General features: G+C 42.7%; 4 protein-coding genes across 14 annotated transcripts; 1 reads left to right on the top strand and 3 right to left on the bottom strand.

Moving 5' to 3' along the window:
• Positions 1-54,402: 54,402 nt before the first annotated feature.
• PPP4R4 (protein phosphatase 4 regulatory subunit 4) lies at positions 54,403-155,633 on the top strand. 8 transcript variants are annotated; one of them, XM_025271818.3, is made up of 25 exons: positions 54,404-54,714; positions 56,216-56,289; positions 94,847-94,949; positions 108,416-108,563; positions 109,055-109,128; positions 110,818-110,924; positions 112,005-112,112; positions 113,002-113,123; positions 115,758-115,880; positions 117,009-117,178; positions 118,013-118,132; positions 120,878-120,955; positions 121,803-121,886; positions 122,478-122,660; positions 127,476-127,581; positions 129,050-129,197; positions 133,450-133,594; positions 137,675-137,716; positions 137,817-137,891; positions 144,029-144,098; positions 144,651-144,743; positions 145,041-145,137; positions 146,248-146,318; positions 151,409-151,556; positions 154,542-155,633. In XM_025271818.3, exons 1-25 carry the CDS (start codon positions 54,595-54,597, stop codon positions 154,564-154,566), a joined length of 2,634 nt encoding a protein of 877 aa, XP_025127603.1. In that variant the 5' UTR covers positions 54,404-54,594; the 3' UTR covers positions 154,567-155,633. The 8 variants fall into 8 exon arrangements, with proteins under 8 accessions (XP_025127604.1, XP_025127603.1, XP_025127605.1 ...); XM_006041188.4 differs by having other exon boundaries at positions 54,405-54,714; positions 144,663-144,743; XM_025271819.3 differs by lacking the exon at positions 137,817-137,891 and having other exon boundaries at positions 54,403-54,714.
• A 494-nt stretch (positions 155,634-156,127) lies between these two features.
• Positions 156,128-169,661, bottom strand: SERPINA10 (serpin family A member 10). Of its 2 annotated transcripts, none has more exons than XM_006041187.3 (5): positions 169,521-169,661; positions 165,760-166,538; positions 163,658-163,931; positions 161,282-161,432; positions 156,128-159,443 (listed from the first exon to the last, which is right to left on the bottom strand). In XM_006041187.3, the coding sequence occupies exons 2-5, from the start codon at positions 166,499-166,501 to the stop codon at positions 159,252-159,254; spliced, it is 1,359 nt and encodes a 452-aa protein (XP_006041249.1). In that variant the 5' UTR covers positions 166,502-166,538; positions 169,521-169,661; the 3' UTR covers positions 156,128-159,251. The 2 variants fall into 2 exon arrangements, with proteins under 2 accessions (XP_006041249.1, XP_025127609.1); XM_025271824.2 differs by having other exon boundaries at positions 165,760-166,534; positions 169,521-169,646.
• A 12,026-nt stretch (positions 169,662-181,687) lies between these two features.
• On the bottom strand, positions 181,688-205,890 carry SERPINA6 (serpin family A member 6). 2 transcript variants are annotated; one of them, XM_006049531.3, is made up of 5 exons: positions 205,783-205,890; positions 193,789-194,417; positions 188,473-188,743; positions 183,672-183,819; positions 181,688-182,077 (listed from the first exon to the last, which is right to left on the bottom strand). In XM_006049531.3, exons 2-5 carry the CDS (start codon positions 194,396-194,398, stop codon positions 181,892-181,894), a joined length of 1,215 nt encoding a protein of 404 aa, XP_006049593.1. In that variant the 5' UTR covers positions 194,399-194,417; positions 205,783-205,890; the 3' UTR covers positions 181,688-181,891. The 2 variants fall into 2 exon arrangements, with proteins under 2 accessions (XP_006049593.1, XP_025127041.1); XM_025271256.2 differs by lacking the exon at positions 205,783-205,890 and adding an exon at positions 204,258-204,401.
• Positions 205,891-242,779: 36,889 nt separating this feature from the next.
• On the bottom strand, positions 242,780-254,522 carry SERPINA1 (serpin family A member 1). 2 transcript variants are annotated; one of them, XM_044932854.2, is made up of 5 exons: positions 254,402-254,522; positions 246,138-246,781; positions 245,010-245,280; positions 243,884-244,031; positions 242,780-243,056 (listed from the first exon to the last, which is right to left on the bottom strand). In XM_044932854.2, the coding sequence occupies exons 2-5, from the start codon at positions 246,775-246,777 to the stop codon at positions 242,865-242,867; spliced, it is 1,251 nt and encodes a 416-aa protein (XP_044788789.1). In that variant the 5' UTR covers positions 246,778-246,781; positions 254,402-254,522; the 3' UTR covers positions 242,780-242,864. The 2 variants fall into 2 exon arrangements, with proteins under 2 accessions (XP_044788789.1, XP_006049591.1); XM_006049529.4 differs by lacking the exon at positions 254,402-254,522 and adding an exon at positions 252,136-252,281.
• Between the last annotated feature and the right edge of the window lie 32,579 nt (positions 254,523-287,101).

Genomic DNA, 287,101 nt, shown 5'->3' with positions numbered 1-287,101 from the left:
CAAAAGGAAAAGAACCTTAAAACACCCAAAAGACGCTGCAAGTGGACCGGGGTTCCAAGTGCAACATTGTGCCCCCTGATGACAGAAGAGTTGTTCGCGGCAAACAAACAAACAAACAACCAAACAAAACCCATACACACACACACACACACACACACACACACACACACACAAAATACAGAACGCAGGGAGAAAATTTAATTCACTTCCAGAGGGAGATACTGGGTGATCTTAGTGCATTTCCTTCCAGTCTGTCTCGCCGAGACCACCCCATCTCCATCACTCTCAGAACGTGTAACTCACTTCCAAGTTCCAATCACACTTGCGTGCTACTTTGCAAATTACTTATTTAATCTACCGTTTATATTTCCCCAAGCTGTTTAATAGGCTTCCTTGGTAGCTCAGCTAGTAAAGAATCCGCCTGCAATGCAGGAGACCCCGATTCGATTCCTGGATGGGGAAGATCCCCTGGAGAAGGGATAGGCTACCCACTCCAGTGTTCATGGGCTTCCCTGGTAGTTTAGAGGGTAAAGAATCCGCCTGCAATGCGGGAGACCCAAGTTCCATCCCTGGGTGCGAAGATCCCCTGGAGGAGGGCATAGCAACCCACTCCAGTGTCCTTGCCTGGAAAATCCCCATGGACAGAGGAGCCTGGGGGGCTACTGCCCGTGGGGTCACAAAAAGACACGACTGAGGGACTAAGCACAAGTTGTTTGATATTCTTCAACCGGATTTTTTTAAAAGTTGTTTTTATTGAGGTATAATTTACACGGAATAAAACTCAATGAGGGGCGGGGGGCAGTGTGTTACATGGGACATGCCAGGATTAAGATCCCTGACCAAGGATGGAGCCTGAGACTCCTGCAGTGGAAGGGTGGAGTCTTAACCACGAGACTGCCGGAGAAACCCCCAGACTCAACTTTTGAGTGTGTATTTTTATGAGTTTGGACAAACCTTTACAGTTGTGCAACCGCCAGCTCAGATATAGAACGTTTTCATCACCAATCCCCCTAGTCCCCAGTTCTCTCATGGTTATTTGTAATCAACTTCTCCCTGACCCCAGCCCCTGGCCATTTCTGATGTGTTTTCTGTCCCTACGCATTTGGCTTTTTTTCAGAATTCAATGTGATTTTTCACTTGTCATCAGACATTCTGTCCTGGGGGTAAGCTATAGTTCAAAGCATCGGCCCTGCCCCACACCACCTTTAAGGATTTAAATTTTTGCTCTATAGCTTATCCTGGCTTGAAGTGCTTATGTCATGGTGCTCAAGTATTGTCTGATAATATAGTCCTGGAGGAGGAATTGCTGGGTCAGAAACTATACATTTCTTGTGGCACTTGATAGTTTCTTGTTAGGTTATATTCCAAAAGTATTGCTTCAGTTTATACTCCCTCTAAAAGTATAGGAGGGGATCTATTTTTCTCTACTCCTAACCAACAATTAGCTTTGTCATTAAAACAAAAAAAAACCTTTTCTGATGAAAGATGAAAAAAATGACATTTTAATTTAAATTTCTTTTTTACTGCTAATCAGGCTAAATTATTTTTTTTAATTAATTAATTAGTTTGTTTTTGGTTGCTCTGGTCTTCCTTGCTGCCTGAGGGCTTTCTCTAGTTGCAGGGGATAGACTTCTCATTGCAAGGGCCTCTCCCATTGCAGAGCACAGGCTCTAGGGCATTTGGGCTCAGTCACTGTGGCCCATGGGCTTAGTTGCCCTATGGCATATGGGATCTTCCAGGATCAGGGATCAAACCTGTGTCCCCTGCATTGGCAGGAGGATTCTTAACCATTAAACCATCAGGGAAACCCCAGGCTAAACTACTTCTATGTTACTTAGGCTTATGCAATCTTATTTGTGAATAAGGTCTGGTATTCTTGGGTGTTTCTTCCATGGACGTGTTACATTTTTTCCTTACAGATATAGGAATTTATTTATATTTAGCTATCTTAATTCTTTCTTATAGATGTTGCAAAGTTTTGTTTCCATTTCATCATTGTCTTTTTTTTTCAAGGGGGTAGAGGGACTTTTTTAACACAGAAAAGTTTTTAATATTTATGCTAATATGCCAATACTTTAATTTATTATTTTTGTACATCTAAAAAAATAGCTGTTCCTGCTAGCTGTCAGATACATCATCACCTGTATTTTGAAGGAGTGGGGGTGGCGGTTGTTTTGTGGCTTCACTTTTTAATCCATCTGGAATTTAGTTTGTATATATAGGGTGTTTTACATATCTATGTATGTCTTAGCCAATGAGTTCAGATATAAACACCATTTATTAAACTCCAGCATCATTTATTAAATCATCTTCCATTTCCTCTTTGATTTGAAATTCTAACCTTATACTCAAAATACATATACTTGTGTATAAACCAGTGTATCTGTTTTGGAATATTCTATTCTGTCCTAATGAGGATCTCTTCTGGCAACAATGTAACACCATTTTAATGTTTATACACTTAATATTTGATTTCATGTCTGTGACCATTTTCATTTAGGTTTAAAACACTTCTGATTCTTCCTACTGATTAGTTCTTCAGATGAAATTTACAAATATCTTTTTCAATTTCAGAAAATTTTTTTTTGCTATTTTGATGGAAATTGAGCTAATTTTTAAAATAAATATTCAGGGAGAAATATTTTTACAAAAGCAATTTTTTTATCCAGTAAAATGATAAGTCTTTCTACTTATTCTTTTTCCATATTCCTGGGTAAAATTTTGTCGTTGTTTTTGTATGCGTGTGTGCGTGCTAAGTCGATTCAATTGTGTCCGAATCTTTGCGACCCTAAGGACTGTGACCTGTAAGGTTCCTCTGTCCATGGGATTCTCCAGGCAAGAATACTGGAGTGGGTTGCTGTGCCCTCCTCCAGGGAATCTTCCCCACCAAGGGATCACACTCGCGTCTCTTACTTCTCCACTCTGGCAGGCAGGTTCTTTACCACTATAAGGACTACATATTTTAAAATAAACTTTATTTTCAAATAAAAAATTGCAAAGATAGTACAGAGAGTTCATATATATCCTGCACCCAGTTTTCCCTATTATTAATGTCTTATATTAGTAGGATACACTTGTTACAATGAATGAACCAATGTTGGCATGTTATTATCAAAATCATACTTTATTCAGATTTTCTTATTTTTAACCTAACATCCTTCTGTTCCAGGATCCAGTCCAGGATATCACATGACATTTAGTCTTCATGTCTACTTAGGTATTTCTTTGCTGTGAAAGTTTCTCGTGCTTTCCTTGCTTTTGTTGACCTTAACGTTGAGCAGTACTGGTCAGGTATTTTGGAGAATGTTCCCTCACTGGGATTTGTCTGAAACTCCCCCCCGTAATTAGATAAAAGTCTCATGGAGGAAGATCACAAAGGTAAATTGCCATTCTCATCACAGTGTGTCAAAAGTACATGCTATCAACTTACAACTGTTGGTGTTGATGGTAGACATTTTCACATATTGTGGTATGGGGAAGTCATTTGGCTTATATGGGATTTGGCTTGAACATTATGATAGCTAGAATGACTTGTCTTATGACCTGTCAAATATCTGTGGTGCATCTGCTTCAAGTACCACAAAAGAACGCAATTCCCAGGTTGTTTAGAATGTCCATTTTGGAGATAAGGATAGATGCTTTCCCCCTTCCCGTGACATCAACACAAGACAAGATTCCTTCACTAGATAGCAAGGTCATGTGTATGTGATTGTGGATGCGGTTTCAGTCACATTCCTGCATCACTGAGAACTTAAATTGTCTGAAGTATACAAACTGAAGGATCCTACCAGCCATTCTCAAAATAGTATCTGCTAGCGCCAGCTGCCACCTTAGAGTCTCAAGGTCTTTCCTGGTAACCATGAAACCATTTTGGACCCCAGGCAATTCTTGCTTAAGAAGGACCCTTCTTACCAACTGTGCTGAGGGCACCCAGAGAACTCACAAAGGGAGGCAAAGTTGGAGCCAGGCATTCAACTTCTGGATTTGCTGTCAGGGGGATGAACCATGCTTTTCTCTCTGATCAAAGCTTGCTGGCCTTTAGCAAAGGACCAACATACTCAGAGATGCAGATCTTGGGCAAGAAAAGAAGCACAAAAAGGGTCCAACTGATGAGTGATGACTTCAGCCCCAGTGAATGTTGTGGTTGGAGGGGTGAAGGTAAGAGAGTCTGGGAGCCCAGCCCATCCACTGGTCAGCTGGGAAGACAGAAGCCCATAGATGGGGACGCCTGCCTGAGGTCACTCTGCTTGTTGTGGACAGTGCCAGGGGGGCCAGGGTAATGGCATCTCAATTTTAGTCTCAAAAATTTCCCTCTGCTTCACCTCTTTGCCTTTTCATAGGCCAGATCTTGTGTGACTTTTTTTTTTGTCTGCATCACAAGGCTTACAGAATCTGAATTCCCAGACCAGGGATTGAACTCATGCCCTTTGCAGTAGAAGCGCAGAGTCCAAACCACTGGACCACCAGGGAATCCTTTCGTGTGACTTTTCTTAAGCAGGACAAGGGGCTCTGGATTAAAACAGGTGAGAGGACTTCCCTGGTGGCACAGTGGATAAGAATCCACCCACCAAGGCAGGAGACACAAGTTCAATCCTTGGTCTGGGGAGATGCCACATGCCACGGAACAACTAAGCCTGCACACCACAGTTACCGAGCCCACACTCTAGAACCCTTGAGCCACAGCTACTGAGCCCATGAGCTGCAAGTACTGAAGCCCATGCACCTAAAGCCTGTGCTCTGCAACTAGAGAAGCCCCCAGAAGAAGCCTCCACACTGTAATGAAGGGCAGCCCACACTTGCTGCACTAGAGAAAGTCCAGGGGGCAGTGAGGATGCAGTGCAACCAAAACAAAAAATAAATGAATGATTTTCAAAAAGAAGCATTAATCCAGCGCTATGTATCTTTGGTAAACATTTAAAAATAGTTTGTAATGATCTCTACTGTCTTGAAATGGAATTCATAGGTAACGCCATCTTGTTGCTAAGTCATTTCAGTCGTGTCCGACTCTGTGTGACCCTATAGACGGCAACCCACCAGGCTCCGCCGTCCCTGGGATTCTCCGGGCAAGAATACTGGAGTGGGTTGCCATTTCCTTCTCCAATGCATGAAAGTGAAAAGTGAAAGGGAAGTCGCTCAGTACAGGCAAGAGTACTGGAGTGGGGTGCCATCGCCTTCTCCAGTAACACCATCTGCTGCTGCTGCTGCTAAGTCGCTTCAGTCGTGTCCGACTCTGTGCGACCCCATAGACGGCAGCCCACCAGGCTTCCCCGTCCCTGGGATTCTCCAGGCATCTGCTGCTGCTGCTGCTAAGTCGCTTCAGTCGTGTCCGACTCTGTGCGACCCCATAGACAGCAGCCCACCGGGCTTCCCCATCCCTGGGATTCTCCAGGCAAGAACACTGGAGTGGGTTGCCATTTCCTTCTCCAGTGCATGAAAGTGAAAAGTGAAAGTGAAGTCGCTCAGTCGTGTCCGACTCTAGCGACCCCATGGATTGCAGTCTACCAGGCTTCTCCGTCCATGGGATTTTCCAGGCAAAAGTACTGGAGTGGGGTGCCATTGCCTTCTCCGCCCCAGGCATCTAGCTACACACAAAAAACATGCCAACAATTTCCCAAGATGTCCCCTAGGTGGCAGTACCATCCCAGTTAAAAACTAACATTTAAGACAGTTAAAAAACCTGGAATGCTTTTAACTATTTAAAAATGAAATAAAATTAATAAAACCAATGATATTAATATTTTAGGCATTCTTTTAAGAATAATTTGTGCATATTGAACATTTAACTTATGCGTAAGAATGTGGTATATGTGCCATTTGAGTTATGATCCCAATTTTGATGGTATACTTTGGCAAGAGGTTTCATCTTGTGATTATAAAGACGAAAAATATTATATTTAAAACCAATTTTATAAGGAAAACTTAAAGTTCAAAATTGTATAAGATAAACCATATGCTGGGCCATAAAGCAAATCAATAAATTTCCAAAGACTGTGCACAGAGCACATTATCTGACCACAAAAGTGTTAAATTAGGACAGAGGAGCCTGGTAGGCTGCAGTCCATGGGGTCACTAAGAGTCGGGCACGACTGAGCGACTTCCCTTTCACTTTTCACTTTCATGCATTGGAGAAGGAAATGGCAACCCACTACAGTATTCTTGCCCGGAGAATCCCAGGGACAGAGGAGCCTAGTGGGCTGCTGTCTATGGGGTCACACAGAGTCGGACATGACTGAAGCGACTTAGCAGCAGCAGCAACAATAAGATATTTAGAAATTTCTCAAATATATGGAAAAGAACAGCATAATTGTAAGTAATCCAATTGTAAGTAATCCAAAAATAGGACAGATTAGAAAGTCACAAGTGAAATTAGAAAATATTTTTAGTTGATTAGATAAAACACTAAAATTTGTGGGACACAATTAATTAGTACATAGAAATTTTTTTTACAGTTTTAAATATTCATATTAGAAAAAAGATTTAAAATAAATTAGCTAAGTTTCCAAATTAAGAGGCTCAAATTAAACCCAAAGTAAGTAGAAGGAAAGACATATAACAGAAACTAATGAAATAGAAAGCAAACAATAGGGAAAAAATGCACAAACTCAACCTTTTTATAGTAAAACATTAGAAAAAAATATATCCAGAGTTTTCCTTGATCAAGAAAAAAATGAGAGAAAACAAAAACTACCATCATAAAGAATGAAAGGATAGTTCTCACAGTGAAAGGATAAGAAGGAACTATAACCAGCTTTATGTCTGTACACGTGATAATATAAATAAATGGATGCATTCCTTGAGAAATAACAAACTGACCCAAGAAGAGATAGAAAACCTGACAGACTCTGTGTGTGTGTGTGTGTGTGTGTGTGTGCACGTGCACGCGTTAGTCGCTCAGTTGTGTCCGACTCTTTGCAACCCCAAAGACGGTAGCCTGACAGGCTCCTCTGTCCATGGGATTCTCCAGGCAAGAATACTGGAGTGGCTTGCCATTTGCTTCTCCAGAGGATTTTCCTGACCCAAGGATCAAACCCTGGTCTCTTGCATTGCAGGCAGATGCTTTACCATTTGAGCTTCAGGGATAGGGGGAAAGATTCTCTATACTGAATTAATTTAATATGTCATTTAAATTATTCCCAGAAAAAATTCCAAGCCCAGATAGCTTCACTGATGAAGTCTTCAGATATTTAAAGGGAGAAAAGCTACCAAGTTTATACAAACTTTTTCAGAAAATGGAAAAGAGAAATTTTCCATAACTCACTTTGTGACGTCAATATAGCCTTATTATCAAAATTTAACAAAAGCATTGCAGAAAAAGAAAACTATAGAGCAATATCCCTTAAAAACTTGGATGCAAGTAACTTGAACAAAATATTAGCAAATTAAATCTACCAATATATAAAAAAGACAATGTCATGAAGTAGTGAAGTTTATCCTGGCAAATAAGGCTAGCCCAATATTTGAAAATGAGTTAAGTAACTTCCCACATGTACAGAAATAGAGAAAAAAATAATATTCTTATTTAGTAGATGCTTTGATTAAAAATTCTAAACAATTTAGAAATAAAAAGAAACTTCTGCAATCTTACAAATGTTTTCTATGGGAAAAAAAATTCAACAAGAAACATCATTCTTAATCCTGCTATATTGAGTGCATTCCCATTTCTGTTGGGAGGAGGCAGGGTGCCCACTCTCACCACCTCTGTTTGGTATTTCCCTGGACATCCTAACCTGTGGAGTGAAGAAAGTGGGGAGGGGGAGGAGGAAGTAAGGCATGAAGATTGGAAAGGAAAAAGTAAAAACCTTTTTCATGTACAACATGATTGTTTATGTAGTGAGTCCAAAGGAATCCACAAAAAACTGCTAGAAGCAACTTAAAATATTGCAAAAATCAGTTGTATTTATAAATACTACCAACTAAAGTAAAAGTGACACGGCATCAAAGCATCTTCCAAATGACACCTGCAATATCATCAAAACCGTACAGTACTTAGGAATATATTATCAAAACATATGCATGATGTGTACAGTGAGACTAGAAAACATTGCTGAGAGGAATGAAAGGGAACCTGAAAAATGGAAAGGCAAACCATAGCATGGGTTGGAAGGCTGGATTTTAAGCTATCGATGCTTAAAATTGACCACAAATTGACCTACAGATTCAATGTGATCCACTAATGTCTCTCCCAGGTTTTTGCTCAAGAGAAATGAAGATATATGTCACACTTCTGGACTTGTATACAGAGGCCAAAACAACTTTATTCAGAATAGCCCCGTGTGAAAAGAATCCAAGATGTACAGTAACAAGTGGATTATACAAGCAGTCCATGTTCATTGAACTTTTAAACATTATTACATATGCAAAGTGGAAAAAATTAAAGCCCTCTGTTTCCTATCACTAACCTCTGTTGACGCTTTCAGGTTCAGAGCTCTGTCACTTTGCCTGTCTGGTATGTAGTCCTTGGCTTCCCTGGTGGCTCAGCAGTACCAAAAAAAAAAAAAAAAAAAATCTGCCTGACAGTGCTGGAGATGAGAGTTCAATCCCTGGTTCGGGAAGTTCCTTTGGTGAAGGCAATGGCCACCCACTCCAGTATTCTTGCCAGGAGAATTAGTTAGACAGCGGAGCCTGGTGGGCTACAGTCCACGGGGTCACAAAGAATCTTGACATGACTGAGCAACTAAATGACAATATATAGTCCTTAGGGCTGCCTCTAGCTGAGGTCTCCTGCCACAGCTCTTCTGAAAATTCTACTGAGGTTGAGCCAATCCTCCAAGTCATAATAAAGTGACTAAATTTGCCTGAGATGTGTCATGCTTCAGGAGACGTGGCAGCGCTGGGCACCAGGCCAAGAATTCCGAGTCTCTGCCAGCTTTGCAGACTATCTACAGCTAACCCGCTTGGGTCCGCTGCCGTGGAGTTCCAAGGACCAGCCTTGGGGAGAATTAGATTCCCTGCTTTGTGCGCCCTCTTGTGGCAGCACCTTAAACCGAAGCGCGGTTGCAAGTGAGCTGGATACCATACATACAGCATCCAACTTGAGATGGAGATTCATTTCGTGGGCTGGATCAAACTTGTCATGGATCATAAACTGGAAAAGCTGCAAGGCTAGTTCCCTCTCTTGGAGCAAACTTTTGTATTCGGCAAGGAGAGATCTCTCTATGGAAGAGGTTTTCCAGCGCCTTCTTTTTTTGGATGTCTCCCTGATTGTCACTTACAGCGTTAAATGTTGTTTCTTTCCCATTCACAGGGTGGGCTCCTGGGATGCATGTTCGTGAACATAACCTCACTTCCCAGACCACATTGATCGGATCAGGGCTGGGCACTTGGCAAATCTGGACCAACCAGGGATCTTACCCTGGAAATTTGCAAAGAAAGTGACACAGAGACACTAACTGAGTAACTAGGTGTATAATAAAGGACATGAGAGTTTTAGGGTAGCTGCTTCCTTGGTTCTTCTTTGCCATCTCCATGAGGACTGAGCAGGACAGAAAGCTAATCCATTGATAAGGAGTAACAGGGCAAATGTACAGAAAGAAGCCAGAGTGAGGATGGAGAGAGGCCCCTCTGTGTTCGCAACTTTAGGCCCCACTGATGTCTGGCTGGGAGAAGGCAATGGCACCCCACTCCAGTACTCTTGCCTGGAAAATCCCATGGACGGAGGAGCCTGGTAGGCTGCAGTCCATGGGGTCGCTAAGAGTCGGACATGACTGAGCGATTTCATTTTCACTTTTCACTTTCATACGTTGGAGAAGGAAATGGCAACCCACTCCAGTGATCTTGCCTGGAGAATCCCAGGGATGGCAGAGCCTGGTGGGCTGCCATCTCTGGGGTTGCATAGAGTTGGACACGACTGAAGTGACTTAGCAGCAGCGGCAGATGTCTGGCTGTATCCAGCTTTCAGGCTCTAAGATGCTCCTAGACCTTTTTATTTATGCTTCCCTAGATCTTAAGCTGTCTGAAGTCCTACCACATCCCTCTAGGTGCTGGCCTCTACTGCTATTCAATCATTCTCTCATTTGTTCAGTCATTTAGCAAATAACAATTGACCATTTGTATGTATCAAGTATTGCTATAGAACTTGGGGGAAAAACATGAACAAAAAGAAAAATGTGCTCTCATCTCTCTCACAGAGAGAATAGCAAGTGCAAAGGTCCTGAGGTAGGAGGTGTTTGAAGAGCAGCAGGGAAGCAAGTATGACGAGAGGAGTGAGTGAGGATGGAGATGAGGTCAGAGCTGTGGAGGGAGCGTGGGTTGGGGGAGGCTGTGTGTCTATGTGTGTGGAGGTACCCCAGTGCCTTGTGGGCATTTGAAAGGACTTTGATTCTGCTCTGAGTTAGACAGGAAACAATCAGAGGGGCTAAAGTATGGAAAACTAGGTAGGGTTTAATCCCTGGATTGGGAAGATCCCCTGGAGGAGAAAGTGGCAACCCACTCCAGTATTCTTGGCTGGGAAATCCCATGGACAGAGGAGCCTGGCAGGCTACACTCCATGGGGTCGTAAAGAATCGGACATGACTTAGCAACTGAGCACGTGATTCTAGTACACTTTTTAAAGGTTATGTGTAATCAAACATTGGTGTTCATTTCAGAGTCTGGGAAGATCCATTCACGATGATGAAACTGCAAAAGCATCCCTGGGCAGGTGGCGAACACTCCCTGGAGGGTGCAGGTCTGGGTCCTTGGCAGCAATTGGGATGCATTTGTAGGAAGAATGGGGGCTTAGAGAGGCTGGGCTTGACTTCTGGCTTCTTGACATCCTCAGGTCTTTGTCTATTTGATTTATTCTCTCTTTATTTCCATCTCTCTTCTCCCCAAAGACTGGGAACTGAAAGGTGGGCTGGGCCTGGTCTCCTCCTGCTTGGGAGAAGGGACCCATCACCCTGCCCAGATCTCTCTCATTAGACAAAACTGTGGGGCAAGGGGGAGGGGAGGCCTGCAGTGAGTGAGACAGATCAGGGACCCCCCGGTCTTTGCGTTTTAAATAATTGGGAATCTTACTCGAATTCACAGTATAAATCCTTTCTCCTATTTCATGGACACACAGGGTCTTCCCAGTGGTTCTTTCTTTGTCCCACTTTTGATAGGCATCTGTACTGAGAAGCAATGTCTTTTTTAATATAATTTTATTTATTATTTATTTTTGGCTGTGCCGGTTCTTTGTTGCCGTGAGGGCTTTTCTATGGTTGCAGAGAGAGGGGGACTACTCTTCATTTCGGTGCATGAGTGTCTCAGTGAGGTGGCTTCTCCCACTGGGGACATGGGCTCTGGGATGCACAAGTTGAAGTTCCCAGCCTCTAGAGCTCGGGCTCAGTAGTTGGGCCACACGGGCTTAGTTGCTCCGAGGCATGTGGAATCTTTCCAGACCAGGGATCGAACCCATGTCTCCTGCATTGGCAGGTGGATTCTCTACTGCTGAGCCACGAAGGAAGCCTGAAACAGTGTTTAAATGTAAGAAAAACTGCAGTCCAAGTGCCATGATAAATGACAACAGAGGCTGGAGTGGACGGGGCTGCCCAGAAAGCTGTCGTCCTATCCAAGGGAGGGTCAGATTTGAGCTGCTGCCCTGTGGGATGGGGGTCCAAGAAGGCCAGATCATCTGAATTTTGAAGACAAGTGAAGTCTCCGGAGAGTCTTCCATTGAGCCAGCATCAGCCTCCAAAACAACAGCCACATCCTGGTCATCCCAGCCTTGGGCAGATCTGGCCTGCAGGTCACCAGACCTGGGCCCCAGGCCTCTGGAGAAGGGCTTTCCTCCCCCAGTGTTAGTTTTGCCCCTTGATGCTCAGTTGGGGCCAGGTCTGTGTCCCCCCTGGAATGACCTACCTCCATCTCTTTTGCATGGGAGGGGACTAGCTTATTTTAGAGTTGTCTTGGTCTGTTTCTTGCCATCCTAGAGAATGAGTCAGAGTGCTCATTGGTCTATGGGACAACCTCTCATTGCCTCAAAGTGAAGTTAATGGAGTCTGTATCGAGGTTCAGTTCAGTTCAGTTCAGTCGCTCAGTTGTGTCTGACTCTTTGCAACTCCATGAACTGCAGCATGCCAGGCCTCCCTGTTCATCAGCAACCCTGGAGTTTACCCAAACTCATGTCCATTGAGTCAGTGATGCCATCCAACCATCTCATCCTCTGTCGTCCCCTTCTCCTCCTGCCCTCAATCTTTCCCAGCATCAGGGTCTTTTCAAATCAGTCAGCTCTTCACATCAGGTGTCCAAAATATTGGAGTTTCAGCTTTAGCATCATTCCTTCCAAAGAAATCCCAGGGCCGATCTCCTTTAGAATGGACTGGTTGGATCTCCTTGCAGTCCAAGGGACTCTCAAGAGTCTTCTCCAACACCACAGTTCAAAAGCATCAATTCTTCTGTGCTCAGATTTCTTTATAGTCCAACTCTCACATCCATACATGACCACTGGAAAAACCATAGCCTTGACTAGATGGACCTTTGTTGGCAAAGAAATGTCTCTGCTTTTGAATATGCTATCTAGGTTGGTCATAACTTTCCTTCCAAGGAGTAAGCGTCTTTTAATTTCATGGCTGCAGTCACCATCTGCAGTGATTTTGGAGCCCCCCAAAATAAAGTCTGACACTGTTTCCACTGTTTCCCCATCTATTTGCCATGAAGTGATGGGACCAGATGACATGATCTTCTTTTTCTGAATGTTGAGCTTTAAGCCAACTTTTTCACTCTCCTCTTTCACTTTCATCAGGAGGCTCTTTTGTTCTTCTTCACTTGCTGCCGTAAGGGTGGTGTCATCTGCATATCTGAGGTTATTGATATTTCTCCAAGAAATCTTGATTCCAGCTTGTACTTCCTCAAGCCCAGCATTTCTCATGATGTACTCTGCATATAAGTTAAATAAGCAGGGTGACAATATACAGCTTGACATACTCCTTTTCCTATTTGGAACCAGTCTGTTGTTCTATGTCCAGTTCTAACTGTTGCTTCCTGACCTGCATACAGGTTTCTCAAGAGGCAGGTCAGGTGGTCTGGTATTCCCATCTCTTTCAGAATTTTCCACAGTTTATTGTGATCCACACAGTCAAAGGCTTTGGCATAGTCAATAAAGCAGAAACAGATGTTTTTCTGGAACTCTCTTGCTTTTTCCATGATCCAGTGGATGTTGGCAATTTGATCTCTGGTTCCTCTGTCATTTCTAAAACCAGCTTGAACATCTGGAAGTTCACGGTTCATGTATTGGCAAAGCCTGGCTTGGAGAATTTTGAGCATTACTTTACTAGCGTGTGAGATGAGTGCAATTGTGCGGTAGTTTAAGCATTCTTTGACATTGCCTTTCTTTGGGATTGGAATGAAAATTAATTTTTTCCAGTCCTGTGGCCACTGCTGAGTTTTCCAAATTTGCTGACTTATTGAGTGCAGCACTTTCACACCATCATCTTTTAGGATTTGAAATAGCTCAACTGGAATTCCATCACCTCCACTAGCTTTGTTTATAGTGATGCTTTTTAAGGCCCACTTGACTTCACATTCCAGGATGTCTGGCTCTAGCTGAGTGATCACACCATCATCAGTATCTGGGTTGTAAAGATCTTTTTTGTATAGTTCTTCTGTGTATTCTTGCCACCTCTTCTTAATATCTTCTGCTTCTGTCAGGTCCATACCATTTCTGTCCTTTATTAAGTCCATCTTTTCATGAAAAGTTCCCTTAATTTTCTTGAAGAGATCTCTAGTCTTTCCCATTTTATTGCTTTCCTCTATTTCTTTTCATTGATTGCTGTATTAAGGCGGGGTTTATTTATTCACTCAGCAAATATTTATTTACATTTCCTACATGTCAAACATTGTTTATCCTCAAAGAGACGTTAACAGAGCCTCTGTCAGGAGCCTGTCCCTGAGGAGCGGGTGCAAAACCAGGCAGGTGATCCTGACTATTCAGTGATGCCCTCTTTTCCCACTTTTTCAATCTATTAAAGATGCTGTTGCTGAAAAGTTAATCCCAAGACACAAGTCTTTGTTTGCATAGCATTGGAACCGTTCTTCTATTGTTTGTAATCTCACTACTTAACAACTTCAGTTCAATGGCTCAGTTGTTTAGGAAGGAGTTTCATAATTTTTTTTAAAGTCAGATCAATTCTTCCTACTCTTTGTGACCCTATGGACTATACAGTCCATGGAATTCTCCAGGCCAGAATACTGGAGTGGGTAGCCTTTCCCTTCTCCAGGGGATCTTCCCAACCCAGGGAATCAAACCCAGGTTTCCCATATTGCAGGCGGATTCTTTTCCAGCTGAACCACAAGGGGAGCCCAAGAATACTGGCATCGGTAGCCTATCCATTCTCCAGGGGATCTTTCTGACCCAAGAATCGAACCGGGGTCTCCTGCATTGCAGGCGGATTCTTTACCAACTGAGCTATCACGGGAGTCCACATAACAACTTACCATGATGCTTTAAAAGTCTTGTTACTTGATGTCCAGCACTTGCACAGTGAGACTGCACTCTCTGGAAAAAATTATGAAATTCCTTTCTACCAGTTCTGCCAGGTGATCTTTATACATATCCGGAACCAGCTTTAACTGAAGGAGTCCCACAGTGCTCTGTTGTACAAATAAAACAGAGGCCACTCCTTAGGGTGAGACACTTTTTCATTTTATTTTACAAAGTGACACTGGTTTTTAACATTATATATGTTTCATGTGAACAATATTGTGTTTCTACTTCTGTATGTCTTACAGTGTGCTCACCACCAAAAGTCAGTTTCCATCCATCACTATACAGTCGATCACCCTCCTCTCCCTCCCTTCTGAGAACCACTATCTGGTCTCTGGACATATGTAACTGTTTTTGTTTGATTTGATTTGTTCACTTGGTTGGTTGGCTTTTTATCATTCACATGAGTCAAATCGTATGGTATTTACTCTTTCTCAGTTTGACTTATTTCACTTAGCATAATACCTTCAAGATCCATCCATATTGTTGCAAATGGCAAGATTTCATCTTTTTATACCTGATGGTATTCTAGTCTATATATACACACCATGTCTTCTTTGGCTTCCCAGGTGGATCTAGTGATAAAGAACCTGGCTGCCAATGTAGGAGATGCAGGAGACACAGTTTTGATCTGGAAGATCCCCTGGAGGAGAAAAGGGCAACCCACTCCAGTATTCTTGTCTGGGAAATCCTATGGACAGAGAAGCCTGGTGGGGTACAGTCCAGGGGGGTCACAAAGAGTCGGACATGACTGAGTGACTGAACACACACATGAACACACATGTCTTCTTCAACTGTTCATCCCTTAATGGACACTTAGGTTACTTCCATATCTTTGCTATTGTAAATAATGCTGCAGTGAACATAGGCGTGCATGTATTACTTCAAATTTTTGTATTTGGATAAATACCCAGAAGTGAGATAGCTGGATCATATGGTTCTACTCTGGATTTTTGAGGAATTTTCACACTTTTCCAGAATGACTACCCCAATTTATATTCTCATCAACAGTGCATATGCGATCCCTTTTCTCTACATCATTGCCCAAACTTGTTATTTCTTGTCATTTTGTTTGTTTGTTTGTTTTTTGGCCATGCCACATGCATGCAGGATACCAGTTATCCAACCAGGGATTGAACCCGTGCCCCTGCACTGGGAGCACAGAGTCCTAACCACTGGACCACCAGGGAAGTCCCTCTTGTCTTTTTAGTAACAGCCATTCTGACAGGCATGAGATGATATCAGGATGAGACACTTTACACATGCTCATGTATGAAAGGACTCTTCTGTGGGATATATTTTAGGGGAACTCTCCCCTCAGCTCAGTATGTGAACCGAGAACTTCCAGATGTTCAAGCTGGATTTAGAAAAGAAAGGAACCACAGGTCAAATTGCCAACATCCACTGGATCATAGAAAAAGCAAGAGAATTCCAGAAAAACATCTACTTCTGCTTCATTGACTATACCAAAGCCTTTGACGGTGTGGATCACAACAAACTGGAAAATTCTGAAAGAGATGGGAATACCAGACCACCTTACCTGCCTCTTGAGAAATCTGTATGCAGGTCAAGAAGCAACAGTTAGAACCAGACATGGAACAACAGACTGGTTCCAAATCAGGAAAGGAGTGCATCAAGGTTGTATATTGTCACCCTGCTTGTCTAACTTCTATGAAGAGTACATCAAGTGAAATGCTGGACTGGATGAAGCACAAGTAGAAATCAAGATTGCTGGGAGAAAATCAACAACCTCAGATATGCAGATGACACCACCTCCTTGGAAGAAAAGCTATGACAAACTTAGACAGTGTATTAAAAAGCAGAGACATTACTTTGCCAACAAAGGTCCATCTAGTCAAAGCTATGGTTTTTCCAGTAGTCATGCATGGATGTGAGAGTTGGACCACAAAGAAGGCTGAGCACCGAAGAATTGTTGCTTTTGAACCGTGGTGTTGGAGAAGACTCTTGAGAATCCATTGGATGGCAAAGAGATCAAACCAGTCCATTCTTCCTGAATCTTCATTGGAAGGACTGTAGCTGAAACTGAAGTTCCAGTACTTTGGCCACCTGATGCGAAGAACTGACTCATTTGAAAAGACCTTGATGCTGGGAAAGATTGAAGGCAGGAGGAGAAGGGGATGACAGAGGACAAAATGGCTGGATGACATCACCAACTCAATGGACATGAGTTTGAGCAAGCTCCAGGAGATGATGATGAGCAGGGAGGCTTGGTGTACTACAGTCCATGGAGTCGCAAAGAGTCAGACATGACTGAGCAACTGAACAAGAGAAGACTATGGCTGAAAGCAAAGAGGAACTAAAGAGCCTCTTGAAGAAAGTGAAAGAGGAGAGTGAAAAGGCTGGCTTAAGACTCAACATTCAAAAAACTAACATCATGACAGATTAACAGCTAGAAACTGTGTAGTATAAGTATACCCCATAGGATAATTGGGACTACTATATTTATACTGGGCTTCCCAGGTGGCTCAGTGGTGAAGAATATGTCTGCCAATGCAGGAGGAGATGCAGGTTCAATCCCTGTGTTGAAGATCCTCTGGAGAAGCAAATGGCAACCCACTCCAGTATTCTTGCCTGGGAAGTCCCATGGACAGAGAAGTCTGGTGTGCTGCAGTCCATGGGGTCACAGAGTTAGATACAACTTAGTGACTAAACCACCACCATCATATCTGTGTCTATATTTGCCTATCTATCCAGCTGGTTCCGGTACTCTGGAGAACCCTGATTAATACACCCTGTCTACCCGTTAGACTCCTTCCAACCCTCAGGTTCCTGCCTCCTAAAACCAGGCACCTGCCTTGTCCTTGCCCACCCCATCCCCACCACAGGAAACAAGCTCACTGTAGGTCTCCCTCGCCTCCCTCAACCCAAGACTAACCCTCTGACCAGCCCCGTCCTGCCTTCCAAAGTTGGGCTTGAGTCTCAACAAGATGTAACTTCTGATTCCCCATCTTCCTCTCATCTTGAGTGCAGATACGGGCCTTGTTGGTCCTAAGTCTTGGGTGTTCCTAGCTCTACAGTTGCTTCCCTGCCCTCCTGTGAACTCCACTTCTTCCGGGCTTGGTCTTAGTTTCCCAGGACTATGAACATCTAGTACAACTGGGTGCTGTGGCCCCAGAGTGCATTATCACTGCATGCGCTTGGAGCTGAGGACACCCAGGAGGCCAGGTCCATCCTCAGAATGAGCTAAAACAGTGTAAGGAACTCAGCTTCCCCCTCTTTCCTGCTCTCCTTTTATCCTTCTGTATTTCTTTTCCTCCCTCTTTATTTTCCCAGCTTCATCACACGGTGTATAGGTTTGCTATGGTCACAAGAATGCCACATAATAAACCATCCCCAAACACAGTGGCTTAAAACAACAATCATTTCCCAACCCCCCTTTGGCTCTGCACAAAGGCTGGAGCAGTTCTGTTTTTCTAGGCTGGGGTTGACGAGATAACTGCTTCAAGCTGTGGCAATTGCAGCAGCTTGACTTTCCCTTATGGTCTGTGGGCAGTTGGGGTAGCTCTGATCCAAGCGGGTTCATTCTGGAGTCCAGCTTGATGGGGAAGCAGCTGCCTAGAGGAAGGTCTTTTTATGGTGACGGCAGAAGCCTATGAAGCTTCTTAAGGCCTCGGCTTGGAATCAGCACGCTGTCCCTTCTCTTCCGTTCCATTGCCCAAAGCAAGTCACACAATCAAGCCACAAATCCGGGAGTATAGAATTACCCTGCCCAAAATGAGGCCATGGCAGGGGTGTGGATACAGGGAGGGGTGAAGAACTGGGGCCACTAAATCTATCTGTCACACCTGGTCAGTGCTCAGTCTGTACTATTTATCCCACACGTTGGCTTGTTAAATTCTCTGGGTTTTAAATGTGCACCCAGGAGCATTTAAAACTATTGTCTGCAAGGATTTCTTTAACTTGATTTCCTCAGGAGATCATTTTTAGCTGCAGAAAGTACAGAGGGCCAGGCTGCCTGTGGTACTTGAAAAAAAAAAAATAGAAGAGCTTTTTCAGAAAAAAAACATAATCCATCAGCCATGAGTCGGGGCTTTTAGGATCAGGGCTAGGGGCTCCATCACCGTGAACTAGAAACGTCGATTAGCAGATTCATTAGAATGCAGCTGCCAGGGCTGAGGCCAAGGACGAGACCTCTGGGTCAGACCAAAGCTTTCAATTCATCTGCAAGATTGAAGGGAAAAGATTAATCAAAAGCTGTACGCCAAGAGCAGTCGACACGTTATCTCATTTAATGCTCACAACAGCCCCGTAAAGCCGGTCTTTTTGAACCCACGGAATAGAGCACTTCCATCTGTGCAATTATAATACCTCTCCCTGGGTAATTACTTGAATGGAATTTTGTAGAGTGTGATGCAGTCCATTTCCCAGCATCACTGGAAAATTATGAAACACAGGTCAAGTCCCCTCACCTTCAGGTTATATCAAGAAGCTTGCTTAACAGAAAATCCAGTGTAATGTCACTCATTACATGTGCAGGCAAGGTCTCCAAGACAACCTGCAACCCAGAGGATGAGGCTGCTCTGTGGTTCCTCCCATTCCCTTGTTGACCTTGGTTTTGGCTCCCCAGGTACCATCCCTGGGATGCTCTGTGGTCTGGGAAGAGGCTGACAACCCGCCAGCTCTCCTGGAAGAACCAGGGACCCTCCGAGCCCCCAGTTCCACTCCTTCTCTTTCCATCTGCATTGGTTGTCACTTGGGGCTCTCTGCCAACAGAGCAGGAGCCACTCACTCTTCAGCCGCCTTTGGTCAACAGGTTTTGGAGACTGGGGAAGAGAGGGGTGGAGGGGACACAGGGCAGGCAGGAGGAAGCACTGGCCTGTTTCCTGCTCTTCTCCATCATTTTATCTTCTCTATTTCTCCATTTCTCATCTGCCTATATCTGGCTATATCTGGCCACCCCTTCCTTTCTTTTCACCTCACCAGGAAAGAGAAAGTAATAAGATACTATTTTCTAGTTGAAGAAACAAGCCTCTAAAAGCTTTCCCAAGGCCACTAAGGCAGGCAGTGGGAGAACTGAACTTGAACTTAAAGAGGTAGGAGCCTCCACCCTGCACGTCCCTGCCCTCACGCCACACTTAGGTTTGCTTATCACAGAGCTTCTCACAAAGATCACCTAGTTGGGGGGAGTGGGTAAAAGATTCCAATTCAGCAGGCCTGGAGAGGGACCTGTGAAAGTGAAAGTCGCTCAGTTGTGTCTGACTCTTTGCAACCCCATGGACTATACAGTTCATGGAATTCTCCAGGCCAGAATACTGGAGTGGGTAGCCATTCCCTTCTCCAGAGGATCTTCCCAACCCAGGGATCAAACCCAGGTCTCTTGCATTGCAGGCAGATTCTTTACCAGCTGAGCCACAAGGGAAGCCTGGAGAGGGAGCTGGGAACCTGCATTTCTAACAAGCTCCCATGTGGTGCTGATGCTGCCGGACCATGGACCGCACTTTGAGTAGCCAGAGAGCTCAGTTGCTCAGTAATGTCTGACTCTTTGTGACCCCATGGACCGCAGTCTGCCAAGCTCCTCTGTCCATGGGATTTTCCAGGCAAGAATATTGGAGGGGGTTGCTGTGCCCTCCTCCAGGGGATCTTCCTGACCCATGGATCAAACCCAGGTCTCCTGCACTGCAGGCAAATTCTTTACAGTCTGAACCACCAGGGAAGTCCAGAGTACAGTGCTTTACTTTAAAGAACGTCTATGTGTATTATTCCTCTCTCTTTTTTTTTTTTTAAAGCACAGAAGATCTTTTTATTTAAGCAAGTTGATACGTATGCGTTGGCAGAGACAACTGAGCAATTTACATAACATCTCCCTTGTTTTAAACGGCAACATATGTGGTTACTATATCAAAAATTTAGCAGTTTTGCTACAGAAGTTTTAATAACCTTACCTATTTGTCTAGGTTTGCATGTTTTTCACTATCTCCAACAAAGCAAACCAGGTATTATTCCTCTTGATTCTTGCTGCAACCTGGCAGGGCTGGGAGGGCAGGAGCTAGTGTATTTATATTTTAAAGATGAGGAGGCTCAAATCCAGAGACTTGGCATGACGTTTCTGAGGCCTCCTGGGTAGCCGGCAGCATCAAAATTGGAACCCAGGCTTCTGATTAAAAAAACATATGCCAGGTTGGCCACGCTGCTTGGCTACTAAGACCTGTGTGAAGCTGTGAATCCCAGCCTACTGGGTACAGCCCTGCGGCTGCTACAAACGCATCATATGTGTTTGATGTCACCCATGCCCCCGCCTCTAAGCTCAGCCTTGAAATTGTGGTTATTGTTCTATTACTCCCAGGCCTCACTGTTCCTGGCCTAGTGAGGTGCCCCAGTAAAGTGAAAGACTTCAGAAAAGTTGTGTGTGGTCGTGGGTGGAGAACACACATATCTCAGAGGGCAGAGATCCCAGTTTCCTGTGTGGGATCAAGTATGCTTTGTGGGCTGTCCTTGGCAGTGGAAATGGGACATATAAATTATACATTGAAATAATAGAGGCTGCTGAAATCCGCCAGAAGGTCCGTGATGGCAGAGACGGTGGACTTCTTTGCTGGGGTGCTGTGAACTGTGCCAAGGGCACTCAGAGAATTCAAGAAGGGTCAGGAGGCTGGGGCCAGGCATTCAACTTCTGGACTTGTTGTCAGGAGGGAACCATGCTTTTCTCCATGGTAAAGCTTGCTGGCCTTTCGCAAAGGACCAACATACCCAGAGATGCAGATCTTTGACGGAAAAGAAGGACAAAAAGAGTCCATTCAATGAGTGATGACTTCAGGCCCAGTGACTCTGTGAATGTTGTGGTTGGCAGGGTGAAGGTAAGAGACTCTGAGAGCCCAGCCAATCCACTGGTCAGCTGGGGAGACAGAAGCCCATAGATGGGGATGCCTGCTTGAGGTCACTCTGCTTGTTGTGGACAGTGCCAGGGGGGCCAGGGTAATGTCTTCTCAATTTAAGTCTCAAGTTTTTTCCTGTTTCACCTCTTTGCCTTTTCATGGACCAGATCTTCTGTGACATTTTTTTTTTTTTTTTGGCTGCACCACAAGGCTTACAGAATCTGAATTCCCCAACCAGGGATAAACCTAGGCCCCCTGCAGTGGAAGTGCAGAATCCTAACCATTGGACCATCAGGGAATCCTCTTGTGCGACTTTTCTTAAGCAGGACAAGGGGCTCTGGATTAAAACAGGTGACAGGACTTCCCTGGCGGTACATGCTAAGTGGCTTTAGTCATTTCTGGTACTTTGCAACCCCATGGACCTTAGCCCACGAGGCTGCTCTGTCCATGGGATTCTCCAGGCAAGAATACTGGAATGGGCTGCCACGCCCCTCTCTAGGGGATCTTCCCAACCCAGGGATCGAATCCATGTCTCTTATGTCTCCTGCATTGGCAGGCAGGTTCTTTACCACTAGCACCACCTGGGAAGCCCTGGTTGGACTGTGGATAAGAATCAACCTGCTAATGCAGGGGAGGACTCAGTTCATCAATCGAGTGAGCGGGTTCAGTCCCTGGTCCAGGAATATTCCACATTTCATGGAGTAACTAAGATGGTATACCACAGCTACTGAAGCCCACATGCCTAGAGCCCATGCCCTACAACAAGAGAAGCCACCGGAATGAGAAGCCCGTGCACCACAACGAAGACCCAGTGCAACCAAATATAAAATAAATAAATTATTTTTAAAATAAATTATTTAAAAAAACAGCAGGGCAGCAGACTTTAGAGACTGGGAGAGAAGGACTCGTTCTGGGGGTGTACATGAAAAAGAGGCAAAATCTTGGGCATCAGGGAGAGACACATTCCAACAGGTCGTCACCTCTTTTAATCCTTGTGCAGGACTCTTTTCTTGGGCCACAATTCAGGAGGCATTTCAATATGCCTTGCATTAGCTCTTTATTTGTTGGCCCCTCAGTTTGTCAATCGAATGAGTGGATGAACTGTTAGCACGAGTCCTCATCTCCTCCAACAAACCTGATCTGACATTACTGTCTGCCAGCCAGGTCCCGTGCCTGGTGCTAATCACCAGAGATCAGTGTCGTGGTCTCTGCCTTCAGTGATCATTGTTATAACATTCTTATGTAAATAACATGAATATTATTATAGCTACAATTTCCACAGCAGTGCTGTTCAAAACAGAGGAGGCAATGGCAACCGACTCCAGTACTCTTGCCTGGAAAATCCCATGGATGGAGGAGCCTGGTAGGCTGCAGTCCATGGGGTCGCTAAGAGTCAGATGCGACTAAGCGACTTCACTTTCACTTTTCACTTTCATGCATTGGAGAAGGAAATGGCAACCCACTCCAGCATTCTTGCCTGGAGAATCCCAGGGATGGGGGAGCCTGGTGGGCTGGCGTCTCTGGGGTCACACAGAGTCGGACACGACTGGAGCGACTTAGCAGCTGTTTAAAGGGCCCACCAGCTTCTACAAAAGGAGTTTGCACCATAACTTAAATTAACACGCTATTAACTCTTCCAGGAAAGTCTTCTTGTGAAAAAGAAAACTCAGCAATAGCCTAAAACATGTACTTAGCAAAGTAGCTGAATTATCCTGTAGCATGAGGTCCTATCTCACCATGGATCCTAATAGTAATTGTGGGTGACTGGTCTACGGATCACAGATTGAGTGGACCTGTTCTTGAACACTTTTTCAGGCACACAACGAAACACTAGATGTGTGTATATACACACATGTATAGGGGCTTCCCTGGTGGCTCAGTCAGTAAAGAATCCATCTGCAATGCAGGAGACCAGGGTTTGATCCCTGAATCAGGAAGATCCCCTAGAGAAGGAAATAGCAACCCACTTTAATATTCCTACCTGGGAAATCCCATGAGCAGAGGAGCCTGGCGGGCTAGTCCATGGTATCCCAAAGAGTTGGACATGACTTAACAACTAAACCACCATACACATATACATATGTACATGTGTGCATTAATTTTATTCTTTAGGTTATGCAGTAAAATTGACTTTCCCCCGATTTTAGTGTATAGTTCTATGAATTTTGACACATGTATAGGTTCATGTAACCCCCACCATAATGAACTACAGATCCATCACCCCAATGAATTCTCATCTGCTATCTTTTTCCAGAGACCTTCATATCCCATCCCGAGCCCCTGGCAACCACTGGAAGGCAGACATAAGTGGGGAGCCGACTCAGATCCTGCAGATGAAGGCAATATCTTAGGCCAAAGTCCCTGAGGCTGCACAGAGTAGAGCTGAGTGAGAACAACCTCCTATCATTATGCCACTTTCCTTAAGGGCAGAACGTGGAAATTCTGCTCACACCCATCTGCAAAGGATTCTAGGAATTAAGGTCTTTCTTCTGGGTGGCCCTGGTCACAAGCCTCTCCTACAAGATAGGAGGGGTAACAATTAGTCTTTCTTATAACAGGGCTTCGCAGGTGGCTCAGTGGTAAAGAATCTGCCTGCCAATGCAGGAGATGAGGATTCAGTCCCTGAGCTGGAAAGATCTCCTGGAGGAGGAAATGGCAACCCACTCCAGTATTCTTGCCTGGAAAATCTCATGGACAGAGGAGCCTGACAGGCTGCAGTCCGTGGGGTCGCAACAGAGTCGAATACGACTTAGTGACTAAACAACAACATAACAATGAAGTTCAAGAAATGTTTTGTTTCTTTCAAAGTGAAAGTCGCTCAGTCGTGTCCGACTCTTTGCGACCCCATGGACTGTATAGTCCATGGAATTCTCCATGCCAGAATGTTGGAGTGAGCAGCCTTTCCCTTCTCCAGGGGATCTTCCTAACCGAGGGATAGAACCCAGGTCTCCTGCATTGCACATGGATTCTTTACCAGCTGAGCCACCAGGGAAGCCCAAGAGTACTGGAGTGGGTAGCCTATCCCTTCTCCAGCAGATCTTCCCGACCCAGGAATCGAACCAGGGTCTCCTTCACTTCAGGCGGATTCTTTACCAGCTGAGCTATCAAGGAAGCCTTTTTTTTTATTTATTAAAAAATAAATCAAGTCTGGCCTGGCATTGCCTTTGTCGAGGTCTAGGGCAGGCTGAGTGCCTCCTGTGGGGCTCCCTCCGACACCCCGGCTCCGCTGTCCAGAGTGACCCTGGTGTTGGTCACGGCTTCCTCTGCCAGTGCAGCTGGTCAGGGTGCCGCCTCTGTTCTCCGAGGGTCACTGTGGCTCTGAGGAGGGGACAGAAGATACCCATTCCCAAGGACTCTGCCAAGGGGACCCGTGCCCCAGCCATGGTCTTCACTGAGCGTCTTCTCGGCATCTCCTCAACCACCCTCAAAAGCACGATGTTCTCTGCTGCTGCTGCTAAATTGTTTCAGTCGTGTCCGACTCTGTGCAACCCCATAGACAGCAGCCCACCAGGCTCTCCCGTGTCTGGGATTCTCCAGGCAAGAACAATGGAGTGGGTTGCCAGTTCCTTCTCCAATGCATGAAAGTGGAAAGTGAAAGTGAAGTCGCTCAGTCGTGTCCGACTCTTAGCGACCCATGGACTGCAGCCCACCAGGTTCCTCCACCCATGGGATTTTCCAGGCAAGAGTACTGGAGTGGGGTGCCATTGCCTTCTCCGACGATGTTCTCTAGGAAACTCCAAATCCCATGGGTTCCTGACATACTTTCAGGGAGTCTCAAGGTTAAGTCTTTAAAATGAGTGTCAATTCTTAAGCTTATCCTCATAATGATCTTTGTGTATATATACATATATATATTTTTTTCTTCAATCATCTTTTAAAACAAAATTCAGAAGAGCCTCAGGGAGCCTGACCAACCTGTGTTATTCTACTAAACCAAACAGTGTAAGATGTACAAGATTTAGAAAGTGTGCTTAGTCGCTCAGTTGTGTCTGACTCTTTGCAACTCCAAGGACTGTAGCCCACCAGGCTCCTCTGTCCATGGAATTCTCCAAACAAGAATACTGGAGTGCGTTGCCATGCCCTCCTCCGGGGGATCTTCCCCACCCAGGGATCGAACCCAGGTCTCCCACATTGCAGGCAGATTCTTTACCGTCTGAGCCACCAGGGTCTCAAACAGGGGACTGTCAAGAAACAAAGGACCTAGTTAATTTGGGTAATTTCAGAAGAATTTAATAAAGGAAACATGCAGTACTTTGGGATTAGTAACATCAGAGGACTTGGTTGGGGGAAGCTGGAGAGGAGCTGTGACCAGGTGGGGCCAAAACAATTCCCTGACAACACTCCCCTCCCTTCCCTCTCCTCCTCCTCAGGGTTCCTCATTAGCTGAACCCTAGGGAAGCTAGAGTCAAGGGTCCAAGTCCTGCATCCTTGGGCATCAGCCTCCATGGACAGAGCCTGAGTCTGGAGAGGCTCATGGACAGAAGAATTGACTGTATCCAGCAGAGTCGGTGATGAGGACCGGCGTAATAGTAAGAATTGCCAAGACTTCCTTAGAGCTCCCTTTGCACCAGGAACTATTTCAAGGGCTTCTCATAGATTAACTCATTTGATCCTGCAGGGCAATGAGCCAAAGGCACATAAAGCAAGATGAGGATCCAGGGGCATTCCTGGCAACTTTTGATCGAAGAGATGAGGGAGGAGGTGGATTAGATCTTGTCTCACAGGGCAGAGTGGCTTGAAGAGGACATATTTATGTTGAAATGTCCAGATCAAGGCACAAAAGAGGAGCAAACACTCCTGGATCAAAACGCACAGTTTATCTCACGGGCCAACAATGGGGAGTGGCATTTTGTGTGTGGTGGGAGGGAGGGGAGGAGTAGGTAGGATAGTTTGCATGTTCAGGCAGGACTGGCATCAGGAAGAAGTCACTGCCTTCCTGCCCCACCACAGTCATCGAGCTCTCTTTAATCACACCCTCCGAGAAGGCCAGGCCAGAAGAAGGAGGCCTTGAAGATCACTGATGCCAACAGTAGCCATCATTATGAAGCTTCCTGTGTGCCAGATGCGTTTATGCCCCTTTCCTCTAAAAATCACCACAATCTTGCAAAGTAGTTACTATTGTCCTTTTTTAACAGATGGGGAAACTAGGCCCAGAGAGGGTTAGTAAGTTGCCCAAGGCCACACAGCTAATAGGTGACACAGCTGAGGTTCAATTTCAAATCCAATGAGCTTCTAATTAGACTATGTTGCCATCTATCTCTGAAACAGAAACACGAAACACACAGAAGTGTAGAAAACTGACAGAACCATGTGCATAAATGAGGGGAGTATCCAGATTGGGGAGGGGAGGAGAGAGCTGAGAATATCTGGGTTTGGGACTTCCCTCATGGTCCAGTGGTTAAGAATCTGCCTTGCAATGGAGGGGACATGGATTTGATCCCTAGTCAGGGAACTAAGGAGAAGAGGGCATCAGAGGATGAGGTGGCTGGACAGCATCCCTGATGCAATGGACATGAACTTGGGCAGACTCCAGGAGATGGTGAGGGACAGGGAGGCCTGGTGTGCTGCTGTCTATGGGGTCCCAAAGAGCCAGACCCAACTGGAAGACTCAATAGCAACAACAGGGAACTAAGATTCCGCAAGCCACACCTAGAGAGTCTGTGTGTGGTAACAAAAGATCCCCTGTGCCGCAACGAAGACTCCAGACAGTCAAATAAAGAAATGTTTTGTTTTGTTGTTTTTTTAATTATCTGGGATCATTCTAGAAAGAAAGCAGGCATAAACTGACCTTTGAAGGGCAAGGTGGATTACCATTACTGGAGAAAAGGCAGAGCGTCTTCATGGTGGGGGAACAGTATAAATAAGTGTAGGAAGGCAGGAGGGAGGGTGGTTTCCAGCACAGGCAGAGGCAGTCGGCCTGGTGAGAGCAGGGGCTGAAGTGTGGAAGGACTTCACAATAGAGAGTATGGGGGCTGAGACTTTGGACTGGCTTCAGTGGGACTTGGGCATTAGTTCAAGTTCTTGAAGAGAAAAGTGACACCATGAAAGCAGTGATTAGGGAAGATTAAAATCCAAGGTACACAGTTTCCCCCCACGGACAGGACTTGGAATAATGCATGTAATACAGCAACAGAAGTTAGTAAGAATAATAGTAATGACACTTGGCTTTTAAACACAGTTCTTGTCTAAGTTTTCCCTCTAGAATTGGGTATGTTTTTTAAAAGGCTGTCATTCAAAATGTAGCTAACATATGAGCTAGATGTGTTTTGTTTTGTTTTTTTCCACTTTCTTTTTTTGTTTTTTTTTTAAACTTTACATAACTGTATTAGTTTTGCCAAATATCAAAATGAATCCGCCACAGGTATACATGTGTTCCCCATCCTGAATCCTCCTCCCTCCTCCCTCCCCATTCCATCCCTCTGGGTCGTCCCAGTGCACCAGCCCCAAGCATCCAGTATCGTGCATCGAGCCTGGACTGGCGACTCGTTTCATACATGATATTTTACATGTTTCAATGCCATTCTCCCAAATCTCCCCACCCTCTCCCTCTCTCACAGAGTCCATAAGACTGTTCTATACATCAGTGTCTCTTTTGCTGTCTCGTACACAGGGTTATTGTTACCATCTTTCTAAATTCCATATATATGCGTTAGTATACTGTATTGGTGTTTTTCTTTCTGGCTTACTTCACTCTGTATAATAGGCTCCAGTTTCATCCACCTCATTAGAACTGATTCAAATGTATTCTTTTTAATGGCTGAGTGATACTCCATTGTGTATATGTACCACAGCTTTCTTATCCATTCATCTGCTGATGGACATCTAGGTTGCTTCCATGTCCTGGCTATTATAAACAGTGCTGCGATGAACACTGGGGTACACGTGTCTCTTTCCCTTCTGGTTTCCTCAGTGTGTATGCCCAGCAGTGGGATTGCTGGATCATAAGGCAGGTCTATTTCCAGTTTTTTAAGGAATCTCCACACTGTTCTCCATAGTGGCTGTACTAGTTTGCATTCCCACCAACAGTGTAAGAGGGTTCCCTTTTCTCCACACCCTCTCCAGCATTTATTACTTGTAGACTTTTGGATCACAGCCATTCTGACTGGTGTGAAATGGTACCTCATAATGGTTTTGATTTGCATTTCTCTGATAATGAGTGATGTTGAGCAGCTTTTCATGTGTTTGTTAGCCATCTGTATGTCTTCTTTGGAGAAATGTCTATTTAGTTCTTTGGCCCATTTTTGATTGGGTCATTTATTTTTCTGGAGTTGAGCTGTAGGAGTTGCTTGTATTATTTTTGAGATTAGTTGTTTGTCAGTTGCTTCATTTGCTATTATCTTCTCCCATTCTGAAGGCTGTCTTTTCACCTTGCTAATAGTTTCCTTTGATGTGCAGAAGCTTTTAAGGTTAATTAGGTCCCATTTGTTTATTTTTGCTTTTATTTCCAATATTCTGGGAGGTGGGTCATAGAGGATCCTGCTGTGATGTATGTCAGAGAGTGTTTTGCCTATGTTCTCCTCTAGGAGTTTTATAGTTTCTGGTCTTACGTTTAGATCTTTAATCCATTCCACTTTCTTAAAATGAGTTTAACCGATACTTTTCTATTACTTTTCTGAAAAACTACTGTCCCCAACCAAAACCCATGAGCATATGTATGCCCACACAGGTGGTGCTAGTGGTAAAGAACCCACCTGCCAATGCAAGAGCCATAAAAGATGCTGGTTTGATCCCTGCATCAGGAAATTCCCTGGAGGAGGGCATGGAAACCTACTCCAGTATTCTTACCTGGAGAATCCCATGCACAGAGGAGCCTGGCGGGCTACAGTCCATAGCGTCGCAAAGAGTCAGACACGACAGAGTAACTTAGCACATGCACGTGCCCACACAGCAGTGTGAAGAGCCCTGTTGTTGGACAATGGAGACGGTGGTGCCAGCCCTGCCATCTGCCCCTGACTTGCCTGGACCCTCAGCAGGTGCTGAATAGGAGGGTCTGCTCTGAGGAGCCTCAGGCTTTGATGGCTAGCATGGGCCTGATCTGCCAGACTCTGCTTAGAGCCCTAGAGGAAGAGATCCTCTTCTAAGACATGGTAAGAGCCTGGAAGCTGGCTTTGAGTTCATTTTTTATAAAACTTCCAATCAAAGTTATACAAACATAAGTGAAACTACCCTAGGGCTCAAGGAATGAGCAAGCTAGAGGAAGATGTGACTAATGGCTGAGATGGTCAGTGGTCATCTGAGATGTCTAAGTAACTTACAGTACAAGTCCACGGTTATGGCATATCCACCAAATGTGAGGCTCAGTGCTAGGCACAAGATAGATGCAAAAATGCCTGAGGTCAAGAGTCTGCCCTCAAGTAGAGAAGCCACAGTTGTGGGTTCTTAGGTGTCACCTGTTCAGGGGCCCCTTCTCTGATACACACACCTGTCCCATTGAGGAACAGGTCCCTTATTTGGGGTCTGCAGCCCCGTGTGTTTACCTTGGTCACATTCCTCACCACACTGAAAAGTTGTTTGCTAAATTATCTGTCTCCCATGCGTCATCGCTTGGATCTTAAAAAATTGACTGTGCAGTAAAATGGGGTAAGGAAATTGAAAGCCAGCCAAGGGACTGGAGGAATAATTTTGAATTATCTTGAGACTGCTTTCCTGAGAAAAGTGATTTATGGACCATCCTCCCGAAGCTCAGAAAGAAACCATGTCATGTGCTTCTGGGCTCTGGTGTGACGGTGGAATTCTGGGAAACTGCAGCCACCTACAGGCTGAAGGATGCTCAGCCATTTGGGACAGGCTGGTGGGGGCAGGGCTACATTGACTCTCTCACTCCCAGGGGAGAAGATGTTCTCCTACATGGGGAGTGGCTTAGTCAGGATGATGATCATCACTGCGGGCTTCCCTGATAGCTCACCTTGATCATCACTGTGGGAATATTGCTTCTCACTCTTCTGGTTCACTTGCACCATGGCATCCAGGCCTGGGTATCCATGCTTGCCCACTCTGACAGCACAGTACTCGAAACAGGAAAAAAGATAGATAATGAAAGGGTACCACTCAGCTGGTAGGCCTTTGTGGATTGTCAGGTGAAGAAGCATATTTCCTTCCTCCTTCCCTTCACACGATCTCAAGTCTTCCTTGACTTCTCTGTTCTTTCACTCGGTTCTGGAAAATATTCTTTAGGCCTCTGGACAATAATAGACTAACTGTATAGGTGACGAAAAACACAACCCCACGTTCCATTCTCCAATGCTGAGTTCACTCTAATTATGTGGGCATAATGAGTTGACACAAGACCAGAGTGGTCACATGCATATCAGGCGGTGTGGTTTCTTAGCAACAAACCAGAAACTGTGTTAAGTAGGTCTTGTTTGTGCCTGGGTGCATGTGCAGTCAGAACCGTAGTGACTGTTGCAGGTAAAAGGACATTTCGTTCGTGGATCGATTTTTTCTTGAGACTCTACTGCAGTGCAGTCGCCTGACCAAGAGCCTGAAAGGCTATAGTATTCTTGAAATTGAGCTAATTGTAAGAGGAATGAATCTATCTGTCTATGCTTGCTATTTAATGAGTGCTGTGCTTTGAGTTATATCAATTTGCCTGAAATGGCATAGAATATCCATTCTAAAGATTCACCTTACTTATTTTTCTTTCTTTTTTTTTTGAAAAAAATATCTATTTATTTGGCTGCATTGGATCTTAGTTGTGGCACGTGGAATCTTTTTTTTTTTTTTTCAGTTGAGGCAGGTGGGATCTAGTTCCCTGACCAGGGATGAAACCCTGCATTGGGAGCACACGAGCCTTAGTCACTGGACCACCAGGAAAGTCCTCACCTTAACTTCTAAATCCATCAATCCCTCCCATGTCCTGTTGCTGGAGTGATCTTAAGGACATGCCTTATTTCCACTTCACCTCCTGTAATAGAGATTCAGGAAGGAGAAGACACATGTCCCATGTCACTTAGCTAGTGAGGGGAAGGACTAGGCTTCAGACCCAGATCAGCCCACTGTGTCATGTGTGTGGGGTCTGGGGTTTGAGACGTGAATTACTGTACTGTGACCCCTCAAAGATGGTGGCCTTTGAGATGGACCCCTAAGGACAGTGGTGTCTGTGAGGCATTTTATTACTCCCCTGAAGCCCAGCATCAAAGGGTCATTGTTTTGCAAGGCTTCCTCCTGGATCACGATTCCCTGGGAGGAAATAAAGCCAGACTCTCGACTCCATGGTGCACACTGCCTGCTCCGTCACTGGCATTCTGGTTATTAATAGTATGGGCTGAAGAGTAAACGAGTGAGTGGTTCTAATTCCATACACAGCCAAGGTTGACGCTTGCCATGCAAACTGAAGCAGAACGTAATAGTTTCCATTACCCAACAGTCAGGGGATTATCTGGCTGTAAACCACGGTATTTTGCATGTTACCAGAGAATTATAAATTCTACTTGTTCAAATGATTGTTGTCAGTGACTATTGTGGTGATGCAGGAAGAGAGACAGTACTGCCCCGTCTTATGAAACGCTGAGCTGGCACGAGTCAGGAATGAGCCTTAGCAGGTGTTGGGGCGAAACAGGTGCCAGCCGACTGCCTGGGGCCCTGTTTGCCAAGGCAAACACTGACAGCACACAGTGTTATAGAGCCTCACGCTGTCTTGCTGAGCAATTCTGTGCATTTGATCCCAGCTCATTCTGTTTCACCCTGAATGTGGGCCCTTCAGATACAGGCTTACTTTTAAGGTGCTTTGAGTCTTTTGGGCCACGGCACCTATTTATAGCTGGGTCTCCAAATTTACGTGAACAAAGGCTCTGCTTCACCTCCCCCACCCACCACGCACCCTCTGGAAGCACCTTATAGCACATTCTGTATCTCCAACTTGTACTCGGATGTGACATCTGGAGAAGCTAGTAGATCATCAGTCATGCTCTCATTTGTGTTTATTCATTAAACTTTTTTTTTCTCTCTCTCTTTTTTTTTTATTTTTAAACTTTACAATATTGTATTAGCTCCGCCAAACATCGAAATGAATCCGCCACAGGTACACCCGTGCCCCCCATCCTGAACCCCCCTCCCTCCCCGCTCCCCACACCCTCCCTCTGGGTCATCCCAGTGCACCAGCCCCTAGCATCCAGTATCGTGCATCGAACCTGGACTGGCGACTCGTTTCATACATGATATTATACATGGTTCAATGCCATTCTCCCAAATCTCCCCACCCTCTCCCTCTTCCTCAGAGTCCATAAGACTGATCTATACATCAGTGTCTCTTTTGCTGTCTCGTACACAGGGTTATTGTTACCATCTTTCTAAATTCCATATATATGTGTTAGTATACTGTATTGGTGTTTTTCTTACTGGCTTACTTCACTCTGTATAATAGGCTCCAGTTTCATCCACCTCATTAGAACTGATTCAAGTGTATTCTTTTTAATGGCTGAGTGATACTCCATTGTGTATATGTACCACAGCTTTCTTATCCATTCATCTGCTGATGGACATCTAGGTTGCTTCCATGTCCTGGCTATTATAAACAGTGCTGCGATGAACATTGGGGTACACGTGTCTCTTTCCCTTCTGGTTTCCTCAGTGTGTATGCCCAGCAGTGGGATTGCTGGATCATAAGGCAGTTCTATTTCCAATTTTTAAAGGAATCTCCACACTGTTCTCCATAGTGGCTGTACTAGTTTGCATTCCCACCAACAGTGTAAGAGGGTTCCCTTTTCTCCACACCCTCTCCAGCATTTATTGCTTGTAGACTTTTGGATTGCAGCCATTCTGACTGGCGTGAAATGGTACCTCATAGTGGTTTTGATTTGCATTTCTCTGATAATGAGTGATGTTGAGCATCTTTTCATATGTTTGTTAGCCATCTGTATGTTTTCTTTGGAGAAATGTCTATTTAGTTCTTTGGCCCATTTTTTGATTGGGTCATTTATTTTTCTGGAGTTGAGCTGTAGGAGTTGTTTGTATTATTTTTGAGATTAGTTGTTTGTCAGTTGCTTCATTTGCTATTATTTTCTCCCATTCTGAAGGCTGTCTTTTCACCTTGCTTATAGTTTCCTTTGTTGTGCAGAAGCTTTTAAGTCTAATTAGGTCCCATTTGTTTATTTTTGCTTTTATTTCCAATATTCTGGGAGTTGGGTCATAGAGGATCCTGCTGTGATGTATGTCGGAGAGTGTTTTGCCTATGTTCTCCTCTAGGAGTTTTATAGTTTCTGGTCTTACGTTGAAATCTTTAATCCATTTTGAGTTTATTTTTGTGTATGGTGTTAGAAAGTGTTCTAGTTTCATTCTTTTACAAGTGGTTGACCAGATTTCCCAGCACCACTTGTTAAAGAGATTGTCTTTAATCCATTGTATATTCTTACCTCCTTTGTCAAAGATAAGGTGTCCATATGTGCGTGGATTTATCTCTGGGCTTTCTATTTTCTTCCATTGATCAATATTTCTGTCTTTGTGCCAGTACCATACTGTCTTGATAACTGTGGCTTTGTAATAGAGCCTGAAGTCAGGTAGGTTGATTCCTGCAGTTCCATTCTTCTTTCTCAAGATAGCTTTGGCTATTCGAGGTTTTTTGTATTTCCATACAGATTGGGAAATTATTTGTTCTAGCTCTGTGAAGAATACCGTTGGTAGCTTGATAGGGATTGCATTGAATCTATAAATTGCTTTGGGTAGTATACTCATTTTCACTATATTGATTCTTCCAATCCATGAACATGGTATATTTCTCCATCTATTAGTGTCCTCTTTGATTTCTTTCACCAGTGTTTTATAGTTTTCTATATATAGGTCTTTAGTTTCTTTAGGTAGATATATTCCTAAGTATTTTATTCTTTCTGTTGCAATGGTGAATGGAATTGTTTCCTTAATTTCTCTTTCTGTTTTCTCATTATTAGTGTATAGGAATGCAAGGGATTTCTGTGTGTTGATTTTATATCCTGCTACTTTACTATAACCATTGATTAGTTCTAGTAATTTTCTGGTGGAGTCTTTAGGGTTTTCTATGTAGAGGATCATGTCATCTGCAAATAGTGAGAGTTTTACTTCTTTTCCAATTTGGATTCCTTTCATTTCTTTTTCTGCTCTGATTGCTGTGGCCAAAACTTCCAAAACTATGTTGAATAGTAATGGTGAAAGTGGGCACCCTTGTCTTGTTCCTGACTTTAGAGGAAATGCTTTCAATTTTTCACCATTGAGGATAATGTTTGGTGTGGGTTTGTCATATATAGCTTTTATTATGTTGAGGTATGTTCCTTCTATTCCTGCTTTCTGGAGAGTTTTTATCATAAATGGATGTTGAACTTTGTCAAAGGCTTTCTCTGCATCTATTGAGATAATCATGTGGTTTTTATTTTTCAACTTGTTAATGTGGTGTATTACATTGATTGATTTGCGGATATTGAAGAATCCTTGCATCCCTGGGATAAAGCCCACTTGGTCATGGTGTATGATCTTTTTAATGTGTTGTTGGATTCTGATTGCTAGAATTTTGTTAAGGATTTTTGCATCTATGTTCATCAGTGATATTGGCCTGTAGTTTTCTTTTTTTGTGGGATCTTTGTCAGGTTTTGGTATTCGGGTGATGGTGGCCTCATAGAATGAGTTTGGAAGTTTACCATCCTCTGCAATTTTCTGGAAGAGTTTGAGCAGGATAAGTGTTAGCTCTTCTCTAAATTTTTGGTAGAATTCAGCTGTGAAGCCGTCTGGACCTGGGCTTTTGTTTGCTGGAAGATTTTTGATTACAATTTCAATTTCCGTGCTTGTGATGGGTCTGTTAAGATTTTCTATTTCTTCCTGGTCGAGTTTTGGAAAGTTGTACTTTTCTAAGAATTTGTCCATTTCTTCCACGTTGTCCATTTTATTGGCATATAATTGTTGATAGTAGTCTCTTATGATCCTTTGTATTTCTGTGTTGTCTGTTGTGATCTCTCCATTTTCATTTCTGATTTTATTGATTTGATTTTTCTCCCTTTGTTTCTTGATGAGTCTGGCTAATGGTTTGTCAATTTTATTTATCCTTTCAAAGAACCAGCTTTTGGCTTTGTTGATTTTTGCTATGGTCTCTTTTGTTTCTTTTGCATTTATTTCTGCCCTAATTTTTAAGATTTCTTTCCTTCTACTAACCCTGGGGTTCTTCATTTCTTCCTTTTCTAGTTGCTTTAGGTGTAAGGTTAGGTTATTTATTTGACTTTTTTCTTGTTTCTTGAGGTATGCCTAAATTGCTATGAACTTTCCCCTTAGGACTGCTTTTAAAGTGTCCCATAGGTTTTGTGTTGTTGTGTTTTCATTTTCATTTCTTTCTATGCAAGTTTTGATTTCTTTTTTGATTTCTTCTGTGATTTGTTGGTTATTCAGCAGCGTGTTGTTCAACCTCCATATGTTGGAATTTTTAATAGTTTTTCTCCTGTAATTGAGATCTAATCTTACTGCATTGTGGTCAGAAAAGATGCTTGGAATGATTTCTATTTTTTTGAATTTACCAAGGCTAGATTTATGGCCCAGGATGTGATCTATCCTGGAGAAAGTTCCATGTGCGCTTGAGAAAAAGGTGAAATTCATTGTTTTGGGATGAAATGTCCTATAGATATCAATTAGGTCTAACTGGTCTATTGTATCGTTTAAAGTTTGTGTTTCCTTGTTAATTTTCTGTTTAGTTGATCTATCCATAGGTGTGAGTGGGGTATTAAAGTCTCCCACTATTATTGTGTTATTGTTAATTTCTCCTTTCATACTTGTTAGCGTTTATACTTAACAGTAATTACCTTAAACGTAAATGGGTTGGGTGCCCCAACCAAAAGACAAAGACTGGCTGAATTGATACAAAAACAAGACCCCTACATATGTTGTCTACAAGAGACCCACCTCAAAACAGGGGACACACACAGACTGAAAGTGAAGGGCTGGAAAAAGATTTTCCATGCAAATAGGGACCAAAAGAAAGCAGGAGTAGCAATACTTATATCAGATAAAATAGACTTTAAAACAAAGGCTGTGAAAAGAGACAAAGAAGGTCACTACATAATGATCAAAGGATCAATCCAAGAAGAAGATATAACAATTTTTTTCTCTTATAATACATACTCATAAATTTCTTGCCAAGTGCCAGGCACACTGGGAGATATAAAAATGAATGAAGAAGACTCACTCATGGGACCCAGTACCCTTATCTGTGGGGCAGATTTTATCAAAGATTTTCAGGCAAAGAAAGGACCTTTACAAGTCACCAATGCCAACTACTTAATACTGAATATTAGACATTACTGTCTTTCAAAATCTTTCCACTACTATGCCTGAGGTTTTTGTATCTCCTCAATAAATGGACAGAGGAGCCTGGCAGGCTTACAGTCCATGGGGTTGCAAAGAGTTGGACACAACTGAGGGATGGATTTTTGGTATCTCCTCTCTCCTCTGTCCCTCAGTGGGTTTGTCTTTCATTCCTGCCCCCAGATGATTCAGGGAAGACCTCTGATGGCTAAAGATTTACTGAGGCAATCTCCTAAACAGGAAGCACCCACCTTAGGCATTATTTCTTCTTCTATTTGTCCTTTTAAGGGGAAAGTGTGAGTAGTATATGGGCTTTTCAGGTGGCTCAGGGGTAAAGGATCTGTCTGCCAATGCAGGAGATGCGTGTTCGATCCTTGGGTTGGGAAGATCCCTGGATGAGGAAATGGCACCCCACTCCAGTATTCTTGCCTGGAGAATTCCATGGACAGAGGAGCCTGGTGGGCTGTGGGTTAATGGGGTCACGAAGAGACACGACTGGACAACTGAGCATGCATATGTAAGTTAGATCACACATTTTCTCCTCACCGCCATTCCCACACTCCTGCTTTGCCTAAGAAATAACTCTTGAGTAGCTAAAATCACTTATTGTATTAAAATGCATATATGGCCATTACATGAAGCTGCCCTTGTTAACAGTTTGCATATCCTATTTCTCCTCTTAGGTCATAAGCTCAAATAGGTGGGAGCCACATCTCATTTTCAACCCTTTTGCTCCTGCTTCACTCCAAGCATGGTGTTAGGTGAGTCGAGTGAGGCTTTATAAATATTTCTATTAGATCAAATATGCTTTTTGCATGGGGTTTGAATAAAGGAGTCCTTTCCTTTTCCAACAGAGTTGGGCATGCAGAACAGGAACCCAAATCAGCTTTCAACTCTGCTTGTTGAAGGAACTGCTGAATAAATTCAAGGTTAAAAACACAGACAAGCGGGAATTCCCTGGCTGTCCAGTGGGTAGGACTGCGCTTCCCCTACAGGGGGCCCAGGTTGATCTTTGATCAGGGAACTAAGAGCCTGCAGGCCGTGCCACATGGCCAACGTAAAAGTTAAAAAGATTTAAAAAATAATAAAATAAAATAAAAACACAGACAAATAACAAATATGTGATGTGGCCAGATCTACACTAACAGGGGTTGTTGCTCAGTCGTGTCTGACTCTTTGTGACCCCATGGACTGCAGCACACCAGGTTTCCCTGTCATTTTACCACCTCCCGGAGCTTGCTCAAACTCATGTTCATTGAGCTGGTGATGCCATCCAACCCTCTCATCGTCTGTCGTCCCCTTCTCTTCCTGTCTGCAATCTTTCCCAGCATCAGGGTCTTTTCTAATGAGTCAGTTCTTTGCATCAGGTGAAGTATTGGAGCTTCAGCTTCAGCATCAGTCCTTCCAATGAATATTCAGGACCGATTTCCTTTAGGAGGGACTGGTTGGATCTCCTTGCAGTCCAAGGGACTCTCAAGAGTCTTCTCCAACACCACAGTTCAAAAGCATCAATTTTCAGTGCTCAGCCTTCTTTATGGTCCAACTCTCACATCCATATATGACCACTGGAAAAACCACAGTTTTGACTAGACGGACCTTTGTTGGCAAAGTAATGTCTCTGCTTTCTAATATGCTTTCTAGGTTGGTCCTAGCTTTTCTTTCAAGGAGAAAGCATCTTTTAACACTAAAAGGGGACAATGGGACTATAAGCAGCTGGGTGGCACTTCTTCCATTCACAGCTTTGAAACCCAAATTACAAAACAAAATATTGTGCTGGCAAACAAATGCAGAACCCAACCTCAGAAACCAATGGATAAGAGAAGCTTGCCTCTGTCCACACACTGTGCTTAGTTCCTCTGCTACTAAGCACCCACCAGTGTCCCATCGGACCTCACTTACAAACACAAGTTCAAAGAAAAAGTTAAGAATTTCAAGATGGTGACATGAGACCATGAAACCTCAAGCCGGAGGCTCTTCTGAGCACCAGGCCCTCTCTGTGCGACTGTCCAGGCTGCAGGCCCATGAAGATGGCCCTGTCTAGAAGATATATTGGAGAAGGCAATGGCACCCTACTCTAGTACTCTTGCCTGGAAAATCCCATGGATGGAGGAGCCTGGTGGGCTGCCGTCTATGGGGTCACACAGAGTTGGACACGACTGAAGTGACTTAGCAGCAGTAGCAGCAGCACAAGATATATGCATGCATGCCAAGTTGCTTCAGTTGTGTCTGACTCTTTGCAACCCTATGGACTGTAGCCTGCCAGTCTCCTCTGTCTGTGGGATTCGCCAGGTAAGGATACTGGAGTGGGTTTCCATGCCCTCCTCCAGGTGAATCTTCCTGACCACAGGATTGAACCTGCGTCTCCTGTGGTGTCTGCATTGCAGGCAGATTCTTAACTGCTGAGCCACCGGGGAAGCCATGCTAAGTACTCAAATTTTTGGTTTAATGAATGTACAAATGTTACTTCTTAAGCACAGGCTTCATTAACCAAAGCTCAATTGTTGTCATTATTCTACGATCCAATGACAATGTGTGTGGGGGAATTCTCTCACACCCACCAAATGATTCTCCTTGATTCTAGCTGTGTGTCCTACAATTTAACTCAGTTCTGATGCGATCTACCTCAAGGTAGCATCAGATCTACAGATTAAGGACTCAGCCCCAAAAGACTGCCTCCCATTACTTCAGACACTAATCACAAGTCCAGGTTGTCATGAACTTCCCCAGTGTCTGGTGGTTAAGACTGTCTTCCAATGCAGGGGGCGTGGGTTCAATCCCTGGTCAGGGAACTAAGGTCTCATATGCTGCAGAGTGGGACCAGATCTTTTAAAAAAAATATGGGGGAAAAAACAAGTCTAGGTTGTCACCAGTACTTCTGACCCATCAGTTATAAATCAGAGGTTCTCATGACCCCCTCTTCAGACTCGATTAATTTGCTATAGTGGCTCACAGAACTCAGACAGTTTACTTCATTTACTGGTTTATTATGAAAGAATATGATAAAGGATACAGATGAACTGCCAGATGGAAGAGATGAGGGCGAGGGGCTTCTATGCTCTCTCCTGGACCACTCTCCCATCACCTCCTCCTCATCACCCATCTGGAAGTTCTCCAAGCCCTCTAGCATTAGGACTTTAAGGAAGCTTCCTCATAGAGGCATGATCAATGACTAACTCACCGTCCTCCTGCTCTGGAGGACAAGGGGTGAGACTGAAAATTCCAAGCTTCTAACCAAGGCTTGCTCATGCTGGTGCCCAGCCTTCATCCAGCAGCCTATCTGCAGTGTCCTCAACAGAGCAAGAGATGCTCCTAGTGTTTTTATCACTTAGGAAATTAGCAAGGGTTTTAGGAGCTCTGTGCCAGGGACCAGGAGTGGAAACAAATGTATGTATTTTCTATTATCTCACAATTGTCTATTAATGGCGGACATAATAGAAAATTAATCTTTGTGATATTGAAAAAACTTTCTGAGCCAAGAGTCTTAATCTCTTTTTATTATGAAATTTGTTAATCAGCTGCAACACTGAGTGCATTTGTTTTACCAATTCTGTCTTTTGCTTGAGAGAGGCTGTCCTCAAGAGAGAGGAAGATGGGAACTGATTTTGTTTTGCTTTCAGTTAATTTTTGTTTTTAATTAATTTTTAAAAGAAAAGTAAGCGCACTTACTATTTCTCCCTATGCACATGTGTCTTAAAAAAAAGGTTCAGATACACCTGACACCACTGTGTCTAAAAGTCAAAGACTCATTCACCTATGGGTCTGTCTCCAGACAGGAGGATATATTATCTGAAATGTACAGGCTGCTAGGATGAAAGTTGATGGACTGACAATATTAGATTTATTTTTAACTGGGCAAGGGGAGGGAAGGGGGTTATGAAAAATTCATGGTTGGGAGAAGCAAGTCCCTGCAAAGGAAAGATGAATGTTCTTGGTGTACAGACTTTGATATATTAATAACCACTGTGGTTCAGAAAAGCTTAGATGAACAATTTGTTGAGGCAACATTACTACAATACTTCAGGGACCCTGGAGGCCTCAGGCTTTTCTATGTATTCATGTGTAGATGCAGCCAAGGTGAATAAATGCTATTCAAAGAGGTTGGACTGCATTTTTCCCAATGGGTAGGTGGGGAGGAAATCAAATGACAGACACCTGGACTCCTAACTTCATTTTTAACTCTCCTAAATGAAGATCACTGTTGATGAAGAAACTCAAGAGAATCAGGTTTACATGACATTTATGTATTCATTCAGCCAGCATTTCTTGAGCTCTATGCCGGGATGAGATGGTTGGATAGCATCACTGACTTGATTGACATGAGTTTGAGCAAACCCTGGGAGACAGTGAAGGACAGGGAAGCCTGGCATGCTGCAGTCCATGGGGTTGCAAAAAGTTGGACACGACTTAGCAGCTCAGTTCAGTTCAATCGCACAGTTGTGTCCAACTCTTTGTGGCCCCATGGACTGCAGCATGCCAGGTTTCCCTGTCCTTCACTGTCTCCCGGAGCTTGCTCAAACTCATGTCCATTGAGTCATTGATGCCATCCAACCGTCTCATCTTCTGTTGGCCCCTTCTCCTCCTGCCTCAATCTTTCCCAGCATCCGGGTCTTTTCCAAAGAGTCAGTTCTTTGCATCAAGTGACCAAAGTATTGGAGCTTCAGCTTCAGCATCTGTGCTTCCAATGAAGATTCAGGACTGATTCCCTTTAGGATTGACTGGTTTGATCTCCTTGCTGATTTAGTAACTGAATAAAGCAAATGCCAGGTAACTGTGTTAGGTACTGGAGCCTTGAAGCAAAATTCAGCTAAGTCCTTGTCCTGGAGAAGCCCTCAGTTTATCCTGAAATGAAAATGTGGTAGATAGGATGGGGGTGGCCATAGAGGTCTCCCAGCTGCTGGTGCCTGGGGAAAATGACCGTTCACCCAGAGCGTCTGAGGAAGTTGTTCTACCCCACAGAGGCTGGTGAGCTATGAGTTGTCATGGCAACAGATTAAACAGATGGAACAGGGTGTGAGGGCCCCAGCTGTGAGTGTACTGTCTCCTCCTCCTCTAGCCTGACTCTTCCTTGCTTACTGCCGAGACCATTTTCCTGGATGTGGGATTTGGCTGGAGAAGAAGAGCAGATGGAAGGGGGCTGCTGGGAAGGGGAGAGGATAGTAGAGACACTACAGATTCACACAGAATAGCAAGTAAAATTTAGCGTAACACTTATGGGACCCTCATCATGTACCAGGCACGCCTGCAGCCTCATCTTAGCTGATTCTCATCACAACACTCTGGCAGTTCTCTTTCCCCCATTATAGAGGTGAGAAAACTGAGGCTCAGATGGGCTGTAGATAAACGGTAGGCAGCAGAGGTGAGATTCAGATCTGGGACTGTCTGATTCCCATGCCTGAGCTCTTAGCACCCAGCTTCAGTAGTTCTGAACTGCAGGTACAACAATGAACCTGGGGGAGTTGGAGGGGGAAGGGCTAAAATGCAGAGTCCTGGGCCCAGTTCCAGACCTGCTGAATCAGAATATCTGGGGGGTTGGGCCAAGGAATTAGAATATGAAGGGATCTTGGGGGTCTTGGAGATCTGAGTGGTACCTAGAGAGAGGAAGTGACTTTACCCAGGTCCCAGGGTGAGTTGGGACTAGGATCAAGATCTTCTATACTAGCTTACATGTTTGTTCTCAGTCGCTTCAGTCATGTCTGACTCTTTATGACCCTATGGACTATAGCCGGCCAGACTCCTCTATCCATGGAATTCTTCAGGCAAGAATACTGGAGTGGATTGCTATGCCCTCCCCTCCAGGGGATCTTCTTGACCCAGGGATCGAACACATGTCTCCTGTGTCTCCTGCATTGCAGGCCGATTCTTTACTGCTGAGCCATCAGGACTTAAAGGTGTGAAGTGGGGTGTTCACAGGAAACCAACAGAGAATATGGTGGGCTGACCACTGAAAGTTGTCCTTCATTTAGGATAATAAGGCTCCATCTAACTGGTGCTCCTATCAAGAAAAAGAAGAGAGAAGCCCTAACCAGTACTTACTATATTTTCTTTCCAGCATTACTGCCTGCAAGGCCAACCCACTTCCTAGCCCAGTCACCAGGGTAACCATCACCCCCACCTTGACAGTTAAGTGCGTCCGCAGGCTCTTGCACCCACATCCAGGGCCGAGAGACCCAGCCCTATAATCAGCCTCCCGCTGCCTCTTCAGACAGTCAGCAGCGTCAGCTCCCTGCTCTCAGGGCCCATCACCCCATCCCGGGATCTGCAGACACCCCTGCCCATGCTCACATGCTGCGTTCTGCTTCCCTCGCCCACCGCCTCCCAGGAGACAAATGTGTGGCTGCACTTCTGGCGGGGATGACCACCTCTGGAGGGAGGAGCCTGCCCTTGAGTTGGAGCACAGCCCAACACACCCGGCCCACACATAAGAAAAGAACACCCCCTCCCGGAGGAGGAGCGCTGTGGCAGTGAGCACCCTCTCACCCTCCAGAGACAGCTGAGGGGGCGGCTGGAGTTTGGAAGAGTTGGCAAAGTGACGATCAGGCCGGGCGAGGGGCGGAGGCAGTTAATAGTGAGGAAGACCGGGGTTGGGGGAAGGTAAACTGAGCACCCAAATCCTGTTGCTAATGAAACAGTTCCCTGCCTGCCCAACCCCAGGGCTCCCTGTCGAGGAAATGGGAGCCCCCCCTCACCACTTCCCCATCACAGTCACCTGGAGCCTGCCCCTGCAAGTGATGATGCTAATTGCCTGTTCAAGGACAGGCCAGAATACTTCCATGAGGCTGGGCTGCTCATGGGGCCACGGAGTCCCCTTCAGGACTTCAAAAGGATCAATTCCATCTAGCCCACCCAATGCCCTGCCTGCTAGGCTGCACGTCTCTGTCTGACCTCCTTCCTCAATGGCTGCAGCCCATCAATGCTTCCTACCAGCTCTATCCTGACCTGGGTGGCAGACACCCCAGCTGTCGCCCTCCTCACTGTTCCTTCCCTTATCTTCCTGCTTGGACACATCTTAGGCCATCTGAGATTCTCTGCATCTCGGCTGTCTCCTAGGCCCTGAGCCACTTCAACCCTAAGGACCAGAGATGGCTGTTCCGATTACCCTGCTTTCCTGGTTCCCTGCAGCCTCAGAGGTTGAGGCCTTCATAGGATTGAGACCTTCCTCCAGAGGGCCTGGGGCCTGGTGCCCCCAGAAGCTGCTGAAGCAACCAGGTGAAACCATTAGAGTGCCAGGGACTTGACTCCCCAAGGAGCCACCTGTGACCCATAGAAGGTAGATGGCAGGGGAAAATGATTCTCACAGCGGTTCCCAGACCAGGTGTCTGCACAGCCTGTCTGGAGAAGGTCCTCTGTGACTGAACACCTACCTGGCTGTGTCTGTTTGTGAACTGGTGGCCGGCTGGGCAGCACAGTGCCTGTATCTGTTTCCCTTTGTGCCCCATCTTGCTTCACTCCCCTCACTGGGGCTTCCCTAGGGCTGCACCGCCTAGGGAAGAGAGTGTGCTAAGATTCAAATAGGGCAGAATTCTCATTCTATGTTATCTAGCCTAACTTCCTCACTTGACAGAGGGAGCTGAGAGCTAGAGAAGTTCAGTGATTTCCCCAAGTTCACAACTAGTTAATGGAGAAGCCCTGCCTATTTATCACTTGAACAACTAATTAATAAGCACCTACCACGTTCCAGGGACAATTCTAGGCACTGGGGATGCAGTGGTGAACCACATGGACAAAGCCCTCCCTTTATGGAAGACAGTGTGTGAGTGGAGGGTTAGAGGGGAAAGGACTGTAAAAGAGATGAATAAGCAAAATACTCAGAATGTTAGACTGATGAGTGCTGGTAGGGGTGATGGTTGGGTATTATGGGCTGGACTGTGTCCTCCAAAATTCACGTGTTAAGTCCTGACCCCTAATACCTCAGAATGTGACTGCATTTGGAGACAGGGCTATTAAAGAGGTAATGGAGTTAAAATGAGGCCATTGGAGTGGGTTCTAGCCCAATATGTGTGTTCAGTCGCTCAGCTGTGTCTGACTCTTTGCAACCCAATGGACTGTAGCCCGCCAGGCTCCTCTGTCCATGGGATTATCCCGGCAAGAATACTGGAGTGGGTGGCCATTTCCTCCTCCAGACCCAACATGCCTGGTGTCCTTATAAGAAGAGAAAATGCGGAGACATAAAGAGACACCAAGGATGCCTACACACAGAGAAAAGACCCTGTGAAGACTCAGCCACCTGTAAGCTTCAGGAGAAACCAACCCTGCTGACACCTTGATCTTGGACTTCCAGCCTCTAGATGGATAGACAGTACACTTCTGTTGTTTAAGTCACCCAGTCTGCGATATTTTGTTGTGGTGGCCCTAACAAACCAAAACACTTTCATAAAAGGTGTTCTGAGCTGGTTTCCTTGAGAAGGGGACATTTGAGAAAAACCCTGAAGGATGCAATGGTGTGGGGGAAAATCTTTTGAAACTCCGATGGAAGAGCATCCCAGGCTTCAGGGCTCTGACGGGCCTCACTCTTCGAGTGCCCACAGGACAACATGGACACCAGTGCATGCAAAAAAGCAGAGTGGGTGATGGAGAAAACGGGCGGATGGGAGATCAGAGATGGGACGGGATGTGGGAGGGCGTTCTCTGCAGGAGGTGGGGAGTTGCTGCGGAGTTTAGAGCGGTGGTTCTCAGTTGGGAAAAAGAGGGTTTTGTGTCCAAATCTGACAAGTGTCTGAAGATATTTCCAGGGTCATAACTGAGAAGGTGTGAGGAGAGGGTTAGGATCAGACGCTGGCATCTAGTGGGTAGAGGCCAGGGAGGCTGCTAACGCAGACGATAGCATTTTGCTCCAAATAGAGGGCTTCCCTGTGGCTCAGATGGTAAAGAATTTGCCTGCAATGCGGGAGACCCAGGTTCAATCCCTGGGTCAGGAAGATCCCCTGGAGAAGGGGATGGCAATCCACTTCGGTATTCTTGCTTGGAGAATTCCACGGACAGAGAGGCCTGGTGGGTTACAGTCCATGGGATTGTAAAGAGTTGGACACAACTGAGCGAACTGTCACTTAAAGAATTACCAAGAATCCCATAGTAACAAGGTTGAAAAGCCCTGGTTTAGAGCATAGTATCATTCTGACTGTGTTGGGAGTGACTTCAAAAGAAGAGCAGGGATTCTCTGGAGGGCCAGTGCTTAGGACTTGGAGGTTTCACTGCTGTGACCTGGGTTCAATCCTAGGTTGGGGAATTGTTAATAAAATCCTGCAAGCTGCATGGCATGGCAGAAAAGAAAAAGAAGCAGCAAAGGCTCCATTAATCCAGGTGACTTGGCCCAGGGTGGCAGACCTTCTGCTAAGCCTGGAATGAGTTGGATACAACTTAGAGACTAAACAACAATGTCAATTTAGTGCTCCCTGCCCTATTCTCCTTGCCTCTTCCATCTTTCTCTTACCACTTTGTCAACAAACATTAACAGAAGCCTTGCTATCTGTTAACTGTTGTGCCAGGTACTGGGCAGATTCTAACACGTATAGCCTAGTAGGAACCTGACCTAGTTCACCCAGACCCAAGCTGGTGAGAAGGGAGCTGTTCCATGGGGCAGGTGCTGACTTGGGAAAAGTCCTCTTGGGGCTATAGGTTGACCTCTGCGACCGTTGTCAGCAGTTGCCATCTACTCACACATTAAAGAAATCATGGAATGAGCACAGGGTGGGTGATAGCTCCATGCAGCCAGCTGCACAAGCCCAGAACTTGGAAATCATCCTTAATGCCTCTGTCTCCCTCACCCCTACCCCTCCACCTCTAATCCATCCCCAGCTACCTCCAAAACCTCTCTTGAATCTGTTCACATTGCTTCATCTCTATCATCATGACTTTAGTCCAAGCTCCTATCATCTCCTATATGGTCTCTCTATTGTCACTCTGGTGCCCCTAGAATCTTTTATTCATTAGGACAGATGGGCTATGCTGCAGTAACAGAAAACATGAATTCTCAGTGGCTTAACACAATAGAAGTTTATTTCTGACTTATGCAAAAATAGTTGAGGTGATCCTCCTCCATCAGTCTGCTCCCTGTATTTTTTCCATAGCAATTATTATAGTTTGTAGTTATCTATTTAATTGTATCAATTATTGGATCAATTTCTATTGCTATCCCTAGGGTATGTACTCCTTAATGGTAGGACCTGTACCTAGCTTGCTATGAATCCCTAGACCTAGAACAGTGCCTATAATACAGCTATGATTAATGCTTAATATAACATAGAAAGGAGAATCTTGAAATATTTTTTGAATGAATGGTTGGATGAATGCAGTGGCTACACTATGACTGGAAACCACATCACCTCCCAGATCTAAAAAATTCTAAAATACTTCATGCATAAAACATGATATGGAATACATATGTATATTTCAAGCCTAACAATAAAACACTCACATATCACTACCCAGTTTAAAAAATAACACATCACTTGGGACTTCCCTGGGGGTTTAGTGGTTAAGACTACACTTCCACTGCAGGGTGAGCTCCATCTCTGGTCTGGGAACTAAGATCCCACATGCTGCTTTTGGCGCGGCTGAAAAATTGAAACAGAAAACAAACACTTCACTAGCATCTATGTGCTCCTCCCTGATCACATCTCAGTCCCAGAGATTAACAAAAGGCTCCATTTTTTATCCATCATCTTCTTTTCCTTATCAACATTTTAACCACATGGGGCTTCCCATGGTGCTAATGGTAAAGAACTCACTTGCCAATGCAGGAAAAATGAGACGCGAGTTCGACTCCAGAGTCAGGAAGATCCCCTAGATGGCGGCATGGCAACCCACTCCAGTATTCCTGCCTGGAGAAAACTGTGGATAGAAGAGCCTGGATGGCTATAGTTCGTCAGATCACAGAGAGTCAGACACGACTGAAGCAACTTATCATGCATGCAGTTATTACATATAGTATTGCTTTTGAATGTTATATAAATAGTATAACACTATATGTAGTCTTTGGCAATTTACATTTGTTGTTCAACACCTTTGTGAGGTTTATTTTTGTAGAATTACATAGTTGGGGTTCATTTTTATCATCACAGTTTTCCACTGATTGAGTGTAATACAATTAATTTATCCTCCTGTTAATGGGTATGTGAACTGTTACCAGGTTTTTGCAATTGCAATTTGTACTGCTGTGAACTTTCTTGTACATGTCTCTGTGCAAGTGTGCAAAGAATTCCTCTAGGGTACACAGTACATACCTTGAAGAGGTAAATTCCATTTTACAAGTCAATGCTGTGGCTTCCAAAGTGCTTACCACAAGTTTCATTTCCACCAACAGTGTGCAAGAGTGCCCTCCGTTCTACATCCTTCAGACACCTGATGCCATCAGACTTTAAAATTTGTGCCTGTTCTGTGGGTGTCTACATTTACCTTCCCCTGATTACTAATGAGGCTGGGCTTCTTTCCATAGGTTTATTAGTGAGTTTTCTTTTGCAAAACGGTTGCTCGTATATTTTGCCGGTGTTTCCACTTAGCTGTCTTCTTACTGAGTTTTTTGGAGTTCTTAATTCTAGACAGCAATTTTTCCATGGCTATTTTATTGTAAATATGCTTTCCTGGTCTGCAGGTTTTCTTGTGCATTATGATGAAACGAGTTCTAAATTTCAAAGTAGCTACCTTTATCAATCTTTTATATTGTGCGCTTTTTTTTTGTATAAGAAAACTCTCCCTGATGTCATAAAACTATTCTTCTATATTTTCTTCCAAAAGTTTGAAAGATTTGTTCTTGGTTTTTTACTCACCTGAAAATGATTTTGCCTATGGTCTCAATTAGAAATCTAATTTAAATAGTTTTCTCATTATCATATTATAATTACATTAGTTTCCTACTGCTGCTGTAACAAATTACCACCAATCTAGTAGCTTGAAAAACACAAATTTATCTCACAGTTCCGGAGGTTAGAACTAGGTTTCACTTGGTTAAATTCAAGGTGTCTGGGGGCGCTGCATGGCATTTCCACCTGGAGAATCTAGAAGCTTGTTTTTGTTTTTTCCCAGCTATCCACTTGTGCTCTCTTCCACCTTCAAAGCAATGGCCAGTCAAGTTTCTCTTGCCTCCCATCACTCTGACACTGACCCTCCTGCCTCTCTCTTTCACTTGTAAGCACTCTTTATGATTACACTAGGCCTACCTGGATCACCCAAGAAAATCCTCCCACCTCAAAATCTTTAAACTAGTGACATCTTTTGGGTTTTCCAGGTGGCTCAGTGGTAAAAAAAAAAAAAAAAAGAAAAAAGAAAACAGAATTTGCCTGCCAAGCAGGAGACATGGCTTCGATCCCTGGGTCAGGAAGATACCTTGGAGAAGGAAATGGCAACCCACTCCAGTATTCTTGCCTGGGAAATCCCATGGAGGAGCCTGGCTGGCTACAGTCCATGGGGTCGCAGAGTTGTGCACGATTTAGCAACTAAACAACAACAACGGTCACTTATTTAAAGTCCCTTTTGTTGTGTAAGGTAACACAGTCACACATTAGAGGATTAGGATATGGACATCTTTGGGACAGCTTCATTCTGCCTCCCACAATCATTGATTCAGCACAATGTATTTAATCTTTTCTGAACCTGGGAACAGAAGAACACTGATCTGGTGGTAAAAACAATAATAGCAGACACTGAATGCTTGCTGTGGGCCAGGAATTTCTCTAAGGACTGTACGCATATTACCTCATTTAATTCTCACATGACTTTGTGCTAAGGGCTGGTACTATTATTTCTGTCTTTGGCTTCCCTGGTGGCTCAGCTGGTAAAGAATCCACCTGCAATGTAGGAGAGCTAGGTTCGACCCCTGGGTTGGGAAGATCCCCTGGAGAAGGGAAAGGCTACCCACTCCAGTATTCTAGCTTGGAGAATTCCATGGACTGTAGAGTCCATGGGGTCTCAAAGAGTTGGATACGACTGAGCAACTTTCAGTTTCATTATTTCTGTCTTACAGATGAGTAAAGTGAGGGACAAAGTGATTAAGTACCTTGCCCACAGCTGGAAGTGGCAGAGCCAGGACTCGAACTCAGGCAGCTGGGATCCAAAGTCCATGCACCCAACCACCATGGTGTTGTTCAAGGGACAGAACTAGTAAGTAAACCTAGCTCCCCTTAGCTGCTCAAGCCTAAGTCACAGAACTTCTCTGAGCCTCAGTTTCTTTATAAAACTGGAAAAGTAGCGCATCTCTTCTGTACCTCACATGGCTACTCTGAGGAAACACTGAGACAAGCTGTAACAAAGCAGGTCAGATAAGGAAAAGAGGGTTCCAAGAGTCATTCCACTGCATGTCACTGACAGATTCGGGACTGGGACTCAGGTTTCCTGGCAAGGTGGGCTATTTCCACCACACGGTGGTAACTACAGCAGGCACAACTCTTCAGCCTGAATATTTTCACTTCACCAACCTCCTGTCCATGAAAGCTGTGTAGGTGTATTCAATTGTTCATTAAGAATGGCAACGAGTCGCCAGTCCAGGTTCAATGCACGACACTGGATGCTTGGGGCTGGTGCACTGGGACGACCCAGAGGGATGGTACGGGGAGGGAGGAGAGAGGAGAGTTCAGGATGGGGAACACGTGTATACCTGTGGTGGATTCATGTTGATGTATGGCAAAACCAATACAATATTGTAAAGTTAAAAAATAAAATAAAATAAATTAAAAAAAATAAAATTGTAAAATATCAATACAGATTAAAAAAAAAAAAGAATGGCCTCAAGTCTCAGAGGAGAAGGCAGTGGCAACCTGCTCCGGTACTCTGGCCTGGAAAATCCTATGGATGGAGGTGGCTGGTAGGCTGCAGTCCATGGGGTTGCTAAGAGTCAGACACGACTGAGCGACTTCACTTTCACTTTTCACTTTCATGCACTGGAGAAGGCAATGGCAACCCACTCCAGTGTTCTTGCCTGGAGAACTTCAGGGACGGGGGAGCCTGGTGGGCTGCCGTCTATGGGGTCGCACACAGTCAGACATGACTGAAGTGACTTAGCAGCAGCAGCAGCAAGTCTCAGAGGATGCTGTTACAAAATTCAAATAGGAGATAACATAAAACTTCTTAACTGAAACAGGGTAAAGCTTACAAGCATTGTTTAATAGCAGCTACAAATCAAGAGGAAAAGGAGAATTTCAGAAAACTCATAGAAGACGGAGGCTTCAAGATATTAGCTAAGGAAAACCACCTTCATCATGTCTTTGCTTTTTCTCCATCCTGATTCCATCAAGATCCACCCCTTTTCATTTTCCCTTGAATTCTCCCTAGTGGAATAGGGATCAGGATACCTGACTTGCAGCTTTGGGGTAACTCCTGACCGGTTTTTGCTTTGACCTTCAAGGCAATATCTAAAAAAAAGGGGGGGCAAAGAGTGGGAGGATTCACTCTATTGGATATTAGGACATATATTAATAACAAAGTCACAGCAATAAAATCAGTGCAGCATTGGTATAAGAGCTGAGCTACGTCAATAGAAGAGCAAAGAGAGACTAGAGACAGAGACAGATGTCTAAGGGGACTTGGCTTACATCATAGATGCCATCACGTCTTGGTAGGGAAAAGATAGCTTGTTTGGTGGGTACTGCTGGGAAAACTGGCTTAGCATGTGCAGAAAGTAATACTGAATTCCTATTTGCAGTACACAGGAGGTGAACTCCAGATGAATTAAGACATGCGTTATGTACAAATGTGAAGCAAAAGAGGGGAAAATGTAGGAGAATATTTTGCAACCACGAGTAGGAGAAGATCCTCAAACAAGATCCCAAAAAGGTTTTCACAAAGCTGAAATGGCATGCATCTGAGTACATCAAAATAGGGACTTCGCCTACACTGTAAGGGAGCAAATACCAAGCTAAAAGGATGCAAGAAAGACTGGGAGATACTGGTAATGTCCAAGGCTGACAAGGGGTTAATATTCATAATACATAAGAAACTTACCTGCCTCCTGAGAAATCTGTATGCAGGTCAGGAAGCAACAGTTAGAACCAGGGATGGAACAATGGACTGGTTCCAAATTGGGAAAGGAGTACGTCAAGGCTGTATATTGTCACCCTGTTTATTTAACTTATATGCACAGTACATCATGTGAAATGCCCGGGTAGATGAAGCACAAGCTGGAATCAAGATTGCCGGGAGAAATATCAATAACCTCAGATAGGCAGATGATACCACCCTTATGGCAGGAAATGAAGAGCCTCTTGATTAAAGTGAAAGAAGAGCGTGAAAAAGCTGGCTTAAAACTCAACATTCAGAAAACTAAGATCATGCCATCTGGTCCCATCATTTCATGGCAAATAGATGGGGAAACAATGGAAGCAGTGATAGATTTTATTTTCTTGGGTTCCCAAATCACTGCAGATGGTGACTGCAGCCATGAAATTAAGACACTTGCTCCTTGGAAGAAAGGCTATGACCAACCTAGACAGCATATTAAAAAGCAGAGACATTACTTTGACAACAAAGGTCTGTCTAGTCAAAGCTATGGTTTTTCTAGTAGTCATGTATGGATGTGAGAGTTGGACTATAAAGAAAGCTGAGCACCAAAGAATTGATGCTTTTGAACTGTGGTGTTGAAGACTCTTATGAGTCCCTTGGACTTCAAGCAGATCAAACTTGTCAATCCTTAAGGAAATCAGTCCTGAATATTCATTGGAAGGACTGATGCTAAAGCTGAAGCACCAATACTTGGGCCACCTGAAGCGAAGAACTGACTCCTTGGAAAAGACCCTGATGTTGGGAAAAATTTAAGGCAGGAGGAGAAGGGGATGACAGTGGATGAGATGGTTGGATGGCATCACCAACTCGATGGACATGAGTTTTAGCAAGCTCCGGGAGTTGGTGATGGACAGGGAAGCCTAGTGTGCTGCCAAGGGGTTGCAAAGAGTTGGATACGACTGAGCAACTGAACTGAACTGAAGAAACTTCAAAAATTCATTCAGAAAAATAATAGGAAATCTAGCAGAAAAATAGGCAAAAAATGTAAGAAGGTAGTTCACGGAAGGAAAAATATCTCTATAACTCTTAAATATATGCAAAAATAGTTATCACTAATTGTGAAAACTGGGCTTCCCTCGTGGCTCAGTGGTAAAGAATCCGCCTGCCAAGTAGGAGATGTGGGTTTGATCCCCAGGTCCCGAAGATCCCTTGGAGAAGGAAATGGCAACCCATTACAGTATTCTTACCTGGGAAATCCCATGGACAGAGGAGCTTGACGGGCTATAGTCCATGGTGTCTCAAAAGAGTCCAACACCACTTGGCGACTAAACAACAAATCAAGAAAATTAAAATATGGTACTACTCCTGTAGGACTCTTTGCAACCCCATGGACTACAGAGGCTACAGCCTCTGTCCAGAGAATTCTCCAGGCAAAAATACTGGAATGGGTTGCCATTTTCTTCTCCAGGGGATCTTTCCGACCCAAGGATGGAGCGCCTGGGTTTCCTGCATTGCAGGCAGATTCTTTGCCATCTGAGCCACCAGGGAAACCCTTACCAATGCCAGATTAATATAAATTGGGACGTAATACCAAAAGTTAATGTACAAAGTGGAGAGACAGGAACCTTCCTATCTTCATTGGTGGAGTGCAAAGCCATCCTAAAGAGTACCAGGGCAGACTGAAACCAAGCAGTGTAGATCCTATGAGCAAGCACCTCCATTTTTTCCCTCTCAAGGTCCATAAGAGACACATGTAACACCCATTCCAGCATTTCTGTGATAACAAGGTACTTCTGGCAACCTAACTGCTTATTATTTAAAGAACTGATAAGTAAAATGTGCTAGACCCCCAATTCAAATATTTTTAAAGGACAGTTAAGGAACTCCTGATATGATAAGCCCCACCGATAGCTTAGACATTATGTTGAGGGAAAAACGTACAGAATGAGTTCCTATCACAACAGCATTCATGTATATTAGAAATAGATACTTAAACCAAAAGCACTGTCTTTCAAGGATACATGCATGTACTGAGACACATCAAACGAGAGAGAATGCATACAGGAGGCGGGTAGCGAAACAGGACCGTGGAGAGAGAATGAGTGGGAAATAATAAGAGATAGGTCCTGCTGACTCTCGGGCACTGAAGAGGATGATAAACAAAACTCTTGTCTCTGAGGTCCCAAAAAGTTGCCCCAACTTCTTCCATCGCTTCCTACTCGTAACAGAATCCAAATGCAAGCAACTCAACGTTGCTGCCCAGACCTGGGCTCTTCTCCATTAAGGACCTACCTCTCTACCTTGTCAAGCACCCGTTTCCCTGCACTCCAAACGCTACTCTGCACTTCCTACAACCATATAGATGCCCAGGCTTCAACCCGAAACCCGCTTACTCTTATTTCTCTTGGAAAAATCCTGTTTTAAAATTCAGTTTTAAGTGTCTTCGGGAGTCCTTTTTCTGACGGCTGCCCTCCCTACGTCAACCCCTCCCGGACTGTATTTCCAGATCACCCGTCCCCCACAACCTAGCACACCCCAAGTTCTATTTGCTTATTTTGGGTACACACCTCTCCCCCAAGGACAGAGCAGAGTTACCCAGCTCGTGCGCTGGGGTGGGCTGTCCCACGAATAACCGCACCACAATTCCGGCAAGTTAACCAAGATCCCAACCCACCTTCCCCTTTGTTTCCCTCGCTTATTGGGTCATCTTCGCCCGGGGTCTACCGACCCCAAACCGCCTCCACCGGCTGCAGTAGGTAGGAGGCTCTGCGCATGCGCCACTGCTAGGGGCGCACTCTGACGGGGGCGGGGCGAAGGGGCGAGGAGGGCGGCGAGGGGACGCGGCGCGGCAGTTGCGTTCGGCCCGCCGGCAGCGGGCGCCCGGGAGGGGGTGGGGCCGAGGCGGGCACCTACCCCGGCACGGCCCCGCCCCCACAGCACGCCCGCGCGCTTCGCCCCGCCCCCTCGCCTTGGCTGCCCCGCCCCCTCGGCGGCCGCGCTCCTTCTCCCGCCGCCCGCTAGCCTCCCGCCCGGCTCCGGCGGCGGAGAGCGGGAGAAAGTGTTGCTGGTGGGCGGCTGCGGGGCTGTGAGCGTCCGGCATCCCGGGACCGCTCCGGCCCGGGCGGCGAGGGGGCCCGGCGGTCCATGCATCCGCCGTCGCCCGCCGCCGCCGCGATGGATTTCAGTCAGAACAGCCTGTTCGGCTACATGGAGGACCTGCAGGAGCTCACCATCATCGAGAGGCCGGTCCGCCGGAGCCTCAAGGTGCGCCCCGGGGAGGAGGAACTGCCCGCAGGGCGCCCGGCGGCTGGCCCCTGCCTCGACCCCCGCCCGTTCGCTTCACGAGGCGGCCCGGGACCCTCTCAGAGTCCTGCTGCCCGCCCCCGCCCCCCTCAGTCCCCGAGGGCCGTGTTACCCTAACCCGACCCCTCTCGGGCCCCCTTCTTCGACGTGGCTCGGCTTCTCCCAGCCTGGACCCCCAGCCCTGAGGTACGGGCGCCCGGGGCCAGCCCGCGACCCCTCAGACGCTCTGGCTTTTCCAGTTGCCCGTTCCGGCCCGGCCCGCCCCGGGCCCTTTCCCCAACCCGGCCACCTCAGGAACGGCCCGCCGAGCCCCTTCGATTCGGGCCAGCCCGGCGTCCTCTCCCGCGCCGTCCCTCTCTCACGGCCCGGGGCCCCTCCGTTGCGGCCCCCTCCCCCTGGGCCCTGCGGGAGCTGCCCCTCGCAGCCGCAGCCCTCTGCCTCCCGCGTCCTCTCCTTGGGGCTCCCCCTCCCCCCGCTTCGGCTCCCTGGGGCTGCTGCTGCTGCCCGGGGTTGTGGACCTAGTCCCAGTCTTCAGTTAACACGGCCCCGACTCTCCCCGCTACCTTTTCCAGAGATACCTCAGATCCCATTCCGTCCCCCCCCCCCAACCTCCGTCCTCATCCGAGCAAGCCCAGGGCCCCCACTTCACCTCCGAACCCACCAACACCCATCCTGGAGTCGTCCTGCTCTCGGTCTTCAAAGCCCTCTCGACCCTTTGTCCCGATCTTGAGTCACCACGTGTCCCTTCCTTCCAGCCCCTCCAAGACTCTTAGCAGGGACCCTGCTCCCCAATCCCCTTAGGAGAGTCAGCCTTCACTAGGCACCCCCCCAACCTGCCACTAGCTCCCCCACCCCGCAGAGTCATCTTGCTTCCCGAGGCTCCAACCCTTACTGCTGCCAAACCTGGTTGACCGACCACCGCCCCCCGCAATTGCTCCTTTAGCTCTTTTCACTCCCACCTGCCACAATATCTTTGATTTCCTTCCAGCCCCAGAGTTTATTCCCTTCCCTCCCCCAATCCAGATTTCGTCTTTCTCATTCTCCCTCCGCTGGCTGCAGTCTTCATCCCCCCCCCCCCCACCCCTTTTAAGCATTTCCTGGGATGGAAATGCTGGCAAAACACTCTTAAGTATTAGAGATGAAACTACGTACATATTTTACATATGCACATACAATTGATTTCAGCAAGGTTCTGAAGCCACAGAGTGTTTCTCAGCCTTCAGTCTAGAAGCTAGAAGAGTAAACAAAAGAAAAAAAAAAAGCCCCAGAGCCCCCCAGACTCCACCACCTAAACCCGACCATTAGAGATATCTGTGATTTGAGGGTGGCAGACCCCTTAATTAGTTTTTGAGGATAATGCTTAATTGCGAAACTTTTTCATTAGTCTGTACTCATATAGGGTCCCTGGAGGCAAGACTTGAGCTGATGTTTGTGTGCATAATTTGTATTTTACACTTGACAGACACCAGAAGAAATAGAAAGATTGACAGTTGATGAAGACCTCAGTGATATTGAAAGGGCTGTTTATCTGCTCAGGTATTTCGTAAAGTCTTTTTGTGATAATTCCTTCTCTTTTCCTGTGGCAGCATCCACAAATGATTTCTGAAATGTCATGTTACTGTTATGTTCAGATTTACTTAACCACTTGAACAGAGTGCTTTGCATGCACAGCACTTAATTATGTCATAGATTTAGATGTGGACCTATGAATTTCAGAACTGAAATCAACTAAGGTACCTAGCTTATAGAATATTGCTTGAAGGAGGAACAGAACAACTCATGGTTTGAGTTAAATCTTTAAAAAAAAAAAAATCTTGCAGCTTTGGTTGTGTTCACATAAGAGCCGGTAAATTTAGATGACAGTTAAGAATATCCAGTGATTAATTTTAAGTTAATTGTAGAGTTTGAACTTTATATGGTATTTACAGAAAAAAAATCCACCAATATGGTAGTTCAGTTTTTTCCCTCAGGATAACCTGTTTATATTGCTTTTGCTATGTGCGCTTTATAATTTTGCCTAAGAGATTTTAAAATTTGAGTCTACTCTCATTTAAGGTTCATCTCATAAGCTCTACAGAATTGCTTATGCCAAATGGTTATGACAAATATTTATAAGATTTCTTTCAGCTATTTTAAAAATTGTGCTGTGGATTTAAGTTTAAAAGCTAATGTGAGCATTTAATGAATATATAAAAATACTTCAGAAATAGGAATTTTCCTAAGGTATTTTGTGTACATTGTTTTAACATTTTTCTTGCACATTTCTTTTTCCCCTTTTGGCAACTTAGTTTTCGCTTTTGTTTTCTGGAATCAGATTTTGAAAACTGGTACTATTGACCTCCTTGGAATATTTGCTATCCTTGTTTCCTTAGCTCAGGTCTGCTTTGCCAGTTTCAGGTGCTGGCAAGTTTCTTGTTCTTTTCTTGTTTTATAGATCATGTTTCTAGTCCCATGGTATTCTTTGAATGACTGTTTTTTTTTTTTTTTTTTTTCTTCCCCCTTTAAAAAAAAAAGCAACCCTCTCCTTGACTTCCATTTTCTTATTCTGACATCTTGGCTTCTGTTCTTATTTAAGTCAGAATTTTAGCATGCTTATAATTTAGACCATTCTCTTCAATAATTCTGTTACTTTAAAATGTTACTGGATCTTAGACTTTATGTTGATGTTGCTTCCGTTACTCTTTTGGTGATTTATAGTAGCCTGCTCTAATCATTTCTATTTATTTTATTATTTAAAAACATTTTTGTATTGGAGTATGCTGCTGCTGCTATTTTGCTTCAGTCGTGTCCAACTCTTTGTGACCCTGTAGCCCGCCAGGCTCCTCTGTCTGATTCTTCACCCCAGAATACTATGCCGTGCCCGCCTCCAGAGGATCTTCCTGACCCAGGGATCAAACCAACATCTCCTGCATTGGTAGGCAGGTTCTTTACCACTAGCGCCATCTGGGAAGCCACTTATTGGAGTGTAGTTGATTTACAGTGTTGCATTAGTTTCTGGTGTTATCTACCTATTTATTGTAAAATAAAATGGTTTTATTTATGTATGAATTAGCAGTATGTGTTTTTGATGTTTCATAGAGACATTGATAATTGTGTAATATTTGAAGTACTTTATTCCTTAATGATGAACATATCCAATATTGTGAACAGAAGTTGTAAGCATCTGCCTTTTCCCACAATTCTCTTGTTTGGAGTAGGCAGACAATTGGTGAAAATTGGGTAAGCTTCTTTTAGCATACAGCAGTTGATGATGTGAAGTCACTGCCTACTTACTCCTACTGAATCCTCTCCAGATAAACGCTGGCTTACAATTAGGAAATAGAGAGTCTTGCTCTACTTACTTGCGACAGCGGATACCTCATTCTAGGTATCTGTGACAAGGCTTCTTTTTGAGGATAGCTTATTTCTGTTTTGCTTTTATTGTTAGAGAACCAGGTCGTCTAAGTTGTCGGTGGTTCTCGGACACAGGACATGAGTTTCACCCAATTCTAGAACTTACAAAGCCCTTACAGAGACGGATGGGGCCTCTCCTTCTTAGGCAAGAGAGTTTGGAAAGAAATCTGATACCTCCTTTAGTTTCTTGTGGCTCATCTACCTTGAAGGAGGTTTGCAAGGTGACTCCAAAGGCAAACACTAGTTTGGTTGTGCATGGGTCCTCCAGCAAGTTCTTTTTTTGTATACCTGCCATCTCACCCCCTCCTAGGGGAAAGTGGGGTTTCACCTTTAGGACAGCTTCTGAAGAGAGAACACGAGGCCTGCCTGAAAGGTTCTTTCTTCCCTGGGATTCAGAGGAAGGGTGTGGGATTGTCTTATGGATGTGTTCCAAACTTTGCCTCTGTTAAAGCTGTTAAAGCCTCTTGTCTCACGTATTGAGCCTTCTATTTTAAATGTAATGTATTCCTTTTTTCCCTATTTGTATTTCCCAATGCTATAAAATCTAATACTGAGTTCTTTTTTTTCCTATGATTTTCAGGTTTATTTTTGAGTACATTACCTTTTCCTCTGTTTTAGATATTCTCTACCCAGAATTTTCCTCCTTGCTTTTGAATGTCAGATTTGTTTTTTAAGCTGTCTTATTTTTGTATATTACATCTATTTTGGAGATTATGCTACCTTAGAATTCAGATTCAAATGTGTAAATATCAGTAGGAAATGCTTTATATTAGTGGGGGTTCTGAAAGCATTTAAACTGAATGTAGTGTCTAAAAAGGCATTATATTGGACTACTGTCCAATGAAAACCAAATTACACTGTTCATTATCTTACCCTAAAATATGACAGATCAATTATTAATGTTGTTTTCATAATTAAGTTTAGAACATTACACTATTTGAAGATTTGACACAGATGATTTTGTGGTTTTGCATAAATGGGATGCTGCTGTACCCATCTGTGGCGTTTAGCTGTGAAGCAAAACAGCTTTCCTAATAGTCACAGCTTGTGGCTTAGTCAAAATCATATCACAACATCTTCTAGTTCTCTCCCTTTGTGAGTTTGGCATGTTTTAGGAGTGTACTTAAAGCAGGTGAATGGATTTGTTAGAGAAGGGTCCTAAGTTTGTATACTCTGTTTTCATTAGGTAAACCTTTACTCACATATCTAATTTCCTGCCAGATAAATTTCAGATCCTTAATTTGGCATAAGTGACTCCATCTTAGCTGTGCAATGGGATGTCCCATTAGGCCTTCAGCTTTTCTTTTTAAAAGAAAAGATTGGTTGAGCTGTAGTTCATATGCCATTTTTAGTTGAATGGTTTTGTGTTTTCACACAGTTGTGGGTTCTTTACCACAATTTTAGAACATTTTCCTCATATGCAAGATAAACCCTCTACCTATTAACAGTCACTTCCCTGTTGTGTTGGTACTTTTGTCCAGTCTTCCCAGCCTTTGGGAACCAGAAGTCTACTTTCTCTATGGATTTGTCTTTTCTGGGCATTTTATGTAAATGAAATTATACAGTATGTGGCCTTTTCTGACTTTCTTCCCAAGGTTTTTCCTTGTTGTAGCATGTGTCAGTGCTTTTTTTCTTTTTATTGCTGGGCAGTATTCCACCATAGGGGTACATCACGTTTTGTTTGTTCATTCAGCAGCTGATGGACACGTGAGTTGTTTCCACTCAGTCTTTTCTTCTTGAAGCACTCCTGTTGCTCTGTTCACTATTACTCAGATACATCACGTTCATCCTTCACTGCTCTTCCCCTTCCCTGGATTACCTTTCATTATATTGACACCTCTCCAGCATCTTCCATTGCCAGGATCCAGCTGTGGTCTTGAATCTTCCATAAGACCTTTCCTGTCTGCTGAAACCACATGGATCTCAGGCTTCTCTGAGCTCCCGTATCAGTTAGTGGCTGCATACTCTGGTATTCCTTAACGTAAAAGTGTGCATACATATTCTTCAATAGACTAAGCTCTTGGAGGGCAAGCTGTGTTTTATTGTTGTTGCTGTTTTGGTTCCTTCTTATTCTTTGCTGTGATATAAATATATACCTCTTAATGGAATAAGGTGTATTTATTTACTTATGCATCCGGTCCCATCACTTCATGGGAAATAGATGGGAAAACAGTGGAAACAGCGTCAGACTTTATTTTTCTGGGCTCCAAAATCACTACAGAATGGTGACTGCAGCCATGAAATTAAAAGACATTTACTCCTTGGAAGGAAAGTTATGACCAACCTAGATAGCATATTCAAAAGCAGAGACATTCCTTTGCCAACAAAGGTCCGTCTAGTCAAGGCTATGGTTTTTCCTATGCTCATGTATGGATGTGAGAGTTGGACTGTGAGGAAAGCTGAGCGCCGAAGAATTGATGCTTTTGAAGTGTGGTGTTGGAGAAGACTCTTGAGAGTCCCTTGGACTGCAAGGAGATCCAACCAGTCCATTCTGAAGGAGATCAGCCCTGGGATTTCTTTGGAAGGACTGATGCTGAAGCTGAAACTCCAGTACTTGGGCCACCTCATGCGAAGAGTTGACTCATTGGAAAAGACTCTGATGCTGAGAGGGATTGGGGACAGGAGGAGAAGGGGACGACAGAGGATGAGATGGCTGGATGGCATCACTGACTCGATGGACGTGAGTCTGAGTGAACTCCGGGAGTTGGTGATGGACAGGGAGGCCTGGCATGCTGCGATTCATGGGGTTGCAAAGAGTTGGACACAACTGAGCGACTGATCTGATCTGATCTGATTTACTTATGTTAAGATGACCAAAAAATGCCTGGTGAATTCAGAAACTTTTGATTTTTTTGTTTTGCGGGCCATAGATTCAGATTTAGGGTGTATACTATTCTACCATTTACTGCCCGTGTGACCATGGGCAAGTGATTTATGGTTGTTAAGTCCTAGTTTTTTTCATCTGTTAAGTGGAAAATAGTAATTGGAGCCCCAGACACCAAACGGGAACCCAATTAATATGAATTTCCTTCTGTTTCCTGTGCCATGTTCCTAATTCCTTACTACTTACCTGCTCAAAGTACATTTCAGACTTTTAAAAGAGGATAGCAGTATTAATTTTACCTTCCAATAATCAGATAAAGTAACAGGCAAGTAAAGTATATCAACAGGTTTGTGATAAATAATCTATTAGCTTCCTTTGCTAATAGTATTTTAGATACATGGTATTTTTAATAATTATTTGTTTATTTTTGGTTGCATTGGGTCTTTGTTGCTGCCCATGAGCTGTCTCTAGTTGCGTCAGGTGGGACCCACTGCTTGTTGTGGTGCAGGGGCTTCTCACTGCAGTGGCTCCTCTTGTTGCAGAGCACGGGCTCTAGGCTCACAGGCTTCGGTAGTTACAGCACGCAGGCTCAGTGGCTCTGGCTCACAGGCTCTAGAGTGTGGGCTCAGTAGTGGCACACAGGCTTATTTGCTCCACAGGATGTGGGATCTTCTTAGACCAGGGATTGAACCCATGTCCTCTGCATTGGCAGGTTTGCCTCTTTACCACTGAGCCACCAAGGAAGTCCCCTTTGCTAATAGTATTTACTAGAATTTTTACATATTATAATTGTTTTAAACTGATGACAAGATCAGCCTGTTTAAGCAATATTTGCTATTTGTATTATGCATTAAATGTGCTTTGTTAATGTATCTAAACTAACTTTTATGTTGCTTTCTTTTACAGTCACTTTAAAACCATCTGTCACTTTGCACTGTGAATTTTAAAAAATTTTGCACTTTGCCTTTTAGAGATAGTCAAATAAAGTACATCTTTAATTAGGAACTTTTTCCCTTCTGCGCTCCCCCTTTTCCCCCCCACTGCCCGCCTTTTAATTAAGAAAATAGTAAGTGCTCCTCCTAGTGAAAGCACAGACTGAGAATTCTGCCAAATCTGAAAATAAAATCCTGTAAACTGTGGCTGTTGCTAATCACATCCTGGGAACTCTTGCACTCAAGACTAGCACCAGGCAGCAATGAGGTCATGAGGAAGAAAGGACTCCAGTAATTAGCTGTGCTACTGGCTTGCTTTTCGTTGTTTTATCTTTAAAAAGTACTTATCCCATTTGCTAGGCAAATGGGAAGTGTGTGAAAACTGCCTTTGTATGCTCGTATTTCCAAGAGCTTCTATACCATCACACTTCTTTTGCCTTTACTATTGTCTTGATTTCTTTTCGTTTTTGATGCCTTCTGCCATTTAGTACTGTTTTGGTGAGGTGGGGTGCTTATGGGGTGTGTGAGAGAGACAGAGAGAAAGTGTGTTTGTGTGTGTGTGTTTGTGATGAGGGTGGAGGAGGTGGGTCTTGAGTAGCCAGGATTGCTTACCCAGTTTTCTCCACTGTTGTACATAAGAGACACATCACAACTTTTAATACCCCACAATTGAGATGAATAGTTGGTAATTCCTGGAGTTGGTTAATGTGGGGAATCATAAAATTGATACATACTTTCAGTATTTCATTTTAGTGTAAAAAATACATTTGTTTGCCAGAGTTTTGTTGTAGATCCATTGCCTTTTGAGTCAGGGTGTGCTTAACACAGTTCATAATCCTTTTTCTTGCATAAATACTTCCATAATACATTTACAGTGTCAAGGTCAGGTCTCTTTAAAGTTGAGAATTTAAAGATGCTTTTGAAGCAGTCTGAAAGCCTGTTTTAGATTTTTATGATCTTATTTGCTCATCTTTTGCAAGTTGTCTTGTTCTTCCTAATTCAATAACAGTTTTCTTTGGCAACTTATCTTTGAGTTTTTCTAAAACTTTCAATTTAGTTGTCATAGAAACGACTCTTTGCATTCATATGTTTATGTAATATTTAATTAAATTATGTAATTGCAGTATCAAATAAATTGGGATAAACTGGTCTGAGAACAAACACAGCTGACTCTTGGTTACAGCTCACCTGGCTAGAACAGAAGCGTGTGGGTATTTCAGAGAGCTGTCTATTAGCTCTAAGCTCTCAGCTTGCCTTTGCCAGGGAAGTGGAGAGTGTTGCTTAGCTGAGAGTCTTCTAACACCTTGTTGAGAGATATACGATCCCTTTTCAGAGCATGCGCTGTGATGGCCTTGCTTTATCTTTGGATACTCATATAATATTCCTCTCTTGTCTCTGTATTGAGTTTGGTCTATGGTCTGGTCTATTCTTCTTTAACCGTTCTGTTCTAAAAAACAGAAAATAATGGATTAAGAATCTCAGTTAAAGAGGTACTGTCATAAACATATAGTTTGTTTTCTAAAACAAACTTTTGGAGCATATGCAGAAATGAGCTCACATCATAAAATACACAGCTTGTTATGCTTTCACAAGTTAAAAAACACCCCTATAGCCGGCATCCAGATTAAGAAACAGGATGTAACCTGTTGTCTAGTTGTGTTAGCCTAGCAGCCTGTCTTGTACCCTTCCCAGTTTCCCCCATTCCCTGCAAAGGGTGTCGACTATCCTAACATCTAACAGCATAGATTAGTTTGCCTGAGTTTGGGCTCAATATAGTAAGGACCATGGAATATACAGTTTTTTGTTTAGCTACTCTTACTCAACTTTTTAGAAAAGAGATTTGTTCATATTGTTGCATGGAGGAATAGATTGTTCATCCTCATGCCTGTGTGATATTCTATTATATGAACATACCATATATACTCTTGGTGGACATTTGTTTTCAGATTTTGGCTGTTATGAATAATGCTGCTACAGACATTCTTGTACAAGTCTTTTGGTGAATATACACATGCATTTCTTTTAGTTATGTTCATAGACATAGAACTCCTGGTCACAGCATATGCATATGTCCCGCTTAGAAGATACTGCTAAACCATCTTCCCAAGTGCTTGCACAGTTTACACTGCCCCCAGCAGTGCATGAGTGGTCTCACCCTATGTTTTTCAGGAAACAAAAGTGACAAACTTTCTAGTACAGAAATTTCTAGTATATCAATAATGAACTACCTATGTAATAGCCCATATAATTATCTGTTGTTCTGTATCTGATTTACTTATGTCATACAACTTTTTCTTTCCATGTAAGAGAGTTTCCATGAATTTTTACACTTAGTTTTTAATTGTGCTAGATGACTTGGCTAGGAGACTCTTGGTTATTAGAAGGTCTTCTTTCAAGGGTGCCACCTCTCGTTGCTGTGCTTTTTAATGATTCCAAGGGTCCTATTTTTAAAAAATCATCCAAGTTATCCAGTGTGAAAGTGATGCACAGATTTCTTGCCTTTGTGCATAGAAATTGGAGGCATCTTCATTTTCGCATCCTAGGATAAGCAGGATCACTGTTTCACATATTCAGAGGTGTACATAATGGATTCCAGCTGTATGTCTTGCATCATCGCTGAGGCCTCATTACTTAAGTGCTTGGCAAACCCTGAACTCCCTGTTTTGGAAAAGTACTAGGTCTCTGAATCTAAGGGGTTTGGAGATTATTTCCCATCTCCTTTTGCTTATCTTTTGCTATGAGAACAACGATGGGAGGCATCTGTTTCTTTTTTTCCTATTTACTGAAGCTTCTGAAGGCTCTCTGTGACATCAGTGGAAAGCAGAATGCTTTCATGGGATCTGCAAGAAAAGCTTAAAAATAAAGAGTAAACTATTTTCATCAATGTAAAGGTGACCCGTATAATGTCATTGGGAAGACCTAGAGCTTAATAACAGGATGCAATTGTGAGAGATTTGAGCAGTTTTCATCTTGTTAATATAGCTGTTTTTTGATACCCTATTTAAATACCTACATGTGGGACTTCCCTGGTGGCCCAGTAGCTGAGCCTCTGTGCTCCCAATGCAGGGGGCCTGGGTTCAATCCCTGGTCAGGGAGCTAAATCCCACATGCCTCAACTAAAGAGTTCAGATGCCACAATGAAGACCGAAGATCCCATGTGCTGTAAGACCCAGCACAGCCAAATAAATAAATATGAAAAAATAAATATAAATAAATAAATAAAATACCTACAGGTTTCTATGAGAAAATATACTATAAAGTAATGCTAAAACAAATGCTTGTATGAAGATTCAAATAAAATGCAGGTTAAGTTCTGTAACCGCAGTGTACCTGTATTATGGCATATAGATGTGTGTATGTTATAAATGTATATATATGTTTGTGTGTGTATATGTTTATTTTCATGAATGATTAGTTCATACTGACACTTTAGACGTAGCTAAGTGAGGCACAAGGAGACTGAATTTTGTCCCCAAACTTATCTAATTAGTTCCCAGTAAAAATTTGGGGTTTTATTGCCTTACTCCCAATCTTGTTGTATAGTGGTTTCTTAGTAGTCACATTATTATTTAAAGTATTGACTCAACTAAGTGGTAAAAATCATAACTCTTAGAATTAGGGTCACATGAAGGGAATTAAGGGCTTCCCCAGTGGCTCAATGGTAATGAGGAGTGCAATGCAGGAGGCCCAGGTTCGATCCCTGGGTTGGTAAGATCCCCTGGGGGAGGGCATGGCAACCCACTCCAGTATTCTTGCCTGGAGAATCCCGTGGATGGAGAAGCCTGGCAGGCTACAGTCCATAGGATCACAAAGAGTCGGACACGACTGAAGCAGCTGAGCATGCACGCGTGAGTGTTTCAGTGATCTTTAAATTTATACCTCTTTCAACATAGATATTTTGCTTTTTTGCAATATTTTTTGCTGGCCATTGTTGGCCACCAGGTGTGAGAGGCAGGGAGAAAGTGTTCATTCTTAGTTCTTCACAGTCACCACCTTTTTGACTTTATAATATTGGTATGTAGTAATGATGTCAGAAATAATAGTGAAATCTATTATATTCTTGTGTGCAGATGTGTCTTACAGTGTAATTCCCCCTCCAAATCAGAGATGCTAATAATGGAGAAGATTTAAAATGCAACTAGCAATTACTTTAGAATAAATTTTATGAATTTAGGTTGCTGTTGTTCAGTTCTAAGTTGTTTCCAACTCTTTGTGACCCCGTGGACAACTGCAGCACGCCAAGCTCCCCTGTCTACCACTATCTCCCTGAGTTTGCTCAAATTCATGTCCATTGAGTTGATGATCCTTTCTAGCCATCTCATCCTCTGCCTCTCCCTTTTCCTTTTGCCTTCAGTCTTTCCCAATATCAAGGTCTTTTCCAATGAGTTGGCTTTTCACATCAGGCCAAATTATTGGTTTCAGCTTCAACATCAGTCCTTCCAATGATATTCAGGGTTGATTTCTTTTAGGACTGACTGGTTTGATCTCCTGGCTGTCCTAGGGACTCTCAAGAATGTTCTCTGGCACCACAGTTTGACAGCATCAATTCTTCAATGCTCAGCCTTCTTTATGGTCCACCTCTCACATCTGTACATGACTTTGGAAAAACCATAGCTTTGACCATACGAAACTTTGTTGGCAAAGTGATGTCTCTGCTTTTTAATGTGCTGTTTAGGTTTGTCATAGCTTTTCTTCCAGGGAACAAGTGTCTTTTTTTTCCCCATGACACTCTCAAAAGATTTGTATTTCATTCAAAGAGACAGCACAACAGCAAACTGGGAATTCAAATTAAAATACAAGATATATCATCAGAGTATGGATAGAAATTTTAATTTCATGGTTGCCCTCACCATCCGCAGTGATTTTGGAGCCTAAGAAAATAAAATCTCTCACTGCTTCCAGTTTTCCCCTATTTGCCGTGAAGTGATAGGACCAGATGCCCTAATCTTAGCTTTTTTTTTTTTTTTAATTAATTTAGCTTAAGACACACAAAATATTTATTGAGTACGTGCTTTGTATTAGGCATCTCCTGGGGAATGAGTGGCATTGTACCAGCAAATACTTGTGTTCAAGGAAGTAATGATACTTGTTTAAGGAAGCAAACACACTTTTCTTAAATTTTAGTAGAATAGAAGTCATCTCTAGTTAATAAGTATGTTGGGCATTGAGAAGGCAGTATGTAGTGTCAGAAATACTTTATATTAAGACATACCAGATTTATTCTCCGAGGCCGAGACTTGCTCATTTATCTATTGAGAAACCTAGGCTAAGTTTCTTATTTGGGCCCAAGCCTCCTAATCTAAACTGGGAATAATAAAACCTACATTGTAGGATTGTTAAGAAGATTTGGGAATGTATGTGGAGGGCACAATGCTTGGTGTAGAGTCATGTTCGGTAAAGAATAATTGTTCTTGGTCTTTTAAATAAACTGCTGGCAATTCAGAACATCCTTTACTTTGGATGTATAGGAAAATTCCTATCCAGAGAATTCATGTAGTTATAAAATCTTGTCTCCCAGATGGTGCCCCTTTGCAGTTAATCCTCCACCCTGAGCCTGGGCAACAGATGATCTGCTTTTTGTCAGTATACTTCAGTCGCAAATTCTCCTGTTCTAGAACATAGGCATATGTTTTCCTATCTCTTGGCTAATGCCTGAGAGTGGAATGCTGGTTATTGGATGAGTATATAGTTTTTCATTCAGTTCTGTTGAGGTATAATTGATGTCAAATAACTGGCACATACTTCAACCATACAGTTTGATGCATTTATATACACACACACGTATATATATATATGGGCTTCCCTTGTGGCTCAGCTGGTAAAGAATCTGCCTGCAATGTGGGAGACCTGGGTTCAGTCCCTGGGTTGGGAAGATCCCCTGGAGAAGAAAAGGCTACCCACTGCAGTATTCTGGCCTGGAGAATTCTATGGACTGTATAGTCCATGGAGTCGCAAAGAGTTGGACATGACTGAGTGACTTTCACTTCATATATATCTACCCCCATAAAAGCATCATCACCATTAAGATAATGAACACAGCCATCACTCCTCAGTGTAGTTTTGTGCTCCTTTGTAATGTTCTTTCCCTTCCTTCTCATTCTTTCCCCCGCTCCAGGCAACCACTGATCTGCCTTCTGACACTACAGATACGTTTTCAGTTTATAGAATTTTATAGAAATCAATCATATAGTAGCTACTTACTTTTTCATCTGGCTTCTTTTTACTCAACATAATTTTCAAGTTCATTCATGATGTTGCATGTATCAATGGTTCATTCCTTTTTATTATTGATAATTCCATTTTAAAGATATAGTCCATTTTGTTTATGCATTCACCAGTCGATGGAGATTTGGATCATTTCTAGTTTGGGGGTATTACAAACTAAGTGGCTGTAAACATTCATTTACGGATCTTTGGGTGGCCATGTGCTTTCTTTCCTCTGGTGAACAGCTGGAGAGTGGAATGGCTGGGTGTATAGTAGGTACAGTGTATGCTTAAACTGCTGAACTGTTTCCAAGTGATTGTACAGTTTTACATTTCCACCAGCATTGTATGAGAGTTTGGGCTGCTCAATATGTATACTTACTGACACTTGGTATGAGCAGTCTCTTTTTGGTTTTAGGCATTCTGGTGGTATTACCAGTGCTCTAGAGTAGTGGTAGTCATTGTATTTATAATTTGGATTTCCCAAATGATTAGTGGACATTGAGCATCTTTTCATGTATTTGTGAGTCAGACACATATATCTTGTTTGGTAAAGGTATATTTAAATCTTTTGCCTATTTGTTGGATATGAGTGCATGCCAATTTGCTTCAGTCATGTCCAAATCTTTGCGACCCTATGAACCATAGCCCACCAGGCTCCTCTGTCCATGAGAGTCTCCAGGCCAGAACACTGGAGTGGGTTGTCATGCCCTTCTCCAGAGGATCTTCCCGACCCAGGGATCGAACTTGTGTCTCTTAGTTTCCTGCATTGGCAGGTGGGTTCTTTACCACCAGTGCCACCTGGGAACTCCCTTTAGTTGGGTATGTGCTTTGCAAATATTTTCTGCCAGTCTGTGGCTTCCTTTTTAATTTTTCTAAGTGTACCTATCTTTTAGAGAGCAAAGTTTCTTTGCTTTGCTATGGTCTAATTTTGATAGGTCTTATTTAGTGATTTTTTCATTATAGTTAGCGTTTTTTGTGTTATATTTAGGAAATCTTTGCCAAATCTGGGTCATTAAATTTTTTCCTATGCTTTCTTTCAGAAATTTTGTGGTTTTAGCTCTTGATTTTAGGTCTATGATTCATTTCCACTTCAATTTTGTTTGTGGTATAAGGTAAGAGTTGAGGTTAATTTTTTTCCTCCCACGTAGCTATAGCATGTAGTAGAAAAAGGGCCAGAATCAGGGGACCTGGTGTCTCTGCAGTCACATTCAAGTCACTTAAGTTCTTTAAACACTGTTTCCTCTTTACTCCAGGTGATATGATGAGTTGTTGTTGTTCAATTGCTAGGTTGTGTCCAGCTCTTTGCCACCCCATGAACTGCATCATGCTAGGCTTCCCTGTCCTTCACTGTCTCTCTGAGTTTCCGAAAAAGGGTCCATCTTGCTTCAGCAGGTGTCTTCAGTTCTAAGAAGATAAGGAAAAGATGTTGAACCTCGGTTATTTGCTCCACTAGGCGGTGCTAATGGACATCTATCTAAGGCATCTTCACCTTGGATAGGTGAACAGTTTCAGAGCTCTTTTTAAAAGGTCATTTTTGAAGAAGATATTCATAATTCAGGAAAGGGCCTATGTTTCGTTAAGGAGTAGACGTAGTAGTGTTATAATGAATCTGAAAATACTGTTGGTTTGTTTTTTTTTACCAAAAGCTGTCGGAGTACAACAATATTTTCTTTAAAGAGTTCTGTAGATTTGGTTTGAATATGTTTGGGGCAGATTGAAAGTTATATGGCTAGGATAAAAATATTTACATATCCAGGTGAAAAATCAGACTGAGGAGTCTGATGAGTTTAGAATAGTCATGAAAATTCTCTTGGAAACAAGCTTCCAAGCTGCATTTGCTTGGAAATAACTTTTTGTAATAAACGTATGAACTATATTTCCTTGCGTAATGGACATTCTTGAAGGGGGAAAGGACTCACAAAAGTCCAGCCTGGGAATGTGGAGGAGAAGGCATCTCCCCATGTAGCTCTGATGATAGTGGGGATGGAGAGAGATGATTTACACCTGTGGTTGGTATGTATGCATATCTCGCATAATTTTCCAGTTGTTTGTGGGATTTTTCCAGATATCTTCCTGTTTCTAGTCTAATTCTGTGATGGTCACAGACAGCACTTTGCTTGATGTCATTTCTTTTAAATATACTGAGGTTTGTTTTTTGACCAGAGCATGGGTCAGTCTTGGTAATTATTCCATGTGTATGAATATGTATTCTCCTGTTGTTGGGTGTAATAGTCTATCAATGTCAGTTGGTCAAGTTGGTTGATATTTTTCAAGTCTTCTATATCTCTAAGAATATTTTCTATTTGTTCTGCTATCTAAAAGAGTAGAATATTGAAGTCTCTAACAGATCTGTCTACTCCTTCTTTCACATATATTACTTTTACCAGTAGTTCGTGTATTTTGATTTTTGTAATTAGTATATATACTGTTAAGGTTGTTATGTTTTTCATTGAAGTAGTCTCTCATAGCTATGTAATGTTTGTCTTTATCCCTAGAAATATTCCTTGTGTGAAGTCTACTTTATCTGATATTAATATACTCTTTCCAGCTTTCTTTTGGTTAGTGTTTACACAGTATATCTTTTTCTACCCTTTTACTTTTTTAAAAAAGGTTTTTAAATTTTGGAATTATTTTAGATTTCCAGAGAAGTTACAAAAATAATTACTGTATGCCTATTACCAGTTTTCCCTAAAACTAACATCTTTACATATATTTGTCAAAACTGAGAAATTAATGTTGGTACAACACTGTTTACTAAGTGCTAGACATTGTTTGGATTTCACCCGTTTTTCCACTAATGTCCTTTTTTCTGTTTCAGGATCCAGCCCAGGATATTGCATTCAGTCATAGCTCCTTAGTCTTCTCTTGGCTGTTACATATTCTTAGTCTTTTCCTTGCTTTTCGCGATCTATAGTTTTAAAGAGTACTAATCAGGTATTTTGTAGAATGCCCTTCAACTTGTGTTTGATGTTTTTCTCATTGTTAGATTGGAGTTATAGACTTTTAGAAAGAGTATCATAGAGGCATAGACATGCCTGTCTCATCCTGTCATTTCAGGGGTACTTGACATCAGTATGACTTATCACTGGTGATGTTAATCCTGTCACTTGGGTTAAAGTTGTATCTGCCAGATTCCTCCACTGTTTCAGTGGTGAGAGAGGACCTTGCTCCTGATCTTAGGGTGAAAACATTCAGTCTCTCACCGTTAGGTAAGATGTTGGCTGTAAGTCTCTAATACCTGTGTGCCTTGTCGTGTCTGACTCTTTGTGATACTATAGACTGCAGCCTACCAGGCTCCTCTTTCCATGGGATTTTTTAGGCAGAAATACTGGAGTGGGTTGCCATTTGCTCTTCCAAGGGATCTTCCTGACCCAGGGATTGAATCCACGTCTCCTGCATCTCCTGCTTGGCAGAAAGATTCTTTACCACTGAGCAACCTGGAAAGCCTCTAATAGATTATCATTAAGTTAAGGAAGTTTTTTCTATTCCTTCCTAATTTGCTGAGAGTTTTTATCATGAATGGGTATTAAATCTTGTTGAATTTTTTTTCTGAATCTATTGATAATATACATGACTTTTCTTTTTGAGTCCTTTAATATGGTGAATTACACTGATCAGCTTTCAAATGATTAACCAGCCTTGCATTCTTGGGATGAAATCTACTTGGTGAATTTTTCTTTTGATGTTTCTGGGCTCTATTTGCTACAATGTTTTTGAGGATTTTAACATCTATTTTAATGAGAGATAACTGGTTTGCACTTTTCTTATATCTTTGCCTAGTTTTTGGTTTTAGAGGAATGCTCATGAAATCACTTGGGAGGTGGTTTTCTATTTTTCTGGAAGAGATTATCTAGAATTGGTATTATTTCTTCCTTAAATGTTAGGTAGAATTCACCCATTAAACCATCTGGGCCTGGAATTTTATCTTTGAAAGGTTTTAAACTAAAAATTCTATGTATTTAATAGATATAGGGCTATTGAGCTCATTTATTTCTTCTTGAGTGAGTTTTGATAGTTTTGGATACTCAACTCTGTTTCATCTGCATTATTGAATTTATGGGCATCAAATTATGCTATGCTAATATTCCCTTTTAATGTTTGTGGGCCCAGTAGTGATGTCCTACCTATCTTTTATTCTTGATCTTGCTAATTTGTGTCTTCTTGCTTTTTTTCTTGTTTAACATGGCTAGGGGTTTACCAGGGTTTTTTTTTTTTTTTTTTTTTTGTGGATCTTTTCAAAGAACCAGCTTTTGGTTTCATCATTATTATTATTAATGTTTTCCTGTTTTCAGTTTCATTGATTTTATTCTAATGTTTATTATTTCCTTCATTCTCCTTGTTTTGCAGTTAATTTTCTCTTCTTTCTCTAGTTTCTTAAGGGGAAACTCAGATTATTGATTTTTAGAATGTTTTTCTACTCTAATGTGTACATTTTTAATGCTGTAAATTTCCCTTTAGCTGCATCCTACAAATTTTGATATGTTGTATCTTCATTATCATTTAGTTGAAAAAAATTTTAATTTATCTCAAGATTTCTTCTTTGACTCATGAAACTCATGAGTCATTTAGAAGTGCATTATTTCATTTCCAAATGTTTGGAGATTTTCTGCATACTTATTTTGTTAGTGATTTCTAATTTAGTTCCATTATGGTTTGAGCATGTACTTAGCCTGACTTCTGTGACCTCTGCTTTTTCCCCATTACAGCTCTGACTTCACTTCTTACTATTCTCTTCTTCACTTGCTGTGTACTCCAGCCATCCTTGCTGTTCATTAAATATACCAAGTGCACATTACCTCAGCGCTTTTGCGCTTGCTGTTCCTTCTGCTTTAATGTTTTCTCAGATATCTGCATCGCTGGCTCTATCATTTCCATCAGATCTTTCCTGATTTGGGTTGCCTACTTATCTCAGATAAGTGGCACCAGCATCAATACTTACTGTCGCAGGTTTAAAAACCTAGGAATATCCCTGTTCCTCATCTCTGCTATTTAAGCTGATTAAATCTTTCATTTACTAAATAGGAACATTCACGCTGCTTATTGTAGTTTACTGATAGACACATTAGTGAGAAAACATTTGTTTAGTCAAAATGATTTTCAAATATTGGATTAGCAGAAACTTGTTGGAGGGTCTAAAATCCCAGTATTTTACTCATTTCTTTTGGTATACAGGTGGGTAAGTAGACGTGGCTTCCTTTTTTTTTTTTTTTTGCTCTTCAAGAAAAATATTTCTTCATGTTCTAGAATGACATATGTTTTATTGGTTAGCTCTATATGTAAATATGGGCTTACCTCGTGGCTCAGATGGTAGAGATTCTGCCTGCAGTGTGGGAGACCTGGGTTTGATCCCTGGGTTGGGAAGATTCTCCTGGAGGAGGGCTTGGCAACCCACCCCAGTATTCTTGGCTGGAGAATCCCCATGGACAGAGGAGCCTGGCAGGCTACAGTTCATAGGATCACAGAGTCGGACACGACTGAAATGACTCAGCATAGCACATACATATATATAAAATCAGGCTTCCTAGATGGCACCGTGATAAAGAACTTGCCTGCCAATGCAAGAGACATGGATTCCATCTCTGGGTTGGGAAGATCCCCTGGAGAAGGAAAGGGCAACCCACTCCAGTATTCTTGCCTGAAAATATCCTGTAGAGAGAGGAACCTGGCGGGCTATAGTTTGTGAGGTCTCAAAAGAGTTGGACATGACTTAGTGATTCAACAGCAATGTGTATTAGTCTCTAGACTAATTTTATGTTTCTTTTTATTTGGCAGTGAAAGCTGTGTACAGCAACTTGAGTTTTTCTTTTAATCCCTGTTGCTAAGAAACAGAGCACAGTCACTAACCAGCTGTGTGACCTTAGGAGCATCATTTAACTCCTCTGAATTCTGTCAGTGAAGTGAGGGAGCTGAACTGGTCAGGCTGCTGAGACTCTTTCTTGCTCCGTGACTGTAAACTTAACTCTGTGCTCACCCTAGTTATCAGCTTTCCTCACGTGGTTAATCGGAGAAGGCAATGGCAACCCACTCTAGTACTCTTGCCTGGAGAATCCCATGGACTGAGGAGCCTGGTAGTCTGCAGTCCATGGGGTCGTAAAGAGTCGGATACAGCTGAGCGACTTCACTTTCACTTTTCACTTCCATGCACTGGAGAAGGAAATGGCAACCCACTCCAGTGTTCTTGCCTGGAGAATCCCAGAGACGGTGGAGCCTGATGGGCTGCCATCTGTGGGGTCGCACAGAGTTGGACACGACTGAAGTGGCAGCAGCAGCACAACGTGGTTAGTACATTTCTCTGCTCCTTCAAAAGAAGAAAATATACGTGTGAAATTAAGTTGTTATTAAGGAATCCATGAGCGACTTTAGTTTCGTTGTTTTATTTAAATTAGATTCTTGCTTTGTAGAGGTAGTATCCTGACTGTGGCAATGACTAGCTCGTTAACCTTGAACACTAACTAGCTGGCTAACCCTGTGGTGCTGGCGAAGACTCTTGAGAGTCCCTTGGACAGCAAGGAGATCAAACCAGTCAATCCTAATGGAAATCAACCCTGAATATTCATTGGAAGAACTGATGCTGAAGCTGAAGCTCTAATACATTGGCTACCTGATGAAAAGAGACTATTCATTGGAAAAGATCCTGATGCTGGGAAAGATTGAGGACAAGAGGAGAAGCGGGCAGCAGAGGATGAGATGGATAGATAGCATCACTGACTCAGTGCACAGGGGAGCCTGGCGTGCTGCAGTCCGTGGGGTCACCGAGTCAGACATGATTTGGTGACTGAACAACAAGCCTTGAACTACTTCCATAGTCTCTGTGGATGCTGGTTTATTCATTGTCGCAGTGTGAGGGATTGAATTAATATGTATAGGCCCTCTTCAGCACCATTCCATCATATCCTGTTATTAATGTCATGGAAAAGGATTCACTATTTCACACAACTTTTACAGATTGATTTTGGGTTGACCAATGAGCTTTTATATTTTACAATGATTTGTTTGTATTTCTCCTGATGTGGTGCCCAATTTACAGTAGCATCAGACAGAGGAGCAGACAGGGTCTATGTATATTGTGTTAGGGACTCGCCTTATACTAAATCTGCTGCTGCTGAGTCGCTTCAGTCGTGTCCGACTCTGTGCGACTCCATAGACGGTAGCCCACCAGGCTCCGCCGTCCCTGGGATTCTCCAGGCAAGAACACTGGAGTGGGTTGCCATTTTCTTCTCCAATGCATGAAAGTGAAAAGTGAAAGTGAAGTCGCTCAGTCATGCTCGACTCTTAGTGACCCCAGGGACTGCAGCCTACCAGGCTCCTCCGTCCATGGGATTTTCCAGGCAAGAGTACTGGAGTGGGTGCCAGTGCCTTCTCCATATACTAAATCTAGAAGTGTCATATTCTCCTCTTCCAGACTTAGTATCTCTCTGACAGAATTTCCAAACCGGTGGCTGTAGCTTGGGCTTTTCTTCCTGCCTTTGGGCCAGTATGTCTGCCAGGTGCCACCACCACCACCATGTCTCTACCAGAATGCCTTGCTGGCTTTTCAGACTCAATGTGCCCAAAACAGAATTCTTTACTTTTTATCTAAATATGCCTGTACTTGTCACTGGAGCCTGACCATCCTTTTAAATTGTGCTAGAGGGAGACCTGGGAATAATTTTATACTCGTCCTTTTTCTCTCAGTCATTAGTTTTGTATTAAGTCCTATTGATTTTATTTCTGCAAGAAGGCGTTCCTTCCTTGCCACTCTAATTCAGATACACAGAATCAGAGTGCTTTGTTTTTATTGTTTTCTATTTCCAGAGCACAGTGACTGTCAAATACTGAGAGATCAGTAAGCCTTTATGAAATCATTGAATAAATCCCATCAGCCTGGAACCTTGGAACACACTGTTCCTTCCACTCTCATTTGTCGCTGATTCGTGCTCATCTTTCAGGGCTTGACTTTTCAGGGAAGGCCTCCTTGACCTCCATACCAAAAGTGTTCTTGATAGTACTGTGGACTGTTCCTTAATGGGTCTTTGCATACTTAGCATGACTTCATTGATTTTTTTTTTTTTTTAACCTGTTCTTCTCTGACTATGAAGCTCTAACAGGGCACGGTTTGTGTCTGTCTGTCTATCACCATGTTCCTGCCAGGGCTCACCTCGGAGTCCAATATGTGATAAGCACTCAGTTCCGTATTTGTTGTCTGATACTTTCTCTGGCTAGATGTAAAGAATCATTAGATTGTGCTGGAGACTCCAGAACGAGTGCCTGGTCCCCAGCAGCTCTTGAATAAACACTTACTGAATTATTGAACATATCAGCCCACCCATCTTCTATAGGTTAAATAATCAGGTCTCCTCCCCTCCCTAGGATAGCTATTTATCATCCTTTCTTTCTGCAGGTGCCAGAGATTTGGCCTTATTTTCTCTATTTCTCTGTCTTTAAAAATAGCTGTCAGTTACTATTCTGTTTTTCTCCTGGGTTCTTAGCTTCCTGGATTGGCTGATACATAAACCCAGTTCTCTTAGCTAGTCCCTTTCCATTGCTATGTCATATATCTCTATATTTTTGAAAAGTATTTTAAAATGGATTTTTTACTACCATCTGTTAATGGGGACATTAAGAAGAATAAAGGGAGATATTACAATGTTTCCAGGAATCTTCCAAGTTTGTAAAGTTATTCTTGAACTCATGTTTTACATACCTTTCAATATTCCTGTTATAGCTCAATATTTAGGGCAGATGTTGGTAATCTTCCCTTTTACTCTTTGCAGAACACTGTAGAACAGTGATTTTCAAAAAAATCTTTTTTACCATGATTCACAAGTAAGGAATACATTTAAAAATTGTGACCTAGTATATACATATATGTGTTTGTGTGTGGGAATTAGTGTATATATATATATGTATATATATAATTATATATATATATAATTGAAACTAAATTTTAACAATCATTATCCTTCTATGTATATCAAATTAAAAACATATCAAAGTTAACATGCAATATTATCCTGTTAATACTGAAATATAATATGGAAAAAACCCTGAATAAAGAATACATAAACAAAAATAAGAAAAAATTTATTAATGCAGCAGATATGTTTGCTCCTTGATAAGTTCATTCTACCCTAGAACAAGTAAGGAAAATGCTCATCTTGTATACTGTTGCGAGACTTGATGTGGGCTGTGAGGGAGAGAGGAAAGGTTAGAGTAATTCTAAGACATATCCACGGAGAAGCAGAGGGCAGTTTATACCTCTGTGGTTAAAAAGAGGGAGGGGAGTCATGAGCTCAGGTTTTCATTGTGAAATTGAAGAGCCATTTAAAATGAAATGTTCTCTTTATAAGTTGTGGTACTGCTGTAGTCAGAAGATCGTCTCCTTTTCACAATGCATGATACTTTCTGCTTACTATGTTGACATGGCTTTGGGATAGTAAAAGATGGATAGTGGAAATTATCAGTAAAAGAATTTATTATAATGTGAATATTGCTAAATAATTTGTGTGCACATTTTTCTCTTGCCAAAAAACAAAAAACAAAAAACCATGAGTTTGCTCAAGTTCATGTTCATTGGACTGCAAGGAGATCAAACTAGTCCATCCTAAAGGAAATCAATCCTGAATATTCATTAGAAGGACTGATGCTGAAGCTCCAATATTATGGCCACCTGATGAGAAAAGCTGACTCATTAGAAAATACCCAGATGCTGGGAAAGATTGAAGGCAGGAAGAGAAGGGGTCTATAGAGGATGAGATGGTTGGATGGCTTCACTGACTCAGTGGGCATGAGTTTGAGCAAGCTCTGGGAGATGGTGAAGGACAGGGAAGCCTGGCGTGCTGCAGTCCATGGTGTCACAAAGAGTTGGACACAACTGAGAGACTGAACAACAAATGTTCATAGCATCAGTGATGCCATCCAGCCACCTCATCCTCTGATGCTGTCTTCTCCTTCTGCCCTCAATCTTTCTCAGCATCTGGGACTTTTCCATTGAGTTGTCTGCATCAGATGACCAGAATACTGGAGCTTCAGCGTCAGTCCTTCCAGTGAATATTTGGGGCTTATCTTCCTTAAGATTGACTGGTTTGATCTCCTTGCTGTCCAAGGAACCTTCAGGAGGCTTCTCTAGCACCACAGTTCTAAGGCATCAATTCTCTGGCATTCTGCCTTCTTTATGGTCCAACTCTTACAACCATACGTGACCACTGGGAAGACCGTAGCCTTGACTATACCAGCATTTGTCAGCAGAGTAATGTCTCTGCTTTTCAACACACTGTCTAGGTTTGTCATCACTTTCCTGCCAAGAAGCAATTGTCCTTTGATTTCATGGCTGCAGTCACCATCCGCAGTGATTTGGAGCCCAAGAAGAGGAAATCTGTCACTATTTCCACCTTTCCCCCTTCTGTTTGCTATGCAATAACAGGGCCGGATTATGATCTTAGTTTTTTTTAATATCTAGTCTTAAGCCGGCTCTTTTACTCTCCTTCTTCACCTTCATCAAGAGGCTCTTTAATGATTTTTTAGTCATTAATATCACTAAATAGTTTGTGTGCACATTTTTCTCTTGCAAAATTACCAACTTGAAGACATTTTTAGGCTGCCAGTCCAACCACTTATACTGGATGAAACGATGATTATAAGTGGTGTAATAGCTCGAGAGTATGGTGGAAGTCTTTCTTTAATCTTTAGTAGGATAACTTTGGGGAAGTCACATTATTTTTTTCCCTTGGGACTTGGTTTCCTCAACTTTCAAGTAAAAAGGGAACCTTCTTGCACTGTTGGTGGGAATGTAAATTGTTATAAATACTATAGAAAACAGTATGCAGGTTCCTTAAAAAACTAAAAATCTACTATATGACCCAGAAATCCACTGCTGGGCATATACCCCCGAGAAAACCATAATCAAAAAGACACATGCACCCCAGTAGTCATTGCAGTATTATTTACAGTAGCCAGGAGATGAAAGCAGCCTGGATGTCCACTGACAGGCGAAGGAGTATAGACGATGTGGTACATATATTTAATATGCAAAGGACTGTTACTCAGTCATGAAAAAGAATGACATTGGGTGATTCGTAGTGAAGTTTATTAACCTAGAATCTGACATACAGAGTGAAGTCAGTCAGAAAGAGGAAAACAAATATTGTATATTAAGGCATATATATGGAAGCTAGAAAAAATGGTATGGATGAACCTGTTTGCAGGGCAAGAACAGAGATGCTGATGGAGAGAATGGGCTTGTGGACACAGTGGGGAAAGGAGAGGGTGGGACAGGTTGAGAGTGGCCTTGATATATGTACAGTACCATGTGTAAAATAGTGAGTGGGAAGCTTCTGTATAGCACTGGGAGCTCAACTCAGTGCTCTGTGATGACCTCTAGGGGTAGGATGGAGGGCAGGAGGGAGGCTTGAGAGGGAGGGAATATATGTATATGTATAGCTGATTCAGCTATTTGTAAGGCCTCCCCAGACCACCATTTTGCTTTTTTGCATTTCTTTTCCATGGGGATAGTCTTGATCCCTGTCTCCTGTACAGTGTCACGGACCTCTGTCCATAGTTCATCAGGCACTCTATCTATCAGATCTAGTCCCTTAAATCTATTTCTCACTTCCAGTGTATAATCATAAGGGATTTGATTTAGGTCATACCTGAATGGTCTTATATGCAGAGTACATCATGAGAAATGCTGGGCTGGAGGAAGTACAAGCTGGAATCAAGATTTCTTGGAGAAATATCAATAACCTCAGATATGCAGATGACACCACCCTTATGGCAGAAAGTGAAGAGGAACTCAAAAGCCTCTTGATGAAAGTGAAAGTGGAGAGTGAAAAAGGGGGCTTAAAGCTCAACATTCAGAAAATGAAGATCATGGCATCCGGTCCCATCACTTCATGGGAAATAGATGGGGAAACAGTGGAAACAGTGTCAGGCTTTATTTTTCTGGTCTCCAAAATCACTGCAGATGGTGACTCCTTGGAAGGCAAGTTATGACCAACCTAGATAGCATATTCAAAAGCAGAGACATTACTTTGCCAACAAAGGTCCGTCTAGTCAAGGCTATGGTTTTTCCAGTGGTCATGTATGGATGTGAGAGTTGGACTGTGAGGAAAGCTGAGCGCCAAAGAATTGATGCTTTTGAAGTGTGGTGTTGGAGAAGACTCTTGAGAGTCCCTTGGACTGCAAGGAGATCCAACCAGTCCATTCTGAAGGAGATCAGCCCTGGGATTTCTTTGGAGGGAATGATGTTGAAGCTGAAACTCCAGTACTTTGGCCACCTCATGCGAAGAGTTGACTCATTGGAAAAGACTCTGATGCTGGGAGGGATTGGGGACAGGAGGACAAGGGGACGACAGAGGATGAGGTGGCTGGATGGCATCATTGACTCGATGGACGTGAGTCTGAGTGAACTCCGGGAGTTGGTGATGGACAGGGAGGCCTGGCGTGCCTTGTCCATGATTCATGGGGTCACAAAGAGTTGGACACGACTGAGTGACTGAACTGAACTGAAGCTGATTCACATGTTGTACAGCAGACTACTACAACATTGTAAAGCAGTTTTACTCCAATAAAAAAGTAATAAATAAATATATTGCATAAATATTATCAAGAATAGCATGATAGTATATATAAAGCATCTTGCCTGACACATAGGCCTTCAAATGTTAGTTTTCTTTTGCCTTCCTCTGGTGCTATTAAAAATATAATTCGTTTCTCAGTGATTCCAAACATGATGACTGTAAACAGAGTTGAATGGTTCTCTAACTTTGCAAGCTTTTTAACCTGATGTTTTGAAGATGTGACATTATTAAGGATTCAGTTTTATAGTACAACACGAAAATACCACATTTGAAAAATTCTTGACCTTGTGGATTGATACTTGGTATCTTCTGCTTTAGATTCTTGAGTCATCTTTGTCTTCAAAAGAAGTTTTGTCCTTCTTGGAAGTTTGATTCTCTAAGCTAATCATGTTTAAAATTTTGTTCTTTTTATTGAAACAAGCTTTAAGTATTTTGGGTAAAGAAATGAATATCAACTATGTCCAGTTTAGATTACTTTGGGAACTCAAAGCATGGCCTGGGTGACATCTGTTTCACTGTTACAAATCCAAACACAGTAGTAGCTGCTTATATGTTGTATTTGGGGTTTTGAAATGAGAACTGCAGTGATCCTAGTCTAGATAGCAGGCTCTGTACCTACAAATCATTTAGGATCCTACACATAGTCAAACAGTTAGCAGAGTTACAGTTCTTAGGTTGATTTCTCCAGTAGAGACTGTGTTATGTGGTCACCTTTGGATAGCATCTGCTTCCTCCCCCTCTTTGTTTTCCCATTGGTTTAGGATTCGGTAAACAGTGCAGGTTGTCTAGCTCATTCTTGCTGTACGATTAAAATTTGAGTCTGTCTTCCTCTTTAGATTTTGAGCTGTCACAAGGTTGAAACAAGGAATAAGAATAGAAAAAGACAATATTGTCAGTATCTAGATCTGTTGTAACACGCAGCTTATTCTTTGTGGGCAAGGACATGGGTTTCATGAACTAGCACAGACAAGCCTCATTTTTGGAGACCCAAGATAATGTTTCTGAAAGTGCTTTAGGCAAATATGATGTACTAAGAATTTCTAGTCCTTTTCCTGATCTCCCACAAATTGGTTAACATTTTGTTTGCCTCTCACATCATTGAGGACTGGCTTTTTTTTTTTTTTTTTTTTTAGTAAAAAGTACCATTATTATGCAGTTTTATCTTTTAGTGCTACATAGCTTGTGAACAGAAGTGGGATAGAAAAAAACAGATGGATGAGTTTGGTATTAACTGAGTGCACAGATTGGAAGAGAGGCAGTGTGTGTGATGATCAGTGCATTGCTTTTGGAGTTGTACAGTCTGGGTAATGTTGGGCAAGTACTTTCATCATTCTAAGCCCTGATTTCCTCATCTCTGGAATGGAGCTAGTGAAAGGGAAAGTGAAAGTTGCTCAGTCACGTCCGACTCTTTGTGACCCCATGGACTATACAGTCCATGGAATTCTCCAGGCCAGAATACTAGAATGGGTAGCTGTTCCTTTCTCCAGGGCATCTTCCCAACCCAGGGATAGAACCCAGGTCTCCCGTATTGCAGGTGGATTCTTTACCAGCTGAACCACCAGGGAAGCCCAAGAATACTGGAGTGGGTAGCCTATCTCTTCACCAGTGGATCTTCCCAACCCAGGAATCGAACCGGAGTTTCCTGCACTGCAGGTGGATTCTTTACCAGCTGAGCTATGAGGGAAGCCTTCATACTTCTAATAATACATCTCAAGTAAGGTGTTTATTAGCATAATGCCTAGCATATAGTATATTAGATACTATTTTTATTGTTGTAATTAGGAGAAGAATTGAAGAAGTAAGTTTACTGGTGAGAGTGTAATTGAAGTAAAAGAGAGCATCAGGCTGCCAAGGAAGAAAGTGACGCTAGGAGGAATATTAGAAACTGGAGAATAAGTAGGAAGTGAAGGGATTAGAAATGTGATCAGGGTAAAAGATGGATTTAGTAATAGAAAAATAGATAAGAGGTTATGGGCAGCAAAGGAGATCATGGAATTTGAGATTCTAGAGATGGAGCATTTCTGGGTAATGTGATCCAGCCTTTGACAATGGTTGCTGATGTGGAGACAAATTCACTTTAAATCAACAGGTATTTTTGGAGCCCTTACTGTGTGCTACATACTGTGCTAAGCATCAGGGAATGTAAAATTTGAGCCAGATCTCATTGTGTTAGGGGGGTCAAAACTAGCTGTTCCTCATTCAGCTGAATGAAGTTGCCCATGACGGTGGCAGGACTGGGATGACAATGGAGACTGAGAAGCCTTCTATTTTACCAAAAAATGCTTGAGTGGATTGACTTATTTTTCATTGGTTTAACATATTACTATAAAAGGCTCTCTGAAATAGGTGCATTCCCTCAATGGGAATAAAATAATTAGTAGCATTAATTTAAAAGACAGCTGTCCTAAATTTATTTATTTCACTAGGTCTTTTTTTCCCCTCCTTATCTTTCCTTTTTAGCCACTAGTGTACAGCTTAGATGATTGACCCAGTTCTTTTCAGTTTTAGAGGAGTGGTTTTCAGAGTGAGTGGGATTGTGTCCTCTTGTTTCTGAATAGGTATCCTAGAAAAGGAACATACCCCAAAGAATAACATGGTTAGGACAGAAAAGAGGAGCTCATGTTGTAGCCAGGAGGACTGTTCCCTGTGCCTTTCAGTTGGAAGTTGTAGGCTTTGAAGTGTAGGAAGCTTATTTTGTAAAAAACAAGCAAAAGTCTAGTATTGATTAGCATTTATTTTATTTATTTATTTATTTATGTATTTATTTTTTTTTTGATCAGCATTTATTTTAAAATTACATATCCCATACCACATAGCAATAAACTGAATATTATGTTGTTGACTTAAACTTATGCTGATTATTTCTGGGTTCCTTCCATTTGGTGATGGTAGCATGCGTGCATGCTTAGTCATGTCCGACTCCTTGCGACCCCATGGACTGTAGCTTGCCCAGCCCCTCTGTCCATGGGATTTCCCAGCAAGAATACTGGAGTGTGTTGCCATTTCCTCCTCCAGGGGGTCTTCCCCACCCAGGGGTCGAACTGGTATCTCCTGCATTGGCAGGCAGATACTTTACCACCGATCTGTCTGGAAATCCTGATGGTTTGATAGAGATTTATGATAATTATAATTTAAGTGTACTTTTTATATTTTTTCATGTTCTATTTATAGTAAGCAGTGTCACCTATAGGTTATTATGTGCTTTTCTAATATCTTATAGCTGTCAAGGTTGAATGACAAGCTGTATGTTCTTTCTATTACTAAGTAACATGCTCATTTTCTTGGAAGCCCAAAGGATTTTTTTTAAGTTCTGTAACACCTTTCAATGTTGGTTATGCTGGTTTGATTTTCTCAGGTATACGGTGTGCTCTTTTGAATCTTCTTTTCAAGTAATTTTTTTTTTTTGATCATTTCCTTGCTTTGCTTCTTTAGGGACTCCTATTAAAAGTATGTTGGATCTCTTTCTTTTTTTTTAATTTATATGTTGAGTTGGCCAAAAAGTTCGTTCGGGTATTCCATATGCTATTATGGAAAAACCAGACTGAACCCAATATATGACTTTCTCTCAAGTCTTTAAAATTTTTTTTTAATTAAAAAATTTTATTCTTTAAAAAAAAAGTAATTTATGTATTTCCAACAAATTTGGAAAACTCAGCAATGGCCACAGGACTGGAAAAGGTCAGTTTTCATTCCAGTCCCAAAGAAAGGCAATGCCAAAGAATGTCCAAACTACTACACGATTGCACCCAGCTCACATGCTAGTAAAGTAATGCTCAAAGTTCTCCACGCCAGGATTCAGCAGTATGTGAACCATGAACTTTCAGATGTTTGAGCTGGATTTAGAAAAGGCAGAGGAACCAGAGATCAAATTGCCAGCATCTGTTGGATCATAGAAAAAGCAAGAGAGTTCCAGAAAAACGTCTTCTTCTGCTTTATTGACTATGCTAAAGCCATTGACTGTGTGAATCACAATTATCTGTGGAAAATTCTTCAAGAGATGGGAATACCAGACCATCTTTCCTGACTGCTGAGAAATCTGTATGCAGGTCAAGAAGCAACAGTTAGAACTGGACATGGAACTACAGACTGGTTCCAAATTGGCATAGGAGTACGTCAAGGCTGTATATTGTCACCCTGCTTATTTAACTTATATGTAGAGTATATCATGTGAAATGCTGGGCTGGAATCAAGATTGCAGGGATTAGAAATATCAGTAACCTCAGATATGCAGATGACACCACCCTTATGGCAGAAAACGAAGAAGAACTGAAGAGCCTTTTGAAGAAAGTGAAAGAGGAGAGTGAAAAAGCTGGCTTAAAACTCAGCATTCAAAAAATGAAGATCATGGCATCCGATCCCATCACTTCATGGCAAATAGATGAGGAAGCAATGGAAACAGTGAGAGACTTTATTTTCTTGGGCTCCCAATCTTTGCAGATGGTGACTGCAGCCATGAAATTAAAAGATGCTTGCTCCTTGGAAGGAAAGTTATGACCAACCTAGACAGCACATTAAAAAGCAGAGACGTTACTTTGCCAACAAATGTCTGTCTAGTCAAAGCTATGGTTTTTCCTGTAGTCATGTATGGATGTGAGAGCAGGCTATAAAGAAAGCTGAGTGCCAAAGAATCGATGCTTTTGAACTGGGTGTTGGAGAAGACTCTTGAGAGTCCCTTGGACAGCAAGGAGATCCAACCAGTCAATCCTAAAGGAAATCAGTCCTGAATATTCACTGGAAGGACTGATGCTGACACTGAAACTCCAATACTTTGGTCACCTGATGCCAAGAACTGACTCACTGGAAAAGACCCTGGTGCTGGGAAAGACTGAAGGCAAGAGGAGAAGGGGATGACAGAGGATGAGATGGTTGGATGGCATCACCGACTTGATGGACGTTGTAAGCTCCAGGGGTTGATGATGCACAGGGAAGCCTGACATGCTGCAGTCCATGGGTTGAAAGAGTTGGACTGAGCCTCTGAACTGAACTGATCAATAGTGTATGTGTGTCATCCCAATCCCCCAATTCCTCCTACTGTTTATGATTTTTTCTTTTCTAGTATATGGAAATATAGTTGACTTGTATATTGACCTTGTATCCTGCCACACCACTAGACTCATTATTAGTTCTACTAGCTATTTTGTACATTACAGTTTCACCTCTTCCTTTCCAATCTGTAAGCTTTTTGTTTCTTTTTTTTAAATTTTAATTTATTTTAATTGGAGGCTAATTGCTTTATAATATTGTATTGGTTTTGCCATACATCAACATGAATCTGCCATGGATGTATATGTGTTCCCAATCCTGAACCCTCCTCCCACCTCCCTCCCCATACCATCCCTCTGGGTCATCCCAGTGCACCAGCCCCAAGCATCCTGTATCCTGCATTGAACCTGGACTGGCGATTCGTTTCTTATATGATAATATACATGTTGCAATGCCATTCTCCCAAATCATCCCACCCTCTCCCTCTCCCACAGAGTCCAAAAAACTGTTCTATACATCTGTGTCTTCATAAAGCAACTAGAAAAGGAAGAAATGAAGAACCCCAGGGTTAGTTGAAGGAAAGAAATCTTAAAAATTAGGGCAGAAATAAATGCAAAAGAAAAAAAAAGAGACCATAGCAAAAATCAACAAAGCCAAAAGCTGGTTCTTTGAAAGGATAAATAAAATTGACAAACCATTAGCCAGACTCATAAGAGACAAAGGGAGAAAAATCAAATCAATAAAATTAGCAATGAAAATGGAGAGATCACAACAGACAACACAGAAATACAAAGGATCATAAGAGACTACTATCAGCAATTATATGCCAATAAAATGGACAACGTGGAAGAAATGGACAAATTCTTAGAAAAGTACAACTTTCCAAAACTGAACTAGGAAGAAATAGAAAATCTTAACAGACCCATCACAAGCATGGAAATTGAAACTGTAATCAGAAATCTTCCAGCAAACAAAAGCCTAGATCCAGATGGCTTCACAGCTGAATTCTACCAAAAATTTTTGTTTCTTTTTATTGCCTATTGCGCTGACTCAAACCTTTAACCCAATATTGAATTTTAGAAGCAGTAAATTTGAACATTCTTACCTTGTTCATGATTAGTGAGAAAACGTTCATTCTTACATGGTTAAGTATGATGTTAGCCATAAGTTTTTCACTGATGCCCTTTATCCGGTTAAAGAAGTTTCCTTCTATTTCTACTTTATTGGTCGTTTTTTTTCTTAATTGTAGTATAGTTGCTTTACAGTGTTGTGTTAATTTCTGCTGTAAACAAAGTGAATCACTTATACATTCATATATATCCACTCTTTTTTAGATTTCCTGTTTGGGTCACCACAGATCATTGAGTTCCCTGTGTTATACAGTAGGTTCTAATTAGATATCTGTTTTATACATGGTAGTGTATATATGGCAATCCCAATCTCCCAATTCATCCCACCCATGATAGTTTTAAATCACGAATGAATGTTGGATTTGTCAGATTTCTACATCTGTTGAGGTGTTCATATGTGTTTTTAAAAAAACATTGTCACATTGATCTTTAAAAAATTTGCTTTTTATTTTGAGATAATTATAGATTCAGAGACAGTTGTAAGAAATAATAGAGTCAGCCAGATCTGCTTCACCCACATGGCTGTTGGCTTGTTCTTTGTGCATGCCCTGCCTGACCCGTCCCTGCTTCACCTGCACCCTGCCTCGCGACTGTGCTTCCGCCTGCTGAGGCAGTGACTGTGCTAATCCTTAAGCCAGAATGGCTCTATGCCCTGGTTTTATTCAAGGGAGACATCTGCCCTTGTGGTAGTGGTTAACTGAGGAGCTGTGAGGGAAGTGCCCCAGATGCTGTTTTCCCTGGTAACTGAGGAGCCAACCTGATGTCAGTTCCCCCTCTTAGTGGTAGCCTTTCCGGGGAAAAAGCAAAGATTGCTACCATGCCCTGCCTGCCGTCTGCTATAAACGGTGGAGTATTGCTCCAGGACCCTTTGTTTCAGCCATGAAAGATCCCCTATCCAATAAATTGCTGATGTCTCTGTCCCTGTCTCTGTGCTGTTTCTTCTGTCTTGAGGCTGGGCAACTTCAAGGTTTGTTGGCCTATGGGGTGCTGCCCAACACTTCTGTGTTAATATTTGAAAAACTGTAGTATGGTACACAACCAGGATATTGACATCAATACAATCAAGACAGGTAGGCTTTCCACCACCCAGAATCCTGCATGTTACACTGTAGTAGTCACATCTTTTTCCTCCTGCCCCCGCCCCAGACTCTGGGAATCACCTGATCTTTTCTCCATTTGTATAATTTTGCTGTTTCAAGAATGTTATATAAATGGAATTATACAGTATGTAACCTTCTGGGGTTGACTAGTGTTTCATTCGCATAATTCTCCGGAGATTCATCAGGTTGTTGCATCTGTCAATATTTTTTGTTCCTTTTTATTTCTGGGTAGCATTGTGTAGGTATGGATGGACTACAGTGTGTTTAACCACTCACTCATTTAAGGATATATAAGTTGTTGACATTTTTTTGGTTCAAATGGAGCCACTCAAAACATTCATCCACAGGTTTTTGTGTGAGCCTAAGTTTTCGTTTCTTTGGAATAAATGCTGAAGAGTACAGTTGCTGGTTGCATGTTTTGTTTTCTAAGAACCTACCAATTTTTTTCTAGAGTGGCTGTACCAGTTTGTGTTTCCACCATCAATGAATGAGTGATTTAGTGTAGTGATACTTCATTGTGGGTTTACTTTACCTTATAGTTAACAGTATTGAAGTTTTTCATGTACTTATTTACAGTCTGTATATCATCTTCATTAAAAAGTCTCTTCATTCTTTTTGCCCATTGTCTAACTGGATTGTGTGCCTTTTTTTTTTTTTTTTTTTTTTTTTACTGTTGAGTTTGAGAGTTCTTTTTATAGTGTAGATATTATTCTTTTGTCAGGTATGTAGTTTACAAATATTTCTCCTCCTTTATGGCATGTCTTTTAACTCTTAACAAAGTCTTTCACAGCGCAAAAGTTTTTAGTTGCAATAAAGTCCAGTTTGTCAATTTTTCCTTTTATAGATCCTGCTTTCGATGTCAAATTTAAGAGCTCTTTGCCTAATCCTAGATTTAGAGGATTTTCTCCTGAGTTTTTAAAAAGTTCTTATAGTTTTACATTTTATAGATTCATTAGGTCAAGGCATTTTGGTTTTATTTTTATTGGAGGTTTGGGGGTTTTTGTTTTGTTTTCTGCCTTATGGGTGTCCTCTTGCTGCTCTAGCATGATTAGTTGAAAAGGCTGTCTTTCTTTCCTCCACTGAATTGCCTTTGTACCTCTGTCAAAAATCAGCTGTGCATGTTTGTGAAGTGTGTATATATGTGGAGGTTGTTTCTGGGTTTTCTCTTCTGTTTCATTGATGTATGTATCTATTCCCCTGCCAATACCATGCCGTCTTGGTTACTGTAGCAATATATCAAGTCTTAAAATTGAATAGACAGACTCTTCCCACATTATTCTATTTCAAAATTGTTTTAGCTATTCTAGTTTTGTTGCCTTTCCATATACATTTTAGAAAAATATTGTTTACAGCCCAAAAATCTTGTTAAGATTTTGATGGTAACTGCATTAACCCTATACACCAATTTGGGAGAATTGACATCTTTATTATGCTGAATTTCTCAATCTATGAACATAGATTGTTTTTCTAATTACTTAGGTCTGCTTTGATTTTTTTTTAACATTGTGTTTTCAGCATATGAGTCCTGTAATTTTGTTCGTGTTTCATTTTTGAGGGATTGTAAATGGTATTTTGTTTGTAATTTCAGTGTTCATGTGTTGAATTTTGTCAAATATTCCCTCTGCATTGATACTTTTGATATTTTTCTCCTTTAACCTGTTAATATGATGGATTACACTGATTTTGAATATTGAACTAGCCTTGCATTCTTGCAGTAAATCCCATTTGATCATGGTGTATAATTCTTCTTTTAATGTATTACTATGTTTTATTTTTTAATATTCTGTTAAGGATTTTTGCATCTATATTCATGAGGGATATTGTTCTCTCTGTGCGGGTATTTTAATCTTTCTAGGTTTTGTTATCAGTATAGTAAGAGCTTCTTAAAGTGCTTTCAGAAAGTGTTCTTTCCCCTTCTGTTTTCTGGAAGAGAATGTGTAGAATGGTATTAACTCTTTGTTAAATGTTTGGTAGAATTCTCTAGTGAAACAATCTGAACCTTGAGATTTTTTCCAGGAGTTTTAAAATATGAATTAAATTTCCTTAATAGTTGTAGAACTATTCAAATAATGTTTTTTTGTATTGGATAAGTTGTGGCAGTTTGAGTTTTTTGAGGAATTGGTCTATTTTTTCTAAGTTTTCAGTTTTATGTGTGTAGAATCACTTATAGCATTCTCATATTATCTTTTTGATATGTACGGGGACTATGGCAATATTTCCTGTTTTAATTGTGACATTGGTAATTTGTGTCTTCTCTCATTTTTACTTTGTCAGTCTTGGTAAAAGTTAATCAGTGTTATTGATCCTTTAAAAGAACCAAGTCTTTGTTTCATTTATTTTTTTCTATTGTTTTATGTTTTTATTCCTTTGCTTGCATTGTGACTGTTTTGTTCTCAAGATGAAAAATTAGAGTACTAATTTGAGATTTTTGCCTCTTTTCCTCTTTCCTTTCATAAATGTATACATTTATTATTATAAATATAATAATTTTATATTTTGTATTTCATTTTCACTCAATTCAGTGTATTTTGAAAAATTGTCCTCTTTGACACAGTTATGTAGAAGTGTGTTGTTTCATTTCCAAGAATTCAGAGAGCTTTCTGTTATCTTTTTATTATTGATTTTTAGTTTGATTCCATTGTGGTCAGAGAGAACTCTTTGTATGAGTTCAGTTTTTAAAAGGACTGTTTTATGGCCCAGGATGTGGTTTTTCATGGTGTATGTTCTTTGAGCACTTGAAAAGAATGTGTATTCTACTGTTGTTGGATGGAGAGTGTTCTATAAAAGTTAATTAGATCTTGTTGGTTGTTGTTGAGTTCTATGTCCTTGATGACTTTCTGTTTAGTTCCATCAGTTGTTGGGAGAGGAGTATGAAAGTCTCCATCTACCTGTGTATTTGTCTAGACAACTTCTCTTTTCAGTACTGTAGTTTTTGTTTCAAATTATTTTGCAATTATATTTGATGTATACACATTTAGAACTGCTATGTCTTCTTGGTAGATTTCCTCTTTTATCATTTTATCATCAATGTCCCTGTCTACCTCTGGTGATTTTCTTTACAAGGGTCTTGACTTTATCTGATCTTAATTTGGCCACCACTGCTTTAATTTGGTTTATATTTCTGTGTTATATCATTTTCTGTCCTTTACTTTCAACTTGCTGATATTGTTATATTTGAAATTAGTTTCTTATGGCTGCATTTAGTTGAGTCAGGTCCTTTAATCCACTCTGCCAATCCCTGTCTTTTAATTGGTATAGTTAGATAATTTACCTTTAATGTAACTATTTATTTAGGGTCTTAAATCTACCATTTAATTTTTTTCCTGCTTTTATTTCCATGAAATATTTTGCCTTCCTATCTATGAGGTATTAGTGATCATATATTTTCCTAACTGCAAAGTAAGTAAATAAAATTTACTGAATGTTCATATTAAATATTCGTGACATCAGTTCATGCAATGAGTTATCCATTCATCCATCCTTTTAAGAGACTTTTGCTAATCTTCTGCTTTGGCCCAGGCATTGTCAGATGAAACATTCCTTTTTCAGGTATTTCTCTCCTCTTTTAGTTCTTTAGTGGTCTATTTGTTTCTCATGGTGTTGTAGTAAATCATCACAAACTGGATGGCTTAAAATAACAGAAATGTATTCTCTGAGAGTTCTGGATGCCAAAGGTAGCAAGTACTTTTTAAGCAACTGCTGCTGCTGCTACTGCTAAGTCTCTTTTTAGCAACTAGTAGTTGCTAAAAATAGCAACTGAGTCTGAAATCAGTAGCCACTGAGTCAAAATCAAGGTGTCAGAGGGGCTCTGGGGAAGAATCTGTTACTTGTCTATTCCAGCTTCTGGTGGTTGTCAGCACTCTCTGGCTTGTGGCAACATCACTCCAGTCTCTGCTTTGTGGCCAGATTGCCTCCTATTCTATCTTCTCTGAATGTCTCTTTTAAGGACACTTGTTATTTGGTTTATAGTCTACTGGATAATCCATGACCAGCTCTTTATCTCAAGATCCCTTTTCAAATTAAGATAACATTCACAGTTTCCAGGATTATGGAGTAGATATATTTTATGGGGGAGGGCACTCTTCAACCTGGGCTTCCCAGGTGGCTCAGTGGTAAACAATTCGCCTACCAGTTCAAGGCTGTATATTGTCACCCTACTTATTTAACTTATATGCAGAGTACATCATGAGAAAAGCTGGGCTAGAAGAAGCAGAAGTTGGAATCAAGATTGCCAGGAGAAATATCAATAACCTCAGATATGCAGATGACACCCTTATAGCAGAAAGTGAAGAAGAACTAAAGAGCCTCTTTATGAAAGTGAAAGAGGAGAGTGAAAAAGTTGGCTTAAAGCTCAACATTCAGAAAACGAAGATCATGGCATCTGGTCCCATCACTTCATGGGAAATAGATGGGGAAACAGTGGAAACAGTGTCAGGCTTTACTTTTTGGGGCTCCAAAATCACTGCAGATGGTGATTGCAGTCATGAAATCAAAGATGCTTACTCACTGGACTCCAGGAGTTGGTGATGGACAGGGAGGCCTGGCGTGTTGCGGTTCATGGGGTCGCAAAGAGTTGGACACGACTGAGCGACTGAACTGAACTGAACTACTCATTGGAAGGAAAGTTATGACCAACCTAGACAGCATATTAAAAAGCAGAGACATTACTTTGTCAACAAAGGTCCATCTAGTCAAGGCTATGGTTTTTCCAGTAGTCATGTATGGATTTGAGAGTTGGACTATAAAGAAAGCTGAGCACAGAATAATTGATGCTTTTGAACTGTGGTGTTGGAGAAGACTCTTGAGAGTCCCTTGGACTGCAAGGAGATCCACAGTCCATCGTAAAGGAGATCAGTCCTGGGTGTTCATTGGAAGGACTGATGTTGAAGCTCTAATACTTTGGCCACCTGATGCGAAGAGCTGACTCATTTGAAAAGACCCTGATGCTGGGAAAGATTGAGGGCAGGAGGAGAAGGGGACAACAGAGGATGAGAACCAATCGATTTGGACACTGTACTGCTATGCACAGGGTCTTGAAATTTAATGGTTGTAAAAAGGAAGATGTAAAGTGTGGAAGGTTGGATAGCATCACTGACTCAATGGACATGAGTTTGGGTAAACTCCAGGAGTTGATGATGGACAGGTAGGCCTGGTGTGCTGCGGTTCATGGTGTCGAAAAGAGCTGGACACGACTGAGCGACTAAACTGAACTGAACCAGTTCAGGATACACAGCAGACAAGAGTTTGATCCCTGGGTTGGGAAGATCCCCTGGAGTAGGAAATGGCAGCCCACCCCAGTATTCTTGGCTGGGAAATTCCATGGACTGAGGAGCCTGACAGGCTAGAGTCCATGGGGTTGCAAAGAATCAGACACGACTGAGTGACTGAGCACACACACATATGTACCATTCAACCAGCTGCAAGTAGTACTTTTATGTGCAATTTTATTTTCCCGTTTTTGATCTTCTCCTCACCTTGGCATGGCTCTCCTTTTTCCTTCCCTTCTCTTTCCTTCTTGAATTTTGTCTCTTAAAGCATTCACTTAGAGAGTGATGAGAATAGTGGAAAGATTGTACTGACCTATATTTTGCAGCCTACCATACTGTAACAGTGGCTCAGTGGAAAAGCGTCTGCCCGCAGTGCATGAGACACTGGAGATGCGTGTTCGATCCCTAGATTGGGAAGATCCCCTGGAGGAGAAAATGGCAACCCACTCCAGTATTCTTGCCTGAAAAATCCTATGGACAGAGGAGCCTGGCAGGCTACAGTCTCTGGGGTCGCAAAGAGTCAGACGTGACTAAGCGACTAAACAGAGATACTGCAGCAGGGAAAAGACTTTTTTTTCCACAGAAGGGCAGCTTCATTTAGTCAGAATATGCTGCTTATTAGCAGAATTTACAAAGCACTGAAGCAAATAGAATAATACTTGAAAACACTCTTTAAAAAAGCCATATTAAGGTCTTTTTTTCGGCTGTGCCACTTGGTATATGAGATCTTAGTTCCCCAACCAGGGGCTGAGCTCATGACCTCTGCGGTTGAAGCACGGAGTCTTAACCTTTGGACCACCGGGGAATTCCCCTTGTTAAGGCCTTATATACGTGTACTAACAAATAATTCCATTTGGAGAGTTAACTAAAATCATTTTTACTTAAATATTATGGCATCAGTAATTAACATTCAAATTAGTATCAGTTAAGGATAGGTGGAATTTCTTTCTGAGGTGACACCACATTTAATGACATCTGTTATAGCTATGTTTCAAGTTACTTGCACAACTTATGTTGCTTAGCTTATGTTTTAAAAACAAGTAAGTTTTTACATGAAAATGGTTCTTGAGAAGAATTTGAAGTATTTAGGCGGCTAGAGTATTACAGATTGTTTTGGTAACACCTTAGTGACCTAATGAATGCTGTATCAAAAAGGTACCATATAAATACACCCTACTGACTTTTAAAAATATAGAGTATATATATTATTAAGTTTCTGGCAACTCGGAGTCAGTGGAGTGCAACAGATTGTTTCATTGTACTAGAAGAAAGTTGTATGATTCTGCTATAGCTAATTTTGTTGCTGTCCCTGCTGTTGTTATGATTATTAGTATTTTACTGTAATGATCTATTTTTATAAAGTATAGCAAACTGGCAGGTCATAGGGGAAAATGAGGTCGAATTTTAAAGTAAGTATTTAATAATGGTCTCAATATTTTTTCAATAAGACGTGTAGATAATCATGTTTTAGCATAAACATAATTAATATCTCCATGTATTTGTTGTAAGATTTACCTAATGAAATTTCATCTCTGGCTTAATTTTTATATCTAATTGATACATTTAAAGTTTAAAATTGTCAGAAGTTTGGTGTTCATTATTAAAAGCAGTTGTTTTCAAGTTAATCCCTGCCTTTTACAATGTAAATTATAATCACAAATTTATAGTTACAAATCTTAAATTTGTGTTTTCTTTGTAAGTGCTGGTCAGGATATCCAGGGAACAAGCGTGGTTGCGAATCTTCCATTTCTGATGCGACAGAACCCTGCTGAGACACTTCGGAGAGTCTTGCCAAAAGTTAGAGTAAGTTGCTGTGAAATAAGATTTGAATTCATCATGTTTTCCCAGTAGTACGTTGTCATTGCCAGGAGAAAATTTCAGAGCTTTGGATGGCTGATCTTTTGTACCTAACCACTGAGTGGAGGAAGTATTATAAATATTTTGAATTATTTTGAAAATATTTAGAGAACTTAGCTGATGGAAATGGAGAAATCTAGATCTTAAACTACAGAGTTTTCTGTAATCATTTTCTCAGTAGAAACATTATGTTTTCAGTAGCTCAAAAAAAATCTTAGTCTTGTAAAATCATAGCAATCTTTTTTGGTATTCTGTTGACATAAACATATTATTAATAGTATTTCTAGAACATTGATAATACGATTTAACTGATAGTCTTAATAGTCACCTTTTGGTGACTGCTCAAGAATCATCAAATAAAGATTGGATTATGGCCACTGCAGTTTTAGTTTTACATTTAATTCCTTTCTAAATTCCTTCAGATTAGTTTTCCTGCTACTAATAAAATGTTTGATCTACTAGAACTTTCTTTTCTTTATTTAATATTGATTATTAATATATAATATTAAATATCTGATGCATACTATTTATTATTTATTTGTACCATATGCAAAGTGTTCTGTAATAGAACTTGAATGAACACAACAGATAATGCCTTTTGGGTCCTCAGGGAGCTTACCTACTAATGAGGTCAAGGAGGTTACATAGTACTGGGGGTTCTGTTTGCGAATAGTGAGTTTTATAGACTTTGCTTTGGCTTTCTGTTTGGATTAACTTAAAAAAGATTTTTTTAAATTAATTTATATGTGTTTAAAATACTGTTGTTATGTGCCCTTGGGTTTTATTTTTAGGCATATACAGCATGCTTCCAGTGATGAAGATCAGGGATATAACATGTTATTTTTATAAGATGCCCAGATTTCTATGCAGGCAGTATGGATATATTTTGTGTATATATGTGGGTGTGTGGGTGTGTGTGTATGTGTGTGTGTGTGTGTGTGTGTGTGTGTATATATATATATATATATATAAACACATTATAGAGGTGAATGGAGAAATTGCTTTTTTTTAGTAGTGTATGTGATTCAAAAACAAAGGAAGCTTTTTCGTGTCTGTTTTTCTCAGCTCATTCTGTAATTTCAGTGGAATTAAGTCTATACAATTTAGGTTTAATTTCTCATTCAACTAAAGTGATATTAACTGACCTAAGCTTGTTAGTATGTCACCTGGGAATACCAGTTAAACACTTGTAGAAGGGAACAGGTGTAGATCCTCTTGACTAAGGAGTTATTATGCATAAGCAAATTAGATTTATAGCTCAAAATATTGAGTACATTGTACACTCTGCATTGAGCAGGCTGAATCTGGTCCAAGAGAACATGCTGCAAGTTAAAAGTTTCATAAAGCAAGAATGAAAGGTGAAGGACAGATAGTGGTGAGCTTTAGAGGTCTCTGAATTATTTTGAAAAAAAGTGTTTGCCGAAGAGTTCACACTAAAGTTAATTAAATACTAACGTCTAAAAAAAGTTTTAATTTCATGGAAATATATACAGAATATTACATAGAGAGTATTTATACAAAGAGTCAAATGTTTCTGCTGAAACTATATAACTGAGTTATAGAGGACAAGATTTTAGTAACCTTTTAAAGAAATATTAAGTTTAATTCATAATACAGAAGATTAACTGAATAAATGCATATAAGGAAAATATAAACTAATGACAATATTATACTAAGAAAATCTTTATTGCTGAATGATTTCATTCATTTCGTTAATCAACAAGCAGCCATTTATTTAGGGTGCTCATCTATCTTACCCTTTACTATAAAATGTAGAAAACAGTCCCTGATTAGATTCTGTATCAGGAAGACATAGAAACTATGGAAAACAATGAAAGAACAAGCATAGGGGATTATTTAATGTGTGGTTCTGACTTTATGTAAAAATGCTGATGAATTAAGCAAATGGGAAAGACTTTTTAATGGGGGCAATAATATGGACTTTAATAGAGGGTTTAATGTAAAATGTAGGCAGCTGAACATTTAAGCAACCGCACCTCAAATAATAAAACCTATGTTTATGAGCAAATCATTTAAAATCATAATGTTCAATATTAAGATTTATTGGTACGCATAACACCTTCTTTAATTCTGCCTTGCTTCTCTGAGTGGTGACTTCCAGGTGATACAAGTATGACAAAAATCACACAGAGCTGCTTTATTCACTTTTGCATGGCCATACTCTCTTAGCTAATTTTATAAAAAAGCAATCTTGTGTCTCAAAGTGAGCATTTAGTAATAATGGCTTCGTAAATATTTACTGAATACCTCACACTATTCTAAGCTCTGAGAAGACAGAGGTGAACAAAACAAGAACTTACCCTCAAGGAAGTTTTTTAGGGGGGCGGGAAATAGACATTAAACAAGTGGGTGAGCATGAAAAACAGAGTAAAGTGGGGGAGGGGGAGGTGGGGAAGTTGGAAGTGTGAGGGCACTAACTGAACATTGGGAGGTCAAAGAAGCATCTCTGAGGAATTGAACGCTGAAGGGATGGGATAGGAGGAACAGCCATTTGAGGAGATGAGAACAAGTGGTCCAGGCAAAGAGAGCAGAAGGAGTTGGGGGAATTCAAAGAGGTCGTAAGTGTGGTGGAGTCCAGTGGGTAAGGGTAGGTCGTGACTTGAAGAGGTTAGAGAGATGGTCAGTGACAGAGTGTGCAAGAGTCATTCTTTCTTCGAACAGTAGAAGGCCTTGAAGACTTGAAGCTGGGCAGGACTTTGAGAAGGGTTTATCCCGTTGACATTTTGCAGTGATCATTTTGCTAATTGTGTGGAGAGTAGATTGGAGTGGGAGGAAGTTGCAGCTCTAGTCCTTGTAGTATGTGAAGCTGGCTTGGAGCAGAAGAGTGAATTAGGATGACAGAGAATGGTGGATATATCTGAGATGTATTTATTGAGATAGAATGAACTTAATGATGGACCCGAGGTGGGAAATGGAGGAATGACTTCCAGATTTCTGGATTGTTTCTGCTGGTTTTGAGTGTCTTGGTTGATAGTTTATTGCGTCAATAGGGAAAAATAATTTGAATACTTACTAATGCTAATCTTCTATGATTGATTCACTTTTCGAGAATTTAAAGACATGAATAATAAATATTTTGTGTAAGAAGTTAATCGTTCTCCAGATTCTTTTCACATTTATAGCAGTAGTATAAGCAGCTTTTTAGAACTCACACTGTACCTTATCTTTACCTTGAAGAACATCAGATAAAGTGATGAAGATTTTTCTGGCCTTATGTATTATAAATTTTCACCAAACAAAATATTTTTAATTCTGTTTTTGTTTTGTTGTATAGCGTATGCATTTCATCTTTATAATAATGTATTAACTTAAAAATGGCTTTTAAAACAGGTTGCTGTTTTCACTGGTTTAGAGACGAAGGAATTTGAGGTTAAAAATAAAATGGCAGAAAGAGAGGCAGGATTAGAATTGAACTCATCGTAGTATTCTACAATTTGCTTTCTAAATTCTATCCATAGTGGACGATGAATGATAGTGCAATTAGATCAGTGCAATTAGATCACTCATCTCAAGGTTAATTTAAGTAAGAGTCCAGAAAGGAAACATTTTGACCTCCATTCAAATTCTCTAATTCTAGATATGAGACATGTCTGAATGTACAGTTGACCTTTCAACAGCATAGGTTTGATCTGCTTGGGCCCATCTTTACTTGAACTTTTTCAGTAAATATGTACCGCAGCCCTTCACGATCAGGTTTCAGTTGAATATGTGGTTACCAAATCTGGGAAACAGGGAGGGTCCACTGTAAAGTTTTATTTGGATTTCCCACTAAGTGGAGGATTGGCACCCCTAAACCATGTTGTTCAGGGTCTGCTGTAATTACTGTATCTATTTTTAATCCTAGGATATCTTTTGAAAAAGAAAGGCTTTTTCTGTGGTCTTTGTTGATTAAGTTTGAATTCTTCCTATGACATATTACGTTGAGTTAATATTGGATATTAAGATTTGACTTGAACTTCTGGTTGTCTGAAAGTGAAAGAATTTGTTTCACCAGCATACATTTCTAAAATACTGTGGTCCTTTATAAAATTTAAAATAGTGATATCATTAGCCATGTGATATCAGTGCCTTCTTTATAAATCAAGTGCAAAAAAAGTCTCTGCTTGTTGAGTTATTGGATCCTGTTATTGTTTTTTCACTTACTTTGGGAACCAAAAGATATGGCGTAAAACCATCTATTAGAAGATGTGCAATGTCAGGAACAGATAGAAATAGCTAGCATTTGTTGAGGTCTTAAGATGGGTGAAGCACTCTGTCAAACATTTTACAGCTCTTTGTTGATTTTTTATCTCTCTGAATGCCCATGGCAGTTCTATATGGGTCACAACTTAAGTCAGTTAACTTTCCCAAAGTCACAAAACTAGCAAGTGGTGTGATGAGGTTTGAATGAGTCTGACACACAGGTTCTTCCTCTTAACTGCTGTACCACTGCCTCATTAGCTAATCATGATGTCAATAAATATGTAATATGTCATTTTAGTTCCTAAGCCTTAGTCATCTCTCCTCTGATTACTGTAGTAGCCTCTTCACTGGACCTGTTGCTCCTTTTGCTCTCTGGAGCCCATTCGGCCAGAGGGATCTTTCATTTATTTATATATTTAGGAACAAATTAATACATTTATTTATTTATTTAGGAACAAATAAACTTTGACAAAGAAAACTGTGTATATTCAAAGTATACAATGTGATGATTTAATATATATTATACATTGTGAAATACTCACCCCTATCAAATGAATTAATACATCCATCATCTCACATAGTTAATTTTTTTTCTTCAGGGAGATCTTTTAAAGATCTTTCAGAGAGATCAATCATATCTTTTCTTCTTGAATGAAAACTACTGAAGTGGTGTGGTAGGCAGAACAGTTCCTACCACATCCCGGAACTATACATGTCACTTTCTTTAGAAAAAGAGCTTTTATAGATGTGGGTAAGGATCTTGACTGAAGGAGATTATCCTGGATTATCGGGGTGGGCCCTAAATGCCAGCACATGCATCCTTAAAAGAGGAATGCAGAGGGAGGTTTGACCCAAACCTGGAGGAGGAAGCAGCATGAAGACAGAGGCAGGGACTGCAGTGATGTGGCCACCAGCCAAAGAAGGCCAACAACTACTAGAAGCTGGAAGAGGCAAGTACCTGATCCTGCCTAGTGGGGAGTGTGGCCTTGCCAACAATTTGATTTTGACTGAGTGATACTCATTAGGACTAATGGCCTCCAGAACGGTGAGAGAATACATTTCTGTTGTTCTAAGCCTTTCAGTTTGTGCTAATTTATCATACCAACCACAGGAAAGTGGCTCAGTGGTAAATAATCCACCTGCCAATTGTAGGAGATGCAGAAGACGTGGATTCGATCCCTGGGTCGGGACAGTTCCTTGGAGTAGGAAACGGCAGCCCAGTATTCTTGCCTGGACAATCCCATGGACAGAGGAGCCTGGCAGCCTATAGTCCATGGGGTTGCAAGGAGTTGGACACAACTGAGCAATTGAGCATGCACATAGAGGAAAGTAATACAAGTAACTTCTCATTTCAGATAGAATAAAACTCCTTCAGTTCTCTAAAATGACCCTGACTAGCTTTCTACCTCACCTACCATTCTTTTCTGTTTCTTCCGTCAGAACAGAAGTCTTGTCAGTCTGATTTATCACTCTGTCCCCAGAATGTAGAAAAGTACTTGGCAAAAATAGGCACTCAAAAATAATTTTAAAACAAGCATTGATTGAGCTTAATATTCTGAGACAGTAAGTGTCTACCTGAAAGATCAATGACACATTGGCCTGAACCACTAATGGCATTCTTGGATGAGAAGTATAAACAGTCTATCAGTGGAGTGATACGGTGCCGACTTATGTTTCTAGGGAGACCTTTTTTGCGGGGAAGAGTGGGAGAAAGATACATATTAGGGAAGAGATAAAGTAGACTTAATCATATGAAACTTGATTATTTAAGATCAGTATATGTGGTGCCCCCATCTTTTGATTCTGAAAAGGTTTATCACTTCTACTTTTCTCGTAAGTTTCTCCCAATGTGATTATTTGAGTATTTTATATCTACTGAATAAAAGTAGATTTAAAAAATTTTATTAAAAAATTTTTATAGACAACCTTTACTATGTAAATAAATATGTTTGTTACTGAAAGCTTTACCTACTCTTTAAGTTCTGTTTCAAGTGGTACAGAGATGTGGATAACCAAGATAATAAAGTGAAGAACCTGCCCCGTGGGCCAGGCCTTGTGCTCAGCAGTTTAGATACATCCTCTTAAACTTCTTAACAATTCCATGCCATATATTTATTCTTGTTTGACAGTTGAGAAAATCTAGGCTGAAAAAATTCTGTTCGACTATCATGTTTTGTTTAAGCATGCAATTATATAATTTATTCTTACAATACACCAAGAAAAAAAGAAATCGTCTTAACTAAAAGAGTTAAAGAGCACAGAGATGATACAAATTGCCTTTTCCTTTGGTTTGTACTTCAAAAATAAAAGTACCTGTCTTCCTCACTGCCCATGATGTTTTCTGAGAAAAGTTAAAAGTTAAGTTCTTGAAAAAAGAAGGGTTTTGTAAAGGCAACACAGTTCTACATAATAAGCAGAACATGATGTTCCAGACTCCCTGCAGATCATAAAAAGCCCACAGTAGAGTAGGTCTCTACTGACAGGCTAAGCATTTAAGGACACTCTGATGTGAAGTAAGGTGAAGAAGAAAGTAAAGTTATTCCTGTAATGTCAGATTGATGGAGAAAATTTATGAAGGTCAGAATTGATCTTATGAGGAATTTTTACAGGAAAGGAAGCATAAAATTGTGTAACTTATTCTTCCAGTTCACTAAGAAAAAAAAAGAAGTAGCATTAACCAAAGGATTTAGAGAGAGCATAGACAGATGGTATAAAATGACTCTTCTCTGGTTTATAGCTTAAAAATAAAAGTACACTGACCACAATGCATTCTGAAAATAATATCTGTGTTATATCTTTTTATGTATATCCATAAAGACAAAATAGAGTAACATCATTAATTCTTTGATGATAGTAGTAAATTCAATGAAAACATTGACTGTAAATATAGTTGTTTTCCGGGCATATATAAAAATTACACAAGCTAGTATTCTTAATAGATCTAAAAATACTGCCTTTCAGTATGATAAATTCTAGTGGAGACCAGTGTTCTCACTTGAATTTCTTAGTCATTCAATCATTTGTTATTTTTATCCTGCCTACAGTAAAAATGAGCTGGAACTTCTGAATCTCTTAATTAGAAAATCTTTCATTTCTGTGATAATGGGACCACCATTACTACTTGAATATGGTTTCTGACTTTAGGCATTTGGATGATACAAAGGATAATTTATGGATATGTTGATCTACAATCCTTGCAAAATTATAAAACTAAGAAGATATTCACATATTATACCATAATAAAGGTCTTTGTTTGATTTAAAACTGTATGGATTTACTAGCCTTTTGGTAGTGTGTTGAGGTAGATAGCCTAGAAAATGTTCTCATATCAGAACATCTTGACACTCTAGATGAGGTCTGACAAGCATTCTTTTAAATGTACGGTTAAGCTTGTAAGAGAGTAAGGCATATTCAGGGCTCAGAAACAAAACAGTCCCATCCACTTCTACTTAGGTATGTGCAGGAAAGCATCATTCCTGTTCTAACAATGATGGCTTGTGTTCACAAAATTCACATGATCATAACTTTTCTCAAGCCCATCGGAAGTGGTCACAAAGAAACAAGTGAACTCTATTCAGAAGAGCTCTCTAAAGAGCAATGGGACACAAGGATGCTGACTTTTGACAAGAGTTTCAGAGGAAGAACTGGCCACCAGATAAAATCGTTAGGAAAAATCAGCTAAACTGTTAAAAAGTTTTTAAAGATCGCTATCCATTTGGAATAGCTCAGAGCTCCAGACACAAGGGAACTTGGCACTCACTTGTGGGCTCTTTGCCACACACCCCGTTGGGCAGGGTAGGAGGCTGGAGAGAACCTCCTTTGGTGATGCAGGTGTGACTGTTTGTTGATTCTTACTGGGGAACAGGGAACCACCCACTTCCTCACAGTGATGTGTGTGGACATATAGGGAATTTCAGCAGAAAGAATCGAATGAGAGTGCGTACTTAGAGGATGACCAGATGCATTGCTGGCCCTGCCCTGTGCTATGTCTTCAGCTCCTTGGCTGTAACTAAATGGATATGTTTCAATATTGGAATGTATATCATCAATAGCAGCCCCTCAAAGGTAGGAAAACATGTCTTTGACTTTTCTCCAGTTTCTCAGAATACTTCATGTGATGTTGGTACTTAATAAATAGGATTTTCCTGGTGGCTCAGTGGTAAAGAATCCTCCTGCTTAGCGGGAAATGCAGGTTTGATCCCTGGGTTGGGAAGATCTCCTGGAAAAGGAAATGGCAACCCATTCCAGTATTCTTGCCTGGGAAATCCCATGGACAGAGGAGCCTGGTGGGCTGCCATCCATGGGGTTGCAAAGAGTCAAACACCACTGAGCAATTAAATAGCAACAGCAGCTTAATAAATAGCTGTGACTGAAATTAAAATTATACTATCAAAATTAGACTTTCATTGGCTTAGAGATTAGGATAGAAGGGGAAAGTGACTGACTAGAGAGAAAAGAAGGCATTACTTGCTATAGAAATGTGTCAGACTTTCCAGTGCCATCTCCCCCTGTAAACCGTTTATAATTTCTTTTTTCAAAAAAATGTTTAATAAAGTGGAACATTTGAAATGGTTATTTATAGCTCTTGTGTCCATTAGTTATTTCTTTGAAATGGGCACATCCTTTTTTTGCAGTGTTTAAAATTTTTATTTACAGTTCGAGTGTAAATCATGAAATTTCTGATGAGTCTGATTTATTATGTGTGAAAAATGACAGAGTTGTTCCAGCTCAAAGTTCAGTTTCAGAACCGTGGTCTTGAAATGCACTGATTTTTTTGGGTGTCCTGGTGATTATGCATGGCTGGATACTTCATTGCATGCTTGCAGTCATCTAGTGATAGTTTCTATTGGTACAGCTGTTTCCTTTTTTGGAAAGAGATATTCTGATATTTTTATGTGTACCTCCTCATGAACCTTGTTGATCACTGAAACAGATTAAAAGAGGGTAAAACACACCCTTTTTATTCCTGTCTGCCGCCTCCTCTTTATTTTCCCTTCTCAGAATTTGATTTTTGATACTCTCAACTAGTTCTCCCCATCCTTCATGTAAGTGTGGAACATGGCAGTGAGTGATCAGGGAGTGAATGAGATACTGTAGTTAAATTGTTAAAGATATTTCAGGGTTGGCGTTCCAATTATTCATATTTAAATCAGTTCTAAAGTCTTTTATAAATAGTATAATTATATAGTAAAAAGAGTTGTTCACTATTACTGTTAGGTACTAAAAATTCCCATACTGTGACTCTCAGAACCCCAGATATTTTATATGTCATAGGTTAATATTTTAATATAAAATATAAATACTAGATTAGTATTTTAATATCTGCCCCAGGTTAGTATTTTCATATTTAACTCCCTATTATTTAATTTCAAAATAATCAGTGATGTTATCTCTAAAAATATACAAAGATACTTTGTAATTTTAGGATTCCTTTACCTTTAACAGCAGTCTTTACAGTAGATATGTTTATCAGTTTTATTTTAAAAGTTTAGTTTCCAAATATGTGGACTCCAAATATTTGCTCTTTTGGAATAAGCCAGTGATTTACTTATCCTTCTCTGTGTTGTGTACTGTAAAGAGAAAGGTCTTCTGGATGCATATGATGTAGGTTTATTGGAGGCAGCAGTTTCCTTCTCGGCAAGGACTGTATTACGTTGTCTACAAAATGCTTTCTTGCAGCATTCATGCTAACTAAAGACTGAATTGAAACACAGAAGTGTCTAGTACATTTTCCTTCCTTGAGTGGGACTTGTTTTTTTAAATTTGAAAGTGTACCATTCACTCATTTATAAAATGTCTTATTTCATTTTTGAGGAATTTGAGTTGGAATGCCAGCCCCACGATAGTATGTAAGAGGAACAGTAACTGGCATTAAGGCATGCACTTAAGCAATAGAGGAATTTACTTTTCAGTGTCTTCCAAGGTCCATGAGGATGCACACTTATTTACCCAGAGAGTATGGATCTCACTATGTTTGTCCAGAGGGTGTGACTCTGTGGAGGAGAAACAGGAACTGGTAAGTATCACGTTCTTATTGTATTATGTTTCAGAAAAATATGTTTAGAAATCAATTGAATTTTAGCATTGATGAAGTCTCTTAGTCTGTGCTGGTTTCTTAACAGTGGACAGTCCCAGATGTTGAAGTCAGCACAACAAGAGAAAAACCCAAATCCTGATAAGACTTGAGGATTTTTCGAAAATTAAATGCAAAATAGTTGGGGCATATGTTGCTGCGGGAGTCAAGACTAAGTAATACAGTAAGAAGATGTGAAGTTGGAGAACTCCTCCTGTTCCTCCTTTGCATAAAGTTCGCACACGTCCAAAACCCAGGACCTTAATGACTTTAAGAGGGGCAGAATCACATCTCTTGGAACTTAAAACAGCAGACTCATGTGAACTGGAATGCACACTGTGGCCCTCACAATTTATTTAAATATTTCTTTGCAAAGTGCTTTCTGTTTCTAAATAAAAGCTGTGCCTTCTGAAACCTGTAAGTCATGTATCCTGGCCACATCAAATCTTCTAGAAGTGTTTTCCAAATCCAGAATTCTTAGTTTGGAGCAAAAGGCTTTTTTGGGAAACAGTATGAGAGGGGGATGTGGGAGGGTTATTTCAGAGACCAGTTGCTGCTCTGCTTTACACCTTATCATTGCTTCTCTTTTTCTTTTCAGCCTGGAACTCTTAAGATACATAATTGAAAAAAGCTCGTGAAATGACATGTGTGTGTGTGGTACAAAAGTTTAAAACAAAATGCAACAGAAATCAGCTACCCTAATATGTGATCAGTTTTCTGGGAATGAACCCCACCATGTAGGCATCTGCCAAGTCTCTGACACTACCACCTACAGACTCAGGGTTGATGTAAGCCATGCCTTAGTAAATGGTGACGAGGAGTGCAGAGTCTGTGTGAAAGAATTCAATCCTTGACTTTGGCATTAGGCCAACAAAGCTTAAGTCTTAGAGTTGCCTATGACAAGCATGCTGGCCTTGAGCAAGATGCTTGACAGCTCTGTGTCTTTCCATGCTGTAGAATGACATGTGTTATCTCCTAGTCTGATGCCTGGCAGTGATCTCACCATGCTGAATTAAGGACTCTGGGTACATGGTCTAAATCACGGTTACAGAGACATTGGGGTAGGAAAAATGGCAGGAACATCTCCATACTGACATGATAGAGAATTGAGAATGCATTTCTATATGATCCATTTTTGCTTTGCCTTATATCTAATTCTCCCAACCCCTAATCTTTAGGACTCACTTCAAAATCTCTTGAAGCCACCTTTTAGGAGATGTGGACAAAGTGTGTGAAGGGAGAGAGCCACAAGAGCAGGAAGTTTAGGTGAAAGGGTAAGAGATATTCAGTCATCCAGCAATTACTCACTGAATGCCTGCTGTGTGCCGTAGGAGTTGGGGATACAGTAGTGAATCAGACAAAATCAGACAAAAAAATTCAGTAGTCATGATGCTTGTATTCTAGATGTGGGAGATAGACTGTAAACAAATGACTGTATTATATGTTGGATAATGGTGATGATCAACCCAGTTGGGTCATGGTGAGGGCTGGGACGGAGGGGTGGCTTTCGGTTTAAAATAGGATCATCAGGGAATGGCTCACTGAAAAGGCGATGAGAGTAGAGGCTTGAGGGAGTTCAGACAGCCGACTGTGTGGAAATCTGGGAAAAGAGGAAATTGGGAGGCAGATCTTTGTAAATCATTGAAAAGGTTTTGACTTTTCCTCTGAGTGGGTTGGAAAACCACTGGAGAGTTTTGAGTGGAAAAGTGACATGATCTGACTTTAGAAGAATCTCTCTGGCTGCTGTAAAGAATGGATAATAGAGAGGCAGTGATAGAATCAGACACTGATTAGCAGGTTATTGAAGTAATTCAGGCTGGAGATGATGGTGGCTTGGACCAGCATGGTAGTGATAAAGGTGATTGATGGTCAGATTTGGGGCAGGATTGACTGCTCATTTGATTATGGGAAGTAAGCAACTAAGAGGAGTTAAGGATGACTCCAGAGTTTTAGGGTTGAAAGTTGGAAGGACAGAGTTATCCTGTATTGTTTACTGAGTTGGAGAAGATAGGAGGAGGAACAGGTTTTGGGGAGAGATGGGTTCAGGTGATGAGACTCTTACCAGATATCCAAGGGTGCTGTAGAGGAGACAGTCGGATATACAGTGGTCATTATGTAAATGCTCAGTTTGCACAAGTTGGTAAGTCATAAAACTTCTATGTAAATGATTTAAATCAAATCTTTAAGAAGATGAAGCCATATCTATGTTTTATATATTAGGAAATAATGCAGAAAGACTAATTTTCCTAACATCGCAGATATGAAACTTTGTTTTATGGATGCGAGTTCCACATCTTGTTCTACCAAGTTTTTTAGTTATAAAAATAGGCATACAGGGAAAATTCCAGTAGTTACCGTAATTGATTAAACAAAGTAATGCTTTTGACTATATTTATGTTATGCACACTTACATAGTCTTCTAGAGAAATACAGGTGAGACCTTGGTGAAGTTTATATGAAAGATAGGTTTTCTTTTGTTTTACTCTTTGATTTGTTAAACTATTCTAATGTAGACTTTGACTTTAAAAGGTGAATGGAGATGGTTATGAATATAACTAATTTTTAAAAACATTCTTATATTAAGCAAAATTCCTTTTTTAAAACAGTTTACTTCATAGTAATTTGTGTTCTTGTCACTTGTTTAAAGGGGAAAATACATTTTCACAATCATAAGTGTATTCCTTTTTTATAGTAAAATGCATAATATTTATTTTTTGAAGCAGAAATACAAGTAATAAAAACACATGCAGTTGTCTAAGTTTTGGCATTATTGTTTTCGGTGGGGTGGCAAACTGTACAATACAAATAGGAAAACAGAAACTGAGATCTGTTAAAATGCCAATTCTATTATCTAAAGGTGTATGTACTTTTAATGATTTTTATGCAGTAAAACAATGGAGTGCTATAAATTATCTAAGACATTTAAAACTTTATGTGGTCTAATGAGTTAAACAATCAGGAGCAGATTAATATAGTTTTCTTAAATAAAGTATTAAGAAGAAGTACCTATCCTTAAAGGTCATATATGGTTATTTTGTAGAATATGACTGTTTGGTTTCTATGACCTTGGATTTTAAAAAAATTATAACTTCTGATCTCTTATCTCTGTAATAGCAAACTCTTTCTGATTATACAGGAAGCCCTGCATGTTGCAGGGGTGGAAATGCAGTTAACGGCTGCAGTGTCATTTTTGACCATCCTGCAGGACGAATCGGTGTCAGTTCATACCTATGCCCACTCCTTCCTCCAAGTCATCCTACTGCACCTGGAGCACAGGGATGCAGGTCAGGGGCCTGGCATGCTTCATCCTACATGTACTAATTGTTGCTCATATGTGGCTGTGATCTTTGAGTCATGGTAGTCTGATGACCGCAATTGAGTGAGGCTGTTCTCCCTAAGAGTTGGTCAGTGGGGTGACTAAAATTCATGATGGCTCATTTTGGACCAATCCAAAAAATTCAGTGCCGTTTGAAGCCTGAAGACCCATAGTTTATGCTTTCTTCTTAGATTTGCTTCTTATACAACACTTACATTTAATTATAGTATAAGAAAAAAGTACACTTTGGGTTAAAGATAACCCCTTGATATTATTTTTTTAAATATCAATGTTTTCCAGATATTGGCTAAGACAGAAAAGCAGAGAAACTTCTTATGGTAGCAATAAAGATAATTTAATTATTGCTATTTTATAATTAAAGTTTGTTGTAAATATTAATGGCTAAGTTGAAACTGAATTTGTGAGATAGTTAACTTATGTTTTGTCTTTATCATTCAGGTGTCAGCAATGCATGGCTGGAGACTCTTCTGTCTGTGATAGAAGTATTGCCCAAAGATACCCTAAGGCATGAGGTAAAAGGTTTTTGTTTTTTGATAAAAATGGTATTTCAAAAAGAATAGAGTTATTTCCTACTCTGAAAGCAGCGCATATTCATTATAGAAAACTTGAGTAGTAGAGAATATAGAAGGAAGAAAAATCATGATTCTGTACTTTGCTACTTTTAGCATTCTGATGTATTTTCATTTCAGAATTTTTTCCCTGTATATGGTGCTGTTTGACATGTTAGTGATCATATTAAATTTATATATGTTTTTTCATTTTGCATTATTTTCTTTATTATTTTCTCATATCACTCATTTGGTAGTAGCTACAAATACTTTACTTATTTATGAAATACTTAAGCCTGTTTTCAGTGTTTTATTATCCCAGTAAGGCAATAGTGAACATTTCCATAGAGCTTTTCCTGTTTTTCGGACAATTTCCTTAACTGTAACTTCCCCAAAAATGGAATTATTAGGTTAGAAGGCATTAATATTCTTAAAACTTTCGGCTAGTAATATGAGAAAATGCATGTTTGCCTGGACTTTCATCAGCAATAGCATTTAAGTTTATATATTTATTTGGCTTTGCTGGGTTTTGGTTGTGGCATGTGGGATCTAATTCCCTGACTCTGGCCCCCTGCATTAGGAGCACAGAGTCTTAACCACTGGGACACCAGGGAAGTCCTTGAAGTTACAATGTTTTGTTTCAGTTCAGTTCAGTTCAGTCTCTCAGTCGTGTCCGACTCTTTGCTGCCCCATGAATTGCAGCATGCAAGCCCTCCCTGTCCATCACCAACTCCCGGAATTCACTCAGACTCACGTCCATCGAGTCGGTGATGCCATCCAACCATCTCACCCTTTGTCGTCCCCTTCTCCTCCTGCCCCCAATCCCTCCCAGCATCAGAGTCTTTTCCAATGAGTCAACTCTTCGCATGAAGTGGCCCAAGTACTGGAGTTTCAGCTTTAGCATCATTCCTTCCAAAGAAATCCCAGGGCTGATCTCCTTCAGAATGGACTGGTTGGATCTCCTTGCAGTCCAAAGGACTCTCAAGAGTCTTCTCCAACACCACAGTTCAAAAGCATCAATTCTTCGGCACTCAGCCTTCTTCACAGTCCAACTCTCACATCCATACATGACCACTGGAAAAACTATAGCCTTGACTAGACGGACCTTTGTTGGCAAAGTAATGTCTCTGCTTTTGAATATGCTATCTAGGTTGGTCATAACTTTCCTTCCAAGGAGTAAGCGTCTTTTAATTTCATGGCTGCAGTCACCATCTGCTGTGATTTTGGCGCCCCCAAAAATAAAGTCTGACACTGTTTCCACTGTTTCCCCATCTATTTCCCATGAGGACAAATATAAAAATTAATCTATATGGAACAAAAACAAATTTCACAGTATCTAATAATTAACCACTTTTTTCTTTTGAAAAATGAATGTTTTACCCCTGTATGTACATACAGATCATTAGAGAATTCACCATAAGCCTTAATTCAGTTTTTTGTGTGCCTGATTATTTTTGATTGCATGATTTATCATCATTCTTAATAATCCAGAAAGTGTAGTGATCCAGGTGATGAACAGCCATGGACCTCAAAATCTAACTGAGGTTCTGTAGAAAATATTTAGGATATTAAAATGTTCTTTGAAGAAAATAGCTGACATTAATGGAATATATATAGTTTTGTAAATTTGTTCTCTAAATCTTTTCTCTTTAGATTTTGAATCCACTCGTTTCCAAGGCACAACTTTCCCAAACAGTCCAGTCTCGTTTAGTTAGTTGTAAAATTTTAGGAAAATTGACCAACAAATTTGATGCCCTTGCGTGAGTATTTGTACATAATTTTTTGTCTACTAAATTGATTTAAAATGTTTAATGACTATATGTTTAATAATTATATTTGTACTACTCCATACTGTATACAGCTTAACTGATTCAAATTTATAGCATATAGAAATCTCTGAAATCTACTGTTCAGATGCATTTCTTCTTGATTTGGCTTCTCAAAATCAGTAAGGGTAACTATTTTCTTATTTTCCATATTAGTCATTTCCATCATGTACCTAGTGTAGTTTTGAGGATAGTGTGATATTATCTTATAATCTTTAAAAATTGATAAATATGATGTAAAGATAGATTTCTGCTCTTTTCCATTATTGCTATGAATTATTATGTTGAATAATTTATCTTACTTTGAGATTTAATGGAGATTGTTTATAATTTATTCGCTTTCTGCATAGATGATAAATACCAAGTGGAAAGAATGGAATGTTATGTAATTATGACGCAAGAGTAAGATATAAAATTGAAGAATATTTTGGTTGATAGCTGCTAGAATCAGATAGTCCACTTGGCCATAGCCTTTTATCTAGCCAAGATGTTTTAGCTGCCAATTCCAAATTAACCCTTATTTTTAAAAGATTCTGTCATCATTAAAGTAGCTGTTAACATGCAAATGTAATCACACATATAAATATACATTGTAAACTGGTGTTGTTCAGTCGCTCAGTCATGTCTGACTCTGCGAGCCCGTGCACTGTAGCATGCCAGGCTTCCCTGTCCTTCAGTTTCTGGAGTTTGCTCAAACTCATATCCATTGAGTCAATGATGCCATCCAACCATCTCATCCTCTGTTGCCCTCTTTTCCTCTTGTTCTCAGTCTTTCCTAGCATCAGGGTCTTTTTCTCTTTGCATCAGGTGGCCAAAGTACTGAAGCTTCAGCTTTAGTATCAGTCCTTCCAGTGAATATTCAGAGTTGATTTCCTTTAGGATTGACTGGTTTGTAAACTATAAAGCTCTATATTAAAGTATGTTGTTATTAAGCTAAGATTTTAAGGATAATTTCTTGAAAATATTAATTACTCTAAAATACTTATTTGCATGTTTCTTTCTTTTCTCTCTCAGCATTAAAAGAGAAATACTTCCCTTGGTAAAATCACTCTGTCAAGATGTAGAATATGAAGTTCGATCTTGCATGTGTCGGCAATTAGAAAATATAGCTCAGGGCATTGGGTAAGTATGCTTTCAATTTCTTGTCACATTTTTGTTTCTGGATTGTCAGACATGTGTATCCTGTTCTGTATTCCATGAAAACAGGCATTTATTTGAAGAACTAAGCTTTTTATGATCTTTAAAAGTGATCATGGTAAGTACCTTCTGATGTGTTTGTATTAAGAGAGATAAAAGTGAAGCTTGCTTATTTCATTCACCTTTTTGTTCCTATATTTTACCCCCTTTTGACATCATGACAGGGTTAGATTGTAATTACCAGCATCTAAACTGGTAAATATGGACTCCTACAAAGGTAATAGGATCGGGCTGTCCTTCAACTTCTATTCCGTATACTTCTGGCTGTGAGACAAGAGAATGATAATCTCATAAATCTACTAGTTTGGGCAGTATACGCCTTGCATCTCCTTCCTGAAAAAATTCCTCACCTAAAATCCAGTATGCTGAGAGGAACTAATGAAGAGGGAAAATGTTTGCATCATACATGTAGGTCCACAATGATGCCTTATTTCCATTGAACTTTTATGAAACAGCAAATGAGCAAAGAAAATCAATATTATGCTTCATAAAGAAGAAATACAAGTGGTTAATACACATGTATTCAGCCTCATTGTTCAACCATGTTAGTTGTCACAGAAATACATTCACTTAGTGAGTATATATTGAGCAGCTACTGTAAGCTGTAAAAGTAATGATGCAATTACCATGGATATTTCTTATATTTAAACTGTCATTCTTTTCTAGCCAGACTGCAAGCCTCCAGAGAGCAGGAGTCATATCCTCATAATTTTTCCTATTTTATGCAGCATGCAGCTCAGCAACTGATCCTTAATCACGTTCTTACCAAAAATTTATTGATTTGATTTGTTTTCTTCTGTTGCTTATTGTGCAGGACAGAACTTACCAAAAGTGTGGTGCTCCCTGAATTAATAGAACTTTCTAGGGATGAAGGCAGCAGTGTGCGGCTGGCAGCCTTTGAAACTTTGGTTAATCTGCTCGACATATTTGATACAGGTGAGTCTCCATAGCTTTGCTTCTGAAAGCATTTTGTTTTCCTGTTCCGTGTCACTAGTAGAGGAGGAAGCTGGCTGCAGTATAGTCAGTCTTCCTGATGCGAGGGAGGCGTCCCTTCCCCTCTCTCTTGCTGTGGTCCCTCCTCTTTGAGTGCTTTCTCCGCTGCCACTTTTCCCCTCCTGGCACCTGGTGGTGTTGTATATTCCCTACCTCTCTCTCTCCTCTCATCAGCATGTAACTGACTAGTGTGGAGAGCTAATAAGAATTTGTGTTGGTGGGTTAGCTTTTAACTTGCTCAACTAACTGACCATAAGACAGATCTTGACTGAAGCAATATCAATATTAGTTTCCTCTATTTTATATTTTAATGCTAGAAATCTCTTGGTCGCAAGAAGAGAAGTCTGGGTGGGGTATTTGGGTGGGAATCGGTAAGGAGGTGTTTCTTTGTGTTACGCAGATCAAGTCAGCGAGATGATTAGTTGCTCTTGTGTGTGACTAGATTCTTAATGAATGTTGGACATTAGTTTTATCTGTGCAAATTGACTATTTTGGTAGGGTGTAATTTGAAAGGACAGATGTCAAGTACTCAGGTGCAAAACACTATTGTGTAATTGTAGGATTAACAGTGTTTTAACTGAGTTAGGAGAATCTGTTAAAAATTATTGCAATGTGGACAACTATGTTGTGTGGATGTTACAGAATAATAATTTAAGCCATGTGGTGCACCAGAGGACTAAAAACAGCAGTACCTGAGAAGCGAATGAACGACTGTCCGTGTCCTAATAATGGGGCGCCCCTAGGCATCCAAGCTAGAGCCAGAGATCATCTCTGATCTGGGACCTTTCCTGCCGCACACTCGGCTGTCACAGATCTGTCTTAACATGTGTTCCTGGCTGTATTTCCTGCCGTTCTTTCCTGCTTCTCTTGGCTCTGGTGCTCTAACCCCACTCGCCATTTTCTTGGCATATCAAATTCTTTCCACCTCAAGGCTTTCCATGTTCTCTTTTTTCACTCTTCCTTCCATTTTCCTCCTAGCCAGTTGCTTCTCCTTCAGTGCCCAGTTCAGATCCAGTGTCCTTGCTGACGACTTCTAAATCCCTTTATACCAGGGGTTGGCAAACTATGGCCTGTGGGTCAAATCCCACTGCTACCCATTTTGTAAATAGAGCTTATTGGAGTGCAGCCACGCTCATCTGTTTCTATGTTGTCTCTAGCTATTTTGTGCCAAAGTGATAGAGTTGAGTACTTGTGACAGATAAACTACAAAACCTAGAATATTTGCAAAAATAGTTGCAGACAAAATGGCAACCCACTCCAGTGTTCTTGCCTGGAGAATCCCAGGGACGGGGGAGCCTGGTGGGTTGCCGTCTCTGGGGTCACACAGAGTCAGACACGACTGAAGTGACTTAGCAGCAGCCTTATACTAACTATTTAAATAATGATCACATTGTGTTATGATATTTTGGGGGCTTGATTCCTTTGCTGGTCTGAATTTCGTAAGTTCAGAAACCATTTATCATTCACTTTTCTATTTCTGTTAATGTTAGTTCTCTAAGAAATTCAGTAAATGTTGGATGAATGTTATTAGTAAAAATAATAGATATGGTGCTGAAATGTAATGATAATAATAGCGGTAATAATAATACCAATAATCCTGTTACAAAATTTTACTTAGTGTTTTCACACTCTTAATTTTGTTGTTGTTCAGTCTCCAAGTCATGTCTGACTCTTTGCGATGCCATGGACGGCAGCATACCAGTCTCCTCTGTCCTTCACTATCTCCCGAAGTTTGTTCAAATTCATTCTTTGAGTCGGTGATGCTATCTAACCATCTCATCTTTTGGTGCCACCATCTTCTCTTGCCTTTAATCTTTCCCAGCATCAGGGTCTTTTCCATTGAGTCAGCTGTTTGCATAAAATGGCCAAAGTATTGGAGCTTCAGCATCAGCCCTTCCAATGAATATTCAGGGTTGATTTCCTTTAGGATTGACTGGTTTGACCCTAATAAAGAAGTAATTCTTTTCTGAAAGTTTAAGAGAACTGTGGGAAATTCAGGGAGTACTTGAAATCAAAACTGAAATATTGTTAATATCAGAAACTTTTGAGTAAGCAAACAGTCAAAGAATCAAAGAAGCAAAAACTCAAAGAAGTTTCTTAAAAAGAGTCATGTAAGAAGTAAAAATGAAGACATTCATTATACAGAATGTAATATGAACGAACTTTTAAAATATATCAAAAATAAAATGATAAAATGCAGAGTGGTATAGTCTACATGGCTATAAGAATGCTAACACTAAGCAAGGATACTGGAGGGGGCTGCCATTACCTTCTCCAGGGGATCTTTCCCACCCGGGGATCAAACCCGCAACTCCTGCATTGGCAGGAGGGTTCTTTACCACTGAACCACAAGGGGAGCCCACAAACTCTTTAACTGGACTAAAGTTCTTGATGATTTCCACTCACTTCTCACTTCCTCTTTATATCATACCTCCATCGTCATTGCTGTCAGATATTTTCTGTTACTCTGAGACTAACATAGTAATTTTTCTTTCTGAACTTTGTGTGTATACAGTAATTTGCACATTTGCAGTGTGGGCAACTGGATCTAAACTGTGTTTTATTCTTGTTTTTCAGATGACAGAAGTCAAACTATACTTCCTGTAGTGAAATCATTTTGTGAAAAATCTTTCAAAGCAGATGAATCAATTCTTATTTCTTTATCTTTCCATTTAGGAAAACTATGCCATGGATTATATGGTATGATATGTGCTAAAATGTCAAGATTGCAGAGAATTTTTCCTTTTTCTGTTACCTTATACCTTAGCCCCTAAACCACAGCTCTTCAGTTATAAAGCCTGCCCTATAAGTGTGTAATATCCAATGACTTTTTCACTGATAGAACCTGTGTGAAAGAACAATGGAGGAGTGAAGTAGGCATAGCTCTTTAAGTTTCTGAATATCTTATCTTTTATATTAGTTAACATTTGATCATAGAAGTTTAGGTATATTAACTATTGGTACATAGTAAGTATACCCTTATTAATTTTTTTGAATGATTAATATATCATATAAGCAGTTCAAATTAGAATGTAGAATAATACCTGTAACTCTTGGCATTTTAACTGTATTACTCAGTTCTCTCTTATTAAAATAATGTAAGCATTAATTGTAACAATCTAACATAGCAAAAAATATTTTTATGTGGATTGTAGGCTTTCAATAGACTGTTGAAAAAAGTATTGCAATATTTGTTGAGTTACTAGCTCTCCAAGATAGTATATGAATATGGAACCAGTCATTGATCAAAAGTATTTTAGGTTTATTTTGCTGTCTTTCATATTTCGGGCTCTTTTTTTTTGCTACACCACACAGCTCCTGGGATCTTAGTTCCCCAACCAAGGATCAAACTCAGGTCCCTGGCAGTGAAAGTGCCAAGTCGTAACCACTTGACCACCAGAGAATTCCCTCAGATCCCATTTTTAAGCTCCTTCTCTGCAAACATATGTGCATGTCTTTTCTGTAGGCAACTTTAAAATATTTACCAGAAATAAATAGTAATAATGGCTGCTATATTACTATTGTAATTATTCATTAGTGGTATATACTGTGTTACATGCTGCAGAAATTAATGCAGGTATAATTCCTGCATCACACAGTTTATACTATCAAAATTAAAATGAAAATATTATTAAAATTAACAAAGGGTAAAGACCCATTAGATTTCTTCACAGTAGTTACTCTTTTCTCATTATTACTTTTAATTATGATTTCCAACCATTTGTTTAAATATCTGATTCTAATTATGTTTTTACTGCACTTTGCTTTTCTCTCTTTAATTTTTGTTTTCAAATAAAATGTTGATCAAAGGTTTTACATGTGTTTTAGGAATTTTTACTCCAGATCAACACTTGAGATTTTTGGAGTTTTATAAGAAGCTTTGTACATTGGGTTTGCAACAGGAAAATGGACACAATGAAAACCAGATACCACCCCAAATCTTAGAGCAGGAGAAGAAATATATTTCAGTACGGAAGAACTGTGCTTATAACTTTCCGGTAATACATTATACATTTGTAGTGGCTGCACATTTTAATTATAAAATATGTGAATGGATGACATTGAAAACTATTGCCATATTTGACACTTATTAGTTAGCATTATGTCTGGTATATATTGGTGCAATTTATATTTGTCTCTATGTATATATGTCACTCTACATTTTGGACCATAAAGCTGCCAGTGAAAGTATTTCTCTGAACCGATTGGCTGGTTTCTTCCACAAACCTGCATGCCTCCTGATTTTTTCATAGCTTTCCTCCAGACTTTTTAGGAATCTGACACCTGTATTTGGGGTATTGGTCAGGTTGCTTAGGAGGAAAAAAGTGAGATAAGGAGAGGGTAATGTAGACTTTACTTAGGAAAAGTATACATTAGGTTATTTTACACAATTATGGTTTATTGTGGGAGAAGGCAATGGCACCCCACTCCAGTACTCTTGCCTGGAAAATCCCATGGACGGAGGAGCCTGGTAGGCTGCAGTCCATGGGGTCGCTAGGAGTCGGACACAACTGAGTGACTTCACTTTCACTTTCATGCATTGGAGAAGGAAATGGCAACCCACTCCAGTGTTCTTGCCTGGAGAATCCCAGGGCCGGGGGAGCCTGGTGGGCTGCCGTCTATGGGGTCGCACAGAGTCGGACATGACTGAAGTGACTTAGCAGCAGCAGTAGCAGCATATACGTTAGATTTATCTGCATGTATTTGGATCTTCCAAATATGATTTCTAACTAAATTATGATTCAGAGAACATGATTTCAATTTAAGTGAAATGACTATGATATTGTTATTGATGCATGTTTTTCTCTTCGAAACTCATCTTCCACCTCCAGGCCATGATTGTTTTTGTTGACCCCAAAAACTTCCACATGGAACTCTATTCTACATTCTTCTGCCTTTGTCATGACCCTGAAGTACCAGTCAGATATACTATTGCTATTTGCTTTTATGAAGTAAGTCTGGAAAAGTGATAACCACTTTACATTTGTTGTTTTTCACTTATGTGTACTAGATGATTTTCTGATGTGTTGTTTGTACACTTTTGTTTTCAGATTTATTAAAAGATATTGGCTCCATATCTCTTTCATATTCTAATCCTAAATTTGGAAAAATTCTCGTAATTCTGTTTAGAGTGTTTACAGAATTCATTTACAAATAGATGTTACATTCACTTACCATGTATTAATCCATTCGTTCAATATATCTTGTCTTAAATTATACTATCTCTTTAAGCCAGACATTGTGGTATGAATATGGCTGTTGTAGATCTGGAAGTAAAATCAGTTTTATAATGCTTTATGTTTATATTTAGCATTGTACCTAAACTCGAGAACTTGAGAACAAATGGAAAATTGAGAGAGTATTTATTTAAATTCATGGCTTTTACCATACATGGTTCATATTTTGTGAGCACAGCTTATATATTTAGCTGTTATGACAACTCTTCATAGTGTCAGAGCAAAAGTGAATTTTTTTTTTTTTTTTACCTTGCTGAAGGACATGTGGGAAACTTAGTTTCCCAACCAGGGAATGAACTCATGCCCCCTGTAGTGGAAGTAGAGTCTTAACCCGTGGATCACCAGGGAAGTCCCACAAAAGTGAATTTAAATTTTATGATAAATGTAATTAACTTCTTAACCCTTGAGGCTGAAATTTAGGGCATGTTTCTTGAGTGATTGTAGGAAGTACATGCATGCCATCATTGCCATAAACATGTATAACATGTATAATTTGTCGACTTCAGGACTGTCATATAAAAATATCTGAGTGGCTTGGGACTTCCTTAATGATCCAGTGGTTAAGACTCCATGCTGCTGATGCAGGGGGCATGGGTTCGTTTCCCAGTTGGGGAACTAAGATCTCACATGCCTTGGGGTGCAGCCAAAAGATAAAATTTTTAAAAAGAAATTTAAAAAATCTTAGTGGCTTAATAAAATATTTATTTCCTTTATAGTAATATTCTTATTCTCAGTGAGACTATTGTATCTCCTTCCTTGAACTGTGTTCAAAGCATTGTTAGAGTAGCTAAAACTATATAGGATATCCATAGCAGCATTAGAAATGTTGGTTTAGACTCTTGACTATTGAATGATAGTCATTGCTTGTTTTTTTTTGGTGTGCATTAAATGAATGTTCTGTGTGCAAAGTCCAAAAAAGATTCCCTTTAAATGGTATAATTAATTAAAATAATTCATTGTTGAACAATTAAGTCATCTTTGTAAACACACATATAGGAATATGCTTCTGGAGGAGGAAAAATGGCAGAGGGCACTAGCTGGCTGAGTGAACTACTTATCTCCTAAGTGTATTAAGGCATTTATGCGTGGTTGCTGTCCTGCATACTTGTGTTTGTCTAGATCGGTTCATGAGATGGTTGCATGAGATTAGAGTCTGAGAAAGCGGTATTTATGCAATATGAGAGTTTCTACTTAAGTTTATTTTTATCTCATGCCTTTACTATTTTATTTTTATTTATGTTTTATAGTGGACATAATGTATTAGCACCGTAGAAATAGGCATGTTGAAATATATATACAAGAATATTTCACTGATAGAAGTGAGTTTGGAAATCATTGGGTTGGCTATTTGCTGGGGGGCTAGTTTCTGTATTCACCCAATCATACCATGGTGGTGGGTTAAGATGATACTTGACTCCATAAATGAATGCTTAGTGTAGGTTTGTCCTTTTAAATAATGAAAATCTACTGGTGGATTTAAATTTTCCTGACAATGTTATTATTGGATCCTGATAATTAGTATGGTCCAGGTTTATTCTGGTTGTTGAGAAAAATAGTATTTTCAAAATACTTTCAAATCAAAAACAACCTTGTAGAGCAAAGATTTTTGAAATACCTTATCAGGAGTTCCCTTTTCAATTAAAGCTTACTCAAACCTAGTATGTTAAAAAATACTTAAAGGTAAAGTGGAACCTGGTGAATCTACCATTGTAGATTTTCACCATTGCTTGTCTGGAGGGGGAAAAAAGTGGTTCGTTAAGGAGCTGGATTAGTTTAGACTTAAGATTATGCTTTCCCAGTATCAGGGAAAGATTGAGGGCGGAAGAAGGGGGCGACAAAGGATGAGATGGTTGGATGACATGAGTTTGAGTAAACTCCGGGAGACAGTGAAGGACAGGGGAACCTGGCCTATCGCAGAGTTGGACACAACTTAACGACTGAACAACAACTCCCAACTCCTCTCTTGCTGATTGAAGTCTTTGATTGGAAAAGTCTTTGAAGTTTTGCTGGCTTAGGAGTTTGCTCTGTCCCTGTGTGACTGCTGGCCTTCAGCCGAACTTGTGCCCTCTGGGAGCTCTAAACCAGGATGAGCGCTCCCCTGGGTTCGCTCTCTTGAAAGACACTGTTGGCTGCTCTAAGACTAAAATATGAACTATAGGCACTCATGGGCTCATTACTGCTTGTGATAGGAAACTTAAGATGGATAAATCCATTCTTCTACACCTCCCACCCCCACCTGTGCAATTCCCTACCCTCATACACTCCAGCATGTTAGGATGCAGACTGAGAAGCTTATTAGGTGTGCAAGTAATTTTTTCTAGAAATCTAATTTTATATTTATGTTGTAACCAAGTCTGCTTTTGGAAGTAAATCTGCAGGGATTATTTTTTTTTAATTGTTGTTATAACCTTTATATGTCTAGTAATCTCAAATCTGAGAGACTTTATTGCTATATTTTAGGTGTCTAAACTTCTGAATTCTGGAGTATATTTAATACATAAAGAACTAATAACATTGTTGCAAGATGAATCATTGGAGGTAATATCTTCTTACTGTGTGTTTTTTACTTCTTTTATATCAGGTTTGAGTATATCAATGCCTTTTTTATTTTCCTGCTTCTTGACAATTCATGAATTCTAATAGCTGACTAGTCCTGGAAGCTTGTAAGTGATGAATGACTGTGTCATAGACTAGAGATTGGGAAGGTCTTTTATAAAAAAATATTAAGTTTTAAAAAATATATATGTATTTGTTATATTATGGAAAACTTTGGAAATGCCAAAAAGTAGACAGACAAAAGAGTACTTTTAGTTCTAATCACTATTTCTATTTATTATTTTCTTGTATGTTTTCATTTTTGGTTTTTTCTATATAAAGATTTTTTAAGTTTTACACAATTGTGGTCATATATTATATCAATCACATTTTATATCTTTTTATTTCCCTTCGCATTGTGGAGCCTCTGGAACACTTAATTTTGATGCTTTATCTAGTGTATCCTATTCACTCAAACAACTGCTGGCTTGCCAAAGCTCAGCTCCTCAATGTGAGACATCTCTGAGGGTGTCATCCGACACCCTAAACTGTTCTTCAAAAGTTGGGAGGCAGTTTTAAGGATGTTGTTAGGCTGTCTTGCATCGAAACTATTTGAATAATATCAAGAGGCAGACATACTAAACTCTTTTCAAAGGTAGTTTGACAAAGGTAGTTGATTATGTTTCTAAGACTTTGCAGCAGAAAGGTGATAGAGCAGGAGAACTAGAAACCCCCAAAATGCTCTTTGGTAACTACCCACTATTTCTGTGTAGAAATTGGCAAGTTAATTGATCTAAGATTAGAAAAACACAGCCATTACAAGAAGGGTAATCAGTATCTCTGTTAACAGGTACTAGATGCTCTCATAGATCATCTTCCAGAGATTCTGGAACTGATGTCTACTGGTGGGGAGACCAGTGTTCAAGAAAATAAGGTGAATCCCATGGATCAAAAGAGCTTCTGCATCTTGTATGGGTGACCTTACTCTGCAGAGTTGTTGAGAGGAATCAATGAAAGAATGTATGAAAAACACTTAACACAGTGCTGGCCACCTAGAAGGGCTCAGTAAAAATCTTTTGGAGTTATGACAGCTCGAATTGCCTCTACCTTTCTTACCACAATCTTTGTTTACTGTCCTTGGGGTTTACTTTCATATTTTCAGTTTTTATTAGCATTAATTGTTATTGCAAGAATAGCAACTAGTGAAGACAAAGGGTAGGAATTTAGAATATCAAAGTTTGCTGATGGTGAAATAGAATACATTTTACTTTAACTGGAAGAGCTATGAATCTGTCTCTTTCAAAATTTTGTTGCCAGGAATCATAAATTTTACTTATAGATTTTTAAAAAATATTTGATTTTACTGAATAATTACCTCCCTGTGACAACTGCAATGCCTCCTAAGTTCGGAAATGATTAAGAGTTTTCCCTTCCCCAGTGTATTGTAAGTCTCAATAATTCGGCTGAGTGCTGCAGCTGATGTATTAAATTATCTTTGATTCTCTTGATGTGTTTTCTTCTTCAGTTATCATCTCTGCCTGACTTGGTTCCAGCTCTCACAGCTGCTGAGCAGCGAGCTGCAGCCTCCTTAAAGTGGAGAACTCATGAGAAGCTGCTCCAGAAATACGCCTGTCTGCCACAAGTCATATCAAGTGATCAGATCTATTATCGTTTCTTACAAAGAATGTTCACAATCATGATGACAAATGTGAGCCCAATGCCTCTTATCTGATTTTTTCTTGAACTGGAGCACATTTTGGAATTAACCAAATTCTCCACATTCTTGAAATAGAACAGCAAGCTCCATTCACGCCTTTCTGCCTAGAGGGGTGTTGTTACCCTTGCTTCCTCACTGGGTTCTCCTTTTGATCAGCTACCCAGCTGAAGAGAGGGATGCACAGGGGAGAGTGTCAGCACACTCGCTTCAAGCTTGATACAGTGCTCCAGGGAGAGACTGGCAGGAGTCTCAACTGCACAGTGACTCCTGCTCTGATGTGCACCCTCCATGTGTCATTGCCTCAGATGTGCTCTCTCACCTTACCTGAGTATTCCTTAAACCCCTTTAATATTAGTTTGCTTTCTTTTTTTGGTTTCTTTTTTTTTTTTACCTTGTAACAGATAAAATTTATAGGAAAAACATGGATGCCCTGCTGTGGATAACCTCAAAATGAGAGTCAAAAGCAAGGGGAAAGAAAGGCTTGTACTCAAATTTCCCCATAGAGTAAATTGTCTGCCTTTTTCCCTTAAAATTCCCAGAGGATCATTTAACCTGCAGTTTGATTATATGTTGACTATGACATCCTACTACCTTTTTTTTTTCAAGTATACAAAAGTTCCACATAATGTGTATGTGTTAGAAACTATTTTTTAAAGAGTACTTTGAATTCTCATTGTTCTCAAAAAAAAAAAAAAAAGGGAGATAATGAAATCTAGTAGCCATTTCAAAAACCCAAAATCAGTTTTAGCTTCAAAGTTTAAAAAGAGAGAAAAAATGACATTACTGGTGTCATTTTATAACTTAATTAAAAAACGATAGGTGTATATCTTATGCTAGCACCTCTGCTTGAAGTTTGTTTTGTGTATCAAAGCAAAGTCTAGGGGTTGAAGGTTGTTTTATAGGTATAGTCATCTTAAAAAGTGATACTGGCAAAAATAACTTATTATCAGAGGATAATGCATGAATGCAACACATAGAAAATTTCACATAAAGTCAAGCAGAATTTATTGATGACTTTATTTTGCAATCAGCTTCTGTTTGCTGTGTTTCACGCACTGTTCTGAGAGCTGGGGATCTGGGTGTGAACAAGACAGATTCCTGCTCTAATGGACCTTGAGTTCTAAAGAGGTGATGGTATGGGAAGTGATAAATAGTAAAATAAAATGTATTAACAGGAGGTGATAAGTCCTATGAAGCTTGATCTTAATTGTTTGTCTCAACCTGATTACTAAGTAGTCATCTTTGTGTTTATAAAGCTAATCAGATCAGATCAGATCAGATCAGTTGCTCAGTCGTGTCTGACTCTTTGCGACCCCTTGAATCGCAGCATGCCAGGCCTCCCTGTCCATCACCAACTCCCAGAGTTCACTCAGACTCACGTCCATCGAGTCAGTGATGCCATCCAGCCATCTCATCCTCTGTCGTCCCCTTCTCTTCTTGCCCCCAATCCCTCCCAGCATCAGAGTCTTTTCCAATGAGTCAACTCTTCGCATGAGGTGGCCAAAGTACTGGAGTTTCAGCTTTAGCATCATTCCTTCCAAAGAAATCCCAGGGCTGATCTCCTTCAGAATGGACTGGTTGGATAATAAGTATACAAAATTATTCCATATTTCCTCTCATATCAGGAAGGAGAAATAAATTTATACCATAGTGTGAGCAACATACTTTCAAGTCTGAGGGGTTTGCTTTGTTTTCTTTTGCAAGGAGGTAATTCTACACTTAAAAAAGATATATGATTTACTATAGCACATTTTCCATGATCAAATAAAGACATTTATATTTCATTTCAGTGTCTTCTGGAGAAAAAGGTTTATATTTTTAGTTCCATATCTAATGGTCATAATATTCACTCATTCATTCACTTAATAAAATTTATTTTTGAGCACTTACAATGTGCCGTGTACTGTTAAGTGACTGAAAAGATAAAGAATCTGTTCTCATGGAACTTTAAGTTCTGTTGGAGACAGACAACACACACATATTGGGTTGGCAAAATGTTCATTCAGGTTTCTGTTTAAGAGGTTACAAAAAAAAACCCCCCCGAATGAACATTTTGGCCAACCCAGTGCATTGGACATCAGGGATGAAAAGTACAAGGAAGAACTAAAACACAGTAGAGGGGAAGAAAGTGATGGAGGGTATTGTGGATGTAGTGGTCAGTAAAAAGCCCTCTCTGATCAAGAGGCTTGGACCAAGTAAGGGAGTGGCCATGTGGAGGTCTGGAGCACAGGTGATCTCGACAAATGGAAGAGTGAATGCAAAGATGTGATTCAGGGTGTGCTTGGTTTTATGAGGGCCAGCAAGGAAGCCAGGGTGGCGGTTGTTAGTGATGAGCCTGCAAAGGTCTTTGGGCCCACAGCACACAGGTGCTCGAAAGCCATGATGTAGAACGGAGATTATATTCTGTTATGCAGTGGAAGGTTTTGGAGTAGAGGAATGACATCAACTAACTTTTTTTCCTACTTCTATAATGAAAAAAATTTAAAGATGCATGAAGGCAGAGAAAATACTACAATGAACTCGCACGTACCCATCACCCTGATTTAACAGTTATTAACATTTTGCCATATTTGCCTTTTCCATTTCATTGTGCTAAAAAGTTTAAGTTATAGATGTCATATTTTATCTCTAAGCATTTCAGTATTCATCTCTAGAAAAGGGCATTGTCCTATATAATCATGTTACAATTATTACATTTGACAAAATGAACAATTATCTTTAATATCATTTAAAATTCATATCAAAGTTTACCAGTTATCCCCCAAATGGGTGTGATAGTTGTTTTATTCCATATAGGATCCAAGTAAGATCTATACATAGCCTCAGGTGGTTACATTTCTTAGTTGGCTTTTAATCCAGAACAGAGTCCCTCTTTGCCCTTCCCCAACTTTTTCATGACATTGAATTGTGGAAGAGACTTAGTCGGTTGTCCTGTAGAATGTCTTCATGGATTTACTTGTTTATCTCTTCTCCATATTTGTTTTAAGCTGGAGGTTTGATAAGGGCTTGCTGAGTCTTAGATCAAATGTTTTTGGCAAGAATTCTTTATCAGTGCTGCTGTGTGTTTTATGTTGTGTCACATCTGGACGCCTGTCCCTTTGTAAATGAGCTCGCAGTGCTTGTGCAGGCAGAGACATCTCTGTTAGTTCACTGCAAAATTGTGTTTTTTGCCTTGTGATCTGTCATAATCTGAAGCTGACATTTCAACACTGAATACCCAGTTTCCCAGTAACCTTTTACCCTTCAGTTTTAGTATCCATTGATGATCCTTGCCTGAATCAGTTATTTCATTAGAACTTACAAAAGAGTGGCTTTTAAAATTCTCTTTTCTTCTACATTGTTGATGGCATTCTTCTCAGGATAAATGCTTTTTAAAATTTATCCTAAAATATATTTCCTAATGTAAAGAGAGGATTAATTCTTATTTCTTTCCCTCTATCAATTTTCAGAGTTAACCCGGTAATGATGAATGAATTTTGTTTTTGTTTTTATCCTTTCATTTAGACTCATCTTTTATATTGAACAATGTTTTAATCAATTTCAGTCATTATTCACATGCTCAAGTGGTCGCAGTTTCTTTAAACTGACTTTTGTTTGTTTTGATATAATTACCTTTGTCTTTGATTTCTGGCCCCAAAGGTATTACCTTATACTGTGAGGTATAAAATATACATATTTTATATTATTTCTGTTTCAAACAATTAGTGTTTATGCATTTGGAATTCTATTAGTATATACAAAATGAAAGAAAAGAGTAACATCCTTTTATTTAAGTTCATTTATCTAACATTCATTTTCCTTAATTCCACGGATATTTCTGTTTATGTACATTTCTTTAATTGTCTGTTCTAATTTATAGTGAATATTCTTTTTTACCTTCAACAGATTAAAAACACTGCACAAAATGGTACTAGATAGAATGGAAATAGCTTATATAAAATATGAAAGGAGGTAATAGGCAATACTCTCTGAGCAATGTATATTTTTTCTACTTGAATTTCAAGCATCCCTATCATGATAGTCTGAATCTTCAAGAACTGAATGTTATATATATATATATATATATATATTTATATATATATATATATATGTAAGTCAAGATAGTGAATGTGAATTTATACTGGATACAGTATACCTGGTTGAGAGATTTTTCTCTAATGCATAGTTTGAAGCCATAGTAGAGATGGATGGTTGAATTTACTTAGAATTAAGATTCTGCCCAGTTGGTGTGACACAAATCCAAAGGATCAAAGAGTTTAAAACACTAGTAAGAATAATTGCCATGGTGTCCCTTGGATTCTAAACTTCATCTGTGTCATGGACCAGGGATCTTAAAGAATAGTATTGAGGTGGAGGAGGCAGAACTAAGTGAGAGGAATCTGACGTATACCTGGTCATAGGATCTCTGGATTTGAGAAGTGGCACATTTTTGGTGAGGTACCTGACACAGGGTGTGTACTAGCAAATGTTTGTTGAATAAATGAGTAACATGGTCTAGAAGTGGCTGAGGTGTATTTGGGGAGAATATCACTTAAGATGAGGTGCCAAGGAGATGTGATTCAAATATAAATCAAATCTGGGTGATTTGGAAGTGACTCTGCCAAATTACTTGAACTTCGCAGTATGATAGATGAGTTGATTTGCCTGACTGATGACATTAAATTATGAAGACACATCCACACTGATTTCAGAGGCAGACAGCACTGCTTTTACTTTTAGTCGATAACTTAAAATTGATGTGTGGGGTCAAATTATTTAGAGCATATACCATTAGACTTGTTTAATTGTCTTTCTTATTTCTCTAAGAATGTCTTACCTGTCCAAAAGGCGGCTTCACGAACGCTATGCATTTTTCTACGTTATAATCGTAAACAGGAACAGAGACATGAGGTGATTCAAAAATTAATTGAACGTAAGTAATCACTCTCTCTCATTTGGAGAACAGAAAGTAAATAAACTGGTTGGCCTTAGTTAGCTCTGGCTTATGTTATCATATTGCTATGAATAATTAGGCCAGTATTGCTAAATATTTGTATTTGAGCTTTATAGGCTAATTTCTTTTTGTTTGTTTTAGAAATTTTTTTACAGGATCAGATCTTTGATGAATGAAAAATTCATCTACTCTAGGCTCCCTTTCATGAATTTCTATACTTGAGAGGTTAAAATACATATACTTATTGTTGAAAGCTCAGTTTCTATTCTGATGAATACAATTTGAAAACAAAATACAAGCAGGTTTTCCATGAATCTAATAATTTGTTTTGTGTTCCTATATTAAATAATACAGAATGTGGGTTTTGTCCTCTTGAATAGACTTGATAGTACACTCAAATGTGAATCTAGTGAGCCAAAGTGGTTTATAATGTCTTAAAAAATTGTCAGTTAACAAATGCAAATTTATTTTAATTTGCTATGGGCTAAAATCAAGACAAAACCTTTTGTTAAAGAATTAATTCTTGAAGTAGTGATAGACACCTATATATACTTAGTGAATTTGTTAATTATTGTGTACTTGCTTTGACCATAGTGCCTTAATGCTTTTGTTAAACTATTATCCAGCATAGACAGGTAATGGGATTTTCTGGTTATTATAGTTTACCATCTTAAGTATGGATCACCACTTTAAAAAAAAAATTAGAGCACATAAAATTCTGTTTAAAAAAAATTTTGCTCAATATACTTTAATCTTTCTTTTTTTTTTTTAACTATTTTAATTCAGTTTTCAGTTTTTAGTGGTAGGGCCTGCTCTTTAGAATGTTTTATTTTGAATGGAGATTATATTTGGTTTTAAACATTAAGAATTTTGCTTTTGAACATGTGTGTAATAAGGGAGAAAAAAATTATCCTTTAAATATTGACCTGAATTATTTTCAGTGATAATTTTGTTTATATATGTTTTTATATCAAAGCATTTTAAGAAAACAAGAGGAAGAAAACAGTTAATTTCATTGGTCAAAGATTTTGAAGTTATACAGACCTGCATTTGAATTCTAGCTCTGTTCCTTTAACCTCTATGAATCTTGGTACTCTTATCTTTTAGTAGGAATAAATATATGCCCATCTCATTGGGCTTTCAGGATTTAATGAGAAAATATATATCAGTACTTAGCACATAGAGGGTAATCAAAAAATAGGTAGATATGTTCCTTTAATATTTAATAAATGCTTATCAAATTAAATGTAATATTTAATAAATTTGTTTCTGTTTTTTATGCTTTCATTAATTCAGGGGTATATAATATGATTTTTTCCCCTTATCTCTTGTTTTTGCTAAGCAAATTGTGGGTATAAAAAAACTGTCATGGGCTTTGTGATTTTTGTCACAGGAAATTTTATGTAGGAAAAATTAAAACGCAAAACTTTTTTGTTGTTGTTTCTAGAACTGGGCCAAGGAAAAAGTTATTGGAACAGACTCCGATTTTTGGATACCTGTGAATTTATTATAGAGATCTTTTCCAAATCATTTTTCTGTAAATATTTCTTTCTACCTGCTATTGAACTGACACATGATCCAGTAGCAAATGTAAGGTAGGATACTAATCCAAGAATATATTTGAAAAAATTGTATTTTTTTTAATGTATCTTATTCATGAATAAGAAACTGAGCTATTCAAAAGTGTTTTCTTAGTCTTGAAAATAATCAAGAACTTGTACTCATTTTGAAATTCTTGGTGGTCTTAATTGAGCCTCAGTAGGACTTGAAAGTGTGATTTTTTAACACTGTCTGAGGCCTTTAGTTTATTGGGTTGACAGCTGTAGGCACAGCCAGACTGGCAGGCTTCTCCAGCCACGTGGACACACACACTGACATCAGGAGAAGACTGAGTGGATATGATTAACTTACTATCTTTTAAGCCTAGAGAAAAAAATAGTTCAAAGTTGGCTTGGAGAAGATCTGTCCATTTTTATAAGTCCATTTATTCAGCAGAGCTGTTTCCAAGTCTTTTTCTTTTCTTTTTCCTTCATTCAGCTCTCTGACAGTTTTGAAATCCATTAAATGGTAATTGGATTTGATTAATTAACTGTGAAGTTAAATGAAACAGGCCTGAAAATGGCTTGCTTGGAAATTGAAAAAAATGAATAAATTGTATTTTGCTTTTTTTTCTCCCCAAATAAGCATATTAATTTTTTTAAAAAAAAGTAGTGGTAAAACATACATAGCATAATGACATTTTAACCATTTTGTACAATTCAGTGGCATTAAACACACACACACATACACACACAGTGTTTGAGTTATTTGTACATTGCATACTGATTTAAAGAGAATTTTAAACTGTCAGCCATGTGGTTTCTGTGTTTGTGCTCTATGTCGGTGTTACACGTTTGAGGAACTCACATCCGTAGGAGACACAGTCAGAGTCAAGACTTCCTGAACAGGACTACAGAGCTCCCTGCTGAGTATTCACATGCCAGCCACGCTTCATGCTCGTTTCATGCTGAGCATGAAACGTTTCAGCCTGAGAATGTTATGAGCATTATTTAGGAGGAACAAATCTAGATATTGGTCTTATTTTGTAGAGAAAATACAGAAAACATAATAGCATTGGCTTTAGTATTTTGTGCATCTTGCCTGGAAAATCCCATGGATGGAGGAGCCTGGTGGCTGCAGTCCATGGGGTCGCGAAGAGTCAGACACGACTGAGCGACTTCACTTTCACTTTCCACCTTCATGCATTGGAGAAGGAAACGGCAACCCACTCCAGTGATCTTGCCTGGAGAATCCCAGAAACAGGGGAGCCTGGTGGGCTGCCGTCTGTGGGGTCGCACAGAGTCGGCCACGACTGAAGCGACTTAGCAGCAGCAGCAGCAGCAGCATCTTTCCTATGCTGTATAAACGAGAGCTAAGGTTTCCTTGACTTGAGATTTAAATTAAAGTGGTTTTAAGTAGATTGAAAGACCCTGATGGCAGTTCTTTAGAATTTATCTCTTGATAAATAGCTAATGGATCCAACCACATTGTAAACCTTTTGCAAATTGAAGTTGTGATTCTAGAAAAGCAGATTGCAACGTGATGAATTATCCCTTATCAGACAGTTCCCAAAAATTATTTGAAAGGGAATGAAGTCATCTCTACTCAAGTCAGTGTGACTAGCAGCATAGCATTGACTCTAAGAGAAAGCAACCTGTCAATTCAAAAACCAAATGAAGATGAATATTGCTCTGTGAGTCTTGGTGGTTTTGTTGAGTAAGAGACCATCTGTGTCTTGGTTCTGACTCTCCTGCTTGGGCAGCTGCCAGGCAAAAAAAATGGGTCCAGCTACACCATGTACTCTTAGATGCCAAAGCCTTCGCCCAGCTCTGTAGAGATGGGCGGATAGAATGGAAGCCGCCACAGGCGAGAGAGGCAGGATCATGCAGGTTAGAAGGAGAATGGCTGGAGCCACACTCCCTGACCTCTATACCAGCTGCATGTCCAGGCAAATTACAGAACCTCTCTGTGCATCAGTTTCCTTGGTACTTAACTCATGGGGGTGTTCTGAGGAATAAATACCTGAGATAGTGTACATGCAGAATTTAGCTTACCTGAAAAGTGTGGCCCTTAATTTAAAAATCTTCCTAATCTCCTGGGCCCAGGATTCTCATCGAGTTAAATAAGTGCTAAGGCTTGGGTAGCTTCTGTTGAATGTAGGTTTTCTAGATGTGCCTTGGGTTACAAAGAATGAAGTGTGCATGGACTGCTGATTGTTTCTGCTTTTCCTTAAGTGAATGTTGAAAATTTAAATTCATCGAGTCTGGACAATATCAAGGCTAGAAAAAGACTATTGGTATTCAGAGGAGCCTTCTCTTCAGCTGCCAGAAATGAAAACAATTCTCTTTGGGGTAATTGGGACCTCTTAACTAGAAAAAGCATCACTACCATGCTTAGCAGTATCTGTGGCGAGTCCTGAATAAGTTTGAGACTATTATTGCTATGTACAGAGATGAAAATTCTGGGGAAGAAACATCTTTTGCCTTTTTGGTTAAATAAAAAGCAAATTTTCTTGTATATGAGGAATCCTGTACTGAAGCTCAGCTGAGAAAGCATCCTGAGGACTCCAGGAGTGGGACTTAGTTGTCTCAAGCTTTGGCATAGAAATAAAAAAATAGTATCTGGAGAGTGCTGAGACAAATGAATGAATGAATACAGCAGCCACAAATTAGACAACAGCCCTGAAAAAGCAATTAAATTTTAGCTTAGTAAATAGAACATTTCCTGCACCACCTTTTCCTAGAAGGTTTTTCATTTGTCCCGTTGGTAGGTTGGTTTTTTGTTTGTTTTTTTTAACTCTCCTGGATTTCCTCTTACCTCTCTGGAATTCTTCAGTTTGCTTGTTGGTTCCTTATCAGCCCATCTGGACCATGGTGGTGCCATAGAAACTCTTCTTTTATCTCTCCTTCTCAAACTGCACTTGCTGCCTGGGTAATTCTCTGGGCTCCTGGTTGACATAGCATCTATGTTCTGAAGATTCCTGACAGCACATCTCCAGCATGGGCATCCACCCTGGACAGAAGGCTCATCAAGCCAACTGCCCACTGCATTTCCATCAACTACCTAACAGGCTCCTCAGAGTTAATCTGTCCAGTTAAGCCCCACCTTCCTCATCCACACTTGCTCTTTCTGCCATCTTCTCCATCTCAGTAAATAACCATTTTGTCTTGCCACTTGCTCGGGTCAGAGCCTTGACCTCCTTTTTGTCATTCCACCTCCAGGCCCTCAGCACATCCTGCTGCTTGTATAAAATATTCAGATGCAAGCCACTTGCCACCGCCTCACTGCTGCTTCTCTGGTTCAAGAACCAGAGTGATGGTGGTGCCACCATCATCTTACTGGATTACTGAATTACTGGATTCTCGCCTGGATTACTGAAAGAGCCTCCCCTATCCTATCCCTTCTGTCCTTGTCCACCTACAGTCTAATCTCAACACAGTAACCAGATGATACTTCCCAAATGTTAAGTTGAATCTTTTTACCCCACTGTGCAGAACCCTCCATGGCTTCTCATTGCTCTCAAAATAAAACCACTTTCCAATCTGTAGTCGCAAGGCCCTGGATGATCTGACCTCCTATTTCCATACTGAGGCCTGTAGCTAAATTTGTTTTTGCTCTGTTACCACTCTAGCCAGCTTGGGCCAATTTGTTAATTTGGGGCAACTCCTAAGGCAAGCTCCCCTCATAGGGCATTTGCTCTTACTATAACAGTTTTCTCTAGATATTCACATGTGTTAGTCCCCAATTTACTTTAAGTCTTTGCTTAAATGTCATTTTTTCAGTGAAAGCTTCACAGAAACCCTCTCTGACCACGTGTTTGAAACTTGTAACCCCCCTCCTCTGGTGCTCCTTTACCTTGTTTCCTTGCTTTATTGTTTTCTGCAGCATGTACCGCTGTTTGATGGACATTTTACTCATTCGTTAGAGAAGGAAATGACAGCCCACTCCAGGATTCTTGCCTGGAGAATCCCATGGGCAGAGGAGCCTGACGGGCTACAATCCGTGGAGTCGCAGAGAGTCAGCCACGACTGAGCGACTAATGCTTATGCATTTGTTTATCCTCTCTCCCTACCTGTGGACTAGAATGAAAGCTCTGTGAGAGAGCAGAGAACTGTGTTGATTTTATTCACTGCAATGTCTCAGCACCCAAAGTAATGAATGCTTGACTCATCATGTGCCCTCCATAGATATTTATTGCATAATAAACTCTCAAGCTAGCTAAAGCTTGAATTTTCTTTCAAATTCATGAGATTATTATTCCAGGTTATTAAACTCACTCACAGGTTAATGCTTTTTAATTTATTATAGAATGAAACTTTGCTACTTGTTGCCCAAAGTGAAATCTACTCTGAAGATTCCTGCAGATAAGCATCTACTTCAGCAGCTGGAAATGTGTGTGAGAAAACTCCTCTGTCAAGAAAAAGATAAAGATGTTCTGGCTATTGTAAAAAGAGTAAGTATCCCTCTTGCAATGGCATTTGTCTTTCTTGGGTTAAGATGGGCTTACTCCTTGGAAGGAAAGCTATGACCAACCTAGATAGCATATTCAAAAGCAGAGACATTACTTTGCCAACAAAGGTCCTTCTAGTCAAGGCTATGGTTTTTCCAGTGGTCATGTATGGATGCAAGAGTTGGGCTGTGAAGAAAGCTGAGCACCGAAGAATTGATGCTTTTGAACTGTGGTGCTGGAGAAGACTCTTGAGAGTCCCTTGGACTGCAAGGAGATCCAACCAGTCCATTCTAAAGGAGATCAGTCCTGAGTGTTCTTTGGAAGGAATGATGCTAAAGCATCCAGTACTTTGGCCACCTCATGTGAAGAGTTGAGTCACTGGAAAAGACTCTGATGCTGGGAGGGATTGGGGACAGGAGGAAAAGGGGACAACAGAGGATGACATGGCTGGATGGCATCACTCACTCGATGGACGTGAGTTTGAGTGAATTCCAGGAGTTGGTGATGGACAGGGAGGCCTGATGTGCTGCGATTCATGGGGTCACAAAGAGTTGGACACCACTGAGCAACTGAACTGAACTGAACTGAATCATAGCTTCACCATTTTAACTTGATGGGCTAACAGTAGTATGTTAAAATATTTAAATCATTGCTAGAGTAGTAAGGATTTGGTGGATGTGTGCTCTAACTGGAGAGGGAAGTTCCTTCTAGAAAGCACTTACCTGGTGGCTCAGCTGGTAAAGAATCTACCTGCACTGTGGGAGACCTGGGTTCGATCCCCAGCTTGGGAAGATCCCCTGGAGAAGGGCATGTCAACCCATTCCAGTATTCTTGCCTGAAGAATCCCCATGGACAGAGGAGCCTGGTGGGCTGTAGTCCATGGGGTCAGAAAGAGTCAGACATGACTGAGTGACTAAGCACAGGGGGCACTGAAACATTAAGCTTTTATTATTGGTAATATAAGCTCTATGAGAGAGAGCTTGCATTTTAGGTACTTGGTAAATACTTTTCAGCTAATAATGAATGTTTCACTCACCAGACTATTTATAAGTGATTATAATTGGTAAGACTTTGTTGGTAAAGTCACATTTGATAGAAACTTAGCCCTGGGACTTCCCTAGTGGTCCAGTGGCCAAGAATTCACGTTCCCAATACAGGGGGCCTAGGTTCATTCCCTATCAGGGAACTACCCACATCCCACAGCTGAGACCTGGCATAGCCAGCTAGCTAGGAACTTAGCCATGAAAGGGTTAGAAGGGCCTTCAGTGATCTGTTTGACTTTGCAGAAGCTTTGGACCTAGAAATGTTAGGTATCAGCTTAAGATCTTATTAGTAAGTGGCAGCTTCAGGGCTGGAATGGAGACCCCTTTCCCCTTTTCACTTAATAGGAAATAGATGGGGAAACAGTGGAAACAGTGTCAGACTTTATTTTTTGGGCTCCAAAATCACTGCAGATGGTGACTGCAGCCATGTAATTAAAAGACGCTTACTCCTTGGAAGGAAAGTTATGAACAACTTAGATAGCATATTAAAAAGCAGAGACATTACTTTGCCAACAAAGGTCCTTCTAGTCAAGGCTATGGTTTTTCCTGTGGTCATGTATGGATGTGAGAGTTGGACTGTGAAGAAAGCTGAGCGCCGAAGAATTGATGCTTTTGAACTGTGGTGTTGGAGAAGACTCTTGAGAGTCCCTTGGACTGCAAGGAGATCCAACCAGTCCATTCTAAAGGAGATCAGCCCTGGGTGTTGTTTGGAAGGACTGATGCTAAAGCTGAAACTCCGATACTTTGACCACCTCATGCAAAGAGTTGACTCATTGGAAAAGACCCTGATGCTGGGAGGGATTGGGGGCAGGAGGAGAAGGGGACAACAGAGGATGACATGGCTGGATGGCATCACTGACTCGATGGATGTGAGTCTGAGTGAACTCCGGGAGTTGGTGATGGACAGGGAGGCCTGGCGTGCTGTGATTCATGGGGTGGCAAAGAGTCGGACACGACTGAGAGACTGAACTGAACTGAACTGAACTACCCCTTTTCAACTATGTAACATTGTGTTTTATGGCTTTTTTTGTTAGGTTTTTTTAAGCCTGTGATCTTATATGGATTGTTTGGCAGTGTTTAACACTGAAACAATAAACATTTGGGTTAGTGAAGTCAAACTTGAAAATACTTTACAATCTTTAAAACCTTTTTTGCCAAACATTTACCTAATGTTTTTATGAGATTAAGTCAAGTTGTTATTTCTATGAATCTGAATGTGGAATTCAGGATACATAGTTTTTGAGCCTTTATTTGTAGTGAGAGAAATGAATTTATTAATGTTATCAACAACTTGGTATCAGTAATGGGGGGTGGGGGAAGGAGAACCCTTTGATTTTATTTTCTTTTTTCTAGGGACTCTTGCGATGTTGCATAAGAAGCTTTTTTAAAAAGTGATTTGATAACTTAGTATTAATTAGTATAATTTTATTTTACTGAAATGTAAATTCTCCTTTCATTAACTGAAATAATCAGAGATACTCAGAATCTGGACATGCATCTAAATCTAAAAACATAGATATACATACATTTGTTTTTACCAGATATTTCTCTTTACCATTTAATTACAGAAGTATAGGCAATGGTGTTAACTTTCAAAATAGTAAATGTGAGACAGTTACTTTTTAAAATAATTAGTTAATTTGGCTGCATCAGGTCTTGGTTGCAGCGTGTAAGATCTCCCTTGTGGTGTGTGGGCTTAGTTGCCCAGCTGCACGTGGGATCTTAGTTTCCTGACCGGAGACTGAACTTATGTCCCGTGCATCCAGAGGTGGATTCTTAACCCCTACCCACCAGGCAAGTTCCAGTTACTTTTTTGAGAGTATTTATAAACTGAAGAGATAACTCAAGCTGACCCCATTAAATAGGGGCAAAATGCTATAATTAAGTAGATTACTGAATGGATTATTCAGGAGTACAGTTATTTTAAGAACATTGCACATGAGGAAGTCATTCTGTCTCATAAAAATTCTGTACTATAATGTTTATCAAACTGACGTATTGGTGTGGGAACCCCTCAGGAAGCTATTCAAAGCCTTGCAATAAAAATGAAATAGCTTAGTCTGGTCAGTTTTTTTAAGATGAAAAGTAATTTCATTTAAAAGGGATATTTCATGGTGTGAATTGTAACATTTTCATAAATTTCAGCATGAAAATAAAACCAAATAAATACTATGTTTGCAATTGATAGCTTTGGGCATATGAATAAATGTACTTGTATCTTGACCATCAGAGTTATTCCTATAAAGAAGTACTGTCTTCTGTCAGAGATAGAACCCTGGATTAGATGGGCCAGTGTTTGATTGAAATAATTTATTTCAGACAGTGTATTCTGAAAGACATAAATTAAGAGAATGCTTTCAGAGCAAAGTATTTTCTATTCATTAGAATGTCATAAGGATCAAAAGTTTTCTGTGGAAAGGAACCAAGAATATGAAACTAAATGGTAGCCAGCTTCATATGTATTTAGCCAAAAGATTTTTTTAATTTGAAAAATTATATTTCTGAACATTCAGGAAAGAGTGGCACAGGGAGTTATTAGAAAATAGTTAAATTGCATGTATTTAGTATTTAAAAGAATCCTGTAGACCTGCTTTTCTTAAGGTTAAAAACTTTTAAAGTTTAAATTGATCCTGGTATTAATATGTGAAGTGAAGTAGCTCAGTCGTGTCTGACTCTGTGGCCCCATGGACTGTAGCCTACCAGGCTCCTCCATCCATGGGATTTTCCAGGCAAGAGTAGTGGAGTGGGTTGCCATTTCCTTCTCCAGGGGATCTTCCCCACCCAGGGATTCAAGCCGGGTCTCCCACATTGTAGGCAGACACTTTACCATCTGACCCACCAGGGAAATCCTGGTATTAATGTATAGTGGCTGATTAAAAGTCAGCACAGAGTTAAGAAGAACTTTAAAGGTTTTTTAATTTAGCCTTTCACATAGTGGAGAAATTTCTTCTTTGAACCTCTGTCTAGAAAAGGAATCTTTTTGAGAAATGAGTAGTTGATTTAATTGCTGTTGAATTATTTTAAAACATTTTCTTTACAGACCGTGTTAGAGTTGGACAGAATGGAAATGTCCATGGATGCTGTAAGTATACTCCCTTTACCTTGTGTGGAAAGGAATCTTTAAAAATTGGCAGAGACTCATCATTACTGTTTCACAATTTCATTTTAAACTTTAAACTTAGTTTCAGAAAAAGTTTTATGAGAAAGATTTGTTGGATCAAGAGAAAGAAAGAGAAGAGCTACTTCTTTTGGAAATGGTATGTTTTCACATGCATACACACCTACTCCTTTCTGACCAGTATTAACTGTGCTATGTTATTAAACTTAGTAAATTATTTCAGTATCACACTACTTTTACTTTCTCTATAAATAACTAAAGAAGAATCCTAATCTTTTGAAATATGTTCTTTTATGAACTGGAAGGAAAACTACATTTGAAAGCCTTTAAAAAAATACCTTCTTGAAGTATATTGACTTACGATTAACTGCAAATGCTTAATGTATACAATTTGGTAAATTTTGACATATGGACATATCCATGAAACCAGCATATAAAATACCAAACATTGCTGTTCCCTCAAAAATTTTGTTGTGCCCCTTTGTGATCTACAACTAATGAATTGAATCATTTATTAGTACTTTTTGGGTCATGCTTCTCTCCATCAGCATAATTATTTTGAGATTCTTCTACGTTGTTGTGTATATCAAGAGATCACTCCTTTTTATTTCTAAATAGTAGCCCAGACTATGGATATACCACCATGTTTTTGCATGCATGCTAAGTCGCTTCAGTTGTGTCCAACTCTTGGTGACCCCATCTATAGCCCACCAGGCTCTTCTGTCCATGGGATTCTCCAGGCAAGAATACTGAAGTGGATTGCCTTTCCCTTCTCCAAGTGATCTTCCGACCCAGGGATCAAACCCGCATCTCTTACATCTCCTGCATTGGCAGGCAGGTTCTTTACCACTAGCGCCACCTGGAAAGTCACTTACCATGTGTTATATCCCTTCCTTAATGGACATTTGGGTTACTTCTAGCTTGGGAATATTAGTGAAGAAGTCTTTGAGTGGATGTATACTTGGATTTCTTTGGGAAAATAACCTAGGAGTTGAATGCATGGATCATATGTTAAAGTATGCTTAACTTAAAAACAGAGACTGTTTTGCAAAGTAACTGCACCATTTTACACCCCCACTGACTGTGGTGGAGAACTTCAGTTACCTCATATCCTCTGTAATGCTTGTTAGAGTGAGGGTGTAATGGTATCTCACTGCAATTTCAGATTGTATATCCCTGATGCCTAATGAGGCTGAGCATCTTTGCCTTTGTGTATTGGCCATCCTTATATCTTAGTTGATGAAGTCTATTTTCAGATTTTAAAGTGGGTTGTTTCTCTTCTTATTATCAAGTTGTAAGAGTTCTTCATAAACTCTGAATACAATTCCTTTGTCAGATACACATTTTATGAATATTTTATTGGAGTCTGTGCTTCTTTTTTCGTTTACTTAATGGTATCTTTTGAAGGGGTTTCCCTGGTGGCTCAGATGGTAAAGTGTCTGCCTGCAATGCGGGAGACCCAGGTTCGTTTCCTGGGTCGGGAAGATCCCCTGGAGAAGGAAATGGCAATCCACTCCAGCACTCTTGCCTGGAAAATCCCATGGACGGAGGAGCCTGATAGGCTACAGTCCATGGGGTTGCAAAAAGTTGGACACGACTGAGACATTTTTAATATTGATCAAGTGCAACTTATATCCATGCTTTCTCTTAGCATAGTTCATGCTTTTTTTGTACCCAAGAATCCTTTGAAAGTGTAAGTGAAGTCATTCAGTCATGTCCAACTCTTTGCGATCTCATGGACTGTAGCCTACCAGGCTCCTCCATCCATGGGATTCTCCAGGCAAGAATACTGGAGTGGGTTGCCATTTCCTTCTCCAGGGGATCTTTCCAACCCAGGGATTGAACCCAGGTCTCCTGCATTGCAGGCAGATGCTTTTACCTTTTGAGTCACCAGAGGAAGCCCTTAGTCTATCCCCAAATTATAAAGACTTTTTCCTGTTTTTTTCCTAGGAATTTTAGTTTTAGGTTTTACATTTAGGTCTATGAATCATTTCAAGTTAATTTTGTTTATTTTTTTCTATCTGACTAAGCAATTATTCTAGCACCATTTGTGGAAAATTTTCTTTTCCCCATTGAATTGCTTTAGCACCTTTTTTTTTTTAATCAGTTGTTCATAGGTATATATATGTGTGTGTGTGTCTCTGCTTAGGGACTCACTATTTCATTCCACTGATTTTTATGTTTGTCTTTCTGGCCATTCTAAACTGCCTTGAACACTGTGTAATAATTCTTAAACTCAGGTAGGGTCAGTTTTCAAACTTATTATTTTAAGTTGCTTTGGCCAGTTGAGGCCCTCTGCATTTTGATATAAAGTTTAGAATCAGTTTGTCAATTTCTAAAAGCCTGAAATTTTAGTTAGGATTGTGTTAATTGTCATTGATCTGTAGATCAATTTGGAAAATTGCCATCTAAACATTATGAGTCTTATGATTGGTTTATTTAGTCTTTACTTTTCTTCTCAGTAGTTTTGGTAGTCTCAAGTATAGAGTTCAAGGAAGTCTTTTGTTAGATTTATTTCTAGTATATTACATTTCTTGGCATTGTGGATGGAATTGTAAGTTTGAATTTTGCTTTCTAGTTTTTTGTTGCTGGAGCTTAAGAATACTGTTGATTGGGGAGGGAGGTGGGAGGGGGGTTCAGGATGGGGAACACGTGTACACCCATGGCAGATGCATGTTGATGTATGGCAAAACCAATACAATATTGTAAAGTAAAAAAAAAATAATAATAAAAATTAAAAAAAAAGAATACTGTTGATTTTTGTATATTAGCCTTGTATTTTGCAGACATACTGTTTTCTTATTTGTTCTAGAAGTTGGTTTTTGATATAATCAGACATTCTACCTGAGCCATTATGTCATCTTGAGGAAAGCTTTCTTATCTCTCCTTGCTGTTCTTTGGAACTCTACATTCAAATGAGTATATCTTTCCTTTTCTCCTTTGCCTTTCACTTCTCTTCTTTTCTCAGCTATTTGTAAGGTCTCCTCAGACAACCATTTTGCCTTTTTGCTTTTGTTTTTCTTGAGGATGGTCTTGATCACTGCCTCCTGTACAATGTTACAACCCTCTGTCCATAATTCTTCAGGTACTCTGCCTATCAGATCTAATCCCTTGAATTTATTTGTCACTTCCACTGTATAATTGTAAGGGATTTGGTTTGATTTAGGTCATACCTGAATGGTCTAGTGGTTTTCCCTGCTTCTCAGCGTGAATAATCTCTGAATTTTGCAATAAGGATTTCATAATCTGAGCCACAGTCGTCTCCTGGTCTTATTTTTGCTGACTGCATAGAACTTCTCCATCTTCAGCTCTAATGAGTATAATCAGTCTAATTTCAGTATTGACCATCTGGGCATGTCCATGTGTAGAGTCTTCTCTTGTGTTGTTGGAAGAGGGTGTTTGCTATGACCAGTGCATTTTCTTGGCAAAGCTCTGTTAGCCTTTGCCCTGTTTCATTTTGTACTCCAAAGCCAAACTTGCTTGTTACTCCAGGTATCGCTTGACTTCCTACTTTTGCATTCCAGTCCCCTATGATGAAAAGAACATCTTTTTTTGGTGTTAGTTCTAGAAGGTCTTGTAGGTCATTATAGAACCATCATCCATTGCTTAGACCCAAGTTTCCCTCTCGTTTTTTTTCCCCTTCAGCCTGAAGAATGAAGTGCAAGTATTTTTAGACAGATTATCTTAGTTTTCCTTTATCTAAAATTTTCGATAAATTTTATCAAAATTTATCTTATTTTTGCCTTCCTCTTTAAGGGATATTTTTATTGAATACTGCGTTTGGAAGCCTTTTTTCATACTGTACTTAAAAGAGTTATTTCTATCTTTGTTCTGGTCTCTAGTATCTGATAAAATATCTGCTCTCATTTGAATTATTGTTCTTCTGTGTATAATGTTTGTCTCTGACTACTTCCAAGGTATTTTTTTCTTTTTAGCAGTTTGATTTTGATATTTTTAGGCATGATTTGCTTCATATTTATCCTGTTTTGGATTTGTTGAGCTTCATGAATCTGTAAACATGTATCATTTCCCCAATTTGGGAAGGTTTGACCCCTTGTTTAAATATATCTTCTGTCCCCTGTTGCTCACTCTTATATTTCTGGGTCAATAATTATACACGTGTTAGATCTTTTGATATCATCCCACAGGTCCATAAGGCTTTATTCTTTCTCTTTTTTCCTCCTTAAACTCTGCTTCTCAGAGTGAATAATCTCTGTTGATCCATCTTCAATGTCACCAGTTCTTTTCCTGCCTTCTCCGTTTGGCTATTGAGCCCATCCAGTGGTTTTAAAGTTTCCAGTACTGTGTTTTTCAGTTACAATATTCCCATTTATTTTATTATATTGTCTATTTCTCTACAAAAAATTGTGCTGTGAGATTAAAAACTTAAGTGGAAATCCTCTGAAAAGCAATTGTGTTATTCAGCAGTCTAAAACAAAGATTAGAGCTCAGGATTGTCAGTGGTAGACGTTGAAAAGAGTAAACAGGCTCTAAAAATTTTAGGACTTATAACTTATATAACTTATAATAAGTTATATAACTTAATAACTTATTAATAACTTATATAACTTATAACTTTAGGACTTAATAACCTAAACCCAAGACAAAAATCAGAGACTAGAAAAAGATTCACAGATGATCCTACTATTAGAGTTACCCAACAAGGACTTCAGGATAATTGTGATTAATATGATTACATAGTAGAGGAAAAGATAAAACAAATGGCAGTACTTCTTAAGCTCACTTAGCAATATTTTTCAGCTTTGCATGTTTTATTTTCAGTTTTATAATTTTTATTTAATAGTTTTTTATGCAGTCCAAGTCTGTGTGGAATTTTTTGTCTGTTTTCTCTTTTTCTTCATTTTACACTTGTTCTTGAAAAGAATGTGTATTCTCCATTGTTGACTGTAGTGTTCTGTACATGTTGGTCATGTTTGTTCAGAACCTGATATGAGTTATCTTGGTTATTCTGTTGGGATAAAGAAGACTTTGAGCTTCGTAACATTTTGTTTCTTGGTCTGGGAGCTGATTATATGGGTGTGTGCATTTTGGGAAAATTTACTGAGCTGTATACTTACAGTTTGTGTACTTTCTCTATGTGTATTATACTTCAATCAAAATTTAAATAATATCTACAAAATTTTTTTCTCTCAGGCTTTTAAAAGAAGGGTGTTGTTTTTTCACTTATCAGTTAGAAATGGAAAGGGCCAATAGTACCAATATTTTGCTGATGAGAATTAGTGAATGAAAGTGAAGTGAAAGTGTTTGTGACTCAGTCGTGTCCAACTCTTTATGACCCCATGGACTATAAACCCCAGGCTCCTCTGTCCATGGAATTCTCTAGGCAAGAGTACTGGAGTGGTTTGCTGTTCCCTTCTCCAGGGGGTCTTCCCGACCCAGGGATGAAACCTGGGTCTCCTGCATTGCAGGCAGATTCTTTACCATCTGAAAGGCTCATTGCAACAGGGATACCAAATTCATTGTTTTATCTTGACAACCCTCCAAGGGCACAATTCCGTAGATGTTAAAAAAAAAATCTGAAAGAACTGTGACTTCTTTAGATACCAATTTTGAAAAAAAATTACTTCTGTTAGGTATTTTTGTGAACTGTATTTTTATATCTCTAAAGCTTAGAGTAATTTCTGATTAGAATAGTTTTCCAAATCTACTTATGCTTGTTAAATAATTAATTTAACGGAAGCATACCTCCTTGCTATACTTTAATAGTTTAGATCGGATAATGAATCCTCCTATAAGTGTTATACTTTGAGTACTCTGTTGCTTTATGTCTCACTTTTAATTGGACATTAAGGGAATGTAGTATTTTAATCATAGCTCTGCCAGTATCTTTATCTAGAGTTCTGTTGCCACTTTTGTCTTCTCTGAAATTTTGTCATCAAGAAAGGCAAGATTACATTTTTTTCCTTCTAGATTGGGTTGGTGTAGTGTATTCTTGGTTATTAAAATATTCAGAGCTTTGGGACTTTGAAATGGTAAATAATCATGATGTGTGAAACAACATGATACATAACTGTATGATCTTAATTACATAAAAATGGATGCTTAGTTATGAAAATACACAAATGAGACCTGGGAGGACACGTCAAACGGTAAACTGCTTGTGATTGTGAATGACTTTGCTTTTTGCTTCTTGTGTTATTTTGGTTGCCTATTATGCACATGTTAACTTTTAATAAATAAATGTTATTTTAGAAACCTTAAAAAAGTAAACCTACTTATGCTTACTTTAATACTAAGGTGCTGTTTTATTAATAGGAGCAATTAGAAAAAGAGAAGCAACAAAATGATGGAAGGCCCATGAGTGATAAAACCTTTGAAAAGAAACGTAAGTTCTTTTCCCACATCCTCACCACCAAGGTACATAATTGATGTTATATCCCAGCATTCTGAAAGGCCATGCTGAGTTTGTTTTTTTTTTTAAATATGTACTTGTTTATTTTTTAATTGAAGGATAATTGCTTTACAGAATTTTGTTGGTTTCTGCCAAATATCAACATGAATCAACCATAGGTATACATATGTCCTCTCCCTCTTGAACCTCCCTATGCTAAGTTTTTAATTTTATGTGGAAAATCACTTTCTTTGGTTTATCAAAAGTTGTTCTCATAAATGGATGCTAACTGATACAGATCCTCACCAATAAATAAATGGTGAGGATCAGTGCAGAGGTTCAGATCCTTCAAAGGAAAGTTTGAAGGTTGATAATAGCAATAAGATTGTGAAATTGATCACTGAGTAACTAAGAATGAAATATTTAAATATATAAAGAATAAGATTTGGGAAATAGTGCTGCTTAGTGAGAGAAAGTGGTTCATAGTCTCTGTGTTGTCTTGTGTGTATGGAGATTAATCAGAGGAATTTATAACACTTAAAACAGAGTTTGTTTTAGGTAGAGACTCTAAGACACCAACAAGTCTGCCCAAGAACATCGCCATTTCTGTTCCTGGATCCTCTGCCACCCCATCCACAAGTAAGAAACTGGTTTTTGTGTCTGCTTTTTTCCTTTTATAAATGATAATTACAAGGAAGTCACTCTATGAGATATGAGATATTGTTTGAAAAGCTCTATTTTTCTTTTACTTCGTTTGGTGCTTCTTAATGGGCAGTGAAGTAAGAAATACTCCAGTCAGGTCAAACCAAGGCAGGGAAGCCACCCACTCAGTGTGGTACTCACAGTGGTGGGAGCTGGAGAGGGAATGGGGTTGGGGCAGCTGAGGATGAACTGATGAACTAAACAATTACATTTGCCTTCTGCTTGTTACTCTAGGTAAAGAAATCAAGAAATCTAAATTGATTCGAAGCCAGTCTTTTAATAATCAAGCTTTTCATGCAAAATATGGCAACTTAGACAAATGTACTACTAGGTATGATCTGTCAGCTCTTCACATTCTGACTTAATTTTTATTTTAACACATCTTTATGTGAGATGTTTACATTATTATATAAAATTGGAATTAATTTTGAGGTTTTTCATAGGTGAACAATAAGTTACCATCTATAAAAATTTCATATTAAGAAAAATAGTAGTCTTACCAATTTGCATAAGAACAGTTATCCTGGAATTCTAGGAAGACTACTTCCCCTATCCTGTGTAACACATCATGGAATCTGTATATCGTTTTATGAGGAGAGTGGTGCTCTATCGCACATGCCACACAGCTTCTAAATGGGTGTGGACATGCCCCATTCACTGAATAGATGTGCTAGCCATTTGCTGTTTGTGTTGTTTCTGTCCATGAAGAAACCACTGGCCTCTTTCTGTGGTAAAATGGTCACAACAGAGTTCTCCTGACTGTGGTTGTACATCTAGTCTCCCTTTTGGCCCAGCAGACAAAATTATAAACAGTTAAGATTAGGGGAGAATCAGTATAAATTAAATGACCATGACTCTTATATATAGTATACATATATAGTAAATATGTAACAGCTGAAAATTAGTCAGCAAGCAAAGTAATTTTAAGGAACTGTAAATGTCTTTAAAACTCTTTATCAAGAAAAAGACTATGTTATGGAAAAAATGTTTTTTCTTTTATTTTTTTAAACCTTTTTATTAAAAAATTGAAAAAAAAAAGCTTAATCTGGATGTGTTTCAGCTATGCTTTTCGACATTATTGGTAGAATTATTTACAGTTCCTAGCCAATAGGGTGATCTCAAGATGGGCAAAAGAGAATAGAACTAAAGATATATTATTCCTAGGAAAATTTTATCTCTAGTACCTGTTTTGGCTGCGTATCAAAAGAAAAACTGTTATTCTGATGTAGCAGAAGTTTAAGGAAATGCCTTTAACTTAAAGTAATTGTTGTGAGGTGTGGAATATAAAAAATAAATGAGAAAAGTAGTAAGCATGTTTCATAACAAGTAGAGGAAAGCATTAAGGAAAAGTTAGGAAAGACCAAGTGGTATTTTCTGATTAGTGGCTGAGGCTGAAAGACACATTTTCTTGTATTTTTAACTAAATCATGTTCTTTTCTAGTAAAAGTTCTACAGCAGCATATACACCTTCTGTCTCAGGTTTATCAAAGACTTCTATGATTTCACTAACTGGTAAGTAGAAATCTGAGCTCTTCAAATAATTATTAAATTTAATAAAATACAGTTTTCTTTAAATGACTCATTTCTTTATTTCTAGATACAGTGTCCCCACATTTATGTCTCTATCAAATAGCAAAGAAACTTTCCCCTAGCAATTAAAATGCTTGACAATACTATTTTGTTTTCACTGTGTCAAGAGTCAGAGTTCAATACTTTTAAAAGAGGAAAAGTACAAAATGATAGGATAGGTTTTACTGCAGTCTGAAGACCTGCTCGGGCATAGACTAAAAGTTTTAATTTTTAAGGAAGTTAAAAACACTAAAGCTTCACTGTGGATCATATGCAGCTAAACAGTTATAGTATTACATACTTGAAAGTTTATACCAGGGATAAGCAAACTTCTCTGTAAAGGACCACATGGTAAATATTTTGGATTCTCTTGGCCAAACTGGTTTCTGTGACAATTACTCAACTGTAGTATAGCAGAGTAAAAGCAGCCACAGACAATACATAACAAGTAGGTGTGGCTTTTATTCGACACAATGTTGTTGTATTTCAGGGAACAAGGAGGCCTGTAGAGGGATAGCGATCAGGGAATGGCCAGAAATAGAGCACATACAACATTCATCAGTTAGGTATGCCATCTTATATGGATGTGGTTCATGGTGCCCTAAGACAATTTCAGTAGTAACATCAAACATTACTGATCACAGACACCACCGTAAATATAATAACAAGGCAACAGTTGGAAATATTGCAAGAATTATCCAAATATGACACAAAGACAAGAAGTGAGCAAACACTATTGGAAAAACGGTTCTGGTAGACTTTCTGGGTGCAGTGTTGTCACAAACCTTTCAATTTGTAAAAAAACCAAAAAAACAAGAGAAAATGCTTTATCTGTTTTGAAAAATGAAGAGCAATAAATTGAGGTAGGTCTGTGTATGGTCTGCAGATTCTAAAGTTTAACATCCATGGCCTAAAAAGCATATTTCTCATAAGGGTAAATCATTTATTAAAATATTTGAAAAATATTGTCTTAAAGTTTCAGTATTATTTTGGGGAGAGGAAATAAATTGAATGAAGTATTTCCTAGGTTTCTTGGTTAGAAAAATGTGCTTATTATTTGTTACTTAATGACTTTCAGACTGAGGAAAATATCACTATACAATTACATATCTGCTCTATAATGAGAAAAATGGGAGCAAAATATCTCTAAACAAATATATTAGGTGTTCACATAGAGATTGTATTTACTTTGGGAGCGAAGATGGGCTTGAGGATGATTGTCAGTTGAGATGAACCTTAAGGTGCTCTAGAATTTTGACAGGCAGAGAAGGGTATGGAATACCATCCCATTCAGAGAACCTGTTAGAAGTAAAAGCTGACTATTGTGTCTTTAGAGACCAACAGCAGCCTGTCAGGCTGGAGTGTGGAGAGGGTGTGTGTGGGGTGGGGGGAGTAGTGTTAAATAAAAAATGGAAAGGTCAAAGACACAGTGTGGAAACTCAAATTAATACTATTTACTTAACATGTACCCATCAGTCATCAATGATAGCATTCCAAAGCTCTGTAGGTACCACAGGCTGGAGGAAATGTAAAGGAAATTCTAGTAAGGATTCATGGAAACAAGTTGCAATGTATCCATTGCAGGTAGATATGAAAATCGGTGGAAGTTTTTGGGAGCAATTTGGTCAAGTTACATCAAGAATCCTAGTTTTTAAAAATATTTCCTCAAAAAATCCCATATCTAGTGATCTGTCATGAAGTATAAAATAAAAAAACAGAAAACAGAAAAAAAGATTTGTCAGTGTGCACTCTTGATATGATGTGATGAAAATACTACTTTAACTCTGTCATCCTACCTCAAACTTATAACCTTAGTCTAATTGTGAGAAAAGCATCAGACAGATTCCAGTAGAGGCACAGCTTACAAAATATTTGACCAGTACCCCTCACAACTGTTAAGGTCATCAAAAGCAAGGGAAGGCTAAGAAGCTGTCCCAGCAAAGGAGACCTGACAAGTAAGTGTATTGTGGTGTCCTGAATGGTATCCTTAGATACAAACAGACATTGGGTGATACTGAGGAAATCTGAACACACTGTGGATTTTTGTTAATAATACCATGTTACCATTGGCTCATTGATTGTACCAAGTATAGTATATAAATGTAAGGTATTAATAAAAAGGACCCTGATTTTGGGAAAGATTTGAAGGCGGGAGGAGAAGGGGACAACAGAGGACGAGATGGTTGGATGACATCACTGACTCGATGGACATGAGTCTGAGAAAGCTCCAGGAGTTGGTGATAGACAGGGAAGCCTGGCATACTGCAGTCCATGGGGGTGCAAAGAGTTGGACATGACTGAGTGACTGAACTGACTGAACTGTGGGGGTAGGTGGGAATTCTTCATACCCGTCTCAATTTTTCTATAAACCTAATACTTTAAAAAATTATGTGTTTGAAGATAACATTTTAAATAACCTCAAAAATATTAAATGCTCAGGGATCAAATTTAGCAAAATGTTTGCTAGATACTAACATTGCTGGAAGAAATTAGACATAAGTAAATGGAAGTCATTCCTTGTTCATGGATTGGAAAACTTAATATTGTTATGATGTCAATTGTTTTTAAATTGAGCCAGAGATTCAATGCAATCTTGATAAAAATATTTTTGAAAGTTACTGTGTATTTAAATACACAGAACTGAGTATTTTGAAAAAAAAATTAACTGATATCATTTACTCCTAAAGCTTCAGTACTCAAGACTGTATGACCTACACTGACAAACATAGTTAGCTGAGTTTTAAGATTTTTTTTACCAAAATTTTTTGATGCTAAAACAATTGAATATCCATAATAAACCCAAAAAAACTGAACCTCAATTCTTATCTCACACTATACACAAAATTAACTCAAAATGTATTGTAAACTTAAACATAAAAGTTAAAAATGTGACATTTCTGAAGAAAATATAGAAGTAAGTCTTTGTGATTTTTAGAATTGACAAAAATTTCTCCAAACCCATAAAATATTAACTTACTGTACTTCATTAAAATTTAAAAGTTTGACACTTTGAAATAGAGTGTTAAAAAAAATAAAAGGCAGGACACAGATTGGGAGAAAATATTCATGTTACATATACCTGACAAAGGACTTGTATCTAGAATATACAAGTTTTTTTTTTTTTTTTCAAGTTGAAGTATAGTTGATTTACAATAGTGTTAGTTTCAGGTGTACAAGCACAGTGATTCAGTTATATATATATTCTTCAGATTCTCTTCCCTTATAGATTATTACAAAATATTGAGTAGAGTTCTTTGTGCTGGCTTCTCCAGTGGCTCAGCTGGTAACGAATCTGCCTGCCAATGCAGGAGGTTCAATCCCTGGGTCAAGAAGATTCCCTGGAGAAGGAAATGGCAACCCACTCCAGTATTCTCGCCTGGAAAATTCCATGGACAGAGGAGCCTGGCTGGCTACAGTCCATGGGGGTCACAGAGAGTCAGACATGACTGAGTACACATGCCTTGTGCCATTCAATAGATCCTTGTTGGCTATCTGTTTTATATATAGCAGTGTGTGTAAGCTATTCCCAACCTCCTAATTTATCCCTCCTGCCACCCTCTTTATGTTTTCTATGTCTGTGAGTCTCTTTCTGTTTTGCAAATAAGTTCATTTATATCTTTTTTCTTTTTTTAGATTCCACATATAAGTGATATATTTATTGTTCCCTGGCTTACTTCATATAGTATGACAACTTACTATCATAGGTCCATTCAAATGCTGCTAATGGCATTACTTTATTTTTATGGTTGAGTAATATTCCATATTCCACCAAATCATCTTAATCCATTCATTTGTTGATGGACATTTAGTTTGCTTCTAATGCCTTGGCTATTACAAACAGTGTTGCAATGAATGCTGCGGTGCATTTATCTTTTCATATTATGGTTTTCTCCGGGTATATGCCCAGGAGTGGATTGCAGGATCATATGGTAGCTCTATTTTTAGTTTTTAGAATATACAACAATCTTTAAAACAAATCAGGCAACTGATTTCAAAATGGGAAAAAGATTTGAACAGGCATTTCACAAGAGAAGATATACAAGTAAGTAAATAAAAAGATGCTTAAGATCAGTAACATTAGAGAAATGAAAGTGGATGCAATGAGAAAAAAATCACACACACACAAGGAGATACCACATCACATCCACTAGTGTTTAAAAACGCTCACAATATCAAGTGTGTGAGAATGTGGAGTAACCCTCCAGGACTCTCATACATTGCTGCTGGAAACGCAAAGTGGTATAATCACTTCAGGCGGCAATTTGGCAGTTTCTTAGAAAATTAAATATACACTGACTACATGATTCAGCAGTTCCATTCAAGACTTAACGAAAGAGAAAACACATGTCCACATACAAACTTGCACGCTGTCATTCACAGCAGCTTTATTTGTATTAGATTATAATCGGGGCAGAAATCATGATGTCTATCAATAGGAGACTGGATAGACCGATTTCAGCATGTCCGTGCAATAGGAATGTTCTCAGTCGCTCAGTCATGTCCTACTCTGCAACCCAACGACTGTAACCCACCAGGCTCCTCTGTCCATGGGATTCTCCAGGCAAAAATACTGGAGTGTGATGCCATTTCCCAATAGGAATACTGGTCAACAATAAAAAGGATAAAGTATTGACGTATAAAATGAGGATGAATTGCAACATAATTACGCTGAATGAAAGAAGTCAGACAAAAAAAGAGTGTATACTGAGTCCATTTATATGAAATTTCATGAAATGCAAACTAATCTGCAGTGAGCAGCAGCAGGCAGGTTCATGGTTGCCTGGCATCGGAGAGGGAGCGGAGGGATGAGGCAGGAGCAAATGTGATGGGTGTGTTCATTCTTGATTGTGGTGATGGCCTCATAATATATACAAATTTTAGGACCTTAAATTTGTGCAGTCTATTGTATATAATTTATACCTTAGTAAAGTTGGCTTTAAAAGAAGGGGAAAAGTCAGCTCTCATGAACCTTCTCGAAGGTTCACATCTCTCTAGTGGACTCCATCTGGCTGACTGTACATGTGTTCTTTCAGATGACTCATTCCGGACGCGTAACACCAATAGTGCTCCCAGTTCCTTTTCTTCTAATACTTCCCTGCCCAGCACCTCCCGAGGGACAGGTAACTCAGTTGATCCCAAGAGCAGTGGAAGTAAAGATACACAACCACGGAAGGCTACCTTGTAAGTAATCCAGTGGTGGACTGCCAAGTGTTTGATTCTGTTCTTTTTCTTAGTGTACTTTCCTTCCCACTTAAATAGTTCCCAAAGAATAGGAAGTGTCTGTAATGAGGAAATGCTATCAGTTAAAACGGTTATTATCACATGCCTCTGGTTATGTTACATATTTTGTAGAAGATAATTTATATATGGCAAAGACGTTGTAACCTTAGGGAATTGACGAGAAACTTTAAATGGCTCCCATTAATAGCTGAGATCTATGTATTTTTTCTGCAAAATATTTGCATTCCTTTAAACAACTAGCTTGGGCTTCCCTGGTGGCTCAGCAGTAAAGATCTGCCTGCAGTGCAGGAGATACGGGTTCGATTCCTGCATCAGGAAGATCCCCTGGAGAAGGAAATGCCAACCCACTCCAGTATTCTTACCTGGAAAATCTGATGGACAGAGGAGTCTGGCTGGCTACAGTCTATGGGGTTGCAAAGAGTCAGATATGACTTAAGAGACTAAAACAACAACAAAAACAAACAACTAGCTTAAGGTCATGGTATTTAATCACCCAGTGCTCAGAAGGATGGGTGTAATGATGCCAGTTAAGAAATACTACTGCACTATATAATCTAGAGTTGTGGGTCCAATAGGATAGAGATTTCTACTGACATTTGTTCCTTAAAGTTATAAGGAACCCCTTCGTGGTTCCTTTTTATGCACCAGTTGTATCTTATTTGAATTGATGAAACCTTTGTTTCTCTTAGGTTAGACATGTAAGAGGGTAGTGGGGAAAAAAAAATCAACATAAGTAGAGGTCATATCCACATAGAAGCAATTCATCCAAGATGCCCAAACTATAGTTACAGGTTTCCTCTTCCATATGGGACACCTGACTCTTCTGATTAGAAGAAAATTTAAACAGGATTCAGATTTTCTTTTAAACATAGTTCACTTAATTCATGAATGAAGTGAAAATGAAAGTCGCTCAGTCATATCCAACTCTTTGCAACCCTATGGACTATACAGTTCATGGAATTCTCCTGGCCAGAATACTGGAGTGGGTAGCCTTTCCCTTCTCCAGGGGATCTTCCCAACCCAGGAATCGAACTGGGGTCTCCTGCCTGCATTGCAGGCAGATTCTTTACCAACTGAGCTATCAGGGTAATTCATGAATATTTTGATGAATATTTTCTGATACAGTTTCCATCATGCATCTTTTTGCACATCAGAAACTCCATACTGGAGTCCCATTTAGGAACTGAACTGTATTATAATTTGTTCTAAATTTCTAATTGGCCATTGGTATATACAAAATAGATGTATTCCAAATTCATTTAAAACAGCATATTTATTGAATAGAGCTCAAGGGAAGACTACATAATAGAAAAAATTGATAGTAAATAGAAAAAATAATATTGATGGTACAGGTTAGTAGTGTTACTACAGAGAATCTCTTAGCCATACAATTATTGCTCTAATGACTGTACTGTGGAAGCTCCATTTAAAGTCTTGAGATAGAGGCAGGACAGGGTAATGATCTGTGGAGACCACAGAGCTGGACATGCAGTTCATGTCAGCACTCTGGTCCTCGCTGTGCCCCTCTGTGAAATGACAGGACAGACTAAGTTCATCCTCTGAGGCACCTAACATTTTGACATCCTGAAATCCTTCCTCTTGATCACTTTTGACCCTCTTCCTCTCAAAAGACTGCTCTGGAATTCTTCTATTGAAGAACACATTTAATAATATCAGAATGAAATTCATTCTCATCTTTCTAAATGCGATAGTCATTTATTGTTAAAAGTAAAGACCATTGCAATCTAATCTACTTATACCAGCTCTCCATTATTGGCACCAGTGGTAAAGAATCTACCTACCAATGCAGAAGACACAAGCGGCGGGTAAATTCGATCCCTGGGTCAGGAAGATCCCCTGGAGGAGGAAATAGCAACCCACTCCAGTATTCCTGCCTCAAAATTCCCACGGACAGAGGCATCTGGCAGGCTATAGTCCATGAGGCCGCAAAGAGTCGGACACAGCTGAGCAACTGATCATTATTTCAGATTACTTCTTTATGTGTTCTTTTATTGTTGAGCATGCTTTTCCATTTTATGGACTAAATTTTATTTGCTCAATATTTATAATATAGAATTATATAATCATATAATCAGTTGCATATATAATTGTTTAAAAAAATGAATCTAGAAACAAACACTGCTAAACAGTCACGTGAAGTTTGTATTTTTTCTGAATATTCGGAAGTAAGAAGTGTATTGGTATCACAGCTGCTTGGTTAATGTGTAACTGAATCTCCAAGTCCACAAGTCTCTCCATGTTATGTGGTTCTAATTTAGACTTTCTCATGAATGCATACTGCCACATAACTGCAATAGGTAATCAGTATCTGTAGATATTAGTCATGTTTCTGTGGACTCTTATCTACCATTCAGCACTATGGCATATCCAAATGAAAATCTATCCTTTTTGCTTAAAATAAGCCTGTGAAGTGATTTCAGAAAGTATTAATTATCTGTTTTGCTGCTTAAAAAAATTCTATGCAGTACATTCTCCAACTTTCCATTGTCATAAAGATGATACATCTGCCATTTAAAAATATCAGTGTCTTAAAGGAAGCTTAGGAATACATTGTATGTTACGTTTTACAAGGCCAGATGATTGATAATTTTAGGTTGTGTTAATTTCCGCTATGGTTATAGAAATGAAAAACAGGAAAAGTATGAATTGAATTGAATGCTATGTTAGATGCACATAAGATTTGAGTAATTAAAGGTTATTCCAAGTAAACTTTAATGTGTCATTCACTTGTCTGCTTAATCACAGTTCTCATATATTAGGTTTTTTCAAAGTAGATTATATCTGTTTCTTTACTTTGTAAGTATTATATGGATAAACTTTTTAATGTTTTGTTTTCTTTTTTCTTCTCCTCCCTCCCCCCTTTCTTCCTTCTCTTCTTTCTTTCTTTCTTCCTTTCTGACAAAGAAAATCCAGAAAATCCAATCCTTAGGCCATCTCCTTGAAGAAGGAGGCAAAACAAAGACAACTGGAGATAAAGTGATTGATGAACAAAAGCTAAAGCAATGGCTGATGACTGGAAAAGAGAAAGATACATAATGGCAGCTGATGTTGTTATACGTTCCATATTTGAAATTATATTCCCTTGGAGGTATAATATATATTTCTTGAACAATAATGTGGTTACAGAATTCTAATGTTATAGTGAAGTGTAATGAAAAAAAAACATTAGGTATGTGCTTTAACTACTGCTACAAAAGAGATAAGTCTGCATTTATTTGTGCAGGAAACCATCTATTTAACTGTGCTAGAGTTTAGCATTTAAAAATTGTATGAAAGGCCCAAATCAACTGAAATCACCCTGCCTAGATAATCACTTGGAGGGGGACTTGGGAGTAAAAAAGTCACTGCATTTTCTCACGAATCTCCAAGCCCAATAGAAAAGTCACACTTAAACAGGGTACAAACAGCTGTCCTAACTTATGTCAGTCCTGCAATCGTGGTGGCAAGATGTCGTACCTGGACATCCGAAATTAAAATTTGGCAATGAAAATTCTACAAAGATTTCTGATAACTTTTAGCTACAACTACCTTAAAAATAATAGATTGATGATTTCCTTTGTTACCTAGAAGAATTTATTTTATAAATACTTTGTTTACATTTTAGATTATATTTGTCCTTACTGAATTAGAAATGATGAATCTAGTTTGAATCAGCTGTTATTCCAAGCTATCATGCTTAAGCTATGTCAACAGCATTTATTTGTACTAATGCTATTATTTCCATCAAAATTTGCCTGTGGAACCTATACAGTTCTTGATTTTAAAAATGTCAGTTCTTGAGATATACTGTATGAAGCTATTGTCAGCTTCTCTATTTCAAAATGCAATCAGCATATAATTATATTGATATTGAAAATATTTGTTTTTTTTTTAAAAATATATTGATGTATGATAAAGATGATCTAATTTGTGAATGCATATGCGTGTGTGGTTACTTTTTATAATGTGAAATAATGAATAATGAATTTACTCAAAATAAAACATAGGTTAATGAGATACCTGTGTTTGTGAAAACAGTTTTAAATATTTTCTGAAGTTTTTATTCTGTAATTAAAGACAGTTTATTTTTAAGTAATGAACAAGAAAAGGGCACAGACATCAACTAAAATCACCCAGGGGGCAGCTACTCAGTATGAGGCTTTCATGGTGTTTGTTTTCCCCCTTTCCTTACCTATGGCCTCTTTTTTGGCTATTTTTAATGATGCTTAATATCTTTCATTGAAGGACTATCAGGTAAATGGAATTGTTCAACCATTCATTTTGTCAGTAGTTAAAAATTGATTAGGTATGAGAAGCTTGACAATACTGGTTAGTTCATACATTCTTTGTGGACTTCACTTAACCATGTTAGTGATGTCTCCTACTAACATCACTAACGTGGAACCGAGTACATTATGATCCAGGAGAGAGCATTGGGGGTACATAATGGATGTCAAAGCAGCATCAGTTTTTCTAGCACTTTGGTTCATAGTCAGCATTGACTCTGTTACTTTAAATAAAATGCAGAATTTTAGTTTATTTGTTCAATAAGTTTAGCAGAGTTCGGACTTTTTCTTCAGCATGCATGCAGGAGAAGAAGAAAGTGATTTGACAGAAAAGTCACTAAGGCTTATAAAGCTCAGAAATTTACAGAAGTCAGCTGCAGTCTTATCTTAGGCACTAAATTATCAATTAAGACAGTCAATCAAAGTTATGTTTAGAGGTTTTCTTTTTTTCCAAGAGAACATGATAATTTCTAAAATTGTTGAAATATTTGTTAAAATTATAATTCCAAGGACAGATACATAGAGCAAAAAACCAGTTGGTGACATTTATGAATATCCATATGTACCTCAGTTTCCACTGGAAAAAATGATTGATACTCTTGTAAAAGTTCTCAGTCTAACACCTTATTAAATAGTTCCTTTAAACCAGTTGTGTGACAAAGACACATCTCTAACTGTAGCTGCAGAGAAATAGGGACATGGAAACTTGCAGTTTTAAGGATAGGTCTAGAACATCACTAATCAGCATTATAAGCAAAAAAACAGACCTGTAGAATCAATCTTACTGGCAGAAATAGAGCTAAAAAGATTTTACTTAATAGAGAAGAGCATATAGAGCTTTGCTCTCCCGTAACCTCATCACAGTTAAAAATCATTTCTGTTACTTGACTTCCTGGGCTTTATAAAGATGCCTTATTCTGGAAGAGTGAGTCCATTTTACCTACAGTCAGTGGCATATGTGAAATAATTTGAATTGAAATAGAACAGTCTCTTCAGCTTGACTAGGTTTATACCATGAAGATAAAATGAATTCAATTAATTCAATAATCTGATCTCAGCTGTGGCATGTGTGTTAGGAAGTGAGTATGAGTGTGTATGTGTCTGTGTAGGAACAGTTTTTAAAATCTGACCCTTAAATATAGTGAAGTGTTGTTAGAATATTCAGAATTTTCCCTTTCAGTTGAAACTGATTTTTTTGTAAGATCAGTTACATTTTTCCTTGATCTTCATTTTTTCACCATGCATACATATTTAGAAAATCTAGTATCCTTGGAGCTTCTTAAGCATATGTGGGGAAATACTAATTTCTTTATAGAGAATAGGGCCATTTTCTGACTTAAAGAGTAATGCGTTAGATATCATTGTCCCATGTCATCATCCTTTTGTGCAAATATATGCAGAGAAGGCAAGAGTTTGAGTATATGTTCTATGAATCCTTTGATAATAATGAACCTTTTTACGACCGGGTTTGGCCATATTTATTTCAGAGGGTATTGTGTTCTCTAAACATGGTTTATTTCAGAGGGTGTTGTGGCTTTCTTCTCTAGATTTCATTTCTAAAAACACAAATAATTTGCCTGAGCCCTCTTTTATTTCTCTTTGTGCTATTTTTCTACAAATGAACCTCATTAATTGAATAGTAACAAGTCGCTTAAGGATGTGAACTGAAGTCAGTCCTCTATTTTTGTTTCTTTCTAGGCTCTAGAGTTGCCTGGCTCACCGGCGTCAGTCAGTGCATGTGGAGGGCACACAGGAGTGAACTATTATCCAGGTTTTAGAAGGATAAAGAGTCAGTCTCTAGAGTGTGGCTTATTATTATTATCTATTCACATTAGGTACTATTCACATAAATCTGTCAGTTGTAATAAGAGGAATAACTAATACAGTAAATTTAAGTATATTTAAATTGGCCAGCAAATAGATAAAAATCCAATTAGGTGGTTAGTCAACGTAGTTGACATTCCAAAAATAGTTAACTTTACTCCTGAGTCTCTGAATTTACTCCTAAAATATTTTCTTATCTCTATAACAGAAGACGACGGGCTCAGAAGCTGTTCTTTCTTTGACCCTTGGGACAAAGTCCATGCTTACATTCTATTTAATCACAACGGGTAACAGACGTGAACACACGCCGCCTGTTGAACTGCACCCCATGAGATGCTTTAGACAGAAAGAAGAAAGAGTGGGACGGCCTCGGGGCCTGCAGTCAGGAGTGGCAGGGCCCTGATTCTGCCACTGATGCACTGGTTTTTCTTCCTCTGAGATGCCCTGTATGATTTCTCCACTAGATGCTGTAGGCATAGGACGTCAGGCCCACAGTGCTTTCAGGGACCCATGAAGATGTCTTATTTCTTGCTCTAAGTAAGTCCCATGCTTTGTATTAGTATAAAGTATAAAGACAGATATAACCCAGAATATATTCACCTTTATACAAATACAGTCATAAAATACTTTTATTATACACACATATGTGTGTGTATATATATATATGTATATACACATATGTGTGTGTGTGTGTGTGTGTGTGTATAAATGGAAGAAGGAATCCACAAAGGTGAAAGAGCCTGGGGCCCATGAAAGCCTTGCATGCATCCGTGTGTGCTCAGTCGCTCAGTTGTGTCCGACTCTTTGTGACCCTATGGACTGTGGCCCACCAGGCTCCTCTGGGGATTCTCCAGGCAAGAATACTGGAGTGGGTTGCCATGCCTTCCTTCAGGGGATCTTCCCAACCCAGGGATCGAACTCGAGTCTGGCAGGTGGGTTCTTTACCACCAGCACTAGCTGGGAAGCCCCATGAAAGCCTTACTGTGGCCCTTTCTCCACTTTCCCGTTTCTTGGCTTTGTATAATAGAATTAAGAGGTTGAACTGGAAGATCTGTAGCTCAGTTTGTGGCTTCATGGAGTAGACAAAGCCACATGGCAGCAGATGCTGTGGTCAGGCCTGACTACAGCTATTTTTTTCTAATTTTAGTTGCCAAGAAATTATTCTATAGTAGGTTAAAATAAAACACTAATTCGCAGCAGGGAGCAGTAAAGGGAGTGAAGCGCATGACCCATGGAGAATGCGAACTTGTCTTCCCAAAGACTTCATCTTGAAATAGAGTTCTGCTGAGTCCAGATACCAAGATGGTTTCAGTTAATAACATAGGCTCTTAGAAACAGGCTTAAAATACCAGCCAGCTCATACAAACATCTCCTTAAAATAAGCTTGAATTTCATATGCAGATCTAAGAATGGCTCAAATTAGCACTTGAGAACAAGGGGGGACACCAGTGCCAATGTCCCGTGTGGATTCAGACACCTTGGATCCAGCATCGCTGTAGCTCCAAGGACTCACGCGTGCTGTAAATCACAGGAGAGTCGGATTCACCACCCGGCCCAGAAATAGCACGGTTCTGGAGGTTTCTTCATAGATGATGAAGAGAAATGGCCGGTCCACTCTGATGATGGGAGGCATGTAATAAGCAGTGATTTCTAATAGGGTTCCTGCCATTGCCTCTGTACCTTCTTCATCCACCTCAATCATAGCTCTTTGTAAAACCTAGGAAAGGAAATACATGGAAGACCATTTGTGTGCTCATGGAGATGAGGGGATTCACTGAATCCCTGAACACTTGTTGTTATGGTCCTTACCCACGGGGCTGTGCTCTCGGGATGTACTGGTATAGAGCTCATCTGCAGAGAGGAATGGTCTGCGGTTGCCCTAGCAACTGCCACAGAAGCCCCTCAAACACCCGCAGGAGATACCAGGAACCCGATTGTGAAATTCATTCTGGCCAGGGACCAGGGGACTCTGTGGCTGGCCATTTCACACACACGTGGATCAAATCAACAAATACTGAGCATGCACTTTGTGCTACTGATTTTTAAAAATATTTATTCATTTGGCTGTACCGGGTCTTAGCTGTGGCATGCAAACCCTTAGTTGCAGCATGTGGAATCTAGTTCCCTGAGCAGGGATTGAACCCAGGCCCCCTGCATTGGGAGTGTGGAATCTTAACCAGTGGACCATCAGGGAAGTCTCTGTGTTACTGATTTTTGAACTGAGCTGATATTCCTCCTGGAAGGTTTTCAAGCTGTCTGGAACCCCTGAGAACTTTGACCTTATTTCTGGCAGGCAGGGGGTGGGAGGGAGGTGGGGCAGGAATGTGGTTATTCTTCTGTAGCGGTTTCCTAGAACCTGGCACCACTCTAAGGTGTCCCCTGAGCAAGCCTCTGGGTCCCTGAAGTCTTTCTGAACGCAGGTGGCCTGGATATAGGCCACCCGTCCTGTTCGCGAGGCCCTTTTGTCCAAGAACCTCATGTGATGTGAATAATGGACCTGTATAATTATTCTAAAAGATAATGAAAACAATACCTAGACATTCTCTTAAGTTCCTGGAGTGAAAATTCCCTTCCTGGAGTAAACAAAGGGAAAATATCAATAATTTAGAATTTAAGCTCTAAAACCGAAACACATTTCTTAAATCTTTCATGTGTTTGTAGCAGAAATGCATGTGTTGGATGCTATAGAGGCAGAACTAGGGACAAAGAATGTAAGTTGGGGGAATTACAGGTCAAAATATATATATGAATAAAACTCAAAAACAGTTTTTGCCATTTGTGGATTGAGCTGCTTTTCAAATAAGTTCCTTGTCACTGCAAACATTAAAAAACAAAACTGGAAGATTGTTTTGTAGGGATATATCAGAGGGGGTTTTCACAAGAGGCAGGAAGTTAGGCAGATAACCTCTGGGGTTCTCTTCCCTCTCCAAAGCAGTGGACTTCACTGGCAGTCAAGTGGTTAAGATGACCCTTCCACTGCAGGGAGTATGGGTTCAATTCATGGTCAGGAAACGAAGATCCCACATGCTGCAGAGTGCAGCCCCTCCACCCACCCAAATAAATGAATAAAACCGTAAGGTGGTGCAGTTTCATGGAATTCTAAGTGAATCTGTGAACCAGTTCCATTTTGGGGTAAATTTCTCCTTAAGCACTGAGAAAGAAGAGAGGGAGCTCTACATAAACAGATGTTTTAATAAAGTAGCTCCAATTCTTCAAACATCCAGCTTGGGCGCTGTTTCAAGTCTTTGGGAATTTTAATCTAGTTTTCTACTACAAGGCTTCCCTTGTGGCTCAGCTGGTGAAGAATCCGCCTACAGTGCAGGAGACCTGGGTTCCATCCCTGGGTTGGGAACATCCCCTGGAGAAGGGAAAGGCTACTCACTCCAGTATTCTGGCCTGGAGAATTCCATGGACTGTATATTCCATGGGGTCGCAAACAGCTGGACACGACTGAGTGACTTTTCACTTTTCTACTACAACTTGGCCTTTTATTGACATTCAGTGGGATGGAAAAATATTTGTTCTCTTGGATTCCCCTGAAAGAGCCTGACTTACCTTGGAAACTTTCAGATTTCTTTCAGTAACCATGAGATCACTTAGGTCAGCCCAGGGTAAGAAGATTTTTCGGACTCCCATCTGTTTAAGCAGCTCATGCATCTTATACTTCTGGTCTAACTTGAACTTTGGAAAGAAAACTTCCATTTTTCTGTGGTACAAGTACATATAATGGTGAACCGTAGACAAAAACCTTAGATTCTGAACACTAAAAAGGTCACTTCACCTTCCTCCAAGATTATTCCTAGTAACAAGTCTCCTTCAGTTGAGTGTAGCTCATTCTGCTCTTTTGTCATGGTCTGACTCAGATAACAGAGTTCTGACTTACCAAATATGTATTACTTCTGCTTCAGGAAACCAGTTTTATTTCCCAGTCAATGACTCACATTCTCTTTAGGGAAAGATGCCATACTTTGTATCCATTTCCCCCTGTCTTAAAAACAACCCAACCAAATACCTCCTGCCATGAATCCTGCAGACTCCTGGAGGATGGTTGTTTTCAGTCCCTATTCTGCAGACTCCCAGGATTCCAGGAGAAACTTGGGAGTCTGGAAATGGACAGGGGGAGGGGAGCAAAGGAAATTTTCAACCCCTTATTTATTTTTAGCCAGAGAAACTCTGATATTTATCTATCTGTCTGTCTCTCTCTGCCTATCTATCTAGCTATATTGGGTTGGCCAAAAAGCCCATTCAGGTCTTTCTATGCCACCTATAAAGATGTACATTGGAGTTCTTACCCTTGTTTAGAAAGATGGGTTCTGTGGCTCAAAAATAAAAGGATGTGAACTACTGACTGGTACTAAGTTAGTCTTAAAGAAGTCCCAGTGTCTTCATCTGGATACCAATATGGATTTCACAGTGTTCTTCAGAGGAGTCAATGACATAACATGTGTTAAGCACCCAGAACGATGTCTGGTATAGAGTAGAGGCCCAGTGAATATTCATTTCCTTTTGCCCCCTCAACCCTTCCTTCTTCCTCTCTTGTAGAGGTGGGCAGGGCTCACACTGGAGTGTAACTGAAGACATGACAGGTCTTGAAGACTGATATGTAAATTGATTCGCCTAAACATTTGTTGAGGGCTTACTATGTTGAAGTCCTTTGCTAGGCTCTAAGGATTTGAAGAAGAGGAATGAAGATAAAATGAACACTGGGACCTTTAGCTGGAATTCCCTCTGTGTCAGATTCTGGAGTGACAGATTCAGGAGGCATCGCCTTGGCCTTACTGGTGCTGACTTCCTCGTACCCTGATGGGTGGATTAATTTATTCCACAAGCTTTTGCGAGCCTGCCCTGTGCTCCCACCCCTGCTCTCTGTGCTCAGCCCCTTCCCCAGGTCATCACATCTGGTCTCATGGTTCCATTTTTGTGCTGCTGACTCCCCAGCCTGGACCTCGCCCTGCACACACCAGATCCAACCTTTGATACCCAGCTGTTGCCTTTTTTATATCCCCACCCGGCTGTCTAATAGGTATTTCTGATCCAGCTCTTTCCAACTGAACTTTTGCACATACCCCTCAGCATGTTCGTCCCACAGTCTCCCTTTTCAGTACGTGGCAAATCTTTCCAGTTGCTAAGGCCAAAAACTTCATCTTTGACTCCCCCCTTTTTCTCTCACCCACATTCCAGTCCATGGGCCAATCCTGTGACTTCCAGGTTCACGGTTCCAGGACCTGCTGCTCCTCCTTACCTCCACTGCCACTACCTGCCGAGCATCCTGATCTGGGTGCTTACACTGACCATGTGACTGGTCCCCTTGCTCTTTCCACATGGCCCCAGTGTCTTTTCTCAACAAGCACAGATCATGTTGCTCCTCAGCTTGACTCCAGTGGCTTCCCATCTCTTTTGGGAAAAGCCCAAGTCTTTCCCAGGGCCTGTAATGTACAGTCCTGGGTGACGGCTACTGGTTCCCCTGCGACCTCATCTCCAAACTGCTGCAGCCTCACCGGCCACCTCATTGTGCCTCAAACCCACCAAGCACACTCCTAACCCAGAACTTTCACACTTTTGCCTGTAACTCTTCTCTCTCCCAGGGCACCCTGACAACCCTCCTTCATCGTAAGTGTTTGCTTACGTCTACCTTCTTGGCCTGGCCTTCCCTGGTGCCCACTGGCACCTCACTAGAATGTGAGCTCCACAAGGAGGGCTGGCATCGTGCACGCATCACAATGCCTGACAAGTGGGAGAGCCTTGATAAGGACTGGCTGAGTGAACAAGGAGCCACGCATTGCGATAGACGCTGACAGAGTGGAAAACAGGACAAATGCAGCCCCTGTCATCAGGGAGCCCACCGTGGGGCAGGGCAGGCACAGAATGGAATTGGGAGTGCCCACGGGGAAGGAGAGGCTGAGCTGGAGCAGGGCGACAGGAGAGCTGTACCTGGTTTTCATGTTCCTGAGCCACGTGTCCACCAGGTCTGTGGTCAAGTAGTCTTCAAGGGTGAGATGGTCACTTATCCTCCCCATGAGGACCACCAGCATGGAGGCATTTCCTCGGTAGGGCAGCTTGAGGACATGGCAACGAAAATTCTTATCAAAAGTGGAGGCAAACTTGCCTGACCTGTACATCATGGGCACCTTGACCGCCTTGTACTTGTCCAGGTAGAAAGTGCCCATTTCGGTAAGAGCAGGGTCAAAAGGGATCAGCCATTTCCCTGAACAGGTAAGAAAGAAACTCATTGTAGAAATGATCCTCCCCTAAAGCATCATTCTTGCCAAAGTAATAAAGGGCCAGTGTTCTTTCCCCCTTTCTGTCCAATTAAGACAGGTATCCTTACTGGATTTGTTTTGACCATAGCTCAAGCAGTCAGGAGGAAGGCATGGCAACCCACTCCAGTATTCTTGTCTGGAGAATCCCCATGGACAGAAGGGCCTGGGGTCCTATAGCCCATGTGGTCGCACAAAGTTGGACATGAGTAAAGCGACTTAGCATGCATGGATGCAGGCAGCCAGGATAAATTTCCCAAAGATCAGCCTTTCCCAGGCTTCTTTCCAAACTGGCAAAAAATGAATCCAGGTACTTCCCTCGTTGTCCAGTGGTTCAGAATCTGCCTTCCAATGCAGGCGACACAGGTTTGATCCCTGGTCCAATGCAGGGGTCCAATGCCCTGGTCCAATGCCCCACATGCTGTGGGGCAACTAAGCCTGAGTGCCACAACTATGGAGTGTGACAAAACAGAGACCTAACACAGCCAAAAATAAAGTGGTGAGAGTCGCTCAGTCGTGTCCGACTCTTTGCGACCCCACGGACAAAACACTCCATGGAATTCTCCAGGCCAGAATACTGGAGTGGGTAGCCTTTCCCTTCTCCAGGGGATCTTCCCAACCTAGGATTGAATCCAGGTCTTCTGCATTGCTGGCGGATTCTTTACCAAATGAGCCACAAAGGAAGCCCATTAAACACACACACACACACACACGAATCTACCCAAAGGCCTGCTGGAATCACACACTGAAGCAAGGAGATGTCTCCTAACCACCTGTGGCTCCCTCCCTGTTCTGGACAAAACACAGGGTGAACAAAAGCCACTCATTCCAGATGATGCCCGAAGGACCCACTTCTGTCTACACTCACTTCCTTGTGGTTGGTTAGCTCCAACCTAAGAAGACGGTGGGCCTGGCCACAGCCCTGTCTGCAGGAAGGGCTCTCTGACCACTCCTTGGGGCACACAGTGTGCAAACAGAGGCCCCTGGGGCAGCAGTGATGACGCTCCCACCCATCCTGTGCTCAGTGAGGCTCTGGGGGGGCGCCTTGTCAACAAGCAGCTGCACAAGCCAGAGGCCGCCGCCAGCACGCAGGCACACAGCTCTACACACAGACATCTGTCCGGCCTGGCTCGATGAAAGTCCTCCTCCCGGACATTGCAAGTCCCCTGGTGTCACCTTCCTGCTACAACGTGGCCATGCAAAGCCAGTGCTGCCCAAGAAAGGCAGGATGGAAAGGACCTGGGATGAACCCCTCATCTGAGTTCAGCTTCTGCCGTTTACCATGTGACCTTGATCTGGCCAACCTCTCTGAGCCTCACTTCTCTGTAGGAGGTGGGAGTCTGCATTTTCTATACTGAGAATCCAAGGACAAGGGATTTTGTCACTTGCCCCAGGTCACAGAAGTAGAGGGTGAAGGAGCAAAGATGCAACCCTAAATATCTCAGATGATCTGCTTTAAAAAAAAAAAATAATAACCCAGAAGGTTCCCCAGGTCAGAATGTCAGAGGAGAGTTGTATAGATATGCTTGGAAATCTAGCAGTAAGCCCTGCAGGCACGTGAGGGCCCCAGAGCAGGGGCATCAAATGGACATGTCGTCTGGCACTGTGCCTGGTACATCCTACCTGTTCAATGCATGTTTCAATCTGTTTGTGAAACCCGAGAACAACATGTTCCTAGGAAATCCCTTGGCATCAACCGGACACAGGCCCAGCAGGAAAGGAAGAGACAGGCGAAGAGACCCACGGCCCTGGAAGAGCAGAACGTTATCCAAGTACCTTTGAACAAGATGTAATCCACAAGAATTAATTTGGTGTCAGGATTAATCTCATCAAAGAGTTTGGGAAGTTTCCCCTGCGTCTCTTGGTTCATGTAATGATTTATGAGCCTTTTGGCCTGGGAAGTGTTGTGAAAATCCACAGTCACACACTCCATATCGAAATACCTCTTGGAGAGATTGAGGAAGGTCTCTCTGATGTCAAAGTCCTTGTGGATGAAGGCGAAACTCCCCTGGGCCAGGCCCAGCTCTGGGTTATGGGAGAGGCTCTCTCGTAGCTGCTTGAAGAGGGCAGGCAGGCGCGGTGGTCGGGTCTGGTTCACCGCGGGCCAGGTCTGGTTCCAGGCCTGCAAGAGGAGATCCTCCAGCTGGGCTCTGCTGTGCCCCCTGGCCCCCAGAGTCAAGGCAGCCATGGCCCAGGCCAGGCCGAGTGGGGAGAAGACCACGTTGCCGTCATGCTTCAGGGAGATCTTACGTAGCAGGTTGAACCCCAAGTTGGAGGTCTCTCTGGAGAGCTGCTGCCCCTCGGCCGACAGCCAGGGGGAGTCTTCCTCCCTTTCCTCCTCCTCCTCTGGAGTCCACAGTCTCTCGCTGGTCTGGCTGGTCTTGTTTTGGGCCCTGGGGGTCAGCAGAGTCTCCAGCCCCGCCTGGGCCTCTGGCGAGTGGGAAGCAAGGGTAGAACCGGGCACCAGCCATACCTGGGCCAGGAGGCAGGCCAGCGGGAGGCTCAGCACCGCCCGCATCAGGGCAGCGTGGAGGCCCGGTCAGCAGCAAGGCTTCCTTGGGAGAAAAGAAGGCAGAGATCGTCCTTAATGTCTGATGCCCACCTCCTCCCTGGGTCCTGGTACAGCTCCTCCGGTGACCTCGCTTCTTTCCTGGGGGTCGGGGCTTATCTCCCCGAGGCAGGGCTGGGGAGACCCTGAGCAAGGAGGGTCACGTTTGTCACCTGAGTCGGTGGGAGGGGAGGTGTCTTGTTTCACGGAGAGAAACCTCCTCCAGATTCCATCAGGGATCAGGCCCTCGGGCAGCTCCTGGTCTCCCCCAGCTGTCCTCACCCATTCCAGTTCCTCCCAGGGGAACGGCAGAAAGCCAAAAGGGGAAGGGATGCAAGGGGATGTGGTGTGGGTCCTGGGCCTCACTGGGTGTGGGTCACAGCAGTGCCAGGTGTCGGAAGGTCTTCCCAGAACTTTAACTGTCTGCTTGCTTCATTCGCTGCCCTGGATCGCTGGGCAATACGGCAGCCTGTTCAAGCTGGGCTGTGGGGACTTGGACCTGGGGACGCCTTGGGTTGGGGACTTAGAGGGTCTGGGTGGCCATGGGGCAAGGATGAATGCTGAGTTTGCCTGATTCTGCAATAGACCCCGCTGTGCCTCCCCTACAGCGCTCGGCCCAGCACTGGGGCCCAGTCACAGAGCTCCTCTCAGGACTTCCTGCCTTCACTCTCTCTGGAGCCCCCAGGATAGGAACAGATGATGAGCCAATTCAAACCACTTGCCCAGGCTAAGCTCCTCTTGGACCATCTCACCTAACCCTCACCTGTGAAGTGCGTCCTCCTGCCCACCCCAAGGCTGCCTGTTCTAGAGGAGCCAGCCCTCCAGCTTGGGCAGTGGGTCTCCAAATCCCACACTCCCCACCACTGCCCCCTCTCTGGCCTCCCTCTCATCCTTGGGCACAGAGCCTAGCTCCCAATCACCTGTAGTTTCCATCTGAATAAACCCCCATGGGCACACGGGGCTCCTGGTGTTGACACCACCAGAGGCTGGCTGGGAAGGTCACTGAGAGGCACCCTCACTCTCTCCTGAAGCCACTGCCCCAGGAGGGCTTGGGTGGGGGCAAGACCACTCAGCGCAGGGCACACAGGGCAAGGGAGGCCACAGGCCTCACAGTTTCCATCAGCAGAGACCCTCACTCTGAGCCAGGCCACCTGAAGCAAAATGTGCTGACGGGGTGAGGTTCCCCAGCCTCTTGTTGATGCAAAGGCCTGTGTCCTCACTGGGCCAGCTACAAGATGACCCCTGGCTCCGGGACTTAGCACATTGCTTTTGGCTCTTGCTAAACAGGATCCAGGGCCTCGTTCTTTCCATAGCTTGAGTGGCATGACCTTACTCAGCGAAATACTCCTCTGTTTTCTGTGAGCATTTAGGAAGCTTTGCCCAATTCTAAATGGCAAGTCTGCACTCTAAAGGTAACTCCAGTATTAAATGTGCTGGGGAAAGACCTGCTGGAGTCTTTACCTGCTGGAGTGTACCAAATGTACCCAGGTTCATGCCTTCATTAGATCACAGGCTTTAGCACCCCTTTATAAATTAATCCCACAGCGATACTCTTAAATCCAGAGTCACTTCTGTCTGTGATGGTTTCCAGGTGGTGCTGGTAGTAAAGAATCTGCCTGCCAATGTAGGAGATGCTGGTTTGATCCCTGGGTTGTGAAGATACCCCTGAAGAAGGAGATGGCAGGGTGGGTTCTCACACATTCCCACTCATCTCAGTATTCATGATCAGCAGAAAGAAAGAAGACTTTCACATACCTTAGCAACAGCAAACTACCCACCACTTGGTTCCAACAAGAAATTGCCATAACTCTGAACTCTCATTCTCCTCCAATGAGCTTTTGTTCAAAGCAACCCTCCCCAGCTTCCTCCCAGAACCGAATAAAAGCCAGCCTGGCTTTGTCTCTTTGAGAATTGCCTCTGGTTTGCCTCTTTGTACCGAATTGCAATTCCTCTGCTATTCCTGAACCTATTCATCTTCACTTCATTGTAATTGCCACTAATTTTGTTTAAGGGGCTTCCCTGGTGGCTCAGATGGTAAAGAATCTGCCTGCAATGTGGGAGACCCAGGTTCAATCCCTGGGTCAGGAGGATCCCCTGGAGAAGAAAATGGCTACTCACTCCAGTATTCTTGCCTGGAGAATCCCATGAATAGAGGAGCCTGGCGGGCTACAGTCCATGGGGTTGCAAAGAGTCGGACACGACTGAGTGACCAACACTTTCACTTTCTAAGGGGCTTCCTGTGTGGCTCAGTGGTGAAGAATCCGCCTGCCAATGCAGGAGACACGGGTTCAATCCCTGCTCCGGGAAGATCCCGTATGCCATGGACCAAAGCCCATGAGCCACAACCACTGAAACCTGCCCATCTGGAGCCCGTACTCCACACGAGAAGCCACGGCAATGAGAAGTCCATGGACTGCAAACTAGAGAGTAGCCCCTGGTTGCCACAACTAGAGAAAAGTCCGTGCAGTAATGAAGACCCAACACAGCCAAAAATAAATAAATAAATAAAATTAAAAGAAAATTTTTTTTTTGTTTAAGGATGACACAGAGATGCAGCACTCTAAATAGAACCTGAGTGGTAAGAAATTAACCACTCACCACTTTGCAACCCTGAATGTACCTGCAGCTGCAAACCCACCCCCAAATCTGGAAGCAGCAGGGACTCACTTGCTTGGGCAGACAGGTATCTGGGAAGAAGGCCAGGGAGCTATGTGGGGCTTGAACGGAGTGTTGTGGGCATGACATCTCAAGCCTTCAAAGCCTCTTCCACTGGCCTCCTCTCTGCGGAGGAAGCCTCCTGTGTCTACAACAAGCCTCTTACCACCCCCACCTCCTTGCCCGCCCCATCCAGTCCAGGAATGAGGGCTCAGCATGGCCCAGGTTGTTACCCCCTCCCCGGGGAATCCACCCAGAGAGGACAGAAGGTCTTCTCTCCCCATCCCTCATTAGGCAGACACTGTGAAGCCTCCCTTTGATCCACTGTTCTTACCAGTGAGTGGCCACCCGGTGCCTGGGAAGGTCCTTCATTCAGGGCAAAGACAGAAGGTTAGGGCTTGCAGCTGAAAGCCTGCAGTAAATATTTGCTATTCCAAAGTGTGACCCACCTCGGGGGGCTGTTACTGATTAACATCCTGCTTGGAGATGGTGGCGTTTCTGGGAAAGCCAAGATGGAGAGAGAGGCTTCCCATAATACCCTGCAATCCTGCACTCCTGACTCTTGGGCAATTCCTCCATGAGAGTATCTGCTTCTCAACCCAGGCAGCACCCCAGTGACATCCAGGTCCTCGTGGGACATAGTCGCTGCAGGCGCTGAACACCTCGCAGGAAGGAAGGGCTGGATCCCACGGAGGCCTCCTGGGTCCCCAACTCAAAGCTGGGCTCTGTGTGAGGAGGGAAGGCAGAAATGAGTAAGACCTGCTCCCAACACCTCCCAGGGAAACTTTTCAGTCCACTGGGAGAGCTGTCGTTGTTTAGTTGCTAAGTCATGTCCAACTCTTTGCAACACCATGGATTGTAGCCCACCAGGCTCCTCCGTGCTTGGGGATTCTCCAGGCAAGAATATTGGAATGGGTTACAATTTCCTTCTCCAAGGGATCTTCCCCACGCAGGGACTGAACTCACGTCTGTTTCATATCCTGCATTGGCAGGCAGATTCTTTACCACTGTGCCAGCTGGGAAGCCCCGCCAGTGGGAGAGACAGACCCTTTAATCCCCACCAGACATAAAGAGCCTATTTCAAGGTCAACTCTCTGCTTCACCAGGTCGATGGACTTCTAAGACTAAAATCCTCAAACACTGAAAGTCAAGGCTGATGTAGACCCTTTAAGACAAAAACTCTCAGACTGTTAGGCTTTTTTTGATAATATAAATATTTTATGTGCCCTTTGTTAGGGGCCGTTGTGAGGCACTCCGCCCGTGGCAAAGGTCATGAGGAAGGAGGCTCGACATACGCAAAGGCGGGATCGAGCCTCAGGAGTCCCCCTGGAAATCCTCGAGCATCTACCCCCATAACCAGAGCCTGCCTACTTTGCTACTTTGTGCTCTCACCTACACCTCTGACTTTACGGGGGGCTGTCCCCCACCACCTCTTTCAGAGAAGGAGTTAACTTAGAGCTCCAGTTAATAAAAATTCCTGGACGCGACAAGAGTGTTTTAACCTACAAACTCCTCTGAAGGTTCTCTAGCCTGCCTGACAGGCTTGTCCGGCCACATGTGATTGCTCACAGCCTCCCAACTGTGAGAGGCATGAGATGTTCTAAACTGTCTAAATACAGATTCCTTTGAGCAGTTAAAAGATTGATTAGAAATTGTATTGGTGAAGGGTTTTTCACTTGTTGGGCCAATGTTTGCTGCTAAGTCTCCATATCCCTTACCTGCTGTGTCCCTGGCAATGTTTGTAACCTTGGACCCTTGAGTTAATTCTTTTACTTGTTATAGCCCACCACACCTTTGCCCTATAGGAATGCAACTTTATCTAATGCTTTTGGAGGGTGGCTCCTGATCAATCACCTTTAGAGAAAAATAAGTTTTCTGAAGAAAGGGTCTTAAAATGTTAACAGGCCTCCGGGCCAGAAGATGATGCAAATCACCTAAACTTTTGCATATGATAAGTTTGCAGGAAGAAAGCCTGGCTTACTGCATGACTCTACCCCTTCGCCCATTCTCCTCTACGCATAACTTAAGGTATAAAAACTACTTTGGAAAAAAAAGTGCAGGCCTTGTTCACTGAAACTTGGTCTCCCCATGTCGTTCTGTCTCTCCCCTTCTGGCTGAATTATTCAGCCTCTTTTCTCCACTGAGTTTCCTCACTGAGCTATCCTTATTTAACCACTCTTTATATCTTTAATTACATTTAAATAAGCTGAAGTTTTCTGATCGCCAACGCCGTCCCCGCTTCGAATTCCCTGGATCCACCGGGGCTGGACCCCGGCACCCTTTACTACTCTGAGGTGAAATTTGTAGTTAATAGAATCAACCCACAAAATTTAAAAAATAATAATAATGCTTTACAATATGGAGGGGAAAAGGAAACTATAAGAAGATAACGTTTCTTTAAGTATGTAAATCTTTGCCGTGACTACGCTTGAAGCGGCAGTGATACTGTCAGATGCGGGACCAGGTGGGAGTGCTCTCGGCTGCACACCTGTTGCATTGGCCCTTCCACACCACAGCCACGATCTCTACCAGCGATGCAGCTTTCTGCAATGGTGAGTCACATTCAGTTCCCCAGAAACAAAATAGAAATCTTCCTCTGATTTATTTTCATAGAAAATTACATGGGAATTAAAAATTGGTGGTGGGGGGATGGTGTTTTTAGCTGAGCTAAAATACCTGTGGCCCTGTGAGAGTCTGGGCTCAGATCATTTATAAGTAGGTTTTCAAGTGTTTCACCCACATGGACTTGCAGCGGGACGTTGCAGTCACGTGACACCACTTCACTGTGGGGGACAGGCCTGTGTGTTTCCAGTATATCTGGTATGTCTGGCCCGCAGTCACGGAAACCTAATAGCGCTGGTCCAAATGGTTGTGGAAATCAGAAGTGCCCCAGCAAGTTTTCGGAGTGTTCCTCTGGGGAAGTACCTGCTCTGTTGAGAATGGCTGCCTGAAGAGGCCAAAGTGAAGGGGAAACCTAATAGCGCTGGTCCAAATGGTTGTGGAAATCAGAAGTGCCCCAGCAAGTTTTCGGAGTGTTCCTCTGGGGAAGTACCTGCTCTGTTGAGAATGGCTGCCTGAAGAGGCCAAAGTGAAGGGTGCCGGCTGATGAGGCTGGGCCAGGGTTCTAGGCTCAGCAGAGGAGCCAGCCTCTCCTTCCGGCCCCTGGAGTTCTGCAGCTGAGGGGCGGCTGGCAACCAGGAGGCAGGGTCTGCTTCCTGCTGGGGGTGACGGGCTTCTGCTTGGGGCAAAGGCCTGGGAGGAACTAGTGAGCATGGAGGCTGTGGAGCACAGCGATCACAGGGGATTCAGAGGTGCCATAAAAGTCATCATGGAGCACTTGACCATTTGGGAGTCTCTTAAAACTTCTGCGGGAATTTCAGAAACGGATCTTTATAAGGAAGGCGGCAGAATGTATTGGAAAGAGTGTAAAGGCCTCTGTCAGACACCCTGGGTTTGAATCTCACATCTTCCAAATTCCTGGCTGCTGGACCTTAGGAATGCAACCTAACTTGTGAACTTGCTTTTCCTTCTCCATAAAGTAGCCAAAACTGTGCCCCTGACCCATGAATATCTCAGCAGCACCCAGGAACCAGGAAGTCTGTGGGCAACATTGCTTCTAAGGTGGCGGGTTCCGACCCCTACGAAGGGTGGCCCGGAAGTTCTCCACCTTCAGCAAAGATGAGTCCTGCACTGCTTCCAGCAGGTCAAGGTCAACACTTGCCCCTGTAACTGAGCTCTTTCACCAGCTATGTGGCCCTGAATAATCTCCTTAACCTCTTCTTGCCTCAGTTTCCTGATCTGTAAAATGGGACTCCCAGGGCTGAGCTGTTAGGACTGCAGTGAGGCTTAAATGAAGCAGTGCCTGTAAAGAGCTTGCTACCTGGTAGGAAGAGCTAATGAATGGTATTTGTGGTATAATTTCAGAGCCAGAATGAACCTCAGCGGTAAGCCCAGACCCTGGATTTGGACTTGACAGAGGAGAAGATGCCAGGGGGAAAAAAAGGTCCATGTTAGTCGTTCAGTGGTGTCTGACTTTTTGTGACCCCTATGGACTGTAGCCTGCCAGGTTCCTCAATCTATAGGATTCTGCAGGCAAGAATACTGGAGTGGGTAGCCATTCCCTTCTCCACCCAGGGATCGTGCCTGGGTCTCCTGCATTGCAGGTAGATTCTTTACCCTCTGGTAGAGACACCAGGGGAGCCCAGAAAATGCACGCCCATACTCATTAAGGCCCTTCCTGCCTTTGGTGGTGCCGGAATACAGCCAGGCCACCTGATCTCCCATCTGCATTTCATTCACCACCCTCTGCAGAGAGAGATTGGGAAACATCTGATGGGAAGGTGTGTGGAGATCAGAATCAACTCAGAGGAGACAGTACAGTCTTTTCCGGAACAGCTCAGTAGGCAGGCAGCACAGTGCTTCTGGGAGCCACCCTGGAGGGTGAGATCCAGGGGCTTCTCAAGCAAATCTGTCCTAGGACCCAAAGGGCTGAATGTCTGGAAAACAACCAGAGCCAGGTATTGGCAGAATCAGGCTTCAGGAACCAGAGAATCGCAGTTAGTCCGCTCAGTGTGGATCAGATCAAGAGGAAAGCCTGGGCGAGTGTGGGGTGCAGAGATAGAAAACAAAAAGCTTCCGAAATCCTTGCGACACGCAGACGCGTGGGGCAAATGGTTCACTGTTTGCAAAGCGGCCTCTCTCTCCCTCCCCACTGGCCTTCTGTCTCCCTGCTCCCGCTCCACCCTGGCTTCCCCGGCTCCAGTGACACCTGACAAGATGGCAGATTCATCCTCTGTCCCCAGTGCTAGAAAGCTGACGGTCCAGGCAAGTGTGCTACTGTGATCAGCGAGCTGGGGATAACTTCCGGGTAACTAGGGGCTTGCCTGGATAGCACTCGCATCTGCCTAGCATGACAGGTTAACTAACCTAGCTTTCTTTCCTTGAGATGGGCTTTCTCTTTGGTTCAGGGGAAAGGACATCTGAGTCAGAAGGACATGGTAGTAAGTTTTCCTTAGTATAAAGAAACAGATGATCAGAGAGATCAGTAAACTTGTTCAAGAACACAGAGCTTGAATTTGAACCCAGACCTCTGGGTTCCAAGGCAGCTAACCAGTACGGCCACCTAGTGTGGCAACAGGTTTTGTTGGTCCTTCTGAGATGGTCCTTCTGCCTGGAAGGTCACGTCCTTTCCCTTTTTCTTTTGTGCTGGGGTTCATTACTCATTTGTTTGTTTTTAATTTAAAAAATTATCTTTAAATCATTTCAAACTTTAAAATCGCAAGAGTAGTTACAAAGAACTGCTGTAAACCCTTTACCCAGGTTCACTAATTTTAAAACATTTCCCACATGTTTTACCATTCTCTTCTCTTTATATATAGTAGCTTCAGGTATTGCGACCATATTAAATTTTTCGGATTTGAGAATTCAATACTATTTACAGAAGAGAATCCTCTTGTTCTTGGGATTATCTTTTCATCTCCAACCGTCCATCATACGGTAGTGTGTGTGAGCACGGACGCGCATACACACGCATGCTAGTAGGTGATGAAGCATATTGCCCAACTATTATGAAAAGTTCCTTGGACTGATTCTTCTTCTCCCCTTTAACACAGTTATATTATCTGTTTGAAGTATGTTTGAATTCACTTGTTTTCTTTTCACATGGTTTTAGGACTTTCCTCATTTGTTCATTTAATTTTATTTTTGAATATACAGAATATTAACATTATTCTAAAAGTCTAAACCATATAAAAAAGTCGATGAAGAGAAGTGCTATTTCCTACCCCCCAATCTCTTCCATTCTGTCCTCCTCCCTCCCCTGCAGGTAACCATTTAATTAGTTTTTAGTTTATCCTTTTTTTTACAAGGACCCACTGGCATTCACACTAGCAACGTATGAAGATGACTGTTTCCGTACAACCAGTAGAGTGTCCTGTAAAGCTCTCACATTTTTGCCAACCTGATGAATAGGAAATGGTATCTCAATGTAGTCTTAATTTGCATTTTTCTTAACAATGAGGTTCAACATATTTTCATATGTTGAAACACCACATATTAGGGATATTAGCTCTTTATCAGTGACGTTTCTTGCAAGTATCTTCTCTCAGATTTTCACTTCTGTTGACTTTGCTTATGAATTTTTTACCAAGCAATTAAAAATATTTTATATGGTCAAACTTCTCAGTCCTCTAAAAAATTTCATACAGACTTTTAGTCATGGTAGGGAAGACTTTTTCTCTACCTAAATTACAGAGAAATTTACCTGTGTTTTCTTCTAGTACTTATATAGTTCTTTCTTATTTTTCATTTAGGTCTCTGATTCTTAGTTTATTCTTATGTGTGAAAAATGAGTCTAATTGTATCCTTTCCATTTTTCAAATGGCTATTCAGTTGTCCCAATACTATTTACTTAAAAGTCTTTATCAAATATTGAATTTTTATTTGTATTTGTATTGCTAGACTTTCTAACCTATTTCATTGGTCTGCCTATCTATTCATATTCCAGTACCAGAGGTTTAATTACAGTGTCTGTGCAGTCTGAGTTGACATCTGATTGGGCTGGTCCCCTATCCTCCACCCCCTGCCCGCACATCTTTTCTCTTTTCAGTGTTTTCCTGGCTACTCTTGAAGGTTTATTCTTCTGTACGGACTTTGGCATCATTTTGTCTATCTCCAGAAAAAACATTTGCTAGTATTTGTATTGGAATACAATTAAGTTGATAACTTAGGGAAAACTGACATCTAGATGAGGTTGAACATCTTATTCAATAAGGAATATTTTTGCATTTGTTTAAGTCTGAACCACCCTTATGGCAGAAAGTGAAGAGGAACTAAAAAGCCTCTTGATGAAAGTGAAAGAGTGAAAAAGTTGGCTTAAAGCTCAACATTCAGAAAATGAAAATCATGGCATCTGGTCCCATCACTTCATGGCAAATAGATGGGGAAACAGTGGAAACAGTGTCAGACTTTATTTTTCTGGGCTCCAAAATCACTGCAAATGGTGATTGCAGCCATGAAATTAAAAGATGCTTATTCCTTGGAAGGAAAGTTATGACCAACCTGGATAGCATATTCAAAAGCAGAGACATTCCTTTGCCAACAAAGGTCAGTCTAGTCAAGGCTATGGTTTTTCCATTGGTCATGTATGGATGTGAGAGTTGGACTGTGAAGAAAGTTGAGCAATGAAGAATTGATACTTTTGAACTGTGGTGTTGGAGAAGACTCTTGAGAGACCATAGGACTGCAAGGAGATCCAACCAGTCCATTCTAAAGGAGATCAGTCCTGGGTGTTCTTTGGAAGGACTGATGCTAAAGCTGAAACTCCAGTACTTTGGCCACCTCATGCGAAGAGTTGACTCATTGGAAAAGACCCTGATGCTGGGAGGGATTGAAGGCAGGAGGAGAAGGGGACGACAGAGGATGAGATGGCTGGATGGCATCACTGACTCGATGGACATGAGTTTGAGTGAACTCCGGGAGTTGGTGATGGACAGGGAGGCCTGGCATGCTGCAGTTCATGGGGTCGCAAAGAGTCGGACATAACTGAGTGACTGAACTATAACTATATGAACTATAATTTTGTATCTTTAAGGAATATTTTCTAATTTTCTCTATATCAATTCTGCACATTTCTTGTTTATTTCTAAGTGCTATATCTTTTTGATTTTTTTGGATTTTCTCTTCCATTATGTGTTCTAATTGGTTGTTGTTTGGGTATATGAAGGCATTGCTTTTGCGTGTTAACTCTGTATTCTGGTATCTTGCTGAAATCTTTTATTGAGTTTGTTTTACCATTGATTTGCTTAGGTTATGCAAGTACATTACATGTCATCTGCAAATAGAAAGAGTTTACAATTCTATGTCTCTGCTCCCTCTTGTCTAATTGCAGAGTCTAACACCCCCAATGTGAAATGGTAATGAATATAACGAGTAGCCTTGTCTTACTCTTGATCTTAGTGGGAATGCATTTAGTGTTTTCTTATTAAAATGCTGACTTTACACATATATATGGAATCTAGAAAAATAGTATAGATAAACCTATTTGCAGGGCAGGAATTGAGAGACAGGCATAGAGAACAGACATGTGAGCACAGAGCTGGGGGAAGCAGAGAGTGGGATGAATTGAGAGTAGACTGACGTATATGCACTACCATGTGAAAACAGATAGCTAGTGGGAAGCTGCTAAGTAGCACAAGGAGCTCAGCTTGGTGCTCTGTGGTGACCTAGAGGTGGGATGGGGGGTGGTGGAGGTGGGAGGGAGGTTCAAGAGAAAGGGGATATATGTATGCATATGGTTGATCTGCTTGTGGCTCAGCTTGTAAAGAATCCGCCTGTAATGCGGGAGACCTGGGTTCAATCCCTGGTTTGGGAAGATTTCCTGGAGAAGGGAAAGGTTACCCACACCAATTCTGTGGTCTGGAGAATTCCATGGACCATATAGTCCATGGGGGTTGCACAACTGAGCGAATTTCACATAGTTGATTCACTTGGTTGTACAGCAGAAAATAACACAACATTGTAAAGCAATTATACTCTAATAAAAAAAGATACTGATTTAGAAAGGTATCAGATCAGATCAGATCAGTAGCTCAGTCGTGTCCGACTCTTTGCGACCCCATGAATCACAGCACGCCAGGCCTCCCTGTCCATCACCAACTCCCGGAGTTCACTCAGACTCACGTCCATCGAGTCAGTGATGCCATCCAGCCATCTCATCCTCTGTTGTCCCCTTCTCCTCCTGCCCCCAATCCCTCCCAGCATCAGAGTCTTTTCCAATGAGTCAACTCTTCGCATGAGGTGGCCAAAGTACTGGAGTTTCAGTTTAGCATCATTCCTTCCAAAGAAATCCCAGGGCTGATCTCCTTCAGAATGGACTGGTTGGATCTCCTTGCACTCCAAGGGACTCTCAAGAGTCTTTTCCAGCACCACAGTTCAAAAGCATCAATTCTTTGGCACTCAGCCTTCTTCACAGTCCAACTCTCACATCCATACATGACCACAGGAAAAACCATAGCCTTGACTAGACGGATCTTTGTTGGCAAAGGAATGTCTCTGCTTTTGAATATGCTATCTAGGTTGGTCATAACTTTCCTTCCAAGGAATAAGCGTCTTTTAATTTCATGGCTGCAGTCACCATCTGCAGTGATTTTGGAGCCCAGAAAAATAAAGTCTGACACTGTTTCCACTGTTTCCCCATCTATTTGCAATGAAGTGATGGGACCGGATGCCATGATCTTCGTTTTCTGAATGTTGAGTTTCAAGCCAACTTTTTCACTCTCCACTTTCACTTTCATCAAGAGGCTTTTGAGTTCCTCTTCACTTTCTGCCATAAGGGTGGTGTCATCTGCATATCTGAGGTTATTGATATTTCTCCCGGCAATCTTGATTCCAGTTTGTGTTTCTTCCAGTCCAGCGTTTCTCATGATGTACTCTGCATATAAGTTAAATAAACAGGGTGACAATATACAGCCTTGACGTACTCCTTTTCCTATTTGGAACCAGTCTGTTGTTCCATGTCCAGTTCTAACTGTTGCTTCCTGACCTGCATACAAATTTCTCAAGAGGCAGATCAGGTGGTCTGGTATTCCCACGTCTGTCAGAATTTTCCACAGTTTATTGTGATCCACACAGTCAAAGGCTTTGGCATAGTCCATAAAGCAGAAATAGATGTTTTTCTGGAACTCTCTTGCTTTTTCCATGATCCAGTGGATGTTGGCACTTTGATCTCTGGTTCCTCTGCCTTTTCTAAAACCAGCTTGAACATCAGGAAGTTCACGGTTCACATATTGCTGAAGTCTGGCTTGGAGAATTTTGAGCATTACTTTACTAGCATGTGAGATGAGTGCAATTGTGCGGTGGTTTGAGCATTCTTTGGCATTGCCTTTCTTTGGGATTGGAATGAAAACTGACCTTTTCCAGTCCTGTGGCCACTGCTGAGTTTTCCAAATTTGTTGGCATATTGAGTGCAGCACTTTCACAGCATCATCTTTCAGGATTTGAAATAACTCAACTGGAATTCTATCACCTCCACTAGCTTTGTTCGTAGTGATGCTTTCTAAGGCCCACTTGACTTCACATTCCAGGATGTCTGGCTCTAGGTCAGTGATCACACCATCGTGATTATCTGGGTTGTGAAGATCTTTTTTGTACAGTTCTTCTGTGTATTCTTGCCATCTCTTCTTAATATCTTCCATACCATTTCTGTCCTTTATTGAGCCCATCTTTGCATGAAATGTTCCTTTGGCATCTTTGATTTTCTTGAAGAGATCTCTAGTCTTTTCCATTCTGTTGTTTTCCTCTATTTCTTTGCATTGATCGCTGAAGAAGGCTTTCTTATCTCTTCTTGCTATTCTTTGGAACTCTGCATTCAGATGTTTATATCTTTCCTTTTCTCCTTTGCTTTTCACTTCTTTCTTTTCACAGCTATTTGTAAGGCCTCCCCAGACAGCCATTTTGCTTTTTTGCATTTCTTTTCCATGGGGATGGTCTTGATCCCTGTCTCCTGTACAATGTCATGAACCTCATTCCATAGTTCATCAGGCACTCTATCTATCAGATCTAGGCCCTTAAATCTATTTCTCATTTCCACTGTATAATCATATGGGATTTGATTTAGGTCATAACTGTATGGTCTAGTGGTTTTCCCTACTTTTTTCAATTTAAGTCTGAATTTGGCAATAAGGAGTATACAAATATGTATATTTAAAGAAAGGGAAAGTCACTCAGTCATGTCCAACTCTTTGTGACCCCATGAACTTGTAGCCTGCCATGCTCCTCTGTCCGTGGAATTTTCCAGGCAAGAATACTGGAGTGGGTACCAGTCCCCTTTCCAGGGGGTCTTTCCAACCCAGGGAACAAACCCAGTGTCTCCTGTATTGCAGGCAGATTCTTTACCTTCCGAGTCACCAAAGTATCCCTCAATTCCTTTCTCTCAAGACATATGCTGTTGTTCAGTCGCTCAGTCGTGTCCGACTCTTTGCGATCCCAGAGACTGCAGCACACCAGGCTTCCCTGTCCTTCACCATATCCTGGAGTTTGCTCAAACTCATGTCCATTGACTTGGTGATGCCATCCAACCATCTCGTCATCCTCTGTCATCCCCGCTCCTCCTGCCTTCAATCTTTCCCAGCAACCTGTATCTATCATCTAATTATCTATGTATCATCTATTATCTATCTACCTGTTTATCTATCATCTATATAATCTATTTATGTATCTATCCATTTGATTCTCCTTTATCTCATTTGCTGTTTTCTGCCCTGAACTGTGAGAGTAAGGTCTCTTCCTCTTGCAATCTTTCTCTAGTGACCTCTACTGACAAAGCTTAAGATGATGCCCAGGGCTGAATAAAAGCTCCAGACCCTAATCTAAAAGGTCCAGACCAATTTTTGCAGAGCTGCAATGAAGGGAGAATTTGGAGTTGAAAAGCAGTAAATCGATAACTTTTTGTTTTAAACAGTTAGTTATACTTTAAGTTCAGTTCAGTTCAGTCGCTCAGTCGTGTCCGACTCTTTGTGACCCCATGAATTGCAGCACGCCAGGCCTCCCTGTCCATCACCAACTCCCGGAGTTCACTCAGACTCATGTCCATCGAGTCAGTGATGCCATCCAGCCATCTCATCCTCTGTCGTCCCCTTCTCCTCCTGCCCCCAATCCCTCCCAGCATCAGAGTCTTTTCCAATGAGTCAACTCTTCGCATGAGGTGGCCAAAGTACTGGAGTTTCAGTTTAGCATCATTCCTTCCAAAGAAATCCCAGGGCTGATCTCCTTCAGAATGGACTGGTTGGATCTCCTTGCAGTCCAAGGGACTCTCAAGAGTCTTCTCCAACACCACAGTTCAAAAGCATCAATTCTTCGGCGCTCAGCCTTCTTCACAGTCCAACTCTCACATCCATACATGACCACAGGAAAAACCATAGCCTTGACTAGAAGGACCTTTGTTGGCAAAGGAATGTCTCTGCTTTTGAATATGCTATCTAGGTTGGTCATAACTTTCCTTCCAAGGAGTAAGCGTCTTTTAGTTTCATGGCTGCAGTCACCATCTGCAGTGATACTTTAAATGTGTTTAAACATATTTTTTTCTTTGTCCACATGTGTACCCTTTCCAGTGCTCTTCATTCTTTTGTGTCCGTCCTACTTTCCATCTAGAAGCATCTTATTTCTCTGTAAAGAACTACTTAAATTTTTTTAGTAAAGGTGGTAAGCTTCCTCAGCTCTTATTTCTCTGAAAAATCCCTTTATTTTGTCTTCAATTTTGAAGGATTTTTTTGTTTTTTGTTTTTGCTTTCTGAATGATATGACATTCAGCACCCCCCAACCCCCAGCACTTTAAATACATCTTTCTGTTGTGTTTTGACTTGGATGATTCCTTCTTTTTTAAAGTTTTTACTTAGAAATAATTTCAAACTGACAAAAGTTTACAAAAATAGTAATGTTTCCATAGACCTTTCACGGTGCTTCCACATATCACATACCCGTAGGACAAAGATCAAAACCAGAAAATTGCATCAGAACAGTATTATATTGATATTACTCAATGTATCGGTTGTCCCCCTCTTTCCCTTCAACCACACTTGTCACCAGTAGCAATGACAGTGATTTATTACAAGAGGGGAACCTGGGGAGGATTAGGGGGAGCCCTCCCACCCCTTTCTGTGGGGTCTGGGTGCCCGAGTCAGACGCAGCTTGGCTCCTGGGAGTGCACCCTTAGGTCGGATTCACAACCTTGCCCAGGAAGAGGCTGCTCCACGTGAAGTCGTCGAAGATCATAATGATGAAGGGCTGGTTGAAGCGGAGGGTGAGCGGCCCGGGCGCTGCGCTCAGGCTGACCCGGGTCGGGGCAGCAGCCTCCAAGCCCTTCTCATCGACCTGCAGCGCTGCCTTATGGACCACCTGGTGGGAACAGACCCGCGTGGAGGATGAGCACCTGCTGCGTGGGCGGAGCTTTCCGAGCTCCATCGCTTCAGCTCCTCCCACCCTCAGTTTTCTGGACTGCGAAGCTGAGGCTCAGAGAAGGGCACTTACTGATTCCTCATTTATGTGGCAGCCCAGGACTAGCGCCGGAATCTGTCCACCTCCGGGACCCAGGTCACACCTAGGCTGCCTCCCTAGAAAACCGGCAGGTGGAGCCCACCAACAGAGATAAAAGGACTGGGGGCTGAAACTGGAGTTCAGCATCCATATTGGGCGTCCCTTACTGGGTCCTGGGCTGGTGGACGGAGACCTCGTTCCCTCTTCACTTTGCCAGTAAATACAAGGGTTTGATTTATGCAAAAGGCTTGTCCCCACTCTGTAGGGGAAAGGGTCATCTGTGACTTCTCAAACATCCCTAGTTATAATCAAAATTAGAAGATATTCTCAAGCCAGTAAAACTCTTGAGTGGCTTGTATTAAAAGCCTTGGACAGATCAGAACTGGCTGATTAAATAACACTACCTATGGGATAGGATGGCTTCCCTGGTGGCTCAGTGGTAAAGAATCTGCCTGCCAATGCAGGAGATGCAGGTTTGATCCCTGGGTGGCGAAGAGCCCCTGGAGAAGAAAATGGCAACCCACTCCAGTATTCTTACCTGGAGAATCCCGTGGGCAGAGGAGCCGAGCGGGCTCCATGGGGCTGCAAGGGGTCAGACATAGCTTAGCAAGTAAACAACAGCAACGAAGGGACAGGACTCTCCTGGATGGAGCAGCTGGGAATCAGAGGCTCGGTGCACTCTGTAACGAGCCCCACATGGCTAGGGAGAAGCTGAGCTGGGCTAGGAACCCCTGCAGTGTGTCCTGGGAATGTGAGGTTTTGAGTCATATGTTATTCTATTTACTGCCTCTGTGACCTTCACTCTCCCAGAGATTCCTCCTCTGAGAAACTGGGGTTGCAGCCACCTTATAAGGAGGTAGCAGTTTGACTGAGTCCTTCACACACAGGCACTGTTGAGCACACACCGTGTGCCAGGCATCACAGTGGTCAGGATCTGTGTGCGTGAGGGCGGGGGCTACTCTCACTCTCCTGTCCCCTCTCTCTTTTTTTTTTTGTCATCCATAGGACGGTAAGATCCTGTGAGGGCAGGGCCTTGTCTGAGGCATCCCTAGTATCTAGCCCAGGTGGGGGCACATGGAACATGTTCATTAATATTTTCTGAGTGACAGAACCTAAAGCTGAAGGGTGGAGATTCAGTGTGATCTCATGTAGACCCTTCCTTTTGCTAGTAGTCCTGCCGTGATGACTTTGTCTTCCGCAGAGCCCCCTCTGTGTGGCCTGGCAGAACAGGTGGACGCTGAACTGTGCTACTGCTTTGTCCCCAGCTTCCTGTATGACCTGAGGGAGGTCACGTTCTTGCTGAGTCTCTGTTTAGCCTGTTGTAAACTGGAGGCCTGGAGAAGACCTCTCAGCCTGGGCTCTAGTGACCTGTTCATGGATGGGCTCTGTGTTGCTTATTATTGTTTGTACTGTAAATTTTGGTAGCAGGGGAAGGAGGGGCTGTAAAGACACCTACCTTTGACACCTTCGGCAGGGCCTCTTGGGTGATGCCAGAGAAATGTGTCCGGTTGCTGAGCAAGTCTGCAATGCCCATGTCCCCCATGATGCCCCCAAGGTCGTAGGCTCCAGAGATGGAGATCTTTGGGATGTACAGGTCCACCTGGCTGCTCGGGTAAGCAGATGGGGTTAGACTTTCCTGGGCTGGGCCTGGTCAGCCAGACTCCTGTTTCCCCTGGGATGACCTGCCTCCCTGCTGGACCTGCTCTTTGGGGACAGGGGAGGGGACAGGACAGGAGGCAGCATCTGCCACTCCCTGCAACACACAAGCAGTTTCTACTTTGGGCCTCTGAATTGCAAAGTCCTTTCTTCTCAGCTCTTTCTTGGAGCTGATTCCACTCAATCCAGCTAAACTACTGGACCCTGAAGGAAAGAATCCCTAAAGAAGTCCTTGTGGACAAGAGAAATAAAAGCAAAAATAAAAAATAGGATCAAATAAAACAGAAGTTTTTGCACAGCAATGGAAACCATAAACAAAATGAAAAGACAACCTATGGGGTGGGAGCCAATATTTGCAAATCATGCTACCAACAAGGGCTTAATTTCCAAAATATACAAACAACTCATACAACTCAATATCAAAAAACCAAATAACTCAATCAACAAAATGGGCAGAAGACCTATATAGACATTTTCCCAAAAAAGACATACAGATGGCTAACAGGCACATGAAAAGATGCTCAACATTGCTAATTATTAGAGATATGCAAATCAAAATCACACTGAGACATCACCACACACTAGTCAGAATGGCCATCATTTAAAAAGTCTATAAATAATAAGTTTATAAATGCTAGAGAGGGCATGGAGAAAAGGAAACCTTCCTACAGTGTTGGTGGGAATATAAATTGGTCCAGCCACTATGGAAAACAGTATGGAATTTCCTTAAAAAACTAAAAATTTATCATATGATCCAGCAATCCCACCCCTGGGCATATATCCAGAGAAAACTCTTAATTTGAAAGGATAGCTGTACCTCTATGTTCATTGCAGCACTCTTTACAGAAGACAACACACCCTAAGTGTCCTTCAACAGATGAATGGATAAAGATGTGGTGTATATATACAATGGAATATTAGTCAGCCATGAAAAAGAAAGAATTAATGCCATTTTCAGCAACATGGATGGACCTAGAGAATATCATACTAAGTGAAATAAGTCATATAGAAAAAGGCAAATACTATATGATATAATTTATATGTGGAATCTAAAAAATAATACAAATGAATTTATTTATAAGGCAGAAAGAGTCTCACAGACCTAGAAAACAAACACTGTTAACAAAAGGGAAGGGGTGGGAGGGATAAATTAGGAGTATGGGATTAACAGATAGACACTGCCATATATAAATTAGATGAACAACAAGGATTTACTGTATAGCACAGGAACTGTATTCATTATCTTATAATAACCTATAATGGAAAATAACAATAAAAGGATATATATAACTGAATCCCTTTGCTATACACCTGAAACTAACACAATACTGTGTATCAACTGTACTTTAATTAAAAAAAAAAAAAAAGTCCTGTGGAACCTCAAGCATCCCCTGGGAGAAACGGAGGCGTGGAGGGAACAGGCAGCAGGGAGCAGCGGTCCTGGCCCCAGCCGTGCTGCTAATGCTGTGTGGCTTTAGCCAAGTCCCATCCTTCTCTGTGCTTGTCCTCATCTACACCACATAGGGGAGAGAGGATGCCTGAAACCCTGAAGTCAGTCACAAGGCACGTGCTGTCCATTGTGGGAGGGAAGGCCGGAGAGCTGCTCTGCACTGAGCATAAGCCACCCTGGGGAGGCCTGGAGGCTGCCAACCTGGGGAACTGAGGCGGAATCCAAGGCCAACGAGATGTGGGACTTATCTAGATGAGCAATAGCCACAGAAGGTAAGGGAGGCAGACCCATACTGGGCAGCTCCTGGCTCACCTTCCTGACCTCCTTTACCTCGCTTAAGCTGCGCAACCTTACAAAGTAGAGTCAACATCTTCAATTTCCAGAATGAGAGACTGAATCTCAAAGAGAGGCTGAGGAATTTCTCCAAAGTCACACCCCTGGGAAGCAGCAGGACTATGATTCTTCAGGACTTGTTGCGTTGGAGCCCCATCGCCCTACCCCGAGAGCTGTCCCCATGACCTGCCGGCAGCAGGAAGGTGACAGCTGATCTAGGGGACCTGGGGGAAGGCTCTCACGAGAGCACCTTGTGAGTAGGGCCCAGGGGCTTCCAGCAGGAGGTGGGGTATCAGCTGGGCTCTGAAGGATGCTGAGCTCAGATCCATTGGAGAGCATGGTGGGGAAGGGGCAGTGATGCTGGGAGTGGTGAGAAGTGAGAAGTGACTGCATGAGTGTGAAGGTGAGGAGCTGTGGGTGACATCATTGGGATAAAGTAGATGCCCAATCACATATGATGTCTAAAGGTGCAAAGTTTTATCTTGAATGTTTATTTTTCAAAAATCGAGAAGAAAATGGCACATGTTACTGGTGAATGTTGTTTTAAATATTTTAGTTTAGAGATTATTTTTGGAGTAAAGAGAAAGGATATCCTTTGTCTCATTTTCAATACATCAGGGTTTAGAATTTGAATCAGAGCATTATCACCACCTGGTGGGGCTGTACCTGAATTACAGAGTCCCTTCAAGGGGTGAGGGTGAGGTAGGGATGGGATGGTTGACCAGAAAAACTGGCAAATGGGTCCCTACTATTGACCAAACATATGGGGCTTCCCCAATGGCTCAAGCAGTAAAGAATCCACCTGTAATGCAGAAGACATGGGTTTGATCCTTGTGTTGGGACGATCCCCTGGAGGAGGAAATGGCAAGCCACTCCAGTATTCTTGGCTGGAAAATCCCATGGACAGAGGAACCTGGCATTCAGGGGGTTGCAAAGAGTCAGACGACTGAGCACATGATGGATGGATGGACGGATGGACCAAACACGGGCTCACATGCACACACCCTGGAGGGAGGGATGGTTGGTCCAAGGACACTAAGAATGCCTTCCATGGCCCCCATGTGGCTCTGGGGATCTCTGTGGAACACAGAGCTGACCACAGCTCTCTTCCCTGAAGGAGAATGCCCTAGGACTTCCTGTCCACTCTGGAACTGGATTAACCTCTCCAGAAGCACCAGCACTCAGCAGCTCTCCAAGAGGATCATTTATAATAAAAAGAACCCCAAACCATGGAACACAAAGCCTATGTCCATAACAAAGTACAAGAGCTTTTTTCTAGATTTTTCAGCCTGCAAAATTCTTGGATTACCAAGTTCATCTGAGAGGGATTTGTCTTATCCTCTGCTGCTGATGGTGCTCGGGTCCTGGCCTCCCTGACTTGGCTGGTGCTGTTACCTCTTCCACCCGCGATCCTGGGGTGCTTCGTGCTGACTGAACTTTTACTCAGGCTTAAGGCTCAGTTCAAAGTGAAAGCCTTCCACTCTGCAGCCCCTTCCCCAGTTTCCTGGGGCAGAGCCCAGTTTCCCGGGGCAGAGTCCAGTTTCCCACCCTCCCCCAAGTTTTATACATTATGCCTCTCCTTCCCTCTCTTGCTCTGACAGAGCTTACGTCACTGTACCACTAATAATTCCACTAGAATCTTCTTTCTTCTCTAGAGTACATCCCTTCTGCAGTTGCTTCCACATATGGATACTGAATGAATGGATGGATGGATGAATGATATGGTGCCTGCCCCATGAGCCTTCTTGAGAGACTCTAGATCCAAGGGCAGCCTCCTTCTCCTACAGCCCCTCTTCCCCTTGAGTCTGCATCCTCTCCCCCACCAGTTCTCATGTTGATGGGCTCATGCATAGACAAAACTCCCATCTCCCAAGAGTGAAGACCGTCTTCTTGAGAACATCTGCTCCCTCCTCCAAGGTGAGGATCAGGGCTGGACACAAGCTTGACTATAATTTTGATTTCCCTCTAGCTCAGGGGCTCCTGGGAAAAATGAGTTTATTATGTACTTATGTCCTTACTTTCTTACTTATTTACTGATTGGTTGATTGATGGAAGAAGCGTTAGATCCCTCAAGTGATTTAACCATTCATAGGCTTTGTGTGTTTCCCTGATAGCTCAGTTGGTAAAGAATCCACCTGCAATGCAGGAGACCCTGGTTCGATTCCTGGGTCGGGAAGATCTGCTGAAGAAGGGATAGCTACCCACTCCAGTATTCTTGGGCTTCCCTTGTGGCTCAGCTGGTAAAGAATCCACTTGCAATGTGGGAGGCCTGGGTTCAATCCCTGGTTGGGAAGATCCCCTGGAGAAGAGAAAGGCTGCCCACTGCAGTATTCTGGCCTGGAGAATTCCATGGACAGTCCATGGGGTCGCAAAGAACTGGACACAACTGAGGGACTTTCACTTTCAGGCTTTGCTTTGTTTCCAGGGTGGGTACCATGGTCAGTAGTTTCATTATGTATTTTTATGGTCTCTCAGGAATCTTTAGCAGTGCTTGGTGGCAGGTAAGCAAGGTAACAGAATGGATCAGTGTGGGTTTGTGAAGTCAGTTTAAGAAAAAGATGAAAGATGTGATAATAAAGGGGGTAGCTATCAACTTCCTGATTAAGAAGGACCTCCCTTTGTGGAATGCCCCAGAGCATCCCTGTGTCAATCAACAGGTGGATAAACAAGTGTGACTTCTAGGTCAGAGAACCCAGCACACAGGGAAACAATAAGCCCTGGAGGGCAAGTGTAGGGGTAGAAGGATAGCTAGATGGGTCCCTTTTCTACTTGCCCCACTTTCTGGGAACTGCAGAAACTCAGTTGGCTAAGGGCTTACCTCATGGTTAGGGACTTGGACCACCTCTGAATGGTGTCCCGGCTCAGTGCGGTGATGACCGACTCCATCTTCCCCTTGACTGGGAGCACGAAGAAGACAGTCTCATTGCCTGTATAGTCCAGCTGTACCAGCTGGCAGGGGAGCACCGAGTCATTCAGGTACTTGATGGTGTTCGACTGAAACATCATGGGCACCTGCACCGTGGTCGCCTCGTTCACATAGAAGTTTTCTTCTCTGGTGTTTTCCAGGTCGAAGGAGTGTGCCCACATGCCTGGGGAGAGGAGGGACGGGGAGGGGAGAAAACAGGCCCGTGAGAGCAGGAGGAAAGCACAGCTTGGGTGGCATCAGAGCACCAGGGATGACCACCAAACAAATTACGCAGTGGCCTCCTCCACCTGGAAGTCCTCAACAGAGCTGCTGGAATTTTGTGCTAGGATGTGAAATTCCCAGAGGTGTAAAGCCTGATCCATCCTCCTTTGGGATACACTGAGGATTAGTATGTTTTCTGAGACTGACTTCTAAAAATGGAAGGAGAGAGAAAACAGAGGATGCCAGTCCTGGGATTTGGGAGTGGGATTCAGTACACTAGACTTTGGATCGAGTGGATCTTGGCTTGGAGGGCTCTGGAAGTAGTGCTGGGGGAACTGATCAACCATTCCATCCTCACCCCCTGATGTCCTGGCCACAGAAGCACAGCAGGCAGCCCGGTCACCCAGTCAGTTGTACCCACTTTCCTGCAGGCCCCTCCTCCCCTCCTGAGTGGCCCCAAGGGCCACAGCACATTTCCTAGAGACAGGATCAGGGTGAGATGAGTCCTTCAAGGTCTCAGACTCCCATCCCCACCTGGACTCATATTCCCTTCACCACATTCCACAACAGCATCATGCAATCTGTTTGTTCCTCTTGTGATGGGAAACTCACTACTGTAATTGATGGGACTTTCCACTACTGGTTAATACTGGTGGGAAGGAAGTTGCTCCTTGTGAAACTCACTCAGTCATGTCCGACTCTTTGCAACCCCATGGACTGTAGCCCACCAGGCTCTTCTGTCTATGGAATTCCCCAGGCAAGCGTACTGGAGTGGATAACTGTTCCCTTCTCCAGGGGAATCTTCCCAACCCAGGGACTGAACCCAGATCTCCTGAATTGAAGGTGGATTCTTTACATCTGAGCCACCGGAGTTGCTCCTTAGATGAAGCCAAAGCCTGCCTGATGGTAATGCCTGCCTGCTGAGCCTGTTCAGCCCTTGAGTTTATTCCAAGCAACTCCAAGTCCTCTTGGAGATGACAGGTTTTTGGATATTTAGATATGGGTTGAGTCTCACCAGGGCCTCCTTGGCTCTAGACTATCTCCCCAGGTCGAGATGAATGAGGACCCTGACTCCAGAAAACCCTAAGTGTTCTGGCTGCCCTTGACCTCCAACCCAGAAACCCTTGTGAGGTCACTGTTTTCCAACTGAGGCTGCCTGAAGGTGGCCAGAGCATAGCTCCAAGCAGACATTCTCCATCGTCCACCTGTGGGATCTCTGGACCATGAGGCCAAAATTCTTGGTTCTGAGGCAGCCTCAGCATCCTGGAAGGGCTTCTAAGGGAGATGACAGGCAACAGCCAGAGGATGCAGGGTAAGGAGCAATGGATGCAGATCCTGGAGACTCAGGGACTGCGCCTGGTCCATCTCCATGACTGAGGCTGTCTCACAGCACGTGAGATAGTTTATGGGCTTTCAGGCCATCCTCTGGGCTTACTTGGTGACTCAGTGGTAAAGAATCTGCCTGCCAATGCAGGGGACATGGGTTTGATCCCTGGGTCCAGCAGATCCCCTGGAGAAAGAAATGGCAACCCACTCCAGTATTCTTGCCTGAGAAATCCCATGGACAGAGCAGCCTGGTGGGCTACAGTCCATGGGGTTGCAAGAGTCAGACATGACTTAGTGACTGAACTAAAACAAAGGAAGTCTGGACTCCTCAGAACTAAAGCGGTGTGTGTTTTGTGGCCAATGGCTCCAACTCACAGCCAAAAAATTGTGGATGAAATATTTTTTAGTGCTAGGTTTTCCATACTTAAAAGTTTGCTGTGTGCTTTTTACTGAGTATTTCTTTTCTAGAAGCAAGTGTATCGTATATCCAGCTTGGTAGTAAACCAAATTTAGAATGCCATCTAACTTCTACTTTAAGGGATTTTTCTTCTTGAAAATTCCTAGGAATTTATGAAGGGAAATTGGAGACAGCAAGGATGAATCCCTGGAATATCTTTTAACAATGTTTCTAATGTTCTCTGAAAAAGAGCTGTTAAGACAATTCACTAAGTAAGGAACACGCCAGGGACACTGTCCATGTCCTAAATTTAGTGATGAAAGCTGCACCATTCTTCATTTGTATTATTATTCTGGCTTGCTGGAAACATTTCAAAGTATCTCTCAGCTTAAACAGGGCCTTGTTAATTAGCTTTGCTTTATCATAGAACATCTGTGTATAATCAAGCAACCCACGCTCCTGTCAATGTCTGCTCTTCTTTCAGATGTTCAAACTCTTTCTGATTTTATTACCAGGAAATATTATTTCCTATCAACTCAGTCCCATTGTGGTCATGAGAATGCTTAGAAATTGTGAGACAAAAGCCCTGTGTCAAATAATACCCTGTCAGCCCCTGTCCTGCCAGCTGTCTCTCACTCTCCCTTAGGCTCAAGAAGGTCCTCCCTCTACCAGTGTTGCAGAACTTCTATGCAACCACTGCTGAGTTCCTTTCATGTGCCAAGCACTATGAAAAGGCACTTGGGTGCCCAAGGAGCTGAGGATGCCATGCACAAGAGTGCATAGTCTAGTGGGAGACATGGCCTGGAGAATTCACGGGAGCATCCAGGAACATTTCCAGGCAAACATTCCTAGATTCCTTGGTCCTCCCATGGGCAAGTGTAAAGAATATTGTCTTTTGATTGGGATCACAAAAGATCCTGAATAGCCAAAACCATATTGAGAAAGAAGAGAAAGCTGGAAGCATCACACCTCCTGATTTCAAACCATATTATAAAGCTATAGTAATCAGAACTATATGGTACAGGCATAAAAACAGACACATCGACCAATGGAATGGAACTGAAAGCCTAAAATACCCCTCACATATATAGTCAGCTAATATATGACAAGGGAACCAAGAATACTCAAGGGGAAAAAATAATCTCTTCAATAAATGGAGCTGAGAAAAGGATATTCATGTACAAAAGAATGAAATTGAACACCTATCTTACATCATTCACAAAAACTAACTTGAAATGTGTTAAAGACTTAAACAGAAGACCTTAAACCATAAAACTCCTAGAAGAAAATTTAGGGGAAAAGAAGCTTTTTGACATTAATCTTAGCTATGATTTTTTTTGGGGGGGGGCGGGGTAAGATAGCAAAAGTATAGCAACAGAGGGAAAAATAAACCAATGGGATCACATCAAACCAAAAAGCTTCTACATAGGATATAGTCAACAAATAAAAAAGGCAACCTACGGAATGGAATTAAATATTTGCAAAACATGTATTAGATAAGGGGAGTAATATCCAAAAAAATGTAAGAAATTCATGCAACTCAATAGCAAAAGAGGCCTCAAACAATCAAATTTAAAACTAAGCAGAGGACTTGATTGGATATTTTTTTCCCAAAGAAGATAAAATATAAATGGCCAATAAGTATAAGGAAATGTGCTTAATACCACTAATTACCAGGGAAATGCAAATCAAAATCACAATGAGATATTGCATCACACCTGTCAGGATGACTATTATTAAAAAGAAAACAAGTGCTGGTGAGGATATGGGTAAAAGGATGTGGGGAACCCTCGTGCCTTATTGGTGGGAATGTAAATTGGTGCAGCCCTTATGGAAAACATTATGGAGGTTCCTCAAAAAATTAAAACTAGAACTACCACATGATCCAGCAACTCCATTTCTAGGAATTATCAGAAGGAAATGAACCCACTATATTGAAGAGATACCTGAACTCCCATGTTCACTGAAGCATTATTCACAATAGCCAAGATATGGAAACAATTTAAATATCCATTGATGAATGAATAAAGAAAAGTGAATTTATATTCACACACACACACACACACTGACTGGAATATTATTCAGCCCTTAAAAGAAGGAAATGTTGCCATTTGCGACAGCATGGATGAATCTTGAAGGCATTATGCTCAGTGAAATAAATCAGATAGAGAAAGACAAATACTACGCTGTCACTTATATGTGGAATCTAAAAACATAGAACTTACAGAAACAGGGAATAGAATGATGGGAGAAATGGGTGAAGGTGGTCACAGGTACAAACTTCCAGTTACAAAATGAGTAAGTTTCAGGAATCTAAGGTACAGCTTGGTGACTACAGTTAATAACACTTTTGGGGCTTCCCTGGTGGCTCAGTTGGTAAAGAATCTGCCTGCAATGTGGGAGACCCAGGTTCGATCCCTGGGTCGGGAAGATTCCCTGGAGAAGGGAATGGCAACCCACTCCAGTATTCTTGCCTGTAGAATCCCATGGGCAGAGGTGTTCGACAGGCTACAGTCCACGGGATTGCAAAGAGTCATACATGACTAGTGACTAGCACACTAACACCAACATAAACTTAAAAGTTGCTAAGAGAGCAGATGTTAAAATCCTCAAAACACACACACAAGTAACGAGCCTAACATTTGTGCTGTTTAAGCTACCAAAGTTTAGTATACTCCCAAGCTGCCTGTTCATAAAAATGATTGGGGGAGGGGGCCTTGTTAAAAATACAAATTCTAGAACATTCTTGCTGCAGTTTTGCTCCAGTAGATCTGGCATGGACACCAGGATCTGTCATTTTAACAGGTCTCCATGGTGATTTTTATGGACAGGCACTTTGGAAAATTTTGCTCCAAGTTGGTGAGGAGGGGCTGTGGTTTGACTGAGAGGGATCTTGGTCAGAGCTGGCTTGGGAAGTGTTTAATAGGCTGTCTGGAAGTTCCTGAGAGTGTGGGCTGTCTGTCTGGTTCTAGACTGTATTTTCAGCCCCTGACCAAGTGCTTGACTCTCAGTCAGAACTTGGCTAATATCTGTAGACCATGAGGCACTCAGAGGGTTCATGGTTACATGTGGGCCTTAAACCAACCTGCAAGAGCATGGGCAAACTGTTCTTCTGAGTGTCATTTTGATCCTTGGTGAGGGTGATGTAATTCACTTTTCTAATAGGATCATGGTGAAGATGGAGACTCTTCAGACATGTATGTGCTTTGTAAGATCAAAGACTTTGCCTAAGAGTACACTCTGGGCTTTGATGGCTTTAACTGAATGGGATGGGTGAGGGGTACCTTTAAAAAAGATGTAGTTGACCAGGATGAGTGTGGCCGAGCTATCTGACTCTGAGAACAAGTCCACAATGTTCCCTTGCGTCTTATTCTTGATATACTCGTTGATTTGTCTGCTGGCTCCTGCCCAGTCCTGAAAATCTGTGGTCAAGGCCTCCAGCTCGTAGTAGTGCTTGGTGTCTGCTGAGAATGACTCCAGAAGCTCCAGGCTGTGGTCAAGGAACAAGGCATTGCCCATGGTCATGTCCAAGGTGGTGTTTGACTCCCTGAGGAGGTGGTGGAGATGCCGGAAGGCCCGGTGGATCTCAGCTTCGGACATCTCAGTAAGGTTGAAGCCCAGGCCTTGGAGAAGCTGCTCCCGTGTGTAGCCTCTGGCGCCCAGGGACAGCATAGCTAAGGCCGTGGAGATGCTCACAGGGGAGATGAAGACATTCTTGCCGGGAGCTGAGGCCACTAAGTGCTTATACAGGGTAAAGGCAAAGTCAACATTGTTTGGAGCCAAGTCCCGGTGAGGGTTCCTTGTGCTCATGTCAGTGTCAGAGCCCTTAGCCTGGACGGTCCAGAGCCCACTGGTAGACAGCCAGAGGAGACAGGTGTACAGGGTGGGTAGCATTGTCCAGGATGGCCAGGTCCTGCAAAATCAGAGATGCTCATTAGATGATGTGGGTCCTCTGAGGCAGTGGGGCATGGCAAGTGGTAGGCAGAAGCCCTAGCAAAGACCCCACTCAAGCTCCAATTTCTTCTTCTACATTGGCTGTGTGACCTGGGGCAAGTCAGAACTCTGGGCCTTGATTTCCTCACCTGAAAGTATGAATTGCACCTGCTGTGATTTTCAAATACCAAACAATGTGCCCAAAATATTGCTTCACCAACAACAAAGTATAAAGGATTATTTTGATTTTAGGTAGGCAGAATAGACAGAGAAGGCAATGGCACCCCACTCCAGTACTCTTGCCTGGAAACTCCCATGGACGGAGGAGCCTGGTAGGCTGCGGTCCGTGGGGTCGCTAAGAGTCGGACACGACTGAGCGACTTCACTTTCACTTTTCACTTTCATGCATTGAAGAAGGAAATGGCAACCCGCTCCAGTGTTCTTGCCTGGAGAATCCCAGGGACGGTGGAGCCTGATGGGCTGCCGTCTATAGGGTCGCACAGAGTCAGACACGACTGAAGCAACACAGCAGTGGCAGCAGGCAGAATAGATGCTCAGAAAGGTTAAATACCCACTCAACTAATACATTCAAAGTTCTGAAAGAAAAAAAACTATCAGCCAAGAATACTCTATCAGTCAAAACTGTCCTTCAAAAGTGAGGAAGAAACTAAGACATTTCCAGATAAACAAAAGCTGAGGGAGCTTACCACTAGACCTCTCCTATGAGAAATGCTAGAGGGTGTACTTCTGGTTAAAATGAAAGAACACCAGAAAGTAAATAGGTTCTGTAAGAAGAAGTAAAGATCTCTGCAAAAGGTAAATATATGAGTAAGTATAAAAACTAGCATAATTTTGACTTGTAATTCCACTTGTTTATGTTTTCTATACGATTTAAAAGAGTGACACACAAAATGTAATTATTCACGTATCATCTTGGACACACAATGAATAAAGATGTAATTTGTGACTTATATGACTGAAAAGATACGGGAATGGAACTATATAAGAGCAATTTTGTATGTTATTGAAGATGATCTGGCATAAAGTCAAATGAGAGTGTTATAACTTTACCATATTAAATGCAATTTCCATTAAAACCTGAAAAGATATAGTTATAGAGTGTGCACAGAGAGGGGCTTTCCTGCTAGCTCAGCTGGTAAAGAATATGCCTGCAATGCAGAAGACCCCAGTTTGATTCCTGGGTCAGGAAGACCTGCTGGAGAAGGGATACGCTACCCATTTGAGTATTCTTGGGCTTCCCTGGTAGCTCAGATGGTAAAGAATCTGTCTGCAATGTGGGAGACCTGGGTTCAATCTCTGGGTTGGGAAGATCCCCTGAAGGAGGGCATGACAACTCACACCAGTATTCTTGCCTGAAGGATCCCATGGACAGAGGAACCTGGCAGGCTACACAGTCCATAGGGTCGCAAGGAGTTGGACATGACTGAGCACCACACAGCACATGCACCGAGGGAAGTGGAAGGTAATTAAACTCCTTCCTTTGTATTAAGGAATATAAATCTTCCTATGTAATCCAAAAAATCAACTAAACACACAAAAATATATTAGTAATACAGGAAATAAAGGACAAAAAACTATAAGGCATATAGAAAACAAATAGGAAAATGACCAAGTATTTCCTCCATATGAGTAATTAATGTAAATGGATACAATTCTCCAGTCAAAAGACAGAGATCGACAGAATGGATTTTAAAAAAAGAAACAAATATATGCTCACTACAAAAGATTCACTTTAGATCCAAAGGTACATATATGAAAATGAAAAGAATGGAAAAAGATAATCCATGTAAATAGGAACCAAAAGAGAGTACAGCTAGCAGAAGAAAGGAAACAGTAAAAATTAGAGCACAGATAAATAAATAGAAGTTAGAGAAAATCAATGAAGCCAAAATATGATATTGTATAGTATTATAACCATATATTAGTATATAATTATAATAAAATCTAATCTTCAAAAAGATTAACAAAATTCATAAGCCTTTAGCTAGACTAATCAACAAAGAGAGAGAAGTCTCAGGTTACCAAAAGCAGAAATGAAAGTAGGGGCATTATTACTTATCAGTTCAGTTCAGTTCAGTTGCTCAGTCATGTCCGACTGTTTGCGACCCCAAGGACTGCAGCACGCCAGGCTTCCCTGTCCATCACCAACTCCTGGAGTTTATTCAAACTCATGTCTATTGAGTCAGTGATGCCATCCAACCATCTCATCTTCTGTCCCTTTCTCCTCCTGCCTTCAATCTTTCCCAGCATCAGGGTCTTTTTCAAATGAGTCAGATCTTCACATCAGGTGGCCAAAGTGTTGGAGTTTCAGCTTCAGCATCAGATCTTCCAGTGAAAATTCAGGATTGATTTCCTTTAGGATGGACTGGTTGGATCTCCTTGCTGTCCAAGGGACTCTGTAACCCCACAGTTCAAAAGCAGCAATTCATCAGTGCTCAGCTTTCTTTATAGTCCAACTCTGAAATCCATACATGACTACTGGAAAAAACATAGCTTTGACTAGATGGACCTTTGTTGGCTAAGTAATGTCTCTGCTTTTTAATATGCTGTCTAGGTTGGTCATAACTTTTCTTCCAAGGAGCAAGCGTCTTTTAATTTCATGGCTGCAGTCACCATCGGCAGTAATGTTGGAGCCAAAAAAACCTAAAGTCTGTCACTCTTTCCACTGTTTCCCCATCTATTTGACATGAAGTAATGGGACCAGATGCCATGATCTTAGTCTTCTGAATGTTGAGTTTTAAGCCAACTTTTTCACTCTCCTCTTTCACTGTCATCAAGAGGCTCTTTAGTTCTTCTTCACTTTCTACCATAAGTGTGGTGTCATCTACGTATCTGTGGTTTTTGATATTTCTCTTGGCAATCTTGATTCCAGCTTGTGCTTCATCCAGCCTGGCATTTCTCATGACGTACTCTGCATATAAGTTAAATAAGCAGGGTGACACTTTACAGCCTTGGCATACCCCTTTCCCAGTTTGGAAGCAGTCTGTTGCTCCATGTCCAGTTCTAACTGTTTCTTCTTGATCTGCATACAGATTTCTCAGAAGGCAGGTCAGGAGGTCTGGTATTCCCATCTCTTGAAGAATTTTCCACAGTTTATTGTGATGCACATAGTCAAAGGCTTTGGCATAGTCAATAAAGCAGAAATAGATATTTTTCTGGTACTCTCTTGCTCTTTTGATGATCCAATGGATGTTGGCAATTTGATCTCTGGTTCCTCTGCCTTTTCTAAATCCAGCCTGAACATCTGGAAGTTCATGGTTCACATACTGTTGAAGCCTGGCTTGGAAAATGTTGAGCATTACTTTGCTATCATGTGAGATGAGTGCAATGTGCAGTAGTTTGAGCATTCTTTGGCATTGCCTTTCTTCGGGATTGGAATGAAAACTGACTTTTTCCAGTCCTGTGGCCATTGCTGAGTTTTCCAAATTTGCTGGCATATTGAGTGCACCACTTTTACAGCATCATCTTTTATGATTTGAAATAACTCAACTGGAATTCCATCACCTCCACTAGCTTTGTTCGTAGTGATGCTTCCTAAGGCTTCACATTGACTTCGCATTCCAGGATGTCTGGCTCTAAGTGAGTGATCATACCATTGTAGTTATCTGGGTCATGAAGACTTTTTTGGTATAGTTCTGTGTATTCTTGCCACCTCTTCTTAATATCTTCTGTCCGTACCATTTCTGTCTTTTATTGTGCCCATCTTTGCATGAAATGTTCCCTTGGTATCTCTGATTTTCTTGAAGAGATCTCCAGTCTTTCCCATTCTATTGTTTTCCTCTATTCTTTGCATTGATCCCTGAGGAAGGCTTTCTTACCTCTCCTTGCTATTCTTTGGAACTCTGCATCCAGATGAGTATATCTTTCCTTTTCTCCTTTGTCTTTCACTTCTCTTCTTTTCACAGCTATTTGTAAGGCCTCCTCAGACAACCATTTTGCCTTTTTTGCATTTCTTTTTCTTGGGAATGGTCTTGATCACTGACTCCTGTACAATATCACGAACCTCCATCCATAGTTCTTCAGGCACTCTGTCTATCAGATCTAACCCCTTGAAGCTATTTGTCATTTTCACTGTATAATAATACCTTTATTGACTATGCTAAAGCCTTTGGCTGTGTGAATCAGAACAAACTGTGGAAAATTCTTCACGAGATGGGAATACCAGACCACCTGAACTGCCTCCTGAGAAATCTGTATGTAGGTTAAGAAGCAACAGTTAGAACTGGACATGGAGCAACAGACTGGTTTCAAATTGGGAAGGGAGTATGTCAAGGCTGTATATTGTCATCCTGCTTATTTAACTTATATGCAGAGTACATCATGAGAAGTGCTGGACCAGATGAAGCACAAGATGGAATCAAGATTGCCAGGAGAAATATAAAAAACCACAGATATGTAGATGACACCAAATTTATGGCAGAAAGCGGAGAAGAACTAAAGATCCTTTTGATGAAAGTGAAAGAGGAGAGTGAAAAAGTTGGCTTAAAACTCAACATTCAGAAGACTAAGATCATGGCATCTGGTCCCATCACTTCATGGCAAATAGAAGAGGAAAGAGTGGAAAGAATGACAGACTTTAGTTTTTTGGGCTCCAACATTACTGCCGATGGTGACTGCAGCCATGAAATTAAAAGATGTTTGCTCCTTGGGAGAAAAGTTATGACCAACCTAGACAGCATATTAAAAAGCAGAGCTATTACTTTTCCAACAAAGATCTGTCTAGTCAAAGGTATGGTTTTTCCAGTAGTCATGTATGGATGTGAGACTTGGACTATAAAGAAAGCTGAGCACTGAAAAATTGATGCTTTTAAACTATGGAGTTGGAGAAGACTCTTGAGAGTTCCTTGGACAGCAAGGCGATCTAACCAGTCCATCCTAAAGGAAATCAGTCCTGAATATTCATTGGAAGAACTGATGCTGAAGCTGAAACTCCAATATTTTGGCCATCTGATTTGAAAAACTGACTCATTTGAAAAAGACCCTGATGCTGGGAAAGATTGAAGGCTGGCAGAGAAGGGGATGACAGAGGATGAGATGGTTGGATGGCTCAATAGACATGAGTTTGAGTAAGCTCTGGGAGTTGGTGATGGACACAGAGGCATGGTGTGCTGCAGTCCATGGGGTTGCAAAGAGTTGGACATGACTGAGCGACTGAACTGAACTGAACTGAACTGATACCTAAATGGTCTAGTGGTTTTCCCTAGTTTCTTGAATTTAAGTCTGGATTTGGCAATAAGGAGTTCCTGATCTGAACCACAGTCATCTCCTGGTCTTGTATTTGCTCACTGTATAGAGCTTCTCCATCTTTGGCTGCAAAAAATACAATCAATCTGATTTCTGTATTGACCATCTGGTGATGTCCATGTGTAGAGTCTTCTCTTGTGTTGTTGGAAAAGGGTGTTTGCTATGACCAGTGCATTCTATTGGCAAAACTCTTTATTAGACTTTGCCCTGCTTCATTCTCTATTCCAAGGTCAAATGTGCCTGTTACTCCAGGTATCTTTTGACTTCCTAATTTTGCATTCCAGTTCCCTATAATGAAAAAGATATCTTTTTTGGTGTTAGGTCTAGAAGGTTTTGTAGGTCTTCATAGAACTATTCAACTTCAGCTTCTTCAGCATTACTGGTTGGGGCATAGACTTGGATTACTGTGATATTGAATGGTTTGCCTTGGAAACGAACCAAGATCATTGTCATTTTTGAGATTGCATCCAAGTACTGCATTTCAGACTTGTTTGTTGACTATGATGGCTACTCCATTTCTTCTAAGGTTTTCTTGCCCATAATAGTAGATATAATGGTCATCTGAGTTAAATTCACCCATTCCAGTCAATTTTAGTTTACTGATTCCTAAAATGTTGATATTCACTCTTGCCATCTCCTGTTTGACCATTTCCAATTTGCCTTGACTCATGGACCTAACATTCCAGGTTCCTATGCAGTATTGCTCTTTACAACATCAGACTTTACTCCCATAACCCATCACACCCACAACTGAATGTTGTTTTTACTTTGACTCCATTGCTTCATTTTTTCTGGAGTTATTTCTCCACTGATCTCCAGTAGCATATTGGGCACCTACTGACCTGGGGTGTTCATCTTTCAGTGTCTTATCTTTTTGCCTTTTCATACTGTTCATGGGGTTCTCAAAGCAAGAATACTGATGTGGTTTGCCATTCTCTTCTCCAGTGGACCACGTTTTGTCAGAACTCTTCACCATGACCTATCTGTCTTGGGTGGCCCTACATGGCGTGGCTCATAGTTTCATTGAGTTAGACAAGGCTGTGGTCCATGTGAGCAGATTGGTTAGTTTTCTGTGATTCTGTTTTTCATTCTGTCTGCCCTCTGATGGAGAAGGATAAGAAGCTTATGGAAGCTTCCTGATGGGAGAGACTGACTGGAGGGGAAACTGGGTCTTGTTCTGATGGGTGGGGCCATGCTCAATAAATCTTTAATCCAATTTTCTGTTGATGGGTGGGGCTACGTTCCCTCCCTGTTATTTGACCTGAGGCCAAACTATGGTGGGGGTAATGAAGATAATGGAGACCTCCTTCAAAAGGTCCCATGCAGGCACTGCTTCATTCATAGGTAGTGCCCCCTACCCTGCAGCAGGCCACTGAGACCCACGCCTCCACCAGAGACTCCTGGACACTCACAGGCAAGTCTGGGCTAGTCTCTTGTGGGGTCACTGCTCCTTTCTCCTGCGTCCTGGTGTGCACAAGGTTTTGTTTGTCCCCTCCAAGAGTGTGTTTCCCCAGTCCTATGTAAGTTTTGGCAGCTTTATGGTGGGGTTAATGGTGACCTCCTCCAAGAGGGTTTATGCCATACCCAGGTCTACTGCACCCAGAGCCCCTGTCCCTGCAGCAGTCCACTGCTTACCCATCCTCCATAGGAGACACTCAGACACTCACCACAGGTCCTGGTGAGCACATGGTTTGTTACTACCTATAGCACAGAAATTTTTTAAAAATTATGAGAATACTATGAAAAAATTGGAAGTTATACACCAAAAAATTGGATAACCTAGATGAAATGTAAAATTTATAGAAACACAAAACATACCACAATTAAACCACAAAGAGACAGAAAATCTGAATAGACCTTTAAGTAGTCAGGAAATTGAATCAGTAATTGAAAACCTCCCAACAAAGAAAAACCCGGATTATACAGCTTCAGTTTTGAATTCTACCAAACACTTAAAGAAGAATTGGCACAAATTCTCCTCAAACTTTTCCAAAATAACCGAAGAGGAGGGAATATTTCCTAACTCATTCATTGCCCTGATACCAAAGGCAGACAAAGACACGATAAGAAAAGGAAACTACAGACAATTGTTTATGAACATTGATGCAAAAACCCTCAATAAAATGTTAACAAACAGCATTCAGCAGTGTAGTAGAAGGATTTTACACTATGTCAAATTGGCATTAATTCCTGGAATGCAAGATCAGAATGGCCATCATCAAGAAATCTACAAACAATAAATGTTGGCGAGGGTGTGGAGAAAAGGGAACCCTCCTACAGTGTTGGTGGGAATGTAAATTGGTCCAGACTCTATGGAGAACAGTATGGAGATTCCTTAAAAAACTAAAAATAGAGCTCCCATATGATGCAGAAATCCCATTCCTGACCATATATCCAGAGAAAACCATAATTCAAAAAGATGCATACCCCAACATTCACTGCAGTGCTATTTACAGTTATCAGGACATGTCCTTTGACAGAGGAATGGATAAAGATGTGTACATATGTACAATGGGATATCACTCAGCCATAAAACGACTGAAATAAGGCCATTTGCTTCAACATGGATGGACCAACAGACTGCCATATTGAGTGAAGTAAATCAGACACAGACAAATATCATATGGTATTCCTTATATATGGAATCTAAAAAAAAAGTTACAAATGAGCTTACATAGGGTCACAGATACAGAAAACACACTTATGGTTACCCAGGGAAAAGGGAGGGAGAAGGGATACATGGGGAGATTGGGATTAATATACATATACTACTATTATAAAATAACTAAGAAGAGCCTATTGTATAGCACAGGAAACTCGACTCAATACTTCACAGTGAACTACATGGGAAAAGAAGCTAAAAAAAGAGTGAATACTTGTGTATATATAACTGATTCACTTTGCTGTACAGCAGAAATCAACACACCATTGTAAATCAACTATACTCCACTAAAAATTTAAAATAAATAAAAAGTAAAGGGTATAATAACGATGAACAGCCAGATAAAGAGAGTAAGGCAAGGTCTAGAGGGGTCCTAAGCACAGGGGCTCTTGTCCCTGTGGCTTGTATGTACACCTCTCGCCATTTACATCCAAAAGCTCTCTGAACCCCACACCTTTGGCATGCTTATGGAGGCTTCATCACGTAGGTGGAATTGATCATGAACGTAATCTCTAACCCCTCGCCCTTTCCTGCAGGATGGGGCTGAAAGTTCCAAGTTCCAGTCATGACTTGGTCTTTCAGGTGACCCGCCCCCATCCTGAGGCCATCCAGGAGGTCACCCATCCAGGAGGTCACCCATCCAGGAGGTCACCCAGCATCTCCTCATTAGAGCAAAGGACACTGCTGCCACCCAGGAAATGCCAAGGGATTTTGGAGCTCTGCCTCAGGAAGCAGGGTCAAAGACCAAATACTCGAGCAGAAGATGCTTCTCGCGTTCTTATCACTTGGGGAATTACAAGGGTTTTAGGAACTCGGTGCTAGGAACCAGGGGGCAGAGATCAGTATGTCTCCTGCATTGCAGGCAGATTCTTTACTGACTGAGCCACATGAGAGCCCTACAACAGTCAAGTTCATAGAAACCCAAGGTAGGTTAGTAGTTAACAGCACTGGGGGTGGGGAGGGGGGAAATGGAGAGTTAGGATTCAATGGGTAGAGTTTCAGTTTGTGATGATGAAAAAGTCCTGCAAATGGATGGTGGTGATGGTTACAGAACAATGTGAATGTACCTGATACCAGAGAACTGCACACTTAAACCTGGTTGAAAGGCTCAGTCTTTATATATCTTATCACAATAAAAAATTAATGATAAGCCATTAAAAAGGTTTGATAAAATGATTCCAAAAAATACAGCCAAGGTCAGAATCAGTAAGCAGACACCCTGTCTGAAAGGCCAGTGGTCCCAAGCCCTGTGCTTTATGGAACGCCCCCATATTCCTATGAAGGAAGGATGCTTATAGGAGAAGCAGGTCCCCCTGCACCACCCCACCTGCAGGACTAGCTATGCTGGGATGGGGCTGGGAACCCACAGTGAAACCAGTCCCCCAGGAGAATGCATGCACACTGAAGGTGGGAGTCACTAATCTGCTCTGGAACACACCCTGATGCCCTTTCCTGGCCCACTGCAAACCCAGAACTTCATGAGAACCTCTCTTTGAGCCCCTCTCAACCCCCCTGCCTGCCTCCCTCCACGTGGTGTAAATACAATTCCTGTTCCTGGCTTCTTGGCTTTGATAAGCGCCTTGCCCCCTCCCTGCCCAGTTGCCTGGCTTACAGACAATCTCCATTTTCCCAGGTTTCATGGCAGACCAAGTCAGATGGAGTCAGCACTATCTTATGACCCAGGTGACCTGGGTGCACTGTTTAAACTCTGCCCGTTTCCTTGATATAAAATAGAGTTGCTAACAACACCTACCCCTGGCCTGGCCCATTTGACCGTCCACCTTTCTGGGGTCTGTCTTCTTCTCCAGTTCTAGGACAGAGCCCAGAGTTGGGACTTGGCATCCCTCCCAGTTGCCCCTCCTCCCCGACCTGATCTCCATGCCTCCTGCTCACCTCCTGCCAACCTTTCTTTCCTCTGCAGCCAGGGCATGTTTCCAGAATCAAGCAGATGGGCCAGCCTCCTGCAGAAAAGCTGTCAGGGACTCCCATTGCTCCCAGGCAGGGATGATCCTCACTCACATTGCCCAGAGAGTTCTGCCTCACCCCCCAACCCCAAATCTGGCCTGTTGAAATCTCAGTCATAGCAACACTGTGTCTCTTGGGGTGTCCTCCAAGCACGTATCAGACTTTCATCCCTCTGCCTGGGTCAGGCCAGGGAGGTCATTCCATTCGCCAATGTTTGCAAAGCCTGGCTCTGGCCTGAGAACTGGAGACAAAGATGGGCCAGTTCCAGTCCTGCCCCATGTGGCTCCAGTCTCTGCACTCTGTTGGCCTGTCCCCTCCCTGTCATGCCTGGATCACTTCCTTACCTCCTCCAGGAAGCCCTCCTCTATGCTTCTCTCTGTCACTGCCCCTGTCAGACTGTAGTGAGATCTTTGCTTCAGTCCTGGCCATCTCCATGCTCATCTTTGGCCCCTTCTTGGGCAAGGACCTGATGCAGTTCACAGCCTGGAATGGGATGGGCTTGCCCCCAGTAGAAATTCTTCTCTCTTCCCTTCTCTTCCTGCTGTCTCTGTCCTCATGCCTCATACCCTCCTGTGCTAATCCCCTCCTGTACTAATCCTCCAAGATGGGGATTAAAACTCTACCCACCTCACAAGACTGTTGTGAATATCAGCCACAGCTGTTAACAGTGCTTTCTTTAATGACCTCACTTCCTGGGTCATCCTGGGTCCATTGTACAGATGAGAAAACTGAGGCCCAGGGAGTGAGAGCTGAAATCCCAAGCCCAGCCATCTGACTACATAGCTTGTTCTGCCTTTCTTTAGAGTGAAAACCCAGCAACGTAAACATGCAGAATATCAATATCATCCATGGATTTCATTTCATGTATGTCTTCCTTGTCCCTCATTTTTGAAGTCACACATGCAGTACACACCCACTGTGTTCTCTATTTTTCTAGATGCTCTGTACAAGTCAGGCACAGTCCCAGGCCCTGTGCATTTAAACCTCGGACTGTGTACTGAAATGCTGGTAGTTCCGTTCTGTCTGCAGGATCCTTGCCCCAGGTCACCCAGGGAGGAGGTGTGTGCAGCTTTGTAGGGTACAGTCTGTGCTGGGTCACCTGGGCACTGCCCTCCCCTGCCTGTGTCCCCCGGCAGGGGCACTCTATTGTGCCGATCCATCCCAGCTCTCAGACTCCGTCTCAGAGGCTGTTAATGGCTGTCTGGCTGGCCTTAGGGGCATTGTGTGATAGCTGGGAATGGCTCTTAGTGCCGAGTCAACTCCTGCAAGACAGGAGCCCAGGAAAAATCAAAACCCCTGTGGGTGGCCCACAGACTCTGGAAAACCGTCTCTAGGGTTGTCTCCTGTCACTGCTGGTTGCCCTAAGGCTCCATGCCCCATTTAAAAAAAAAAAATTCAAGTGAGCAAGACGCAGTCATGGCTTGGTTCTGGAGGCCGGGCAGCTGTTACTCACGGTCAGCAGTGGGCTCAGGCTGCAACTGCTGGCTTGGTCCTGCTGTCCTGGATCATGTCAGGTGTACAGTAAGCCAGCGGGGCTGCTGCTGCTAAATCCTGTTGGTCAGCTTCCCAGCTGGTTAATGGTTAGAGGGGGGCCAGTGGCCTTCACCATTTGGTGGTCCCCTCCCCCAAGTCATTAACCAATGGAAGCCTTTTCCAGGAAATTTAAGTAAACACAGCAATGCTGCAAATTAACTTTCTTCTGCATTCAATTCCCTGAGGTTTGATTTTTTAATAGCAAAATGTGGCTGGAGTTACGTCAGGGTTTGTGGTTGCCTGGGTGGCAGTGGGTGCAGAAGCCACAGGTGTCCTTAATTAGCATGATGGTGCTCACGCCCGTGAAGAACCAGGCGCTGAGCTTGGTCTGGGAACGAGTCCAGCCCAGAAGGTCCTACCTTCAAGGGGGGCAATAGTGTGAGGGGAAGATAGACGTGGAATAAAAGTAGTGGAGTGCTTCCCATGGATTATCTCATTTGATCCTCACGACTCTGTGAAATGATACTATTATTATTACTCTTCTCTAGACGAGGAAACTGAGGCACATGGACCTTAAGGGAGCTGCTCTTGAGATTCAAATCCAAGACCATGCAACTCTGAAACCTAGCACCTTCCCTTCCCTCTTCCCCACATGTTTATTCATCAGCTCTCTTTTGACTGCAGATGACAGACCCAACTCAAACAGCTTTAAAGCAGAAAAGAATTTATATTGGGTCTCTTGAAGGATAAGTCTGAAGTGTGAGGGCTTCAGGCCTGGCTGGATCCAGGAGTCCCAAGGTGGTCATTAAATTAATCTCTCTCTCTCTTTTAAAAAAATTCTTTTTTTTGCTCTGCTTTCTTCTTTCCTGCTTTAGTTTCTTTATGGCGGGGAAAAGATGGCCACTGCAGCTGCAGGTTACTTGTTCTAACTGGTAATCTGATATCAGAAGGAGAGAGACTCACTTTTTTTCAGTGTTCGTATCAGTCTCCCAAAGGACATGATTGCCCGTCCTTGAATTGATGATGTGCAGAAGAATACAACATTGTGAACCGTGAGTCAGGGTACTGTGCCCTCTGCTGGCCTGGTGCTGCTATTACTACCTTTCAGGGAAGTGGGGAGATGTTCCCCTGAGGCCCGCAACTCAATGGAGAGTTTTGAGGGCACTTCAGTTTTATTAATAGTTATTGGCCTTTTCAAGCTTTTTATTACTTAAGCCAATTATAAAATTTATAACTATGAATAGTTATAAATATATAACTAGAAATATATAACTATAACTAGAAATTTACTATTTTTCAAATCTCTGTCATATCAGTATTTTAAGCTTAATAGGAAATGTTAAAATCTCCACTCATAATTGTTCACTTATTTACCTCTCTGTCAGTTGTTGGTTGATATACTTTGAGACCATTAAAACTTATGCAACTTTTGATTATTATATAATTTCTCTCTATTGTTCATTTTTCTTTTATCTTGTCTTTATGCGGCACATTTTTGTCTGAAATTCTATTTTATTTAGTAAGATTGGTTTCCCAACTGTTTTGGTTCATACTTGCTTGATATATTACACCTTTTCATTTACAAGCTATCTATGCTTTCTTAAGAGCGTCTCATATACACAATGTTTTGATGGATTTATTTTTTAATTTTTGGACAGTGAAAGTCTCTTTGCCTTTCAGTTGGCAAAATTAACCTATTACATTTCATTTTAATTATGGTTGTTTTAGGACTGACATACCGCTTCATCTCATATTTTTCATTTACTATATATATACTATATATATATATTCTTTTTCTTTTTGTGTCTTTTACTTCTTTGCATTGAAAAGGTTGAATTTTCTCCCACAGGTTCAAAAGATACTCATTCTATTTTTGGCCTTATGATGGTCTCCCTTTACTAAAAACACCAAAAACCTCCAGGTAAGATCCTAGCTATCAAGGAGCAGAGATGAGCCATCCCTGCTGTGCCTGGTCTGAATTCCTGTCCACAGAACCCAAGAGTGTAATAAGTGGCTGTTTTAAGCTACTAAACTTTTGGATAGTCTATGAGGCCATGTTATTGAGGACAGATTTTGGTTCCTGGAAATGGAGTGCTTCATAACAAAAAGCCTGAATATGTGGCAGTGGTTCTGGGATCAGTTGGAAAATGAGAGTTGGAAAGGCCTTCTGAAGACTGTTAGTGGAAGCCTGGTGGTCCTTGATGGGAGGGCTTAAAGGAAAATCAAGATTGCCGGGAGAAATATCAATAACCTAAGATATGCAGATGACACCACCCTTGTGGCAGAAAGTGAAGAGGAACTAAAAAGCCTCTTGATGAAAGTGAAAGAGGAGAGTGAAAAAGTTGGCTTAAAGCTCAACATTCAGAAAATTAAGATCATGGCATCCGGTCCCATCACTTCATGGCAAATAGATGGAGAAACAGTGGAAACAGTGTCAGACTTTATTTTTGGGGGCTCCAAAATCACTGCAGATCGTGATTGTAGCCATGAAATTAAAAGACGCTTACTCCTTGGAAGGAAAGTTATGACCAACCTAGATAACATATTCAAAAGCAGAGACATTCCTTTGCCAACAAAGGTCTGTCTAGTCAAGGCTATGGTTTTTCCAGTGGTCATGTATGGATGTGAGAGTTGGACTGTGAAGAAAGCTGAGCCCTGAAGAATTGATGCTGTTGAACTGTGGTGTTGGAGAAGACTCTTGAGAGTCCCTTGGACTGCAAGGGGATCCAACCAGTCCTTCCTAAAGGAGATCAGTCCTGGGTGTTCTTTGGAAGCAATGATGCTAAAACTGAAACTCCAGTACTTTGGCCACCTCATGCGAAGAGTTGACTCATTGGAAAAGACTCTGATGCTGGGAGGGATTGGGGGCAGGAGGAGAAGGGGAGGACAGAGGATGAGATGGCTGGATGGCATCACGGACTCGATGGACGTGAGTTTGAGTGAACTCCGGGAGTTGGTGATGGACAGGGAGGCCTGGCGTGCTGCGATTCATGGGGTTGCAAAGAGTCGGACACGACTGAGCGACTGAACTGAAAGGAAAGTGAAGATCAGGTTGTGGGAAGCTGGAGGAAGGGTAGGGGGAAGTGAAGTAACACTGTCATCTCTGGAAACATGAAGACAGAGAATGTAACAAATGAACTGGTGGCTGATGAGATACCCAGGCAGACTGCTGAGAAAGTATGCTCCAGTTTCTTCCTGCTATTTACAGTAAAATGTGAGAGGAGATAGATAAGCTTATATTTTTTTTGTTTTCTATAAAAGAGCCAGGACTTTCTGGGACAAAACAAAACAGAGAATAGTTTCTCCTTCATAGCCAATGATTTTACCTTTTGAGAAATGCCTGTTTTAGTAAAATTGTTTCTGTCAGATTGTCTTTTTCTTAGTTATTGGGAGACGTGCCGGTTAGATGTATCATATACTGCAAAATAGCTTCTCTAAGTTTGTGGCCTTTTACTCTCTTTTACCGAATCTTTTGATGAACATAGTTCGCAATGAAGTCCAATCCTTCTATTTATTTTTCCACAGATAGTTTATGTCCTACTTAAGAAATCATTGTCCATTTCAACGTTGTGAAACATTTTCTTATGAAGCTTCTATTGCTTTATCTATTTATTTTTGAGTATGGTGTGAAGAAAAGGTCAAATTTATCTTTTTCCATATGCACGCTGACACCATTTACTGATGACAGGAAGTGTGCTTTTTAAACATGTCAAGGTCAAAGAAGACACTATTTGTTACCTCTTGGAGGAGACTGAAGAGGCATGATGTTTGCAGTGGTGGGATTTCTGAGGAGAAAGTGGTCTCCAATTCTTGTAGGGCTTTAGCAAGAAGCTCCTTGAAAGGGTTGGGGTGACTCCAGAAAGATCAATAAATCATTATCCATGACTTAATGTGGTGCTGAGGTCCTTAACTGCAGGAAACATGTACTTTGAGGGACATTAGTGGAAAAATGGACAGAACTGGAATATGACTGTACGTTAGAGAAAAGTATTGTGCCAGTGGTAAATTTCCTGAAGTTAATAGCTTTACTGAAAAAAACAATACCCCAAATTCTTAGGAATATACATCAAAGTGTTTAAAGGTAAAAGATCGTGACATATAAAACTTATAGTTTTAAAAAACTATATATGTATACATACCCATACATATATGCGTATATGTGATACACACACGGGGTTGCTGTGAAGACTGGATGGTACCATAAACCTAGCATGGCACAGGGCACAAGGTAAGGCCTGTCAAGAGACCCATTGCTAGAACTGTTATTTTATCTCCCCTGGTATCCACTAAGTGCTGGATCGTGCTTAGACAGTGCCTGATTAGAAGGCTTTCTCTTTAATTATCAACCTCTTAGCCCCTTATAATAGAAAAATAATTTTAAAAATTAGAAGAAGATTTTTTCAGAAGCACTGTTGAGTCAGAAGTCCATCGGTTTACTGTGTGTTTCCTGAACCACTGGTCTGTGCCCACCAGGCCCTGGTAGTGGCTTGCAGGTGAGTGCAACCTGCTCCCCGATTACCAGGAGATCCGCTTCCGTTGTTCGCCCTGGGCTAGTTGTGGCTGCACCTGGGTCTCATTTGAAAAATGTACCCGCCTTTCAGGATTCACTCCAAATCCAGGGAGGAGCTTTTGGCTGAAGCCCTCTAAGAATGACCATCTCCTCCTCTGAAATCACCCTACAGATGTATTGCTCTGAGTCCCTCTTTCCCAACTCTGCCAACCACAGAAGCTGTGACAGGGAGGCTTCCTCCTAACTTTTCCAGCTGTGAGGCTACCTGCTATCTGGAATCAGGTCTCCAGGAAAAAAAAGACATGGTCACATCAAGCCAGAGACCTGCAGTGATGAGACTCGCCAGGGAGGAGCCTCCGATGGCCTTTGCTGAGCCCTGGTCAGCTGTTTATTCAAGGGATCATGAACTGTGTTGGCAAAAAGGATGCCAATCTGTACTTGTGGCCAACATGGGGGTGGCGTGGGTAGGTTGGGTTAAATCACATGCCTAGAGGCTGGACCTGAGCTGACCCTCACTGGTCCTAGGGCCTGTTGCTATTGTGGGTCAAGAAGACTTCCTGGTTTCTTCTCCTGCAAGCATATGTTGCTGGGGTCACCTGTCCTATCTGCAGGCTCAGCCTTTGGGCAATTCCTGGACCAAGCAAGAATCTAATCCCCACCACACCCGCACCCCCCTTCTCCTGGATAGGTAGGAACACAGCCCAGAGGAACCATTACTTTGCTAATAAGGTTCTGCATTGACTGGCTCACCCCTTTTATCTCCTTTCTCATTTACCTGCCATTTCCTGCTCTGCCCTGTTATCACAGCCTAAAGTAAGGCACTGGGCATTGAGTCTGGTAAGTATGTAGTGAGGGTAGTAACTGGTATTTATTGAGCTGCTGCTGGGTACCAGCTCTGGTGTTTTGTGGGTACTGACCTATTTGACCCTCACATGAACTTAACCAGGCAGGTATTATTATCATCTAGGATAACATAGCAGTCGAGAGCAGGGACTCTGGGTTTGACTTTAGACCTTAGACCAAACCCTCAATATCTCCGAGGTATGCCTGTTGTTGCTAGTCTCATTTAGCAACTGGGAAACTGGCAGGGAGAAGCTCGAATGTTACCAGGTCCAAGTTCATTACTGCTTGCCATACCACTGGCCAAGGAATCAATGGACAAGATGCTGGGGCAAGGAATAGTGACTTTATTTGGAAAGCCAGCAGACTGAGAAGATGGTCCTAAAGAACCATCTCCCAGAGTCAGAAATCGGCCATGTGGCTTGTTGTGGCAAACTTCTTGGTTCTGGTCAGGCTCCTAGAGGGAATGTGATACTTCTTTGTTTTTGCTCCTTTGCTTTTGCGGCTGTCCACCTCCCTCTCTCATGATGTTCCTGTAAACCTCCAAGACAAGTCTTCTTTTCCATAAAAGTATTACACTTTTGAAGGTCAAGCCTGGTAAGCAGAGCCTTGAGCATGAACTATCATGCATATTTCAGGCTGTAGGCAACTTTCTTTTACCGAAGGTGCAGAGCCAGCATGGCTGAGCACAGGCAACAGAGCAGGGCCGTTAGAGCTACAGGAATAGATCCAATATGGAGTCAGGTTTGTTCTCTGTTGCAGAAGGACTTCCCTAAAGTCACAGTAATAAGCAGAGGAATCAGAATCGGAGCCCACACACCTTAGCTAAAGCCCGTATTGAAGTTGCACTGCCTCCGTCTTCCCTTATTCCTTCCCTGTCTCATCCCACATCAAAACAGAAGTTACAGGTGCTCTTGTCTTAATATTGAGCAGTTCTGCAGTGCCATTCTGGGCCCAGGGGGCTGATGGGCACACTGGGTCAGGGTGTGATGGTGATGTGGATGCCCCTCTTGGTCCAGCCATTGTCTCCAGATCCACAGTGGAGAGTAGTCTGAGAAAGTTTGAGAAATGTGGGGTCGGACAGGCAAGCTGTGCAGGTATCCTCAGGAGAAGCTAGGAGGGGCTGAGCTGAGTCCCAGCTCTGCCTCTTGCTCTGTCACCAAAGTGTTCTGTGAGCTTGGAGAAGTCGCTTGACTTCTCTGAGGCTCACCTTCTTAGTTTCCCAGCTTCCCCGAAGACAGAGGAGGCAGGAGATTAGAATCCAGATCCTAAGAGAGAAGGCTTTGTGTCTGTTAGGCTTGTCTCCAGTATCGCTCCAGCCGATTGCTAGTTGTGCGGTTCAGGCGCATTCTCTACTCTCCGCCAACCTCAGTTTTCTGGTTCATTAATTGAGGTGAAGGGTCGTGCCCACCTTGAGAGCATTTTCCTGGTGATGAGTGAAAACAATTAATGTAATGTATTTAACACACGGTGGTTGGTGAGTTTCTTTTGTCAACAAAAAATTAATCAATAGCCAATCTAAGAAAGAAATGGAAGATTTTATTTGAGCCAAACTGAGGATTATAAGTCAAGAGACAGCCTTTCAGAAAACTCCCGGGACTGTTCCACCTGAGAGAGGTCAAGGCACGGTTGTGCAAGTTTTTGCGACGAAGTACATCAAAGTAACATACTGACCTTTACATAGTCCAAGGCGAGTAATGAGTCATTGTGACCCCTTACAGGATTGAGAAAGGAACCTTATCTCCTAAGGATTTACCTTGCTGGTGACATGTTTTTCCTTTTTGTGGTGGGTAAGCATTCCTCTGTCTTTCAAGGGGATCCAGTTAATATGTAATACAGATACACACTAAAGGGAGGGGGTGCAGGTTGTGGCTTAAATGGGCAGAGAGAATTTTATCTTTAAACATGTTCTCGTTCTGCTTTAAAGTAATTTTATTTTGTCACCTTTTTACTACTGCTCTTGCCAGGTATGGGTGTCCGTGTCATGAGGGCCTCATTTAACAGGTTGGGAAGAATGGTCTGTTATTCTAAAATCTGGAAAAGTGTGTAAGCTTGACATTATTTTTTTTTTTTTTTCCTTGAACGCTTGGCAGAATGTGCCAGAGAAATCATTTGGGCTTGGAGTTATCTTTGGAAGGAATTTTTTATTTATGGATTTAATTTCTCTCATAGAGAACTATAAAGATTTTCTATTTCTTCAAGTAATATTTTTTAAGAAGAAAATTTGCTCATTTAATCTAGCTTTTAAAATTTATGTATATGAAGTTTTCATAACATTCTTTTATTTATCCTTTAGATAAATAGTAATGGCGTATGTTTATTCTCTTTTCCACTTTTTTAATTGAAGTGTAGCTGATTTACAAGGTTATATTAGTTTCAGGTATACAGCATAGTGATTCAATACTTTTATAATTATACTCCACTTAAATTATTGTAAGGCACTGCCTATGTTTTCTGTGCTGCAGAGTAGTTTGTGGCTCTTCATCTGACGCCCCTATCTTGCAAGTCCTCTCCTTCCCTCTTGCCACTGGTAACCACTAGTTTGCTTTGTGTATCTGTGAGTCTGTTTCTGTTTTACTGTATTCATTCATTTGTTTAATTTTTTAGATTCCAAGCGTTACTTACGGCATACAGTGTTTCTCTTTCTCTGTTTGACTTATTTCACCACACCTAGAGTACTCTTGCCTGGAAAATCCCATGGACGGAGGAGCCTGGTGGGCTATAGTCCATGGGGTCACTAAGAGTCGGACACGACTGAGCGACTTCACTTTCACTTTTCACTTTAATGCATTGGAGAAGGAAATGGCAACCCACTCCGGTGTTCTTGCCTGGAAAATCCCAGGGAGGGAGGAGCCTGGTGGGCTGCCATCTATGGGGTCGCACAGAGTCAGACACGACTGAAGTGACTTAGCAGCAGCAGACATGAGTTTGAGTGAACTCTGGGATTTGGTGCTGGACAGGGAGGCCTGGTGTGCTGCGATTCATGGGGTCTCAGAGTTGGACACGACTGAGTGACTGAACTGAACTGAACTGAAGTGCCCTCTAAGTCTATCCATGTTGTTGCCAATGGTAGAATTTCATTCTTTTTTTTTTTTTTATAGTTGAATTATATTTCAATATTGAAGTCCTGGTGGCTCCGCAGTAAAGAATCTGCCTGCAATGCCGGAGACATGAGTTCAATTCCTGGGTAGGGGAGACCCCTTGAAGAAGGAAATGGCTCCCCACTCCAATATTCTTGCCGGGATAATTCCATGTACAGAGGAGCCTGGCAGGCTACAGTCCATGGGGTTGCAGAGTCAGACACTATTTCATAACTATATCACCACCATTGAAGGACACCTTGGTTGCTTCCAGCTTTGGCAGCTATGAATAAAGTTGCTATAAATATTTAAATGTGGGTTTTTCGTGTGGACAAAGTTTTCATATTGGCTGGGGAAATATGTAGGAGCATGATTGCTGAATCACATGATAAGATCACATTCAATTTTGTAAGAAACTTACGGCTTATCTTTTCATTTTTTAACAATATCTTTTGAAGCGTAAACATTTTATGTAAGTGGAGTCCAATTTATTTTTCATCCCCAGGCAAACTGGATGGCTCATCATCCTAATTTGGAGACAGGAGAATAATTTTTTCAAGCAATGGTATCAGCTAGAGGAGGAGATGCTGTCTTTATCTCTCTCTTTTATCTATCTTTATTTTTCTACCTATCTAGCATCCATCCATCCACCCATTCATCCATCTACATTAACATGGAAGAAATTGCGTCCTGATAGAAAAAGTCTAGTAGATAGTGAAGATTTGTGATTGAGGAGATGATAGAGGCAGGGTTACTGGTTTGATGTCCTTGAGGGCCTGAGATAAAATATAACCAAGGGTGTAGGTGGAGGGGTGGCTCCAGCTAGGTCAGGTGCTCCATTATAACAGGGGGGGAACAGACACATGAGCAGAGCCGCAGGCGAGTGGGAAGACGGTTACCTACATTTTGCCAGCGAAAGGAAATAAGTTCCCTTGCCCGGGGTGATTCAGGGCAGGAGGTGTCAGAGGTTTGCTGTAACGTGAAGGTATGACGTACTTACTTAAGACAGGAAGCATGAAAGGGCTGGAACAGAGACTGATTGCTGCCAGGGATCAAGGGCTGTCTTGAGGTTCAGTGATCATGAATTTAAAACGAGATCCGTCAATGTGTTGTGTTTTCTTCTAGCTACATCCAAAAGTCTGAGTGTAGCTGTGAAATAGGGTTAGAATTAGAGGGTTTTGTCATGAAGCTATGATAGAGGCAGACAAGGGCAAAGGAACTCAGGGTACGATTGATCATGGAACTTAAGCTGGACAAGGAGGAAGCAAGGACCTAAGGGAACAGAGGGAGGTGAAAACTAGTAGGATCCATGGATGGTGCATTCCTGGGGGTTGCAGGATTGTTGGAGCTGAGTACCAAGAGTAACAAGCTGGAAGGAAAAGAAGCAGGGATCAGAGGGTGGAATACTTGAGCGTGTGAAGGGGTGACATGCAATGCTGGTGTGCATGGGATGACTGTGAGCACAAAGTTCCCATGGATTCTTATCAACCTTCAGCTGTTCCCTGGCACCAATTTGATGTCAGGCTACACCCTTCTCCTTCACAGTGATTCATTCTGTCAGCACTGGGCTCCTTGCCCATTCAGCTTAAAATTCCATCTGACACACTCCCAGTAAGAACATGTATCTTGTTTGTAGTGAAATTTACTCCCATACCAGGAGTGGTTGTAGTATGGCAGGTGCTGTGCATGGCTCCACCTAGAGCTCTTTGAGGATGGGACTGTCTCCTCCTCTGTATCCTTTCTGCCTTGGGACCATGCCGGGCACACATCTGGTACTCAGTGGATGCTTTCTCACTTAATGCACAGGGTTGAAAGTCAGATGGAGACTTGGGAAGAGCTCAGTCCCTGCCCTGCAAGTCTTTTTCACAGGATGATTTCCTCATCAGGAGTGTTGGTGCTGGGTCATCCTTTGCAGGGGCATGGCTGAGGCATGCCCATGCTTCCAAACACAGACACAAATTAACATTGTGTAGGTTTTCTTATCAAAGAGACCCTGAGAGGCTTTCCTTCTCAGCCACTTGTGGAGGGGACCTGAGACCTGGCTGTGCCTTGTAACCCCCTGGGCCTGTTGAGTGCCAACAGGCAGTGATGGCAGGACATTCCCACTCTCTTTTATGTCACACACACAGACTCCCAGGCCACACTCAGTGTGGATTTCCCAGGTCCTGCCAGGGGACTGCCTTCCCAGGGTCACCCAAATGCCCTCACCCAAGGTTGTCACCTGCTGCTTCATTGAGCTGAGCACACCTTGTCCAGATGGCAAGGAAACTGGAAGGAGAAGAAAAATCCAGAAACCAACAGAGGATATGAAGCTGGTGGAAGGTCATGAGAGTGAGGTGGGTCAATAGGTCCTCCCAGGAATGCTCATGCTGGGCCAATGAGTTTGATTTATATTTGTACAGTTGTTGTGGATCTTGATTTGCTAAACTGTGAAATGGGTCCAATAACTCTGAGTGATCTTGTACAAAGACACTCTACTTTTGCTCACATCTTCCGTCATAGCTTTCCTTTTTCTTCAAGAGCCCAGAGCATCTGACAGCCTGGCAGTCTCTTCTTCAAGAGCCCAGAGCATCTGACAGCCTGGCAGCCTCTTCTTCAAGAGCCCAGAGCATCTGATAGCCTGGCAGGCATGGCAGGAAGGAGGAGGCACACTTTCTTTCCACCTGACTTTGACTTTAGTATAGGATCATCATTTTCTCCATGCAGAGAAGGTGGTGGCTGCCTTCCTCAAAAAACTAACAGCAGGAAAAGCCTGTCAGCATGAAACTTGTGCATATGGGATTTGGGAAAGGCACCGGGCTTGTGGTGTCCTCCTCTTCTGCTCCTGTCTCGTCCACAGTCAGCCATGATCTGTGCACTGCTCGCAAGGGACCAAGGTGACTGACCTCAAGCTTTCTGGTTTGGGCAATGCATAGAATCAGGGACAATTTACTGAGACTTAGAGGAAAGGAACAGGAAGTGGGGACTTTCTTTGGGGGTGGAGAACAGAGTGGGAAGAAATGCATCTTTTTTTGAATACTAAATATGAGGACCTTCTTGGACATTTGGACAGAGGTGACCAGATGACTGGTAAGGAAATAGGTCTGGGGCTCATGGGAAGTGGGGCTGGACAAAAGGAGTTGAGAGTCTTCAGCGCATAGGAGGTTTGGAGGTCACTGAGGGGGCCAAGCTCACCCGAGGGAGAATGAAGAATAAGAAAAGATGGGTGCTGAGAGGAGCTCTATGGAATGTAAATATTTAATGGGATCAGTGTGTGCAAAGGAGGTAGGGTGGAAGGAGGATCAGGTAAGCCACGCTGAGCCCAGACAGGAGGGTGTTGAGGAGAGGCTAACACAACAGGTAAATGTCACAAAGCTAGGGGGACACAGGAAGAGGCTTCCCTGCTAAATAAGCGGCTTCTTTTGGGGAGGTAGCTTGATTAAGCAAGTTAGGTCATGAGCCCAGAAGCAAGACTTGTGTTTGGTGGAATGGACAGCAATTTGGGATATCTTCTGTGGACAGGGCTAGCTTCCAGGAGGTGCCACCTGGGCTCTTAAAAGGTCTGGAATGTGGTTTAATGCTCGGCTCTCACCACATTGAAATGTGATTTCTGAACAAGGGCCCCACATACTCATTTGCACTGAGACCTACAAATTATGTAGCAGGTCCTAGAAGTTTGGTTGTGGCAGGAAGGAGGAAGCTGGGACTGTGGATGGAGAAGGAACTGGAGTTTGAATGTTCAGGTGAAGGTTCTAGAAGAAAGGTTGGAGGTATGGAAGAGACAGGAGTTAGTCAATAAATGAAGTCTTGCTGAAGCAGTAGGGAGTGTGATATGACCTGATCACATCTTAGACAAAAGGTGGATCACCTTTTTAATAAACTGCAACAGGATCTAAACAATCCTTAAAGGATTAGTTACCGTTAAAGAAAATATAACCGATAGTGTTTGGGCTCAACTCCAGGGCAAGTTTCTCAGTCTTGAAGTGAAGGGAGCTATCTACCCCCTGGCTACCTGATCCTTCTCAAAGTGGGTGAGGAAGACTTCTGTGTAGTAGAATTTCTGGGCGTTATCAACAAACTTCTGTATGAGTATGCTGCTTCCCTCCCTGTACAGGCTTCCCTGGTGGCTCAGAGGGTAAAAAAATCTGCCTGCAATGTGGGAGACCCAGGTTCAATCCCTGGGTTAGGGAGATTCCCCTGGAGAAGGGAATGGCTTCCCACTCTAGTATTCTTGCCTGGAGACTCTCATGGACAGAGGAGCCTGGTGGGCTACAATCGGACATGATTGAGCGACTCACACGTCATACTTTCTCTGGCCCCAAACAGCATACTCTCTGGCTGACATGCCCTGGGGGTAGCAGGAGGGCACAGAGGAATTGACTGTAGTGTCCATGGAACCCTTTGTCTGGGATTTGGGCCAGGCTGCATCCCAGACCCTCCAGGCCCTGGGTGTGTGCTGCTGGCCTGGCCTGGAGACCTGGAAGGGTGAGGGGAATGGAGATACTCACCAGGGAGAAGATGGTATTCCTCCCTGGAGTGTGGATATCATCTACCAGTACAGGCTGAAGGCAAAGTGGGGGTCCTTCAGGGAGGCTGCGGAGGCCAACAGGGTCACTGGGGTTGGTTAATTTTCCCGGTCAGGAGTCCTTTGGTTCATCCATTCTGGACGAACTGATACAGAGTACCCTCAACCCAGCCCAGCCAGCCACACAGGTCGCTCAAAACACTTCCTGCAGCTCTCCTCCTCCATCGACTGCCCGGGGCAGCTTTAGTGGGGAAGTCAAAGGGAACACTGGGTAAGGCTCCAGCTTTGGAGTCAGGCAGACTCTGACTCTGGAACTGTGTGAGGCTTGATGTGGGAACATGGTGGGAAAAATGCAATAGATATTCAATAAACACACAGGTGTAGAAGAAAAGGCCTAACTACATCTTCTAGGTGTGCTTAGATTTTAGTTATAATAATAATAAGTTCTATTTAAAATATAATATTTACAATGTAAAGTAAAAATTCAGCCTATCCCTTCTCCAGCAGATCTTCCCAACCCAGGAATTGATCCAGGGTCTCCTGCATTGCAGGCAGATTCTTTACCAGCTGTATGAATTAAACCAAAATGCCCCCATGGATGTGAAAAAATACCATTGTCATATATAAAATTAATTTATCACAGATTCTTCTAGACATTTTATATGGTCTCATGCATATACTTGCCTTTTTTCCTGCCAGTGCCATACTGTTTTAATTGTAGTAGTTTTAAAAATACATTTTAAAATACTTTAAAATGTATATTTTTGCAAGGCAAGTCATTTGCAAGACAATTTGTTATTCTTTTTCAAAAATCTCAACTTTTTCATGGATTATTCCATGTCAGATGAATTTTCGAATCAATTTACCAAATTGAAAAAATCCAGATGGAATTTCAATAAGAACTATTAATTTGAACAAGCTCTGGAAGATGGTGAAGGACAGAGAAGCCTGGCATGCTGCAGTCCATGGGGTTGCAAAGAGTCGGACACAAACAGCAACAATTAATTTGAGGGCAAATGTGTCTCTTTCTCAACATGGAAGAATTGATGCTTTTGAACTGTGGTGTTGGAGAAGACTCTTGAGAGTCCCTTGGAGGACTCTCCAACCAGTCCATTCTGAAGGAGATCAGCCCTGGGATTTCTTTGGAAGGAATGATGCTAAAGCTGAAACTCCAGTACTTTGGCCATCTCGTGCGAAGAGTTGACTCATTGGAAAAGACTCTGATGCTGGGAGGGATTGGGGGCAGGAGGAGAAGGGGAGGACAGAGGATGAGACGGCTGGATGGCATCACTGACTCGATGGACGTGAGTCTGAGTGAACTCCGGGAGTTGGTGATGGACAGGGAGGCCTGGCGTGCTGCGATTCATGGGGTCGCAAAGAGTCGGACACGACTGAGTGACTGAACTGAACTAAACTGAACTCTGGCATAACCCTCTAATAATTTAGGCCTTTTAAGAGTAACTTTTTTCATGCCTCCCCAGGTTGTACCCTGTTCCAGCTCTCAGCCCGCTGTGCCTGCATGATTTGGGTACAGAGTGTACGGTGCACTAGGAATAAGAGGAGAGAAACAGCTGACCTGACCTGACTAAGTAGGTTGGCCTCACTATGCTGAGGAGAAAGGACAGATATTATATTCTGCGGGAAAGTATTTTCCCATTCTCTCACCCATTCATCCTCCCATCCATTCATCTTCCCAACCATTCATCCACTTCTGAAGCACTTGTGCATGTGTAAGTGCTTAGTCCCTCAGTCCTATCCGACTCTTTGTGATCCCATGGACTGTAACCCACCAGGCTCCTCTGTCCATGAGATCCTCCAGGCAAGAATACTGGCATGGGTCGCCATTCCCTTCTCCAGGGGATATTCCCGACCCAGGGATTGAACCCAGGCCTCCTGCATTGCTGGCAGATTTTTTACTATCTGTGCCATAGGGAAACCTCTGAAGCACTTACTATATGCTTATGGACATTGAGGGCAGATTTAGAGTAATTGTATCACTGCCTTCATGAAGCATACTTCATCTGAGGCCATGCGTGCTATTTTCCACATACTTACCTCAGGAATGGGTAATGGAGTGTGGAAACCCTGAACTGACTGAAATAATCCTGAGCTGGCAAAGTTTATGATGAATGAACAGAATTCAGTTAGAGTTAACAAGAGTAAGCTTCCTCTACCAGACAGAGTGGGCTTCCCTAATGGCTCTGGTAAAGAATGGTAAAGAATCTGCCTGCAATGCCAGAGACCTGGATTCAATGCCTGGGTTGGGAAGATCCCTGGAGAAGAGAATAGCAACCCACTCCAGTATTCTTGCCTGGAGAACTCCATGGACAGAGGAGCCTGGCAGGCTACAGTGCATGTGGTCTCAAAGAGTCTGATAGAGCTGAGTGACTAACACATACCAGGCAGAGTAGAGGATTGAACATCAGTGGGGCTCCTGTAAGGATGTGGACTTGAGCTGAGTTCTGATGGATGGGCAAAATTTGGGCTAAGCAACCTCTGAGCAGTGTCCCAAGTAGACTCACAGTCCATTGTGGTCACCCAGTACTCCTCTGGTTTGTTATCCTTTTTTAATCCCCTTTGGCACTTCCTCAGATGTATTTCTTTATGCAAAAGCCCAAGGACCAACAGATTAATACAGAAGTAGTGAGAAGGCAATGGCACCCCACTCCAGTACTCTTGCCTGGAAAATCCCATGGACAGAGGAGCCTGGTAGGCTGCAGTCCATGAGGTCACTAAGAGTCGGACACGACTGAGCGACTTCACTTTCACTTTTCACTTTCATGCATTGGAGAAGGAAATGGCAACCCACTCCAGTGTTCTTGTCTGGAGAATCCCAGGGACGGGGGAGCCTGGTGGGCTGCCGTCTATGGGGTCACAGAGTTGGACGTGACTGAAGCGACTTAGCAGCAGTAATATATGCAAGGATAACAGCTAATCTTACGTATTTGTTGACTGTCTTCCAGGTGATAGGATATGTGCTATCTCCTAAAATGACCCTATGAGAAGGCATTAGACCTATCGTGCAGATGAGCCCAGAAAAGATTGAGTAACTTGTTCAAAAGCAAACAGTTTGTAGAGATTGAGGCAGGTTTGGCATGCAAGGCTTTGTGGCATCCAAATCTGTATTCTACTGTACCAGGTGACTTCTGGGGAATGGGCACATTCTGCGGTTGCTACAGAGGAGAAGTGAGAGAGTAGTCTGGAGGATCAGTGTTGGAAATGAAATTATTCATCTAGCACTGGTTTAAAACTGATTTCTATAGAGACCCATAGACACACACACAGCTAGTTTCTTCTTGCTTCAATAATTTGTTCTAGAGTTTCTTTGGATGCACTTTATTGGGATGAAATGGCCAGAAGTTTTTATCTGATACATTAATTTCAAGTTATTGGTAAAGGCTGCCTGGGAAGACTGAGTTGAAATGGCATTTGAGAGAATTCCTTGGTGGTGGTCCAGTGGTTAGGACTCAGCACTTTCACTGCTGTGGACCTGGGTTTGATCCTGGTTGGGGAACTGAGATCCTGCAAGCCTTGATGGCATGGCCAAAAATAAAAAAAGTCTGAGACTCCATCTTTCTGTGTAAGAGTGCCTTAAATCATTATCCATGACTGTCTTGGGCATGAACAGAGGAAGCCAGGTTATTTAAAATAATGGAGTTACCAAAATTTAGGACCCTAGTGAAAATGTTGAGTATCTGTTCTGGGAGAAGAGGATATGGAGCCATAGGACAACTAAAAATGTAAGACCCCAAATAGTAAAATATCCCAAATAATTACCCCATGAAAGTCTTGAAGGATGCAAAATGAAGTCATGTTTAGCCGAGAGAGGAATCAGGCCCAGAAAACATAGGAACTGTGAGGCATTTTAGAGATCATCTAGGATAACACCATCTAGTAAATGGTTTCCATCCAAGCTGCCATCTTGGATCCATCATGCAGATTCTGAGGCCATGCCTGAATGGAGATGAGAATAAGGTCATGGTTGATTGGTGATGTCTGCTGTGGATGTGAGATTGGAAGGAATTGCGTATGGCCACATGTTTGCCATTTTTAGTCTAGTCCAAGTTCTCATTTTATAGATGAGGAAGCAGAGGTTAAGAGAGATAACAGGAACTCACCAAGGGTTGCACACACTGGGACAAAGTGAGCATTAGAATCCTCTGTCTTGCCTCATGAGCATGTCGTCTTTGTACTTCACTGTATGCTTTCTTAGGATTACTAAGAAATCATTGCCAATTTTCACAGTGTCTGAAGGGAATAAACACCTGACACCAGCTGAGTATTGATTTTGAGATCACAGGTCCTGCTGACCTTCACCTGCAACTATTTGTTTGTTGAACAAACAAGCCTTTGAGCCTGTTTATTAGCACTCACGAGGCTTATCTTATTTTGTCTCTGGATTTTTGCTCCCATTTCTTGAGCACCTACTGTGTGCTTAGAGCTTTACATGTCACTCCATACTTAATCCTTCCAGCAACCAGTGGATTTGTGAATGAGAAGGTTGAGTTCAAATGACTCACCCAAGATGATGCAGCTCGTGAGTAGTTAGTGCCAGCAACAGAACCAGACTCCAACCACTCTTTTGCCATACCTGGCTACTTGGGCTCCTGTGCATTTTTAAACAATCTTGTCTTCTGTCTTTATTTGTAGAATATCACTGGGTGTCAAAAGTCAAGAGTGGCAAAAGCTCTTTGCTTGTATTCCATTGTTGGACATGAGCTGGCTTTTAAATCCTGGTGGGCAATGACTTTTCATCCTTAGGCAAGCATTAGCCTGTGGTCAGTTCCCAGCTTCTCAAACTTTTCAGTAGAGAGTCTCTCTTCTAAAACACTGTCAAACACCTTCCTTACGTTTGTGCCCACTCCGGGAGTTCAAGGAGGTGGAACTGGACACCGCCAGCCCTCAGGGTGCCTCTCTCTGTGCAGAATAGAGAAAAGCATCTGCATTAGGGCTGCTGTAACTGAGTGCCACCAGCTAGGTGCCTTAAACAACTGAAATTTATTTTCCCACAGTTCTGGAAGCTGGAGTCTCCAGCTTGATTTCAAATCGAGCAGTTGACAAGGTTGATTCTTACTGAGGGCTGTGAGGGAAGGGTCTGTTCCAGGCCTTTCTCCTTGGTGTTTGGGTTATAACTGACCATGCTCACTCAGTGTTCTCTTGTTTTCATATCATCTTTCCTCTCGGTTCATATCTCTGTGCCCACGTTTCCCCTTTCTTATATCCAATCTCATATTGGATTAAGGCCCAGCCTAGACCTCATTTTAAGTTTATGACCTCTATAAAGACTCTGGGCTTCCCCTATGGCTCAGTGGGTAAAGAATTCACCTGCAATGCAGGAGACACAGGAGACTTGGTTTTAATCCCTGAGTCTGGAAGATCCTCTGGAGGAGGAAAATGGCAACCTGCTCCAGTACTCTTGCCTGAAAATCCCACGGACAGAGGAGCCTGGCAGGCTACAGTCCACGGAGTCACAAAGAGTCAGACACAGCTGAGCGACTAAGCATGTATCTATGGTGCACATTAAGGCTATCTCCAAATGAAGTGCTGAGAATCAGTGTATACGTTTTGGAAGGGACGCAATTCAACCCATAATAGCATCTCTTTTTCTTGTACATAACTCATGAGGAATGGTATTCTAACCCCCACCCCCATTTTATTGTGACAGTTTTATTTATTTTTAATTGAAGGATAATTGCTTTCCAATGTTGTGTTGGTTTTCTCCATACATCAAGGTGAATCAGCCATAGGTATACACATGTCCCCTCCCTCTTAAACCTCCCTCCCTTTGACAGTTTTAAAACATAGAGCAAAGTGGAAAAATTTTTACAGTAGACACTTTACCACTGGAGTGGGTTGCCATTTCCTTCTCCAATGTGTGAAAGTGAAAAGTGAAAGTGAAGTCGCGCAGTCATGTCCGACTCTTAGCGACTCCATGGACTGCAGCCCACCAGGCTCCTCCGTCCATGGGATTTTCCAGGCAAGAGTACAGGAGTGGGGTGCCGTTGCCTTCTCCGCTTTACCATCTAGATTCCCCCATTAACATTTTAGTATGCTCATTTTATCACATGCTCTCTGGAATAATAGCATCTTTGGGCAAATTAAAGAGAACATCTTTTAACCAGGTGGATGACACCACATGTCAGGGTTCGCCACTTGGGGAGTGTAGCTAGGGTGGATTTCAGGCCCTACACTGTCTCTGCCAGTGCCCTTGTGCAGTGCGCAACCTGTACCACTGTCCTTATTGACCCCAAAGAAATCCCCTGAAAGAAACAGCAGGGAAGTAGAGTCTCTACAAGGCCCTTGGCCTTTTTTAACAAATAAGTTTGTAGTTTAGAATTATTCTCCAAACTAACACGGAACTCGCCCCTAGCAAAATGTGTAGCCCAGGACTGGCATGTGGTTGGCACTTAGTACAAGATGATTGAATGAAAGACTGATTGATTGACTGAAGCTACTTCCTCATAAGCTTAGTTTATTGAGCAAGGACTAGGAATCAAAAAACTATCCAGACTCCAAAGACAGGGAGCGCCTACTAGGAAGAAATCCTTTCTTCTAAGAAGGAGCTCGGATGGCTCAATTATTGAAACGGTTCAAGGTTGCAATTGCCCTGAAGGCTGTTGGTTGACCATTCATGTCGCTGCTGCTGGGTTTCTGCTCATATTCGGTCCTCCACCTGGTATTGCCCTGTCTCATGGGAGAAATGTTCCCCAATATATAGCCTCAGGAGATGAAAGCTACACATTTGTGAGGGACTCAGCAAAATCATAATCTAAGTCCAAGTGAGTATCATTGAAGATTCAGCCAACAACTTGAGCAAAACAACGTTTATCAGGGCAGTGACTTCAGGGATTTTTGGTGCTCCCCTGGCTGGAGAATGAGTTAATATTAACAGGCCCAAGGTGATGCGTGCTTGCATAATCAGGGCCTGGCCACCTCCTCCCCAGCTGATGATCCTGTTTATCATCTTTGATAGTTGCACCTCAGCTGCCCTCCAGTTAACGTCCAGGGAGGAGGCTGGTGGGCTGGGTCTCTGGACAGCAGTGTGTGGTGCTGTCCATAAAGACCAAGTCTTTATGTGATTCTGTCAAAGTAGAAATCATATCGAGCCTCTGCTGGATACCCTTTTTGGGCTTCTGGTCACTCAGAACAGAAGCCGGTCCATACACACGTATGATGTACAGCCTCCCCCAGGCCCCTGCCCTCGGGAAACCAGGTGCTGCAGTGGATCTCTGGACTCTTCTGCTTCTCTCTCCCTCTCCTTGTCTGTGCAGCGATAGGCACCTGCCTCCTTCTTGCTTCCCTTGAACAAGCCAGACCCATTCCTGCCCCAGGGCCTTTGCACCTCCTGTTCTCTCTGCCTGACTACTCTTCTCTTAGATGCCCACACAGCTTCTTCTCACACCTGCCTTGGGTTTCAGATTCCACATTCTCAGTGAGGACTTCCCTGACCACTCTGTTTGAGTGTGTTTCACACCCTAGCACCCCCTATCCCCTGTCTCTGAATTATTTTTTTTGTTGACGAACTCATTGCCTTCTCCTATTCTATACATGGTGTTGATTTATCCAGATTGCCTCCTGCATCCCCCACTGAGCTCCTGTGGATGGGGTTTTGTCTGTCCTGTTCATAGCTGCACAGCCAGGGCTGGCACCTAGCAGATGCTCAGTAAGTAACTGAGAGAAATGAGTGTGTGTTTACATTCATTCAGAAATTACATTCAGAAATTGTGCTATGTACACTGTTCTGTATTTTTCATATATATAAGCAAATATGTATACATTTATATATATGAGCTTTTCCCCATCAGCCTATGCAGAACTGTCCTTATACTTTAAAAAATCTGCATGATACTCTATTTTAGGGATGTCTAATTTAACATAATTAATTCCCTATTATTATGAACACTGAAGAGTTTTTGCTCTTCTAACAATGCTGTAGTTGAAAAGAAGACAATTTTTTTAAACATTTGCTGTTTGTATATATTTCTACGGGATCAATTCCTAGTAGTGGACTTTCTGAGTCAAAATTTGTTTTGTTTTGTGTTTTTAACTTTAGTAGATGTTACAAAATTTTCTTCCAAGAGGTTGCACAAATTTATATTCCCCCAACTTACTGTTTGAATATCTATTTCCTCACATGTAAATCAGCAGTGAGAATTTCTGCAAATAAACTCATATATGTATGCCAATCTGATTGGTCAGAAGTGACACTCTGACTTGTATTTTTAAAATAATGAATGGGTTGAGAATTTTTTCATATTTTCGCTGGCCATTTGTATTTATTTTTTTGTAGTGTGCCTGCTTAAATCCTTTGCCCATTATTCTACTGGATTACTTACTGTCTCCTTATAGATTTAAATGAGTTCTTTATTTTTTTTCTTTTTTTAACTTTACAATATTTTATTGGTTTTGCCATATATCAACATGAATTCGCCAATTAAAATAATTCTCTTTGTCATATCTGGTATATAACTTCTCAGTTTGTTCTTTTACTTTGTTTATGGCATTTTTGACATATATCTTTAGACTGTATGTGTTAGTCACTCAGTCGTGTCCAGCTCTTTGTGACCCCATGAACTTTGTGGCCCACCAGGCTCCTCTGCCTATGGAATCCTCCAAGCAAGAATACTGGAGGGGGTGGCCTTTCCCTTCTCCAGGGGATCTTCCTGACCCAGGGATTGAACCTGGGTCTCCCACATTGCAGGCAGATTCTTTACCACCTGAGCCATCAGGGAAGGCCCATTTTTAAACTAATTAATGGAAAATTATCATTAAAATCATAGGATTATGAGTTGTAACTCAAAATGTCAGAAATTTCACTGGCTTCTTTAGAAAGTATTGACTATACAATTATTATTATTATTACATTTAAAAATAATATGCTATTTTGTTTTTAATTATGGAAAAAATATATAAAATTTACTGTCTTACCAGTTTTTTTCATGCAATTCAAAAGAAAAGTTTATTACTTTTTATTAGTGGTGTTTATGCCCATAGAAAAAGAACCTGCTTGCAGTGCCAGAGACCTGGGTTCGATCCCTGGGTTGGGAAGATCCCCTGGAGAAGGGAGTGGCTACCCACTCCAGTATTCTTGCCTGGAGAATTTCATAAACTGAGAAGCCCGGCGAGCTACAGTCCATGGCATGCTAAGAGTTGGACATGACTGAGCTGCTAACACTTATGCCCACTTACTATAGAATAACATTTATTTTATTTATTTTGCCATGAAAAAATTAAAAAAGAATTTATACTGGAGTATAGTTGATTTACAATGTTCTGTTAGTTTCAAGTGTAAAGTGATTCAGTTATAAATACACATATATCTGTTCTTTTTGGAGATTCTATTTCCCATATGGGTTATTACAGAGTATTGAGCAGAGTTTCCTGAGCTATACAGGACGCGGTGCTATAATCCTTCTTGGTTATCTATTTTATATATAATAGTGTGTATATGTTAATCCCAACTTTTCATGTGTTCAGTTTAATAGAATTAAGAATGTTCACATGGTCATGTAACCGATCTCCAGCTTTATACTCATTAAACATCAACTCCCATTCCTTCTCCCACAGCCCCTGGCACCACTGTTCTGCCTTCCTCCTCTATAAATTCAGTTACTCTGGGTACCTCATGTACGTGGAATCATATAGTATTTTCTCTTTTGTGACTGGTTTATTTCACTTAGCATAATGTCTTAGCTTATTCATGTTGTATCATGGATCTTCCTCCTTTTAAAGGCTGAATAATATTCCATTGTATTTGTAGACCACATTTTGTTTATGCAGCTGTTGATGAACATCTGGATTGCTTCCGTCTTTTGTCTACTGTGAATAATGCTGCTATGAATATGAATATACAAATATCTCCTTTAGACTGCTTTTACTTCTTTTGGATATATATTCAGAAATGAAAGTTTTGGATCATGACATGCTTGACATGCTTTGTCCCTCAGTTGTGTCCGGCTCTGCAACCCCGTGGACAATAGCCTACCAGGCTCCTCTGTCCATGGGATTCTCCCCGAAAGAGTCCTGGAGTGGGCAGCCCTTCCCTTCTCTGGAGGATCTTTCTAAACCAGGGATTAAACCCAGGTCTCTTGATTTTCAGGCAAATTCTTTTACTATCTGAGCCACCAGGGAAGCTCTTGGATTATATTGTTATTCAATTTTAGTTCTTTTGAGGAATTGCCATAGTGTTTCCTTAGCGGCTGCCCCACTTTGCGTTCTTTCCAACAATGCATGTGAGTTCCAATTTCTGCACATCCTGGTCAACACTTTTTCTTTTCTTCTTCTTTCTTAAAAACTAGTCATCCTAATGGTGTGGGGTGATGTCTCACTGTAGTTTTGATTTGTAATTCTCTAATGATTAATGATGTTGAACATCTTTTCATGTACTTCTTGGCCGTTTATATATTCCTGGAAAAATGTCTACTTAGGTTCTTGATACATTTTTAATTGGATTATATTTTTGTTGGGATGTTTTTTGCTATTACTGAGTTGCAAGAGTTTTTTATGTTTCTAAATATTTACTCCTGGTTAGATACGTGATTTGCATGTATTTTCTTCCATTCTATAGGTTGCCTTCTCATTTTGTTAATTATGTCCCTTGATGCATAGATGTTTTTAATTTTGATATAGTACAATTAATTTATTTTAACTTTTGTTGCCTGTGTTTTTGGTTTCATATCCAAGAAATCATTGCTAAATCAATGCTTGAAACATTCTTCTATGTTTTCTTCCAAGTTTCATTTAGGTTTTTGATCCAATTTATATTTGTTTTTTGTATATGATATAATGTAAGAGTCCAACTTATTGTTTTACCTGTGGTTATCTGGTTTTCCCAACACCATTTGTTGAAAACTGTCTTTCTTCCATTGAATAGTCTTAGAATCTTTGTCTCATATCATTTTACCATATATGTGAGGGTTTTTTCCTGGCCTCTCTATTCTATTTCACTGGTCTATATGTTTGTTTTTAAGCCAGCATCACACTATTTTGATTTCTGTAGCTGTGAGATTAGGAAATATGAAATCCACAACTTGCTCTTCTCTTTCATGATTGTTTTGGATGTTTGGGTTCCTTGAGACTCTATGTGAACTTTAAGATGGATTTTTCTATTTCTACTAAGATGTCTGTGGGATTGATTCATTAGGGATTGAAGAAATCTCTAGATTGGTATGGGTGGTATTGACATTGTAACAATATTAAGTTTTCCAATCCATGAACATGAAATGTCTTTCAATTTATTTGTTCTTCTTTAATTTTTTCAGCAATGCTTTGTAGTTTTCAACGTAGAAGTCTTTTGCCTCCTTGATGAAAATTTATTCCTTGGTATTTTAATCTTTTTGATGCTATTATACATGGAATTGTTCTTGAAATTTCCTTTGGAAATTTAGTGTATGAAATGCAACTGGCTTTTGCCTGTTGATTTTGACTCCTGAAACTTTGCTGAATGCATTTATTAGTTTTAACAGCTTTGTGTGTGAGTGTGTGTGTAATCTTTAGAATTTGCAACATAGAAGATTGTGTTGTCTTTGAACAGGGATAGTTTTACTTCTTCTTTTCTAATCTGGGAGTCTTTTATTTATTTTTCTTGCTCATACCAGGTACTCTCTCCTGAGAGGTGCTCTGTCCCATTTTCATTGACGGTCATCAAGGCCTATGAACAACCTGGAGGAGAGAGGGGACAGAGGCTTGTCTGAGGCAGAGACAGGCTGCACCACCCCTCACCCAGACCTGGGAGCAAGGCTCGGTTTGGTGAGAGCTGTCCTGGGACTCAAGGATGCGCTCTCTCCAGAGTATTTTAAATAGAGAACCACAAGACTCACCACTGCATCACCATGGTGTAGTGGAATGAACACAACTTTCCATCTCAAGGATCTGGGTTTGAATCCAGTTTCCCCTGCTAACTAACACTGTCACTTCAAGGAGGAGGCTATTCTTGAAACCTCAATTTTCTAAACAGAAAACTCAGCGCTATGGGGTAGTATGACCCAGGGCCACTATGGTACTTCCTGTGAGGACGTTCACTCAGTGTAGTGCTTAATAAATGTGTGTACATGTCTGGGAGATATACACATATCTGTGTGTGTGTGTGTGTGAATAAGGACATCAAAATCAAGATCTTCATCTGGTGATTGTAAGACTCCATCAACAGGTCACACCTACTTACTCAACACCATCCCACACTCCTCTTCTGAACCCTTCTCTCTCCAGAGGACAGGTCCCTTCTCCGTCCTTGAACGCCACACTCATGCCGCTCTCATGATGTGTCCTGCCCTTCCCCATCCCTGCCTACCCCTCCATGCAGGGGACACACAAGGCATGCTCCCAGGGCCTCTGTCTGACCCACAAGGGTACCCCGCCTCTTCCTCACCAGCCTCCTCAGCGTCCCAGGGAAGCAGCCCACCACCTTGGGAGAGAGAAGGTTTTCTTGCACTCTATCTCCTTGGCTCCCCTCTTATTTGTAGAACCAGGTTCTAAGCTCCTTGAGGACCAGGACTTTGATGGGGACTTTCACACGCCTAATCCCCACCCAGGCACTCTGTTCACAGTCGCTGAACTGCAGTTGTTTCCTTATGTGCTAAGTCACTTCAGTCGTGACTGACTCTTTGTGACCCTACAGACAATAGCCCTCCAGGCTCCTCTGTCCATGGGATCTTGAGGTAAGGATATTGCAGTGGGTTGCCATGCCCTTCTCCAAGGGATCTTCCCAAACCAGGGATAGAGCCCACGTCTCTTACATCTACTGCATTGGCATGTGGGTTCTTTACCACTAACACCCCCTGGGAGCCCGGTTGGTGTTTCCTTGGGCACCTATCTCAGTTAGTTCAGTCGCTCAGTTGTGTCTGACTCTTTGTGACCCCATGAACTGCAGCACACCAGGCCTCCCTGTCCATCACCAACTTCCGAAGCCTACTCAAACTCATGTCCCTTGTGTTGGTGATGCCATCCAACCATCTCATCCTCTGTCGTCCCCTTCTCCTCCTGCCCCCAATTCCTCCCAGCATCAGGGTCTTTTCCAATGAATCAACTCGTCACATGAGGTGGGCAAAGTATTGGACTTTCAGCTTCAGCATCAGTCCTTCCAAAGAACACCCAGGACTGATCTCCTTTAGGATGGACTTGTTGGATCTCCTTTTAGTCCAAGGACTCTCAAGAGTCTTCTCCAATACCACAGTTCAAAAGCATCAATTCTTCGGTGCTCAGCTTTCTTCACAGTCCAACTTTCACAACCATACATGACCACTGGAAAAACCATAGCCCTGATAGACAGACCTTTGTTGGCAAAGTAAAGTCTCTGGTTTCAATATACTATCTAGGTTGGTTATAACTTTCCTTCCAAGGAGTAAGCGTCTTTTAATTTCATGGCTGCAGTCACCATCTGCAGTGATTTTGGAGCCCAAAAAAATAAAGTCTGACACTGTTTCCACTGTTTCCCCATCTATTTCCCATGAAGTGATGGGACCAGATGCCATGATATTCGTTTTCTGCATGTTGAGTTTTAAGCCAACTTTTTCACTCTCCACTTTCACTTTCATCAAGAGGCTTTTTAGTTCCTCTTCACTTTCTGCCATAAGGGTGGTGTCATCTGCATATCTGAGGTTATTGATATTTCTCCTGGCAATCTTGATTCCAGCTCGTGCTTCTTCCAGCCCAGAGTTTCTCATGATGTACTCTGCATATAAATTAAATAAGCAGGGTGACAATATACAGCCTTGACATACTCCTTTTCCTATTTGGAACCAGTCTGTTGTTCCATGTCCAGTTCTAACTGTTGCTTCCTGACCAGCATACAGGTTTCTCAAGAGGCAGGTCAGGTGGTCTGTTATTCCCATCTCTTTCAGAATTTTCTTTAAGATCTCTTTTCAGGATCAGATTATTGTGATCCACACAGTCAAAGGCTTTGGCATAGTCAATAAAGCAGAAATAGATGTTTTTCTGGAACTCTCTTACTTTTTCAATGATCCAGTGGATGTTGGCAATTTGATCTCTGGTTCCTCTGCCTTTTCTAAAACCAGCTTGAACATGAAGCCTGGCTTGGAGAATTTTGAGCATTACTTTACTAGCATGTGTGATGAGTGCAATTGTGTGGTAGTTTGAGCATTCTTTGGCATTGCCTTTCTTTGGGATTGGAATGCAATCTGACCTTTTCCAGTCCTATGGCCATTGCTGAGCTTTCCAGATTTCCTGGCATATTGAGCACAGCACTTTCACAGCATCATCTTTCAGGATTTGAAATAACTCAACTGGAATTCCATCAACTCCACTAGCTTTGATTGTAGTGATGCTTTCTAAGGCCCACTTGATTTCACATTCCAGGATGTCTGGCTCTAGGTGAGTGATCACACCATCGTGATTATCTGGGTCGTGAAGCTCTTTTTTGTACAGTTCTTCTGTGTATTCTTGCCACCTCTTCTTAATATCTTCTGCTTCTGTTAGGTCCATGCCATTTCTGTCCTTTATCAAGCCCATCTTTGCATGAAATGTTCCCTTGGTATCTCTAATTTTCTTTAGGCGATCTCTAGTCTTTCCCATTCTGTTGTTTTCCTCTATTTCTTTGCATTGATCGCTGAGGAAGGCTTTCTTATTTCTCCTTGCTATTCTTTGGAACTCTGCATTCAGATGCTTATATCTTTCTTTTTCTCCTTTGCTTTTTGCTTCTTTTCTTTTCACAGCTATTTGTAAGGCCTCCTCAGACAGCCATTTTGCTCTTTTGCATTTCTTTTCCATGGGGATGGTCTTGATCCCTGTCTCCAGTACAATGTCACGAAGCTCCGTCCATAGTTCAGCCTTAGGTAACTTCTTAAACTTTGAGCCTATGCCATTCAGGATATGTGTGTGAGTATCATCTTTGGTTCATAGGGACAGCATTGCAAAGACTATCTGATGCTCACTGGGGAGAAGATGATGTTGTCATTGGACTGATGGGCCAGTTTATGGAACAGGCTGAAGGTGAATTTAGAGAAGTGTGGGGCATTGTAAATATTAGGGCTCGATTGACATATGGTGCCAGGGACCCAAACACACAGACCTGCCAGCAGGAAGAGGCCCCATGTGAAAGAGAATGTCTTTGTCTTTCAGGACAGACAAGGGTACCTTGCCTGGGTCAGACCATACAATGAGTCCCTTGGCCACTGACTGGTGCCAGGTCAAAGTAACCAGAGTTCATTAAGCATCTGTGTGCTAAGCACTCTCCTACGTCAGCATCATTGAAAGACTCAGCACAATAGCAGAGGCTCTGGCACTAGTTGTGTGTTGTGTCCTACTCTGTGGCCCCGTGGACTTTAGCCCACCAGTTTCCCCTGTCCATGGGATTCTCCAGGCAAGAATACTGGAGTGGGTAGCCATTCCCTTCTCCAGGGGGTCTTTCTCACCCAGAGATCGAACCCCAATCTCCTAAGTGGCAGGCAGATTCTTTACAGTCGGAGCCACCAGGGAAACCCTTACCACATGCCAAGGTCCATTCTGAGTCCTTCATTGTCTCATCTCACCATGCTCTGGGAACATCCCTATGTTGCAGGTCACGAGACAACCCTGGGCTTACAGATGAGGAGACTGGGCTTCTAGAGGTTAAGTCACTTGTCCAAGGTTCCAGATGAGTAGCGGGATCAGAATCACACCTCCAGGTCGTCTGGGTCCACACACGCGATGACTCTGTTAACATCCACAATGACCCAAAGTGTAAGTGCTACAGCCCCTAGTTTTCAAAGAGGAAACTGGGGCTCAGGAAGTGGGTGATTACTCAGGAAGCAGGCCAAATCAGGCTCAGGGATGATGGGATCTGGAGCAGCCCTAGGAGGACTTCCACTGAACCCTGGTTTTTAATGGACAGGGAGGCTGCTTCTCAGAGTGGGAGGAATCTTGCCAAATGACGCACAGCCAGAACACAGAAGAGCGGTGAGGAATCCGTCTTCCCTGATCCCAGCCCAGATTCTCCCTGACTCCACACACTTCCTCCATCTCCCATTTTTCTTGCAACTCGTACAGCCCTCACTTTATAAGCCCCTAGAGCATGGAGCTGATGGTCCTCAGATTCTAAAATGTTCTAGGCCAGGAGAAGGCTGTTGAAATAGATCACATGAGAATCCTCAACCATGTGGCACTCAGAGACATTAATTTTGTCTCAAGTTTTGTTATCTTCATTTTACAGGATGTGAAAAGTGAAGTTCAGAGATGGTCATTAACATGCTCAGGGTTACACAGTTGGTCAAACAGAGCTGAGACAGACATATCTCTGTATTTCTGGTCTGGGGCTCTGTGTATAAGGGGCCGTTCATCTGATAACTGCCTCCTGAAGGGGGAGCTTGGCTGCTTCTAAGGGCTAGGGCCACAGGGAGTTAGGGGTCTCCAGCTCAGTACTAGTTATGAGTTGGAAAATTCTATGCTGTGAAGCACTGTCCTGTGCATTGTTGGGTGTTTAGCACCTGGATAAAACTAGATCCCAATAACTCCTCCCCAGCCCCAGGTATGACAATCAAAAATCATCTAGGCATTGCCCAGGGTCCCCTGGGGTCAGAGCACCCCTGGGGAGCCCCCCTGTGCAGGGAAGTAGGGCTTGGAGCATGAAACCCACTTGGGAGGTCTTCTTCATCCTGGTTGAAGAGACTTTTCTCATTTCAGAATGGGCTTGAGCCAAGTGATTCCCAACTGAATTTGCACACTGGGGCCAAAATGTTTAATGGACTCAGTTAGTTTGGGGTGTTCATTCTTCTTCAGTTCAGTTCAGTTCAGTCGCTCAGTCGTGTCCAACTCTTTGCAACCCCATGAACTGCAGCACGCCAGGCCTCTGTCCATCACCAACTCCCGGAGTCCACCCAAACCCATGTCCATTGAGTTGGTGGTGCCATCCAACCATCTCATCCTCTGTCATCCCCTTCTCCTCCCGCCTTCAATCTTTTCCAGCATCAGAGTCTTTTCAAATGAGTCAGCTCTTCGCATCAGGTGGCCAAAGTATTGGAGTTTCAGCTTCAGCATCAGTCCTTCCAAGGACTGATCTCCTTTAGGATGGACTGGTTGGATCTCCTTGCAGTCCAAGGGACTCTCAAGAGTCTTCTCCAACACCACAGTTCAAAAGCATCAATTCTTCAGTGCTCAGCTTTCTTTATAGTCCAACTCTCACATCCATACATGACCACTGGAAAAACCATAGCCTTGACTAGGCTGACCTTTGTTGACAAAGTAATGTCTCTGCTTTTCAATACGCTGTCTAGGTTGGTCATAACTTTCCTTCCAAGGAGTAAGCGTCTTTTAATTTCATGGCTGCAATCACCACTGGGGGACTTGTCAAGAGATCCCAGGTTCTGTTGCAACAGGTTTGAGAGACTATACAAAAATCTCTTTATCTGTCACCTTAGGCACTCAGATGCCTCTGTGGTCCTTGGGCTTCCAGGAGCCTGATGACCACGACCTTTAAGACTTACTGACAACAGCCCCTGAGTGTCAAGGCTGTTCAAACTAAACAGTCACATGCAACCCCAGCCCCCAGAGAGAAGTCTTTCCTGAGCTTCCTGGGGGTAGGGGGTGGTGGGTTTTGCAAACTAAAGCTTTTAGGATCAACCAGGGGCAAGCAGATAGAAGACAGGCCCTTGAACCCAGATAAGAAAGGGGAGGAGGTGACAGAAAAGCTAGCAGGGTTATCTGAGGAGTTAATGAATACACCTCCACCTTTCAGAGGCATTCCAAGAGCGAGATCAAGGCCAGGGTCCACGGAGCAGGAGGTGGGGGCCCGGGAGCAGAGGGGGAGACCTTGGGCTGTCCTCTGAAAAATCTGGGGGACAGGCTATCAAGGGGCAAAGGGGATGAAAGGGCATCTCCTTTCTCCAGTGAGCTAGCTGGGTTAAAGGGGAGCATGAAATCTACAAGGCGAGGTCCAGAACTCTGGCTCTGGCTGGAGTTTAAAAGAACAAGGTAAGAAAGAAGAGTCTTCTTAAAAAATAAAACACAAAGAAAAGGAAAATAATGTTATCTATCTCAGAACACAAATGAAAACGAACAAACAAAAAAAGAAGAAAGGAAAATTTCCTGAGACAGAGAAGCATTTTGGAGAACTTGGCTTGGGAATGGGGGCCCCTCCAAGGGGCCTTGTGCCCGCCTTCTGCAGGGGAGACACGCAGGTGAAGACCACTGAGGCTACGGGGTTCTGTCCAAGCCTGGGGCATGCAGGAGAAGAACTGTAACTCTGAAATAGTCCTTCCCATCAACCTGGTTATTGCAGGGGCCTCCTGTGTGCTGGGACCCTTTTTTATTTTTCATTTAAATATTCAGCTATATTTTCATCAAGTTCTTTGTGGCTACAATTTTTGCCTTTAACTATTTTATTACATTTACTTCCTCTACCTTGACTTTATTGAGATATAAATGACTTACAATATTACAGAAGTTTAAAGTGTACAATGATATTTGGAATTAACATATACACACTTATTGTTGCTCTCATTCAGTCACTGTTGTGTTTGAGACCCCATGTACAGAAGCCTGCCAGGCTCTTCTGTCCATGGTATTTCCCAGGCAAGAATACTGGAGTGGGTTGCCATTTCCTTCTAGGGGATCTTCCCGACCCAGGGATTGAACCTGCGTCTCCTGCTTGGCAGGCAGATTCTTTACCAGTGAGCCGCCTGGGAGGCCCAATGTATACACACCTCTATATATAAGAAACTGAGTTCCCTGGCGGCTCAGTGGTAAAGAATCCGTGTACCAATGCAGGAAACAAGACACAGGTGGCATGGGTTCGACCCTAGGTCAGGAAGTTCATTTGGGGAAGGAAAGGACAACCCATTCCAGTATCCTTGCCTGGAGAATCCCATGGACAGAGGAGCCTGGTGGGCTACAGTCCTGGTGTCACAAAGAGTCAGAAACAACCAAATCGACCTAACACAGCACACATATATAAAATAGATAATCAACAAAAACCTACAGTATAGCACAGAGGACTCAGCTCAACATTCTGTAATAACCTACACAGGAAAAGACGCTAGAAAACCATGAAAATCCACCCTCTCCACCGACTGTGCTGGGAAGAACTGCAAAGCCTCGACTGCCTGCCTTCAAATGCTGACCCTGGCAAATCGAAGTCAAACCTGTCAGTGCCTCAGTTTCCTTCTCTGTCAAGTTGGCCCAGCTTCACTCACTGTGTCAGCTCAGGACGGGCTGATGGAGAGCTACTCACACAGGAAATGGAAATTCTCCCTTCCTCCGGGAGGTTTGCTGAGCTGGACTCACTCCATAGACTGTCTCATGCTGGCACACACCCTTGCCTACTAATAGGGCAGTCTCACTGACTTTGTAAAGAATATTTATTTATGTTTAATTGATTGATGATTGCTTTACAACATTGGTTTGATTTCTGTCATACATCAACATGAATTACCCACAGGTGCTTGCTCCTTGAAAGAAAAACTATGACCGACCTAGACAGCGTATTAAAAAGCAGACACATTGCCAACAAAGGTCCGTCTAGTCAAAGCTATGGTTTTTCCAGTAGTCATGTATGGATGTGAGAGTTGGACTATAAAAAAAGCTGAGCGCGGAAGAACTGATGCTTTTGAACTGTGGTGTTGGAGGAGACTCCTGAGAGTAACTTGGACTGCAAAGAGATCAAACCAGTCAATCCGAAAGGAAATCAGTGCTGAATATTCACTGGCAAGACTGATGCTAAAGCTAAAACTCCAGTCTTTGGCCACCTGTTGTGAAGAACTGACTCATTGGGAAAGACCTTGATGTTGGGAAAGATTGAAGGCAGGAGGAGAAGTGGATGGCAAAGGATGAGATGGTTAGATGGCATCACCGACTCGAAGGACATGAGTTTGAGCAAACTCTGGGAGTTGGTGATGGACAGGGAAGCCTGGCATGCTGCAGTCCATGGGGTCACAAAGAGTCGGACACAACTGAGTGACTGAACTGAACTGAACCATAGGTGTACACATGTTCCCTCTCTCTTAAATCTCCCTCCCACCTCCTGCCCATTCCCACCCCTCTAGGTTATTACAGAGCCCCAGTGTGACTTTTGTTGTTTGAACTGGATCCCCAATCCTGCTCCCCATCCCTGAGATTAGGGGTTGGTTTCCCATGGCCACAACCCCCATCCTTAGGTGACCTAGAGGGTTTTCCAATTGTCACCTTATTTATATAACAAAAAACACCTTTCTGGCGCTCATCAGTTAGGAAAATCCAAGGGTTTTAGGATCTCTGTGCCAGAACTGGCATGAAGATGAAATATACATATCTATTTGTATTAATCATAATGTCACAACCTCATTCATCACCCATTATCCACAGCCATAGACCAGCATGTTTTGAAGGTGAGGTCTGGGTCTCCTCCTATCCCAGGGAGCACAGATATCCAGAAAAGGCCTGCTTTTTCTTACAGAGCTCATGCCCACCCCATGGGCTTGTGGAGAGGATCAGGAGATCTCCTGGAATGGAAATCAACATGTAATCAGTATTCTCCATTTCTAGACTAGCACACATGTGTGAGAAGCCAGACACATCCTTTTCATCTTCATTTTATGAATGAGGCTCAGATGACCCCACCAGTGGAGGCAGATCTAGCACTTAACCTTAAAGGCTCATGTATTTATGATGAAAATCTAATGGGTTTACTTTCTTTTCCCCTGCCACTGATGGGGAGGTGTCAATGTCCCTTCCACGTTGGCTCTGTCTGAGCCCATGCTTGTGTCTTTCCCTCCCATCCGTCTCAGGGCAGAGCTGAGTCCCTGCCTGGGGGTGCAGAGCAGTCTTGAACCCCCAGCAGCTGTGTTTCAGCTGGTGCTAGGGCAGTGGGCTGGACCCCACGTAGACCGGCAGGTTGGAATTCTTCCTAAGGTCTGAGATGCACTGGGGAATAGACGGCATTAGGGGATTCCCAGCTGAAGTGGGAGGGACCTGCCTTCAAGCCTGTGCTGGGCAGGTCTTCCAACATGCTGGATCGAATTTCCCCTCTATACCTTGGGGACAAGGAGTCCCAGCTGTGTCCTTCAAGGACCAATTCTGAGGGTCAGACTAGGTGGTGATTACATCTAAAAACTCTAAAGAATAGGCAACGCTGAGGCGTACGACTATCCTGCTTGGCTTGTGGCACACTCTTGTCCCCGCTGTGACAAGGTTGCCCTGACCTTTGGCCCTGTGGGGGTGCCCCTTCCCCTGCCCCCAGGGAGTGGACCCTGTTGGTTCCCATATGCACCAGTGAAATCTGCTCTGGGGTTTTAAGCTAGTTTGAACTGGGTCTCTGTCAACCAGAGTCCAGACTTATGTAATGACGGGCCACTTTTTTGTGAAATGATTGTATCTTAGGTGAATTCCCTGGACTCTCAGGAACTCCAAGTAGCCTATACTCTCCCAGAACGTCAGTGTTGGGAAGCATGCCACATTGCTTGCTCAAAGCTGTGAGCTCTTTAACCTTGGGTGGGAAGAATTCCAGCAGATCCTGGTGTTCTTTTCCTTGTAGAGGCATTCTACATGAGTGCTGTGGGCCCTAGAACCCCTAATGGTTTGAGGAGGAATTTAGTGCAACATTCAGAAAACTAAGATAATGGCATCCAGTCCCATCACTTCATGGCAAATAGATGGGGAAACAGTGGACACAGTGGCTGACTTTATTTTTCTGGGCTCCAAAATTACTGCAGATGGTGATTGCAGCCATGAAATTAAAAGACACTTGCTCCTTGGAAGGAAAGTTGTGACCAACCTAGACAGCATATTAAAAAGCAGAGACATTACTTTGTCAACAAAGGTCCGCCTAGTCAAGGCTATGGTTTTTCCAGTGGTCATGTATGGATGTGAGAGTTGGACTATAAAGAAAGCTGAGCACTGAAGAATTGATGCTTTTGAACTGTGGTTTTGGAGAAGACTCTTGAGAGTCCCTTGGACTGCAAGGAGATCCAACCAGTCCATCCTAAAGGAGATCAGTCCTGGGTGTTCATTGGGGGGACTGATGCTGAAGCTGAAACTCCAATACTTTGGCCACCTGATGCGAAGACCTGACTCATTTGAAAAGACTCTGATGCTGGGAAAGATTGAGGGCAGGAGGAGAAGGGGATGACAGAGGATGAGATGGTTGCATGGCATCACTGACATGATGGACATGAGTTTTAGTGAGATAGTGAAGGACAGGGAAGCCTGATGTACTGCAGTCCATGGGGTTGCAGAGTCAGGCATGACTGAGTGACTGAACAGATCCATCTAGTATGATGTGGTGGGGTTTGGAAGAATAAGGAGAGCCTCTAAATCCTACTTTGTCACTTGCCATGACCTTGAAAGAGATGACGAGCCTCTCTGAGCCTCAGTTTCTTCATCTGCACAAAGGGCCACACAGAAGAGCAGAGCAACTCCACTCTCAACATCACAGGGCTGCCATGAGGATTCAACAAGAAAATGTGTGCACGGCTCCTCCCAGGGAGCCAGGCTTAGAGAAGGAGCTCAGAGAGTCAGCAAACCTTGTCCCTTACACCAGCGCCCTCCTCTGTTGTCCTTTAAAAAGCTGTTTTAGTACTCTGATGTGAACCTCAAGCACCTCAAAATATGTTTTGAGGAGGATATTGAGAGAGGTTTGATGACTGCTAAAATCACACAGTCGGGAAGTGGCAGAGTCTGGACTTGATCCAAGTTCTTTAGACCCTCAGGTTTGGCCTCATTCTGGGTGCTGGGTGATAGTCATGTCATTAATTGAATTTGTGGAAGTTGGAAGTCTCTAGGCAGAGAAAACTCAAGAGATGTGAGGCTTATTTGGGAAATGGTCTGATCTTCATCCATTATGTTCAGTTCTGTGAAATTGCACAAATGTGGCCCTTTTGACTTGAATGGTATACATTTGATGTGACTCAAGCCTTTTCTTTAGTTGTGCGCTCATCCCAATGAGAAGCTAGATGGTGATCACTGGATTTGTGTAGGATGGGGCTGTACTTCTCCGGGACAAGTATATTCCCATGAGAGTCTGGGGAGCTGGCTCCTTCAGGCTGGGGTCCAGCAGGCCTTCTGACTGCAGCAGCCCCCCTGCAGGGCCTTGGGGGGTGGAAAGGAGCCATGTGGCCCTCAGTGAAAGGGTCTGCTCCTGAGACATCCTTTAACTGTGGCCTGGGAGCTGTGGTTTCCAGCCAGAGACCACAGGAACTGCTCCGGGGCAGGAACACAGGAGCAAGACAAGTGGAAATACGGCCCCTGACACAGCTTAGCTAAGGGAGGGCAGGGGCAGGGGGACTGGGGGTTGATGATCTGCTCTATTTCCCCTCCTGTGACTTCGGAATCATTGTCAGGACTTTCCAGAGCCATCCAGGGCACCTTGGCCACGTGATTAGGGAATACAAGAGGGTGTAGGGTAAGTGATCTTGTGGGGGGGAGGCTGACATCCTGGGGAAGTTTGAACAAGTGATATATACCGGGACCTTCTCTTCACGGGGGAGATGAGACTTGCCTCTAGGAATGGCATGTTTGAGGGTCCTGGGGCAGAGATGGAGTGACAAGGACAGAAATATGTGTTCCCAGTCCAGCCTCATGGGAAAGGGCCCCTGCAAACACCAACCAGAGCCTTTGGCAGGAGAGACCTGTGAGCGGTCAGTGTCCAAGCCTGGCTCAGGTGATGATGTGGGACAAGGAGAGGACCCGATTCCTATCTCTGCTGCTGGAGATGCTGCAGCCCAGTGTCCCCGTGTGAGCTGAAGGCTCTGGAAGCAGTGGCAGCCTGCAGCTGAGGGGCTCTAAGTGGGGGCCACAGTGAGACCAGTGGGAATGGGGCTGAGCAGGAGGACCCGTTGGACACTGGACGGAGGTAGGGGCCATGGGCTGGATTCCCAGCCTGTGGGGTTTCCCCTTGGGGACCCCAGAGGAGACTGGAAAGCCTGGAGCTTTTCCGTAGTGACTGGGGGAGAGGCAGGAAGCTGTGGGATTCAGTTGACCTTTCAGCCTGGCCGAGCGCAGGGTTGGGCAGTGTAAATGCTAAGGCATCTTAATGCAGTGGACACATGAAGGAGGGCCATGGCCCAGATTCCGCACACATCCTGGGGATGCAAAGAAAGACTCAGATGCAAGAGGACGAAGGGTTGACACGCCACACGCAAGCTCGGGCTAGGTCAGTCATCCTTTAATGCCATGGAGGGAGTGGGGGGACCTGGCCTGGGAGGGGAAGGCTGAACCCCGAGAGGCAGTTAGGCTTGGGTGGGATTCACCACCTTTCCCACGAAGAGGGGAGACTTGGTGTTTCTATCGTAGAGGATGCAGAGGAAGGGTCTGTTGAACTCGACGTCTGGGGGAAGGGACATGGGGATGGCTTCCAGAAACATGGACCCGGCAGCTTCTGTCCCTTTCTCATCGATGGTCAGCGCAGCCTTGTGGAGCGCCTGGAAGCGGGGAGAGCAACGAGGTCATGTGTGAGTGGAGACAGCCCCCACCCAGGCCTGGGAGCCAGGCGGGGAGGAGTGCCTTGCCCTGGGTGGGGCACCCTCTGGCCTCTCTCCTTGCCTCCTGTCCTTCCCCATCGCTGTCTACCCGGCCCTGCAGTGGACACACAAGGGATGCTCGCAAGGCCTCTGTCTGATCCACGAGGGTACCCCAGCCTCTTCCTCCCCAGCCTTCCTGGGAAACAACCCATCGCCTCAGGGGAGAGAAGATTTTCCTGCTCTCTGTCTCCTTGGCTCCCCTCTCATTTGTGGAACCAGATACTAAGCTCCTTGGGGAGCAGGACTTTGAGGGCTGCCTCCATGTGCCTTGTCCCCACCCAAGTACTCCATTCACAAACTGTCACTGAACCATAGTTGTTTTCTTGGGCACCTGTAATTCCCCTGAATAAACGGCATCTTTGGTTGAAATCACTCAGACTCAGTGATTCGCCAGTAGTTCCCGGAGTATCAGATGCAGGGGCCAAAAGGTCTTGGCAATCCCCGAGCCTAAGTCTCTGTCTGTAAGTAGGGGGTTATAGGGACCCAAAAAAGGGAAGTCCCCGGCCAAGGATGAGACAGAGAGTAAGTGACACAACCTCGTGCCAAGCACGTGAGGCCACCTCCTCCCCTCTGTCAGCTGACCACACTGCCGTCGTGGTGGAGCGATGGCATTCCTCAGGGGCCTTGGTCTGCAGGCATGCCTGCGTCCCTCTGCCCTTTCCTCAGCCTCGCCCCAGGGCTGTGGCCCTGCAAGCATGCTGACCTACAGACGCCAGGGACACACTCACCTTGGACACCTTCAGAGGCTGTTCCTTGGTGACCCCTGAGAGGTCAGCCGCATTGCTGAAGACCTCGGTGATGCCCACATCGCCCAGGACAGTTTTCAGATCATACGTTTCAGAAATGGACAGTTTGGGCAAATGTAAATTGGCAGAACTGTCATGAAAAAAAAAAAGTCACAGAGTTTAAAATGTTTCCTTTTCTGGTTGTTCTTTCCAGTTGGCGCCCTCTCCCCCTGCTCTCACACTTCGGTTTATTCCACTTTTAGTTCCTCTACGCCCAGGGTCAGAGGATATTAGAATCAGAGCCATCCTCTTGTCCTGCAGAGCCTCTCAAGGGCCACCTCCTCTGAGAAGGCCTCCGGAGGATCTGGGGTGTCCCCTGGAAGGATTGTACTCACTACTTCCCTGTAGAGTTTTTTCGCACCCCCTAGACTGGGACTCCCCCCAGGGCCAGGATTCCAGGGGACTGTGGGGTGTGGTGGCAGGTCCTGAGTGACATCTGTTGAGGGCGTGAGGAGTACTTTTCTGTATTTTCATCTTTGTTTTATGTTATACATGATAAAATTGCTCATCCGGGCCTGGGCATATTTACAAACACAGAGACAGGTACTGATATGGAGTGCATGATGGAGACCTGGTCGAACCACACTCATCTAATGACAGAGGAATCAGAACCAGCCTCAAAGAGGTGCTGGAGTTTCCTGCTCTGGGCGTTGGCTTTTTCAGCCTCTCCAAGCATTATCCTCCCCTCCCCCGCCCCCATCCTGCCGTGAACTTTTTAGCCTGTAATCCACACTCTATCCTGTAATCTACATTCAACTGCCACCTTTGCCGGGAAGTCCATCCTCTTCTTTCTGGGTTTGCCAACAACATGTATTTGACATTGCTCTCCCTGTGCACCAGGAACGGGCAGTGTCCAGGCTAGGGAGGAAGTCCTCAAGGACAGGACTTTCACTCCTCACCCCTGGGCACCAGCCCTCCCATGGAGTCTGTCTGGTACCACGTGCATGCATTCTGGCCTCTGTTGGAAGCAGACACACAGCGGTCATGGCTGTGGTCGGTGGGTCTATCCCCCCACCCTCTGACTGGACCAGATGTGGCAGCTCCCGGGTCGGTCTGTTTGGGAGATCACCTTGCATATTTCTTTTCCAGGAACTTGGCGAGGAGTTCGTTGTTGAGCTTGTCCTCCAGCTGCTGCAGTTTCCCCAGGTCGGGCAGGATGAAGCAGGCGGTGACGTTGCCCACGTAGTCCAACAGCAGCACCCAGCTGGCGAGCTTGTCGCAGTAGTGGAGGTCAAACATGCCCAGGCGGTTCATCATGGGCACCTTCACGGTGGTTTGCTCGTCCACATGGAAGTCCCTCTCTGTGGTGTGCTTCACCTCGAAGGGCTTCTCCCATTTTCCTGGAGAGAAGAGACAGCGGACATCAACCAAGGGTGGGAGAAGGTTTAGTAACAGTGGGGGAATAAAGGAGCCCTGAGCCTCCTGGTGAGGTACTTCTCTCTGAGCCTCAGGTTTGCGTGTGTGCTTGTGTCCGACGCTTTGAGACCCCATGGACTGTAGCCCACCAGGCTCCTCTGTCCATGGGATTTCCCAGGCAAGAATACTAGAGGGGTTTGCCATTTCCTACTTCAAAGGAGCTTCCTGACCCAGGGCTCAAACCCACATCTCCTGTGCTTCTGCATTGGCAGGTGGATTCTTTACCCCTGAGCCACCTGGGAAGCCCCAAACCTCAGTTTTACCATCTGCAAAATGGGTCTAAAGTGAACCAGCAGTCTACAGGAAAGACTTTGGGGGAGAATAATGCAAGGCTGATATAGGATCCAGAATTTCCATTTCGTGGAGTCTCATGTGGTAGAGGAAGAGTTTAAATCCTGGTCTTCCTGACTCCAAAGGTGTCACTACTTTCTCTGCGTTGCACTTGTCAGAAGCGTGGTTCGGGATTTGTTTTTCTGACTCTATTTTGGGAGGCACTGCATATCATACACCTCTCCCAGGTAGGAATTTACAATGCATGTTAGGACATTTAGGGCTCTGAAAAGTCCTGCAGAGATGAAGGTACTTTGTTTAATCCATAATTCCCTAACCCTATTTGATCACAGGAAGTTTTAGTGGTCATGTGTGGAAAATTGAATAACACATGCAGAGATGCACAGCTATATCCCGTTCTGTGCTGCCAGGAAAGTTAAGAACTGAGTGTCTGAGAATATTTTGTGGGTGTTTCTGTGTGAAAAAGCTCAAACTGGTTATGCAACCTTACCTTTAAAGGAAATGTAATTCACCAGAGCAAAAACTGTGTTTGGGTCAAGAACCTTTACCAAATCCACAATTTTTCCATGGCTTCCCTTCTCTACATAATCGTTGATCTTCTTCTTGGCCTCCTCAGCATCCCTGAAGTTGATGGAGAAGGCTTCGGAGTGATACAGATTCTTGACATCCTCCAAAAACGTATCCACTAGCTTTGCACTCTCATTGATGAACAAACCATTGCCAGTGGTCAGTTGCAGCTGGTGGTTTGGCTGGTTCAGAGTGTGGAGAAGATGCTGAAAGCCTTTGTGGATCTCAGCCTCTGTGAGCTCAGTGAGGTTGAAACCCAGGCCTGTCAGGATCTCAGTGTGAGTATTGCCCTTGGCTCCCAGGGACAGCATCGCAAAGGCTGAAGCGATGCTCACAGGGGAGAAGAAGATGTTGCTGGTGTTGGACTGATGGGCCAAATGGTGGTATATGCTGAAAGCAAAGTTGGCCAGGTTGGGGGCAATCTTGTGGCAGGCTGCTTCCTGGTGGGATGTATCATCTGTCTCTTGGACAGCGTGTCCTTGGAGAACTCCAGCCAGGGAGATGGGGGCCAGGCAGCACAGGGCTGCCAGCAGCAGAAGGCCCCGCGTGATGGAGAGTGCCATTATCCTGCAAGAGAGAGAAGGGTACCATGCCTGGGTCAGACCATACAGTGAGTCCCTTGGCCACTGACTGATGCCAGGTCAAAGCAACCAGTTTATCGAGGATCTATATGACTAACATTCTTCTATGTCAGCATCACTGAAAGACTCAGAACAATGGCAGGGACTTGATGGCGCTTATTGCATGTCAAATTCCATCCTAAGCTCTTTACTGTCTTATCTCACCATGTTCTGGTAACAGTCCGCTGACCTAGGTCGTGCAACACCCCTGGGCTTACAGATGAGACCAGGCTCCTAGAGGTTAAGTCACTTGTCCAAGGTTTCAGGACAGACAAGTAGCAGAATCAGAATCATACTCCCAGGTCATCTGGGTCTGGAGTCCACGCTCTTGATGGCCCCACTAATATCCACAATGACCCCAAGGTGTAAGTGCCGCTGCCCTTATTTTGGGAAGAGGAAACTGAGGGACAGGAAGTGGATAATGACCCAGGAGGTGGGCGGAATTGGACTCAGGGATGATTGGATCTGGAACAGCCCTAGGAGGACTTCTACTGAAATCTGTTACCTAATGGACAGAGAGGTGACAGCCCAGAGTGGGAGGAATCTTGCTTCAATGACATGCAGAAGAGCTGTGAGGAAACCCAGCTGGGGCGGGAGGCAGTACCCCAACACTCACAGTGAACCTCAGCCCCTGGTGGATGTTCCTGAGCTGGAGGGCTGTCCTCACAGTGAGTCTGTGGCCTCAGTCACAGGACTGTGCTGACGGTCAGCTTAGCCACCCACCCTGCTTGCCTCTGTCCTAGCTCTGCTCAGCATGCTTGTGGGTGCTGAAGGTCCTGGATCCTCCAGCCAAGTGGAATTTGTCTTTGTGTGGGTGGGGGGGTCGGGGTGGGGTGGGTAAGAGTTGGAAAAGCATCTTTTCCTTTTCAGACAGACCTGGCTTCTAATCTAGGTCTCTGTCACCACCAGCTGTGTGACCTTGGATGAGTTGCTTAGTCTCTCTGGTCCTCACTTTGTCACAGGTAGAAAGTCAGATTTGGGGGATCTTTGAAAGTAAGATCTTCACTAAGTCTAGACTCCACACCTTACGTTGAAAGCACCTGAGAGAGAAGGTGGCCTTGAAGGAGAGCCTGGTAGATGGGCAAGCAGAAGCCCTCAGAGGATGACGAGAGGAAGATGAGCTCCATGGCTGGTTGGGGGAGACAACAGGGAATGGCAAGGCCTGTGGGTGGCCCAGCAAGGTCAGGCTCCATCTAGTGATCATCAAAGTCAGTGTCTCCTGTAGCAACGCAGGACCAGCTCTGCCCCACAGAGCTCCCTCCACTCCACACAGACCCCTGCCTTGGGCCACCAGGCTGAAGTCTCCTAAGCACCACCTGCTCTCTTCCCAGATAAAGGAACTGAGGTCCAAGCAGAGGAGAGGGTGTGCCTGCAGCCACAGAGCTGGCTATTGATATTAGTCACATAACTAAAACCATCATTTTAATAAAATACAAAGACAAAGGAGCTCTTGAACTTGGCATATGGAAAAAGTTGGAAACAAGGAATGCTGGGTTTTACTTACCCCCTTGGACTTAAAGTTTCTTTCCAATAAACAAGATGAAATCCAAAACTGGTTTCTTTCCATTACCTTTTTTTTTTTTTCTGGACTTCAGGCCTCTAAATAACCCAAATAGAGGAGACCACAGATTATGTAAGACCTGTTTATATTTTTCGTAAACTAGCCAGTGGTTTTAGAGCTGAAGATGATGCTGAGATTAATTCTGTATATTTCCATCACCCTTGCACTTCTTGCTACCTCCCCACCGGATTTTGGTGTGGTCCTTCATGGTTGATGGAAATTCCCCATCTTGGTGATGAGGGATTTGAACTCTGCATGGTGGGGACGCTACATATGCCAATTGGCCTCAGAGCCAGAGGCTGTGGCTTCTCGTCCACACAGGGCCACCTCTGTCCACTTGGCCTTAGGTAAGCATTTACTTGTTTTGGGGCCTCACTCTGCCCGGCTGTATAGACTGAGGTTAAGGGGGACCTAAATGAGGTCCCTGTGTACCAATGCTGGAGTTTTAATTAGAGGAGTATCTGAGTTTGGTGGAACAAGATGGACTGAAACTTCCCATGGGGTTACAGGGTGAGGTGCCCTCCTGCCAAGAGGGATGTTGCCCTTAAGAAGGTAACAAGGCTGGCATGCAGCTGAGGGGAAGAGGGGCTACAGCTGGGTTGAGCACCTCCCTGCCCCCACCCCATCCTTTTGCCTGGGGGTTACATCACCTCCTCTGGCTTCCTCGTCTTACAGTAAATGGTCTGAGGCCAGGATGGGGTCAGAGCCTTGCCAAGGCCACGCAGTGAGTCAGGGATAAAGCTGGCTGGAGCAGGGCCTGGTTTCCCCACCTCTCGAACTATAGACGGGACAGTGTGTCTCCAGGTCAATTCAGTGAGTGTCAGAATTAGGTCCCGAACACTCTGATGTCAGTCTTGAGACTCTGTTGGCTTCCTTTTGCCTCCCAGTCTGTTCCTTAGAATTTCGGGGGCCCAAGACCTCTCTCTCCTCTCCCTTCTATCAAAGGAAGTGCCTTCCCCCTAATCCTCAAATCCTAGTGCTGGGGAGCTGACCAGAGATGAGAGAGGAAACGGTGAAGTGCCCAGAGGTGCAGGGACCAAACTTCAAATCAGCAGAATGAAGATGTCACAATGACGCTTCCGGAGTCTGGGGTAGGTGGGGGACAGTGACTGAGCTGTCCCTTTGCCTAATCTCATGCCATTTCTTTCCCCCAGGACATAAAACAGTGACCAAGAGCGACCCAGTGGGGTCCAGGGAAGTGACTATGACCTAAGGTCACAACCTATTGACACCTGGGTAAAGCCCAGGGTGACTCAGCCCTGCCACTTACAGGTAAGTGGCCTTGGGCAAGTGATTGCACTTCTTCGAGCCTCGCCATCCTGTAAGTGGAGAAAAGAATCTCTTGCAAGGCAGATGTGAAGAATGGATAAGGTGATGACTGGGTGGGCATCTAGCAGGTGTGGAAGCCCTACCTGTGCACAGGGAGGGTTCAAGCTAGAGAGCTGGCAGATTTCTTCCAGGCCAGTAAGCCACACTGCTCAGGACCAGAGAGGGGAACCCTGCTCTGCAGAGAATGGCCTCTGAGTTTAGAAAATGTTCAGTTCAATTCTCCAGGTCTTTATTCATTGACTATTAGCTGCCAGACCCTATTCTTAGCAAATGTCAGCATGAGCATCCTCCTCCTCTTTTCACTTCATGAATAGCAGGCATCCATGCACTATCTCATCTTCCCTCAGAGCTTACCCTGAGAGGTGGGAGTTATTATTAGCCCCATTTTATAGATGGAGACAGCAAGGAGATCGAATGAGTCCATCCTAAAGGAAATCAGTCCTGAGTATTCATTGGAAGGACTGACGCTGAAGCTGAAGTTCCAATACTTTGGTCCCCTGATGCGAAGAACTGACTCACTGGGAAAGACCCTGATGCTGAAAGATTGAGGCTAGGAGGAGACAAGGGTGACAGAGGAGGAAATGGTTGTATGGCATCACCAACTCAATGGACATGAGTTTGAGGAAGGTCCAGGAGATGGTGAAAGACAGGGAAGCCTGGGGTGCTGCAGCCTACGGAATCACAAAGAGTGGGACATGCCTGAGCCACTGAACAACAACATAGATGAAGAAATCGAGGGCTGTGGAAATTAAATAAATTACTGAAAATCACAGAACTGAACTGGCAGCTTACACAACTAATTTTTTGTGTGTGCAGCATGTGGGATCTTAGTTCCCTGACCAGGAATCAAACCTGTGCTTCCTGCAGTGGAAGTGGGGAGTCTTAATCAGTGAATCACCAGGGAAGTCTCTACAGAACCGAACTTAATCCTGGGTGTTTTGATTCCTGAATTTGGCATTTAGCCCTTCTCTGTATACAAAGCCGAAGGCAGAGGCCTCAGAACAGAAAACCTCAGAGGTGGCCTGGCTGAACAAAGAGAGGCAGCGTCACTTTGTGGCTAAGATTAGAGGCTATGAGGCCAGAACACCCACGCTCAATTTGCTATCAGTTCTGTGACCTTGGACTAGTTACTCAACCTCTCTGAACCTCAGTTTCCCAGTGATGATATGGGTGTACTTCCCCTAAAAGACCATTATGCAAAAGAAATAGGTGCAAAGTGCCAAGAAATGCCTGGCACACTGTCAGTTCTCAGGAGGCATCAGTTGTTATGGACACTGTGGCTCTTTCAGGATCCTCTAAAAGAGTCTGGTTGCCTTGGCCTGGGTCATTTTTGTACTCCATCTCCAAACACCAGTGATGGAAAAATCATATCCTTCCTAAAGTCCAGAGATCAAAGCTAGTGGGAGTGGGGTAGGGGCAGGAGGGCCAAGATTATCTATGCTTTGCCCAAAAGTGCAGAGAGGATGAGCAACTGTCCAAGGTCACCCAGCATCAAAGGTGACTCAAAGCCAGACCAGGCTTCCCATTCCCCAGCTGGTGCCTGAGACCCGAAGGGACGATTGTGCTGTGGGCATGAGGGCAGAAGCGGGGATTCTGGAGGGGATTCAGCCTAAGCTTGAATCCTAGATGGTGTAACTGGGGGCAAGGGATGAACCTCCCTGTCCCAGAAGTCTTCATCTGTCAAATGGGAACACCACGGTAACTACCTCAGAGGATTGTCATGAGGCTTAAATAGAGGCTGCCTGTGCAGAGTGGGGGCTCAGGAATACAGCTCAAAGCCCACCCCCAAGGACAGTGCCCTCCTCAGCTCCCCATCTTCCGTGGCACACAAGGATGGCCAGGGGCCCGCTGTGCACAGGGGTGCCCACTTTGGTAACTCCAGGCTGAGACCTGGTGCGGTTCTGTTCTGGGCACTGCTGCAGAAAATGGAGGCATGATGAACAGCTGAAACTCAGAGCTTCTGGTCCGACCTGGCTTCCCTACCAGGTTGCTCTGTGAACCTGGGCTACTCACCGTCCCTCCCTGAGTCTTATCATTCTCATCTGTAGAAGCGAGAAAAGATATACACCCGAGCAAATGCAGAGGCGGCGAGACCTACAGAAGACCACCAATGGGAAAGATACAGGAGCTGTGCCAGCAGAAACATACATACTCCCTCCTAGGTTGCTGGATGCCAAAGCCAGCCCCCACCCCCTCACTTCCATTTCCGCTCGCAGAGGGCCACTTTAGTCAGCGGGAGGAATTGGGGAGGCCCTGGACAGGCTTGGGGAGCAGGAAAGGACCCCGAGGGCTGCTGTTACTATGACAACAGGTGGCCCGGCTCCAGCCTGCTCCATCCTCCTTGCATCCCCAAGGCTTGCCCGGGGAGTGCAGGGTCCCGGAGGCCTCTGGCCAGTGGAAGGCATACTTACGATTCACTGTCCTAGGTCAGGGCTGGTGACTGAGGCCGAGGAGACAGAGCCCTGTCCTTCCCCGTATTTAAGCACTGGACCCAGAGGGGCGAAGGGGGAGGCTGCTGGTAAACATTAACCAAGGTCACCCCAGTTATCAGAGGAACAAATAAGGACTAAGTCCATTGGCTGGACACTGAACTGCCTGCTCACGTCGACCATCGGTGCTCCTTCTGGGCGGCACGTGCCCCTGTGCGCCGTATCCCTGAGAGAGTCTTTGTGCCCAGCTCATAATCCGCAGCATCCTGCATCCACGCTGGGGTGGCACTGATGCTGACATTCGGGGGGACCGCATGCCTTTTGCTGGCCTTCAATCCACTGGGGAGCTCTCATTGCTGCTTAATCGGTAGCAAGAGCTACCATTTATGGAGCCACCTCGAAAGGCCCACTGCTGGGACTTCCCTGGTAGTCCAGTGGTTAAGAATTTGCCTGCCAGTGCAGGGGACATGGGTTCGATCCCTGGTCAGGGGAGATTCCATATGCTGTGGGGCAACTAACCCCATACAGCAACTGCTGGAGCCTGTGCCCTAGAGCCTGTGGCCCATAACCAGAGAAGCCACTGCAATGGGAAGGCCGTGCACAGCAACTAGAATAGCCCCCTTGCCAGAACTAGAGGAAGCAGCAACAAAGATCCAGCGCAGCCCAAAACAAATAAACAAACAAAAAGGCCCACTGCTGAAGATGCAAGGGGAAGAGCTCAGCTGGCAGATAGAGAAACTGGCCATCTACCTAAAGTCACCAGGCAGACACAAAACCTCTCTCGCCTTCCCTGGAAAGAAAATGGGTCCTGACTGCACTTGACACAGCTACCTAAGACTGATACGGGTGGCGTGGGCACAGGCCCGGGGTCAGAGAGTAAATCTACAAAGAGTTGTGTGGCCTCAGGCAAGCTGGTCCATCTCTCTGAAACACGGGGTAGCTTCATGTGCATCCTAAGGCCTTGGAGGTCCCACTTCCAGCTCATTGTCAGGGATATGGAAATCACTTACGTAAAGCACCGGGCATACACTAGGCTCTTGATTTTGACCTGCACAGCTCTCTGCTCACACCTGCTCACCAAGCTTCTCCAGGTAGGAGGAGGTGCAATTCCTGGCCAGCCTCAGGCCTGTTTCTGTGTCCGCTGGACCTGGCTTCCGGCCAGCTAACTCGACCCACAGGCTGCCTGAATTTTCCTGGGACCTGTGGCCCCGTCCAGGAGCTACGGCAGGCTTTTGGGGGCACTGGTGGTGGCCAGGGTGGTAGTGTGGGATTGAGGCCAGTAGGGCCCTACTGGGGCGGTGCACGTAGTGTGATGCCAGCCGCCTTGGGCTTTTCAGTGGGTTAGAGTCCATTTAGAAGCCTAAGGCAGTTGGCATCACGCTGTGTGCACCGCCCTACACTCCCTTGGCACACCATGTACACTCTGTATTTGTTGAGCCAGTGGACAAGTGTGTCTTTGTCCACCCCTCATCCCCTGGCCCCAGCTATGGGACTGTGCCTGGCGAATAGCCTGTAGGTTCCTCTAGCACACAGGTTTAGACCAGGGAACCCAGCATCCCCACTCACTGGCTGTGACATCTCAGGGGAGTTGTTTAACTGCTTCATGCCTCAGTTTCCTCATCTGTAAAATGGGGATGTGACAGTTCGTACCTTGCTGGGCTGCTGCGAGGATTAAATGCAGCAGTTTCAGAGCTCAGAGCCCAGCATCGGGGGCACATGCTGAGCCCTGTGCCCGTGGATCTCCCTGGTGTGATTCTAGGTGGGTGGTCTAAGGATGAGGGGAGTGTTCCAGGAGCTTCCCTCCAGGCTTCCCTTACTGAGTCCTCTCAGTGTCCCTGTGAGGGGAGTGTGTACCACCCCCTATATAGGAGCAGAAACGAGCTCAGGGAGGAAGTACTCTCCGGTCCCATCTCTCCGGACTCTCCGATTCTACAAGCTGGCTTCAGAACACTGACTCTTCCCCTGAGCTGGCTGAAGGGGTTTCTTACCCAGGGCTCTGCACCCACCCATAGCTTGAAGACCCAGGGTGTGATGAAACAAGGTCTGCCCTCCGTACCTCCTGGACATTTGTTCCCCTCCCCATGCCTCAGTTTCCCCATCTGTGAAATGGCCTCCCCCCACGCCTGGCTGCCCCTCTCAGCTCTCGCACTGAGTGGGCATCGGCAAGTGTCCAGGCTGTTGCCACGCTTAGTGCCTCTCAGCCTGGTGGTCTGGGGCAGGTGGGAAGGTGCCCCCCCATCCCCCTTACCTTCAATGCCAGGTTCTTGCGGCAGAAGGAGCTCCTCCTCCCCTGGGGCTCCTGGAGGCCGTGTATGCCCTGAGCGCGGTGCCCAGGCTCTGCCAGCGCAGGAGGAAGGAGCTTCTGGGTGGTTCAGGCAGCAGGTCTGGGAGGGGTGGGACCCTGGTCAGAAAGCTGCCAGGAGCCAGGCAGATGCCAGAAAGCCCTTCCCAGCCCAGGCGGTAGTCCTGTGTGCCACCTGTTGCCCTGCTGTGTCTGGCTGTGTGACCCAGGATGAATCACCCAGTGCCTTTGAGCTTCTGTAAGCGGGCTGGTTGCACCTGGCAGAGCAGATTAAAGGGGATGACAGGTGTCTCCTTTGGGGCCAGAGCTGGGCATCAACGTCTTGGCAGGTTTCCAGGGCCACCTGTGGAGGGAGGCGGCCTGAGCCACCTCTGAAATGCACAAGAGGAGCCCCGCAGAGACTGAGATGGGCTGTGTTTATGGGGGAGGGTGTGTCATAGACGCTGGCTGCAGGAAGAAGGGATGTAAGACATCGGGGGGACTGGGGCACTTGGAGGAGGATTGAAGAAAGGGCGTGAGGCAGGGCCTGGGAGAAAGTGAGGGGCTCTGGGTTGGGACCTGTTCCTTTTGAGTCCAGGGCTCCATGCTCAGCCCTTCCTCATCTCCCCATCCTCCCACTGCCCACTTCTCTAGTATTTCACGCTGCAGAGAGCTCCTCTGAATGTGCATCCTGGGAAGGAGGGGTGGGATGATCCAGGAAAATGGGCAAGCACAGAATGTCCAGGGTGGGTCCACCCAGGGGCCATTCTTGAGTCACAAATCAGACGCCAAGCTGGGGAAAGTTCTGTCCACTTGGTTACTTCTGGAACTGTTGATTGTTGTATCCAGACTGATTCTCTGGGAGTGAGTGTATCCTAGAAAGATGCTGTGGGCTGGCTGTGAATCGGCGGTGTCTGGGGAGACCCTGTCCCCCCATAATCCTGCCTAGATATGGGAGAGGGATGGAAAGAAAGATGACAGTGAAGTGCGCAGTCTGCAGCAGGAAGGGAGTGAGGGGAGGAGTATAGATCAAGTAGATGAAGGACCAGAGACCTTGCTTGGTCCAGAGAGTGATGGAGCACTTCAGGGATGCTACATCTGTTGGCAGAGTTTCCCAGAGAGTGTGGGACCTAGCCTACACTGACTGCCCCAGGCACACACACAGACACATCAATGTACCCCCGATACTCACTATGGGAGCCCCTTCAAGGCACCAGCTCCCTTCTTCAGGGGGCACTGTGGCTCAGTGGCTCAGGCATGGGCTGGGGGGCTGAGCACCTGGATTTAAGCCTTTACTCCACCACTCTGTGATGAGATCTTAGCTGATTAAGCTCTCTGCACCCCCATTTCCTCTTCTGTGAGTTAGGGAATAAGAATGAGCACTTCTACCAGGACTGTGAACAGCCAGTGTGATGACACACAGGACCGAGGGCAGTCTCAGGCACAGATGGGCCCTAAGTCAGTGCCAAACACATTTTATCTTTGATATTCTGAGCCCGGAAAACCCTTCAGATGAATCCCAGGATCTGAGCAGGAGAAAGATTTGGAGGGAGGGGCTAGCGCATTTGCCCAGGGACACCTCTTCAGATTCAAGCTTCTGCCTAAAGGCCACCAATCCCCTTCCTGGGGGCTGGGCTCATTTGCTTCCTTAGGTCAGAGGGCCATGGGCAATTACATCTTTCTGAGCACCTGTGAGGGGCAGAAGGCCAAGTTGAGTGAGGGGTGGGTGGTTGGAGCCAGGGGAACCTGGACTTAGAGGAGGAACTCATTTCAGCTCTCTGAGCCTCAGTTTGCTCCTCTGTTAAATGGGCATACTTAGACTCTCTCTTGTTCATATGATTGTCATGAGGCTTAAATGTAGGGAAGCTGGTGGGGTGTTTGACAGGCCTGCTCTATTAGCATGCCTGGCACCATGTCCGTCTTCTCATAGCTCATTTACATTAGTAGGGTTAGTTGTGTGGTCCAGGTTTTTGATTCCAGGAGATGCACCGAGTTTGCATCATCAGGATGAGTTCACTTCATCCTGGCATCTTGCAACTTTACCAGCTTGCAACACCCTTGGGGACCTTCTTTCCTTCTGTGCCCAACGTCCATGGCTACTTCCTGTGCGTATGGTTCAATTCTTGCTTTTTTCTGGAACTATCTGACTTATTCACAGCTTTTCATTTCACTCTCCATCCTTACCTGGAGAAAAAGAAGGCAACTCTTTGCATTGTAAGTGAAAATACAGTTACTATTAATACAAAGAATAGAACACCCAGCTGTTGCTCCATCCCTTACTTGTTAAAATGAATAAAAGGAATGTTTTTATTGTCACTATTTTTTACACACTTTATTTTAACTTTATCCCTTTGAATGTTTGGCCTTTGTGGACTTCCGCCTTTTATGAGGCTCAACCCCTGTCCTATTTAATAAGTATTTCCTTGTGGATGTGCACATTTCGGGAATAAGGAATCCCTTTCATTTATCTCTCTTCTCCTTTCCGCAACCCTGGCAGACATCTTGGAAACACACGTTTGTTTTCTGGCAGTGACACCATTTCCCAGGCCCATCTTCTTTCTCTTCTTCCCCAAGACTTGGTATCAGCAGCCCTCTCTGGGCGAGGAAGAGAGAAGGGGTTGGCAAAGGTCCCCCTGGGCACCACAGGGAAGGCCAGATGTGCAGGGGGCTGAGAAGGACTTTGGGACTTGTTTTTCAGAAGTATAAGCCCTGCGTGGGTGTCTCAGATAACAGAGAGCAATAGGGCTCTCCCAGCTTGCCCAACACAGACCTTGGGTTGCAGTGGTTCGATTTACCTTGTTGCCATCTATCCTGTTGACTTTAGACATTTCTGTTTGCTTGAGTCTCTTGCTGCCTTCATTTTACAACGCAACCTCCCAAACCAGCTCCAGTGTGTGATCTTTCAACACTTGCCACTTGCATCACATCACAGCCAATCCTTTGTGAGCACATACTACCCCCAGGTTCTGTGTCCGTCCTGTGCATCGGGTACCAGTGATGTCCTCTTAGTACAGATGAGGAAACCGAGGCACAGCTACCACAAAGCTGACGGTGCAGCCCCTCTGCCTCCCTCCCTCCTCTCCTATTCCTCCCTTCTTCCCTCTACTTACAATCAGCTGCTGTGGTCCTCTTCCTTCATTTCCTCACCGATTCATACACTTGTTCATTTATTCATTCATTCACTACATATTACGATCACCTTTTAGCTCAGAGTTGGCAAAGGTGAAAAGATGTTGTCTCAACTGCTCAGAAACTCACAGCCCAGTGGGAACCCAAACCTCAAGGACCGCCAAGGCCCTTTAAGTCATCCCATTGAGGGAGAGATGGAGTGGGGATGTGTTTAGGAGATAAGCAGGACGCAGGAGCAACACTGGACGCAGAGCTGACATCGGGTGTACATACCAGGAGGCACTGGGGCAGACCCCAGGGTTCCCTGGAAACCCTTTTGGAGTCATATGTCCTGACTTTCTGTTCAGTTCTCTTTCTGTCAACCCTCTCATCCCCCTGTGGAGAGTCTTTCCCTTTCCCCATGAAAAGAAGGAGCAAAGAGTCCAAAGACAGACCCACCTCCTGCTGGCAGGGCCCTGCAGACAGGGGCATTTCACAGCCTGTCTCATTTTTCCCTCTCTTTCTACCCCATCTCCACTCTGTGGCTCAGGCCCCCATCACCTCACCCATACGTCTCCTCCTCGCATGTCCTAGTCAGGTAGCTGAGACCCCTCCCCAGAGGCTTTCTTTCCCCAGAAGTCCTCTCCAGTAGGGGCAGTTTATTCTCGCACACACCTGCCACATGAGAAGTCCAATTCTCCTGGCCCCACCCCTGCCTCCAAACCTCTCTCCCCCTAACAATCATGTAGCCACCTCTCCGGACAGTCCTGCCTTCTCCCAGCTTCATCGCTGACACCCGCAGGCCCAGGGACCACACCCCACATCCTAGGGGAAGGGCATCTGGGCCCAGCCTGGGCTCTTCTGCTGATCACCGTCCTTGTGGATGGCTGTCTGAGCCTCCGGCCCCTCGCTTCCTGTCCTTCTCTACTCCTGCAACCTCTTTAGCTTCTCTCCACCCACATATGACCTGCTTTGTTCGATGTCAGGTTGGAGGCCTCTTCGGTCAGCTCTTCATCTGCAGCCCCTTCTTGGTTGCCCCCTCCCCTCTGCCCCTCTGTCCCTGACCCTCGCCGGACTACCAGTGTGAACATGTAGAAATGGTGTGGTGTCATCTACTTAAACCTCATGGTCCATCTGCTCCATCTCTTTGGTCCATTTCTGTCCAAACCTTGGTGAGCAAGAGAGGAATGTCCCTAGAGGCGCCCATGTCCTAATCTCCAGGACCTGCGAATGTGTCATTTTCCATGGAAAAAAGGGACATTGAAGATGTGATTAAGATTAAGGATCTTGGGATAGAAATTATCCTGGGTTATCCAGGTGAGCCTAATATAATTACAAAGGTCTTTATAAAAGAGGGACAGGAGAGTTGGAGTCAGAGAAGGAGATGATAGAAACAGAGGTTAGGTTGACGTGAGGAAGGGGCCTCAGACCCAAAGATGCAGGTGCCCTCTAGAAGCTGGAGAAAGCAAGGGAAAGAACTTACTTCCAGTCTCTAGAAGGAATTGAATTTCGCCCTGCTTCCACAGTGCTAGTGGTGAAGAATCTGCCAGCCAATGCAGGAGATGCAAGAGATTCAGGTCTTATCCCTGGGTTGGAAAGTTTCCCTGGAAGAGGAAATGTCAACCCATCAGAGTATTCTAGTCTATAAAATCCCTTGGACAGAGGAGTCTGGTGAGCTACAGTCCATGGGGTTCCAGAATCAGACACGACTGACATGCACAGAGACCTTGATTTTAGATAAAATTTTTAAACAAATTATATATGTATTTTTAATATTTTGGCTGCACTGGGTCTCCAATGCAGTGAGCGGGCTTCTCCTGTTGTGGAGCACCAGTTCAGTTGCCCCATGGCACGTGGGATCTTAGTTCCCTGACCAGGTATCGAACCTGCGTCCTCTGCATTGAAGGTGATTCTTAACTGCTAGACAACCAGGGAAGTCCTTTGATTTTGGATTTCTGACCCCCAGGACTGTGAGATAATAAATTTGTGCTGTTTGGGGAAGTAAGTTACAGTAATTTTGTTATAGTGGCAACGGGAAACTCGTACAATCTTCAAATTCCTTTGTTTTCCTTTGTGCCCGCCCAGCACTCTCCATCCATCCAGTCACCCTCTGTCCCTCGCCCCATCCATAGTCCTGGGGTTCACTCCTGGAGCCCCAACACTGGCTTCTTGTTGCTGTAGTTTCTGCAGCCCGGCCCATCTCACTCCCCCGGGCTCATCCCAGCGTCCCCTCCACAGGGTACAAACAATAGCCCACAGGCCCATGCAGCCTGCTCTCGCCTTTGTATGGCCAGCAAGCCAAGAGGGCTTCTGCATGTTTAAATGATTGAGAAGAAATGAAAGAATTGTGTAATATTTTGTAACACACACACAAATGATATGAAAGTCAGTCCTCAGCATCCACATACAATGTTCTACGGGGACACAGCCACGCCTGTTTGTTCATTGTCCAAAACTGCTTTCATGCTCCAGGTGCGGAGTTGAATGGCTGTGGCAGAGACCGTATGGCCTTCAAAGCCTAAGTGTTTACTATCTGGCTTTCCCAAAACAAACACGCTGACCCCTGACTGAGGGCCCAGTCACATCCACACCTCCATCTCATCATCACTTTGTCCCTGGCTGGGCATTGCCTCCCAGGCTGCCAGCCTTTGTCAGGCTGCTCTCCATCCTGCGAGGAAGCACCTTTGTCTTCCTCCTCAGGTGTCTGACACAGCCTTCCAGAACAAACTCATCCATGAGCTTTCCTGATACCCCACCCCCATATCCCAGCGTCCCTACTGGCTGCTGCTTCCACGGCACTTTGTCCACCTCTTTTACAACAGTTATCTTAGTAGCTGATGCTTCTTGAGCATATCATGCTTGCCAGACAGGATCCTAAGTATTTCAGAGAGTGAGCTCTTCTTCTCCTCACATTACACCTATGTGGTAGGTGTTTCGTTATCCCCATTCTTCCAATGAGGAAACTGAGGCTTATAGATGTCAAGCAACTGGCCCCAGGTCACAGAGCCAGAGGACAGCAGAGGAGAGATTTGACTCAAGCTGTGTGACCACAGGGGAAGGAGCAACCCTCATACTCAGCTCTACCAAGAGACTGCGGTTACTGGAGGCCAGGACCCTGTTCTTTCAGCCTCTCTGACTCTGAGTTGAGCCCCAAACAGGTGCTCACAGGGCGCTTGATGAGCTGAGCTAAATGAAAGAGAGTCGAAATGGAGCCTTTGAAAAAAAATCAAATGCTTACTTAAGGTGCTTTGCCAGGGTCAAAGTATGAAAACCTTTAGGATGCTAAACATTTGCATGGGGCATGCAACTTCATAGACTAAAGAACAAACAGTTGTTCTGCCTAACTGAGCCCAGCCAGAAGTCATCGTCTGAACAATCTCCCAGGGGCCCCCTCCATGGGTAGGCCGAGGGGAGAGGGTTGGCTTGTTGCTCCTTACAGCTTGGCCTGAGAGCTTGGTGGCTCTGCTCGCCGTGCCTGGCCTCCCCCACCACCCAGGGCTACTTCCCCATCTGCCGCCTCCTCTGTCCTGCAGGAAAAGGGGAAGAGTTCCTGGGAGCACAGCCCAGCGGGGGCTGAGCTATAATGGTGAAGTGCCACCGAGGGAAGGGGGTTGTGTCATGCCCTCTGTCCCCTTCTTCTGCTTTCTCTGGGGCTCAGCCTGGTGAGTGTGAGGACTTTTCTGCTTGGCCCACTGCCCAGGAGCTGGCCCTATTGTCCCCTTACCACCTCCAGGTTTGTACCCTCACACCCCCCACCCCTGCCAGCTACATTCCCCTCCAACCTCCAGCTCCTCACAACATAAGCCCAGGAAAAAAAAAAAAAAACCCTCCCTATTCTCTGCTTGGCTGTTGGGAGCCAGCACTGTGGACAGATTCCCATCTTCCCAACAGCTCTGCAACAAAGATCGTGTCATATCCACCCTGCAGGTGAGGCTCAGAGAGAATAAATAGAATGAATCTATAAAATTCATTTTATAGAATTGAATGAATTCTCTCTCTTGAATCCTCTTCTCGGTTGCTACCACCTTGATATCACTTCCTTTCCTTATTTTCATGAGTCTATTTTTACCAAGATGTTATTTACATGTGGTAAAAATGTAATCCTGAATGTACAGTTCAATATGTGTTCACATTTGTGTACCTCTGTATAACCTCCACTCTGACTGATGTGTTAAAGAACAGATCCTTCAGTCCAGGAAGTTTCTTTCCATCCATCACCCAGTCCTCCCCACGGTAGCTTCTGTTTGGGCTTTGGTCTCCATCAATGAGTCTCGCCTCTTCCAGAAGGGCATGTACATGGGAGAATACATTCTGGACATTTGTTGTGCCTTTGGTTTGACAGAGTGTTTTTGAAATTCATTGAAGACACTGCCTCTTTCAGCAATTTTGCCCGTGTTTCTTGCAGAGTACAATTGCATCTTAAGGATGGACCACAATTGGTGTGTCTATTGAGAATGGGCAGTTTCTAATGCTGACTATTAGGAATCAAGCTCCCATGTGCCTTCACGGGCAAGTCTTGTGTGACCATGTTTTCATTTCACTTGGGTGGAATGGCTAGTGATAGGATCTCCTATATGGAACTTTATAAGGAGCTGCCCTCTCTCTGCTCCACCTTCCCCTTCCTGATGTCCTAAAGGCATCTGGGATTGGAGCATAGAAGCAGTTTAAAATCCAGACCTGTCTTTAGGAGCTGAGAACCTGGATCCAGTGGCTTCATCTTCTCTGGGAAGTGGGAATGAGTATGATCATTTTACCATCATGGGGTTCTAAGGGAGGATTGATTCCATGAGATACTGATCATGAAAAGTCTGGCTCAAAAAATATGATTTCCCTGTTATTTTGGTCATCCTTGGTGTTGTGTGGCAATGATTTTAACAGCAGGCAACTACAAATGAAATAATTCAGTTAAATGAGCAAAAACCAATATTGCCCCCCAGGAAGTGGGTGAAATCAATACTTTCCATTCTAATTACACAAATTTTGAAGCCTTGTATTCAACCATCCACCTTACAGAGGGTTGAGCAAGTAAGGTAAACACAGCTAGGTCAACAGCTGCCTCCTGGAAAGAGGGTCTGTGCAGAGCAAACAGTGGGGACGTGTGTTTTCCTTTCTCTGTCCTTGTCCTCCACCTCCGGCCTCTCCGGGGTACAAGGGAAGCAGGTGGGGGAAGCTCTGTAGGTGACTGGGCTTCATGTATTAGAAGTTGAGTGGATGGGACTCAGGACGACGTGGCCTCCTCCTGTAGGTTGGAGCCTCAGGCTCACCAGGGAGGCTAGGGTGGTTCAAGTGGCCCAAGGCAAACACTTTGTGCACACACACACACACACACACAAGTGCAGACATAGTATCCCCCCACATGACACTTGGGGCTCCCCTTTCTTGTATGCAGAGTTCTGGAAAAATGGTGGTCCCAACCCTGTCTGGATCAGTGCGGAGTTAGGCAAGAAGATAGGATCTGGGGACAGTCAAAGTTGGCTTCAGTTCACTGTGGACAAGTTACTTAACCCCTCAAGTCTTCACTGTCCTTATCTGTAAGTGCAGATTTTGGTTCCAGGGTCCTAGGGTGACTGTTAGGGTAAGATCAATGAACATATGGAAAGGACTGGCATGTCATGGACTCCGTAGAAATTGATTCCCCTTCTCTACCCTCTTCCCTCTTGGTCTTTTGGTTCGATTTGAACATGAAGTAAGACACCAACGTCATTCGAAATACAAGGTAGAGAGTAAGAACCAATATATGTAGAAACTGAAGAATATGCATGGAGGGCTCCGGAAGGAAACAGACTTGGAATTATCTGGAATAACGCACTAACCAGCTGGGTGACTTTAACTTCCTTCTGCATATTTTTGTGTGTTGATATTTTCACAAGGAAGTGTTGCTTCTGTAAAAATATACATCTTCGATTCCTTTTAACTGATCAACTGAACAGAAGGACGCTGTACTCACATAGGTGACAGCTTCTTGCAGTCTCTCTGACAGAGAAGATTGCCTTGGGATGTCTCTTTTAACCTCTTTGGATTTCCTCCAAACACCCTACCCTTTGGACGTCTGCCTGATGGAGTGCAAAGGCTTCCATATGAAGCCAATTCTAGACAGCTGTTAGTAACTGTGAGACTTTATGAAAATTCATCTCTGTAAGCCCAGCAATGAAAGAGAGATTGTGCCTACCTTAGAGTATTTGGAGGCTTCCCTGGTGACTTAGATGGTAAAGAATCTGCCTGCAATGCAGGCGACCCGTGTTCGATCCCTGGGTCAGAAAGATCCCCTGGAGAAGGAAATGGCAACCTTCTCCAGTATTCTTGCCTGGAGAATTCCATGGACCAAGGAGCCTGTCAGGCTACAGTCCAAGGAGTCACAAAGAGTCAGACATGACTGAACGACTATCACTCACTCATTCACTAGAGTGTTTGGAGGAGGCCTGAATTTGATGATGGTGTACAGTTCAAGCGTCTAGAAGCTCCTTAATGAGTGCAGTGGCAGTTTTCCTCCCCTATGATGTGTAGATCACAATCTTCATGGGTATTGTCTCTGGCAGCCTCACAACAGCCCTGTGAGATAGTCCCTGCCTGTTATCATCTCGCTCGACAGATGAGCAACCGAAACTCAGATAATTTAAGGGACTTTCCCAGTTCTGCCCTGGAACGCCAGCAGCGTTCCTCCTTCTCTGTCTGTACGTTATAACGTGTATGTTATGCACACTATGGCTGTGTCATATTTTGGCTTTGATCCTGGTGCCTGGAGAGGTTGTAAGGTCTGAGTTTGCCATTCACTTGTCCTTGCAGTTCACACCACATATGTTCTCTCTGATCAGAGACTAGAGACCTCCTTCAGGAGGACTCCCCATGGCTGGATTTCCAGATTATTTTGTTAACCTCATTAATAAGAGAAATCCAGTGTTTCTGCATGTAAAGAACATCTTCTAGATGCAAAACCAGCATCCACCAAGGGGCCCTTGTTCAGGTTCTTTGTCATAATATTCGATTGTGTTGGTCATCTGGTCAGCTAGGCAGGTTAGACCTGCTCTCTTGAACAGCTGAGGGCAGCCATGACTCATGACTATATATGTGACAAAGGTTTGAATAAGTTTCACAGGATGATCTGTTTTTATTAGTAAAATCAAAAAGTGGTACCTAAAATAGGCTTCTTCATATTTTTATAAATTTTATATATCTATGGCTGCTCTGATGCTTTCTTTGCCTTAATGAAACAAAAAGAGACATTTTAAAGAGGAGGAGATAAAAATATTAATAAAATTTTACAATATGTTTTCTGTATCTTAATAGCTCCACTGGATCCATTTAGGCACCCAGGGATTAGGCAAGGAAAGCAATGTAAGGCTGCAGAAGTCCAGAGCTGGGGCATCAAACAGTAGGTGACCATCGCTGGAAATCCACATGGATAGTAACATGAGAATGCAAAATGTGAGTTTCATAAGCTCTATGTGCTCAAAAATGCTCAGACACAGCTTAAACTCAAATTATACCATTGGTCAAAATCACTGGGGATATAGATTTGAGAGTTTAAATTATTTTCCAGAAATGTGAGTTGGCCCACCTAAGCCTGACCATTAGTTTTCCTTGCAATTGGGGAACTGCCATTTCCCACAGTAGGGCGCAGAGCCCAAGCTGCCAGAATGGTTTTGTTACTTGCCCTTGTGGGCCCCTTTGCCTGGAATATTCTTCCCCCGAGTGTCCTCAATGGTTCTGCATTGCACTGAGATCTTGTCTTAAATGGGCCTTCACAGAGAGTGCTTTCTTTGGCCACCCACTGGAAACATAAGTCCTTCTAATTACAATGTCCTTGACTTGCTTTGATGATCTTTATGGCACTTATCACTGCCTGACACTATATAGTATATCTATATTTACATTATGTATTTTATTTGTCAATTGCAATAATCTGTTGATTGTTTATGTCTGTTTCTCTTACTGGGCTGTAAGTCTTCTATGAACATGATACATTGTTTCTCCCATTGCTGCACCCTCTAGGAGAATAACTAGTACATTGTAGGACTTCAAAAAATATTTATTGCATGATTGTAAAGTGGACTTAAACTCTAAAATGCTGATATAATCAGGCATAATTTCCATTACAGTGTAACCCCCGTGAAAGCAAGAATCATGTCTGGTTTGCTCTATCCTGAATCGTCAACCAGAATCACTAGCTGTTGTAACAACTTTCAAATCCCAGGGGCTTAGCACAACGGTATTAGAGACACTTCTCCATATCATTGTTGTTGTTCAGTCACTACGTCATGTCCGACTCTTTGGGACCCCATGGAGTACAGCATGCCAAGCTTCCCTGTCCTTCACTATCTCCTGGAGTTTGCTCAAACTCATGACCATTGAGTTGGTGATGCCATCCAACCATCTCATTCTCTATTGCCCTTTTCTTTTGCCCTTAATCTTTCTCACCATCAGGGTCTTTTCCAATGAATCAGCTCTTTGCATCATGTGGTCGAAGTATTGGAGCTTCAGCTTCAGCATCATATTTGTCCTTCCAGTGAATATCCAGGGTTGATTTCCTTTGGGATCAACTGGCTTGGTCTCCTTACTGTCCAAGGGACTCTCAAGAGTCTTCTTCAGCCCCACAATTTGAAGGCATCATTTCTCCAGTACCATAGGTTTTCAGCACTCAGCCTTCTTTATGGCCCATCTCTCATATCTATACACGACTGCTGGAAAAACTGTAGATTTGACTATATGGACTTTTGTTTCCAAAGTGATGTCTCTGCTTTCTAACACACTGTCCAGTTTGGTCATAGCTTTTCTTCTAAGTATCAAGTACCTTTTAATTTTGTGGTTGCAGTCACCATCCACAGTGATTTTGGAGCCCCCCAATATAAAATCTGCCACTGTTCCCACTTTTTACCCATCTATTTTCTATGAAGTGATGGGACCAGATGCCACGATCTTAGTTTTTTGAATGTTGACTTTTAAGCCAACTAGTCTCCTTTTTCACCTTCATCAAGAGGCTCTTTAGTTTCTCCTCACTTTCTTCCATTAGAGAAGGTGGTATCTTCCATTAGAGTGGTATCATCTGCATGTCTGAAACTGTTGATATTTCTCCCAGCAATCTTAATTCTAGTTTGTGAGTCATCCAGCTTGGCACTTTGCATAATGTACTCTGCTGCTGCTGGATTGATTCAGTCATGTCTGACTCTGTGAGACCCCATAGATGGCAGCCCACTAGGCTCCTCTGTCCCTGGGATTCTCCAGGCAAGAATACTGGAGTGGGTTGGCATTTCTTTCTCCAATGCATGAAAGTGAAAAGTGAAAGTGAAGTCACTCAGTCATGCCCGACCCTTAGTGACCCCATGGACTGCAGCCTACCAGGCTCCTCCGTCCGTGGGATTTTCCAGGCAAGAGTACTGGAGTGGGGTGCCATTGCCTTCTCCAATGTACTCTGCATATAAGTTAAATAAGCAGGGTGACAATATACAACCTTGATGTACTCCTTTGTTCCATGTCTGATTCTAACTGTTGCTTCTTGTCCTACATACAGGTTTCTGAGGAGACACGTAAGGTGGTCTGGTGTTCCTATCTCTAAGAATTCTCCACAGTTTGTTGTGATCCACATAGTCAAAGGCTTTTGCATATCACTGAAACAGAAGGAGATGTTTTTATCTGGAATTCCCTTGTTTTTTCTATGATCCAATGGATATTGACAATTTGAACTCTGGTTCTTCTGCCTTCTCTAAATCTAGCTTGTACGTCTGGAAGTTCTCAGTTCACATACTAGTGAAGCCTATCTTGAAGGATTTTGAGCATTAACTTGATAGTATATGAAATGAGCTCAATTGTGTGGTAGTTTGAACACTCTTTGGCATTGCCTTTCTTTGGGATTGGAATGAAAACAGACTTTTTCCAGTCCTGTGGCCACTGTTGAGATTTCCAAATTTGCTGGCTTATTGAGTGCAGCAATTTAACAGCATCATCTTTTAGAATTTGAAATAGCTCAATTGGATTTCTGTCACCTCCATTAGCTTTGTTGGCAGTAATGCTTCCTAAGGCCCACCTGACTTCACACTCTAGAATGTCTGGCTCTAGGTGAATGACTGCACCATTGTGATTATCCAGGTCATTAAGACCTTTTTGTATGGTTCTTCTGTGTATTCTTGCCACCTCTTTTTAATCTCTTCTGCTTCTCCATATCATAGTTACACTTTCAGGAACATATGGCCTCCAAGGGGCAGGGAAAGAATAAGCAGACACCCTGGCTCTTGACTGCATTGAAGCCACATACTTCATTTTTCTTGCTACCACATATGGTGGTTGCATGACCCTCACCTTACTGCAAGGGAAGCTGGGAAATGAAGAGGAAGATGTAGGGACTTGGGAGTGCTTGGCCACATCCAGCCTCTAGTTCAGTGCCTGGCACACCTATCACGGCCTTTGGAGAAATAATTAAGGAATGTTTATAATCTCTAAATTTCATGCATAAACTCTTCTGAAATTGTGGCTGGTTTTCTACCCAACACTTCGGTCATTCTTGAGGATTTGTGATTCTCCTGAGCTCAGGAGAGTTCTGAAAAAGGTCTCCAGGTATACTTTTCGAAGTCATGATTGCAGATTTCCTGTGAGTTCCTGCATGCCTGAACTCATGAACAAATCAATGGAAAGTTCTCTTGGTATTTTCCTCGGCAACTTTAAGTTCAGTGTATTAAACTATCATGCTAGGACAGAAATATACACTTGGGAATCATTAGGATTCTAACAGGTTGGATCTCTTAGAACCCTGGAACTACAAAGCCTTTAATCTGAGGATGTCACAGACCTGAACTGAGCAGCATTTACAAGACTGGGCCATTTTATATGCAAAGAACCTGAAAAGACATTTTTCCAAAGAAGACATACAGATGGCCAACAGGTGCATGAAAAGATGCTCAGCATCACTAATCATCAGGGAACGCAAATCGAAACAACAATGAAATATCACCTCACACCTGTTAAACGGCTGTCATCAAAAAGAAAAATGATAATCTTGGTGAAGGTATGTAGAAAAGGGAACCCTTGGGCACCCTTGCGGGGAATGGAAATTGGTGCAGCCATTACGGAAAACCATATGGAGATTCCTCCAAAAACTAAAAATATGATCCAGCAATTCCACTTTTGAGTGCATTTCCAAGGAAATGAAATCAGTATCTCAAAAAGGTATCTGAGTTCTTATGTTCATTGCAACATTACACACAATAGCCAAGATAATTTAACAACTTAAGTGGCTGTCAACAGATAAATGATAAAGAAAATGGGATATATATGTTGATATAGACAAACCTGTAACCAACTTATACGAGAGAGGAATTTTGTCATTTAGTCACTGCAACTGTGGAGGTTGTTTGTTGCTGAAGCATAACCTAATTAATCCTTACTAGAATGGTACGACATTGATACTTCCCTGGAGCCACCTCAGGCTTTGCTAACAAAGGTCCGTCTAGTCAAAGCTATGGTTTTTCCAGTAGTCATGTTTGGATGTGAGAGCTGGACCATAAAGAAAGCTGAGCACTGAAGAATTGATGCTTTTGAACTGTGGTGTTGGAGAAGACTCTTGAGAGTCCCTTGAACTGCAAGGAGATCCAACCAGTCCATCCTAAAGGAAATCAGGCCTGAATATTCATTGACAGAACTAATGCTGAAGCTGAAACTCCGATACCTTGGCCACCTGATGCGAAGAACTGACTCACTGGAAAAGTCCCTGATGCTGGGAAAGATTGAAGGCAGGAGGAGAAGGGGATGACAGAGGATGAGATGGTTGGATGGCATCACCGATTTAATGGACATGAGTTTGAGCAAGCTCTGGCTGTTGGTGATGGACAAGGAGGCCTGGCGTGCTGCAGTCCATGAGGTTGCAGAGTCAGATACTACTGAGCAACTGAACTGAACTGAACCTCATGCTTCAGCTTGGTTCTTCTTGTCACTATAGAACTCTTGTCATTTTAATTAAAATAATAAATATCTTATTTACCTGGAAGTTGTCAGGTTTATTTTGTTGTTTTAAGAAAACCAAAAATAAGAATAAAGATTCCTTACGTTAGATGTAAGACTAGACCCTAAGCCTTATTAGTCCATTCATGGAAAATGAATTCAACTTTTACATTTTAAGATAAAACTTTTCAAAAGTATTTACTCGCAGATAAGATGGTTCTACTTTCCTGTATGATGGCTTATTAGGTAATGAATTCTCTGCTATAGAATCTGGGGTTGGGTGGCCTCTATAAAAGTTGTAAAGGATCTATTTTAATGATTCCCCAAGTGAATCATCACATTGTGTCTAGACCATGAACAAATATTTGGGAACATGTAATGTTAGGTGATGCAACTGGCAAAATGAAGAGAGGGCTGGCTCAAATGTCAAATGATTGATTCCCGATTTATGCTTATCTGTTGATCTTGCATCAGACTCCCTGACAACTCTTCTTTCTTTCTGTCTTCCCTATTTCTGTGAACAATGCCACTGATATTCATCAGCTCGCCCCTAGGAGGTTCTTATGTGTAAGTCATAGTTTATAATCATCTGCCCAAGTAAACTCTTACAAAACCCTCTAAGATATATAGATGCTATTTCTCCATCAAACTGACATCTTCAACAGGACATCTGCTTGTGAATGGCTCTCCGGCAGCCATGACACTCAGCTGAATCTGCCTGAAGGTATGAGCCTCCCAGTTGCAGCCTGGGCTGTGGCGGTGAAGTAACTCAGTTCTTTATGAGCACGGAAAACACGTGGCTGGAACTGAGTTGCACTGATTGATAAATGCTATGTGCTCAGTCATGTCCGATTATTTGCGACCCTGTGGACTGTCGCCCGCCAGGGGATTTCTTAGGCAAGAATACTACATCAGGTTGCCATCTCCGACTCCAGGGAATCTTCCTGATCTAGGGGTCAAACCCACATTTCTTTTGTCTCCTGCATTGGCAGACAGATTCTTTACCAGTGTGCTATGTGCTAACTAAATTAACTTGACTGATGAATAGCCAAGGCAGATTTCTCAAGGTCAACCAGCAAAATCTGTATCTCAAACACAAAGAGAGGCTTGAAGGGTACTGAGGGGCTTAGATCCCAGCAGCCCGGGACCTTACTCAATGACTCTGGGCAATAATTGTCATGTAAGTAACTACAAATTGTATTTGACTACAAGCCCTGCCCTGAGAAATGGCTGAAACTCCAAAGATCCCCTACTGTGGCTGACCTTCTCTCTTTCCCTTGGCAATGAGATAGCCAACTGGCGGGTTGTTCCCAGAAGCTATTAATCCCCCAGTGGGAATCAAGACCTTTCTTCTCTGCTATAATTCATAGTGACATCTCTTTGTCGCCCTCTCATGCCCCACTCTAATGGGACTTCTGCATTTCCTCCTCTAGAAGAGGTCATGCCAACTTCTGAAATCTGAGCAATTTCATTCCATGTTGTTTTATGTATAACCTGAGTTCAAGGATAAGATGTGCTACCAACTCCTTGGCAGATTACCATCACTCGCCCCAACTCCTGCAGTGACCTTGGATCTGTGTCTTATGTGTTTGCACCCAGATTCCCTGGATGTCCACCCCTTCCCTGTGGGATGAGATTGGTTCCCTATTGAGTTGAGCAGGCTCACTCTCTCTGCAAGGGGCCTCCAGTTCCTAGGGGAACAATGGCCAGAAAAAAGACCAGGTTGAAATTGCTCAAAACTCTCCCCCTATGCTTTGTGTGTGCATTGGGTCCCAACTCCACCTCCCATCACCCCACAGAGAGAACAGAGGTTCCCTTTGTCTCATATCACAAGCCACATTAAGAGTATATATGGGAAAGGGTGACTTCTGGAACCTGCTTATTCACCTTTGTGCACCCCAGGGTACCCACCACATGGTTTGGCAGGAAGATATTGTGCTTATTAGCCAAGGGGCATGATCATGTGAAGAGGAAAACATCGATGGTGCAGGGGTAAGAGGAGAGCATTGCTGGAGCGTGGTCCTGGAGTTGGCCAAGGAGGTGGGTCTGGTACACAACCAGAGGCATTGGCCTGGGCTGGGGGCATGGAGGCTTCATCCATAGTATAAAAGGAAGGAAGGGTTTAAGGGCGTATGTGCAAGAAAGTAGAAAAATGTTGAGCTGGAATCTCATAGATGTTCTCTTCTGACAGTGTCAATTTTCTCAGTGCAGCAAGGAATAAAGTCATCCATTGAGAACCAGAATGGGGAGATTGTTTTAGAAGTCTTAGGAGAGAGGACAGAGTATAAAAGAATCATGGGAAAATGGGTAATCTTGACTTAGAGATATATAGGACAATTTCTGAGTACTGTTCAGGGTCCCTTGTGCTTAGAGTGGGCTTTCCAGGTGGTGCTAATGATAAAAGAATCTGCCTCCAAAGCAGAAGGGGACGACAAAGGATGAGATGGCCGGATGGCATCACTGACTCAATGGACGTGAGTTTGAACAAACTCTGGGAGTTGATGATGGACAGGGAAGCCTGGTGGGCTGCAGTCCATGGGGTTGCAAAGAGTCGGACATGACTGAGAGACTGAACTGACTGACCAAGGAGACCAGGAGATCAGGTTCAATTCCTGAATGGGGAAGATCCTCTGGAGGAGGGCATGGCAACCCACTCTAGTATTCTTGCCTGGAGAATCCCATGGACAAAGTAGCCTGGTGGGATACAGTCCATAGGGTCTTAAAGAGTTGGATGTCAATGAAGCAGCTTAGCAAGCATGCACGAGCTTATAGTAAGTATAAAGTTGAAGTATGCCCAGTTACTATAGTCATGTTTTTATCCATCTCTTGAGATTGTACAGCTGCACACATGGAACAGATGATGAGCAGGATTTTATCAGGGTTTGGTTTTGCCAGTAGAACGACAGGAGAAAGGACCATGTGAGTTGAGTGATTATAACGACAATCACAGTCATTGGTAAATAAGAGATCAAGGGTGTGACCATGGGAGAGAGTGTCTTAGAAGAGAGGAAACATCATTGGAAGAGAGGAGGAGGTCCAAGGACTGGAAAGATCTGATGATGAAGATATTAAAATTGTCAAGAATTTAAAAAGGAGGATTGTTGGAGTGACAAAGAACCGGTAGCTAAAAATCTTTAAGAAAGATAAACAAGGGACTTCCCAGGTAGTCTAGTGGCTAAGACTTTGTGCTCCCAATGCAAGGAGCTGAGGTTCAATTCCTGGTCAGGGAACTGAGATCCCTTATGCCACATGGCATGGTGAAAAAATTTAAAAAATAATAATAAGAAAATTTTAAAGATGAAAAGAGAATATAAAAGAGAAATAGATAAGATAAATGTTATGTCATGAAGGACATTAACAAGGGGCTAAAATGGACAATGAGGTTATGTATGGTAACCCACTTTCGATCAGGTAAATCAGTTATGAAGCAGTGAAGTCAAGTCAATGCTACTGGGATAAAGACTGAGGGAAAAACATGTGGGCAAATGACACAGTAGCAAGTGTAGAGGCCCTGAGGCAGGAAAGAACTTATTCCAGGACCTACAGGAAAATTTATGTGGCTGGAACATATTCAACAATTGCAAATGGGTATATGGTGGGAGATACTTGTTACAGAGAGGACAAGCAGAGAATAACAGTGCGCATTACGAACTCCATACTTGAGTATGGATTTCTTTAAAACAAAAAGCTCGAAAAGCACTGGGCCTTCTTTTCCATGGTAGGTGGTTCATGTGCTCAGTCATGTCCAACTCTTTGCGACCCCATGGACTGTAGCCCACAAGGCTCCTCTGTCCATGGGATTCCCCAGCAAGAATACCAGAGTGGGTTGCCATTTCCTCCTCCAGGGGATTTTCCCAAAGCGGGGATCGAACCGGTTCTCCCACACTGCAGGCTGTTTCTTTACCACTTGAGCCACCTGGGAAGCCTGGTAGGTGGTTCAGGATGCAGCGACTTGACTTTCTCCTTGAAGAGGATGTCTTGGCATGGCCCAGACCACGGGATACTCAGAAGCTCCTGTGAGGTGACTGGCATCTAGTATGCACATGGATTACTAGGGCAGTTAAAATGCTTGCTATTTCCGGCTCATCAGATGCAATCAGCATAGTGGAAGCCATGTTATAAATCAGAGTGATTATGTTTATAATATTTCAGAGTCCTTCTCTGGCATCCATTTGACTTTTGCATAGGCCAGACAGGGGAGAAAAGGGGCCTGGAATCAGAAAACAAGCATCCCAGTTGAGTTTTGACACTAGTTCTGTGGGTAACCTTAGCAGAGAGCTTTCCCAGACAGGACTCCAGGGTAGAGTTGGTTGAGTCTATACAGGTTGCTCCAGTTTTGCCTATGTGGAACAGCGTACCCTGCTGGAGGGATGAGGGAAACAGAGATTAAATAATGCAGACTTGGCTGATCAGGGCTTACTGGTGACTCAGCTGGTAAAGAACCTGACTGCTAATGCAGAAGACACAGGAGACATGGGTTCGATTCCTGGGTCGGGGGATGATCCCCTGGAGAAGGAAATGGCAACCCGCTCCAGTATTCTTGCCTGGAACATTCCACGGACAGAGGAGCCTGGCAGACTATAAAAGTCCATAGGGTCACAGAGTCAGACATGACTGAGCCCACATGCATGCATGGTTGGGCAGGGACCAAGGTGTCTGTGTACGACAGGACAGGGGTCTGGAAGCCACTCTGCACAAACCTCTGGTCACCATATTCTGAATTCTGTCCTTTATCAGCTGAGTCCCTTTATTCGGTCCCATCCCTTTTCCCCAGCCCCACTGCAGACCTGCAGGGTTCCCTGCCCTCTCATACCACAGACCTGTTCTCTGGAGGTGTTCTGATCATGAAACATGTAGGAGAAAAAGCTGCTAAGGCTGGGAACCCCTCTCCTCCCTGTCCTGCTTCCCTGGTGGTGGTACCTCAGGCATCAGCGATAAGCTGGCAGGAAGATTTTGAACAAAAAATGGTTGACTTGCTCCCATGCATTCACTCACTCACTTGAGTATGGGGATATGTGGTCAAGGACTCCTAAACAAAATCTGATCCACTGTTTTGGCTCCTCTGCCCAGAGAAATGCATGTACTGAAGTGCACAGGAGTGTCACTGTCCCCTGAGGGCTGGGAACGGCTGTCAATACAAAGGCTCTAATTTTGTGAGATGACTACACACCCTAAGAGTAAAAGCAGCTTTTAGCTTGCTTATGCCTCTGGATTCTCAGTGTCTTATCTCTCTGTCCCAGTAATTAATTTTGCTTTTTCATCTCTTTGATGCTTTTAAGAATTCTGTTTAAATGCAGGTTTCCTGATTGTCATCAGCAGCAGAGTTGATTCAATTAAACAAGCTAGCCATTACCTAGAAACAGGTCTTTATTTAGTTTATTAGCTGCCTTTTCATCAGTAAATGCCTGTGTTTCTCCTTGCTTACCAGCTGTGGGAAAGCAGAAATCTATTCTTGTAGTTCTCAACCCTATTAAAGCACCCAGCAAAGGGTCCTCCTACCAAAGCTCTCTCTCTCTGGTGGCCCTGAAGCAAATAGAGCCCACATATGTGTGTGTGTGTGTTGCTCTCTGCAGTTCTAAAATAAACTTTTAATTTTCAAATAATTTTAGATTTACAGAAAAGTTACAAAGATTGAGTCCCCAATTATTCAGTTTCTTCTATTGATAAATCTTTACATAGCCATGCTATACCTGTCACACTAAGACACAGACATTGTTATATTGCTGTTAACTAAACTCTAGACTTGATTCAGATTTCTGGTTCTTTAAAAAACAAATTAGTTGCTAGTATTCAAAATCAAGAGATTTTTTATTTTTGCTTAGAAAATTAGAAGATCTGGCAACGGGGTGTATTCCTCCCTGGCAAACATTCAGTTCAGTTGCTCAGTCATGTCTAACTCTCTGCAACCCCATGAACTGCAGCACGCCAGGCCTCCCTGTCCATCACCAACTGCTGGAGTCTACCCAAACCCATGCCCATTGAGTCGGTGATGCCATCCAGCATCTCATCCTCTGTCGTCCCCTTCTCCTCCTGCCATCAATCTTTCCCAGCATCAGGGTCTTTTCAAACAAGTCAGCTCTTCGCATCAGGTGGCCAAATTATTGGAGTTTCAGCTTCAACATCAGTCCTTCCAATGAACACCCAGGACTGATCTCCTTTATTTTTTTATTTTTAAGAAATGGAGGACATTCATTTACTTTGATCTCCTTTAGGATGGACTGGTAGGATCTCCTTGCAGTCCAAGGGACTTTCAAGAGTCTTCTCCAAAACTACAGTTAAAAAGTATCAATTATTCAGTGTTCAGCTTTCTTTATAGTCCAACTCTCACATCCATACATGACTACTGGAAAAACCATAGCCTTGACTAGACGGACCTTTGTTGTCAAAGTAATATCTCTGCTTTTTAATATGCTGTCTAGGTTGGCCATAATTTCCTTCCAAGGAGTAAGAGTCTTTTAATTTCATGGCTGCAGTCACCATCTGCAGTGATTATGGATCCTTCAAAAATAAAGTCAGCCACTGTTTGCACTGTTTTCCTATCTATTTGCCATGAAGTGATGGGACCAGATCAGATGACCATTATATCTACTACTGTGGGCAGGAATCCTTCAGAAGAAATGGAGTAGCCATCATGGTCAACAAAAGAGTCTGAAATGCAGTACTTGGATGCAATCTCAAAAATGACAGAATGATCTCTGTTCTTTTCCAAGGCAAACCATTCAATATCACGGGTAATCCACGCCTATGCCATAACCAGTAACACTGAAGAAGCTGAAGTTGGACTGTTCTATGAAGACCTACAAGACCTTTTAGAACTAACACCTAAAGAGATGTCCTTTTCATTATAGGGGACTGGAATGCAAAAGTAGAAAGTCAAGAAACACCTGGAGTAACAGGCAAATTTGGCCTTGGAGTACGGAATGAAGCAGGGCAAAAGCTAATAGAGTTTTGCCAAGAGAACACACTGGTCATAGCAAACATCCTCTTCCAACAACACAAGAGAAGACTCTACACATGGACATCACCAGATGGTCAACACCGAAGTCAGATTGATTATATTCTTTGCCCAAAGATGGAGAAGCTCTATACAGTCAGCAAAAACAAGACTGGGAGCTGACTGTGGCTCAGATCATGAACTCCTTATTGCCAAATTCAGACTTAAATTGAAGAAAGTAGGGAAAACCACTAGTCCATTCAGGTATGACCTAAATCAAATCCCTTATGATTATACAGTGGAAGTGAGAAATAGATTTAAGGGCCTAGATCTGATAGATAGAGTGCCTGATGAACTATGGACGGAGGTTCATGACACTGTAAAGGAGACAGGGATCAAGATCATCCCCATGGAAAAGAAATGCAAAAGAGCAAAATGGCTGTCTGAGGAGGCCTTAGAAATAGCTGTGAAAAGAAGAGAAGTGAAAAGCAAAAGAGAAAAGGGAAGATATAAGCATCTGAACACAGAGTTCCAAAGAATAGGAAGGAAAGATAAGAAAGCCTTCCTCAGCAATCAATGCAAAGAAATAGAGGAAAACACAGAATGGGAAAGACTAGAGATCTCTTCAAGAAAATTAGAGATACCAAGGGAACATTTCATGCAAAGATGGGCTCAATAAAGGACAGAAATGCTATGGACCTAACAGAAGCAATTAAGAAGAGGTGGCAAGAATACACAGAAGAACTGTACAAAAAAGATCTTCATGACCAAGATAATCACGATGGTCTGATCATTCAGCTAGAGCCAGACATCCTGGAGTGTGAAGTCAGGTGGGCCTTAGAAAGCATCACTATGAACAAAGCTAGTGGAGGTGATGGAATTCCAGTTGAGCTATTTCAAATCCTGAAAGATGATGCTGTGAAAGTGCTGCACTCAATATGCCAGGAAATTTGGAAAACTAGGCAGTGGCCATAGGACTGGAAAAGATCAGTTTTCATTTCAATCCCAAAGAATGCTCAAACTACTGCACAGTTGCACTCAACCTTACATACTAGTAAAGTAATGCCCAAAATTCTCCAAGCCAGGCTTCAGCGATACTTGAACTGTGAACTTCCAGATGTTCAAGCTGGTTTTAGAAAAGGCAGAGGCACCAGAGATCAAATTGCCAACATCCGCTGGATCATGGAAAAAGCAAGAAAGTTCCAGAAAAACATCTATTTCTGCTTTATTGACTATGCCAAAGCTTTTGACTGTGTGGATCACAATAAACTGTGGAAAATTCTGAAAGAGATGGGAATACCAGACCACCTGACCTGCCTCTTGAGAAACCTATATGCAGGTCAAGAAGCAACAGTTAGATCTGGACATGGAACAACAGACTGGTTCCAAATAGGAAAAGGAGCACGTCAAGGCTGTCTATTGTCACCCTGCTTATTTAACTTCTATGCAGAGTACATCATGAGAAACGCTGGGCTGGAAGAAGCACAAGCTGGAATCAAGATTGCCAGGAGAAATATCAATAACCTCAGATATGCAGATGACACCATCCTTATGGCAGAAAGTGAAGAGGAACTAAAAAGCCTCTTGATGAAAGTGAAAGAGGAGAGTGAAAAAGTTAGCTTAAAGCTCAACATTCAGAAAACTAAGATCATGACATCTGGTCCCATCACTTCATGGCAAATAGATGGGGAAACAATGGAAACAGTGTCAGACTTTATTTTCGGGGGCTCCAAAATCACTGCAGATGGTGATTGCAGCCATGAAATTGAAAGACATTTACTCCTTGGAAGGAAAGTTATGACCAACCTAGATAGCATATTGAAAAGCAGAGACATTACTTTGCCAAGAAAGGTCTGTCTAGTCAAGGCTATGATTTTTCCAGTAGTCATGTATGGATGTGAGAGTTGGACTGTGAAGAGGGCTGAGCGCCGAAGAATTGATGCTTTTGAACTGTGGTGTTGGAGAAGACTCTTGAAAGTCCCTTGGACTGCAAGGAGATCCAACCAGTCCATTCTAAAGGAGATCAGTCCTTGGGTTTTCATTGGAAGGACTGATGCCAAAGCTGAAGCTCCAATACTTTGGCCACCTCATGCAGAGGGTTGACTTTTTGGAAGGGACCCTGATGCTGGAAGGGATTGGGGGCAGGAGGAGAAGGGGACAACAGAAGATGAGATACCTGGATGGCATTACTGACTCGATGGACACGAGTTTGAGTAAACATATGGAGTTGGTGATGGACAGGGAGGTCTGGCGTGCTGCAATTCACGGGGTCGCAAAGAGTTGGACACGACTGAGCGACTGGACTGAACTGAACTGAACTGATGGGTCTGGATGCTGTGATCTTAGTTTTTTGAATGTTGAGCTTTAAGCCAACTTTTTCACTCTCCTCTTTCATTTTCACCAAGAGGCTTTTTAGTTCCTCTTCACTTTCTGCCATAAGGGTGGTGTCATCTGCATATCTGAGGTTATTGATATTTCTCCTGGCAATCTTGATTCCAGTTTGTGCTTCTTCCAGCCCAGCCGTTTCTCATGATGTACTCTGCATAGAAGTTAAATAAGCAGGGTGACAATAGACAGCCTTGACGTGCTCCTTTTCCTATTTGGAACCAGTCTGTTGTTCCATGTCCAGATCTAACTGTTGCTTCTTGACCTGCATATAGGTTTCTCAAGAGGCAGGTCAGGTGGTCTGGTATTCCCATCTCTTTCAGAATTTTCCACAGTTTATTGTGATCCACACAGTCAAAAGATTTGGCATAGTCAATAAAGTAGAAATAGATTGGCTAAGGCCAAGTAACAGCAACAACAATAAACATAAAAATAATTAGAATTGATTAAGCACTTCCTGTAGAAGGAAATGGCAACCCACTCCAGTATTTTTGCCTGGAAAATCCCATGGGCAGAAGAGCCTGGCAGGCTACAGTCCATGGGGTCACAAAGAGTCGGACACGACTGAGCGACTTCACCACCACCACCAGCACGAAGCAGTTGTTACGTGCCAAGCACTGTTCTGTGTTACATGTAGTAACGCATTTCATTCTCATTACAAGTCTGTCGGCGATTCCTGGCATCATCCCTGTTTTACAGCAGAAGAAACCGAGGCACTGAGAGGTCAGGAGGCAGGTCACCCGGCTGGGGTGTGGGTGAGCAGGGCTCAGGGCCAGCTGTCCTGTGTTCCCCACCACCATGGGACCGCCTCCTGTCCCTTTTGGGCTATTGTCCTCCATCTGACTTCTTTTTTTTTTTTTTTTTTTTTACTCATTTACATTTTTTTTTCCAGGTCTCAGTAGATTTCAAAACATCTGCTTTTTTGGCAATTGTCCCAGGCAGCCCGTCACAGTTTATAAACCCAGACCTTCACAGTTCATAAAGCACACGGACGGCAGTGACCTCATCAAGTCTCTAGAAGTGAGGCTACTCTACCCCTGAAGGACCTCCCTCTTGGCCCAGGGGTAGGATGTGGAAAAGCAGAGATACTGAAGCAGTTACTGTTGGAGCTTTGGAGGTGCCACAGAAGTCCTGCTCCCTCCACCTCGTCAGGGTGAGGGTGCTGAGCATCTCCCTAATGCCGACTGGCCAGCCTCTCCTCTGAGAGAATCTTCAGTGGCCCCTACAGGGGGAGAACCAGGTGCATCCAGTCACAGGAAGTGTGCCTTCTCCCCAGATGACCTCCAGGCTGCACAAGGTGAGCCCTGCCCACTAGATAGAAACAGATCTGACCCTACTGCTCCTCTATTGTTGGAACCACACAAGTCACCTGGTCAATGCCAGCAATAGCTCACGGAGGTTCACACCAGCTCACAGAGGTTCACACCAGCCCAAGGTCCCTGGTCGAGCTTCATCCCCTGATGTGCTCACTGGGTACATCATTTCAGACCTCTGGGTTCAGAACTGGTCTAGGAAAAAAGGGGATTTCAAACAGCTCCATGTGGATTCTTATTAATCTACTCTCAAATTGTGAGTGCAGAACAGAGGTAAGAGACATGTGAGAGAGCCAAGAAGACACTTTTGGGATGAACTTAAATTGTGTCGGGCTTTCCTGGTGGCTTGGTGGTAAAGAATCTGCCTGCCAGTACAGGAGAGGTGGGTTTGATCCCTGGGTCAGGAAGATCCCCTGGAGGAGGGCACGAACAACCCACTCCAGTATTCTTGCTTGGAGAATCCCATGGACAGAGGAGCCTGGTGGGCTACAGTCCTTGGGGTTGAAAAGAATCGGACATGACTGAAGGGACTTAGCACGCAAACTGTATCACAGGCTACTATGAATCCTAGGTTTTCTGTTCTTGCTGTGTCGTTTGGTTATAAAGACACTGAGAACTGACCATTTCTGGTAGTTCCCATTTATTCATGGCTTTCCTATGAGGCAGATAGAAGTGGCTAGTAAATATTCTAATTTTTCTCAAGTGGACATTAGGCTCCCCTTTGTATGGTCACTCAGTCATGGATTGGCTGAAAGGGGTGCTTGGTGCTGAAACCACCAGATGCATCCCCCTGGGGTAGCTCTTTGCTTTCCTGTGTCTCTGAGCCCTGCTTTTGGTCTCCTTCAAAGCAGCTATTATGAGTTCTTTCTGAAGGCCATCTGTTCTGTTAGAAATGTGCTTGCTTGTGGTTATCCACCTATTTCTTCCTATCTAGGTTATATGGAAAAATTGGTACTAGAACTGGAAGGAGGAGATTGGAAAGTTCTGGAGCAAAAAATAGAAACTGTACCAAGAACTGGGAGGGCTGTTCAGGACAATCGGTCACACATAATTCTAGGGTGTGCCATGAGTCCAGGAGAGTGTGATAAGAGGTTCAAAGGAAAAGCTCAACAGCATGGGCTCAGGCCTTCATTACAAACTGGTGACTCAACTGGAGGGCTCCACTGGCTTGTGAGATAAAGAGGGCAGAAAACCACCATATAATGAAAACAACTATGAATAGAGGCAGAGCAGAAGGGAAAGTGGCAGGAGAAAAAGGAGACAGACAGGATGGTGTCTCTTGTGGTCTGATAACCAAAGACTTCTACCACACTGATAATCTTGGCTCTGATTATCACTTCCCTTCCAGGTTCTAAATAAATGTTTAAAAGGCCTTGAATTCTTTAAGCACTTCCCTGGAAGCTCAGTTGGCAAAGAATCTGCCTGCAAGGCAGGAGACCCAGGTTCAATTCCTGGGTAGGGTAGATACCCTGGAGAAGGGATAGGCTGCCCACTCCAATATTCTTGGGATTCCCTGGTGGCTCAGATGGTACAGAATCTGTCTGCAATGCATGAGATCTGGGTTGGATCCCCGGGTTGGGAAGATCCCATGGAGGAAGGCATGGCAACCTAATCCAGTATGCTTGCCAGGAGAACCTGCATGGACAGAAGGGCCTGGTGGGCTACAGTTTTAAATAAATGTTTAAAAGATCTTGAATTCTTCTCTGAGAATGCAGGATGACTAGGAATTGTATTTGCCAACCTGGTCAGATTTGGCATCTATAACTTTATGCCTTGAGGTGATAAGGTCTTTGGCAAGAAGACATCCATGGGGATCCAGTGAGGGGGTGGTATGGATTGCTCTAGCTTTAAAGGAAAGAAACAAAGAGGTAAATCTGACACCAGCCTTATCAAGAAGACTAGCCCTGATGCTCTGTGTATGTGCTTAGTTGTGTCAGACTCTGACCCCACGGACTGTAGCCCACCAGGCACCTCTGTCCACAGGATTCTCCTTGACAAGAATATTGGAGTGGGTAGACATTCCATTCCCCAGGGGATCTTTCTGACCCAGGGATTAAACCTGGTCTCCTGCATTGCGGGAAGATTCTTCACTATCTAAGCCACAAAGGAAGCCCAACCTCGATGCTTTATCAAGCACAGTTCAGGTCTGCCAGAAGAACCCCTTCTTCAGCATATGCATGGCTGGGCACCACTCAGAGCTATTAATACCTGGGTCAGAGATTTTCCAACTCTGTCATCAGACTCCCCCAAGCTGAAGAGGAGAGTGGGCGTGTTTCTCAGGGGTCTGAGCAGGTGGACTCCTTTGAAAACTTGGCAAACTTTACCTTTTGCTCCATAATACATGTGTTTGTTTTGACATTAAAACAATGCTTTAATCAGTTGAGTAAACGGAGGGGCTGGTTATCTCAAGACTGGTTTTGGACTCGGCACACACTGTGGCCACAAGCCAAGCTCACTGGTTTTTCTGTTAAGGTGCTCTCTCTCTCTCTCCTCCCACCCCTCTTTCCAGAGAAGTGGTTACTCTCTTGGTTGCTACCATAGAGGATTGCTGGATAAAAGAGGGGTGAGGTAGCAGTCTTCCTGAATTACTGGGTTTGAATTTTCTCCCGAAGATATTCTTGACTCTGAAACTGTCCTCCATTAAAATCCTAGTACAACTTCTGTCTACTTGGTGCAAACAAGTGAGGTACAAATGCCCACGTCCAACCTCTGGGCTGTCATGTGATCCCTCCTGCTGACCTTGCCTTCCAGTGCTCCGAAACAGCTCGTCGAAGCTCCAGCATCCCAGTGTGCTCTTACTCTGTCTGCTTGGTCTTAGTGGTCAAGGTCACCCACTACTTCCCTGAGACACCTGAGTGGATGAGATAGGCTCCATCTCATTTTCTGTTCTCTTTCTTCCTTTTATTAAAATCTAAGAATGGTGGCTTAGGGGGTAAGGAATCTGCCTGCAGGGCAGGAGACCTGGGATCCATCCCTGGGTCAGGAATACCCCCTGGAGAAGCGTATGGTGACCGACTTCAATATTCTTGCCTGGAAAATATCATGGATAGAGAAATCTGGTGGGCTACAGTTGCGTGGAGTTGAACGTGACTGGGCTACTAACACTTTACTTTCCATAGCCAATTTAAAATGTTGTGCTGATTTCTGCTACACAGTAAAGTAATTCAGTTGTATATGTATGTGTATATACACACATTCTTTCTAATATTTTTTCCATTATCGTTTATCACAGGATATTGAACACAGTTTATCCTTGTTCTTCCTGACGTCACTGTATTCTTCCTCTTCCTTCTCTCCAGTTATGTCCACTATTCCCCCTGGGACCGTGAATACAGTCCCTCTGGGCCTTGTTCCTTCAGCTTTCCTGTCTCCTGTTTGTTTCACTTTTTCATCTGTACTTGCCCATGTGTTTTGTTTCATTAAAGAAACACCTGTTTCAAGCTGCCGTGTGAAGAATAAAAGCCCTGATGCCGAGCCTAGTAAGAGGCCCCTTGCACAGCACAAGACCTTACCTCTGTCATCCACCTGGGTGACAACTTTGTAAATTACCACATGTTAATTCACTCATTTCATTTTTGAACAGCTCCTGAGGGCCCACCATGTCTTACTTTCCGGAGCTACAGAAATCAGCAATACAGATGTCTTTCCTACCCAGGTGGAGCTTAGAGTCTACAGGGAGACAGATTAGAGAAAACTGATCAATACATAATCATAAGCCACGGTGATAAGTGCAATGGAATAAAATAATGTGGAATGTTCTAAGGGTTTAATAGGATGTAATTCAGATTCTAAGGGGCTCGCCAAAGACATTCTTTTTAATAAAACAGATTCTACCTAGGCCAGTTGGAAATCCCAACTCTAATGTAAACCATGATAATATAATGAGCAAGGGCAAAATTATCTCATTAAAAGCGAATTTTATGATTATGAGCTATTTTAATATGATTTCCACTTATCCACCAGTTGTAGGAGTGTATATCTGAAGAGTTGTTACAGATTTTTTAAAAACTTAATTGGTTATTTTTGGCTGTGCTGGATCTCCATTGCTGCTCAGGCTTTTTCTCTAGTTGGGGTGAACAGGGGCTACTCTCTAGCTGCAGTGCCCAACCTTCTCCTTGCTTTGGATTCTCCTGTGCAGATCATGGGCTCTAGGTGCATGGGCTTCAGTAGTTGTGGGCCATGGGCTCAGCAGTTGCGGTTTCTGGACTCCAGAGCATGAGGTCAGTAGTTTGTGGTACACGGGCCTAGTTGCTTTGAGGCATGTGGGATCTTCTTGCACCAGGGATCTAACCTGTGTCTCCTGCATTGGCAAACAGATTCTTTATCACTGAGCCACCAGGGAAGCCCAAGTGTTGCTAAAGATTTATACTCACTGTGGTCATAGTTCTTTAAGTGATTAGGATACATTCAAAATTTGGAGAATGTATAGATACTATGATTGGAATGGTTATAAGTAGTTGCATTAAATGTTGTAAAAATAACACTGAATTAACTGTGCGTCAATTCTTAGTTGTATGTCAATTGTATTTAACATGTGATTTGGGTGCATTTGTATCATGGAATAAAATGAAGAGATATCAGACTTGCTGTAGGTATATTTCCCACCCCCTGCCAGGACCAAAGTGAAAGTTGCTCAGTTGTGTCCGATTCTTTGCGACCCCATAGACTGTACGGTCCATGGAATTCTCCAGGCTAGAATACCGGAGTGGGTAAGCCTTTCCCTTCTCCAGGGGATCTTCCCAACCCAGAGATCAAACCCTCTGGCACAAGGCAGAAATCCAAGACTCATCCTAGATGCCTGGCTCTCCCCACTGTTAGCTTGTCAAGTCTTTGCAATTCTCAATGCTCTTTCTAGTTTATCTCCTCCTTTACATTTTTGCTATTTTAATCTCTCATCAAGTTTCATGTGGATGGCGACAAAAGTTTTCCAATAGAGATCACAGATCAACACAGGAACTCCTCTTAGGCAGACTTGAGTTCAAGTCTCAGCTCTAAACACTAACAAATTCAGTTGTCTTGCTGACTTTTGAAATGTCCCCGGACCTCATTTTTCAACTTGGGAAAATGAGATAACAATAATATAATAAGTACCTCTTAGGGCTGTGTAAGGATTAAACAAGAGATCAGGCAGATAAAATATCTAGCAGGAAGCAAGTTGTCAACTCTTAACCCACGGCATGCATTGTCAAAGCTATGGTTTTTCCAGTAGTCATGTACGCATGTAAGTTGGACCATAAAGAAGGCTAAGCACTGAAAAATTGGTGCTTTCAAATTGTGGTGCTGGAGAAGACTCTTGAGAGTCCCTCAGACAGCAAGGAGATCAAACCAGTCAATCCTAAAGGAAATAAACTCTGAATATTCATTGGAAGGACTGATGCTGGAGCTGAAGCTCCAATATTTTGGCCACCTGATATGAAGAGCTGACTTACTGGAAAAGACCCAGTTGGAAAAGATGACGGGAAACATTGAAGGCAAAAGGAGAAGAGGGTGGCACAGGATGAGATAGTTAGACAGTGTCACTGACTCAGTGCATATGAATTTGAGCAAACTCTAGGAGATAGTGAAGGACAGGGAAGCCTGGTATGCTGCAGTCCATGGGGTCACAAAGAGTCAGACACGACTTAGCGACTGAACAACAAAAAAACACGTGGTAACTCTGGTGGTTGTAGTCTCCCTGCCTGTCACTTAGCCCTCCTTTCAATCCACCCCCCACCCTGAGGCCAGAGAGCTTTCTAAAATGAGTACTGCTCATTTACCACCACTAACGTCGCCTCCACCACTTGACATCTTCAATTATTTCATTTCATCAAAAGAATCAAGTCCAAAATTCTCAGCGTCAGCAGCTTTGTTAGCAAGATTTCTGGTTCTGACCATGATGGTCAGAACTGGTATTCTATTTACCCTTCTGCCATAACAAAAGCATGAAAAACATTTATTTAGGGGGAAAAAAGCAGCTAATCACTGCAGGGTTACAATCCTTATAACCCTAAGAGATGGGGGCATACGATTTGGGTCCACAGTCACTCCAGTTTTCTCCCCAAGGCTATTTTCCAAATTATTATGTAGCAAAATAGAGCCCAAGGAGAGAAGGTTTCACTCCATGGAGAATACAGAAGTTTGGATTAAGGATTTTCAAGGTGACTGGGACTTTTGGCTCAGAGTTAATATGGTATGCTGCTAAGTTACTTCAGTCGTGTCCGACTCTGTGTGACCGCATAGACGGCAGCCGACCAGGCTCCCCCGTCCCTGGGATTCTCCAGGCAAGAACACTGGAGTGGGTTGCCATTTCCTTCTCCAATGCATGAAAGTGAAAAGTGAAAGTGAAGTTGCTCAGTCATGTCTGACTCTTCGCGACCCCATGGACTGCAGCCTACCAGGCTCCTCCGTCCATGGGATTTTCCAGGCAAGAGCACTGGAGTGGGGTGCCATTGCCTTCTCCGTAATATGGTATGAATTCACAGAAAAATGTAGAAACTTTGAACTTGAATAAATCCATTTCCCCTCATCTTCATTCAAATCACATTTGTAGTCATTGTGACGTAGTCATTATATGTCTTGCATTATATTCTACCTACATTTAACCCCCACAAGAAAACGTTAGAATTTTAGCTTTAAATAAGCAGAGCCATTTTGAAGAAATTAAAAGGAAAAATTAAGTTTTTATGCTACCCATTGATTTACAAGTTTAGAAGATTTGTTCCTAAGGATCTGATTTCCCTCAGGTATCAGGCTGGAGAATTTCCTGTAGTTTCTGGTGGCAAAGAAATCTTTTAGTTTCTCTTTATCTGAAAATGTCATCACTTTGCCTTTATTCTTGAAGGTTATTTTCTCTCTATAATTCGGATTTGACAATCCTTTTCTTTTAAAAGACTGTTTTGAAATCCTTTCCCCTGTCATCTTGCCTCTGGTTCTGATGAGATGCCTGTGAAAATTCATATCATGATGATGTAGCATTTTGTCTCTGGCTGCTTTCAAGGTTTTATAGTTTGGGTTTTCAGCAGT

Source organism: Bubalus bubalis, chromosome 20 (genome assembly GCF_019923935.1).
Source record: "Bubalus bubalis isolate 160015118507 breed Murrah chromosome 20, NDDB_SH_1, whole genome shotgun sequence".
In the NCBI taxonomy this organism is placed as follows: Eukaryota; Metazoa; Chordata; class Mammalia; order Artiodactyla; family Bovidae; genus Bubalus; species Bubalus bubalis.
This window is presented reverse-complemented; position numbering and strand designations above follow the sequence as displayed.

Excerpts from the sequence above, each read along its gene's own strand:
- SERPINA10 (XM_006041187.3), bottom strand. The coding sequence starts at position 166,501 with ATGCGGGCGGTGCTGAGCCTCCCGCTGGCCTGCCTCCTGGCCCAGGTA. Across the intron at positions 163,932-165,759 it reads GGATTACATCTTGTTCAAAG|GGAAATGGCTGATCCCTTTT; the intron begins GTACTTGGATAA and ends TTACCTGTTCAG. Across the intron at positions 159,444-161,281 it reads GAAATCTGAAAGTTTCCAAG|GTTTTACAAAGAGCTATGAT; the intron begins GTAAGTCAGGCT and ends TTCCTTTCCTAG.
- SERPINA6 (XM_006049531.3), bottom strand. The coding sequence starts at position 194,398 with ATGCTACCCACCCTGTACACCTGTCTCCTCTGGCTGTCTACCAGTGGG. Across the intron at positions 188,744-193,788 it reads CAACTACATCTTTTTTAAAG|GCATGTGGGCACACTCCTTC; the intron begins GTACCCCTCACC and ends TCCTCTCCCCAG. Across the intron at positions 182,078-183,671 it reads CCCTGCCGAAGGTGTCAAAG|GTGGTCCATAAGGCAGCGCT; the intron begins GTAGGTGTCTTT and ends TGTTCCCACCAG.
- PPP4R4 (XM_025271818.3), top strand. The coding sequence starts at position 54,595 with ATGCATCCGCCGTCGCCCGCCGCCGCCGCGATGGATTTCAGTCAGAAC. Across the intron at positions 110,925-112,004 it reads AACAAATTTGATGCCCTTGC|CATTAAAAGAGAAATACTTC; the intron begins GTGAGTATTTGT and ends TTTCTCTCTCAG. Across the intron at positions 112,113-113,001 it reads AATATAGCTCAGGGCATTGG|GACAGAACTTACCAAAAGTG; the intron begins GTAAGTATGCTT and ends CTTATTGTGCAG.
- SERPINA1 (XM_044932854.2), bottom strand. The coding sequence starts at position 246,777 with ATGGCACTCTCCATCACGCGGGGCCTTCTGCTGCTGGCAGCCCTGTGC. Across the intron at positions 245,281-246,137 it reads GAATTACATTTCCTTTAAAG|GAAAATGGGAGAAGCCCTTC; the intron begins GTAAGGTTGCAT and ends TCTTCTCTCCAG. Across the intron at positions 244,032-245,009 it reads CTGGAAAAGAAATATGCAAG|TTCTGCCAATTTACATTTGC; the intron begins GTGATCTCCCAA and ends TTTTCATGACAG.